General features: G+C 42.7%; 1 protein-coding gene across 1 annotated transcript; it reads right to left on the bottom strand.

Annotated features, from left to right (window-relative positions):
- Positions 1–12,868: 12,868 nt before the first annotated feature.
- Positions 12,869–190,039, bottom strand: SEMA5B (semaphorin 5B). The gene is made up of 22 exons (XM_058809538.1): positions 189,978–190,039; positions 139,987–140,192; positions 125,744–125,843; positions 110,924–110,969; positions 87,642–87,704; positions 78,487–78,585; positions 77,542–77,755; positions 74,688–74,973; positions 70,268–70,403; positions 66,582–66,789; positions 64,268–64,475; positions 49,949–50,066; positions 44,345–44,526; positions 41,188–41,331; positions 39,595–39,742; positions 38,115–38,340; positions 37,255–37,473; positions 35,201–35,371; positions 34,178–34,327; positions 33,230–33,274; positions 29,923–30,128; positions 12,869–13,102 (listed from the first exon to the last, which is right to left on the bottom strand). Exons 2-22 carry the CDS (start codon positions 140,138–140,140, stop codon positions 12,947–12,949), a joined length of 3,279 nt encoding a protein of 1,092 aa, XP_058665521.1. The 5' UTR covers positions 140,141–140,192; positions 189,978–190,039; the 3' UTR covers positions 12,869–12,946.
- Positions 190,040–288,358: the final 98,319 nt, after the last annotated feature.

A 288,358-nucleotide genomic window follows, 5' to 3' on the forward strand; every position in this document is an offset into this window, starting at 1 on the left:
GCACAGATGTGCTGGCTGCTGCCAACTGCTTGGGATTGCAACGTTTTTGGATCAATTCATGCCCCCCACAGCCCCAGCACTGTTTCTTCACTGCTCAGGCCCAGCAGCACTGTGGGAAGCTCCAGGCCCTGGTGGAGGCAGGGGCTGCAGCACAGAGGGAAGGGAAGGGCTGAGCCGGGATGCCCAGGACAGGGGATGTTGGGCACCTGGGCTGTTTGCACAGGACGGGTGGCTACTTCAGCCCACTTGTTCCAGACCCTCATTTTTTCCTTCCTCAAGGATGAGTTTTTGACCTTCATTTTCTGTTTGTGATGGGATTTGTGCCACAGGGACAGCTGTGGTGGTGGCACACGTGTGGAGGTGCTGCTTCTCCAAGGTGCAGCAGGGAAGGCAGGTGGGACTTGCTCTCTGCACTAACAGCTTTTCTCTGCAAGGTCTCTCTGCCCAGTGGCTTCCTCCGTGGGATTTATCCTCTTGTTGCATCTGGACAGACTCACTGCACTCACTCTGCATTGCTACATGAAGACAATACCAGCAGCAAAACCTTTTTTCTTTATGGGAAGATTTTCCCTTCAGGCTTAGGCCACTTCTCCAGCCTTGGTCCACGTGTTTGTCAAAGCCACCACAAGCCCAAGGTCACGTTTTTCTTCTCAGAGGGGATGTGCAGGTTTGTGTGGGGCAAGCCAGGGGGCCTGGGGAAGGGCTGCCAGGGTTGGGGTGCCCACCCATGCCAGGGGAGGGGATGCTCCGTGTCCCTCCCCAGCAGGGACTCCCTGAATGTGCAATATAAACTGGAGCTGTGCTCCCTGCCCCTCCCTGCCCACAGCTCCTCTTTCTGCTCTGACCCTTCTGCTCCACCTGGGCTGAGCCAGCCCAGCAGAGCTGCAGGTGTCCCCACGGGCAGGCTGCCATTAGCTCCTGCTCCTGTGGGACAATGATGCATTTTCCAAACATATCTCTTTTCTCTGCCTGTGATATTTGCTAGATTAACATCTCTTTTCCCCCTACCATGTTTAATGTCTTCCACTGTGCATTTTAGAAATAAGTACTTGATAAGGTCACAAAAACAGCTTTTAATTATGGGACACACCTAACAGTTGGGGTTTTTTGAAGTGCATGAACATATGGAGAAGGAAGAGGGTTTTACATGTTGGAGAGCATCTTTGTAAACTATCCTCGACTTGTAAGACTGTTCAGTTTTACTAGAATTTGTATGCATTTTACTTTTGTAATTTTTAAAGTGATTTGATAGAATTTTATTTTAGGGCAAATACTACATTTTGTATGCGATATTCCAATGTGATGTATTTTTATTTTTGAGAAAATAATGTTGAAACCACTATATACTTGTCAATGTAACATACCCACTGTGTAATTTCTATTTAAAACTGGACTCTGACCATGAAGAGTGTGTTATTTTACGTACTGGCACATTAAATAGGTTACTCAGTTTGCTGCCATCACTGTTCATCACTTCCAAGAAAGCACAAGGGAATAGTTTATTTCTACCATAATGCTGCCAAAACCCACTGCAGATACTGCCATGAAAAGGGGGTTGTTTAGTCTAAATCAATGCAGCCTCATCCAATGTCCCAGCCCAGCCAATGAAAGATTTCCATGGCTTTTCCTGAGGTTTTGGAGGGGTGGTCTGGCACTGCAGGTGCACCCCTTGGTACCCTCCAGCAGGGAGGGGAAGGGAAGGGCTGGCAGGGGTGGCAGCCTCTGCAGCCCCACACATCATCACCACTCTGGTTTCACACCGATTCCTCAGGGCTCAGGATGCTGCAGGCCAGTTGATTTTGCTGGCTCCCACCATCACTGTCTCTGTGGGGCTTTTGGAAAGGAGACCCTTCCTAAGAGCCTTCCTTGTGTTTATCCTGTGTTTAATTGAAGCAGACCCAGCCCAGCATCTCTTGATCTGTGTTTATTTTCTAGGACCAACTCTTCAAGAATGGCCTGACTACTTATCAGGGCAAATTTAAAATAGCCTCACATCCTATTAGTGCTGGGAAGAAATCTGTCAACTCTCATGTTGTGGAATATCTGGGCCCCACTATTCTTAGCAACAGTCTCTTTCCAGGCTATATATGGGAGCTTAAAGTGCCTCTAATGACACAGTTCCCAGTTGTATTTATCTTTGCAGTGTTACAGAAATCTCCATCCTTAGGGGGATGAGAACTGAGGATCCGTCTCAGAGCCCTGATGTAGTTCTGTGTGTTGGTGAAGTCCCTGTGCTCGTTCTTTCTCAGGTTTTTTTTCCTATTTTCTGTTTTATCTTTGCTGTTGTTGAAGGCTGCTCTTTCCCTGGCACATGAATGACATTTATTCCGTCTTTCCTGAGAGAGTTCTGGGTGCTGGCAGCTCCCTCTGTGACTGTGCTGCTGTTGCACAGGGGGAGCAGCTGGGCTGGGGCCAGCTGGTTGAAAGCTCTTGGTGCTGTGCCCAGATGTGCCCAGATGTGGGTGGGCTCTCAGATACCTCATCTCTAATGGTTGTGGGACCAGCAGAGGCTGTGGAAAAGGTTGGGGGCCCTTGTAAATGCTGGGTCTGTGTGTTTTGGCATCTTTGGGCTGCAGCCAAACACCCAGGATGCTGATGCTGGGAAACATGAGCAGCAGCAGCCCCCAGGCAGGGGTTTCTGCCTTCACCCTCCATCCATGGGTCATGAGCAGCTGCAGGGCTCTGCCTGCTCCCGGAGCATGATTTGGGTTGCATCAGGGACTTGGGACCCAAGGCATTCACCTTTACATATTTTGAGAAGTTTTCAGCATAGGCCTGAGCCTATGGCAAGCACTGCAGCTTGTCCCCCCTTGCGCACTCAGTGTGTCAGGGATGGTTTTATCCTGGCTGGGGGCTCTGGGGCTCTGGGCTGGCGTGCAGCAGGGATGCTCAGAGTTTGTACCTGCTCACTCCAGACCCTCTTTGGCTCCAGCAGCTCCTGGCACGGTGGGGCCTGCCAGGGACTGAGCTGCTCCCCAGGACAGGCAGCTCTGCCAGGCAGGAGGTTCATCTCCTGCAGTGCCAAAGGAGTGATGGATCAGCACAAGACAGCAGTAATTGCCAGGAGGCTTTCAGGCAGAAAGCAAGGCTCTCGCTCGAGGACAGGCTGATGTAAGTCAGCATGTAAATTGGGGACAACATAAAAATAATTCCAGCCAAGCTCCTAGGAAGAAACCTATGAACAAAAAAATGTTGTTGCTAAGAAATGTGAAAACAGAAAACAATAATGTGGCTCCTGGCAGGGTAATAAAAGTGTATCAGCGTTGTGCCTGCTCTCCCGTACAGATCGCTTGCTCGTGACAGTAAATTAAGTACTGCCAAAATGGGAAGGGTTTTCTCTGTGGCCATTGATGCTTCACATCATGGAAATATCAAATGTTTCTGATGGCTGTTCATTACCCTGTGCTTGAGAGGGGAGCAATCCTTTGCTGGCTCCATTATTTCCATGACAGCAAGGAAATGACTACGGGGGGTTTAAAAACAGAGGAAAGCAGCAGGGTTAGATGGATGGAGCCTCCACAGCCTGTTGCTGTTCACTGTGCTCCATGCTAACCCTGGCTCTGGGACACACCTCACTGTCCCCAGAGTGATGGAAAGCCTGGACTACTTTTTGCTTTTTTCACAAACTGTGAAGATTGACCTTGAAAATCTTCAGAGATGTTATTTTGAAGGGTGACAAGGCTGCAGCACAACTGCTCAGCCAGAAGACACTGCCCACAGCTCCCCCACAGCCAGGAGGAGCTTTGAGTGGTTGCTGGGCTCCAGATCTGCCTCAGCTGCCACGAGGACCCAAAGAGTTGCACCTTCCATACTCTGTAGAGATCCACACCATGGAGCTGACAGATGGATGTGGCTGGTGTGCAGCACAACAACATTTCCTTGTCATCTTAGTAGGTTTAAAAGGAAAACCAGCTGACCTTACACATGTTTAAGTTGCTGTTCCAACTGGAACAAAAAAAGGGTGATAGAACTGCTGGGTCGCAAAATAACCCTGGCCTGTGCTCACACTGGGGCAGCAGGAAAAGGTGCAGCCTGCCCAGCTGCCAAGAGCCAGATTTGCATTTCTGTCACACCAGAATCACCTTCACCCGGTCCAGTACTTACCCCAGAGGAGAATGGTTTGGTTTAGAGATATTGTTAGCGGCTTGAAGGGCTGAAATCTCTCCAAAGACAGGGAAGTGTGCATGTGGTTGGGTTTTTCCTTTGGGAACAGCTGAACTCTGTCACCTTCTTGATTAATTTGAACCTCAGTTTTTTTAAACAGAAAGTGCAATGACAACTCTGTCAGTGTTTTCTTTATGAAGGGACAAAACAAACCATGTCAGAATGCATTTCAGCTGTTAGCAAAACAGTTTGTAATGAGTCTCCAAAGCTTTTGGTAACTGAGTGTGTGGTCCCTCGAGGGGGAAGCACACACAGGGTACCATGGGGAGCAGAGCTTTTGCACTTGAGGGTTGCCTCTCCCACACTGAGGTGCTTGCTCTGTGCTGATCTCTTCAGGATGGCTGCACTGAGCTGATTTAGGCCAACACAGGGAATGTTGCTGAGCTTGGGGACTGTCCCCCTGCCCGGTCACAGCAGCACAGCCACGTGGGCTTTCATAGAGGAGTGAAATGGTTGTGTGGGCAGAGGGAAATTCAGCAGTCAGAGCCAGGCCATGTGATCCCATTGTTGTGGGGGACTGGGGGCACTGATGGGGGTGCTGGGCACCAGCAGCAGTGCTGGGTGTGGAGTAGAGGATTCACTTGAGACCTTTTTCACTGCTGCAGCCTGCCTGCTTTCACAGCAGTGTGTCTGCACAATGCTCTGCCTGGCCACTGCTCCTGGCAGCAAATGAGGCTCAGGTATGAGAGAGTCAGCAGCCTTGCTAAAATCAGGCTGCAGGATATTTCTTATTTCCATGCTATCTGCACGATGTGGTGCCTGTTCAGAGGAGGAAATTAACTTGCTCTGGATAATGCCTGGGTGCCCAAACACCTCTGCTCAGCTGCTCTGTGGTGGTTACAGCTCGTTCATCCCAGTCTCTGCTCCAGCGTTGTCACGAGCACCAGGGTCACCTGGACTGGGCTGCAGTTCCTGCCCCTCTCACCCCCACAGCACCGAGTGCTGGCAGTGCCCTTGCCCAGGCAACTGCCCCAGCAGCCATGGATATTTCCATCCCTTATCAGAGAAGAAAACACCAGCAAATGGGCTTCATATGGAGGGACAGGGCTGGGACAGGTTTGTCACTGCAGCACCTGGCCCAGCCTGTCCCCAAAGCTGCTCTGTCAGGGAGCCGGGAGGAAACAGTGAGACCAGACTCGAGTCATGAGGAAATTTCTGCTTTTTCCTTTTCCTGCATTTTTAATACCAAACCTCTGAGCACTACCAAAGGCAGGTTGGAGGGGTCTGTGGGGCTGCAGCTGTTGCTGGGCCCCCCAAGCAGCCCCACAGCCTGGCCTGGCTCCCTGCTTTGCCTGTGCTGCTGGGGGTGCTCCCACATCTCATGGAAAACCCACAAGATAATGAAACTTTCTGTTTTTCACACAATTAAGAATTAAAGAGAGAAAAGGGTACAGTTGGGATGAACAGTGAAGGTGAGAGAACAAAATTTACTGACGCTACAAGTGAAGCTGTTATGTTAATGAGTCAAATTAGCAACTAGAAAAAAAATGTGGTGGTAGACAGATTTAAGGGAAATTGGAAATTGGTTCCAACGTAATACTTTGCTCTAATTGTATGCAGAGGTGTCTTGATGCAAAACAAAACTGTTCAAAAATGACCTCCCTGTGTTATCGTGCAAACTAACTGAGAAAAAAAATCCATCTTATTCACAGCAAGTTTGTTTTTACTGTTCTTGTGCCTCTCAATTACTTTTTAATGGTCTGCATTGAAAAGAAATTCCTGTATGCACACTTGAGAATATGAAAACACCCAAATGATAGCTTATGATTTAGTAGGATTAAAGTATTATGTATGCAGGTGTAGCACGTTTCAGGTTATTAGCAATCCAATCTATTTTTTATGACATTATGGTGTAATTTTCTCTATGGAACTTCAATATAAGTCTTAAGCTGTATCGGAACATAAACTAAAATGTTCCTGACTCTGTCACTTTTCATGGTCTTTACTTTGATTAATAAATGCAACAAGAGCTATAACGTTCTTCAACACGAGGCTACGATCATCCTTCAATCAAAATATGTCCCTCAGCTTTTCATAACTTTTTGCATCAATATGTAGGGCTTGAGCAGCAGCAGCAGCAGCAGCAGCAGGGACAGGATTTCATTGCAGCTGAGCACACACAGCTGAAAGGCTCTGCAGAGGATGAATGTATTTTGCTGGCTTGGCACAGAGAGCAGTTGTGCCCTTGGGGGCTCGGTGTCACCTGCAGAGAGCTGAGGAGCACAAGGGAGATGCTCACTGCAGATCTGGACAAGGATTTGGCACCCTGAATTTCATATTCAATCTCACCTCAGTGGGCACCTCACTCAGAAATACCTTCTTTGAAAGGCACACCCCATGTTTGGTTGGAGGTTGTGATGGGGGAAGGGAGCCTTACATCCAGTAACACAATTTGGTGTCCCCAGAGACTGCAACTCATGACAAACACAACTGAGACCTGGGCCTCAGGATGTGGCCGAAGTGCAGACAGGGAGGAAGGATGGATGCTGCAATTCCCCATCCCCAGCTGAGTGGATGTTGCATGGCCACTGGCCACAAAGGTCAGGAGGAAGCTCCTCCTCATTCCTGCTGGCCGATCCTGCCGGAGCCGTCAGGAGCTCCAGATCCGCCACAGGTTGGTCACGCAGGAGAAATAACTCACAGGTTTGTCAGGTTGGTCTGTTTTATTTCTGAATTATTCTTTACATTGTACAATATATAAAAATACAGAGTACCCAAAAAAAATTCACAGTGTCTAAAGGCAGTGATAATAGTCTAGGTCACCTTTATGCTAAAGTACCATCAAGTTCGATTGCATAGGAAAGGTGATGTGCCTTCACAACAGAGTCCAATAACACTCTCCAGGTTTTATTGTTTTGGGGCAAGCATTCTGTGTTCACATAATTGTTTCCCATCTATCCAAGATCCAATATTGCATCTGTCACTCTCCCACCTCAACCACAAACTAAATCCTATCATTTCCATCTCACATACCATGCATCCTCCCTAAAGCTTCATCTGTGGGAATGCTCCTAATTAAGCACATGGCTTTTAGGTATGGACAGGTCTGGATGCTGTCTAAGGAGGGGTGTGGAAAGAAAGCACACTGCTGTGCAGCTAGCTGGCTTTTACATTGTTTGACATTTTGGTACTAATAACATTTTTGCTCCAGTTATTAATGGCCCATCCACGCCGACCTCTGCTTGACTCCGTGGCCTGAGAATCAGCAGCGTCCTGCTGACAGAGGCATCAGCACCAGAGTGCAGTGTTAATACTTTCATGACCAGATTTGTTTAAAACTCAATCATGGCAGGGGCCTGCAGAAAGCCAAATGCTGCTCTTACAGCACTGAATCCTCTTGAATAGCAGGGGCGAGTCTGCAGCTGAGGCTGGAGGCAGAATGGAAACAGCAACAGGTTCAAGACCCAAATTTACACCAAATGCTACTGAGCACAAATGTTTGGAGCTGTGTAAATAGTGGGTAGCTCGTTTTGCTCCTCCAGCCAGCATTGATGCGTTAACACATTAATTTTGCCCAAAGGTTCTAAAGAAGGAATTTCCAGGCAGAAGAGCTGAGACTGGGTAAGTCCCACTGGGACCCAGCTCCAGAGGGGTTTCTGCCCAGTTTTGAAGGTTCTGGCAACCAGGAAAAACAAAGCTGGAAACAGAAAGCTCTCTCAGCTACCCCCAAACTGCTCTTGAAGCCACCTGAAGCTTCCTTCTAAAAAGCTTAAGGGAAAGATTCATCTGTTGGGAGTTCAGGCTTTGGTCATGAGGGCATTGAAGGGATTTGTTGGAGAGGAATGAATCCTCCAGACCTGATTTACTGAGTATCTTTCTGCCATGCTCTGAGGGTGCTGTGCCCTGCCGTGTGTGAGGGCTGGCTCAGGGGGGACAGGTGAGGCAGAGCCTTGGCCACGGACACAGAAAGCTCCAGAGACACCCACGGCACCAGGGGCCTCCATGGCCTGGTGGCCTTTTTGGACCCTTCTGAAAAACAAAATATATGGGATCACAGGGCTTCTTTTCCTACACTTCAGATAAAACCTCCTGGTGTGACTGTAAGGCAAGGTTTGCAAAGCTGATCAATAACTCAGAAGGCAGTTACTGACTTCTTTAACATGGAAAATGACATTTTCCCCATTCTAACAGATGATGTCTTTTGCTCTAATGGCACAAGACTTGTTACTCCTACTTGCTATTTTAATTTTCTTTGCACAATTACTCCCTACTTATAATTACAAGAACAATAGAGTGATACACATGAGAAATTTAGGAGGCTTATTATGAAAATATAAACAGTATCAAGTATCTCTTTCTTAATAACTCTTAACCAGAATGATTTAGGGGAGAACCAGCATTTCTAACTAGAAAAATCAATTTATTTTTCAATAAAAAATTATATTTCATTTACCTCAAAAGTGTGTTTTTAAACCTAATGGAAAGGGTAGTAGATTTTTATAGGATTTTTTCTTCAGTTTGTCCCTGTGGAATCTGAATACCAGCACTGCCTTTCTTATTCTAAGTTTCCTCTGCAGGCATTTTGCTAAATATATATATTGCGTGTGTATATATTATAAATATATACCATATCTATCCACTGATAGATGTATACACTGTTACAAAAAGAAGAGTAAGTTGTTACAGAAACTTTACATTTACATTTTTATATATATATTTATAGATATTTATATATATATATATAAAACTCTCCCCCGCTACATTTGGTACAAAGAATAAATCAATCTCAATGGACAGCAGTTTTCTCTCCAGGTGGGCTGAACAGCAGATTATCACCGGAGGCATCAAATTGTCTGCATCAGACACGGGCTCCATTCCTGCTCTCTGCTGATCTCAAAGCAAACACTTCATTTTCTGAACATAAGGCAGTAGGAACAGTGGTGGTTAGACAATAAATGTTTTTCTCCTATATATCTGTACAGGTCATACATTTGAGAGCAGCCCTGGCTCATAAGCTGAACATTCAAGTGCACCTTTAGAGCAACAGCACCTCTTGTGTGAGGGTGTGATGCTCAAGTGGTTTGTCTGTCAGTGAGCTGTGAGTTACTGGCAGCTGCTCAAGGAAAACCCGACAGCAAGGGCACACCATGCCTGGATAACAGCAGCAGGCACGGCCCTCAGCTGGGAGAAAGGCAGCCATTTCCATGGAAAAACAGAGAATGGCCTAATTACAGATGTTTCCACTACATACTTGGCTGTAAGATTTCCATCATATTTCATGTCCTGTACACCTGAATCCTATCCAAAGGGTTTGCAGAGACACAGTGTCTCCAGACCTACAGAGGAACCACCCAGGGTTCCTTTTCTCTGCCTTAGAAGTAAAGGAAAAAATATATATAGCTTTCTGGAAAGCAATGGAAATGCTCCCAAAGGAAATGCATTTCCACTCCAGTTTAAGATGGCATTAGGAATAGGAAATTTTAGCATGTTTAACATCCAGCTGCAGGAGCAACTCAAACTTCTACAGGTATTACAGACCTGATGCTCAAGGTGCCAAATTACCTGGAGTGCAAGAACATCCCTGCACATCACGTCATTAACCTTGCACACATTGCAGAGCTCATAAAAAATGCAACTCTCACACTGCATTAACATTGTCCTTACAGAACTGCATTCCTCTGCAAACATTAATTGAGTAATACAGTGTTCTGATTTCTTTTTTTTACTCTCTCCTGGATTCTGCTTTCTGCTCGAATGGAGACTACAGCCCCTTGCTGTGATTGCCAATTATATGAAAAAGGGCTGAATCCATTTGGATGGCTGATAAGAAAGAATGTCTTGATGAAACTATAACCACATGCACCACCCTCATAGCATCTGCCCTCCAATAGCCTACAAAATATGCACCTCCTGAGCACAATGGCAATAATCACCCATCTTGGTGACTTGAACATTTAAATAATTTCATATGGTACTCTGCAAAAAAGAAATCAGTTTACATCATGTTATTCTGTGAAGCCACAAATGGAAAAAAAATTTAAAGGGGAGAGGGGAAAAGAGAAAGGAAAAATAGAAGATTGAGATAATTGCAAGGTTTGACTTGCTTGCATTCCCTCAAACTCCAGCTGCAATCTTGCCACGTGCATGGTAATTGCAGAGTGTATTAATACAGGGAATATTCTGATGGGGAAGCTCAGAGATGGCTTTGATTTTACAATGGCTGAAATGATCTTGGGAGCCAGTGTTTTCTTCTGAATCACATAAATTAAAGCTGGGAAATCCCATCCTGATAGTCTAATGTAATAATTTCCAACCCTTGGGCTACATACCTGTTAGAACTACATTAAGTCAGAATTTTAAATATTGCTGAGGGGCATGTGGAAATTCAGTGAGACACAGTGAATTCCTTATGGCACGAGGCACGAAGTCATCACTCCTCAAATGGGATTTAGGGCCTGGGAAGGGCCTCCCTGAAGGCTGCCTGCCACCAGTGCTACCCTGCTTCCCTGGTGATCCTGCTCTGCTCCAGCTGCTCTTGCCTGGCTGTGCTGCTGAGGGTTCAGGGCTGCTGAACCACTGTGCCAACTTGGAGAGTTGCAGCAGGTGCTCCAGACATTCTGCTAGGTCTGCATCAGCTCCTGACTCCACTGCTTAAAATCTGTTTAAGGGCATCTCTCTCTCTCCCTCTGCCCCATCTATTTCACCTGAGCAGAAACAAGGTGGGCTGCTAAATAAGAAAAGCAGCTGCTGAAAATGGTGGGCACTGCTGAGCCTAAGGTGTCCTTGTGGCAGTGCTAATAACCCCACTTTATTACAAATATCCCTACAGCTTTCAATCACTGCAAACTGAAGTCAAACAAAGTAATTTAAAAATGGGAGGCCATTGTATACTTGCCCTCTGGTCAAACCACCATAACACACAGGCTTGCACAGTCACGCTGGCTCTCCCTCGCAGGAAAAGCAATATACTTGTCACAAGTAGCACAGGCTTTCTTCATTTCCTACCAGCTGCCTACGCAAAAGAGCTGAGTACACGGCCCAAGCTGGGCTCCCAAACAAGCAAACTGCAAAGGAACAGCACCGAGAAACAACCGATGTGGGCTCACAGCGAGATCCGGAACCAAGCGGGGACAGACAGGACTGCAGGGACAGACCGAGCCGGGCCGGGCACTGCTCGGGGAAGGTGCAACAACAAAGCCAAGCTCAGGACCACGTGGAGCTCATGCGTATTTCAGGGTGTACTTTTATCTCATGCTCAGTATTGCGACATTCTAAAATACTTAGCATCAGGAGTTCATCATAAATATTTAGAAACACTGAATGGTAACAGCGGTGAACTTGTTCACGTTGCTAACACACTGGATGTAGTTGTACATTAAGCACCAGCAATAAGTTTCCTTTTTGCCAAACAATTATGTCAGACAAACATCTGGTTGTAGACAACATGGCTTCTGCATCAGACTAATACAGTTCTTATAGACACAGTCACACACATACACAAAATTACATTTCAAGGCTGGATATACTGTTTAATAATGCCACCGCTCCAATTTACTTCAATAGCTGCAGCAGAATTTGTTTGTTGGATTGTTTTTTCTCAGAAAAATTAAAGAAATATTGGCAAACAACGCACTTTACTCAGTTGTGTTACTATTTCATAGAGTACTGAGTGGAAGACGCTGTAAGAATGTGCAGCAGACTTTCTGGGTCATGTCAGACTATGGAAACATTCCTTAAAAAAATACCTTCCCCCTGCAAAGTCAGAATCACTCATTTTTTGAAAGTATATGAACTAAAACCCAATAATAAAACAAGAGGAAATATTAGCCCAAAGCAAGGTGATTTCCCACAAGAAGAGCACGGCCTCTAAAGTTGCCTCTCCTGGCAGACACAATCGGGATCAAAGCTAGAACAAAAAGAGTTAATACTGTCTCAGAAAAAAAGAAAAAGGAAGAAAGAAAAAAAGCTCTTGTGCAGCAATCATCACATCTCTTTTTCCAGTGATATAAACATCTTTGTTTGTTAGGCACTCCAAGTTCATGTCTCCAATGTTATTCCAACATTTACTTTTCTCAGTGTCTCACTGCCTGTATAATTTTCTTTTAATTAAGACTGGAAACATTCTGGAAAGCTTCTTTGGATAATGCACTTTCTTTGTGTGTTGTTTCTCATCAGCTGAACTGCATATTACCAAAGAAGGCTGCAGAGAGTATTTCCTGTAATATGAAAAGATTCTCTTGAAGATATAGGGAACACTGCCCTAGAAAGTTACTACTTTTTTTTCCTCAGAAACATAAAAAATCAAAAATAAAAATTAAAAAAAAAAGGAAAAAGAAAATGTTCATCAAGTTGTTGGTGTGATGGAGTTCTGTTTGGCCCGTCCCATGAGCTGTGTGTCATCTGGCACACCATTGTTGTCCTGGCTCAGGAATGATGCATCCAGCCCTGCTCCAGGAGGCCACCTCTTGCCTTCTTGGAGTGCTCCTGTGTGTTTTGTGTGGCTGCTCAATGGTCACCAAGCCCAGCACACAGCCTCTTCCTCGACAACCTCACAACCTCAGCCTTGGACAGCATGCTGACCTTCCAGCCATAAACAGTTGCAGTAGAAGAGCCATCTCCAGACAAATATCCACAAAAGCTCTGCAAATGGTCCATTTGAATTCTTGTCCTTGTAAGGAGATGTGCTGTTTACAAGAAACACAATTAACCAAAGGAAAAAAAAAAAAAAGACCCTACTGTACAATATTTACATCTAGAAGCTGGGCCGGTATTTGGTCCATAAAATCAATTTTAAAAAAAAATCATATAGGAAGTAATCCAGTCCCATAGGATCTGTCCATCATCAGCTGTTGGTAAAGGTCCTTCCAGGGGAGGCCTCGGGCCTGTAATCATATTTATTCAGTGTACTGGGGTAATAGGTTGTCGTGTACACATTGGTTTGCTGCAGTGGATAGAAGTTGGTTCTGTCGTCCGGTATCAAGTTGTTCTTGTTAAGTGTCTGTAAAAGAGAAGAGGAGATGACAGGTATGGCCACAGTGCCACACAATTACTCTTTTCTACCTGCAGGCACCTCCCTCTCACCTGCCTGCTCCAGACAGACTCTGCTGCAGCCACCACCACCTTCCCTCCGGCTGGGAGAGCAAGCTGGCACCTCGCGCTCGCTACGGGCTGGGCTTGGGGACCACAGCTCCTGCCGGGTGTCCCTCAGCTGCCCTGTGCTCAGCTACTGCTGGGGATGGAGCCAGAGCCCTCTCCAGGGACACGGAGTCTCCTGGTGGATGGCGTGTCTGAACACCACTGTCACACAAAGCCATGCTGGGCCTACACGAAGGCTGGCGATTAACGGCAGCGCTCAGCTCTAACCTCATCCAAAATGCTCATGGCTCAGCTCCAACCTCATCCAAAATGCTCATGGTACAGCTTGTGGCTCCCTCTCAAAGCAGGTGCCAAACGGTGCCAACCTTTTCCTCTTTGGAAGAGCAGGTGTGCATTTACCTGATCTCCATCTCCATTGGTAGATATCCAGGTTTGGACCCCCCGATATTAAGTGTGTCACTTCTGTAAGCTACAGTATAAGTAACAAATCATGGTCACTTTTGGAAAATCTAAAATTGCTTTAAAAAATTTAACAACCACGTAACAATTGTCGGAAACAATAACATAAAAAATTAGAATGACAAATGCCCGTTTTACCAGAAAAATTTAGAAATGTTTTTTTCTCCCTCCCCTCTTCCCACCAACAAGCAGATGTCCCCCTCTCCCCAGATTAAAGACCATTGCTATGCCAGCTGTTACCTATGTGCAAGGATAAAATCACACTTTGTGTGTATGTGTGCAATAATTCTATGGAACTTTCTCCATCCTCACAGTCATCTGATTTCTATGAATTTTTCTGAGTTACTTTTATCACAATTTTTTCACCTAACCCCTGGCTTAAATTTCTTATGCCTATCTCTGGTCTATGTCACTCCAAAGTGCACCTTTAATGGCTGTTGTGCAGGGAACTCAGTCCTTTGATCTGGGAGTCAACATCAGGCGTGCTGCTACAGCATCCTTATCTTCAGGGAACATTTAATTAACAGCACATTTAAGGGAGTATGAGCATCTCTCCCGTCAAGAGCAGAGATGGAGAGGTCTAATGAGCCAGCTAGTCCAGGGCCCTAATGGCTGTTCTGGCACGATCTGATGCTGCTTTAGTGAGGAGCCACTTCACCTCAGTTCCCCCTTGAGACAAACCCCTCCTGCCTGACCCAGCTCAGGGCAAGGTGAGAACTAATTAACTAATGCTTGAATCCATGAACTACCCAGCTCCTTCAGCTTTACTCAACCCACTGAACTTCAGGCAAAGTGGCTCCCTCAGCAAGGTGAGAAATCTCTGCTCTGCCTGAGGGCAGGTGGAAGTTTGTGGGGAAGGCTCTGTTCCCCCAGCCCCAGCAGGGTGACCTGACAGCAGTGGGCTCCCTACTGCACAGTCAGGCTTCATCCACATCCCAGCTGTGACCACTGAAAGGATCAGCTACCCTGGGCTCAAAGACAAGACCACAGGCAGTACATTTATCTCCCTGTTTCTTTGTAATCAAATCATTTTACTGCATGGGGAGGGGGAGAGGAGGAGGAAGAAAAGAAAATGTTTTCTTCTAATCAGCAGACTGACAGCTACAGCTACCTTGGGAGCTTACAACTCCCAATTTCATACAAGATGTTAGAAAGAAAAGCTTTCCTGTGCCAAAGCTACCCTGGCAAAGAAATCTCCCAATTGCTGAACCACCAAATAAGTTTTTCAGAAATAAGCACTGCCTGAAACATCTCATATGAAAACCAGAGGAGACCCAGCCCCCTCCTGGTCTGACTGCAATCTCCCCCTGCCCGGACTCCCTAAATTGATCCCATAGCACAACACTTGTAGGAACCAATGAGAGAATTCGTATAGGCATGCTCTAAGTGACAAATACTTTCAAGAAATGAGAATTTGTGCCCTGCAATATGGAAGTAAAAAAGGAAATGTCATGCTTTGCTCGCAGTCACCCAAAGAAATATTAAAGTAGTGTGGCCAACAGTCTGCAGCTTTGTGCTGGAGGCTGGGAAAGAAGGAAGCCAGCCTCAGTCCTCCAGTGCTTGCTATGCTTCCTTGGGAAATCCAATTAACTGCTCTGCGCCTCCGTGTCTTCTGACCCAGCTTGAGAAAAACAAAGTTTGAGACTCCCTGTAAAAAGGCACTTTTCTAAGTACTACCACCAATTATTTGGGGGGGTTGCTCTCTGGTGAGCCCCACAGATGTTCACACTGGCTGTACACAATGGCTACTGTTTGCTACTGATGTTCCTAGTCTGGAATACCCACTGCTGGCACCATAACTCCATGGCCACAGCAGGAAGGAAGATGAAGAGGCTGAGTCCCACTGCCACAGTTTCTCTGGACTCTCTTGACTTTCTCTAGTGCAGCATCCAGGCCTTGTCTGGTTGGTTAAGATTCATGGCATGACAGGATTGCCACCTCTGAAACTTAGTGAGATGAAAACCCTGACCTGCAATAGCTCAGGACCACCTTGATATAAGGACAAAGACCTCAGGACTCAACTTCTTTGGCTTTGGGATGGAAAATCTCTATGAGTTTTAACATGTTCCACAGTATTTAAAACTAGCCCATTACAACAGATTTAGCAATTAATTAACATGATTTGCATTTTTCCTTCTCTCTCTTCTTATGTTCATGTAGTACTTACTTAAGAAAAACACCTCAACCGGTCATTTGCTCTTTTTGGTTTTATTTTGGATGGAGGGTTTATATCTTAAGTAAATACCTCATAAAATGGCTTAGTGGAATTTATAATACAATTAGCCACAAATAATTTGTCTCTGGAAATGCTGCAGTGGCAGTACTGTCCTAAATCAGCATGATCAATGTGCACTGCTTTAACATTTCCCCCCACAAACTTATTGTCTGTCTCATTTTAATAAACAGATGATTAGGTTCCTTGGCACTAGAAATTGGTTGATATTTTGTAGAAGGGAAATTAGGCAGCAGTGAAATTTAGAGATGTACACAGACACACTCATGCATTCCCTGCAGGAGAAGAGGCTGCAGTTAAATCTCTCTGGGTTGACTCCTGTGCTGCTTTACTCAGAGTTTTAACCCCTGCTGTCATCCCACAGCTCTTCACAGTGACACTACAGAGATGGCAAACAACTTTCCCTTTGGAAGGCATTTCCTCATTGCTGTGTGGGTTATGCCATTGAGAACAGAGCCTCCTGACAGTCTGAACTCACTGCAGTTCCTGTGGGATGGGATCGTCCTGCTGCACCCATGGATGACCCCAGCAATACTGATCAGTCCCAACAGGAAAGGCAAGAGTTGTCACCAAAGTTGTCACCAGCTCATCACAAAACCCAACACAGACCAGGCCCTGGCTCCCAGCCCAACTCCTGCCAGTGTCTCATCCCCTCAGCCCCCTTGAGCCAGGTCCTCAGTATGACCAGGGCCAAGAAGTGCTTCCTGAAGACAATGCCCAGCATGTCCTCCTGGAAAGGACAGTCCTTTGGTGCTTTTGCAGGGACTTGGCAGTGGCTGCAGCAGCAAAGCTGACTGAAGCAGCCCAGCCAGCACTAGAGCTCACCAGAGTTTCAGGGAAGGAAAAGAGAGAGACTTGCCTTTGCAACCTGAGCCCTCCTGCACCCTCCAGGGCAATAGACCTGTCAGTCATCTCAGCACCTCCAGACCCTTCCAATGACACTTTTCCTGACACTCAACCTGTATCTTCCTCTTATTGTCTGCTTCCTCCCATATCAAACACTACTGACTGCCCTTGCCAGCAACTACAAGCTTTTACAACTGTCTGCTCAGTAAGCAGAAAGAACCAAAAGCCTGGTCAATGCTTACTGCTGCAAATTAGTTTTGATAAAATCTCTGTGCCATACACTTGATGTATTCCAAACACCAAGGAAAATGCATTTCAGGCCCTCATTTTGGTCCTATCCTGCCTTGAGAAGAAAGAAGCTTCTGGTATTTGTGCAAGCATAATATTCCATGTAAAAAGTGAGGCCAGACTGAGCTAATATGAAAACCTGTGGATGCACTTAGGAAAAGTACTCCATTTCACTAACAATTATTTCTTTTACCTGCTTCCTCCCTCACAGTATGAGCCATAACATCCTGGCATAGCTGATACAATTTGTTTCTTTTGGTCTGTTCACCACTAACCTCAGTTCAAGGGCCTGTTAGCAGAAGGAAAGCGCCCAGCACGCTCTAACACAGCCAAGTGGATCACTCAAAAGCAAGCCCAACTTAACTGCTTTCTTTAAATGACACCTTACACAGCCTTTAGGCTGCATTGGCATATGACTGATATAATTTGAAAAAATCTCTGACCCAGGAACTCTGCTTTGTCAAGCAGGAATGTTTTCATATGGACTACAATGGTTATGGCTTTAACAGACTGTAAAAAAGCAGCAGCTTGCTCCCTTATAGGTGATATGTCAACTAACCAAGAGATCCAGTCTTGTTGTTGGTGAATCGCATGTCTGTGCCAAGCACAGCAGAATCCTGAGTAATTCAATATTTATGGAATTACATGAACAATCTGATCACTCATGCAAGTGTGCAGTTAGAAGCGGAGGAGTCTGAGGGGAAGGGTCACACCATAGGCAGAGCATTCACAGGCTGCTTCTCCCAGTTCCTGCCCAGTGCTGGGTGTGTTAAACATGACTCTGTTGTACCACATGCATACATTTAACTTTGTTCAGCTTTCTCCATTGATATTTTTAGCCTAGGTCATCATTCAGATTTTCCATTTGTTCATTTTCCTCCAGCAAGACCTTGCCACTAGTTCCCCAAATTCTACCTCTGCTCCAAATCATTAAGTCATTATCCACTGACCTACTTGCTTACATTCTCCCAGATGTATCAAAACATCTTTACGCATAACAGTATGGGACTTCCAGTACTACTCAACTCCCATCCCACAGCTGCAAGTATAAGCTGTGTAAACATTTCTTACACACATAAACAGATCAAATGTTTCAATTTCCAATATGAAGTCATGAAAATTTCAAAACTTGATTTAAAAAGTAGATGGGCATCTCCCCACTCACAATTAAAAGGAAGCCCATATATTTTTGGAAAGTTAAGTGAAAATGATACTTCTAAAAGCTTCTGATACTCGTACAACTAATACTAAAATTAGGGCCATAATGTAATTCCCACAGGGTAACATATGATGGCAAGATTTCCTTAATCTGCTCATGTAGAAAGCACTCAGCTTTTCAGAGCTCAGCATTCTCTCTGAGCTCCAGATCTTTCTATTTTGGGGGTTGTGGAGGAAGAGTCAGCAAGTTTCCCAGGAGTTTTGTAGGTTAATCTTCACCAGCTATGCAGCACCAGAATCCCAGTGAAGTCAGTAAGCAAGGACAATATCCCCCAGCCTCACAGCTCCTCCACTATTTCTCTGTAAACAGGTATAATTTCACTTCTTCTACCTCCCACCCATGACATTTTCCTCTTTAGAAAGGTAAAAAATAAAAAAAGTGGGGGAACTTCCCTGGGCAGCTTCAAACATTTTTTTTTCAGTTTTTATGGTTACCACCACTTTAGCCTTTGGAGAGGCTGAACAATGCAGCGCACACCTTTGCATGGCTCATCAGAGACACGCTGCCTGTGCCATGGCTGCACAGCTTTAGGTTTCCACCTTGGAATTTTGTTTGTAATGTTGAACATCCCAGCGCACTACAGAGAAATCTTCCCCTTTCCTTCACCCCAGGATGAGTGCAGGCATGAAGGAACCAGGGGCAAGAACTTCAATCACTGCTAACCCTGATCATCCACTGTGAACACAGCAGAAGGTCTAAAATCAGGGTCCAGGGAGCAGACAGCAACTTTGTAGCCAACCCATTCCACTTAGTAAATCCAAATGAAGCCCTTGTGCATCCCTCGTCCTTCCGCTGCAGAAATGAAGGAAAACACTCCTGCTGAACTCAGCCACACAATTATCCCTAAAAGAATTGAGGCAGCCTTTCCAACTTTCCTAACAGCATCCAACAGACCTCCTGTAGCAACAGTGGGATGGCCATTACGCCCCCTCATTCCCCAGGAAAGTGGAGGGATAAGGGAATTGTGCAATGATGTAATGAAACCAAGATCCAACATTTAGGTTCTTTTGTGCTCCTTTTAAGCCATTTGCTTCTTGCAGTGAAATCAGATTGAGCAAAATGCCTTTTTGATGCAGATCAGCTGTTCCATGGAGCTAGACATGCCTCCTTGTTAAAGGATGTTACTTTTTGCTTTGTTGGAACATTAGCCAAATGACTCAGGGCTGTGGAAATACATTAATATTATGAAACATTTACCAAAGCTTGTACATCTCTGGAAGTACCAGGGCAGAGATCTTGGAATTATAATTAATCAGTAAATTTGGGAATAATTAGCATAATAATTACATTTCAACAAAATAAACCATACAACTAAAATAACCTCTTTTGGCAATAACTGAGAAAATACATGACGTCTGGCCCACCCACATGCTCTCTTTCTTCTGATCAACTGGATGCCACAACACTGCTGTGCCTCTTGAGCTAAGAATTACAAATAACCCTGGAAAGATGGAAAGTTGCCAGGAAGACCTTATGAGACCCATGTATTTTCTCCAAGCTAGGAGTGATTTTTAGGACTTGAATGACTCCTCTTTCTGATATTTCTTTAAAATTTGCTTAGTGTCTTATGCCAAGAAAACTATCTCACCTGATGCTTTTATAAAATCTCTTAAGCTCTGCCTACATGGAGTCAAAGGAAGCAGTGGCCAGGGTTTATGTATTGAGCTTTTTCCTGATGAATTCAATAAGGCTGTTTGCAGGATTTACAGTGAAGTGTAGATGTACAGATGAGGAACCTATTTTCTATATAAGAAGGTTATTCATCTCAAAAAGAGATACAAAAAAATCCCACTGGGACACTAAACTTATGATTGCATTTTCTTTTTGGATGGAAGCTTACCATATTTTTAGACTGGAGATTCTTTGTTCACTGTTATTGGTAAATAAATTAAACAACCCCCAAATGACAGCAGCATCTGTAGATGTGCTCAGGTTGACAATAGAACTAACATCCAATTATCAGAAAATGAATAGCTAAAGTTATTTATAGCTGTTTGAAAATAGCTATTTTATCCTTGCACTTAGGAGGGAGTGAAGTTATATTACTGCCATTGTAAACTTATAAAACCCTTCAGAGCTGGCAGCATAAAGGACCATTGTCAGAAGGATGCTTTGGCACATCTCTGACTTCAAGCACATGAGTAAGATGGCAAAACAAACTGCATGTAATAATAAGGCAAACTGAAGTATTTTTCTGAACTGGAAACTGAAGTCTGAGGAGGTCATGGAAACCTTCCCACTGGCAAGTGCAGGTGTCTAGCCTAAAGCTTGCAATTTAGCCCCAGCTTGCCTATGATTTGGGGGTGGCAACACCCATTACGTGGTGTCCAGACACAAAAGAGGAATTCAAGGCTGCCCCAACTGCTTCCCAATATAGCTGATGCACAGGATATAGCAGACATGATCTCAGCTGTGTGGGAAGGTGCAAACTGTCTCCTCATTGCACTCCTTGCCTTGGTGAATGCCCTTCCTGGGTGCCCCACGCACACAGAGTGTTACTAGAGAGGCTCAGCATCCTCCAGTACTCAGACAAATTCACCAGAGGCATAATCACAGCCCTTTAAATCTGACATTAATCACTGGGTGCAGGTTTGGAGCACTGGGCTGTACTGGGCTCCAACTGATGGCAACTAGTCTGGGTCTGTCTGGGGGCACAGCTCCCACTGCCCTGCTGCTCTCACTCTGAAGCAAGCAGCTTTGAGGCCTCAGAGCTGCTTATTCACCAGCACAAGTAATGCAGCCTCGTGCCAGCCCACAGTGCTGCATTTAGACTGAGAATTGCAAAGGTGTAACTGCAGTGGTGAAAAAAGAAGTAATAAAAATAAAAGTAAAAACTGGGCCCAATTTGCCATCTGCTAACTCCATTCAGTCTCTTATAGTCTTACTGCTTTCCAAATTCTCCCACCCTCTAAATAGCTGCTTCTTGATTATTTTCCTCAGGATTGCTTTATTTTCTCCCCATGTTGCCTCTCACCTTGTTATTTCCTCTGTAACCTCCTCAGGTCATTTTCCATTAGTCCTCTACCAGTGGCTGTTTTTTTGACACACCTCCCAGTTTAATATCTACTGCTCATTTAATTAACACACCGACTGCACTCTCTCCAAGGTCGTTAATGAAGATATTAAATAAAGCCAAACCTTGCATTACTGCTTGCAGCGTCCCAAACAACTCCTCCCCATAGCCCTGTTTGTCCCCATCAACAATTGCCCAATGTTCACAGTCCATTAGCCAGGTTTCAATCTCTACAGCAGCCTTCCTGTCCAAGCCAATTTCTATTTACACATCACAAGATTATTTAAGACACCAATACCACCCTCTTTGCTTTAGATGTATGGACGAGAGAAGCTACATTTTTAACCAGCTGAGAATCTGCAACTCTAACTCTGTGCAAAAAGTGATTATGTTTGATTTCTCCCTGCTCAGCATTAGGTCTTGGCTCAGCTGTCAGCTCAGCTGAACCACCTTTCATTTCATCAGGGTATGTGATGTGTTGCCTCTCAAATATTAATTCAGGTCTTCCTGCATATTAATACTGACACAGATTTGTTTCAATGAGTTTCCACTGCTGTAAGTGAAAGCACTGTTGAGTCAATCCCATTTGTTTCTCCTGGTTTCACTCTCTAGTATAGCCCGGGCTGCCAAATTTTACAGACAGAGCAGGATTTAACACCCCATTGATGTGCTTGGTTGAATGGGGAAGGCCTGGGCTTTTTCTAGCGATTGTGGGCCCGTATGCTCACAGATGCTCTGTCTGATCCCCAAATCCAACTGACATTTCCCACACAGACTTACTCATGCTACTTGTGGGACTTCAGTGCATTGCACTTCTGTAGCTTAACAGTGACTCAATTAGCAGGGCAGAAATGAGCCTGCTTTCTCACTAACACTTTTGTATTACCTTTGCAATTCATGGCACTGGGGGTTTGCCTAAGGTCCCTGATATTTATAAAGGTAATTGGAGTTGTTCATTAGCTGATTCTCAGAGACTCTGGGATAGAGTCCATCTAGATTCATTCACCCACAGATTTTCAGTTCTTTCCTGTATTCACATGCTTTGTGCCAAATCTCAGGCAATATTAGAGCTGACTCAACGAGGATTCCCCCAGCTCTATGGGAGTGCAGGCAGAATTACTCCTGCTTCCCCTAGGCCAAACCTCTTGTGTATATATAAATGATGCACCAGGGAAAGTGGCTGTGCCTGTTGTGTTTCCCCAGGCTGTGCAGCTCATGCTGTGGCAGCAGCCACTGAATCCTGAGCAGCCCTGAGCTCTCAATGATTCTTCAGGACTGTGCAGTCATGGTCAAGAAAAAAAAAAAGCTCAAGTATTCCATCAGTCCTCACTCAAGAGCTGCCAAACACTGGAAACTGAGCTCTAGTCCTGAATACTGACACAGCTATCTTTATTTTGTATGCATGTAGCTCAATTTCTTTATAACTCTACTTAAGAATCCATTAATTGCAAGTGGAACTGTTTAAGAAGAATAGCAAGGCAGCTCATCTCCAAGTGTAGCACAAAGGTTATATGTTTTCTGATATTTATTGTTTGTCTAATATTGTCTTCTCCCTTTACTCTAGCTCCCTGCCTCTTTCATGGCTCCCTTTAAAGTCTTCGGCAAACACATAATTAATTCCTCCTGCACATCTTGGTGGCACTGAGGATTTCCTGGTTCAGCTAATACACATAACACTTCTAGCCAGAGCTTTGATAAAGAGGAGAGAATCACCCCAAGCACTTGGACCAAGGGAGAACCATTAACTTCAAGCAAATGAGGAAAGGGTATATTTGAAATATTCCACTGCTGACCAGTAGAGGGAACTCATGTAAGTAAGCAGCAGCAAGTCCAGTGCAATTTTGTTATGCCCATTCCTGTAGTTCTTCAATTAATTATTCTTCCAGCACAGCTGGGTGGGTGCAGGCATGTGCATGTCAGCCTCAGAGAAATTAGGAAAGGGGAAAATTGCAAGAAAAAGGTAATATCAGTCATTAGATCAATTAGTGTAGCCGGAAAAATCAGATAAGCTTTAGAACACATCTGTCTGTCTTCAGTTCTGAAACAGAAGCTTACATGTTCAAAAACCTGCCAGATTTTCCAGCTACACTCATTGATCTAATTAAAAACAAACCAAAACTTGTCTGCCTACAAACAGATTATCACAGCTGCAGTAATACTTCTCCGAAGAAAGGCTCATGTGAGCATCCCTGATGATCTAGTTTGTGAGAAGGCAGAGCATGGACCATATCCCTAACCTGGCTGTAGAGGAGATGTGCCTGGTTGTAAAGGGGGAGCAGAGAAGGCTGAGTTAATAAACAGAAAAATGTGACAGGATACTGTGAAGCATCTACCCACAGTGTCAAAACTTCTTAACATGGCTTAAAAACAAAAAGTCATCTTAAAAGCCAGACTCTCTTAAAAATGGTAGGGAAAAGGGAACAGTGAGGATTCCCACCCTACAGGGAGCAGCAACATCCTGTGAAGCAGCAAGGGTTTTCATGAAAAACAGATGGAGCAGGGACTCAATTCCCATCGGGGGACTGCTGCGAGCAGCTGCTGAGTACCCCAGAGGGAGCAGGAGCAAGGTAGCACTCCGATGTGAACTGGCGCCCTCCCCTACTCTTAAATACTTTATCTACGGGAGCGCGCTATCTGTGAGTCACACACAGCACCCGCTGAGCCCCTGCTGCCAGGGGCTGGGGACAGCACCGGGAGAGGCACATCCCTGCCTGGGCACTATCACCAGGACAGCCACACCTCCAGGCATGCTTGACTGCTCAATTTGACTCGAGCCAATGATATAAAGGGAGAAAAGACACTAATAGATTTTGACTGAGACGCACCACTTAATCCTTTTTTCCCCATCAGTAAGCTCTCTTGCTTTCCCTTCATAGTAGGCATTATGCAAATCAAGAGTCCCCTGAAGTGATATTTGCAACTGCAGGATCATACAAGAAAGGGCACAATGCTTCTTTGCCAATCCAACCCCCTGCCCCTACTATTCTATTTCAAATAATACTATACTCATGGTAAGTACTAAAAATATGTACTCTACCATTCAAGCACTTAATGTTCTTAAATGCCACTTTGTTCAAGGGAAATGGCCTTTGTTAAACATGCAATTCACTGGGAACAGAATTTATATTTCAATCTGATTTACTATATCTATACATATATATATGGCTTTTTTCCCCCAGCTGATTACATCAGCTAACACCATGCAGCTAAAGAAGTACTTCAGGGACACTGTTGATAACTTCTTGAAACACTGGGTATCATCAGCTACTGCTTTATATGTGAACATTACAGCCACTTCCTGGGGCTTGAACGATTCAGTGAAAGGGTCACTGGGAAAGAAAAAAAGCTTATATCACAGTGCTATCAATGTATGTGCTGTGATCACCAAAAATAAATGGGTTGGCCAATTTTAGTTGAAGTAACCAACACATCAAATTAACTGCAGGACACTGAAACAAAGTTTTCCATGGAGAAGCAAACATTCTCAAAGACCAAGGCTGACTTTGACAAACATTCCTCTAGGGCACTTGACAGCAGTTTAAATAGCTTTAACTTAAACCACTGGCTGCCTCCTCTCTATAAAAAAGGTGTGATTTTCAGCAGCAATGAAAATGACCATCACCACGAGAGAGACATTTAAAATCCATACAGAGATTCACTTTCCTATACCCTAAGCACTACTATTTTTTTCACAGAATAAAATTGCAGACTATTCTGAACTGGAAGGGACCCACAAGGATCATCCTGTCCATCTCTCAAGAGAATGGCCCATACAGAATAACCTTGGCATTATTAGCACCATGCTCAAACCAACTAACTAATCTTTTTGCTAATTTTTGCAAGGTTGAAAGCCACACCAAGCATGCAGTGTGTTATTCTATTCAGAAGGATTAATCTTCCAAAGACAGAATTGGTTTCTGTGTCTCAGCTCTCCTTGTTAGCATTTTATTGCCATGAATTATTTGGGATTAGTAATGAAGTGTGGATCACAGGGCCCGGAGTCCTTCACAGGGGGTGTCTGCTCTGCATTCTGTCATTTGTTTCCCAACAGCATTGTTCTCACTTCATTAGAAAATGTTCATTGCAGCCTCTAACTTATACAGTCCAAGTGATCTACTGATTATTCCCCCCATTTTTTGGTAACTGCATCTATATTTGCTGTTTAATTTTAGGCAAGTGCAGGACTCACAGTTCTACTAAAGTTAATGTGTATTGTTCTAATGTCCTAGAAAAGTCAGATATCAAGCAATACATCAAACACTTAGTTTCCCTCTTTCATTGCCATATCCTGCAATCTCACCTCATCTTTTCCCACAATAAATTTAATCCTTGACATAAATGACTTTTTTGCTTCAGTGTTTGGCCCTAAGTTCCTACAGCAGCAGTGCTGATGCCAGAGAAGATGCAATGCTCAGGTGCTTCCTCAGCTTATTTGAGGCATCAGCACAGAGAGTTTTACTGCGTGACTCATGACTAAAGCTGTGTGGAAGGAAGGAAGGACAGAGGGAGGTCTGTCCAGCACAATCGCAAAGCAAATCTGCAGAATCATCATCAAAACCATCCTGCAACTTACGTTTCTCACTGATCCCATCTGGCCAGATCCAGAGGCCATTGGATTTTGGATTTGGCCCAATATGCAGACGCCTTTGTCCAAATCCCTTGTAGAATAAAATGTTGGCTCTCTTTATTGGCAGAGGATTTAGCAATAGGAAGAAGTTCAGTCCAAACCCTTTCTCCATGTGTGGCTGTTCCAAGAGATCCTAATTCACAAGGGCTCAGTCTTGACCCTACATCCTCCTGCTTCTACTGCAGGATCATCTGGCTTTCCATCAGCACAGCTGTGCTAAGTAACTCACACAAGGCATGGAGCAGCTGAAGCAAGATGTTAAATAGAAGATCTCCTCACTGCTTTGATAGTCAGTTATTATTTAATTGGCGTGGAAGTACTGGGAAGGTTGTAGGTGGTTCTGTAACCCATCATGCCAAAATGTGAAGAGCAGATAATTTTTATTTCATTATGCTTTTGTTCTGCACAGTCTTCAGTATTGTCAGAGTGTTGTTTGAACTTCAACCAATTAATGAAACATGAACTGCTTATTAGGTGACCCAAAAGGTCTCTCCCCTACGATTTGTGAATACCAAATCAAAATCAACGTGTTGCTGGTAAATGCATATGCATGAAATCTTTCAAGGCATCCTGGCTAAAATAGCTAATAATAAACCTCACATCATTCTTGAGAAAGCAGAACAGGAAGGGAAAAGGAGCCAACAAAAATAAAACATGCTTCTGCAAAACACTGCCTATGCAAGTTAGCATCAGCTACATGATCAATAGGTCACCCATTATGTATGGTATTTACATCTGATCTGCATTACTGCACTGCTGTGCTGGAATGGCCAACAAGGCTCATATCACTTCCTTCATTAAAATCTGCCTTCATATAAAATTTACCTTGATTTATGAGTTTGCATTCAGTGCTGTACATTTGAATGTAACACTGCCAAACTTTCTACAGTATTCACCTGCTGGTTGTAGAGCAGAGATATTTCAAGATGAAAACAAACTAAAGATGGTTGCAGAAGGCTTGTTATTATCAAAGAATGGAAAATAATAAACTTGTGCATATGGCCAGCATTCTGCTACCATAATGTCACTATTTATTATAATTTTTTGTTACTGAAAAGTAGTCTACACACCCTCTATTTCCTTAATCCTGAATTTATTAACTCTTTCACACAGATACACACACATACAATTATTCTTTTGCTTTCATTAAAAAATGTTGAGGGTGGTTTCCTTTGTATCGGCTGAAGACAAACTTATTTGGGTTTAGAATCTGGAACCTCAGGTCCTTGCACTTTCTTTCAAATGTACACATTTCAAATTCAGATAAGCCCACACCCAAGCTCAGTCCAGCCCTCCTTATCAGGAAGGTGAATTTTAGCTTCTCCATCATTTCAATGTTAATTCTGTGGCATCACAATAAAACTACACATGCTCCTTGAAGGCATGAAAAATCTCCCTCCTAACCCTTAAAAAAAATCTGTCAGTTATTCCTAAATATAAACCTGGCTAATAACAAGTTCCATAAGTAATTACACAGCACAGAGCACACAGAGCCTTTCCTTTTACTTCATTAATGCTATATGCTTCAAGGGAACACTGAGGAGTAGCAGATTTGTAGTATGAAATGAGAAATTTTCAGCCAAGAGCTTAGGAAAGGAGGGGCAATAGAGAAGGTGAGCAGAAGGAAATACTCAGCAGGAATGGAGAAAAAGAGGCCTCACTTGACAAATAGATTTTACCCTTTCTGTAAATCTCTTTGCCTCATTCACCACTCTGAAGTGTATGACTTTGAGTTCTTCTCAGCAAGTAGCCCCTTGCTCCTAAACATTTAGCTTTGGTCTGTCCAATGACTGCAGATTTATGCACTTGAACTCTTTCACTTCCTAACATTCTGTAAATAAGCCCCATCTGGTCTATCTCTCCTTGTGTCCAAGCCTCTTCTCCCCGAATGTAAGTCATACAGTCTCAGTTAGCTAATGCCTCCCTTTAAATAAACCAGACTTTTCAAACCTTGATCTAATGCCTAAGCTCTTTATGTCCCTCGAAAGAAGACTCTAACAGCTGCTCACTGTTACTATACACTAGATCAAGTATTCAGAGATGGATCTATCAAAGAGGTCAACTCCCTCCTGACACCACATTAACTAATCTGCTGCTATTTTAAACTTTGCTTAGCTTTGTTATTACTTCTACTTCACTGCACCACTTGACATAGACATAGTGCATTTCATAACCCATTTACCCAATTGATCAAGATCGTTCTGTGAACAACCTCATCCTTCTAAATTTTAACCATTCTGCCTATTTTAGCATCATCTGATAACACATGATAGCACAGTATAAATCATGAAGAAAATGTTATCATAAATCCAGCCCTCTAACTACCTGCTTTTGGCCACAAAACCAGATTTGTGTCTTTTCTTTATTGTTTGCCATATAAGAAACAAGGGAATACTCTTGCTCATTTTTTAATTTCTTCAAGCCTTTTTAATCTGGGTCTTCCTATTGACTTTGCCACAACAGCTCCCCTGACTGAAAGGATTACTTGGAAGTTTGATGCTTCCAAGATCAAGTCCCTGTTCTTTACCTGTCTTAATAATTTATTACTGAACCTGTAGATGCAGAGTGTCTAGAATAATGCATCCCGTGAAACTTTGTTAAAAGTCTCTGAAAATCCCAATATGTCTGCTGCTTCCCTCCTATCTAGATCAATATTTATTTAATTTAAAAAAGGAATCCAATTTGCTTGACATGATTTACTTTCCACAAATCTATGCTGACTTGCATTATGATGCTGTACTCTTATTAAACTGTATGCAACTGTAGCCTTAAGCTTGCTAGCAAATGTGGTTTTGAGACTGCATTTATAGGCAGTAGTATCCTCTGAGAGGCTGCAATGCCCAACAAGGATTTCACCACATTCTTATTACCACACTGGTCAGCTATTTTCCAGCTCAGACTGTTTTCCTTTAAAACAGCAAAACAACACTGACTCTTCTCAAATTATTTGATGCAAGCTCTTATTTCAAATATGTATTCACACTGTGAATCATAGTCATGTATCAGGAGTCTCACTGTGCCCAGCATTACAATTCCTGCTTAGAAAGAGTCTTCAACACCCAGGGAGTTTAGACTGTGGCAACAGTCCCACCACTGATCTTATTGTTGGGTCTCAGTGAGAAGCCAGGCCAGACCAGCAGAGGCAGCCAATCAAAATGTCAGCAGCACGTAGCTGTACGAAGGAACAAGCAGCTGCAGGGCTTCCTTCTGGCTTGTGTTCCTGTCCCAAATCATGCTCCACACTGTTCAAGTGACCCTAGGCAGGCTGTTCCTCCTGTGGTGACATGAAGCCCCTCCACCCTTGCCGCTGCTCACTGCTCTGATCCCACGTTTCACCAGGAGGCTGATGCTCAAATGCAGTCTCAGGGTATTGTCTGCAGCACCCTGGGTCCTATCTGCTCTGATAATGGGCCATGGTCACTTTAGCAAGCCGACGTGCCAACAACACATGCCACTTCAGCACTCATCTCCTATGGGCTTCAGCTCCCCACTCTGCTACTGTCACTGAATTCTGCACAGCTGCCTGGGGTAAGTTTCTGTCCAGTACTGATAGAGGGGGGCAAAACCCTCTCTGCTTTCTCATTCACTCCAATTTGGCAGTCACCAAAGAATTTCCAAAATCTCATCCTACCAATGCACATTTTCCCAGCTATTTGTGCAATGAAGTTTCCATTTTTATTCTTCCTCCCCTCCATTTCCTCTTACCATGCACTAACAATGCACTGAACTGAGCTCTTACTGATTTTTTTAGAGGACAATTTGTATACATTCAATAGTCAGAATGGGCTGGAATATCTTGGTATGTACTTGCCAGACTGGCATTCATCAGGACTGTGAAACAGAACAAAATCCCACTGCAGTAATGAGGCTTTTTAACCCCTTTGTGACAGCACAGCTAAATGCCCTTTCAACCCCATGTATAATGCCATCAGCTGGGCACAGAAACACAGACCTACCCAGTTCCAAACATGACAGGAATACAGAATTTATTTAGGCAGTATCAAGCTGTTTTTGGTATTTCTCCTCAAGTACCCTACCTTGAACTCCATAGGGGTGTACTTCTCATTCTTGGGGGTTGTGTTGCCCTTGTAATGGAGATGGTTGGGAGTGGTTGGGTGGATAACAGTGGACTCCTGGGACTGCCTCTGGCAGCGCTGGCAATACACGTAAATCACAAACGTTAACAGGCTGGAGCCGAAGAAACAGGAGACCCCAGTGGCAATCAGATGGATGAGACTAAAACCTGCAAGGGAAATGACAAGAGATGCTATTTTTAAAGAACAGCCCTTTTCCCTCCCCTGACAAGACCACAGGTGCAAATCAGAGCAGTGACATCTCGGGATCAACATTAATAAGCTGTTGAAGCCAGACTCTTACGTTCTAACATAAACTGACATAATCTCCCTGCAAATCGGTCTCCCCACTGCAGCTCTGCCTTGTGCAGTTTAACAGGTTCATGCACTGTTTTCTCAAAGCTCCCTCCCTGTCTCTCCTCTCTCCCCTCTATTGATATTGAAACTAAACATTATGTTAAGCTGACAGCTAAAGAAATGAGCCATACAAACAATGCACATTAATGGATTCCAAAGCATGTGCGTGTCATGGAAATAAGGGGATAAAAATGCTCAGTGTTTCTCTGAAGGGGAAGGAAGGGAGGGAAAAGCACTTTTTGTCGGCTGCCCAAAATGCCTATGGGACTGTGTGTGGGGTGGGGGAGATACACATTCCTCCCCCTTGTAATCCAAGTGTGCTCAGCATTCTTGCTTATTCATGGGATGGCATTGCCTTGGTTGGTCTGCGCTACCTCTGAGGTGTGTTTGTAGGGCTAACAGTGAAATAGGGGTCCTCTGGAGAACAGGAAAGATAAAGTGGACAAAGGAAAGGGGAACAGTGCTTGAAAAACACTTTTTTGTTGGCTTTCTCAGCAAATTGCAGAGATAGGAAATCAGTAGCAGGCAGGTGCTGGCTATAAAAGCCTCCTGCAGAGATCTCTCCATGTGGGATTGCACCAGCACTCTTCAAGGCCAGCACGGAGCTCTGGAAGGAGCAGTAGCTGAGCAGCCCACACACTGGCAAGCACCTAACTCACAGCTCTGACTGGTGGGGGAAGGCAAAGTCAAACAGCACTCTCGTTCCTCCCTCACCTCACTGAGTCTCACACCCCACAATAAAACACACCACCACCAGATCTCCTCTGACAACAGAACAAGCAGTAGAGACCATTAGAGCCACCAAGTTATCAAAGCAACCAGGGGCATTATGGGATGGCAAAACTTTATGACTGTTGTATCTTGCTATGTGCAGGGCGGACTAAACAGAAAGGAATCAGCTATTTGATTCCAAATGCTTTTCCTCTGCCTTTGCTCTGCCATCTTTCAAAGAGGAATGACAGAGGCCCTAGAGCCCGAGGGGACCCCCTGACTGCTGGCCCCAGGGTCAGTCACATCGCCTCAGTGGCGACTGCAGCGGTAAATTTCCCTTAACACTTAAAAAGCCAATTCATTTGGACAGACTGCTGTGTTGACTTGACTGTGTGTGGAGAAATGGGGCTGCTCAGAGAGTGGCTTTAAATGAGGCTCATTCTTAGTCTGATCACGGTGTGCAGTTTTTTGGTGCCATCTTACATTTTAAGTGATATCCTTTTCAGATAGCAGATTCTGCCCATTAGTCAATGGCTCTCGTCTAATCTCTAGTTAAAAAATATCCTTCTGATTTTAAAAAGAACAACACCAGTAGAGTTCTACAGCAAAGTAATACACTTCAATCATAATTACAGTAGGGACCATTCAGAATTTATTAAACTGATGAGCTAGATTTATTTTTCAAACCACATTATAAAATTCCATTGCAAGATTACCATTTTCTATTGTTTTGGATGATGGTCCCAAAAAACCCAGCAGAAATACTATAATTTCCTACTAAATGTCACTAGACTTTTTAAAAAATAAATTTCCTTTCTAAAAACCTCTGCCTATTTTGCATCACTCATGAGACCTAAAACATAGAATATGCAACTGTGTTCAGTAAAGCCACATGGCATGCTACCACATTCTCCTCCTGCCCAGATTTGCTTATATTCCAGTGAATGTTTCATTTCACTGCCACATTTGCAAGTCACAACATAAAGCTCTCTCCTATTTCACTCTCACCTTTGAAACACCCATCTGATTTTTCAAATGAGTTTTGGCTGTATCTTAGGGGGGAAAAAATAATATTATTTTGTTTGCAGCATGTGAGTCCCCAGGGGAAAGCTTTCTGGTTCATCACTTTGAAAATATAGATTTTCTGAGATGCATCAACAGAATTTCTATTGATTGGCTTCTTTGCCAAATATTGTAGAACACTACATTAATAAATAATATTAGCTATGGAAAAATGTATATAGCAACAGCACGGTGGTGGTGGAAAAAGAAGGAAATGTGGGTACAGTGTATAACAGTAGAGTGCAAGTTATAGCAAAGGATCCTGGAATCAAAGCAGAACCATTGCACCCTCTGAGGGAGAAGGAGTGATGCAGGAAGCCAAATGTTACATTGCAGGAGCTGAAATCTTAATTGCATTGATTGCCCTCAGTTGCAAACTGAGAATCCACATTTCCATGCCACAGGTGGCATGCCTGGTTTTGCCATGATCTCTACAGGGAGAAGAGATTTTGGCAGCCTGAAGATCATCTAGATTTCAGGAAAGCAGGGATGTGACGCAAGCAGGAATTGGCATGGCCATTAGTGTGAAACTAGCATTTTAAAACATTAAAGGAACCTGCCATTTTCTTCAGTCTGCATTTTTACCATAGGGGCTACCAGGGAGGTAGAAAAGTGACACTAATGGCTGGACCTTTCCATGTTACATGTTGAAAGAAGACACGGTTTCTGTGAGAGGTGAGAACTTGAATGAAAGGAAGTGCTTGGAGGACAAGTATAAACCTCTAATCTCATCCTATATCAGCAAAGGATCTGTTTAAGAGACCCTGTTCACTGAAATCTTTATAGGTTATTTAAAAACACCTGCTTCCAAACAGCTGGAGGCTTACAGTGGTGAATGGGGAATAACCCTTTCTTCCACCTGAACCATTTACCCTGGAGGTAGAGAGACACAAGGAATTGCTCTCTGGTAATTAATGACCCTCAGTGGCCAACCCAAACTTCCAAATAAATAAAAGTCTTGGACCTGATAAGTGGACATGAGATACATTCCTCCAGTCTGACTCAGACAGCAAGACTCCAGTGGAATTAAGGCTATCAGTGGGATATGAACTGTATAGATTAATGGTTTGGTTGATACTGCACAGGGAGAAAAGAAGTCAGGTTAAGATAAAAATAAGATATATAGTTAGTGGTAACCTACCTCCACAGTTCGTGCTCTCATCGATGCTGGAGGCTGGCAGGATCACTAAACAAAGGAAAGAAGATTGGAGAAAGTTATCATTTTGCCATCCCTTTATTTCTTCAAGTAATTAAACCCTTTGTGTTTCAGACACAAGAAGGTGTTCATAGTTCTGCAGCAAGCTGAGAGTCTCTCTAAATTGAATTATAGGCTCATGGTTTGAAACACATGCAACGAAACCTCTCCAAAGATCTTATAATTCCAGTTCTGTTACTTGATCACTCTTTAGCTTCTTCAGTTTAGGGAAAAGATGTTAGCTGATAAAAACATGAAAAAGAATACCATTGCCTATAGATGTCAGATTTTTAAGTCAGTGCAATGTAATCCAAAAAAAAGAACATGTGGAAAAGCATTATTCAGTTTAGACCCATATCAGATATTTGCCTGAGAGATTCAGTTTCCAGAAAGCACAGGGTGGAATATGCTGATGACCATCTGTCCATCAATAGTGTTGCTCTGTTAGACCCTGGATTAATCTCCCACCTTCATACCCCAATTATCTGTATCTGCCTCACCTTAATTCTTATCTCTTTTGGGATGCTTTTTGGATACCTGAAATCAACGACCTTCTGTTGCCCATATGCATACTGAGAACAGAGACAATTTTTATAACCCAGCCTAAGACAAACCATACAAGTTTAAAAGCTTCAATTCAGGTGAAGCAACACTAGTTATTCGTTACGGATCAAGGTAATTCTGTTTAAAAGAAATGCTAAGCTGCTTAAGGGAAAGCCATTTATCCCATGCCTGCCACAAGGGAATTTATAACATTTATCTATTTCCTTGTTTTTCTAGAAACATCCAAGCCCAATTTTTAATAGAGAAAATCTCAGCCTACTTTGACAGTCCAGGCATGAGCTGCTCTCCGGAACTGGCCCACCCTGTCCTCCTGGATGACCCGGTACATACCAGGAATTTCATTGTAGAGGCACTCCTGGTACTGAGTGCTGTTTCCGACGCACTGGGAGGAGTCCGGGCTGTGCACCTCGCAGTAGCGGCTGCGGTACTGGATGCCCTCTTCATTGCACAGGCTCCACTCTGACCACTCCGACCAGCCACCTGAAATCCAGGGGCAGCAAAACACACACAGCGTCACCAAGAAGGAAAAGGATGCTTCGTACATATCAGACTTCTCCCATGCTGAAGGATCCCAGATCCTGGCCTGGCCTCTCTCACACATGTTTTCCATGGATCCTTAGCGGATTTAATTTTCTCAGTGCAAGCATTGCACTCTACTTGTCAGGTTGTAGTTCTCTTAATGTGGACTAAACTAACCCTTGGTGGAGCACTTCACAGAACAAAGTTGTCTTAAAACCTCCTACATCAGCTCTCTGGTCAAAGACATACAAGGAGCAGGGTGGGGCAACGTTGCACCAAGACGTCCAAGCTGTGATGTGGCCTCCCAAAGACACCTCAAGCAGCCAGCACGAATTAGAGCATTCACAGAGTTTTGCTGAGGTTCCTAAGGACAGGATTGAGCCTGCACTGGATCAGAAATACACAAATCTAAACCCTGTCCTCTGAGTTGTAGCACATGCTGATCTGTTGTCTGTGAAACAAAAAGGAAGGACTGTCCTTCAGCAACTGTACAGATTGCTGCCTCATGACTCCTTTTGTTTGTCAGGTCAACTTCCACATTGAAGAACCAAGTTCCTGCTTTTTCCATTACTTGAAAGAGATTAACCATTAGCAAAATTTTGCTTGACCAGCACCAGAATGCCAGAGCAATGGCCAGTGAACACACAAAGAGGAAGGAGTTCCAATGCAGTTGATACTGGGATGTCTCCTTATCCCCTGGCTCAACAGACATTGAATAAACGACCAAAAAACTTGTAACTGGTGGTGTTTCTGGTTGTTTTTTAAACATTTTGCAGCTGTGCCTTGCTCCCAGCAGCCTGGAAGCCAGCTGGAGCAGGGATGAGGAGCGGCTACCTTGGCAGGGGTGTGTGTTGCAGAGGGCCTCCTCGGTGTGCAGCCCGATGCAGATGTCCTCCCCGCTGGATGGAGCTGGGTTGGTGCAGGTCCGTGTGCGCTGGTAGTGCCCACCCCCACAGGTGGCTGAGCAGTGAGACCAGGGAGTCCAGCAAGACCACGAGCCTTTCACTGGAGGACATTGAAAAGCACAGACAGGTAGAGGCCATTGGTTACTCCTATCACTGTGACAAAGCTGGAGATCCCCAGTGTCTCACCTTGCACATCCACCCTGCCCACACTAGCTAACAGTTTCCTGCACCCCAGGACATTTGGGCCTGACAACAAGAACTTCACATCAAGAAAGGGTACAAATCCACTTCACTCTGTGGATGCAGAATGAAATCTATGCAGAAAAAGACTCTGCATCATAAAGAAACTATTCTTTGTTGTAGTCATTAATATTCACTGAAATATTCTACTCCAGTCTATTCCTTTCCTTTTTATAAAACAGCATTGCTGCTACTACTACTATTATTATTATTAATGTTATTAATATTAATAATAATATTATTATTACTAGTACTACTACTACTATTACTATTACTATTATTACTATTTCTACTACAAGGACTACTATGTTGTCTCCTGAAACTTCATAGCAACAGCAGATTTACTTGGGAAAAAAGCACTGTAGCACCAAAGTTGAGCTTATATGGCACCTTTCTGTGGGAGGCCCAAGTCCTCTAGTTGCAGCCTTCAGGAAACAGCAACTCAGAGGCATTGAACTAGGTGACCTTTAAAAGGTCCCTTCCAACCCAAACCACTCTATGATCTAAGCATAACCCCATAAGAGTTTAATAATAAAACTAGGGAGGAACTTAAGACCCCTGAATCCCCCAGCCCCCACCCACTAAACTGCCTGGTTTGCAGATCCACATGCCATTAATTCAGAAGATAATAACCTGATGACTTAGAGCAAAATAAACCCAGGATTTGTGTATACACATTGAGTGAGGCAGGGAAGGAGGGAGACACAGAGAAATAGTAATCATGCACTCAGAACAGATTGTAAAACATCAGAGTGTCTGAGGGGAGAAAACAGCACAGAAAAGGGGCACAGACATTAGTGAAAAAGCCACTGAGAGCTTCCAAAATAGTACTAATAGCTGCCTTTATAGTGCTAGAGTTATTTCCTTTTTATAGGCCATAGAGTGCAATATTTGGCACTCCTGTTATACTCTTGCTGCACATTCTGATCATATCTGCATTTGAATTTTATCTTTGTATTGAATTTTAGAATCATAATAGTACGACTATAATAGAGCATTTTCAAGTGTAGGCCACAAACTACATTGCCAGAGGTAGATAATTGCTGGAACTGCAAAGAGGCAAGGTAATTTGTGTAAGATTACTTAAATTTACTTTAGACAGTTATTACAGAGCAAGGGGAAGGATAAGTGAGAGAGAATACAGTAGTCAATGGTCTATTACTACTATTCTGGACCAGGAGTGCAACATAAACATGAGGACAAACTCGAAAACCAGGAAACCAGGCAAGAATACTCCCTGCTGGCTGTGCAGGAAATGGTAACTGATGTCAAGAGTAGATGCCCATCGCAAGAACAATACGTAAGCAGGAGAGGGGGAAGAAATAAGTGTTCACAAGAAGAACCACCACATCAAGCATCTCTATACAGTATTAAGCCACATTTATTAAGTCTGCCTTCTCATCATGGAGCAGATGCACCATGATGCCCTCCACTGGATGGAGCATCAAATCTTCCTGAAGCAAAGGATTGCTAAAAGCCACCATACTACTTCCTCTAGAGGATGTGGCTGTGTTACCCTCTGAGCTGAGGTGAAACCTAAGTCAGCACTAAAGATAATATATGCTGGTCATTACAATAACTTTAAAAAACATAAGGAAAAATTCCCCAAATTAAAAAAAAAAAAAAGAAAAAAAAGAAAGAAGGCAGCTTAGAAATACTGATTTTGTAGTTGTTGTTGTTGCTCTATCACTAAGATTTAGGAAAACACCTCTGAATTTCATGCAGGAAGATGATCATGGTTACCTGGGCAGGGGTGAGGATTGCAGTCTTGGTACTCCATCGCTGACCCCACACAGGGCAAGCCACCATTTTTAGGTTCAGGGTTTGTGCATGTTCTCTTCCTGATTCTAAAGCCCAGCTCACAGTCCCTGGAGCAGGAAGACCAGGCCCCCCAAAAGGACCAGCCCCCATTGATAATCCGTGCAGAGGTCTTACCAGTCTTGAGGAGGTCATCAACAAGAGCTTCAAGGAAAACAAACAACACACCAAGATCCGAAATTAGTAATTTGCTGAGCTTTTAAAAAGGGGTTCAGCTTATGAATAAAATCAGGATCTATGTGCCCTGCAGAATAGTTTCTGTTGAAATCCCTTGGCAAGAGGGTTTTTTTTTTTTCCCAGAGCTACAGCTAAACTAGATAGAAAAAGAAATTTGTAGGCATACAAACTGAGTCTGCTTGTAACCTTGATAAATCACCTCCCTGGGCAGCAAACTGTGGCAGTCCAGGCTGTGCCCTCAAGATGCTGCCTTGCATCACAGCAGTCCTGCAGGGAACAACCTGAGAAACAGCGCGCAAGGGGAGAAAGAAAAGACACACTATCCTGAGAACAGCTCTTCTCTTTTTTACACCCTCATTACTTGCCTGTTGTCTTTGGGGCAGCCTAGCAGGAGCAAGAACAAATCTACACACTGCCATAAGCACAGAGCTCACGTGTGTATATGTGTGTCACGGGGCACTCCCCATCCCTGCCCCTCTGCAGTGACACCAGTCGCACATGTTGACACTACTGCAGCCACAGTCAGGGGCTTGTTGTTCCGAGAGCACCTCCCTTGCACCGCCCCCCCTAGGCCTGCCCCGGGGTCCCTGTGAGCTGGCAGGACGTACAGTCAGTGTCACACACTGCAGAGCCATCGTTGGGGCAGAAGCGACTCTCGGTTTTCTTCCTCCCGAACTGCAGCTCGTGGGGGTCGGACAGCTGGGCCCGGCACGTGTAGCGGAAGCGCTGCTCCTGGCGGGCCCCGTTCTGGGTGATGTTGACAGGCATCCACGGGGTCCAGGGGGTGTTCCTGCGCACCTCTGGGCAGCTCTCCGGGTTGCAGGTCTTGTATTCCTGCCAAGAAGGAAAACCACTCCCTCCTTACTTACTAAACAGCAGCAGCCTAACTGGCAGAGGCTTATTTACACTTCAGAAAATAACGGGGGTACTCTCTGGATCTCAAACAGTCCCCATCCACCTTATCTGACCTCACAGGAACAAAATGTGGTGATTATGGAGGCAGTGTGCTACATAGGTGGACCTCAAGGGTAAACTGCGCTTGCTATTTTTATGTCTCCCTCAGGTTTGTGTTTCTTTGCTGACTCAAAGTCCTGTGGGGCTTCAACAGCCTGGTTCATTATCAGCAGGAGAATAATTCTGGCAAGAGATAATAATAACAGCAAACAAGTTTTCTGCTCTGACCCTGAGATGCTCTTCTCAGGTCAGCCTAGAGAAGCCTCAAGAGGACAAGATGTCAGTAAGGTCTATTCCTTGAAAGTTTATAATTTTACTTTTAATAGTAGGGTTTAGAGTAGATATTTTACAGCTATTTTTGTTTGGTTGGCTTTTCAAACTCTCTAGTGAAGGTTATGAACCATTTGCCATCCTTGGTCTAGAGCAGCCATTGAGCGCACACAGCATTCTGGCTGGCTGGGAATGGGGGATTCAAGGGTTTTACAATTCTTATCAGTAACGGGAGGAATTCCAGTGACAAACATTTGTGTTCTTGATTTAAATTAACTAAATGAACAACTCTCTTCTGGCAGAGGGGAAGAAATGTAATGCTTCAGGGCTTCATGATTCTACTGTAAATGCCAAATAATGCCAAATATCTTGGTAAGAAATGGGAGGTTCCAGATCAAACCTGCTTACACTGAAATGAAGCCCCACACAAGCTGCATGAAACAGCTGCTGGAACAGCAGTGGGAAAGTAAAGAGAACAAATGGGGTGTTGGACCTGTTGTTTACTCAAGTGTGACAGTGCAACTCGTTTTTGATGTGTGTGTGGCCTCCTTGACTCAACAGGATCATCCTTGGGAGTGGGACAGAAGAAAGGAGCATGTCTAGAGCTTTCAGGTAAACGATTTGATATCAGCCTACAGAGGCCTAAGGAAGAACTCAGTATACAAGTCTGTCCCTAAATCTGCCACCCCTCTGTTTCCAAGTTCATTTCAGCATCCTCTGCAGCAAAAACTGAAGGCAGCATTTTCTTCTTGCTTGAGAAATAAAACCACAATGGAGAGAGAAGCTAAATACCCCATTCCTCAATGCTACTGTCAATAAGTACTGTCAATAACCCCTCATGCAATGTCAGTAAATAATACATACCACAGCACAGCCTGGACATGTGTTTCCATTTTCACAGGACCTCTGCCTTGAATGAATCCCTCCGCCACAATTCACGCTACATTTATTCCAGGGTCCCCAGGAAGACCAAAAAATCGGTAATGGACATGGATTGTTCTCATTACAGAATCTGAAAGAAGAAAGTGCATTGCTTAAAAAACTCCATGTCAGCACATCCAAGGGAGGAAACGGTGTGGGACACAAGACTGCACACTGCATTTGGGCACAACTGATGCATGCACAGAGCCAGCAGTGGCTGACACAACATCAGATTAGCAATATTCCTGTCCATGGAGAGGAATGTAGCCTTTGTACCAAATGGGAGTGACTAATCAGGCTGAGCTTGTTGGAGTAAATGGTTGAGATCAGGTTTTCTGAAGTGCTATGTCTCAAAACTTTTTCACAATCACTGAGTCTACAAAAGAGCTCATAAACTGATGCCCAAGTGTCAAAAAGAGAGAGTGGATAGCAAATATTCTAAATGGGATGACTGGTGGAAGGACAACTCAACAGTGATCTGTCACTAATAGCAGGTACTAAACACCTCACAATCTTCTTTTTACACAATCTGGCTTTTACTGCTGCCTCAGCCCTAAAAAGCTAGAGTTTGCAACTGGACCCTATAGGCATCTAAAGGCAGGCCCTAAGTGAATGCTATTTCATGTTTTGTGTCAAAAGTAACTGTGATTTTGTTCATTTTTTTAATCAATATTGTTCTCAAATTTAATCAGATAGAACTGCAACTGACTCAGAGGTAGTCTTTAAACCCAAAAAGAACTGTTGTGAATGGACACAAATCAAACAAAACATTAAAATGTCTTGAAACATGGAAGTTAAATGAATTGCTCTTTTTATTCTGAGAAATGCAGAGACATATGTCTTAGTGACCACCCAAGGGACAAGCAACAGCCTATTGCCAAGCACAGGTGACCTTTCATGAAATGTCAGGCCTGGAAGGAAGTTGGGATGCCTTGAAACATGTATTTCACGAGGGGCCAAGCTTGAAGAAGGGTTATAGTGCAGATGGCTCTGTAGGTTCAGAAAGTACTAGCTTTTTAGTAATTTTGTGTGAAATTTTCATAGTTTAGAGAGGAAAAAAGATGGTTTTTTGATACCATACCCTGCAAAAACTCAAGCCTGAATCTGTGAGTTAAGCTGTATTTTGCCTTGAACTGCTTTTGGAGCATCAGTACAAGTAACAGAGCCTTGGAAATGGTGCAACTGGCAGTGAGTTGCATATACTCAGCTGCCACTCCAGGGATGGATTGGAACGGAGTAACTGTGTCCATAAACTCTACAGTGCCAACAGCAGGCACAGCTTCTGCCTTCGGGGAGGAGGTCAGCCCTCTGTGTGGGACAGGAATACCTGCAGAGGTCAGAAGGGTCCTGCTTGGGAGTGAGAGCAGCTCTGAAGTGTCTGATGTTCACAGGCTCACTGAAAGAGGGTGTCCATGCATCCCTCCCACGCTCCAGGATTGCTTCCACTCTGCACTTTGAGCCCAACAGCCTCAATCTGCCTTCCCAGCACCACTACAGCCACAGGAGTGAACACACAGCATCATGGCCAGCCCTTACCTTTCCTCCCTGCTCTGTCCAACGCAGACCCTGCCCCCGTACCGGGGAGCAGGATTGCTGCAGGAGCGCTGCCGGACCTGGAAGCCGATCCCACAGGAGGTGCTGCATGGGGCCCAGGAAGACCACGGTGTCCAAGCGCCATTTCTAGCAAAAAGGGTGAGAGAGAACAACTATGGGAGAAGTGTTGAACTCACGGGAGAATAGATCATTCATTTCAACCAGACTTTGTATTGGGGGAGTTTTTTAAAAGGGATTTTCAAAAGTGCCTAGCAGTGGCCTAACTTTCCTCCCTTTAAAGTCTCTAAGAATTGGAAAGGAAGACAACTAAGCCAATGCCTAATGATTTTGAAAACATCTCCTAGAATTTACTGGGCAATAGTGTGGTTAGTATAATTTTCATTGACTATTCCCCATCATCTTCCCCATGTATCATAACCCTGCTCTTCTGACCCACTGGCTTATCCCAAAGTTGTATGTTCCAAACTCTTCTGCATAAAGAGTTCTGGTTTTGAGGATACGAATGCCAGTTGTGCTGAAGGATATAAAAAACTTACCCTCTGCTAATTCAGTAGGTACTGATGCTTTAAATCTTTTACAGCAACACCACTGCCAGCTCCCATGTTTTTATCACAAACCTCATAATATCTTGTGTTTTCCTAAAGCCTTCAGCATTGAATCCTATTAAGTGGAAATCTGAAATTTCATTAAAAATAACAATAATTGCCTCTAGCTTTCATGGCCGCCTGCAGACGTCACTGTAGTGTGACCTTAAATTTGTAGCAACCAGAGGCAATTAAGAGCTCAGAGGCAGGATCGAGTTTCATGGTTTAATGAGTGATCACATCTCTGCTGAACAGTGGTAACACAGCCTGAAGCCAGGGTGATGTAAAACCGCCCAGTTCACACCTCAGCGCTGGAGACGTTGGCAAAGCTCCTGTGAGAGGCTGAGCACGTGCAGGTGCCTAAACGTGTGCTTACACAGAAGCCAACATTTTCATCTTTAAAATCTTGCATCTATTAAAGCTCACCTTCCTCTGATTTGGCAGCACTGGACCTTGAAGCAGGAGAGGAGGAACCATATCTCATCCATTCTGTGCTGCAGGTTTCATTTCATATGGAGCCAGTGGTAACGCTCTGTCTTATAAAACTGCCTAATCTTGACACTTCAGTGCCTTAAGCCAAAAAATATCTTTCCTTGGTGTGTTTTTTTATAAAGAAAAGCCTTTCAAAAAAATCTAGTCAAAAAACAACTCAGGTGCTCTCTGACTCTTGAAAGCTAAGCTTGAAAACAGATGTTAATTTTCAAAGCATTTACTGAACTAATAACACTGCTGGCAAGACGTATTTTCTGGCATAGCACCAATCAGGGCAGAGGATGAAAGTTAAAACCCACATTGCCCTTCACAGTTTTTGTATTTTTTATCAACTCTTGCCTGTTCTTGGCAGCTTTATTTCAGAACCCTGTTAGATCTTTCCCCCCTCCTCTTCTTGTTCTCTTATCCTACTCCCTCTCTCCCTTCCCCTCTCCCACCACAAACAAGGTCAAAGAACAAGAAATCCACTCATATAAAAATTCTATTATTCCATATTATTCTGCCATGTTTTAAACTACCTACTACCTCCCCACTCTTTACCCCAAAAGAATGATTATATGTAAAATTATGAGAAAAAAAAATCAAACGGAAGGTTGCTGTTACTGCTGCAAAAAGGGCAAGTAATTTCCACTAAAGAAATCCTCAAAACCCCAACAATTCTCAACACCCATTTGTGTTTCAGGATTTTTAACAGAAATAAAGATACCTTCCACTTTCAGATCTCCAGCTTTTTAATAGAACTCATCTTTAAACATCCTACTCCCTCTTTGCAGAAAGAAATCTCAATGCCATATGAAGTCAATTAAAGGAAATTTGAGGGCTGAAGCGGATGTAAGATGACCAGATGTCCCTATTTTTCAAACCATGCTGTTTTCGTGTGTCTTAAGATTGAATAATCTGTTTTTCATCCCCTTCTTAGAAGCTGTTCCTGCCTTAAGAGGCATCAGAGCAGTGCTGAGAAATCCATCCCACTGGCATGTTTTCCATTTGTCACTGACAGAGAAAGCCTGCTTGGGAAAGGCTTTGCTTAGCCCACAGTGGCAACACAGGGGTAGGAATGACTGCACACCTTTTGGGCAACACAGCCCATAACTGCAAGGAGAAATGCCAATTAAAACATGAGTATTGCTGAATTTTTGGTGCCAAGGCCAGCACTGATCTCCAGGGATGAGTCAAGAGACAGCTGTCCTTAATGCAGTGAATGTTTATGGAGAAGATAAAGTAGATAAAAACTATATTGACCCAATATTTACCAAAATCCTGTCTGCCCCCACCCTGATTAAATAGTGCTTACACTACTGCATCATCTTCCCTTGAGTCATGACATGATGTGATCTGAGGGTGGTGGGGCACCACAGACACAAACACCATGGCTATGTTTGGGCACCCTACAGGAGGACATTTATTTTCCATACTGCCAGAGCTGAGCTTCAGGCTCCCATGGACAGGCAGTGCTTTGGCCCCAGCTGAGCTGCCTGTGCTGCTCCAGCACCATCCTGGCAGTCATCTCCCACACCTGCTGGCTGCCAGAGGATGAGCCAGAGGATGAGGAGCTGCTCTCACCTGCACAGCAGACAGCCTGTGCTGCAGACAGGTCACAGACTCACAGAACAAGGCAAACAAGCCCTGCCTGGAGCTAGGCTCAGCCCCGTCCTTACAAGTGTTGCTCTGAAGGAGCTCTGCTTGGTTTTGGCAAAGTGGCCTTGGAACCCAAGCTCTGAAAAATTATGGGCTTGTTGATTTTTTCAGTCTGCTGTTCAGCTGGCTGACAGCTACCTCTGCCTTACTCATCTCCTCCTGGATGGGTGGACTACTCATTGTACAGGTGAAGGAAACCAAGGCACAGTAGAGTGTACAGTAATTTGGGGTGTTCATCTTCCAAGAGCCTTGCCTGAGGGCCCTTCACTCAGAGCGCTTGGGTTTCTTCATTGTACACTAACTTCAAGCTGGACCTCACACACCTCACACTGGCTGGGATACAATGGCATGGTCACAAGGAAAGAGCTAAGCTGTGGATACACACAACTCTTGCTCCCTTGAGAAGCACAAAGATGCTGAGGTACCTTGAACAATTTGCGACCTCAATCCTGGCCCCTTCACAGCTGCGACCTCCACAGCGAGGACGAGGGCTGTCGCATGAACGTGATCTACACATACAGGAGCCTGTGCTGTCCCCATCTGAGTGCTCACACAGTTGCCATGGGGACCAAGGCCCCAATCTTCCATTTGTTGTCAGGTTTTTCACCTAATTTTAAGAGAAAAAAAAGTCATTAATAGCAAGTTTACATTTCTGGAGACAGTCCCACAATAGAAATGCCAAACAAAGCTGCCGGGGGGATTAGGATGCATCTTAGATGGGAGCTGTCTGTGCTTGTGAGCAGGATTCACAACAGAGGGTTGTTTTCAGACAATGCCACATCAATATTTACCCTCCAAATTCCACGCTGCATACCTAACATGTGCACACAGGCACCAAGCCGACCCAGCCAGCACCACACCAGGAGCAACATCCATCTGCCACACCACATAAACACCATGCTCCCTTCTCCACACTGCACAGATTCAGCCTTTCAAGCAACACAGTGGCCTGTACTGACTGACCCCACTCCATCATATTCCAGCCTCTGCAGGGCTTCTTGCAGAGTATTTTCCAAGTTAGTGTTCCTATAACCATAGTGACCAGCTGAGAGGCCTTGCTGAGTTGGTGCTGCCCAAACTTGCAGTAACAATTATTTCCCTTTCTAAACTGAGGCACAGTCTAAATGGCTGAAGAACAAAAAGTGGACATGATGGTGACTAGCATTAATGCTGAGGATCACATACAGAGTAAGAATTACTACAGAGTAATTATTTACAGAGTAAGAATTCATCTCAAGACAATTTATAGACCAGACCATACTGCTATCTGTTCCCTCTGCCCTTTGCTTCATGCCTGCACAGCCCTGAAGAGGCTGGGACTTGACAGTTTCCTGCATGCTGTAGTGAAGGAAAAACAAAGTAGTACTGGCAGACCAAGAGCATGAGAAACAGAACTGTTCCCGGGCTGTGACAACCCTCCAGCAGACAGGGTGTCAGAGCTTGCTCTCCATTTGCTTAACCAGTGCTTCCAGGAGAGCCCGAAGCCAAGGGCTGGGAGACCAGATTGCTGGGGCCTTTGCCCCCAAGGCTGTCTGGAGAGGATGTGAGCAACTTGCTTCTCCTGGAATCCCTCCTGGCCGCTACTGCCTTCTTGTGCCCACTCCACCGCTACTGCAAAATCTTGCAGCCCAAGACCATGTCTTGAAAGCTTCCCTGAACACCCCTGTCCTGGCATCGCCTCTGCTACTGACCTGAGAAACACGATGCAGAAAGGGATTGGTGCTGGCCCTGCCAGCCTACAGCTACTCCCTTGTAAGAGCACAGCACCATGATGCACTTCTGCCCTGCTGGCTCCCTCCATGCTCCCCACCCCATGTCCCATCCCAAAGTGCCAGGCAGATGGCACAGATGGTGGTGCCTGCAAGCAGCTCATGCCTGTGGGGTGACCCATGTGGTGGTGTGGTGCTCAACAGCTTTGGTAAAAGCCTGCAGCAAAGGCAACACTGGATTTGGCCTCAGTGTTGCACGCAACAAAGGGTGAAGGCAGGAAGAGGCTGGGTCTCTGGCAAGCAGCCCTGGCCCCAGATCTGAGCCAGCTACCCTGACAAACCCCACAGTGCCATGCTCCACTGAGCCCTGCTGCCAGCAGGATCAGTCCCCTGGGCTGCCCCAGAGGGGGAGTGATTGGCTTGGCTCTGCTCTACAGAAGGCACAGAGGGGCTGTGAGCCTGCTCAGCAGTCATGCAGGGAGCCAACCACAGCCAGGGGAGGAGTGCTTCCCAGCATTCATCCTCTGAAACATGCTGCTCTGTGCTTATTCTCCACGATTGGCACTACGTTAAACACTCCGAATGTACCTCCGGTGGGTTGTCATCTTCCCCTCTCACCCATCTACAGCAGCATCAAAAATATGCAGCAGTGGCATGGAAGCAATTTAGATCTGATACTGCACTCCTCAGGCTGCAGCTGGGGGTTTCAGGCATCTGCTGTAAGCCTTTGTTTGCAATAGATTATCATGTAGTTGTAAAAATTTGCTCTGGGCTGAAGGTTACAAGGCAAGATGCCCACGGAGGAGATCATGGAGCTTTGTTGTTGTTGAATTTGCTGTTTTAAACATTGTTTAAAAATCAGTACAGCTGGGTTTCTAGAGGTTGGAGTAGGGGAATCAAAATAAGTACTTTGAGGTATTTAATACTAGATTTTTATCTCATTTTCCTCCTGCCTTAGAAAAGTCATAATCCAAGTATTGGATCATTTCTATTCATTTTTGAGCCAGAAAGCCTTGCTGATTCCAGCAGGGAGTTCTGTTCCGAAATCAATGGAATGATGTGGCCCGTGGCATCAATTAAAAAAAAAAGCAAATAATCATTGGCTCATAAGTGATACTGGGAAACAACCCAAAAATTAAACAAATAAGCAACCATAACCAAAGTGCTGAGATTTATAAACATGTCACACTGTGAGTGTGGGAAGTTTTTATACTTAAGAAATTACATATGGATTATCATTCCATCTTTAAATCCACAAAAATATCTTCAAAAGAGTAAACTTAGGAAGTGGTATAAAAACCCATATGCACTGATCTTTTTCAGGAATACCTTTATAAGGCAAATCCTTTGAAGCCTACACGGTGCCCATCAGGCAGAGAGGACATCTTTAAAAACACATCTGATCAAATGCCCTTCTCTCACCTGACAATATTGCCATTTCTGGAATTCTTGTCTTTTTTAAACTGCCATACTCACACCAAAGACCGAATCTTTTTCTTTCTTCCTTGGAGAATCTAAAAGGACAAGTGCAGGATCTAAAAATTCAGACTGACCACTCCTAATCTCTGCTACCAGGATATTTTCCATGTTTATTCTGATATTACAGGTGAGACTGGAAGCATTCCTTGTTCCTTCAATCAATCTATTCTTTATCTTGGGATTCAGATACAAACTGCTTATAATTTTGCCAAGCTTTAATTAATCTGGAAGTTGCCATGATAGCTGTTTGATGAAAGCTAAAATTCTTGCAAAGTTTCAGTCAAACTGCTTAAACCATTCATAAAATCAAATTTAGAGGAAAAGACTGTTCATAAGTTGCAATATTTTCCTTGAAACAGACTAGTGTTCAGAGCAAGGAACTGAACTTTATGTCCTTGTAACACCTTTCTGCAATTCCCATGAAAAGCCACTCAAAACTGTCCAGAGTATAAAATCACTGGGACATGGGGAAAATTCAGTTTTCAGAGATTCATGGATTTTAATCCCAGCACCCAGACTCTTCTGTGCACAGGAGATGCTTCAGTGTGGGCCAGAGCAGGACCACCCTGAGCACTGCAGCTCTGAGCAGCTGAGTCCACATGAATTGGCAGCAGGGTACAAGACACCCAAAAACAGAGTGGGGAAACTGCCACTGATAGCAAGAAAATGAGGTAGCATGGAACAGATGCAATATGAGTAAGATAGGGGTTTGCTGGAAACACAAAGTGGGACTGGGATGAAAACCTGGAAGGAAGATGATTGTTTGGCTCAGGATATGGATGATGATACACTTTACTGGGAATACTCAATTCCTGACTTGCCAACCACCCGCAACAGTGACACCATGAGCTTGGTTAATAGTTTATTAACTAAGCTAAAGTTCCTTTCCTGCTGGTGGCTCATGTTGGCATCAGTAAGATACCACAAAATAGGATGCATCTGTTTTTCTGAAATCAAAGTGCACCTCACTCCCTTCTCCCAGGAAAGCAAGTATAATCCTGTATCAGGACTCCCTGGGATACTATGGACACATACATGGGAGAGCAGTTTAGTTTGTGGAATTTGTGTGCTACCATTTCTTAATGTTAAATTGGTTGAGATTGCAACCTCAGTAACCCTTAGGAGATTCTGGATGTTATCTAGTAATACCATACAGTAACCATTACCCCATGTATTATGTTAACACTGCATGATGAAGCCTCCATCTGAAGTCTCTTAATATTAAAGCTGGATAGTGGAGATCTGTGGCACAATGTAGTGCTGTACAAAGATGTTCAGACTAGCTCTGAACAAGCCTGTTTGCACAAGAGCAGCAGTCAAGTTGTGTTAGTGTTGTGGTTGACTCATACAAATGCCTGGCCCATGTAGGATATAATTCAATAATATGCCAGTTCTGGCTTTAAAAGTTGCTGAATGCCAGTCTCTCAGCTGTGCCAGGACATCTGTTTGTGGGCTAGGCTGCAGAAGAACTCACTGACATTAGCTGGGTTAGGAAAAGTTTATTTGGGAGGGGTGCTTTTAATCTACACCATTTCACACTTGACTGTGATCTCACATACAGCTGTACCAGCACAGCTGAGTGCCTGGTGCTCAGCCCAGAAAAGCAGGGCGGGAAAAGCCAGGACATCTTATGAGAATAACTCATCCAACTAAACTCACAGACAGGTCTTTTGCAGGAATGAAGTCTGGCATTGGGTCATTACATTCCCCTTCCCTTTCAGTGCTCATCTGCACATGCTGTTCTGGACCCTTGCTTCTTTGTCCATGACCTTTGTCCTGCACTGAATACAAGGAAATACTTGGATATTGCTGATGCAGGTGTTTAAATGAGCCATCCCACTCCATGTCAATGTGAATTCGTTCCAGTGAGTGGCAGGGGTTAAAGAAAAAGGAAGCCCTTGCATGTGGATTTTAAATAGCTTGGCAGCCTGTCAGTCAAAGACAACAAGGCTGACACATGTAACAGAATAGGAGCATCTACACAGAAAATAATCTACAATGGAATTTTAAAACAAATGTAAAATGCACCCCAAGAGCAGTCAAAGCTCCTGAATATTCTGTGCTGGATTTTTATGACCTTGAAACAATGACCTGGAGTAGTCTGTTCCCTAGTGTGCACCACAGCAGACATGTTCAAACTAGAGGATTAACACCTCACACACCTATCAACAGACACAGGCATTAAGCAGGATGAGATAACAGCATGGGCAATCAAGAAGCACTGCATCCCAGTTCAACACAGGAGGGTTATAAACACACAAGCCTCTGAATCCAGCAGTGAAAAACTCAAGCCTGCCAAGCTGAGGATGGATTGAAGTAATGACTAATATTTCCTGGGAAAATATCTTCGGAGTAAGGAAGATAAGGGGAATAAACATCCCAGCACCTCCAGACAGAAAGAGCGTACTGAAGATATAACCCATCCAGCCCTCTCTCCCTATCTACTGGACTTAGCAGTATTAACATGCTAATTGATGTTAGATAATAACAATGAGCATTAATGACAATTTCTCCTCCACCCTCAATTTATTTAACAAGACTGCTTTTTCATTCCCAGCTATCCTGGAGGTACAGTTCAAGCAGCAGGAATTATACTCAGCCAGACAGCTTCTGGGGATCACAGCCAGGAACTGGATATTGTCATCAGAGAAGGGTGGGTGGCTGGGAAGGGAGCTGGAGAGTCAACTCAGACTGATTCAAGAAGAGACATTTATTTTCTATTCCCATCTCTTGGAGACCAGGACCAGGAAAAAAGGCCATCTCTTTGCAATATCATGTAGATATCCCTTCTACACATACACACATCACTATACATAAAATTTTTCCACTGCTTCCACTTACTGGGCACTCAGTAATATTTTGGGTCCAGAGGCTCATGTTGGAGCTGTCCTCAATGGTGGTGCATCGCTTCTGCTTGCTATCCCAGCCACAGTAAGGGTCTCTGGCTCCCAGGCATTCCCTGCATGTGCAAAGACAAAAGATTAAAGCCCTTTAAGACTGTCTAGCTCCAAAGACATGTATTCAAGTATAGTCCTTGTATGTGACAGCTGTCAACTGCACCGAGGCTCAGCAGAAGAAACAATTTCTTTAAGCAGAGGTTTACCTGCTTGGAAGGGGGGAAAAATGGATAGGAGGGCGATAGGACACAAAGCAAATATCACTCATAGAAGCTGTAGATTAAAAATCACTTCACTCTTCTCCAAGGCCTAGGGAAAGAAAATGACTTTACAAATTTTAGTCAAAGAACACTTGTCATTGAGATATCTTTGAGCCCCCATCACACAGCAGGCCAAATCTCACACAAAGCAACCTCTGTGACTATGTTTTCTGACACTGTGTCCATCCGAAGGGGTTAAACAAGCAGAATTAGCCAATGGACTGGTAATAAAGGCTTTCTATTAGTCTTGGTCTTTGCTGGAACAATGGTTTCATTTATAATCCCAGCATCAAGATGTCAGTTTGGAAAAGTCACAGCAGAACATTATTTCTAAGCTTTTGGCTGCTTTGAACACTGCTGTATTCATTTTCCTCCTGAATCCATATTTACAGGCTAAGTGTGTGTTCCCAACATGTGAGCTGCTAAACAAAAATATCTAGGGCTATTACTGCCACTAAGCAGTGAAGATCAGTCACAGAAGTAGTCTGTACCGATAAAATTCAGCTGTATTGGTCGTTCCCATGAGTTGCTTTCAAATTGTTAATTTTCATTAAGAAAATATAAAGGTACAAGTCACATCATGCATGTATTAGTGAAAGACAAAGAGAGGACTAAACCTAAAAATATTCACAACACTATTTTTAATCCCTATGATCTATTCTCTTCTGTCACACAAAAGGCTGATCTTTCAAAAAATCCCAAATGACTTGAAAACTGCCAATTAGACAGCAGCAAGGGACCGGGGAAATATTCAGTTCGAGAAGCTAAACAGGAGAGTAATAAAATGTATTCTAAGGCAAGGTAGCAGTATGATTAACGAAACATCAACACCCCCCCTCCCCCCAAATGCAATGAGATGTGAACTGTTCCCTCCCAGAAATCTTTGAAATCCTATTAGCCTGTAATCAGCTGCAAATGAAAAAGCAAGTCCCTCACACAGCTGAGAACACTCTATTAGTCTGTACTGACTCCACAGTGATTTGTCCCAAAGCAAACCCCAGACTGCTTTGATGTCTGGTACCCATTGCTTTATATATATCTATACACAGACACATTTATATTTTAATTATGAGTTTCCACTTTGCTCCGCTCCTACATTTCCTCTGCTAAAGATTTCACACACAGAGTTGTAAGGAACAAAACTTCTTTTTCATGCTTTAGGAAGGTAGTTACAATGACTGTCTCTACTGTATTTTTCCTTCAGTTGCTTCAGCACACCCAAAGAAAAGGCAAAGACGATTTTACCCCAGCCCCAGGCAACAGAACATCAAATATTTACCTAGAAAATGGCTTGGGATCCTCAGTCCAAGGACACAGAAGGGACATGTGCTGCTTTGCTTATTACTTTGCCTAAAGACCCCTGTTCTGCTGTTTTGGCAGCCTCACCGACGAAGGGGGCTGCTGCCACATCCAGAGCTGCCTTTGCTGTCCAGCAGCCCCTCAGCAAGGACAGCACCCAGTTCAATACTGAGCACACCCTGGGGCATCTGCCCACACTGTGACAAGCTGGTACCTCAGGAGGAAACTGGGCAGTTTCTAAAAGGTAGAAAAAGCAAAGAAGTGGAGGGGGGGGGGGGGGCGGGGGGGAAGGTCCTGCCTTTCCTCAGAGAGCCTTTTGGTCACGCTTTCAGACCCTGACACCACATACACTATTGTTTCCAATTGCATGAAGCCATTTCACTGGGCACCCAGTGAGTTGAGAGAGGTCATTGTAATTCATAACGGGGAAGGCTGTTGCGAGCATCACCCTATTATGATACACATTTTCTCTGAATTTAATTTATAGGAAAACATGTGCTGCATAAATTCAGGAAATAATCTCCATATGTTCTGTGCTGCAGCCCTCAGCCACTCTGCAGGCTGCAGCATAGCCCAGCTAGGCACTGACCACTCTGCTGGCACTGCCATAATGTATGTCATGGAGCTAATGGGCCACTCTTGGCCGGGAGCAGCCGGCTCTGGATCCCTCACAGAGCTCTCACTGAATCACAGCCCACGCTCTCCTGCCACTGCTGTGACCCCCAGCTGACAGCCACCAGCAACGGAGCTGCACGGCTGCCAGGGGCCCTGGGGATGGGCACTGGGAAATGCTGGCATGGCAGGCCCTGTGATGGGCACTGGGAAATGCTGGCATAGCAGGCCCTGGGGATGGGCACTGGGAAAGGCTGGCAGGGCAGGCCATGGGGATGGGCACTGGGAAATGTTGGCATGGCAGGCCCTGTGATGGGCACTGGGAAATGCTGGCAGGGCAGGCCATGGGGATGGGCACTGGGAAAGGCTGGCAGGGCAGGCCATGGGGATGGGCACTGGGAAATGCTGGCAGGGCGGGCCATGGGGATGGGCACTGGGAAATGCTGGCATGGCCCCTGTTGGCTGGGAGCTGCAGCCAGCCCCATGTGCTGCATCTGAGTTCCTGCACCCAGCCCGGGCTCTGCTGGGCTGTCAGAACACACACTCTGTAATTTAACAACCATCACAGCCCAGGACTTCTCATCTCACGGCAGGCCCTTAAAACCATTTGAAATCTGAAAACAAAATAGCTATGCTGTCTGCCTCCCTTCAGGACTCATAGCACACTCATCTGCCTCAACTCTGGTGAGAAACCTGTTATATCAGCAGACAGCGATACACTTAGGGGTAAGGAGAAATGTATCTACTTAAGCAAAATTTTGCCCATTTTTCTCCCTTTTTAAGCAGCAAAAGCATTACAATGTATGTAATGCAAGAAAATGACATTTCTGGCAAATACTTCCAGTGAACACTTCAAAAGCCAGCCTAATTTATATCCTTACAGTATCTTTAAAATATATATATCCCTGTTTATGTCATTAAAAGATAAAACCACATCAGCAAACACATACCAAAAGACAAATATATGCAAGCACACATGCATACCCAAATCAAAATGTTTCAGAAGTAAACTGTCATTCTTAGTAGATCAGGCACCATGGTGTGGAAAATGCAAAGATATCACAGCATTTCTCTGTGCTCATAACACAAAATAAATTGAAATGTTTACATGTAAATACCATTTTGTATTATGATACTGGTGAAAAATCTCACAGAGGCCACAGGGCCTGCAGTCTTGCAGGGCAGTATGTGAATACTGTGAAATAAGATACAAAGGAGTTTACATACAACAATGAAATTCTGATGTTTCAAAGGCAATGGGACTTCTGCCACTGGCTTGGTTGCCCAGGTTTTATATTGTACATAAAGGGAACATTTCACTTAAGTCTCTTCAGTAGCAGGCTGGGAATGACTCAAGGAACTAATGAGACACTATTCTGTTGTCTCCCACCACAATTCCCAGGGGTAGAGGGAACCCATTATCCCAGAAGACTACCTGAGCATAGCAGGTTAACACTGACTGTCCTACTGCTAATGACTTAGTTAATGAAATCCTACTAAGTGGGATGCTTGTGAAAGTAAGATGATGATGATGATGATTACACCTCATGGCCCATTGCCCTGTTTCCCTCTGGCCATCTAGTAACCTCACATTCAGTGAGGACTTGGAACCTCCTGACAGATATCTAAGACGTTGGATTTATTTTGATAGGAAGAGGTTGGATTTATTTTTATAGGGCATTAATATCAATAGTGATTCATTTTAATTCATCGCCTCACAATAAATGCCTTGTGTGAGGCATAAAGACATACACTGAAAAGTTCAATTGAAAAACAATTCCATTTGAGTCTCCTATTCAAGGTGTTTTTTTCCTCCAGTTCCTCGTTCTCACTTACTAAGGTCATTTGCATGAAAATAAGATCTTGCTTGTAAGAGCTCACCTGCTGCCAGCTGTTTGGGAGCTGTAAGCCTCCCTGCTGTTGGCTGTTGCAATCATTTCTACAGCAGTGATCTGGGATAACACAAAGGATTAAGACTCTGCAACAGGGACACTATCACTAAAGTCAATGGAAACTCTTACCTATGACTCAAAAGAGTTTTCATATGGTCTTTGACAGCCAGTGTGCTGAGCCTTCACTAATGGTATGTGCTGTAAAAGGGCTTCTGCTTCCAGTATGCTAATGCTGCCCAAGATCCATTTTTTCGCAATGTCCTGAATGACATCTTCTTTCAGAATCTTCATTAAAGCTTAAACATCTGTATTTAAAAAGTTTTTCATTCCCACTTTAATTTGCTCTGGGTCTAGACAACCTCATCTTTTGGTCATTTTCCCCTGAAAGTTAAAACTTTAGACTGAAAATGAATCATCTAATCAATGGAACCAGACCCAAGAGGTTAGGCTTTGACAGACCAAAGGAAAGAAAGAATTACTACAGCCTCTTCCATTCTTACTACCAGACAGAAGACACATAAAAATGCCATTTTGTACCAAGAGCCGCAAAACTCATTCAAAATATTTACAACTAAGAACTCTGCTCCTTTCATCTGCCAGGTTGTGCTTACTCTTCCAGTTTTCATTTCCTCTCTTTCATTTAACTTTTTATCACTCCTTTTTTACAACTAATAGCAAATAGGAATGGAATGGCAGGACATGATGATGTGCAGAGGCAAGGCTCTAGACCCAAAGGCTGAGAAGTTCCTTCCCAAGCTGTGTTTGCTCACAAAACCATCACTGCACCAGGAAACAGTTCTGTGTTTGCACTCATGAGCTTGGAACCTGCAGTGAAGGTCCTGTTTGTCAGGGAGACACAAGAACTGTCTCTGTACCTGGTTCTTTAGACCCCACGGGCATCACCAGGCAGTCCATCAGAGGCACATCCACTGGTGCAGGATTTATAACCCTGATCCTGCAAGGCACTGAGCAAGCTTCATCCATGCTCAGCATCTCAGGAGCATGGGCAGTACAGGAGTGCCCCTTGCTCTTTTTGGGGAATAAGATCTCAGAGTTCCAATTCCACGCTGGTTTGTTGCACTCTTAGAATGGTTACGTGTGAGGGAACAGCCCTTTGCAAGCAATAAAGGGGTTTTAGCTGAGTTAGTTGTAAGCATGAGGCTGTGTTTGGCAGACAAGGGTAGCTTAGTGTCCCATTGCAAGCAACCTGCAGAGGGGATGAACTAAACAAATAACCATATTAGCTTCCAGCCAACCAAATCACAATTACTGACAACCTCAACAGACTGAGCAAGGAAGAGTGGACCTCTGTCTTCCCCAAAGCCAGATGGCACGACAAAAGAAAAACGAGAACCAAAAGGATGATTGTGGTTTAAGAAAATAAGATTGTAAAGGGAAAAAAAGCACCAGACATTCTAAAAATCCTTCTAATTTTGATACCTTTAAAAATTCAGACTGCAGAAATGAGTTAGTGATCTGTACAAATTCATTATCTTTCCCCATAAGAAGAGAAGCCAAGTGGAACTGAGCTGCTTTAGTCAGATGCTGGTCAAGTAGCAGCTTCATTTCTCAGTTGGTGAATATAACATATTCCATGCCAGATGTTACTGCCCTTTCCTCAAGACCAGCAGCCACATACTACATAAGGAATTCACAGGGGTATTTGTGGAGCAGACCCCAGCTTGGGAAGAGCATGTTGCAGCTCACAGGTACCACCACTGTGAGGGGTGCAGTTGATGTTAATGTGGACAGACAGGGTTTGGTATTTTGGCATGTGATACTGGATGCAGAGGCAGAGAAGCTGAAATGGGTATGTGTCATTTATCACCCACACATGCTTAGCATCAGTGATTGCTCCTCTGCACATGATTTGTTTTGAATGAATAAATTAAAGCCACGGTGTAAAGCAACCTCCAAAACTGAAGTCCATTTATGAGTCAAACACATGTTATTTATTAAAAAAAAGCAGTGCACAGACAGAGGATTTTCAGGCAGTTTCATCTCATTTTCTTTTCCACATCAGGGAAACTCTTGCTAGAGTTCACCTTCTGGCCTACCATTTTCAATATCACTTTAATCGATTGAGGTTTATAGATTATGGCCTCGCACAAGCTACACAACTATTCCATTTCTTACTTTCTGACATCCCATTCCATCATCTTCTAGCAACACTGACTTCTTTATTGGATAGGAATTTATTTTTATTTTCAAAGCTGTGAAATAAAACAACATTCCATTTATTCAAACATGAAGATTAATGCCATCTCTGATTAAATCTGGATTTATGTTTACATTAGTAAAACAGATTAGTAAAAAAAAAAAAGAGTGTTCCTTCATGAACACTTTTAGAAACTCTTGTCACTGTGCCAAACAAAACTGACCTCTAATAAAAACAAAAGTACAGAGGGTCTCTGACTACCAGTGACAGGATCATTCATCCACAAGAAAACTCAGATACTATTGAAGTCCTAATGAAAGGAATAGCCAGAAGGAATTCCTGAATGCAGGGCATGTTTGTCGGGGTTGCAGAGCACCACCATTACCAAGCCTCAGCAGGCTTTTGAGCCTTAAGAAAACATGCTCCCCAGGGCTGCCATATGGGAAGAGGCAGAGGGGACCAGGCATCCTTTTGGAAAGGCAGCTTGGGCAGATCAGTGCACTCAAGTGTTACTCCCTGTCTCTGCCCTGTGTCAGTCAGTGTCTGGAGGCAGCTGTCACATTAAGACGTGCTCTGCTCCTGTGCTTCTGCGCTGTGGCTGCAGTTCTGAGATCTCTGTGTGCAAACTGCTGGAGTTTGGTAGTGTGGGTGGAGACAGGCAAAGGATGGCTTAGGCAAGAGCAAATCCACTGCATGAGAGGCAGACAGGTGCTTTATGCAGCCTCTGCAAGACGCTGATGATTTAAGAACACAAGTTACACTAAAATGGGAACTCAGGATGGGAAAGAAAAATGCAAAGGCAGAAAACTTAGAAAGCAGTGTAAATGATGATAAGGAAACCTGAAAATAGCCTACAGTTGTCACCTAGGCTGCACAAAGTAATCCATATTCAAGCAGCTCCTTTGTGAAAATAGGATTTTGTTAAGATCTGGGTAATTATTTTCTGCTCAACAAGATGCAGATTAAACTGGATAGAGCCTTTGTAGATGAATGTATCTTGGAAAAGTCAAATAAATATTAGACCATCCATTACAGCCTGAGGATCAAACACATCTGCCTTCTAATGCAGGGATATTTTAACACTGTATAAGGGCCAAAATGGTTCTGCTACATATTCTCCAGTGCTTCTTCCCATGTAATCATAATAACACCATCAAACAATGTCCATTCCTTTTTTTAACAAGAGAACATCACTTAAGTAAATGGATATTCTTGAAATCCAGCTTTACCTCTTGCAGACTGGAGTGTTCCAATAGTTCTACAATACTCAGTATTTTGATAGAAGATACCAAACTGTACAATATTACATTTTTTGATAACCCATACATATTTTATGTATTTATATGTAGTTCAGTTTTAAACTGAAGCCAGCAAAACCAAATTTGCTCTGACTCCAGATACTTCCTCTTCCCCAAACAGGTAAAACAGCACATCTCCTGATAAAAAGTTAATGATGCATCTGCAGCAATACATTAACTCAGTATTAACATTGGACACATTTGTGTTTTGCCCTGCAAATTCTGCCTGAAGCTTGAGACAAGAAGAAAACCAGCCACAGCAGCAGTACGACTGCAGATCCTTTCATCAGGAGCCACGTTACTGAATGTGACCATTGCCTAGAATACAAATCTTATGACAAAATAGTAGCAAATGGCAAGAATTGACAGATGCAATGGATATCTGCCCTGGGGCTTGCTGGTAGCTTTAGTTATTAATCTTGTTTGTATAACAATAGCATTGATGTCATCCTAACATAACATATTCCAAGAAAACGACATGCTTTCCTGTCAGTTGCCACTGTGTTGAAAGTAATTTCACACAGCCCACCTAGCAGGCATCAGATGGTAATGACTTTTAGACAGCATTGATCTGAGCTGGCCTACAGCCAAGCTCCTAGAGGTAAAAGGATCTGTACACTAAACTGTTCCTAAGTCCTGTTGGCAGGATGCTTTAAAAATAGGGAGCAAACAAAAGCCCTGGCATGTTCAACCTGTGTCCTCCCTCCTGGCAAACCCAAAACGAGTTGGCAACTTAGTCATGATAGGAAGGAGACAAAAGGAAGTGAGTCCTGAAATCAGCTGATCTTGTTTGCTTCTTCTGAAGTGACCTTTGTCTGTTTCAGCAATCATATTACTCTGGACTCCAGCTACTGCTAAACTCCCCTTCTGTTCACTAAGGGTCATTTCCAGACTTCAGAACAAAAAGTGGGAGCCTAAAAGTGCACAGGCTGCTTAAAATTAATATAATACATGTCATTGGTTTGAGCATTTAGTAGAAATGAGAAAAACTCTAATAATTCATCTGGTTGGGAGCAGATGAATTAGCGCCTTCCTATTTTGTGTCCTGTCTCTTTTCTGCAACACATGCACCAGAAATCTCAGCCCAGGCTTATTCCTCAAACTCAGCCTCTTGCTGCTTTCCTCGCTGGCCCTGCACTGCATTTCTCTCTTCACTGTTATTTGTGATTCCTTCATACTTAAATGCCATCTACAAAGTATGCTATTTTCTTTCTTCCATGCCATTAAAGATAATGTCAAATAAGATGAAACTGAAAACCAATCTCTCTGGCATCTTACAGGAAACATGTCCCAGCTCACTAGCTCACTGCTTATCCTTGTCTGCTTTTTATTTCCAATTTCAGACACATCCTTTCCCAGACCATTCAAGTAAAGCTCTTTGCTATTCTGAAAGCCACGTTCCTTAGACCTTACCATCCCTTCAAACCTTGGAGGTCCATATCTTGCAAATTGTATGGATGCACTTAACTTTACATATATAAACAGCTACATTAAAGAAAATGGGAGTAATTGCCTGCTACAGCAGATGCAAATGTGTTGTCAGGATAGAGAAAATGGTATAATTTTGTACTTCTATTTAAAGAACACAGATCCATTTCATCTACAAACTTCATTCTTTCCAAGAGCTTTAGTGATCATGGTTCTGTTTGATGTCTTCATTCTCTGTCAGTGGGAGTCTTGCTATTTTCTTAAATGCAACCAGAATGTCAAACCAGATGTTTAGTGATTTATTCTGATGTATTATTGGATATTGTGGATGACAAAACATTGGGCTGAGCACTCTCCTTTCTGCCTATGAAGTCTTCCAAAGCTTTTCAGCATTATTGGTGATACAATAATTAGCTAATTCCCTTAATTGTGGAGAGGCCATATCAGCCAGAACAGATGGAAATTAATGATTAAGCTTTATCACAACATTTTTGTAGTCTGTTACCTTTCCTTTTGCCTCTATTTTTAAACGGATATTCAATGTGCTGAATATTTTTTTAAACTCTCAGGCAGAAAATCTTCAAAACAAAATCTGGGCCAGATTTTCAACAGCCTCAGCTAAGAAGTGTTGGATTTTCAAGATCTTTGATGAACAATCTGGCCATCAGTGTCGCCTCAGCGATCTGCTGGATGCTGGGCTCCACTGAACAAGTGTCCCTGTTGTTTCCTCCCCCACCTTTTTAAAGATTTTTCTTTTAACCCAACAATAGTTCATTGTTTGTCTTTCAAGGAACTATCATCATTCTGATGAAGAAGTCAGAGGATTGTACTCAATTAAATCCTTCCCCCAAACTGGAAAATTTTTATACCTCTTCCCAGAGTATGTTATTTCTCCAAACTAAATTCCCCAATAGCTTAAGTCCTGAAATATGGTAATCCTGTAATTCAGGTTTTAGAATCCTACATTTAAGTGCTTCACTCCTTTGTTACAGAGGATTTTGCATCATATAAGGCTTAAAAAAATAAAAGAAGAATGTAACATTAAACTCCAAAGCAATCCTCCATGTGATATCTCAAAGCCCTCAAAGGTGGAGGTGGTACAGTGATTGTGCTTGGAGCTGCAGTTCCACTTTGGAGAGAGACAAAGAGGGCATAAAACTCCCTGCTTCTTTAGTGTAGCTGCTGACCCTTTTCTTCCAAAAACTCCCTGGAGCCATTTCAGGAGTTACTCACCTATATGTACTTAGTTTGTGTGATCACTGGCCCAGAGCTATTTAGAGGTGAGCTGTGCTTCTCTCACAGATATCTAGTCAGCAAATAAGAGTCCTTGTCAGCTGAGTCATTTTTGCCAGCTTTGCATTAAGTACCATGGCTGGAGGGGATGTTCAGAAGAATTTAGGCCAAGCAAGAGGGCAAAACCTCACCATCACTCAAGAGCAAATTCCTGCAATCTGGTCAAAAAGCAGACAAGGGTTCAGGTAAGAGCATGTCATAGCTGCATGCAAGAGGGCCTGGCTCTGGAAGCAGGAGGATCCACAGTGGTCTGAAGGTAACCTGAGGTGGCACTGCCACAACCTGGGAGATGCCCACAGCACAGCAGGGAGAGCACAGGCCAGCTAAACTATCCCCAGAACCACGCTGTAGATCCAAAACTGCAACCTGCATCATGTTAACTGCAAGTTTTATGCAGAAAAAAATAATATGGAAGGAGAAAGAGGAAGAAATGAATATCAAAATAAAGTGCATTAAAATAAACTGCTCAGGACAGGGAGAGGAGAAGGGGTGGGTATTCAAAAGACTGGTCCTATTTCCAAACACTTTCTTTTCCTCATTTAAATGTGCAATCAAAATCCTTAGTCCACCTCAGGGTTTCTGTATGCTCAGAGGCCCATGGTTCTGATGCTGCAAAGAGTCAACAGAAAGAGATCACAAACTATTCCTTGTAACAACCAGCTTCATTTTCCTATCCGTCTGATTGCAATCCTAAAAATGCATAACTGCACCTCAGCCTTTGAAAAAATTATTAAACTATGCCTTACAAATACATCCCACCTGAAAATAATGCTGCAGATCTGAGGTCCTCAGCTCTGAAATTCAGATTTGGGATTTTGTTCAGGCACATTCTAAAGATACAGTGGTGTCAGTGATAAGGCTGCAGTACTGGTTCTTCAAATATTCCTCACCAAAGCTTGGGGGCAACTTGAAGCAAAAAAAAATCGACGCTCATTTGAAAATTGCAGGGAAGTTACAGAGATTTCAAAGCCATGCAAAATTCAGCAGCAAGCACAGCCAAACTACCACCCAGCAAAGCAACCTTCAAAACATTCTGCATATTCAAAGGGCTTGTAGGTTTTGCTCATGTTGGACATCTTCCTGAGAGTCTCCAGTGAGTGGGGAACGGCAGCACTGAGGAGAGCAGGAAAGACAAACACCAGGAGCACACACGAACAAGGGAAGGTCCCTGCAGCCAAGTCCAGCCTGTAAATTTGGGTAGCTGACATTACAGATGTCTTCCTGTGTCCCTGTTGCTAAGAGTGGCTGTTCTGAAAAGACAGACTGCGACAGGTCAGTGGGCACACACAAAACACTGCTCAGACACCCACTACATCAAGACACGGGGCTGACTTACTGGTCACCATTTAAGAGATTAAATTGGTGCCGTGTCAATAAACAAACAGTAAAGGAGATGGCAGAAATCCTTATCCCTTTCCATCTCTTCCGTTTGCTGCTGTTTTTCCCTCTGCCCCAATTCTGAGCCTCGGCAGCAAGCCCCGAGGTTTTAAAGCGGCAGAGCAGCAAAGATCGCTGGTCGGGATCAATGCTAGGGTCAATTTTCTCTTGATACCATTGCTGTTCCAGGGAGGAGGAGGAGGAGGAAGGCAGGTTGAAGGCAACAGCTCTGTATCAGCAATCATAAACCCACATCAGCCCCCAGGGTCTAAAAGGCTGAAAAGTTTCCTGATAAGAGAAGGCAGAGCCTACAACAAACAATGTGGTATTCCTGCCTGGGAGGCACAAATTCTCTCCATCACCTCCCAGCTTCCCGAGCCGCCCCACCACAACAATTACATTATAAAAGCTGCTGAAACCAGAGCTTTTCAAGGAGGCCAGTCACGAAGTCACAGCACAACAAAAAAGTAAGCAGGGAGTATTGTAGGGGCGGGAGCCCTTCTACCCATAGTGGCTGAATATTGGCGGGTATTAAATATAGACACAACAATAAGCAATAAATCACAGCCCAGGAGAAGTGCCAGGTAGAATGCACTGGAGGAAATTAAAATATCCTTCTTGATACTGTTCAGGATTGAAAGAAATACAAAGGAGGTCAAATTGACTTATCACCTACATAGCCAGGGTGCTAAGGGGGGGAAGGGCTCCAACACCTGCAGCTGAAAAATTTGCAGTTGAAAATTTCCTAGACAAAAAAAAAAAGGAAAACTCTAAGTCTAAAATGTAATAATAATATCATAAACATTCTCTCAAACAAATAAATGATGGAATTTCTTGGCTTTCCTGCATTTTCTTTTTATTTTTCCTTCCTTTTTCCAAATGCACAAGTCTCACCGACAGAGCAAAGGATGGTTTGCAATGTACACAAGAACACTAAATGGTCACCACCCAAATTCAGCAAATTCTGACCTCCCATATCACACCCCACCATGCCATCAGGACCTATCTCCTGTACCTTGCTGTTGCCCAGATGGTGATTTCTATTATGAAACTAGTCAATGGAGGCAAAATTTAAGTCTCCCAAGCCTGAAGAACTGGGCTGTTTTCTCATTTCACTCAAAATTGCCTCCAGGAAGTTTGTTTTAGAAAAAAACCAGCACTAGTACACAAACTTCCCAGTGATTTCAGCTGGGACTCAGTGCCATACAGTGCATAAAACTGAGGCTGCTTTTGGTCACCAGCAGGCAAGGGAACCTCAGTGAGGACAGTTTTTGTTTTGCTGGGATAAGCTTATACAAGGCTGCTCTGCAGCCTCCAGGACCTAAACCTGTGAGATAATCCACCTGTCTGCTCTCCAGCCACTTCTTTTTTCTAGCTTGCCCCATTTTAAGGCAATTCAGCAAACCTCCAACATTTGAATTTTAATGGAAGTGTCATAGAAAGTACTTGAGCAGGCTGAAAATAGGACAGCATCTATAAATTACTGGAAAGCTGAACTCAAGATTAGGAAGGGAAAAGGAAAGGAAGAACTCATTTCTCTTGAAACTGGATCATATATATGTATACACACATAAATATTCTCAGACTGAGACTACAAGACAGCCTGAAAAGGACAGCTGTTTTGTTCTACCTTTTAAAATCTCTGCTTTTAAGGGCTAAGGACAGGATGGATGGCATTTTCCAGTTGTGGTTTTTTCTCTTACTAAACACTTTTGTGTCCATCTGTTTTAGACATGCATGGATTTAGACAAGCTGATAGATAAACTCTACTTGTTGAAAATAAAGTTATGGTGACATTTTCTATATCAGCTTTTTTGGCAGGAGAACAGGGACATCTTGAAGTAGGCCATGGAAGAGGGAATCTGTTTAAATGCTGCTAACAAAATCCTTCCTCTTGTCTAGCACAGAGGACATCAGTTTCACACAAAACTACAAAACTCTCACAGAGAGAAACAAGGCAAAATCATGAGAGGAGAAGGTAAAGTATTTTCAAGAGATGTAAACAAGTAAATGCCCACAGCACCCAGTGAGAATATTTCAGCATCTGTCTCAAACAGCTGCTATCACACTTTCACCTGCTCAAATGGAGAGGTACCATTTGGATGCAAAAACCTTCTACAGTCCTGTGTGAAATACTGCTCTGGAGCCAAAGCAGAGAATTAGAAAAAGTCATTTTTCCTACTCCCTTTATAAGGTACAATCAAGGCACAGAATCTATCCAGGTGTAAGAGGTGTCACACATAGTTGAGATGAACTATTGATTTCCAAAAGCAATAACAAGTTGCCACAGAGCCCAGCCCTGCCTAATCCTATGTTTGAGAGGTGATCACTCCGATAAGCAAGGAAAGCCTGGCTGCAACCCAAATTCAAAAACCCTCAGCCATACTGCCAATAAGAACCACCAGGAAAACACATGGACTTAATAAAAGCAACACTATAATATGATGTTAAAAAAAACCCACAAAAACAGAAGTAAATATTGTAAACCCTTACTTGGTAAACATATGATTAATTTCTGAAGAGGAGTAATTAACATTTACCAAAAAAAAAAAGCTTATATTGCTTATCCTCATTGCTCCTGTTATGCATGTATCTGTAAGGAGATGCACTCCAGCAGGGATCTATTAGAGCTGTAAATTTACTTACCCTTCTGTTCTGTACATGGAGCATCTCTCCAAAGGAATTTTTAGCACCCCATTATTTAGACCCACAAAGAGCGACCTGTCGCTGTGTAGGATTTGGAGACTCTTGATTGCTTCCTGTTGTCCATCAGGGAGGATCTGCATTTCCTCTAAATAACAACTCCTCAGACTCCTGTTGGTGGTAGAAAGGGCCTTCAGGATGGTGCCATACTCTAATAGAACAAGAAACAAGGCACAAGTATATTTTAGAGGCAGTGGCTTCATTTCATACCTGCCTAAAGAGGGAAATATTAGTGTCACCTTTACAGAGCTGGTTTAACCTAGTTCTGGGTCACCTGCGGCCCTTGGTAGAGAGCTCCAGCTACATCGTTACAATCTCAGCCGAAACCACCTGAGAATGCACTTAAATGGGAATTCAGAAGGATGTGAACCATCTGGACAGTGAGCACCTGGCAGTTTTTCCCAGTTGGAGCACTGAGGCAGAGGAGTCTGGTCCCGTTACCAGAGAGTTACAGAGCAAGGTGACCCAGGATGGCAAGAATAATTTCTGGTGCCTTTAGTCTGTATTTCTATTGGTTTATGGAGCAGATCAGTGTGATTTGATGTCATGACAAATGACAACAGATGCAGCAGCCCTGCTGGAAATCTCTGAGGCCTCCATAATGACTGCATGGGTCACAGACCTAATTGATCCTCTTCCTGGAAGAAGCCAGCTTGACAAGGGGATGTTATGGCATGAGGAGTGCATACACAGAAACATACATGTTTGTGCTCACAGTGCTCTTAGATAAACATTTTAAGATCTGCTAAACTGTGGGAGATTAATGCACACCATTTTTCACTGAAACCCCCTAGAGGACTGTCAGCCGGATGGCTCATGAAACTTAATCTTTCTGTTCCAGTAACTTCTGCACTGGTGCCAAAGCTCAGCAATTTATAATGTTGGGGTTGGCCACCATGTGAAGTTTCCCTTTCACTTACATGTGAAACAAGACAAAAGTTTGGGCTCAGTTAGTCTCAGGACTGAGTTTGTGCTCACGGCTGCCTCTACTGAAGCATTTCACAGGTTTAAACATTTTCAGCAGATCTTACTCTTCAGCCACCAATAACCAGGGCCACAAAGCAAACATGAGTAAGTAGTTAAGGTTATGGCATTGGACCTTTCTACACTAATGATATGAGGCAAGAAGTATTCCAACTTTCTGTAAAGGCTTTGTAGCTTGGACCTCTCACTTTAAATATCAAGATATCATATTGGCAGAATCATGTTGTATTTCCATTTAAGTACAATCTTCTCATCATAATCAATGCTCATGGATTTCCCATACTGGGACTGTTGCTAGAACATATAAATAATAAACCAAGACGACCACTTTTGAAACAAATGGTGGTAAAAGTTAGATAAATTATTACACAGTCCTGAAGTTCCATTCTCATAAACATGAGAATAAGGCAATGACTCTGCATTCAGATGTGGGATTAAATGAACACTTATGGAAGCTATCCATCTTATTCTAAAGTCAAAGCTTCTGCTGCAGAGGATAACAACATTACACCCATGAGGCTGGCCATATGCTCTGATTAATCAAACTATTTAATTAAACCTCTATCATTAGTATTACTATGGGCTGAGACAACCATTTATAACACTTTGTCCTTCTTCAGCATTTTCACTTATCCAAGATACCTGTGCTTTTCAGAAAAGGCAACATGTTCTGCTAATTAGTGGATGGAAGTCAAAATCAAGAGCCTAAATCATACACTTAATTCTACCACTGGCTTGCTATGCTCCCACAAAAAAAGGACTCAGCTTCCCTATCTGCCTTAAACTTCAGTGCATGCCAATTCCCAAAAGCACTGGGAGCCATACATCAGTAGGGCCGTGAAAGTGCAAAGAAAGACACAATTAAGTCCCTGGACAAGCCTGGAGGTTATGCATTATTATTGATAATTTAGAGATGGGTCTGTCATAGCACTGAGAGGCAACTGACATGCATGAAACCACATGAGCATTCCAGCCACCTCTGCTCTTCCTCCCTGTTATTTATTAGCCTGATTAGTTGAAATATGTTTTTATTAGAGGGAGAAAATGTTATTGTTCTTTTTAAACACAATGGAGATTTATAGTCTGATCACTTGGGACTCTGCCTCAAGTCTTCCATCCTGCTTTTAATTTACTCAGGCAAACAACTTTCCATGCAGTTTTGTACCAAAATCATATTGAATGACAACTGTGTAAGGACTTCCCAATTGGGCTCCCAGGGCTGCTAGGTCTACAAGCAAGCAGGAGGAACTGTTGGAAGCCCTCATGCTCTTACCTGTTCCAATGTACATGACATGGTAGAGGGTGTCCTTCCCCTGAACAATATCAACCACCAGTTTGGAGAAGCGAATGCTGTCCTGAGTGACGTAGGGATCCACGGTCACTGGCTGCACCACGTCGTTCATCAGGAACAGGCGCTGAGCGTCCTGCAGCACTCTCTCTGTCAGGTTCTCGTTAGGGCTGTCATCGTTCAGTGTGCCACACTAAATCCAGAAAACTGAATTTCAGAAAGTGCATCATCTGCCCAGCCCAGCATAGAAACTCATGTCCTGCTAATTTCCTGAGGAGGTGGGTCTGTGTGAGGGTCACAGGATAAGGCACGTAGTCTGATCATAGGTCCTTAGCCCAGATTTGGCCTTTAGCCCACTCTATGAAAATTTTCTCCTAGGTCCACTGACCAGCAATGTGCAGTTTCATTCCCTTGTGATACCCTCAACCAGCACAACAGAAGGGCTAAAGCCTTCAACAAACCATGGAGAAAAAGAAAGAATTAAAACTAGTTGTAGAAACATTTAAAGGTAGCAGTGGAGAGAAAGTTTTGTGGTGATAAATCCTTAAAATATTTCAGACATTACCTAGCATGTCAGTCTGTACAATGAACAAAGCCTGGAGTTTAAAAAAACCTAAAAATGGACTGGTTTTGCATAAAAGAACTAAACTTGCCACATTGCTTTTCTTTGATGTGCTTCCCTCTGGACAGGGGGAATCTGCAGCATCTGAAGCAAGGCAGGTTCACAACAAGCTCCCCCCACCCCTTTTCTCCTAACAGCAAATACCAGATCAAGCCATAACTACCCATCCTCCAGCACCAAGGGAGGCACTGAAACAGGACTCAATTCCCTTGTACAGCAAGAACTAGGAAGAAAAACAGCACAACTTGCGTCTTTTAAACCAGTGGATAATGCATTTTAAGGCCTGAGTTGCCATCTTAGATTAATCTCTAGAACTCAATATTTTCAAAAGCCAGTGCTACTTTTTTGGTCCATGTCAGTTGTTAGGGCTGGATCTCACTCTTCCCCACAATATCATGCCTGGAGGGCAAAAAACTTATTACTCCTAAAGGCAGCAGGGTGACTGGTTATTTATCTTCCCAAGACCATGGGAGGCAGTGGTACAACTAAGTCCTGCCAAGACCCATACTCAGTCGATGAGCAACTTCACTACTCACTAAATGAAACTCACACCTGAGCAATTTCACTAGAAATAAAATCCTACACGTTTATTTTTCTTCATTTTGGATCCAGGTGTTTGGGCTTTCCTTGAAGAAAAGTCAGAACACTGAGAATGAGGATGCTGATTTACAGCAGTTGAGCTGCAGTGTACAAATTTCCCATGTGCACACTCTCCATGCACATCACAGCAACCCTTAGTGGTATCGCTGCCTTTCCTGGGTGCACCACGCAGCCCTTCTCCCACTATGTGCTAAAATGAGTTGTCAAGGATTTAACACACATTCACACAGTAAATATGGATTCCAGTGGCTGGTGTACTAAGCTTTACAATAGTCTAGAGGCTGTGTGAACTAGGAGAACAGTTATGTTGATTCTCACAACCTATGAACATGGTCACTCTTTAATCAATTTAAGCATCTTCCTGAATAGCTAGACCAAGGAAACATCTGTGGGTTTTTTATGTGTCCTCAGGTGGGTTTTAATGCTTTTTTCTATTGCATTGGTATTTTTTAGTTCATGACTCATCCCAGATTCTAAAGAGTTCTTAGATCTCTCTCTTTTATTGTATCCTATGCTCCTTCTTGTTCTCAGCACTGTCTTCCTTTGGATACTCATCTCCCCATTCACTTTTCCTTCTATTGCATCACCTAAAAGGAGTCCCAGTAGCAGGAATGTCATTGTTGGTTTTGTTTTCTGTTCTCAGCAAGTCACAGATAATTCTTTTGGTCTATTGGCAGCTCATGTGCTGACGCAGCATCCCTCTGATTTGGTTTAATGTTGTTTTGTTCTAATTTCCTGATTATCTGTACTGTCCTGGTCTTCTGCATCCTTCCTTCTCTGTATTTCTCCTTCCTCTCTGCAAGAAAAAAAATTCTGGCATGCTCCCCTCATCTTTCTTTGTGAACACTGAGGCACAAAAATTAATTTAATGTTTTTGCAATATCTGCCTCTTCTGTCACTAAATTACCCTTGTCATCTCCTTAAGGCTCCTCACTGACCTCTTGTTCCTTCTGTACTTGAAAAACATCTTAATCTCTTCTTGCAATCTTCCTTTTGGCTACCACATACCTCTTTTTTCCTTTCCTTATTTTCCTCTGACCCTTTTCTTTCATCTTGCTGCTGCAATCTTTACACTACACATTTTATCTGATACTTTTCTCTACATGGAAATGCCTTGCAAAGTCCTTTACTATTCCTTCTGGGTTAGCCAAGCAAGGGACAGAAAGTCCTTGAGTCTCAGTTTGCCTTAATATTCCCTTTAAATTAAAAAAATAAACCAAACCAAGAACAACAACAAAAACCTGGCTATGTTTGGGCATGGCTGGACCTCCAGCAGGGCTTTGTTTCTTGGTTTTGAATGCACCAAGCTGAGAGGGTGATCAAGAGGCCAAGCCTGTCCCACCTCGTATGGGCAGGAGCCCTCAGACAGGTGTCAAGAGGGAATTCAGGAGAAGAAATCAGGTTCCTCAGCAGGAAGACAAGGCTGTCCCTGCCTGCAGCAGAGACCTGTCTCCCATCTGCTCTTGCTGTGATTTCAGGCGACTGTAGATTTCTTTTTGGAAGGTCCTTGACATCACCAGTTTGAAGGCAGATGGCACTTGCAGGCAGCCTCAGCACATTTGCCATAATAAAGGAGAGCCAGATTCAGAAAATCAGGCTGAAAGGATTTGCCATGGGGAAGCAAGGACATGAAGACAAGTCCATCCTCCCCAGGATTCTGCTGCTGGGAAGGAGCTGAGCTGTAAAATGGGCTCATGCTCCAGAAGACTCAGGGTTGTCAGGGCTGTCATACACATATTCTGCCCCACACTGACTGGATCTGGTGATAAAGCAACTGAAGCTGTTTCATAATTTTCAAAATTGCTTTAACTGATAATCCTGGAAAGTTGCTCATTCATAAACTCAAAGATTTTTAAAAAGAGAAGGAACAATCCTGTGACAATCCTCAAGTGTCCCCTTCCACCAGTTACTGTGGCAACATGTCCATGGCTTCTGGCTGAGCTACCATGTGTTAGAAAGTCATTCATCTTCCACTGAAGCACTGGTAGCCTTAGGGGCCCCATCAAGTGATGGAAAATTCATCATTTCCTTGCAGAGTCACAGTGGTTAATTACCTTTCTTGTTTAAAAAATATAGATTGTCTCCATTCTAGTTTGACTTTGTCCAGCTTCAGCTTTTAATCCTTCCCAGTTCTAGTAGGGACATGCCTTATGTCCTCTTGTGAGAATCACATCCTCAGAGCTCATGTGCCAGTGATAAGTGCAACAGAGATTTAAATCATTCATTATTATAAAAAACCCAGAACATTTTTATTATTCCTTAAACTATTCAATTTTTGCCATGAATTCTGTGGCAAGGAGTTCCACAGACTAAAACACTCATAAATGTGGAGAAAAACAATTTATCTGTACCGTGGGTCTACCTGGAGAAATAAGCCCTACACAAATCAACCCACTGAAGGGACAGAACATCAGAGGGACTGCAGCAAACTGAAGGGCAACAGCAGTACCTGGAAGTTGGGGATGGGGTTTAATGTTGGCAGCCAGGCTGATCTTGGGTTTTCTTGGTAGCGGAAGGGGCCATTAAATGCCTGAGTAATGGCACTCAGATTGAAGGCACACACTGCTGAGGCAGCTATGCTGTTTCTGGAAGAGGGGAGGGGAAAAAAATCAATTTAATCATTAGAACATTGACATTTTCATCATAACAGACATCAAACTCCACTCAAATAAAATACATGTAAATTGCTAGGTAGATGTACAGTGATACCAATCTCACAGGGAGTATAAATAAATAAATAAATAAACTGTAAAATGCAGATGACTTGCGTGACAATTTTGAGAATGAATTTAAAGTTTGGTTTTAAAATGTCAGAGATTTAAGGGCCATGGAAGCAGTTCTGACAAGAAAGGTGAATACAGTTTAATTTGCATGGATTATTTGTGTCTGGTTTTACTTTTATTTTTTTACAACCTATCTATCTTTATTGATTACAAGCAAGCTAATTTTTAATCTCTTGTTGTTTCTCAAGGTGAAATTCTGTTTCTGTAGGTTCCTGAAATCTTCAGCTACAAAATATATCACCTAGGATTATATTTATATACATGCAGTGGAAGGGAAAAGGTGACAGTGACAAACCAGCTGGTTCTGACAGCAGCTCAGCATGCAAAAAGGTCTTGTTAATTCACGAGAACCTCTGTTTTCAATGCCACAGTTCACTTCTGTGTGTTCCCAGGTGGGAAGAGGATCTGTCTGGGGCAGACAAGCCCCAGACTGTTCAAGCACATTCAGCCAGGGGAGGCACAGCACGGTGAGGGAAATGCTGCTGTGGGAAGGACTCTTTGGAAAGGAGTGTGTTTCAGGGATGCTGGGCTGCCCAGTCACACTGCACACAGATCATTGGCCTTTGCTGTTCCATTTCAGCCCAGGAGGACTCACTTCTGCAGGGTCCTGAGCCAGCTCATCTCCTCCTGCCTCAAGAGGGTTGGAGGGCACTTCCTAGATGGTGACCTCAACAAAACTGACTCAGAGGGACATTTGATAAGTGATGACCTGAAATTCAAACCTGCTCCCAGTTCTTCCCTCCTCCCCCTCCTTTTTTTTTTTTTTTTTTTAGAAAAACTACAAGGTTTAGAGAAAAAGATATCAAAATAAAACTAAAAATAGGGCCAGCATGAGAGACTGATTCATCACGGTGCCTTTTAAATAACCCAAGCCCTTCTGTATGAATCGTTTTGCTAATTAAGGCAATTTGAATTCCCTGAAAAGAACACTTTTTTGCCTTTTTTTTTTTTTTTAACTAAACCAATAATTACACTCTCTTGCACACACAAAAAAATCCTTTCTTCACCATTCCAGGCTGGAAAGCAGAAGAACAGATTCTTTCACAGCATATATCTTCCTAGCAATACAACATCAGGAAGAACTTCCTGCTTTGCCTTCCCATTCTCTGCTCCCCCTGCCCCTTGCATCCCCAGAATGATGGAGTAGCTCACTTTGAACATGTCAAAGCAATGCCAGGCAAACCTTTCTCCACTTTTGTCTGAACACTGCTGATGCAGTGCATGCTCACAGACAGCAGCTTTTAAGACAAACCTAATGATGGATGACAAGTAAATGCCTTGAGGCGCACACAGGAAAAAAAAAAGACAATGCGGGAGAAAATGAAAAAGGAAAAGAAAGAATAAAATTCCACTAGTCTAATGAAAATACTTAAAAGAAAGAGAAAAAAAAGAATATTTTTAGGGCTCTGCTAAGGACTTTGTAGTTTAACCTTTTCTCTTTGCTGGAATGGAGAAAGGAAAGAGGTTTTCCATTAAATCTGTGGACCATTTTCTTTTCCATCTGTGGTCTGGCATATTTCCCATCCCTCCTTATGAAAAGTTTGATCTCAGTCTCAAGCCAGTGACATCAACTGGTGCAGCTGGCCCCTCTGTTTTGGTGTGAAGTGCAACTTCCTTCATTCCCACCTCCTACCTCCTGTGACTAACTAGCTGGTTTAAACAATGGGTTAAGTTCAAAGAGGTTTTAACATTGTCTCTATTACCTCCCAGAAAATTTTAATAAAAACATCTTAAAAATTTCATCAGCAGCTTCCCCCAAAAGCTCTGTTTCCCACTGATACAGCTGGGTATAACATAACATGAAGCAATAAATCTATACATGGGTGTTGCCACAACCACTAATTCCCTTTTTTTATAAGATGACCCTAAATTCATAAACATGAACCTTCCAAAGTAAAAATACCTGTAAACATCATTAAAAAAAACCAAAAAACATAGTTCTGTGTTGCATTGGCATTTTATCACAAAGAAACTCAGACTGGCGCATAAATTAACCCTCTTTGGTATGCAGAGCTCATGTATCATGATATAAGTCCCAGTGAAAGTTAAAAGAATAATTAACATTATTTCTCTAGTTGGATGACAAATTGGAACATTTTCTGTTTGAACTTTTAAAAGAACACTATGTTGTGCACCCAAAATGCTATTTGATATAACTTCAGCTGTTATCAATTACTAATTTCTTCAATTACACAAATGTTGCATATTATATTATATTCAGAAGATAAAAGAGAGATCCTACATCCCTGATGTACAAAGAATGCTCAAGTGTCCACTGAGGAGACAGGTAACACTCATCACATCTCATGTTAAACTTGGGAGATGGACACAGCAGAAGAGAACTGTCTCAGCCAAAGCTAGTCTATGTCTCCCCTTTGATTGTCCAAAACCATCACCAATTTGATAAATAAAATACAGTTATTAATAGTTTTCTCATTTCCAGCTTCCATTCTTGGCTGGATGAATGGGCAAATGGATAGATAAAACATTATCACTATGGGCACATGAGTCCTCTCCAACAGCAAAAAAAAACCAAAATGGGGGGGGGGGGGAGTGGTCAGCTCAAGTGCCCAAAGCAGTAGCCAGATTTCCTTTTAATGTTCAGGAAGTTTGGCAAATATCGTCTTATTTTAAAGAATGACTCATGTGCCTTTCAATCTGAGGACAGTTCTTCCCCTAGCCCACAGTCAAGATGCAGTGCTCAATTGTGTTTATTTTTTCTAGTTGCTTCTCTGCTGGATCACTTTGACTGACATTGGCAATGGAACAGAAACAAAACACGGAAGAGGATGAGGGTCGCCAAACACTTACCTATTTCTTGGAATTTACAGAGGGGAAGAACATTCAGGCTCTGTTGACTCACAGTGAGGCTCCCAACAGTGCTTTAGCTCAAGGAGTTGGGGCTGATGCTTTGTGACTTCAAGGGCTGAAGTTCAAGCCCTGTCACACCAGCAGGTGACACATTAAAACAGGAGGGTTTGTACTTCAGCAGGGCTTCACTGCTTTGGTTTTCTGTGGGCTCCCTGCGAACAGGCCCTTATTCATATAGGACAGCACTGCACACAAAAACCCCAAACAAGTTGGCTGCCCAGCACAAGGAAGGCACTTTGAGCATTTGCCATATGGAGTAACTACTCAGATTTTCATTCTCCACTTTACACGTCAGCCTAACACCCCCCTGGAGAACATGTATTATTGAAACTCAATACCATGCAGACTGGTTATAGCTTGAAACTTATCATCCTAGCCTTAGGCATCAGAGAAAAAGTTATTTGAGCTTTCCTGACTTAAAAATATACATTATGAGTTTTTTAATATATTTTTTAATTAACTCCTCTTCTCCTTTCTGCTTTCATAGCTACACTAAATCATTCCAATTACAAGTTTTTTCAATATCAAGCCAAGAAGAGGTGATTATGAAGTATCAGAAATCATACCTTCCCCTGAGAGTTCCATCACTGCTTTTGATTTCTGGACCTCAAACAGTCTGGCAGAGGTAAAACCTCCCCATCCTGCCTTGGAAATGCTAAATGCCTTGTGGCCCTCATGACCTTGCTATTACAGTGCTGTTCAACTGCGATAGATGTTGTTTTCAGTCTAGGCTGTTGTGATCCCATGTGCCTCGTTCTTTTCCTTCCAGCCCTTCTCTCCCAAGTGTGTGTTACCAGTCCATCTCATGGGTCAGCTCCAGTGTTCACACAAATGTGTTAGATTGTCCAGGCAATTAGCCTGGCTGGAAATTAATGTGTTTCTGTTGGGTCATTTTTAGATCATCTCTCTAAACTACACAAGTTGGACTGTCCCTACAAAAAGTCTGAGGTCTGTCAATGCCCAGGTTTGCATCAAATTAAGTTACCCTAAAACTGCACAGTCACCTTTTATGGACTCCAGGAATCTGTGAGCCATGGATTAAAAACACTGTCCTAAGACTATGTAGTCATGATGGATAACACAGATCTATCTATTCTTTCACATTTACCAAATGATCTTTCAAAAATGATTACTCAGACTGTCTCAGAAATCAATACATTGTCAGTCTCAGACTGCTGGGACTAGAGGCAGGGCAGTAAAGCGAGTGCAACTCACACATTAGTAGTGAAGATGCCGTAGATCAGATCTTGCTCAGGAAGGTAGAAGGTGCTTTGCAATTCATTGTAATAGAAAGGGATTTCTCCAGCACGAGAGCAGTTCAGTCTGGCCTTCATGAAAGTTGTCCATGTGTCCTCCAGCAAAAACCTCCCTCCAATATCATTTTTGCAGACCCTTGCCACACGGGAATACACTGTTTTCCCACAGTCATGTTCCACCGCATTCTCACGGAAGAAGAAGTAGGTGAACAAGCCGATGTCATAGGCAGCAATAAAGTTAGGCTCTGAAAAACAAACATTTGAAGAGATTTATATAGGTTAGAAATCAATCCATGCTCACTGACTTGCTCAATGCATTGCACTGCCAGCTCCATTTATGCAGCCTGTCAAAGCTGGGACCACAGGGAGTTTGGAGTCAGCAGAGGACATAAAAACAGTAGATGGGAATAATGATATATGAGGATATAGCTCTAGTACCTTTTTTCAGATCTTGGAAAGGTCCCATTTTTTCTCCACTTTATTGGCAAAGCTGGTACTGATTTCAGTGAAAGCAGAGTTCAACATTTTGCATATGCATGACTATTCTTTGTACCTATACTCATTTTACAAAATAAAGTCTCCCCATTGGGCTGCTTCACCTATTCACTTTTGAAGTGGACCTTATGATGTGTTAAATATGCTGCGTGCATCCGCCCGATTCCCCAGACAGCTGCACTGAAACATTCAAGCTACTCTCCCAGCACTGTCACATCTGGCTTTTATCATCAAACCTTTCCAGTTTCTAGGCACAAAAGATTATCTTATGTCCATAAAACAAAACCATGCCAGAGACTGACAGTAGTGAAATGTGCTCTCCTTGATGCTTTTTCTCCTAAAATTTTCGGTATTATTTTCACAAGAATTGAAAAGAACTTTGAATTTAGTAGGTTTAGTAATAAATATTTTAATTGGGGATATAACAAAGCTTTAAAGTGTACAGTCTTTTATCCTAAAAGTTTCTTTGGCAAAAGGAAAAGTTTGGCCAATGAATAATATTTGACCAAACAAATAAACCTTCCCCAAACCTGTTGGTTTAATAGGGTGTTTTCACAATGTTAACTTCTGATTAGTGCTCAAAGGAAGAAGAATAAAGGGAAGGACAGGATTCCTTTAAAGCTGCAGTCCAGGAATGGAAGGAGAACACAGGCAGCCTACTTCTGCTGCAAGGCAAGTTTGGGAGGCAGATGATGGTACAGAGGGGAGGGCATTGCAAATCATCCCCTGTCAAACTTTCTTCTTCAAACTAACCATGAACCTTAAAGGGACCATTATGATCCCAAATCTGACCTTCTGTCTAACACAAGCCAGATAATTTGACCCTGTAATTCCACCATCAGATCCTGTAACTAACAGGAGAATTAGACCACATCTTTCAAAGGAGATCTGATATTAGTGGACAATGTCACCTGGCTTTACATCCATCACTTTCCTCAGTGACTTGTTCAAATCACTAAAGACTGACCCAGCTGCAACCTGTACTTCTTTTCCCATTTGACATTATCTGGTTTCAGCTTCCAATCACAGGTTCTTGTCATGACTTGTCTGCTAGACTAAAGAACTTTATCCTTTTCAAAATCTTCTCTTCATGTAAGTACTTCCATATCATGAACAAAACACCTTTTATCTCCTTTTCAGAAAGATAAATAAATTGAGCTCCTTAAGGCTCTCGCTGTGAGGCAGGTTTTCCAAGTTTCAAATCACTGAATGGATCTTCTCTGAATCACCTCCAGGTTTTCTGTTTCTTGTTGAAAAGTGGCCAGAACAGGATAAAGTTACTCCAATGTCACCAATGCTGCACAAGGTTATAAATCCAAGAGTCACATGAGTTTTTCCAGTCACATATGAGAACTTCAGTTACTGTTTGTCTTCCTTAAACTCCCATGTTCCAATGTGGCTTCCTTCTGAATCTTGCATTCATGCACAGACAACAGGAACATGTTTCCAGTGAGTGTATATGGGCTATGATGCTTCTTGTTCCTAATTCACTGTCTTTCCTGATCCTTTCCCTTGCACTCCATATCTCCATACTGACTTCAGGATGCCTGCAAAAGCCTAGCTCAATCTTCTTAAGCTCCAGAGAGTGCACAGTCCCACTGCTCTTATCTTGAATTGAAAGGCCCTGAAATCTAATAGAAATATTTGAAATATCTGATCATATTACCTGAGTAAAAGGAGATAGAGGGAATACTGGGGTCTCCATCACTACAGTCTGCTCAGACTAGAAGTGCTTTGCCCCAATTGGAAGGTATGGACTCAGTGCAGGGGATGCTGGTTGAAATTCTATAGCTTGCTTGATGAAGGGTATTATCACACTGGGGTATGAGCTGCTTTTAATAACTATAAATCCACATCAGCATGGACTCATATGGAACATAACGTGCTGTGAAATTTCTCATTTTTGGAGTGATCTTGCACTGGCACTGAAGCCAGGCATCTTCAGCTGAGTCAGAGGAAGTAAAGAGTGCCTATCACTCTGCAGAACTGGGTCAACAATGCCATGCTTTAAGTTGATTTTGATCTTCGAATCTTTGGGTGGTTTTCTTGTTAAAATGATGTATTTGGCCATCTCACAAGACAGAGACCCGTATATATGTTAAGTAGCCTATAAGACCCAGTTTCTATATTCTAAATCAACTTTTCTGAAATAATTCCAGGCTCTTTTTAAATGTCTTCTAAGCTGCATTGATTATTGCTCTGGAAGCCCTTCCCATCATAACTCTGGATCTCAATATGAAAAGAGAGAGAAAGATTTACAAGCCTGTCAAGCTGACTTTAATACATCTCTTGCTCAGATGTGACCCACATGACTTTACCATTGAGCCATTTGGAGTTGTATTGTGCTGTCCTAAGTGGGGGAACATTTCCAAGGCTGCGGTAAATAGCAGGATCCCGTCCAGAAAAATCAATCACAGTTGCAGCATAGAGTTCTCCCCGTGATGTAATCACAGCTGTCGAGTTATGCCGAGGGTCGTACGGGCACCGAGCCACTCCATTAATTCTGTCAATGATTTTGCTGAGATTTCCTACCTGTATTTAAAAGGAGAGAGAAGAAAATTTGAAGAGCATCTGACTTTCTTAATGGTACAAAGAATTTGGTTTGCCCATGAGTACCTATGAGCAAATCCCTGATTTTTAAAAATCAGGTAGCTAGGAGAATGTAATCTTAGTGATGACTGAAAATTGTTCTTTACAGCCAACATTTGCCAATGTAAGAAGTTGTGTCTGAGCCTCACTGATCCTATTGCTTTGTACAAAGGTTTATTCTCCAGTCAATAAAGCCCAAACCCCCTTGGTGTAATCAGGTGCCCCTCGTGCAAGTGCAGGTTTTTAATCTTCTGTAGACACCTCCTGAATACATACTGGCCTTAAAAAAACATACAAACATTTTTCTGGACCTGCTCCTGCCTCCCTTGAACCCAAAGGGAGTTTTGCTATTTATTTTAAAGAAACTTTGAAGTGTTTAGCTCAGGAGGTACTCAGAGCTAAGCTTGTCTATATTTCCCATTTTCAGTGCCATACCCAAGGTTTACCTGAGCAGCACTTTCTCCAGACCAAACTCAGCCATAACATGAACTTTTTGTTCCCCAACTGCAGACACAGTCATTGCCCCAAAGCAGCCCAAAGAAGAAAACCAACATAATTTCAGTCAGCTACATTTAGAACATATTTTGTGCAGCCATGACAGCCTGCCAAATGACTGTCCTTCCCCAGAGCATGTATCCAACCCTCTCCATCACTGTAGAAGAGGCAGAACAGACCTGTCGACTGGAACACACTGGTGAAAAGGCATTGGTACCACAGGTGAAAACCTTCTTGCCATAAACAATCAGCACTCGGACATAATTCTGGCACTCTTCCTATAGGGACACAAGACAGAGACAAAGGATTTTTGAAAATGTTATTACATTAAAAATACCTGTATTGCAGCAGGAATGAACCTTCCTTAGCTCTAACTTGGGCTGAGGTTTGTTGCCTCAAGCAGTGCACAGCTGTAGGGAGCCAGCAGTCTAGGAGAGCAAGCCCAATTTGCTGTTTTTTTCTCTAACCATAGCCCTGCCAGTCCTGGGGTAGGATGCTAGCCATCAGGTCAATTTTGTCATAGCTACAAGTGCCTCTTTCTGTGCTCTGCTTAGAGTGGAGGAGAAATTTTCCCTCTTTCCACGATGATACTTCTGACCTATTTTCCCAGTAATGCTGCAGCTTTGAAAACATTACCCAGACACCAACTTCACCAGTGAAGGACAGCAGGTCTGTCTGCACTATAATTCAAACCAGTGCCAGCAGGATAACTGCAGGAACTTCTCTTTAATAGACCAGACTGGTCAGACAATCTCGTGCTTGAACAGGCCGTTACTTCCCGCCTCCCAGAGGATTGTGTGCTCAGGATTTTCCATGGTAGAAGGAGTTTCTCTTTCAGGCCAGGCCAGTGAGAAATAGCAAGTTCCCAGTCTCAGTTGCTCAACCACTTGCTGGTACCAGTAGGCAACTCCCTCCACATACCAGTCCCCAAAGGTGTGGGGGTCCTGCTGTGGGGGTGGCAGCACAAGGCTGCAGTTGCTTTTTTGTTCAGAAAATCACCTTCATGTTGCTAGAGAGAGCCATGGTCTCTCTTGCTCCCCACAGACCTGTGCAGTGCAAATCAGGCTAACTGAGCATCTCCTGGAGTGAAGTTGCGGTAGTGGAGGAGGCCACACAGGGCAGGAACTTTCCAACATTACACACAGGAAAAGGGAGGTAAGAGACTAGTATGCAATTCCCAGAGGCAGTGCAAGAGGCTGCAGAGCCATCTGCCCCAAGGATCACCCAAAGAGCCCAATGAGCAATGGGCAACACCACCTGCCCCAAGGATCACCCAAAGAGCCCAAAGAGCCATGTGCACCAGCCTGCCTGCCCCAGGCCCTGGGCCACCTCAGAGGAGAGGATATGAGCAATGACTGGCACCCACTGGGCTCCAAGGGAAGAAAGTCTATTATGTTATACCATAAACAGAAAAGGAAACTTGTTGAAAAATAGCAACCTCAGCTGGGTTACCCGGGCTGCTTTGCTTTCTTCCCTCCAATAGATCATCATTTGCCACTAAGTTGAGCCTACAGCTGCAGACACCACTTCTCCCTCCTGTAAGCAGCAATCATACAGCAAGCTCCCATGTTGGGAATGTTGATAATTCCCCTGAAGACTTCATTTGCAAGAATCAGCAGTGTAAAAACACCCCCTATCATCTGGAAGGGAAGGGGCTTGCTTAGCTGGATTACACAATATCTTGTTTCATTTGCTGTGCAGAAAAGATCCAACAGGAAACCTGCCAGTGCTACCCACAGATGGAAATTGCATGGACGTGATATGTGATCCTTGCTTTTGAATGACACAGACTCCACTCCAGAGCCAGCCCAGGAGCACTTGCCCAGTCTGGAAAGAGGCTACTGAGTGCCACAAGGCACATGCTGCCAGTCTTGAGAGGCAGCAGGAATCAGATACCCAATGCCCAGCACCCAAAAATGAGAGCTTAGATTCATAGCTGAGTCAACTCTTTTTATTTCAGAAGCAAATCAGTCATGGTGACCGTGCATCAGTCTATCAAGCAGGGCCTTAAGAAGCACTGTCCTGCCTGCTGTGTTGAGAACAGTGGTCTCATTGCTTCCTTTAACAAGACAAAGGGCTTGCCATCCTCTCTGCCCTCTCTTGTCATTGCTGCATGGGGCTGGGAGCCCTGTCAGTTCCTTCCTGCCCTAGAGATGTCTGCAGTTCATGACTGGGTTAAGTAATTCCTCTTTCTGTAGAGTACAGTTATTCAATCCCACATAATTTTAGGATCACTATATATTTGACTGCAAAGTACTAAAAATTCTCGAACGAATGCTGTTAAAAAAAAGTAGTAGGTCATCTCCCAACAGAGTGTTGTTTTCAGAATATGATTGATTTGCCATGTAACCTAGAATGCAGTTCTGTACTCAAATTTCACACAAGAGAGTACCCACCTGCTCCCCCTCCACTGCCACCATTTTCTGCTTTGTGCAAGGTCTGAGCAGAGCTTCTGACCCAGAACAGCTAAGACCAGCTATGTTGCTGGACCCTTTCCTGCCTAGGTACTGCAATGTATTCCTAACTAAAGCCCTGCCCAGCAAAAATATAAAATCTTAATTTGAAGAATTCCCTTTATTTGCACAGCTGAATTACAGATTAACAAACTTCAATTTCTGTAAAATCGTCCCTGCTGAGAAGATAGCACACAAAAAAAATTTCTGTGGAAGGTCATAGGCTGCAGACTACTGGCAATGATTAATCTGTTGCACATTTTAATCCATTTTTACTGCTTAAAAATAATGCTGCTAGGTGTAGGCCATGTCCACCTGTAGTTGTTCCTATGAGTTAACTGAGCTGATATTTTCCCTAGACCTGACTGACTGACCATGGTAGCAGCACTGCATGCTCCTGGAGGAAGAGCAGTGATAATATGCTCATTTCATGCACTGCTCTCAAAGCAATTTAGACACTTAAAGTAATGTTCTGAGGCAGATGCACATTGTCTGCCCTGCTCTGTCAGCTGGGGGAATGGAAACAATGCAAGTGCTAACCTCTCTGTGGTGACACACTGTGTTAGAGGACACACACAAAGTTCCAACTACCAGACCACATCTCTCCAACCTGCCTGGCCCAGAGCAGAATACAGTGCTCACCTCGTGTTTCTTATTGCTGTACCCATGGCCAGACACATCAGTCTATGAAGCCTCCAACAAAAGCAAAGAAACAAAACCATTAAAATGCTCCAGCCTGCAGGATTTTTCTCAAGACAGTGTCTGGGAGATTTAATTAGATCCTCTTACTACCCCATTCTCAAAATAAATAGCAAGGAACAGCCTCCTCTCTGTGTTCTTTAAACCAGCCTGGATTTGCTCTGAAAAGTCATTCAATACAGTGCTCTCTGCAGCAAGTCATAGCTGAGGCAACTGGTTAGTAAAATGATCTCACAAACCCCTACAGAAAGTAGGAGCTATTTAATGCAGTTTCTTCCATGTGGCTGGAAAACTCTAGGCACACAGGAAGCAAAAATCAGATGGGCTGTAATATAAGCAGAAAATTTGGCAAGTTTGAACCCACCTCTGTCCAGACAAGACAATATTTGGATCCTGCTCTCACATTATGGAGCAGACAGTTAAATCTGTGTATGATCAGCCTGCAAATCTCATCACCAGAAGATATTACAGGGATCAAGAAATTAAGGTTTTAAATAAAGGAGGAAGACTGCATATTTATATGGTTAATAAGAATAACTTAGTTATATTAGTTAGGATTATTATTAAATATATGGTAGAGCTGATAAAAACCTGTGGCTCACTGCCAAAGAATTAAGCATATTTCTGATTTTCCTATGAATTGCATGTTACATACTTTGAGGTTCTTGCTCCTTCCCCAAAATTACCTGGTACTCATTCCTTTATTGAGACAGGGCCATAAATTTAGACGGTATCACTTTTCTCCAGTCTAATGACCCTTGTCTGCCTAGAAACGAAGAGGTCATGACTGCTAATGCTCAACACTACAGGCCACAGGATTTCAGAGTCAGAACAAACTGCACTGAAGCCCCTTCATGTCACCTCCTCAGTTTAAGCCTTACTTTCATTTATTTATTTTTTGTAGCATTTAGAATTACTATTCTTGCACTGTCTGTGAATGCTGTATGTCCATGACTGTGGACAGGACCAGGTCTCTTTCTAGCTCACAGAGACATCAGGTTGTTTTGAGAGCACAATTCAAACCTGAGAAGCAAGAGTGGTGTCCTGTTACTGCCTTCATTCATGTGGACAGATCAGCAATGGAGGGGCTGACCTCCTGCAGCTTCCATTTGAGGTAAAACTCAAAAAGTTTCAGGCTGCTGCAAATAAACCAGCAGTAGATGCTTCTTAGTTGTTTATTCTGTCATCTCTTAACACCAGAGTTCTAAAATGTTATAAATCCTAATCTCATTGTACAGATGAATTTTTCTTTGTAAGCATAGCTATATATAGGCACTACTTTAATGGCTTTCTAGTTTAAATAAACTACCCAAGCCCTGTTGTCAGAGATCTCCTTTTAAATTATTTGTTAACACTATTTCATCACATACTGATAGATTTTACAGTTATATACTATATGAGAAAAATAGCTGTTGCAGACAGTCTGCCATGCTCAGTACAGAAACAGACTCCTGGAGCACAACCTGGAGTTCAGAGAATCAGCCAGCAGAACTCCAAGTTACCCCTTCTGTGACATTTTAAAATGCAGTAAACATTTAATTTATCTGCTGCAGTTTATCCCGATTTATTAAAAAATAATCAAGACCTAACTTGGTTCTTGAGCCCTGCTATTGGTACACTCTCAGGTATCTGTATTTACTTCTTTGGACAAGCAAGTCTGCTACTCAGTTTGAGCCAAGGCCCCAGCCAAACTACCCCTCTCCTCTGAGTGGAACAGATAGCAAAGAGAATTGCTAATGATTTTTCTAGCCAAATGTTCTTTAATAGATTTCCTAATCAAATTTATTTGGGGGCTGATTCTGCATTGATAGCTTAGCAGAAGTAACAGGAATGTAGGTTCAGGTCTCTAGGAACAGTTACAAAGGGGATAAAAATAGCTGATGGCCTCCCAGCTATTTCTGTTTCCCTGGGGATTTCTATGGTGCCTCTCCTACCTGGATGTCTATTATTCTTAAATGGTGTGGAGTTTCCCAGTTCCACCAGATAAGCAGATAAGCATCCTCTATGTGACACATAGCCACTGGAAGGCCTGAAATAGCTCAATCCTCCTTTAGCTCAGCAATTTCTATGCACCAATCCCATTCCACTGGGCTGAAGCCTTGGGTAGGATTTCCCTGTAACCTTGTGCACCCACAGCAACAGGACACCACACAAAAAGAGGGAAGAAGCTATACTGGCAGTGCAATGGGACAACCCAGATGGACGACTATCAGATATTAATCTCATTTCTTTCTTGCTCCAGAAGTGTTATTAGTGCATCATCTTCCTCCTGACTACACAAAGCTCTTAGGGCAGAATGTAAGAGCTGCCATTTTTCACTGTCGTTTTCACAAGTGTTTTCTTTACACAATTTAAAATGATGGTGTGCTGCTTTTGGAACATTAACAAATAATTTGGTGCTTAGACAAAAGAAAGACCAAAGTTTTAATCTTGAAAAACGACAATTTTCCATGTTAGGCAAAATTCCTTAGATGTGGTGGATGGCAAACTGTTATGCAGAGACAAACCAATTACAAACGAGGAACTGAGCAAGTCCTAATGAAATTAAATACATCTCTTCCCCTTCTGCTCTATCCATCATTCATTTTAACTACAACCTCTGGATGATTTCATTTGGAAGACACAAAGAAAGGCAACATAACACTGACTTTGTTCTCTGCACTGTCTCAGTAATGTGGATGTTTTCCAGGGGACAGTTTAAAGATATTGATCATGCTACACTTTATAAATGCTACAAAAAAAAAAAAAGAATGATTACTTGTGGAAGCCAGCATGGCTCTTCAGAGACATGGCAAGCAAAGCATGTACACTTCTTTGAGGAAACCGCAAGTTTTAGTTGATAAAAATAACTTCAATGAAAGAGACTTTTCTGAGGTGCTTGTTTTCATACTGCATGATATATTGCAGAGAGTTAATTTTAAAATCAGGTTCAGGAACTTATACATTAAGTGATTAAAGTCTGATAAATTACTGTGATTAAAAAAATCCTCAAAGTGAAATCACTCATAAACTTTCTGTCCTAGTGGAGCCCCAGCTGGGGTGCTACCAGCTCAGTATCAACATTTTTCTTAACAATAATTTAACCTAAAGATGGCAAAAGCTGCGACTATCAGTGAGACCAATGTCCCATTTTATAAAGATACTGTGCATTAAAGACAGAACAACAAAAGGGCTTTATGTATAAACATGGAGATTTCATCCCAAGACTAGTAACTGTAAAAGGATTTAGGCAGAGGAGCTACAAAACTGCCATGTATATGAACTGAGGAGGGTGGAGGCTGTTTTAATCACACTTAGGCATTAGAGAGATTGCAAGGGAATACAGGTGAAAAATTGGAGTATGCAGAAAACAGACAAAAAGTATTCAAGGGCAGTAGAAAAATGACATAGAGAAACACTTGCAGAATTAATCTTTTACTTTATGAAAAAACCAAAGTACTGCATTGAAAAGAGCATATAAGTGTCTCTGTAAAAATAAATACTGATAACTAAAGGGCTCTTTAATCTAGCAGAGAAGGGCAAAATGAAGTCCACTCACTCAAAACTGAAGCTATATCCAAATAAAAAATAAAGTACATGTTACCAGGGAAGGTAATCTGCCATTAGAACAATCCAGTAAAGCACAGGAAGCACATTTGCTTCAGGCCCTCAGAGCAAAACTTTCCATCTTTTTCAAAAAGGTACAGCAGACAGACACAGGCACTGAGCTCAGTTTAGGAATAAGCAAGTGAAATTCATGGCCAGAGGTGTCAGGAAAAAAGGACCTTCTCACCTTTTATCTAAGATCCAGATTTTTCATCTGCCTCTCCTCTAGACAATAGGTACTCAAAAGGAAAGTGATAATAATATCATAATAATTACACTTCTGTGATATGCATTTTGTGGCTTTTATTCTTCTGCTTCTTATTTTTCTTAGGGTACAGCGCTGTGCATTTTAGGAAGAGAGTTTCTAAGCAGCAGGAACAATCTTATCATCTCATACTTAACAGGCACAATAAAAGAGGCGTTTTAATACATGAGCCAGTTTTGAAAGCTTCACCTAAACTACATACATTATTAAATGGGCAAGGAAAATGTACCAGCCATGTAACCTAGGCAAGTACACTGTGAATTAATGTAAGATCCAAAGGTTCTCCTTATTTCTAGCCTCTATCACCACATATCTAAGTGTCTAACAATCCATAACACGTTTATCATCAAATCATCTGTGCTGGGTAGAAACCTGCCATTAGTCAACTTTGAGGCAGACAGATGTCTGCACCTTGTACCACCACTGCACAGCAGAATCAGAAGTGTTCACAATGGTGCTGCCCTCACGTGCTGCGTTTACCCAGCCAAGGGCAGAGATCCTGGGTCAGATCTGGACTTTGCTGGAGTTGAGCTTCATCAGCTGCCTAGACTGAACTTGGTCTTTTTGAGCTGGTGCTGAGTCATTTCTCTGCAGTATAATTAACAATGAATGTATAGGGGACTCAGCTGTGGACTCACAGGGTAGTGTAGATACAGACCTGGGAGATCAGTGTTTTCTTGTCAGAGTCCTAGTCAACAGCTTTGTTTGCCACTAATTGTATGTCAAGAAGTGCCTAACAGTGTGCTTGAATACCTCCATTCCTCCAAACTTCACTCATGATCACTGCACCCACCAAATGATTTCAAACTCTGTGTCACAATCAGCATAAGCTCAGCTGCTCAGAGCATTATGCTCATGATATTTTTTTGCAAACCCTTTGCAGTGTGAGAAGGAAGCAGTGACTGTTGCTTACTTTTGACATAACAGTAACAAAGAGAGATTGAAATTACCCTAGACTTTGTTCAGTCACATGTATGGCTTTATCCAGTGGTTGACTAAATATTTCTAGGTTATAAATACAAATTCTTCATGAACAACAGGACACAACTTAAATCTCACAGACTTTACAATGAAAGAAAAGAGGAAAACCTTTCTTTGCACATCTAAAGTACAAATACCACGAATTCAAAAATTCCTCATGTCTTGAATTTTGGTGTTTTGTCCTACTTCTTCTCATTGCTGCCTGTCTGTGTTTGGTGTTTGTCCATCCCAACCCATTTTGTCTCCATGCTGATTTCCTGCATCATGTAGTTTCTACTTGAAACACTAACAGATGTTCAAGGATACTCATAGTCCTGTTCTCCACAGCTACATGAAGAAAATTGCTGCCTATCTGGCAAAACTCAAGCTAGCTTTTTTTTTTGTGTGTGCACATACAATTTTATACAGTAATCACATGAATTTCATTATATAAAAATAATATTGTCAATGGAAGATCAGATAATCCTGTGTTTAAAGCAGCAAACTGGAATGTGGCAGATTCCAGCATTTTGGGCTAGCCACACAATCACTCTGTGCTTGATTGTCTGTGTCTAAGCAAAGATTGTGCTTATTCTGTCTCATCTTTTGCCCAGCTCCTCTGGTTTGGACTGAAAGCTCTTTGCAGTGTTTTACTAAAGACAATGGACACCCTCTCAGTTAAGGACTGAAGATTTCTGAAGTACACGAATATCACATTTGAAAAATAAAAAAAAAATCATGCTTTTAGACAGATGCCTTCATTTTAGCTTCTCAGAAGAAGGGTGGAAAGGCCCCATGGCTGGATCAGAAATGCCTGAACCTCTGAACTTCTGGGACAGCATGAGCAAGTTCAAGCAATTCCTACTTTAAAGTGCAGTTTAACAGAGTGCACCTGCCTCCCAAGCAGCTCTGTGATAGTCAACCTGAACAGATTGCAGTGTGTGAGCAGATTCAATTCTCACCTTCCAGGGAATTATACAGCTACAAACTCCAACTGCAGGCAAACATTGAATCCCACGTGGCTGAATGCCAGTGGCTCATTGCTGAGGACCTGGGCTAAGCCAGCCTGCCTGGCCTCATACCCCTCTGCAGGATGCTACCCCTGGCTTGCCACCACTCCGCTCCCTGATGTGTCACAAATTGTGTCCTCTCCAGCAGTGAAATCACCTTTAAATTTCATGCAGAGCAAGTGTAATAACTTGAACAAGGGGCCTTTGAAGTGGCTTGCTTGGTGGTGCTCATACCCATGTGGCAGTACAGCTAAACTGCTGCAAATTTGCAAGCTCAAACTGGTGTCAGACATTCTCTGTGTGGATTTCACATGTTGCAAATATATTTACCCATAACATCATTGTAACAAAGCAAAACTTACCTCTGTTTTCCCTTTACTTTGACAGGACCTCCTGGTGTCTTCATCTGAACCCCATGCTGTTGCCTGAAAAACCAAAGTGCACAAGTCACACAAGAATGCCACCAACCACCATGTCTGGAGACTCCCAAAACAAAAGCAAGCATCTCCAGCCAATTTACAGAGCCCAATTTAAAAGCTGTATTGTGACAGTAAACATGTATCTAACTCCCACTGTGCTCACAGTGCACACAAATGATAAATAGATGAGAAGTTCACAAGTGGTGGCAACTGGAATGTTCACAGAGGACAGACTTTAATTTACATGTAAATACAACTTCTGATCATCATTCAGCTGGAAGGTCCAAGACATAAACCCCACACACCAAGTCATCCCATTCTTTTTAAAGAGGATAGTGCAGTACAAACCCCCAGCTTTCATTGCCAAAAATAAAAATTCCCTAGAGCAAAGTCTAGCAGTTGTGCACAAATCTGTTGGTCTTCTTAAATTTACCCCCAAGATTATCACCTTCTAAGTAACCCTACAGTGAATCAAGATGGATCAAAACTGGGAGCTGACAGGTAAAACCCAGAGAGATGGGAAGAGGGGAGAAAGGCTGATGGTGATTTGTGAGGCCAGACAAGTGGGGTCAGGTCCTGAGGTAGAGTAAAACACATTAGGGCTGAGGGCACTATTGACTGAGTGCATGTGGGGTCTTCCGTGACCTCTGACTGCTTCAGAATGAAGAGGCCCCTTCCTTCACAGCAAAAGTCAAGACCAGAAAAGCTGCATTAGAGAGAACTTTTAAATGTAAAATATTTAGCAACATATCCAACTATTCAGTGCCTTCCCCAATTTTCCTCCCTTCAGCACTTTTTAAAAATAGTCCTAACAGATTCAAGCAGGTATTGTTAGCTGGAGGTGAAAATACATATAAATATCCATACTATACATAATACATCATTCTGAGTACCAGAAAAACAGCTCTGCTACACAGGGAAAGGCCACGCTCACAAAGTATAGATAAAGATCCAGAGCTCCCTTAACAGAGCCAGATTTTCTTTATTTTTATTTTCCTCAGTCCATTACCAACAAAGGAAATAGCTTCAAAGTTCAGTCCGGATCTGAACTCTTCTTGAACTTCTCACTGCAACCAATATGTTTTTTAAAACCTAGGCTGCCATAGAAATTGTCCTCTTGACACATGATAAATCCATTTTTTTGCAGGAGAAAGTTGGGAAGCCACTAAAAAGAGAAGATGAATTTTCCAACTCCCAGCTCAGGTCCATGAAGACATTCAGATGTACAAGAAATGCAACCAGCCAGGAAATGCATTTATATACAACATTAGGGGAAGGGATAGTTCTATCTCATTCAAAAAACCCAAAAACCAAAAAAACCCACCCCATTTCTCCATTAGCTGAGCATTCCATTCATTTTGACTTGAAATAAAGACTTCATGAGCACAGGCAAAGATCTGGTGAGAGAAGAGAGGAGCACAAGTCTTTCTCTGGAAGCCACTCGGGAAATATCTCCCAAATACTGCAGTCCAATCCAGGGTGGAGGCCAAAAGCTTGTGCCTCAGAAGAGTTTTTGTGAGAGCTGGGATAAGTCCTTGCTGAAAAGGATCATTCAGTCATATCCTGAGAGGGAATGACACTGGATGACAGAGCTCACATTGTAAGCCATCACAGGAGAGCAAGGAATTTTGCCTGCTGACTACCAGCATCCATTGACATCAGCAAAGCAACTGCACAGTAGGATTATGATCTGTAATCCCAGCTCTAGCCCATGCTCATTAAAACACAGTGTCTTTGTACCTTCAATCAAGTTTTGACAATTTTAATAAAAAAAAGAAAAAGAAAAAAGATACTCAGAAAAGAGATCATTTATTGTGAGGCCCTTCTTCCCATTTTAAAACCAGAGACAGAGAACTTTCCATTTTACAGCCCAGTTTACTTTAACAGTGCTTGACAGGAGAAAATGAAAACAAAAATTGTTGGTTGCTCCAGCAATCGATGCTGCTTCTCTGCAAATACTCTGGGTCATGTGGGATTGCAGCAGTGCAGCACACAAGAATTTGGCCTCCCAGGGGTCACCCAGCTCTTCCTGCCAAACACCTGCACCATACAACTTCGAGGCATGCTGCAAACACAGCTCTAGTCAGAGCACTGCTCTCCTCTAGCCATGTTCTAATGTGCCTAAATTTTTTCTTTTATTAGGCACATTGCCCTTCAGCCTTCTGAAGCACTACCTTGATGGGTAGTGATAAAGAAGATCTTAGTGATGGCCCAAATTATAGCAACATGTTGTTTGTGACTACACCATTAGTCAGGGTGCATCTCATTAGAGCTAAGAGGATAATTAAGCAATATGGCAAGCCAGAGCGTGTTTTACAAGTCCCACACATGTCTTTGGCAGGACAGGGGGGAGCTAGCTTGAGGGCTGAGTAACTCCAATGACCTCTGGTGACTCAAAGAAAATATTCATGACCCTGCAAAGCAGAACATCTTGAAAATAATAAAAGTATAATTGCAAAGCCAAGCAGCTAATGTGCACTTAAATATTTGTACTGCAAGGTCCACTGACCTACAGACTAGAGCAGGCCTTGTGCTGGACTCCCAGGAGCCCACACACATCTGTGGCCGTGGCCTGTGCCTTGGACCTGGCTGGGCTCAGACTTCTGAGCCTGGGGCTTTCACATGAGCTCTCCAGCATTGTTCAGTTTCTTACTTGACTGATCAGCTGTCTTTTCAGGTCAAAATGTCCCACCCCTGTCACCTCTGTTGCCTTGGGCTACGCTCTGCAAACTCCCTGTGGGATGCTGGTGTTCTGTCCTCTCACTGGTGTATCCAACCCAAGCCCCTCCTCCACAGATGAACATATATTCTTCCTCTGCCTTAGATCCATTTTGCCCCAGGATCAAACCACTGGACAATTGACAGAGCAACTTGCAGAAAGATCTCTCTCTCTGGGGTGCATCTGTGTACCCATATATTAATCAGTGAGGCACAGACCTACTTAACACTTCCATAACACCTCAGCACTGCAAGACATGCTTTGTACTTTGGCTTCCTTACCTGATCATAATGCTTCTCAAAAGCCATTCTCTTGAACAATGGTTTAGGTGCCTCCTCTCCCTTCCCTCATATCCCTCAATAAACCCAATTTCTTTTTCCCTTTTTCTTTTATTTTAGTGCTTTAACTGCCTCTGCACACTTGGATGAGGTACAAACTGTATCCACCAGATGTTTTCGGTCACTCTGTTGGGATATCATCCTGAATTTATGATTAATTTTCTCAGTTTTCTGAGACATTTCAGTTTCCCAGCCCCAGAAAACACATCTGGGATTATTTTTATACCTCCTGCTACATATGTCAGTCAAAAGCAGTACACATCTTCGGACCCATATGCAAGAAAACAACTTTCATGGCATGGGTTATGGAAGACAATCTGGATGAAGACGTGACAAACCTGGGAGCAGGGCTATATGCAAACACAGGACAGTGTGTACTAACCATGTGCTTAAGCAACCAAGTAAACAGCTTTTTAGGCTGTCAGGGTGTCAGCAATTCCTCCCATGACATCCTTATAGAGAACACTCCAGCTTCTCATGCTACCTCCCTACAAACTCTCAAGTATTTCTTCCCTCCTGCATTTCCAGAAGAAATGCAGTTTCTCACAGTGTTTCCAGCCACTTTGAGGACCTCCTCTATAACCACATGGCCCATTTGCAGGATGGGAGTACCCAGATCAGCATGCCATGTGAAGGGAACAGCTCAGGGCTGCAGCTGCTCTGCAAGATGAGCCATGCAAGCCACGGGCAGGACTGCCCAGCCACCTGTGCAGACAGACACCAGAGGACAAGCAACTTTGTCCCTGAACTGAAAATGCAAATAAACATGCCCTCTTTCAGCCTATTTGCGAGGACAGCTGGTCCTTCACATCTCTGTTTCTTAGGTTCTATGCAGACAGATTTTCTCAAATATTTTTTAATTGCATGTTTTTGTATTATTCCTGCATTTTTAGAAGCCCCATGAAGGTGACAATCACAGAGAAGCATCCATGTGTACAATCACATGCACCTGGTGTGGCATTGCCCAACTAGAAATCAACAGCAGGGGCCACAATAGCTAAGCCTAGTCAGTGCATATCTGAATATTCAGAGGTCACATCCGGACACAGACAGAAAGAGTTAATGTCTCTCCCAATAAATTATAAGCATTACAGTTTGCTACCAGCTCTGACTGCAGATCAGCAGTGCTCTAGAATTCTAGCTCATCATGCGCTGTCACATCAGTTATTCAGCACGCACTGCTGAGAGAAGCTTTCTAGATACATTTATTTAATTACCTGCACATCCCAGCGTTGGCTTCCAAAGTACCTGCCTGTCACTAGCAAGTCCTGCTATCAATAGTTATGTGTATCCTCAATTGTTAATGTGAAAGTTGCTTAGACTTCTACAGACTCAGGTCAGCAGTTTATACTTCAAGACCATAATATGAATTTATAGATTAAATATACACTAATCCCTGCACTGCACTTGCACAATAAGAGGTTGCAGATTTTCATGCAAAACCAAACCATTGGTTTAAAACTGGAAAGTTAAGATTGGAGGAGAATATATTACATGCATATTTATCAATTAAACACATTGTTAAACACATCTAAGGTGTTTTATTACAAACCTATCCATCTGTTATCAACCTCACTTCCATGAAACAACTGCTGCATGCAAACCACTTGCATGCCTGAAGACAGACCCACAACCATGTTGTTCAGTCCTTTTAGGGGAAAAATGTGTAATACCAGAATGCACACGCATATTTCTGAAAGGAAACAAAAATCCCTCAAGTACAAACTGACTAGAAAAAAATAACAAACTTCACAAACAAAACCACCACAAAACAAGCAAGCAAACACCCCCCAAATCAGGTACTGATTCCATGAGATGCCAGCTTTTTCTGGAAGGTACTGTGTTCCTCAGGTTTCTGCTCCTGTGAGCAGATGCAGAAGCAAAAGCAGCACCTTGTGTCCCGGGCTCGGGTGTGCAGGGATTGCTGACGCAGGAGTTTGCATTTCCATCAACCCTCCGCAGTGCCCACAGGAGATTTCTCAACCTGCCCACGGAATGTGAGGTGATTTTGGTTCTCTGCTTGTGCTGCAGGGGCACCCCGAGCAGAGCCTGCCAGTCACATCACCCTTTGCTGAGTTATGCATGAGGAAGGAGGGCAGGAGGTGCTGTGCTGTGACAGCTATTGTGAGCCAGAGACCTGAGCTGGCAGACTTATTCCTTTCCCAGTGCATTTATTTACATCTTCCTTTCCAGTAACTGTACAAGGCACTAGTATGTTCAGAAAAATTTACCTCTGGAAAAAAAAAACAAAAACAAAAACTTGCTTCCTAGATTATACAGGAAGCCAAAAATCATATACAGGCCAAAAATCTCTTCCTCTCTTATTTACACTCATAAATATTTTTTTTTATCAACACATTTTACAGTAAGGTATGGAAGATTTTCTTCAAGTCTATGGAGAGAATAACATGGAGGGACTATATTTCCACCCTGCATTTAGAATCTGCCAACTTCAATGTAAATAAAGCACATATTTACACATCCTACTGGACCAGTTTAGCTTCATCACGTTCTTAGGGACTTTGCTAAATTGGAGTGCAGATTCATTCCCTCAGTGGCTGCTCAGAGGCTGGTTCATTCCCTTACAAGATGCTAGCCCCAATATTCCCATCCACACTGATGAACAGATTTCAGATCTCTAAAATATCACCCATAGATTCTTTCTCTAGATAATGAAAAATCCATTTTACAAGTGTTTCCCTATGTTTCGATATACTTTGTAGTGTCTAACATAAAATAGGAGCAGTGTAGATCCACCCTTCTCTGGGTAAATGCTGCAGCATTTAAAAGAAATTGATAAATTCTGGGTCTTACAACACTTGGAAGGAAAAAAATCTTTCAAAGAAGTTCTATAGACTGGATGCAGAAAATCCACGTAGAGGTTATTCCATTTCTATGATGTTTACAGTGAAAACATTCCTACAACACTTCAGCTACGTCTCCCCTATTTAATCCTCCAGAACGTCTCCATAAATACTTGCTGGTTTAGTCTAAAAGTGGAAAGTTAAATTCCCTTTTTGAAGCATTGGTTTTTGTCTCTTGAGGACAAGGAACATTTACAGTGCTCCATAAATAATAACTTTTTGAAATCTAATAAAGCACAGTAGCTTAATGCCCTAGAGGCCATTTTTTAAGTTTCAACACTGGTAATTTATTAAAACTGTGATAAGCATGTCTGATAAAAAGATAACTAATACCAAAAGAACAGAATGCCAAACTTCAATAATTAGTTCTGCTTCACACTGCAGTATTCGAATTGCAGATCACTGCTGCGTGCAGTGACAGGTATGAGGAATGATCATGGAATTCAGTCAATTCATTGCAGGGAGAGGAGGGGTTTTGGATGAAGGGAATTGCATTGTGTGTTATCAAATTATTAATTGATTTCCCTTAAGTGATCTCTGATATTTCAAGATTTAGTAAATTCAAGCTGTTTGCTCCATTTAAACCCATAGTGCAAACAACAGACTGGCCCAGACACGGCTCTCCTGGAGTGGCTGGACAGTAACTCAGCTGGGGAAGACTTCAAATATTACACTTGGAAGATGGAGGTTCACAAACAAATAAGTGAGAAAAATCCATCAGTGGGTTTCAGGTCCTGTAACCTTAATCTCTGAATCAGACCCTCTCTCTACAAACAAATGTCAGCCTCCTACTGTACAGGGATGGCTCTTGGCCTGGCATTTATTGGCTGCTAAACACAATTGCTCACTCTGTTCATGCCAGAGAAGTGGATGCTTCATACTGGCATAGTAAGGATGGAATAATCCATCAAAAGAAGGACATTTAAGAATGGATAGTTACTCAACTGCAAGTAATACCATCTTTGGATATTCATGATTCTCTGTCTCATGGACTGTTCTCACATCCTTGCAGAGGGAAATGCAATAGTTGGAGGTACATTCCTCTGCCCTGGTTCACCTACTGCACAAATCAGCATTTGACCATTAAACAGGGAGGAGCATTTTCAGAAGACTGACTTTTTTTTTCTTTGGTTTCATTCTTAAGTCTTGTTGATTTAGAGTAGTCTGGCCCCTCACTTTATGTTTCCAGGCACAACTGGACACAGGACCACTCTAACACCTAGCAGAACAGGGCTCCAGACTCCAGATAAGGGAGCTCTTGCTCTTTTGATCAAGTTATCTCAGCCCAAACAAGGTCCTGTAGCTCAGCTGAGCCATGGTCACTCACCCTGTTCATGGTCCCCCTGTATTTCACATGCAAGGTAAAATGCTTCAGAGTTTTCCTCCTGTGCACAGCTCTGCAGCAAGTGGCTAAGCTCCTGTACCACAGTTGGGCATCTGTGCCTAAAGGCACAATCTGCTCTCAACTGCAAATGTTATTCTTTCAGAGAAAGTTCTTAGCTGCTGTGAATTCTTCTTTGGTGGTCAATGCTACTGATTTTCTCTCTTTCACAGCTTCAAAATCCCTTGTTATTTACTTGTATTATAGAAGCACGTAGTGAACTGAGATTGTGACCCCATATTTCTAGGCAATATACAAACATGCTGTGGGAGAGAATTTCTGCCTGAGAGCACTTACAATCTAAACAGAAAACACAGGCACATGGGAGGAAGGGAAAACCAGATGCACAAAGAGGTCAACTGACTAGGAAAAGCCACTGAGCATGTCAGAGGCAGAGATGAGCACTGACCCTTGCTCTCTTGCGGAATAAAAACTTTCCTGTCTAGCACAAATGAGTTCTTAGACAGCCTTTTTCTTTTTGCTAGTGTCACAAAATACATCCACTGAATCAGTGGTGTGTGAGGGAGTGGGGTTAGAGATTAGAACAATGGGCAAGACTCCATGTCCTGTCCGCTTCTTTCTGACATCTTCGGGCATGGCTACAGTCTCATCTACAAAAAGAAATTTGAGTTTTTGTGCCTTCAACTTCCATTTGTCCTGCAGGAGATTCCATTAAACAACAACATAAGGTCTGTAAATCTAACACTCCCCCTTCTCTGCAATGTCAGGTAGGAATTTACAACTCCAGACTATGCATTCCCTTATCTGAAAGGAGCATTGTGTGAGGCTTAACAGATCATGGTTTCTACAGTGCACCCCAATGGAAGTACTGTAATAGTCCAAGGTCTTATTATTAAAGACGATTGTCTAAAGATTTAGTAAAGAACATTTGATACCAAATACTAAAACTAAAATGGTGTTTTCTAAGAGATAAACAACAGTCATGTACAGGTTACAGCTTTTTTCAGCTCTTCAGGAATTTTAGTGCACAAAGAACATGTTACAGTGAAGCAGCCGGCTCAGTCTTAGGTGCTGTCAAATTAAAATTCATATCCGAAGCAAGCAGATTGTCTTGCCACTGCTTTAAGTGTATTTTCAGTAACTCTTCTGTAAAGCATTTGTAACTTGATGCTGAATCCCATACAGAGGAGAATTTGAGCTTTTTAACATAATGGAACTTTGTCATCCCAATTTGCAGTTTTCAAAGGACCTGTGAGCCTCCACTGCAGCCCAAGATTCCCCATGCAAGCCTGTGTAGGTATAGCCTTGTCAAAATGCATTATGAGTAAAGTGCAATAATAAATGGGGTATCAGGAAGCAGTGGACAGCAGAGCACTGAGAGACAACAGAGCACAACCACACAAAAGGGAAAGGTCACAGCTCACCAGCCACATAACTCATTGTGAGGTTTTCATAACCAGAAGTGTTTTATTATATCAAGGATTGGATTCTTCTGAGATCCAAAGGGAACACATGGGAAAAAGCAAGAGAAGAATGCACATTAACTAAGGGCACGAAAGGTGCTGGCTTAATGGACTGATTCAGAGCGGGTAAAATCTCTCACTAAGAGTCATAAGAAGGTTTGTGGAAGACCCTTGCAATTAACACAAGCACTAAGGCAATGCAACAAGGACAGGCCCAAAGAGAGGGGTATCAGTGTAGGGGTACAAAGATGCTGGGATGCAGAGCTGTCCATAATGATAAAGAAAGGAGAGCACATTCTGCTGTGCCTGTGTGCTGAGCTTTGACAGTTGCATATTTACACAGCAATGTTAGATGAACACACCAACACGAAGCTTTGCAAGGAAGATACAGTTCTGAAGAAGAGAGATAAAGATGGCACTGCATTTCTGTTCCCACTATCTAGTGTTTGTATTTTTATCATTCTATGTAAAGAAAAATGTCAGTCTGTGCCAATGATTTCATTTAGCTGGTGATCTACTTCTTTTGCTTGAAAGTGCTTAACAGTGCAATGATTTAGTTGCAAGTTCTACATGGGAATACTTATCTTTTTTTGAAAGCTATTGCTTTTAAGCATGAAAAAAGCATGGATGGGGCCAAATTTAAATTGACAGTCTCAGTAAACTGGGATGATAGCGAAAAAAGACCTTGAAGCTCTCACCTATAGCCAGTTTAGAGTGAATGACAACATCTAGAACTGGAGAACAGCAGGGGGGATATTGGGGAAAGATGACAATGTTTTTCCTATTAGTGAAGATTGAAAGCATACAGAAACTGAGATGAGACTTTCAGCACACTGGGTAATTAACTGCCACAGTAGAATTTGGTTTCTTGCCATGTCACATTCAGTTTACAGCTTAGGATAACAAACATTTACAAAATGTACTGGAGATTACAGAGACATAAGATTATATGTTAAATCAATAAAATAACTAAATAAAGAGGTTAAAATATATTGAGGGGAAAATAATTAAAGAAAAAATTCACTGCTGTCAAGCACAGGTCAGAAATATAATTACAGCTGATGCAGAGGCAGGTGCAGTTGTCACTGGCCAGGTGGGTATCACATAGAACTATTTCTCATAGCCCCAGCATTGTTTATTCTGTAAAGAGCAGGCTTTGTTTTGGGGTTTCTTTTCTTCAGTTGATACAAACAAGGTACAACAAGCTATTTTTAAGAAGTGAGCCAACAAATGTAGTCACAGCAATGGTTTCCCTTGATAGAGTGGAGGCAATTCTTCTTTCAAGGCTCCTCTACCGCCAAAAGATGTCCATCTCCACCCCTTTATGTTCTTTGGCAGAGTCGCCATTCAGAACCAAATCCCTCCTTCTTCTTTGTGGCCTCTGCTGATAGATGTGACAAGACTTCTAAGCAGCCTCCTCTTACTGTTTTGCACAATGATTTCTGGAGTAGGAGGTTCAAAACCCCCTCCAATGGACCAGCCCATATTCAGTACAAAATCAATTTACCATGGCTATAGTCTCCTTTGTATTTCTGCATCAAGCAAAGAGATTTTGTTCTCCTTCACTTTTCTGCTCTGGGTTTCCTTGCCATTGTAACTCTTTGAAGCTCACTGCTTATGGAAAGATGTTAAGGGTTCTCCACCATACATTTTTTGAATTCTCTTTCCCTCAGCTTATGGACAAATCCTACACAGTCAACTGAGTGCAATTTTGTGCACCTGCATTAAGACCTCAGCTATGAAACGCAATATATAAGCTTGAAAGCAAAAATGCAATCACTGAAGCACTTGTGAAATGCCTGTGTATTACCAGCTTTCTAAAGTGGGGAAGTCTTGCATTTTTTATTCCTCTCCAGGTTGCATCATTGAATATACTTGTTCAGCATTTACTTGTTTGTTTTGAGAAGAAGCTAAAATAAGTTTGAGGAACTGTCCAATTTGGATTTGATTCTTACAACAATTAGGCTAAGATTCAGGAATCAAAATCAGCACTTCCTGCAGTATTAAAGAGACTAATGTAGAACTAAGATGACATTTTCACTGTTCTGTGCCTCCTGTTTTTCTTTAGGGAAATCACATCTATTGCATTTGGGGGTGCTAATACTCTTTCAGATGACAAACACTGCAATATATTCTCATTAAAATTGTGTAAGAGGTTGAACATGGTTTAAGTCTTGCTTTGGCTAGGAAAAAAAAAGAGGGCAGTGCACAATTAAACAACTAAATGTGCATGTGATTTATTTTAGCCTATCAAAATGCTTTTCTGGTTGTGCACTTATGCTTGGTGTAGTACAATCAAAAGAGAAAAAAAAAAAGGCACTGGAAATCTCTAATTAAGTGAAAGTTGCATTATTGGGACCAAACGAAAGCTCTGAGACTCCTTTAATGAGCCAAGGCCAGTCTTGTGCAAGCCAAAGAGATTGGGAAAGTTTTGCAAGTCAGGCTGAAAACAGAGATCCATCCTGAACCACAGGAACTTAAGTGAAACCAAACTCTCTCACTTGTTCTTCCCCAATTTAAAGTAATAATTTTTGAGCTTCAATAATATGGATAAAAAATTCTAAAACCTAAAGTAAAAAAGTACTTTTCCTGTTCAGTTCAGCAGATGTACGTGAGAATTTCCATTTGTTTTCTAGCACACCTAGAAAAAAGATCCAGACCCTGTTCCTAGTATGATTTTGGCATGAACTGCAGAGGCACATGGACAGCTGCATAGTGCTAGGCATTTCTGTTGGAAATTAAAAGGCAATTCTGCCCCAGTGGGCCTAAATCCTAGCACAGAGGTGAAACCCACCAGGTGGCTGGAAAAACCAGGCAGAAAGGAGGAGACGGACCAGTGATACAACAGATATCTGCAATCAGGGAGTTCACATTGTGCAGAGGCAAGTGTGGTGTAAGCTGCCCAGGATGGTTTGTTGACAACACACTTAGATTTCGACCTTTAGACTCTCTGGCTTCTATGGGGTTTGGTGCTCAGCATCATAAACTGTCAGAAAAAGGTCATTTTTGATAAATCACTAATAACCAAGAATAAGTAGGACCATCCAGAAATTACCAGGCAGGGCTGGAAGAGAAAGTCAGCAATGAAAAGTCCTCAATGTTTCATAAAAGAGATTTCAGTATTTTTTATTGTTCTACAGCTACATTGTGCATTACATCTCTGCTTTCCTCCACCAGGTGCCTAACGCTCTTGATCAGCTAATTACAGCCTTCTGCTTCTTTCATGTCAAGCTTAACTCCCAGTCTGAGCCTAGCCTGCAGTTCTGGCATGTATTTTCCTTAATCTAAGACCATCTGTGCTCCATCAGAAAGGAACACTTAAATACAAGGAAAGTGAAGAACCAAAAGTGCAGAATTCCCAGTATCCTGCCTCCACCTCCTCTCCCCAGCATTTCCAATGAAGTGTGAAGCCAACATCCATCCAGTCCTAAATACTCTGGAAGGCTCTGATGCAGCAATACTTTTCAGTGGTCAGTGGGGAAATGACAAGCCAAAAAGGACCCGAATCTCTCAATTTCTTCATATCAAGAGCTTCATAATTCAAAAACCACCACATCCCCAGCAACATATGCAGTGGTTGAGTCCAGCACTCAATCAGTGTAAATCAAATACTTGTCTCAAGAAGAGCAAGAAGTCAGTTTGAGGGAAAAAAGCAATGGGGTTGATTTATCAAGAATCCAATTGATATTTCTCAAGTCTATTTTTTATTGGGAGTGCACTACAATTTAAATAAAAACTGAACTGCAGTGTTAGGGACAATGGCTCTCTGCCACTCCTGTCCCACCACCAAAATTTCAAGTGTTTCTAAGCCCTACTGTCCCCTCGCTGCCAAGCCCAGCTGGACACAGCCCCTGCCTGCTGCCACTGCCAGAACCTGACCACTGTGCACGGCACTGATCCACCCCTCTTCCTCCCAAGGCTGGGAAACAGATGCCTTCAGACTCCCTGCTTGGTCTGTCACAGTTTGCCTTGCTTCTGCCTCCTCTTTTCCAACACCAGACGTCAGCACCTGATGCTGTAGTAAGCTCTGCCAAGCCTCATCTCAACAAGGAATGTATTTGCTCCTTCTCCTGCAAAGATGGCTCTGGTGCAGTGTCTTTTATTCCTTCCTCCCAGATCCTCCGTTCTGTTCTCCAGTCTGCATTCTGCTGCCAACCCAGGATTTATTTTTCAATTTCCTTCAGTTTGAGTCCTGCCCTTACATTCTCACTTCCACCTGGCTCTTACCTCACCTCCCCTCCAGCACATTTGCATTTGACCTCTATGAAGGTCAAAGATTCCATAAATGAGTTTTGAGAATATGTTTTATAATTAAGATGAAGGAATACAAAATTATTCTACAACAGGATTAATGCAGCATACTTCTTTGTGTTTCTTCTTAACTCCTTTCTGGTGGTTTTCAAAGCTTTCACATTTATCTTCTGTTGAAAAAAAATTATTTTTCTTTTTTTGCCTTGTTATTAAATCCTCAATAACTGATCTCACAGCAAAAGCTACTAAATTTGTAACAATTATATTAGCCACATACATTTTTTCCTCCTGTCACTGTGTTTACCACTATTATATTTATGAACCATTGATCATTCCTTTCTGCCCCATGCATCAAAATTCTCTCCTCTTAGGCAATTGCAGTTTGTCTCTTAATATTCCCAGGCTAAGTTAGGATTTTTTTTTCCACATTCTTAATAAAGCTTAAATCACTTCTCTCTGGATGACCTTGCAGCCTATTCAAATGGCTGCAGCCCTGTTAGCTCCTTTTCCTTACTCATAAGGAAGTAAAATACTTTTTTTCTAAAACCTCAAAACCTTGCTTTGTCTCCTGTCTGAAGTGAATAATCAATAATTAGTGCACAGAATTCGTGACAGAAAAGTGTTTCTGATGAAAACATATTTTTTATTAACCCTCCCGCACATTCCTTCCAAACTGTTCTCTTTTTTACACAAATTTGCAGGTTTATTCATATTCTAAGTATTTTTATCTGAAGGGATACATTTGTATAGCATTCTTCCCCTAGCAGACCCCAACTATTCTATTTTTACATTCAAAGGTTTTCATTCAAAATGTTTAGAAAACAAGTAGTGAAAAAGGGGTCCATTTTAAACACATGGATATGCTGGAATTGCCTAGTTGTTTACCTAAAGAGAAGAGATGAAGATAACAACTGCTTAATACTACATCCTCTATGAATCAGAACATGACAATTTTGTAGGCTCACAGTTATGGCAAATTTCCTATATTTACAAGTGCATGTAATCACATATAACATTTAGATCTTTAAAGAAATGCCACATATTTCAGAGCACTCAAAAGGACAAAGTGTCATTATCTCAGCTTCACATCTAGAGAAAGGAAAGTTCAAACTGGGGGTAGCTGGAAACCACCTTACCTGTTCACAGCTGTCTGCAAGTGAAGCAGCCAGTCCATGCTACCCAAACTCTCCTTAGAGAATGGAGAAGATGTCATTTCTCTACATGTGCCCTTCACCTGATTCACCACTCTTGGTCTCTGCAGTCTCAGAATAGTCTCTTACTTGGTCGTGTTAGTGATAAAAATGTGATAGGTACCTATAACCATGGTGTGGTATCTTCTAGATGAAAGAAGCATTTCAGTGACAGTAGAATAACTTAAAATAATTGCTCCTATTAACTGCTCAAACTGCAGTGGCACCCAGCAACTCATTTATACCCCACAGCCACATTCCCTCACCCTCCTCCATGGTGTAATCCACCCTTCCTTTCCCTTTGCCCACTCAGTAGCAGGCAAACCACAGCAGCTATTGCCTGATCTCCTTCAGCTGAAGGTTTGCTGCTGATCCTCCTCCAGCCCTGAAGAAAGGTTTCTGAGGATGCAAACTTCCCATCCTTCTCCAGTCAGGGTGGCTGAAGATGCCACAGGCATAGTCAAGGTTGTGCCTGTTTACACATCTGTCCTCTTAGGGTGTGGGTTGGGCTCTCCTTGAGCTCAGCCTGGGGAAGGCAGGTGAAACCTTGGAGGCCAAAGCTCTTTGAGGTTTTCAAAGGATTCAGGGATTCAGCTGCACCTGCCATGCTGAGACAGGATCAATATCCTGTGGGAGTGATGAGCAAACTGTTCCCATCCCAGCTCCCCAGCTCTGGGTGTCTGGTAACAGCTGTGCAGGCCACGTCTGTGACTGCTCCATAGCTCCAATAATCCCTCCTATTAGTCATTCAGAACTGCTGTGCTTAAAAGAAGCTGTAAAACATATCAGCTAAACTGTTAGTAACAGAGAAAAGCAGGATTATTTACCTAGGGAAAAAATACACACAGTAATATGAAATGTGTTTACTATAAAATTTTTTTTTCTTTTTTGCAAAAAGCTTCATAGTTGGTTTTAGAGGAAACGTGAGGTCATTTGTAGGCCCTTGAGAGATGCAAATCAATAAATGGTGATTTTTTTAATGCTCTCATTATAAATGACTGGATGCTAACAGGGTCAAACTTAATCCTGTGCAGAGAGCCAGTGCAGGGGACATGAATCATTTAGATCTCGTTTAAGCTCTGTCTTGAGAACAAAATGTAGATATTCCTCTGTATTCTCAGTCCTTAAAAAGCGCCAACCTGCTGCTTTATTTTTTTGCAGTAATTGTCCCAGGTACTCCATTGTTCATCCTGTACGATGCCCAGTGTGCTCCTTTGTGTTTTCAAGGACTCTCTCACCCCTGACTGGCAGCATGTGCGGCTCAGCTCCGGGCAGGGATGGATGGGTCGGGACGCGGCGTCCCAGGCAGGAGGAGCCTCGGCCGAGCAGGGACCCATGGGCAGCTCCCCCGCCACAAACCCGGGTTGCTGAGCGGGCACCCCGCGGGAGGCACCCCCCGTCCCCAGGACAGGGGGTGCGGCAGGAGTTGGCTGTGCTCGCCTGTGGAGCTCAATAGGTCACGGCCCCCGCATCGAGCGCTCCCGGCCGAGCCGCCATTGAAGGCATCCTGTGCCGGGGCCCCGCTAACGATCGTGTCACGGAGCCTTGGCCGGGCCGGGAGCGCCTCGGAAATGCGCTCCGTGCCTTGCAGCTAGCCAATAAACCACTCCGTGCCTAAAAAATAGCCCGCACACCTGAAGTAATAAGAATTTTAAAAGCACATTTTTGTATAAATCTCATTTTGTATAAATGCTGGCTTAGGTAAGGTGCTGCCTACAACAAGAGGCTGATTTGCCTCTCAGAACATGTGCAGGGCTGGGTTTGCTGACAGCAGCCACAGATGAGTGAGTTTGTCAGAGCAGGGGATAGCCATAAGCACATTGAGGTCCCCCAAAGGCTCCTGGAGCTGCTGGAGTGGGAAGCAGCCCACAGAGAAAAAAGGCTAAACATGCAAACCAAAATATATTTTGCAATGATAAGGAAGCAACAGTAGTGTCAGGAAATGAGAAGTCCAAGGAATTTACTTTTCTTTTGATTTTCATTTTTTTTCTCTTCCCTTTTGAAAGTATGTCTAATGGTCCTGACTGTAAGTTGGAAGAAATAAGAGCATTAGTCTTCATTCCCTACACATAAAATGCCTGACAGGGTTTTATCAAATAAAGAGTCCAATATGCTACAGTTATCAGTAAGTGACTTCAGCAGCTAATTAAATTCTCAGTTTCTAAATCCTGCTCATAACGTCTGCTGACAAAGACCAAAACCCCTGTAGTAATTTTGGCTTCTAGGTGAGGTGAGGCTGGGAAGGAGAGAATGCCAACTAACAAATTACCCAGGGAAGCAGGCTGGCAATCCACAGCTGACATCCATCATGTAAACCTCACTTTACTGTGTGAGCAGAACAGGGTAGCTCCCCTCTGGATGCAAATCAGCTCCATGGCCTTCACTCACTCCAGGAGGGCTGCCCTGCTTAAAGTACAAACCCAAACAGGTACAGCTCCTGGACCTCCTCTATAGGGGTGCTATACCCTATGTATATGATCCTCCCATGTATGGGTACATATATAAAAATAGATGTCTAAATATATATATAAGAACTTCCTATACTATGCCTAAATACTCACTTTAGACAGCAATTAAATTGATCATGACTAGACTGTAGACTATGAGACAGTTTAGCAGACCTATGAATGTGCATATTGAAACATTTTTACTCACTAGAGCATGCAGTATGTTCTTAACTCAGAGAATTCTCAAAAGAAAACTGGTATTTATTTAAAGCTAAACCTGGGCTTAAAAGCTTTGCTGGTTATAAATGGACTCATGAGCTGGGTTCTCTTAGACAGAGGGGATATTGTGTTCAGAAATCACTCAACACTATGGACTGTGAGAAGAGATTTGCTTTCTCTGCTCTCTGAATTTCAGCTGATGAGTAACATCAGCAGAACTTTGGTTCCCAAGAGCAGATGCTGCAGCCCATCACAGAGTAGAGTTCCCTTCAGTGAGGAGCTGGAGAAGTGTGTCCTTGAAGGATGAGGTGTGGCCTTCAGACACTGTCACCTTCAGTCTGACATGCATTATTTTTGTCCCTCATCTCTCACTCCACGTAGAAATTTCTCTCTTACATAAATCTTGAGAAGGATGACTTGCACCTGAAAGCTGCAATCTACCTCCTGACCAGTCATTTTAAGGAAGGCAATATTCAGGGAGTAGATTTTATTTGGGGACCCTAAACCATAAGAATAAATAGCTGAATTTACCAGAAAGTTTTTCCAGCCAATATAAGCTTTATTATGGAATAGCTTTAAACCTCTAGGCTGAGAGTGAGAGGTTTTAGGTGCAGCTTTGGAAGGTGATTTATGAATAGATTTATATGTTAATCTGTTAATAAAAAATGTTTCATACTGATAAAATATGTGACAACCAGGACTCAGCTATGAGCCACATATTAAAGACTGCATCTGCTCTAGTAGAGGTCTTTTGATTATGTTTTTAAATGAGGGAACTGCACTGGCCTGAAAATAAAGAAATAAAACTTTGTATCTAGAAATATGTGCCACATAATTCAAACACAGATCTGGGAATCTGCAAGAAACAAACAATAAACTGCTTCTGAAAAGTGAAGCTTATTCCTGAACATTTCAAAATAGAGCTCCTGTCAGGCAACTCAATGGTACATAAAAATAGGCAAAGTATTCTTACGCTTTCCCAAAATTACTTCCCAAACTGGATGTTAAATTGGACGATAATCTCACATTGCAACTAGATTGGAGAAATAAATACCTTCAGCACAGCTGGGCTGGGCCAGCCCTGGGCTTGTGCTGCAATGTCAATGCCTAATTTTCTCATGATCTTTGAAAGGATATTTTGAAAAATAGGAACAGCTCTGGCTCAAGGATGTTTCTGCAAGGAAATCTGAAATACAGTACTTTTACCTCTCTTCTACTGGCAACCGCCACAGCACTTTATAGAGGAGTGCTGCAGCCCTATTGCACATGTTAAACACCAGGCAGACAACCTGGGCAGGTTAACTTTACCTCAGGCATCCATGGGCAGAGCCAGCAGCACAAATTTGGCCCTCCAAGCCCGATCTGGTGCCTATCCAGCAACTCTTGTGGATGGAAGATTTTTCTAACATTTGCAAGTTTTCTGATAAGTGCCAGGGCTTTATGAACATATTCTGAATCCTTAATATTTCTCAGTGAAGTATTTTCACTAGGAAAGATTACTTGAGTGACAACTTGTGCTGTAAACTATATTACTCACTGTTCCCTGTTGATTTTGTTTACCATATTTTATTCAACTATAGAGAGAAACCAAGTTAAACTCTGCCACCTCTCCTCACACTTCTATACACTTACAGAGCATGTTTCTCATCAGCAGACATAAGCGTGGCACTACTGAGCCCTAAATAAGTAGAAAATAATGCATTTAATGCTTGGTTTGATTCAAAGTGCAAAAGACAAAACCTGTTCCGTTTGTTGCTATGTGACATATTGAGGACTGATAGGCAAGTTTTATTATTATTAACTACAGTTTGTTGATACATGCTGTTGATTTACCAGTGATTATGCCACAGAGCTAAAGATCCCTTCAGGGAATAGCAGGGAGGGAAGTGTGTCTTCAGGAGCAGCTGTGCAGTTTTAAGAGCTTCATCTCTGTAGCAGAGATGTTACTGCTTTTTAAAATGAGGGAAGAAAAACTGGAGTAAAACCATCCTTATCAGAAATGCAATGGGTAGGTGGCTGCAGTTTATTTGTCACAGGACACCATGGAAATGTTTTGTCTCTATTTCAGGTTTGAAAAATACTTATTCCAAAACCCCAACAATATCAGTAGAAAGAAATTTATTTCAGTAAGGTTCAGATCATGATTTAAGAGCTGATAATGTCTCAGTATATTGATACATTGCTTTAAGCTTGGTTTTAAGTCTTATGCTTCAGTGGGACTGATAAGTACCTGTTTTGCCCTAGTGACTGGGTAGCACTATCCAAAGTGCCCCTGTAAATATAGGGGATCTTATTCAGAAATGTGAAGCCAAATTTCAGAAGCAAATGAAGTTGAGTGTTCTGTAGCATTTTTGTGTTTTGCAGTGGGGTACCAGTAGATCTGTAATTGTAGACCTAGGTGGTACTGGACAGCGTGAAACTCCACAGGCAATCCTTCCTAATGCAGGTTTATGACTACTGGGTAACTCACATACTCTCTCTCTGTGCTTAATCCACACTTCCATTTTTGTCCTTAGGAAAAAAATATTGACTTGTCAACTAAAGCATATTTTGATCTCAATTTTTTTTCTTAGGTGAAATAACTTATGTCTTCCAAACAGTTTTGCAATTGGTGCACTTATTTATTCTTTCACAGTCTGTTAAAATACAGTACAAACTGTTGAAGTATTTTAAATATTTGAAACACTACTAGCCCGACAAACCAGCATTCAGACTTCACAAGGCTACTTAAAAACTTTTTTTATAAGAGATCTTCCATTCAAAGAAACAATTGAAACCAAAATATTTTATGAAATTCCAACATTTTCTCTTACACTTACCAGATGAGAGTCCAGAAGGACACCTTAGATCCATAGAGAAGGGAAAAGGAAAGGAAAAGAAGAGGAAAGAAAAATGAAAATGAAAAGGAAAGGGAAAGAGGAAGGGAAAGGGGAAGGGGCAAAAGGACGCCCCGAACAAACAAGAACAATTGTTTGAGATGAGAGAAATGCACATGTAAATGTTCTCTTTTGATGCTTCAGAAAATAACTTGACCCAGAGTATTTGCATGCCAATTAACCACATGTCTATCTCATTCTCCATCAGATTTTAGAAAAATGTCAGAGGCTTGTTTTCATCTAAGTGCAAAAAGATTGGAAGTCTTTGTATCTCAAAAAGGTTGCAAAAACAATTTCCTACTCAGTTTAATTGAGAACTAAGAATCCAGGTAAAATCACAGTGAGCAGGGGGTAGGCACTGTACTGTGATTTATGAAAGGCCAGCCAAATAGCCTGCTTTTAACACACACACCAGAATAGCATTCCTTGCTAAGAAATCCCAATCAGTACTATGAATTTTAAAAATTTTGCTTAAAGGCTTATGTTTTTAAAATGACTCTTCCACCTACTCTATTAATTACCAACTCCAGTATAAAACTGACTTTTCTATGGCCTCACCATGAAAGCTGCAGATTAGGAGCTAGCCTTGTTTCAGATCCATCCATAAATTAACCAGCATGCTCTCCAGGTGCGCATCATTTAAAAGAAATGTTCTATTAAATGTCTAGTAACAAGAGTTTACAATACATATAAGACAATCTTTAAAAACAGACATGAAACAGATTTTGTTTAAAAGAAGTGCTAAAAATTATGGGAAGAGTATCCATTTTTAAATGGTGCTTTTTGACTGCTGCAAGAATTTGAATGCTACGTGCCAAAGTTTCCAATATTAACAGGTGCTTTTGGATACCTCACCTCAAGATGCTGATTTTCAGTAATTCTTTAACAAGGTGCTTCAATTTTGGCAAGTAAAAGAGGTAGACAAAATCACAAATTATCCCCAAAATACCTGGGCCATAACTTCCTTATGGATATGAAGAAGAAGATCAGCCAGAAATGCTTTTCACAAAAGTATTAACCACCACAAAAGTTCTCATGCAACTAAAACTCATTTGGTGAAAAGCTTCAAGGGTTCCAAATGAAATTTCTGGAACACATGTTGGAAACAAAGAGAGGAGAAGGAAAAATCTCTGAGAAGTTTGGACATTTGGTTCTGTGGAGCAGGAAATGAGCTTGTTCTGTTTCATTCTCCTCCACTCCACCTACTAGTTCTCATGTAAAAGATTAGTGCCTTGGAGAAACAATCTCAGCAGAACCAAAAGAAAATTCTTAGTGAGGAGGAAACATCATCTCATGGTAGAGCAAATGAGAGATAAGAGAATTGACCCCTTATTATAAAGAGGGCCAAGAGCTGACACGTCCCAAAATTGACCTCTCTTCTTTCACTCCCCTGAAATCAAAATCCTTCTATAGGGTAATGCTGTCTTTTTTACACAATTCTTAATCGACAATTTCCTAGTTAATACTACATTTTGTCTTTTAGTATACTGCAATTCTAAGACAGTAACTTCCTATCTAAACCACGTGGCATGCCTCTTTCCCACAGGAACTGTGCAGCCTCAGGATACAGCACAAGAACATTTAGGAAAAAACAGCTTTATACTTCATCAAACCATGCTTAGAGGGGTACATTTCTCTCACTGCCAGGCTTTGTGCCACAGCCAGCATATCCTGATGTCTCTCTCCATAGTCCCTGCTCCTCATGTTTCTGCCCTCACTTTGTGGAAGTACAAATGCAAGGGAGCAGATACCTGTCAGCACAAACCTGCACCGTGAAGCAGATTTAGCACCACTGGCAGGATGACAATGAGGTTTCATGAGCAGAAATAAATCAGAATACAATCTCGAGATGAAAAACTATCCCAATGCAGGCCTGGAAAGATCCACACTGTATTTTATTTAAAAGCAAAGAGGAGATACAAAATGCAAATTGACATTGTGATTATTTCTTGAAGTGCACTCTCACCCCTATAGAACTAAATGCAAGTTCCTTGCATTTCTTGTCTCACTTTCAGATCTGACCTTTAAAATGATGCATGGTAGAGGGAAGGTGGCGCCTTTAAAAAGCATCATGAGCTTTATGGAGTCAAGCCAAGCAGCTACTTAGGCAACCATTAGGTTGGGAAACAATCACTTCCATCATTCCCAACACGTGTGTCAACATAATTCCATGCTCTCTTTGTCATGCAAAAAGTCTTGGCAAAGTAACCGGATACACCCAGAAAGCAGGAGCGGACTAAGCTCATTATGTTAACCGGAGATCCCACAGCAGCCTCCAGTGCCATAGAAGGAGGCTTCCCATGTTTTGCAGCGTAGAAAAGGAAACTCACTGCACTGAAGAGGGCCAAGCCTGGCTTCAGAAGTGTGTGAGGGAGATTCACAATTGGGTTTTGTGGAAGGGGATCCCTGACAAGCAGCAGAGGCTGTGTCAGGCAGTGTGATAACAGAGACACCTCTCATGACTATGAACTTCCCTCTCCTGTGTGCTCACTGGAAACCTTCCAGCCATGCTAATGCAGCTCTGCAAAAGGGAAGGCACTGCCAAATGGGAGTAGCAGCTTCTCTAACTCTTTATTGTTGTCATTGGTAACTCTGCACTTTGTTTTCCTTTTAAAGAAAGATTCAATGCATTTTACAACCATTAAACATCTTTTCTTCTCTCCAGCTCTACTTGTAACTCTTACTAACAGCAAAAGGCTTGTGCACATCAGAATGGCTGGCAATGCTACTCTAATGGCTTCTTTGTGTGGTCAGGTACAGGAGCAAGGCCTCTCAGCCTGTCTGAAAAAATGCTGAATGCTTCTTTGGTGATCCAGCAACTATAGAAGATGGTAAGTATCCCAGAGCATAAGTGTTAATTTGTTTAAAGATAAGAAGCTGGTGTTTTCATTAACAATTTTTTGCTGCATCCTTCAATTCCAGATTTGGTGCAGTGAGAGTAAAGTCCTAATAATGCTGGATATTTTCAAGTGCTTTCAAACTTCAGCTGCTCTTTCTTGGTAAAGGCAATGGTAACATGCATTTTTCAACCCCTTTTGCCTCTTGAATGCTTGCAAGTCCAATCATGGTTTTAGTAATGCATTTAGCAACACACAGCTCCTCAACAATCCATGTTCACAAAGGCCTGCAAGAGCTAAAATGAAGATGGATGAGAAGAGTAAAACCTTCTCCAGCATGTTACTGACATCTCTAAAGAAAGCCAAGGATTTCTACTGATTGTTTTGTTTAAGCCTGTATCAGTCACACTACATGCTTTCTTCTTTAAGATGCCAAATTTTTGGCAGACGCCATTACCACCCAAATACTTGAGAATCAAAACCAGACAGCACTATCCAAGTGGGCAAGTGCAGCAGAACCCTTCCCCCAGCATTACTACTGGAGTGGAAACAAGCATTTGGTTCTGATGCACCACTTTGGGCAAATTTACACTATATAGGCTTCTGAAAATGTACATCAAATATTACAGAACTTTCATTAACAAGTCAAATAAAATAAGAGAATAAAAAGTGAACATACCTGAATAAGAGAAACGTTGTGTAGACTAAGTCTGAAGAGGTAGTTCCTGCATGAACAAGCAGAAAAATTACAAACTATTAGGCTACCAAGGAAGGAAGGGAGAATAATTAAAGCAAGTAAGAGTTTTTGGTCATTCATGTCTACAAACAAAAGGTTTTCCTGGACTCCTCTCCACAGAATACAAAAGCAGTTATATGCTTGTTCACTGACTTGTTTATCAGTATCTTAGTGAACCTGGTAACAAAGTTCTGAGCAGGTCCTAGCATTAAATATTCCAGAATCCATACTGAAGAACCACAGTGAAATCCCAGCCACAAAGGGCCATTTGCAAACTCTCAGCAGGCTTTAGTTGAGGTCCGTATGGGCTGCAGTCATGTTTTTCACTGAATTCTGAGAAAACTGGGATTGGACAGAAGCCAGCTGGAGCAGAGCTGACTTCCTACTATGCTCCCCCAAGCCTGTTCTTGTGGGAATTCCCATTCAAGACTTCGTGGAAGAGAAGAGAGCAGATACTTCTCAGTGGAATCTCTCTGCACAGAAAATCAGCAGGGAAATCAAGGCAGTGACTGCAGATATTCCCAATCCTCCTGTCATTGTCTCTTCACGGGCAAAGCAAGGGAATTTCTGACAGAAGTCACTGTAGCATGAGGTACCATATATCAGCTGAGTTCCTGTCACCCTTCTAAATGTTCATATTCCATCACAAATAGGAGGCAACACATATTTGCATAAACATCTACAGATAAGGCTTAGTTAACATGACTTATCTCACATTTTTGCTTGCTAAGACAATGCAGTCACCAGGAATCAGCTGATATATTAAGCCATACGGAATGGACTGTGTGCTTGAGGCTTTTGGCCACATCTAACTTCATATTTTTGTATACCATCTGTCACAAGGTCTAAAGAGCTGTAATCCTTTTCCAACATCACCACAATCTTCCAGAGAGCACACATTTATGTCATACATGGTGAATTGAACCATACTTCTGGAAGTGGCTCTGTTTAAGTGGCAGAAAGTGCAGCTTTGATGATATAGGTTCATCTGCTCTAGAAATGCGAGTATACAGACATTCCCCCACCTAGTGAAAATGCAAGTTCCAGTCCTAGGCCAGTTACCAGAGAGAAAAGATCCTGTAGTGATGAAATGGTCCTAAGGACTCTTCTGAAGGGCCTTCTGTAGGGTCAGTACAGCAGCACAACCTGACCAGGCAAAAAAAGTAATTCAAACTTCTCTAGTGAAAGATTCATATTTGGGTCACAATGACTGCAACAAGGCTTGGGCAATTTTTCCTTCTCCTGTTATGTATCACTTGTGTACCATCTAAGCCATAAGCATGGAGTTGTACTTGTCTCAGTTCTATAAATAAATCAAGACCTCTCAAACGCTGCTGACTGTTAATAAAGAAGGATGGGGACAAGGATGATGGGGAACTTGGGATGTTGAACTCCTGATACCAAATCTTCAGCTGATATAGCTCTGACTTGCTGTTGACTTGCACCATTGTATTCTGTACTGGAATTTGTTACTCAGAGAGGAATGAGACCCAATAGCAGTGTCTGAAGAAAATGTATCAGTGATTATTATACCTCCTGTAAGTACACAGAGAAGTATACAGACACAGAGGAAATCTCCATCCTTTCTCCTAGTTCTGTCACTGAAGATCCAGCAGTTCTTTTGTACAGTCTGAAACCCTATTCTGTCTCAAAGGGCTGCATACTTTCCCCCCCAAAATTGTTAACTCTTTAGCACCAGACTTAAATAAAGGTGTATGCAGCAGACCAGAAGCAGTACAGCTACACACAGCTAAAATTTCAAAATGAAGCTAAATTCTCATCCAGTGACAGATCTGACCACTCCCTTGGAACACCACATACCTTCTCACACCAAAATATTAATGCAACTCTAGGACATGAGATATCACGGAATAGGCCTTCTGCCGGGAAAGGCCTCCAATCTTACAGTACCCTCAGGAAAAAAGTTCTCATAACTAGGGACTTGAAGTTTCTCTCCTGTTGTTAAGCATGCTATTTAAATGCATTGATTTTGGAAGTCTTATAATGCAGATTTCAGCTCCTTGTTCTAGGCTTGCAAAAAGCTGGACAGTTTGACTAGGTAATAAGTTTTAATATTAGGGTTTTTTTTTTCTTCCCTGGAAGCACTGCAGAGCAAATTCAACCAAAATATCTTTAATGAAAGAGACATATCCAAAGGACACAATTTTCATTCCACTCAGCCAAAACAGATGCAGACAGGGATAGAGTCCATTTCAATAAAGCCAGTCTGTTCTCTCAGTGACTTCTGTGTAGCACCTGGGCAAAGCCACTCGGGTGGCTGAGACCTGAACCAGGCAGGAACATAATAATGCTAATGTGAAGAGCACAATGATCTTCCAAATGCTTTATACTAACCTTAGCTCTCTAAGCCTGACCTTGGGGCTTTCTTACAGAAAGGAGGGCTTCCCCATGTTTTTTATCAGCTTGCCTCACCTGGTGTCTGTACAGGCGCTGGCAGTTTCTCTTTGTTTGTTTGATCCTTCTCACATCTTACAGCAGCAATACAAACACCTCTAGGCAAACCAGCCTATCAGACCCCTCCTGACTCCAGCTGACCTGCCCAGCTAGAACTGACTAATCCATAATTAATAACATGCTCTTTTAACCATTCTTGTTATGTAAAGCTGTACCAGGAGTAAAATGCCAAAGGAAAACATCTGCTGAATCAGACAGTGCCATTTTTATGAATTGCATTTTAACTGCAATTTCAGTCCAAGAATGAGCAAGATCTCTGAATGACAGGCATGGTTTAGTGTAGCTAGAATTGCCCCATTTGTGTCCTTCTTTTCTGTTTGTGTTTGAAGTTATGTCTGTTTAATACCTTGCTGAACTATAATTTAGAGCAGCTGAAGGAGTATGATTAAGAAGTATATAAGAACACTGAGATCTCCACATGAATGCATGAGGTACCTTCCGGGTCTTTTTTTTTCTGTCTTTTTCTTTCCCTCCCCTCTTCTCTTGTAAGTGAATGCTGGTTAATTCCTTTCCCTCCTAAACTGAACCCCCTGGACTAGGCCAGAAGAGCAATGGCCTGGTACAGCCAGGAAATTCCAATATCCTCCTGCTTCTGTATAAAAAGCTGGTGCACAAATTTGGAGAGATAGGACAGCCTTCTTAATTTCTGTCCTAAAAGGTCACACAACTTCACAGTATTAAACCCAGATTTTGTTTTACCCCAGATTTGGCTGCATTTCAGCCATCTCCAGAGCAAATGCCAACACTCTTGAGTACTCTGCTACAAATGACATTATGCCTCAAACTACTAATTATTATTACAACTAACCTTATTTTTCATAAACATCAGTGCCTTTTTGAAAATGCCCATGTTAAACAGTAATGCCCTGAAGTTTCAGGCAAGGATGAGGTTTTGTTGCTCTAAGACAGAGTGGGTTGATGATGGATCCTCTGGAAATTGATTCCCAGCCAGTGCCTGTTCAAACAAACTGAGGGCAGATCCTCTCTGTCACCTCTGACTGCAGTGGGTTACTATTCCCCAGCTCAGATATACAAAGTAAGCTTCTGTGAAGTCTGTCCTGCTCTATTAAACCTAGGCTTAAAGAATTTGCCATCTGGATATACAGAGAAGAGAGAAAAAGATGCACCACTCTCATTTAAATTCAAAGCATAGATTGAGCAATTTAGCCAACATCACAGAACATATCTGCAGCACAACCAGGAGAAGATCTCCTGGACCATTAGTTTATGCCCTAGTTAGGAGAATAACTTGCACCCAAAGTTGGGGCACAGCATGTAAACCTGTGCTGAAGTGTCATTTACACTATTGAGTAGAGGTTGAATTACTTTTTTAACTGAGAGCTCTATCCTGTGTGCAGATGAACAGAGTCAAGCTGCAGCAGAAATCCTTTAAATGAAAGTATTTGTTAATTGGCTTAGTAATTTGTATTTGGCTGCTTGTAAAATGATTAAGTGCTCACTGTGCCTGGTACCACAAAACACACATACCAGAGCAGCAAGAGAGCAGCTGAGATGTGATTCAGGAAAGGGTGTGGAAGAATATACCCATGTAAATCTGTTTGCCATGACAGTTCCAAGTCAAATCTGCTTCTTAAGTATTTATTTCATGTAGCCAACAGCACCTTGGGTGAACTTTGTAACACGGTGCACATGCACTTGTTCACACATTGCCTGGCCTTGAAACAACTTACTTTGAAGGCAGAGCACTTTGGCTGACTGATGACACTGAGCAATAGAGATACAAGGCAAATTTAGGCCTTTCTATTGGGAAGCCACATAATTAGAGTGCCTGAACAACAACAGAGACCCTTCCTCTTAGAGCTCTGAAACCACAAGCATTGCAGCATGCTTCAGTCACTCATTCAGGCCTCCTCCTCAGTGCCTCTTTTCAGGCACCACATCTGTCAGCACTGTACTGGCTGATTAAAAGGTGCTTCTCCTAATTAAGAGAGAGAGAGCAGCTTTTCAGTTCTGCAGTTGATGGACTGATCATTCATAAATAAAAGGCTATCCTAGCTTCAGATGTTTTTTGCTATTTAAATGAGTGAGGCTTGTTTCACATTTTCTAACTCCTCACACACCAAGTAGGTAAGAAAACCTCTCTATATATTTCAGAATAACCCTTGCTATAAAATTTGGAGCTATGACAGCCCACATGCTGACCACGACCAGAACCTCTCAGGACTTGGACATGCACACAGAAACCAACAATATGCTGCCTTAACTCAGTCTCTATCACTACCTTACATCTGCTCATTTGTTGCTACTTCCCTCCACCTTATAGTAGGTGTAAGAAGTTCCCCCTTTCTTCCTTACAGGGTAGGCTGTCTTAAGCTCCCTCTCTTTCTAGGCAATTACTCTGCAAGTAGAAGCAAAGACAACAGAAGCTGATAATAATGTTTGATCATGCATGAAAAATACACGTTGAGAGAATGTTGTGGTTTAACCCCAGACATGCAACCACTCACTCACTCCCACCCTCCTCAGTGGGACTGGGAGGAGAATTGAGAAAAGGTAAAACCCACAGGCTGAGATAAGAGCTATTTAATAATTGAAACAAAGTCAATTGTTGTTGTTGTTGTTGTTGTTACAATAATAATGAGAAAGAGGAATAAAGCCCAAGAAACACAGGTGCTGCACAATAAAATTGTTCACTCCATCCTGCCCAATGCCCAGCCCATCCCCCAGCAGCAACTGGCCCCTTCTAGCCAACGGCCCCCAGTTAATGCATGATGTTCCAGGGTATGGGATATCCTTCTGGCTAGTCCAAGCCAGCTATCCTGGCCACCCCCCTGTCTTCTTGTGCATCTGCTCCCTGGCAGAGCATGGGAAACTGGAAAGTCCTTGACTTAGGATAAGCACTGCTTAGCAAAAACTAAAACATCAGTGTCTTACCAACATTATTCTTATACTGAATCCAAACCACAGCCCCGTACCAGCTATGGACAAGAAAATTAACTCTATCCCAGCCAAAACCAGGACAGGGAAAGTTGAAAAGAACTGAGTGAAGAGTTACTCTCCCTTTTGGGGACTAATATTGCACTGCTCCCGTCATGCAACACAGCCTGGGTGAGGAACTGGAGCCTCAGATGGGCTCATGGTGCTCAGGGAAGAGGTTCTTTGTGAAAATAAAATAAAATAAAATAAAATAAAATAAAATAAAATAGACTATTTCAGTAGAGAAATGCTTCCTCATGCTCAGTCAGCACCTTCACTGTCACACTTTTGAACCATGCCAGTGCATCCTATCACTGGATGCCAGGAAGACGAGATCTGCATTTCCCTCTCCCTTCCCCTCCTCAGGGTGGGATTGTGCTGCAGTCAGGGTCCAGGTCTGCAAGAGGCTCTCACAACTGTCACAGAGTAGATAATCAGAAAAACAATTAACAGAACTTTGGTCCTTTGGGTGATATGAAACAAGACACAGAATTATGCATATGACAACTAATGCTCCCTTCTGGCACTCCTGGAAGCCACGGGCTGGGGCTGAGCCTCAGGCTAGGAGCCAGTAACTCCTGTCAGCTCTTCCTATCCTTGCTCCTGGAGGCCTTAGATATACTTTGTACTTTCACACTACATGGCAAACACAGCTTAGTCATGCCTCATGACTCCCAAGGAGCTGGTTAGTCTCATTGCCCCCCTTACACTAATGGAGAAAATGAGCCAGAGAAAGGTTAAATGACCTTCTCCAAAGCACACAGCAAGGCAGTGATGGAATTGAGATCAGACCCCAGGGCTCCTGGCTACCAAATCTCATGCTAGATTAACGCACAGTGCCTGCACGCAGGTCCAGCTGTGGCTGAACTTTTCAGATGGATATCCACATTTCTGAACTAGCCAACCATACCAAGAAACCCAGCTCCTGAAGGATGATTCTGGCCTTTGCTTTCAGAAGGAGTTAATTACATTCCTGGTCCAGAGTGTGATGTGACAATCTGTTTGCAAATGTTACCCCAGTGGTTCATTTGAAGCTCCTGGCAAACACTTGCTGGAGAAAAGTGGAGGACCAGCAGCTACCCTACAAGCTGGATCCTTATTCACCAGTAATTTTGTTTCTATTGAAGAAAAACTTGTCCAATACATCATTCTTCCTCAAAAATCAATAGATGTACAACAGAGAACCATACTAAATGGCAGACAGTAATATGATGCAGTTGCTGTATGAAGCATTGCTTTTCCCAATGCAACTTTTCTCGGTTATAAATTCAGCTGGAGCTAGAGAAACAACCTCTTAGAAGAGGATCCTTATGCAGGCAGCATATCATTTGTATTAAACAGCTTCCAAATCAAGCCAGGGGCTCAGCTACTGTCTCTGTGTGGCACTGAAGCCCAGTTAGTACTTCTCTGTGGAAACAAGGATGAAATTCCTCTAGATTGCATTCAGTGGAAAACTACCATCAGCTTTAATGGCACAGGGCACATGGCACAGCTATGCTCCTCTAGATGCTGCATATTCAGGGCCAACTCTAGGAAGAGTCAAAAGAGGCAGACACAGCTGCAGAGCAGGCAGGACAACAGCAAAGCTGAGGCACACTTGGGCTATGCCAATATGCAGAAATCTAGATAAGATGGATGCTGCTGGGGAAGAGAGAAGCAGAAAGGGGATTGGATTTTGGATTTACAGCCTTGTCCCCTCTTCCATCAGCTTGCAAAGGGAACAGCAGGCTGGCTCTGATGTCTCTGGCCCTTCTCTTTCCCCAGGGCAGGAAAGACAAAGCCTCACTGCAAGATGATTCCACATCTTTGGGGGTTATAGTATTTGCTATGCTCCTGAGACACTTCAAAGAATGGGGATTGGGATTTTTTTTTGTAATATTGTTTGAATATATTTATCAAATGAGGGTCAATTTCTTTTTTTTTTTTTTTTTTTTGTTTTACTATATTTTCTTCCCTCTTTTTCACTAGATGAGTTTCTTTAAAACCTCAGAGAAATGAGACAAATTTTCAAAGTGCATGTGTGGGTTTGTTCTTATTTTTCTGGAAGAGTGACTCCATCTCTCAGACCATCACATATTATCCCACATGCCACCTCAAGTCTTTTTTGACATGTGGCTGACAGCTCCTCTCTTCCTCTCTCATCCAGCTGCACGTTTATATGGTCCCAAGACACACAGAGACCTTTGCTCTCCTATTTGCCCATCATTTCTGTAAGTCACAACATAAAATTCCTCTTCTTCTGATGCACTGATTATTGTTCAAATCTCCCCTGGCAGCCTCCCCACCTGGCTACTTAGGCTGATAAACATCCTCAGTGCTCTGGATGTACTCAACATGACTTGTATGTAAATACTGATGGACTTGGCTGGTGAGATTAAGTTATTGCCCAACAATCCCTACTCTTTGCTGGGTTTTTATACCTCTGCAGTGGCACAGAACAGTAGGCTTAGCACCTAAACATCTGGATGTAAATTGGTATGCAAACCACTGTGGTGAGCCATGCCATACAAAACTGACACATCTCTACCTTAACCAGAGCAAGAGAAAGTATTCTCAGCAATGCAGAGGAAAATTGCTCTGCAGCCCCATTCTGTGATGCTGTAGAACATATTATGTCCAAGTCTCCAAGGCTTTTGCCAAAGTATCCTGACCTTGTGTTTGCACCCATCCCACTCTCAGAAATGCAATCTTCAAACTTAATTATTCTCAGTGCATTACTAAAGCAAGTGAGCCTCTCATGGGTGGCTGCTTTCGTGATAGGGTATCACCAATTTTCATTTTATCTGGAATATGAGATATTTTTCTAGTGAGGCCTGCAATTTGCTGTGTAAAGATGCTTCCTATCAGTCTCTGCTGCACGAAGATTGCCTTTCACACAGCACTAGCTGTGCAGGCACTGGCTGTGAAAGTGCTCAGCCCCACAGCACTGCTGAGGTCACTTGCAGAGGGGTGGGTGGTGCTGCCTTGCAGGCAATTTGAAGGAGCAGCTGTTTTCCCTGCTGACAGAGATGACAGACCAGAGACTGCCACTGCCTCACCCTCTTCTCCATGTACAATATTAATGTGCAAAACTGCCCCTTTGCCCTCCTACAGCTGCAGCTTCTTCTGCACAGTCATCCTTTCCAACAATCTGACAGTGTTGCAGTATAGCATTTAATTTGATTTATTTACTATGAGCTAACTAAAATTCATGTTCTTTGCTTGAAAAAATGCACAAATTTTAACTAAGAAAAAGCCAAAAGCCACTTTGAACAAAATTTGGACCAGGCTTTAAACTTCCCAGAATCCCATAATTACAAAAACTGTCCTTCATCCTTTCCACACCTTTTCCCCTCCTCTCCAAGGGATATAAGTCAGGAACAGCATAGATTTAGGGTATGCCAAATTTACACTGGTTGCAGACCAGAAGAGGAAAGCAAACCCTATAGGTAAAAAAAGGACACCCCAGTGAGGCTTCACCCTTCACAATTTATACAAGGGCTGAGCTGACCTCACCTGGCAGAGTATCAGAGAGGAAAATCTCCCTTTGAACTATCCCAGGCTCAGCCAAGGAGGTTAAAACCTGCACTTTAAATCACACTTTTGTTCCCTTTGTAAAGAAACTGTGCACCCCAATTATGGATTTAACTAGCTGCAGTGTCTAATGACAGCTTTCTCACCTTCACTGCATTCTTCACGTCACAGGTCAAGCAATGCCTTAAAATAAAAAACATGGTCCTTTGAAGGTTTCTGTTAATTTCAGAGACTGATTTTGGGATTTTTTTCCCCTCACATCACCATGTTATCTGCCCCTCTCCAGTCTATGATACAAGGATGCAACTTTAATTAGAGCATTCTTTTGTCTGATAGGAAAAATCGCAGTGAGAAGGAAGGCATTTGTTTCTCTCCATTTCTGTGCACTAGTGCTTTCAGCTGCCCACCTATGATCAGGATGTAATCAAAAAAATTATCATGCTCTTTGCTTGCTCATGTCCTCATTAATACCTCCACTGGCAAGGTAATTTCTCAGCCCAATGTGACTTAGTAGGGGGTAAAGCTGGCATAAGACTGTGCAAAAATAGCCCAAAGCCACCAGAAATGGTTCAGTCCATTTGTTTCAGAAAAAAACTGAGAAAAATCCTGTAGTCAGATGCTAACAGGGACCAATGGCACACCACTCCTGGCTGTTTGAGGACAGGCCTGTGGACTACACAGCTGTTGGCTGTGCCCATGTGGTTGTGCCCAATGCTGACTTGTGTGCATGTGAGTCTCTCTGTGCTGTAAGAGACTTGACTTTTCTGGCCATGCTGAAGCCACACTTTCCCAGTGTTAGTGCATGGGACTCACAGGCTTTCATGAACACTTTGCGTCTTTGGAGAAGCAAGGCTAAGAACAAGTGATTAAAATAACCAATACAAGAGTAAGGGGTCCAAATTACACCTCTTTCATAGATTTTCTGAGCCCAGAGAAGAACTTTGGCTCTGTCCACGTTAGTCAAGTGCAGACTGAGGTTGTGCAGACCTTGACTGGTATCTTCAGAAAGTGCAGTCTCACTGCAGGAGTAGCTGTGTTAGGTGCAGTACTGCACTGCTTTTCAGATATGCTACATATTCATGTGCCACAATATCACAGTCTTTTCACAGGCAAGGTGGCTCTTAATCCCTCTTGGCCTTGGATTCCAATCCACAGTGTGAAATTATTAGTGCTTTCTTGCCTCACTGAAGCCCTGTGAGAAGAAATGTTGGTGAGGGGCCCTGATCATTTAGCAATAGTAAGTATTGCTGACAGATTTTATACTCTGTGGATCTGTGGAACTACTCTGACCCAACTGCTGCCACTGAATTTCCTGGTTTGCAAAATATTTTTTGCCTAGACATTATCTATGGAGACTTAAGGGTTTAGTGGCAGCCCAGATGTGGACAGGATTGAATGTGCCCAAGGGTAAGAGTGATATTTTCTGACAAGCACAGGTTTTGAGCATTTTACTGCAGTGCTCTGGAGCATTCTGCCAAACAGGCAGGAAAGAGCCTGTGTTCGGCCACAAATCTGCATGTAACCTGGTTCCTGACAGAATAATCAATCATACACCAGAGACTTTCAATAAACTCAGGGTGCCAAACCTTCTGGCTGAGGGTCCTAGAATATATTTACAATTTACCATATTTCTGCAAGCTGCAACTTGAAGGAACTCTTTTGGGACATCAGTCATTCTACACAGCCTTCAGCTCCTAAGCCTACATGATCCAGACCTTTTTCAATGCTTTTATACAGCCAGAAGCATAATAGTCAGAAAAGGGTGTGCCTAGGCTGCTTCCCCTAAAACAACACTTGAAATTTCACACAGCACCTTCCCTGCTCCCCAAACCAACCATATTGATGCTCCATCCCTGGAAGTGTTCAAGGCCAGCTTTAGTGGGGCCCTGAGAAACCTGATCTAGTGGGTGCCATATTTGTCCATGGTGGGAAGGCTGGAACTAGATGATCTTTAAGGTCCCTACTAACCCAGGCCTTTCTATGACTCTGTGATATCTCCTCCCTTGCACCTATCTACTTGGCAGTAACAGGCACATTCAGATCAGCTCTAAATCAAGTATGAAAATCACCTCTGTCCAGCATCAAGGCTTGCATCACCTGCAGCTAAGCAGGTTTACATTTATTGCTGAGAAGTCTGGCAGTCCATAATGATGTGCACTTTACTTGCCAGTTCTGAGTCCCTGATGCAGCTTTTGCTCCCTCCTCTCTACCTCTGGGCTCTTGTTGGTAACAGCCAGTTGTGACAAGGGCTCCTGGGCTGCACTTCCTTGTGTGACAGCCACGGGGGATGATCTTTTCCCATCTCCTGTTGGAGCTGACAGCCCTCTTGGCAGGCAGAACAGTGGGGGCTTCTGGCCATGATGTTTTCTGGCTGGTTTCCCTCAGTAATACCTCCACTCACTGTGAATGGCTGACCCTTGTAGCCCTGCCTCTCGCATCAGCTGCCTCACCAGGCTACGGCCCTGAGCTCACACCCCTGTAGTTTCCTTCTGAGAAAAGTCAAATGTTTCCCTTCGGACTTCCCAGCCACCCTCTGTACAGTCATTTGTTTGGGTGCCATCCTCCTGTTGTCCAAGCTGTTTCCCTTCAGCTTGCTGTTGTGCCAGATTGTCACATGGTGTCTCAACCACCCTCCTTCACACCTTTTTTGTTGTCCTCACCAGGGAGCTCTTGTGAAGTATGATTTTTGGTCTGCTTCCAAGCAGAGTCTTTCACTTTACTGGCTTCTGTCTGTGCCCAGCCAGCAATGAGACAGTCTTGAGGAGTAAGGCTCCTTGAGGAGGTGGAATGTCACAGCTATACCATGTCCCTCCTCCACAAAACTCTCACTCCCTGGGGCCTGGGCACCCTGCCTACAGCACAGGTGACACAGCAGAGCACAGCTTCTCCAACAGACAGGTGAAATTACTCTGACTGTATTTTCAATTTTTTTCTCACTAATAATGAGGTCTAGATTATAGTTTTCCCTCCCATCAAAGTAAGCTCAAATGGCGATCACTTGTGCTCAAGAGCTGAAAAAAAGCAGCAAATATTTCAAAACAATCACTCATTCACAGAAGAAAAACAGTACATTAAAACACTAACACTATACCCAAAACAAAAACAAAACATGTGAACTGTGAGTCAAAATGAAGGTTATGAATTTTTGAAATGTGTGTTTTTATACTTAATGAAATGTGACTCATAATATCGGGAGTGTAGATTTACAATGTTCTAAACTATTCATATCCTTTCTCTCAAGTGTTTGGATTTTACAAATGATGTGACAAGTAAATACGTTGCTTAGAAACCATGGTGGGCTTTTGAAACTAATTCTTTTGTTTCTGGGTTTTTAACTTGGCAGGTGTTTGGTGCAGTGGAGTTATCAAACTCCTCTGGTTTACTCTCAGACAGCACCAGTCATTTAAGGAGGGCTCTTAGATAAGGATAAAGCTTAAAAATCCAAGTCTCATGTTATTCTAGCTCCCTGTCTGCATGGCATGCCCTGAATACCTCTTACAGTTTCAGTCACGCTGTGTCCAATTCCTGAAACCAAAAACTCTTGTGAACCCCCGGGTTTTCTAGGAAGTATTTTCTGTGAAGCTTTGAAACACAGGACAAACTAAGCCAAAGAGATGCTGTGGTGAGGTCATACTGCTTTTAAATAGAGACAGACAGAAGCAGTCTGAAATAATTTATAACTCTATCATCTAAGAGAATGTTAACCAGGAAATTGAGAAGTGGGAGTACTTATAAACGCCACCCTGATCCCAAACTCCTTCCCAAACCCCAGAATAGCTGGCATTACTACTAATATGATCTACAGCAGCACATTTAAACATGGTTAACATTTAAATTTAGGTTTCATAAATTACACCCTGCAAAGATGGATAGAGACAGCTCCTATCTCTTTGAGGTATTGTTTCATTTGCAAATTCAAGCAGATGGTGCACGAGCAACTAATGACTCAAAAAATCACCCCTAAAAATAGTCCAGAACAAGGTGTGGATTTATCAGGGAAGGAGGGAACAGAAAAGGCTTTACTTCCCATTTCTCAGGCACAGCTCCAGCAGGAGCTCAGTGCACCCAGAGCCGTACAGCAGCAAGGACCCCATCCACACCCCATTTTCAAGAATCTCTCCCTGTCACCTTCCACAGGGTGGAGTTGAGATGAGGAAATGGGTTCAGCTCTCCCCACTTTCTCCACACCAAGCATGTGTATCCAACCAAAAAAAAACCACCCTGGGAAATGACATCTTCATTAAATGTACCCTGCACCGCTCATCGCAGCCGTGCAGCACCACTGAAATGTTCAGTGTCCCAGTCAGGTGGGTAGTGCTTCATGAAAACTGACTTTTCCAAGCAAATTCTATAAATACTTGTCACTGCTTCCTCATGAGGCCATACCCTGCAATATAGTGTACCTCCAGCGGGAAGCCAGCTTTGCTGTCACTCCCCTGTTTGCGATGATGTTGTACCCCTGTCTAACCAGGCTCGTACAGACTCTCTGGGAGGCAGGGAGTCCCTCCAGGATGTGCTGTGGGGTTTGGGGAGTGGTGAGGGACTGCGTGGGGAAACCTGCCGTGCAGTCCAATTATGTAAACCACAAATTCCTCAGAGCACCGTGCCTGAGCAATGCCTGGCAGAATGCACTGTTCACAGCCATCCCCAAAGCAATGCTGTTCTGAAGTAATAAATATTAATAATTTCTGGTTAAAGATCCCAGCACAAGTAAAGACTCAGCTTGAAAAGTAAAATGTTTCTGTATGAAAAGCAGGAGGGCCTCTGGCAATTTGAACAGCTACAGGAAGGTAAATGTTATTATTTACTGCACATATACAGGCAGAAAATGTATATTAAATCACACTTCACTTGTTTCTGTGAAGCATAAAACTCTCCTTCTGCTACATATCTTGCTGTTTTCTCTTGCTCATACCATGAGTTCTTCCACCTCTGTTCCTCATGTCCCTGTCCTCTACTGCTGAATACACTGGGAAGAAAGCACTCTCCCTCCATTTTTGTTAAGAGCAGAGATTGATACCACAATGTTATCATATAAAGTGCTATACTTTAACTGATCTGTTAGCCCATGCTTAGTATCTTTTTTTTTTGGCTTGTCTTATCTGTTTATTATGCAATAAAAAATAGTTGCTGTTGGGACTTGTGACTGAACCACTTCTGACATATATTATTTCACTGAAGCATAGGTCTTTTCTCCATTACAAATGCAGCTCTAAATGTGTAAGACCTTGCCTGTGCTTATGTGTTTCCCCTCTCCTCTTGTGACATCCTAAATAAAAATAATATTTAAAAATAAAGGAAAATATATGATAATTATATACAACGGGCTAGAAGAAAGAGTTGCACCAGAACACACTGGGTGAGGATCTGACCACATCAGCCAGATGAAGCTACCAGATTCTGAAGTGGATTCTAAGAGAGAAGAAAGCAACCATTTACCTTGGCTCTATCACTTACTCAAATGTGTGCAGATGAACCTGGTTCTGAGTGAAAGTCTTGCCATGGCAAATAAACCATAAAGTCAAATTCTGTGCTGGCAGAGGGATGATGCAGAATGATTTACTGTAGCTCTTCTAACATTCACAATACTGAGTGAGATGCCAGCATTCTGCTTCATTAACCAGTCATTTTGATAGCATCTTTTTTTTTCTTTTTAATTGTAGTAATTTTCTCTTCTTTGCAATTATACTGGATGTCTAAATCCCTCTGCAAAATTGTAGCTTTCTTTTTGAGTGGAAACTGGCCACATAAGCTGGATACACACTCTCCTCTGAAGCAAGAACCTGAAGGGAAGGAGCTTGAGCAGCAACCCTAGACTCATCAAAATATTATCTTTACCTTGCTCCCACAATGAGCTGGTTCCTGTTGGCATCCAGTGCAAGCTGAGAAAAGTCAAGCACACCTGGATAGGTGAAATTCGACACCCAGGGCTTCAGATCTGCAATGGAAACAAGAAAGCAGAAAACAGTAAAGCTGCTCCAGAAGCAGTGAGTTCACACAGACATCCACTAATGGATTTCCTACTGAGTTATCTGTCAGGGGAAGGCTAATTAATAACCTCTTTAAAGGGTTTCTATTTATTCTGATTTTTGGCAGAATGTGCAAAAATCCCACACATAAACACAAGGCCGTCTCAGCAGTTGTTTTCACATCCACAATGGAGTGTCAGTATTGGTTTCAGAGACAACAGCAGCTCAATTTTACTAAGTTAAAACTGAGGAAACATCTTCAGTGTCAGGATTAAGTGGTGTAAAGGGATGAGGCTGCCTGCCATAACACTTCCCCAGCCTTGTCTTCTGTGCTAATCAAAGGGAAACTGCTGCCTGCCAGAAAGAGAAGGTTGTGCCAACTGATGAAGAACCAAGTTAGGGAATACTAGTGATCGGCACTCAAGACCTGGCTGCTTCAATGACAGATTTTGCCTTCTCTTTCAGGTCTTAGGTTCTCTTCTATGTTTCACTTTATCTAGCATTTCACAGCCTATCAGCTAAATCCTTCCTTCATTTTCACATGGTGGGATGTTGGGTGTCATCACAGCATCTTTGTGACTGAGCAATTGCAAAGGCTTGAGACTGACTTTATCAACTGCTTTGGATTTGCCCATCTAGGCAACTGTCCAAAAATGCAATCATACAGGTTAAGTGCAAAGCAATAGATCTGGCTACGCTTTGCTCAGAGAGACAGAGCTCTTTCAGAAGTTACATCTGTTAACATCAACTGAGCAATTTAGGGCAGGAAGTCCTGTTGTAAGAAAACAAAACAAAACAAAAAACCCCCACGTTTTAAAAGAAAAAAGGTGAATTACTACTTTTAGGGTACACTCAGGCATGATGCTAGGGCATTCACAGCATCCTATCTTTCAATACCACCACCAACTTTGACCTTGTGTATATTACAGATCACAGAATTTCAATTTCCCACCTTACACCTTTATTGCACAAAATAACTGGGAATAGATTTAAATATGTCTTTCAGAAAGTCACCCAGCTTTACTGTGAGGACTTCTCTTGAGAATTTATTTTGTTAACTACTCTGGCTGTAAAATATATGGACAATACAAAATACCTCAGAGGGCAAGGCACAGATGAGACCAAATCAGTATGACTCTAATCCCTCTATGACCTGTTGACAAGTAGCCCTGTCTCATTCAAGGGCTGGTTGTTGAAGATCCAGGAGGCTCAGCATGGAAGGTAATATCTCCTGGTCTCATGCCAACAGGATACCACTACACAGGCCGATGACCTGATGACTCATAACAATAATGATGCAGTTCAGACCAGTTCAAGACAGCTCTGAAAAAACATGTTCCACTGTTATTTTATAACCCCAAGGATAAATGGAGAAGTCTCACTGAAGGCAGTCAGGTTTGAACACTTTGTTGCAGGCATTAGTTTCCCTTTCCACAGGGGCGAGAGGACAATGCTGATGAGGAATCTCACGAAGGCCTGTGGTGTCTTGGCATGCTTCACAGGAATACAGATGTGCAATGATTTGAAACCTTTGAGGTAGGAATTTTTGTGGTGCAATTTCAAGTCCTTTCTCCCTCCCTCTTTCCAAAGCAGGATCTTGACATGGAGCTTCTGCCTCTGCCCTGAACACCACCATGTTTCAAAACAGCTCCTACAGTCCCTCACCACAGAGCTGGACACCCTCAGGCCTGGCCCCATGCCCTGCCTAACTGGACACTGCCAGGGCCCCTCCAACAGTGAGACCTCCATCCTCACAATAATAAAACTCTGCTGCTGGGGCTGGAGGGTTTCAGCTCTTCTCAGCATTCCTGTCACGCTGTGTAACCACACACAACACGTGTACCTCCTCTGCTCTTCAATGAAAAGGCATGAGTTAAGGAATAACTCCTCTAACCTTCAAGCATCCTCCTACACTCCTCTGGGACCCTTAATGATGTACTAGCACCAGGGAGGCACTGCAGTTTCACCTCTGGCATTCTCCTAATGGGACTATGACTTCTTTTTCTGTAGCTCTTTAGCTGCAGAGACATTTCTGAGCCAAGTAGCAGAACCAGCAACAATAATACCTTTCAGGCAGGTTAGCTGGCTGAGTGCTGCAGATCTTCTGGCATTTCTCTTGGTGATGGGGGTAGGATTAGAGAATTGCTATATAATGATGATACCTTTTAAGGATCCTGCTTTTAGACCATAATTTCTCTTGTCATTTTACCTCCTCTTTTACTGACTCTTTCCTGCTAACTAACCCACTATTAGAGTGCAGTAGCAGGAAGAATATTTCTTCATCTGCTGCTCTAAGCAAAAGCTCATCACTTCAGAGAGGTACACTCATCAGTGCTTCCTTTTAATGGCAAGCTCTGACAAACTACAGGTAAAAATAATTTTATAAAAATTAAAGGCAGTAGTTTGCTTGAATCTTTCCAAGTTGGCTCAAATGTCAATCAAGCCCAAGAAATAACAGGCACTGTCTTGATTTCTATTAGTACTGCAGGTGGTACAACTTATAAAGAAACCCTTCCCAGTTATTAAATTAAAGGCTGAAAGGCATGCATCCTCATAGCAAAATTAAGCTTTTATAGGCATGTAGTTGGAGATTATTAAACCCAGCATGGTCCCACATAACAATGTATAAATGCAAGTTGTCAGAATTAATGCCAAATGGCACATTTTCCTTCCCAAACTTTTTTCTTCTTGTTAAGAGGGAATGCAACTACAACCAAGAATCAGGACATGAGTCTTTTTTCATTCAACACATTAAAATCTACTGCTCAGACCACAGGCATCCCTAAAACATTTTCAACTTCACTCTGAAACTAACTCAGTACTTCAAGGTAAATGCTGCCCTAGGTCCACCCCATATTAGCTGAAGTTTACACATATGGACCCAATGAACTCCAGAGATTGCTTGTATTTGACCTTCTTCTGAAGGTTGATTTTTCCAGTGTTGACTCTTTAATTTGACTGGAAACCTTCAGTGCTGGGGTATGTTTACATTTGCAAAAGTATCTGTTTAAAAACAGTATGAAAAATTAAAAACCAAGGCTCTGGCTTTGCATGTCGGCAGCAGGAGATGGAAAACTTGGAACCACATGGCTTAGGGGCAAAATGTTCATCAAGGCCTCCTTTGTGCTTCTCGTCTCTAATCATTTCCAGGGCGTTAAAGATCTGTGCTCTCACTTCCTCCACATGAAAATCAATGAACAAAAGTTTAATAGTTTCCAACATCATCCATCTCCAGCTATCTGATTCAGAACCTCTAAAGCTCAAGGTGGCTCAGGTATCCAGCTGCAAAGAACACAAGGTTTTGAAGGAAATGTAAGTCTGCAGGCACAGCGGTGCTCAGCCATTCTGCAAGCCTAAGGCAGGGTGAAAAGAGGCCCTCTGCCATTTCAGAGGGTGGTCCCTGCAGCCTCCAGCACACTGCTCTGCTCTGACTTCCTGAGAGCACAGTGCTGGGACCAGGATTACTCAGCTGCACAAAGCACAGCAAGCCAATTTTGAGGAGCTGGGTTTAAGGGGCTGATACAGAAGCTTTCCAAATCATTGGCAGTTTTCCGCTGTGTTTGACAGGTTTTGGATCACCTTCTGAAGATATGGTAAACCTGGTAATACTTGAATCTTCCTCTCCTCAAAAGCAACTGCTCCCCAGCTCACCCTCACTCTGTGTTTTGGAGGAAGGAAATATGTAAAGACTGAGCTGAGGGTTCCCTGTCTGAAGGACAGCATTCACTGCTTCATCTCACTTAAGCCCCTTGTCACTCCCATCCCAGCAGGCTGTAACAGCTTTGAGTGTCCAGCACACATCACACAAGAGCAGAGATGTTAAATGCCCAGGCCTTGAAATTGCAAAGCCATTGTAGGTGCATGGAGTGTGGCTACCCACAGTGCTATTCAACAACAGCTCTTGCAAAATAATTCTCAGCGAGGATTTCCAATTTGAAGCAAAAGAAACTAAACTGAACAGGACCAAGGATTCTTTGTGTAAAATGAGGGTATACCCATGAGCACAGGCTAACCATGCTCCTATCCTAGAACTGCATGGAAAAGCTTCAAAGAGATCATAAAAAGACCTTTTGTGAGATAAATTCAGAGGGTCCCCATTCCAGAAAAGATAACCTGAATCCCATACCTTATGTAAGGCTCTGTAAAACAGGCTGATTCAATAGCAAAAGTTTGTGCAATGAAGTAGAGCATACACAGCACTTTGGACCTGTCAGACTCAATGGCAATAAAGAAGTACCTGTTCTGCAGATACTCAGACCTACTTTTGTGCAGTGCTAACTTGATCACACATTGAATGCTTCCCTTACTGCCTCAGCATGGTCTCTTTTAAGTTCTCTTGACTCAGCTTACCAGTTCAGGACATGCCTAATTACTGTGTGTGAGTATTGGAGCACTCCTGGCAAGGCTCAGATGACAGCCATGACTCCTGTAACTTGTACAATATCCCCTTTTGGTTTGCTTCAGCCTTGGCACAGGGCAGATGATGTATAGTGATTAAACCACTTATTTTTATTTCAGACCACCCACTAGGCTGGAGGACTCTCAATATCGGATTTGAACCATGACCAAGAGATGCAAATCATATTGTAAAACAAGGAAAGGCCTCAGGCTCTCTTCTTGGTACAGACTGATGAAATGTCCCTTTTTCAGAATCAGACCTACCATCTCAGACCATCCTCTGCTTCAATTATCCTCACTGTTCAGAGCCTCTCCATGAAGTAGACAGTTGCCTGCTAAGACTGAGGCCACAGTTTCCATTGTATGTGGGCCCCTGACCAGACCCATCAGAGACAAGGCAAACAAGGCTGTAACCAAAGCTGAGAAAGCTAATGATTACCCAGCCATGCTATCACCTGTCTTCTCAAATGCTGCGAGTGTGGACATTTCCAAGAATGCATAGACGTTCCAATGAAATTACAGCATTATCTTTATTGGACTGACAATGAATCATATTTTAATATCAGCTTCATTTTAAATTTTAGCTCTCAGTTGTAGGTCACACCACAGGTTAGTGCAATAGACTGTGGACATTAACTTTTACTCCCACTTCATGCTGAGTTTTAAGAGTAGCCTCCACAATGCAAAACCACTCCACAATTTAGCAAATTTATCAGGGGAGGGAGAAATCTTTTGCTGCACGGGCAGAGCTGAGCAAACAAATGTGTCAGCACTCAGAGCTCAACTTTACTTATGAGGCCAAAAACTCAATCTGGCTTTACCCCAGAAGTCCTCCTACACATACATATCACCCTGCTGTCTTGTCTTCCCATCACCACCTCCACCTCATTGCTGGTATTCTTTCTTTCTTTCTTTAAACCCGATCCATTGAAATCTTTAATTGTACATTAAATATGTCCTCATCCCAACTGCTGCAATTTCCAGCGTCATTGTCTTCTCAAATCTCTGATCTCCACTCATAACTCTGAGGACTTAGAAGGCAGTTGACAGAATACACACCCTCCTACAAAATGGGCCAAACCAGCAGTTTCCTTCTCTCTCCCCTCAATACCTAAACCCACCTCAGATGTTCTTCCAGCTGTCTCAGTTTCATGGTTTCGTTCAGTTTACCCTTCTGACCCCATATTCACCTCTCCTCCCATGCCTGCTTTCTTTCCTAGCAGTCTTCACCTTCTAGACATGTTTCTACCTCATTTCCTGCCCACTGAAACAATTTTTCCTGTCTTGACCAACTACAAAGCTCCTTCTCAAATGAAAGAGCAATGAACTAACCCATGAGTGGTCTGTGAGTCCCTGTGATAGCAGCTTGCAGTGAGCCATTCCTTTTCCATGAGATCCAAGAGGCAAGAGTTGCTAATGTCCCTCTCCAAACTGTCCTAGAATATGTGGATAGGAGATGATGGGAAAAATAAAGAATAAGACTTTTTTCTCTTGGTCTTGTAAAAGAAGAAATATTCTTATCCCTCAGCTACCAAGGAACAGAACAGCACAGAAAAGGCTCTGGCTTTTATCATCCTGAAGGAAAAAAGTCCCCAAACCAAAGACTCAAGTCTTGCCTCCACAGAACCATAGGAATCCCAATAAAGATAGTAAAATTTAAAGATCTGGATGATTTTATGCCTTTTCTCCTTAGTGTCTACAACTTCTCTCTGAACTGATCTTGCTGAGCTTCTTCCACCCCAAGAGAGAGATGACAGCTGGAGACGTAGACATGGTCCCAAGAGCCCAATAGCACTGACACAGGAGTTCTCTGTCTTGAGCAAATCATGAAACTATTTAATGTCTCAGTGGTTCCAATTGTTAAACAGGTTTAGGGATACTGGCTGGTGCATCAAGGTGTAATTATCTGTAATGCATGTGATGTACAGCAGGCACTAAGTTTTGCATATTGCATACCAAGCATTTTGACTCTTTATTTCCTAAATTTTAATAATTTCTTTAAAACAAATGTTGCCAAATTGTTTTAATATGAAGAATAAATAATTTAGTCCAAACCAAATTTTTGCAAAAGTACAATTATAACTGCTTGTTTATTTACTTTTTATTATTAATATGGAACAGATGGCAAAACACACCAATATATGAGGAAGAACTCAGGGATTCAATCCCAGATAAAGCAAACACTAAATAGTAAACAGGAACTAGTGCTCATTTCCAGTATGGGACAGTGTGCTGGTTAATTGTCCTGGGGCCACCTCAAGGAAGGGTATTGAAGGACCGAGCAAATCACATTCCCAATTTGGCACATTTCTACATTGTGCAGCAGTTCTGTTCCATCAGAGAGGTCAGTCTCATCCCTCTCTGCTTCACTTGTGTTCCTTGTGGCCAATAAAGAGCAAGAGGGGATGCCACAGTGCTGCAAGAGTGGTGGATCTGAATGCGCATCCTTGAGAAATAAGCGAGTCCATTTGTCCTGCCTGAGATTTACAGGACCAAATGTGTGTTCCCACATAGCACAGGACTTTATGGAAAGAATAGATTTGGCTTTCCTCAGCTGGCTGCCAGCTGGAGCAAACACCACCCTGACACTTCCTCCTCTCCCCCAGAGCCTTGGCTGCAGCCCCACAGAGCACTGCACAGTGACATGTGGCCACAGCCCTGTGCCCCACCACCCGCTGGGGAAACTCGGCTGAGCAGTGCCACACACAGCCCCACTGTGAGCAAACCCAAAGACTTCTTGTTCTCCTGAGGATGTTGCAGAGTGTTCAAGTATTGTGATCTGTTGTTTACTGAGACAAGTCCTGCAGCTGTCACAGTCTCCCTCACTGAGAAAGATAAAGTGAGTGCTCATGCATCACTTGCAGCTTCCTATGACATTCTGATCAGTATAATCCCTCTCTTCAGACAAGAAAGCAACCTGCATCCTGGCTTCTACAACCACTGCAGTCCGATAGGGAAAAAAAAATCAACACCTCTTTGTCATTATTCAAGGATACCTCAGTCTCTCTTCCACACTTGGAGGCAATTTTTTTCACTATCCTTACAGCTACATGTCTAAATCAGCCACTTGTGCCAGCAGAGGTGGTGCTCAGGACAACCATTTTCACTAGTGAGGAGGTAGGATAAGGCAGAGAAAGCAGGGCTAAACTCTCCTTGAATTTTTCCTGCAGGTAACCAGATCTGCCAGAGAAGCAGAAGTGTCTGATTGTGGTGAACATCTGAAGCAGAAGGTGATCCTCCTTGCTGGCTAACCAAAGACTGAACTGGAGATGCCCAGTTTAATGCACAGTTTGTGCTGTGTAGCTGCCAGGACTCTTGTCTTCTGCAGACAAAATTCCCACCTTGAGGCAGTTAGAGCAAAGAAGGAGAGCACAGGCTGTAAATTCCTGAAAGGGTTTTGAAATTAGGTTGTTCTCATAAGAATCAGTGTTTTAAATTGGAAACTGGCTAATAATAAACAATCCCACTGACTTCAAGAAAAGTACATATTCAGAACCTGACTGAGATGACACTATCTGTGGGCTTTCCAGGGTGAACCCTGTATGATAAAACAAGAATATTTATTATGAGATTGCTAGTACTAAGGGAACTTTATCAAAACATAATGCCATCCTTGAATGGAAGGTTTTAGGAGAATGTGCTATGTTAACAGTCACCAGAAACAGATGTGCTAAATAAATGAGGTCTGCTGTACCACTGCTGTATCACAAACTTCTTCAGTTAGGGAACTATATTAAGTAAGATTTGAAATTGAAAATGAGGTCTCTCCAAGGGATGTCTTTGTTTGGACTGAACCACAGAAAAAGAAGATAAGCACTTTACTTTAGATTTCCACTTTGTTCTTTTTCTCTGATGTGTGCCCAAAATCCCAAAAAAAGGCTGCCCATCTCTATGTCCTAGATCCAGCCCCTGTGCCAAAGACAGGACCAGGCACATGCTGCTGTTAGCCTCAGTTATACCAGCAGTACCTCTGGAAAATATCAATCAGCTACTTTGTTGCTCACATGAGTTTTTCATGGCCTTGGTCCATGCAGAATGGTGACCTGAGTGCCTGTTCCTCCACACTCAGAGTCTACTCAGTCCTGCTGCTGAGGAAGCCTCCCTCTCATCAACACCACCACTCATGGTCACAGGCTGCTCCTTCCCTTGAGCTGTTGTACCTCTTTAGAGTTTTACCTTCCCTCACTCCCATATGTTAAGTTACTTGATCACTTCTGAATCTTCACTGCAAAATCTTCCTTTTCTCTCCTGCTTCTCATGATTCATTCCATCTAAAGCATTTTCTGAATGAAAGGCATTCTTCCAACCCTCCCTTTCTTCCTGAGGTCCCAAGAAACAGCACACTGAGTAATTTTTTCAATCAAATCTCATTGCTATTATTTGTGAAGTGCCTTGGACATCATTAATGAGGAAGTCTTAAAGAACTAGCATAATTACTGTTACAATTATTTTTTTGGAATAAAAAATATATTGAGAGCAGTTAGGTGTATTTTTCTGAAGTTTTGCTGAGAGCAATTATTTCCCTAACTACTGTATATTTATGGCTTTATCAGTCATAATTTTCAAACGAATTCTAAATCAAATCTAAATAAGATAGTTCTAGTTTCCATTTGCCACAGTTCTGTTTTTCAAGATTAAAAGTAAAATTGCTAAAAGCCTTGCTTAATGGAAACAAAATCCATACTGAAATGCACTGAAGGTCAAATATTCGGAAGCACCCACAGGATGCCACTAGTTTCCAGTTGAAGCTCCACCATTAGTTAATGTTTGGGCTCCCTGCATGGAGAACCAAGAGCAGCAAGGCTATGAGCTAGAAGACAATTCTCCCATAATGTATTGTGCCTTCCCTTATGCTTACATGCACCTTTAGTACTTCACCTCACAATCTTCATCCTTCTTTAACTAAAATTTTGGTTTGGATTGTCAAAATCTCACTTGCTCGAGAAAAGTGTATATCTTGACCAGAATTTCCTATGGGGCTTTCCCAGCTGGCCTTTGGAGGTGATGAATGCTAATGTGCTTTTTTCCCATCAGTATACAGTAAAGGCAATAATGTATTAGTGACCAATTCAACAACAGTGGGAGTGTTTGGTGAAATGTCAAGAACTTTCTACACAAATAAATCATACCTTATTATCCTTCAGCCCACAAAGTTAAAATAGCTTTTGCTTTCAATACAAGAAAACATTTAGCTGCTCCCCACAGGTTTCAGTGTTTGAAGCTGGACACATTTCTATAAAATGTTGTTTAAAGAAATAAAATATTGAGAAAATGCATAGCAAGCTACCTTCAAGTCACCTGAATCACATTTATCTGGTAGGAGGTAATAATTACAGACAGTCTGAAGTAAACTCCCAGATTTAAACACTCCCAAACTAAATCACTTTGAAAACCTGAGGCAACAGACAGAGCAACTTGTCTGCATCTAGGAGAGATTGAGGATTAGACAATGGATCACATGCCACACATTGAGAACTCACACTGGCCATGGTGGTACAGTCTGCAAAGCTGAGGTTTGCAGTCCTGAGGAGACCTAAGCTATTTAACCGAGTCCCCCTCTGTCCTGTGCCTCCATATGAGATCAGCTGAAGGGTTTTTACGGGTGAAGAAAGGCTGCAATTATTAAAGCAGGGACAAATTATGTTCTTCCAGCTTACCCTAACTGCCATGACCCAGGGGGGGAAGTCCTGAGAGACAGAACAGAGAAAAACCTGTGAAGTTATCATACTTTTTCCTGAGCATATTGATTTACTGGATGAAATTATTAAGAAAAAATAATGGAAAGAACTGCGAGTGGAAACCTGTCTACAACTCATTTCCAGTGAAGTTGTGAACATCCGAATGATTCACATAACACCGATGAGTTTGCAAAGTTTTAAGCACTTGGTAAACAAGATGAAGCCAAACACTCTGCTGCCATTACAAACATGAGTGCACATCCCTCATGGCTCTGGCTCTTGAAATAACAAACCTTATACAGGAAGGAAGATATAACATGGAAGATGTTTCTGGTTTTCCCAAAAGGCACATTACAAAGGAGCTCCAAATGTCTTTAAGGAATAGCAAGAATGTTTTATATCCAAGAAAGAGCTGTACAACAATGAATTATACTGCTGGCAACCAGGACAGTAGGACACAGGCACTGCCCAATTGGAAATGCAGGCACTGATCTATTGACAGTAAAACCCATACAGAAAAAACGAGAAATATGAACATGATTGACAAGAAGTAGAAACAAATTCTCTGGTGTTTGGCTTACCAGAGTGGACCACAGGGGAGCTGTGCTGGAATGACAAACTGTTTTGTGAAATGGGACTTGGAAGCATGTGTACACGCATGTATAAATAAAAAGGGATGCACTAAGAATACACTTGACTCGTTTCACCAAATTCTCAACTCACTGAAAAACAAACAAGCATGCAACATCCCTAATGTAGCTACCCACTAACAGTCAAATAGGTAGTAAGACCCAGAAACAGCCTCCTGGGAAGTAGAAGATCATTTTCTTATTGATCTAACAAGGGAAATCAAACTTTAACTGGATTTCCTATAAGCACAGAGTAGAACAATCTAATTATGAAAAGTCCAAACTGGGTATGTTATTATTGCTGGAACTGTACAATGAGCACCATTTATAAGCCCCAGGGAAACTGGGGCACTGTTGTGATAGTTTGGTACTGTCCAAACACACAGGACAGTGCTTGCAGCACAAAATTCCTGTTGTGTCCCTCAGGATCTCCATGCAGGCTGTGAGGATAAACCATTCAGCTCATGTTCCCTCCCCGCCCACATCTGTCCTGGCAGAGCAATGTTATTTTTAGAATTTAAAGTGTGTACATCTAGAACCAGAATGCATGCCCCTTGACTTGTCTAGGCCATTTTCTCTATGTCACATGTAATAGCACAAATAATTTTGGGAATGGAGTCTGTAAAGAAACATTTCTTCAGGTCTGAACACAGCTAAAGTAAAAGCATTTTACATACATATTAAGCATTTTACATACATATTATCCTTTCTGCTTAAATGGGTAGGACATATACTGGGTTCTATCTTTCTTACCCACTCTCATAGCAAGACAAAGAGATAGAAAGTCAATCAAACAGATGATTGGCTAGTGTGGATGAGATACAATAAGAACATAAAAATACAGAATTTCTCAGGAAATAAAGGGAAAATAGACAGAAAGAAGTTTTACTTGTATTCTTCTACAACAAGAACATTATCCAACTGGATGTTAAGAATATAATCTAGGGGTAAAGTATAATAAAAAGAGACTGAGCACAAGCAAAGTGGGAACTGAAGACTAGAGAACACAAAACACGGTATGGCATCCCATTTGTCTGGTGATGGGAAGCCTGGTTAGCAAGGTTGTGAAAAAGAAGTTATTCAACCCCTTTGTAACATAAACTGTTTTGTTAGCCTATTCATTCTGGCAGTAAATTAATGTACCCTGTATGACTGAATGGTCAGAGGCCTTATTATTATTGTGGCCCATCCACAGAAAATTGCTGGTGTAACATAATCCCTTCCCCTGGCAGCAGGAGCATCAGAAGGGCTCTGCTGGGGTCACTGTTTCAGTCATTACACACTCCCATTGTGTGCCAGGTTCTGATTCATGAGTCCATGCATCTGGAGAGCCACAGAGAGCCCCTGAGGCACACTGTTAAGCAGAGACATCCTCAAAGCCATCTGGGAACACCACATAAAATTTAGATTCCCCTACTTGTCTACCCTTGTAGCCTAAACCTGCATGTGCTGGCATAAGAACAGGGTATAGCTTTAAGAGAAATCAGATTATGATCTGAGATATGGTTTTGGACATGTGAGCTCTCTTCACCAGGCCTTATGTGCAGTGGACAAAAGGTGCCTTTAATTTAATTCCTACAGTGTATTTTCCAGCTGAGCTTTGCAGCAGAAAATACAAGATGAAACTGTATCATGAACAATCATAAGGAAACAGGTGCTGTGAAAAAACATAACTCTGAATCTAACTTGGGTTCAAGAATCTCAAATGATAATCTGGATCATTTTCTTGATGCATCTGCAATTTAAATCTTCCTTTTGCACAATTATCAGGTTCTAATTAACTCACCAGTTTTTGCCCTCTATCATTGAAAAAAGGAAGGGAAAAAGAGCAGTGAAAGAAGAGGACAGATTTTTTTTTTTTTCCCTGTGAAATATTCATGCCTTATTAAAACAAAGCAAACTGGCAGATTATGAGTGTGTTTACACAGACATCAATTCTGCAGAGTAGCACTCATATTGAGTGCCCACCAATTCCTCAACTTCAGGAATTGGGGCTTTTAATATTCCCTGCAGAATTATTTACCTCAGTGCAGGATTGCTGAGGCACATCCTCTAAACTCAAAGTTTGGTGCTCCTGGTTAATAGAGAGAGCAACACTTTCTCTCTTTTCTGTACCTAAATATTTTAATAACTTTTTTATTTACTGAATTGAATTTCACTGTTTTATAATAGCAAGGGCTTCTCCTTTTGGCCCTCCCCACTTAAAACAGATGGTTAGATTTATTTAGCAACTAAAATCAAGGTTTATTTGCCAGACCAAGGTTAGAGCCAGTGCTGTATCATATAGGCTCAAAGATTCTGCTAATTTATTTTAATCTACTTAAACCTTTAAGGCATGGATAATGGAAAACAGACAAGAAATCCCTTAAACTTTCCAAATTAAGAGACAAGAGTTTCCTCCTCTGTGAAGAATAGTAAAGCTCTCTAGAAGAACCCTGAAAGGTCAGCAAGGAAGCTTTTGACTACTTTCTTCCTGGAAACCCTATCTCAAAGGTCACAAAACCACAACTGAATTGCCTTTAGCAAAGAACCTAACTAGAGACACATTGCAAGGTACTCAATTGCCTTTAGCAAAGAATGTAACTGGAGATGCATTGCAGAGTCTTAAATGGGAGCCACAATCGATATTCCAACATTTCGGAGGAAACCATTTTTAGTAAGGAGACTCAGCAGCTGGTGATGCTGGCACACTGAGTTGAACACACTAGTCTGGAGTGAATTTTCAAATAATAGTGTTACCAATATAAAAATCTAGCTGTGGATAAGTGGACAGATTATCCAGACAACAATTGAGGTGTACATGACATGAATGTTCCTGGAAAATCTGAGTGGATAAGGACAAGAGAAGTCCCACGCTTCAAAGGAACAGGAAAAGAATTGGCCATTGCAACACAAAGGCTCCCTCTCACATTCAAGTTAAATGCTCAGATGAAGGACAGAAAAACTACTAGTCCAGGTGACAAATACATAACAAAACCAAACCAAACCAGGAATGCTACAAACAAAAGCACAGCCACTCCCTGCAATTTTAAATCAACTCGTTTCTCTTGCATTCAAGCGTGTCCAAATTCTCTATCACATTTCACTTATTAAGTGTCTGGCTCCAGCAAGCCAGGTGAGGCATTATTGAAACCAGTTAGAGAAAAGGAAACTGAAACACACTTTCAGCATGGCACAAGATTACAGGGGGCCTGTAACAGAGTAGAAAATTGAGATTCTTAGACCAGTAGTCCCAAAATGGCCTGGATTAAGTGACTGCTGTGAAACGTCAGAATTAAAACACTGTAAAGCATCAAAGGGAAAAGGATTCGTCAGGCCACTTCCCCTGGCCTGTGGATCAGAGTTGTAAGGAAAAACAGCACAGACTAAACCTAAATGGAATCTGGAACAGGAATAGAAGCTCTTACCTTCAAAAGCAATTGTGGGGTGTTCTTTCCTAACACATTGCTGATGTTCAGCTTCAGTGTATTCAGGTGCATTCTGTGATGCTGAGAGATGAAAAGCAAGAAGAAAAAGGCTCGGCAATGACAGGGAAATGGCCTTTAATCTTGAAAAAATCATGACTGAAGGGCGGCTGCAGATCTAGCTTCCAAGACAGGCCCACGGAGGATACCTGAAATACAAATAATTCCTCTTTCAGAAAGGTTCCACTTTCAGAAAGGCAAATGCTTGTCCAGAGTGTGTAACATGGGGAAGGGTGGAGTTCCCCTTTCCTACCAACCCTACTTGTGCTTAAGTACGTAAGGTAATATTCCACAAACAGCACAAAAAACCAAACCAAACCAACAAAAATAAAAAATAAAAAAACCCACCCCAATTTACAACCATAAAGAAGGGAAGTGCACAGCTCCCTAAACACCTATCTCTGTGTACCCTTGGGGTCTGTGTCTTATAAAGCACCTGGTCTGCAATGGCTGGCACCGACGACATGAAATTTCAACTATCCCAGGTGTAAATGTTTCCCCCAGTGTGGACAACTCCCTCCTCAATTTCAAAATGTGTCCATAGTAAATTCCCTGCTAAATTCAAGACCGTGCTAAGGAAAGGCCAACATCAGTCACCATGAAAACTCTGTTCTAACATGTGATTCATACATCTGACCACTGCTGCTTAAATTGTCTTGAAACAAAACAAGCCAGTATAAAGGTCTTGCCAGGAAAGTGCTAATTGAGGTAACATAAAAGTTAGAATAATCTGAAGGGGGAAATGGTGAGAAGTGAGTTGATTGCCTTCATTATTATGGGATGCTATAGCTCCCAGTCACAAGAGCTGAGGCAGAGCTCAAGAGGAGGAGCATCCACTCTCAGGCGAGGAGAGAGGAAAGTCATGCCTTTTCTACGTGAGCATTTTTAACAACAGTAGCAGTAAAGGCACAGCTCTAAAAATTCTCCCAGGCCTACCAGGCCTGAGGCAGAGGATGGAGGATTAATTAGCCCATGCCACAAGCTCCCCAAGATGATGCTGCAGCTTAAGAAAATCTGCATTGCTAAATTTAATCTTATTGATGTGCATAGTATATTTTCCTACGTGACTTTTTTCAACTATTGCAAGCACGTGTTTTCAAACAAATAGAGTCTCCTACCTTTAAATCTTACCTAGTGATAAAGCTAATTCTGATCAAATTCACACATAATGAGATTTTCAATTCCTGCAGATGTTATTCATAAAGTTAGTGTAACAGTCAACACCTGCAGTATCTGATACCTCTATATTTTTGTTTGGAGTCTCTAAAACACTTTCAGTGACTCAAAATGGGCAGGCTGATGGCAGGTAACATGAGGCACTCATGCACAATGACAGGATTGTGGCTTGGAGCAAACTCCAATATAGAGAACAATATTGTGACATCAAGGAGTTGAAAGAAACTTTTAAAGGTCTTCAGGCATCACAAGAGCAATAAGGGACTGCTTACACCAGAAATGGGAGGTTGGTTTGAAAAAATGGATCTTGTGTTTTATTCTTGACTGTATTTCTCTGTGATTTTAAACATGCATAAAGATGAGTTGCCGGTGCATCCATTCTGCACGTCCTCAGCAGCAGCTCCATACCTCTGACTGAAAATAGCATTGGCATTCAGGGCTCGGGGTAGTTCTAGGGACTTGGTTTCCCAACCAGTGTGAGTGAGACATTACAACATTTCACATTTTTTCCATCCCCATATACATGCAGATTTTATGCAGTGATATATAAAATCCCTTTCCAGCTCTCCAAAAGAGGTTCTACAGCACTTTACTACGGAGGGTGACTGTTTTGAAAAACACAGCAAATATAATGTTAAATTAAGAAATGGGACTGGCAGAAGGAAGAGATGTGAAATCATTTAGAGCTAAGGCCAGCACAGCATTAAGCACAAGCATACTGCAGGGTGTACACCACTGAGTACTGTGGCACCTCACATGATGGACATGTTGTATGAGCCACACGGTAATAAAAATTATTGATGATGAAGCTTCACATTATATTTTCAACCATTGGATTAAATGATCCTTTTTTTCCAGTAAAAATCCAGAAATGAAGCACAGCACAGAGATGTGAAGGCCAGGGAGATGCATTTTGTATAGCTTTCAGATGCACTTAAAGTCAAAGCCAAACTTTCCTGAGATAGGAGATGGTTGTTGTGGGAAATGCACAAAAGGCAAAAAGAACTTTTTCATTGTCAGATATCCTTGCTGGAAACTGGAAAAGACAGTCATAGAAATCTCACTTTATGCACGCTCTACTACTCCCAGTGCAGCCATTACTGGCTAATCCTAGAAAGAAGGTACTAAACTAGACAGACTTGTAGTCTGAGCCAATATGGCCATTTTCATGTACTAATCATCCAAACAATGATCTCAAGCTAGGTGAAAAAAAATCTTAAAACAAAGACACTTGATAATGTCCTATGCTCATGTGCAATCAGCAGATGAGTAAATTCAAGTTTCACACTCATTATGGTCATGAAATTATAAAAAGTTGCATACAGGGAAGCTTCATAGCATCCCACAGCCTATTCTGTGCCAAAGCAGAGTACATTTACTAGTGTTTTGTCTGGACTAGTTGTAAAATGTGCCAAGTATCTGGATTTCTGCCACTTTCCCTGGGAGATTTTACCACAGTCCAAGAGACTTCAGTGTTCCTTAGAAAGCTGTAACCAGTATTTGGGGTAAAGTTCCATCTTCTCTTCCTTATTGTAATAGGGAAATCCAAAGTGTGCATGAAAAGAATGGTTTTGAACTTGAAGCAGAAAGTAATAAATTACCAAACCAAGGTGAAAAAGGAACATGTAAAAAACTCATATCCTTCACTGTGTTCTGTACCTCCTACATCCAATTGCATTCATCAGATGTGTGGAGCATTTGTGTGCTGGAAAGTTGAGGAAAACCAGTGTCATGTGCAGCCCTGAGCTGGTGTGTAACTGGAGTCAGAGTCAGTGGGAAATGCCAGCTTGATCAAGGGCAACAGAAGTCAGAGCCCTAGAGCTGAACAATATTGAGACAGTGGATAACACTGAAAAATCTTAGTCCTTCAACCTGTCCTTTCCCAGGCTTCCTTGTTCACTTTTTCTCAGTATTTTAAGACTCTAACTTGGTAATTCCCAGCTGCAGCAAATTCATTTCCAAAGAGAACCCCACACTTCTAATATGAAGCAGTGCCATGTGCAAGCACAGGTCAACTGTATGCCAAAAGCAAGCTCATAACTGCCTGGGAGAGTCCAGCAGTTATGAAGTGTTTTAATGAAATGAAATGTTTTCATTTTACTGGAGGTGGCCAAATCCAAGCCTCCCATTTTGCCCAAGCTGCAGATTTTCCCTGTGAAGCCCGGAGTATGATCAGTGCTTAGGGCCAGTCTCCATCCAGATTGCTAAAATGCTGCACATCCCAAGCACAGCCCAGAGTATGGTGCTTTGCAGTGCTGGAACTTGCCCGGGCCTTAAGCCATTTAGATACAGTTAAATGCTATAAAAAGAGCTGTTCTTATTAGACTGTCTGCTCAGAATGGCTTAGGGCTCAAGAAACCAGTTGTCAAGGTTTCACTGCAGATGAGAGACGAGCTCAAATCCCTGGTTAAACTGAAATCTCAGACAGGACACATCATTTCAATTCTTTATTTGCTCATCTTGATGCGAGTTACCACCTTGGCTACTCTTCTCCCTGGTTCAATGCAGACACATTAAAAAGAGATTAAAATGTCCAAAAATATTATCTGTCCAAGTTTATCTGCCTTGTCCCTCATGAAAGCTGTCCTCTGAGCCTCTGCAAAGCCCCAAGGGCCAGTGATGGGGCAACTTTCTCCCCTTTTCTACTCCACCCAGTGAATCCCTACAGCCCTCTGACTGAAGAAGGTCAATAAATTCAGGCTACACTGGATTTGGTGACATTTGCTCCACAGTCAGATATTTTATAGAGCACCACTTCTGCCACCATCCTCTTGTCTCTTAAATCAGGCTATCTCAGCTCACTGGCCTCCCTGCCTGTAGTGGCAGTGGCAGGGGATGTGCAAAGAGCTGCTCCATCTGGGAAAGGCACGAGGTCTGCACACTCAGAGCACCTCCAAAGCTGAGATTTGCACCCCCAGTGCCTGTGTCAGCACAAACCCCTTCTGCCTGCCCACCTCCCAGCCAGGACATTCCATGGCAGCCCAGAGGGACAGGGTATAATTCTGCTTTGCCTTGTGGCTTCACCCCAGTGCAAGGGCAGCGTTCAGGGGATCGCCCACAGTCCCTCCCTTATTTATGGCCAGGGCATGAGTCTTTTCCAACTCACCCCGTATTGTATCATTGCAACTCCATTGATTTCACAGGAACTAATCCTGATTTACAGAGGGTAACTCAGATCAGGCCCCTTTTGACTAAAGCTTTGTGTCTGAAAGAAAAATACCTTCAATCAATCTTCAGGGCTTTAAAACAAAGCGCACTTTAAAAATGGCTGTACCAGGAATTCATATCCTGCTTTCCTCTGACTGTAACTATCATTTTGACTTAATAAAATGTGACAGTAAAGTTAAAGGATAAAAGAAAATGCTTCATCTTTCATTTTAAAGGAACGACATGCCTTTAAAAAAGACTAAAAAAGGAACCTCCTGCAAAAGCTTTAATTCTTCTGTTCAGGATCTTTTGTGATTGCCACAGTTATGGTTTTATTAGACTGGGATAGCAGAGGGAAGAGGTGCAATGGAAAGATGTGGACATTAAAATATTCTAAAAAGTATTGGAAGAATAAGGGAAATAAATATAAACATTGTAAAGAAAGACAGCTCAGAAATGTGGCTATGACAGGCTGGCACAGGCAGCTCTGCCCTAGAAAACAGCTCCAAGACCAACAAAACTATGGTCCTTTATTCATCTGATGCTCCTCACGCTTCTCTCCCTCTCCAGCTGGAATCCATCCCACCCAACTGGCTCCAAGGGTCATTCCACATTATCGAAGAAAAAGCACAGCTTTTCCCTCTGCCCCTGGCCACATGCACACACTCAGCCCTCAGCTGTGCCCATGGATCTGTCTTACAGCCAAAACATGCCATGCTGCACTTCATGTCCAGAGGTCAAATCTCATATGCACTGTTAGACTGGACTTGTGGACACTGAGCTTCTTTCACTTACTAACTTTGTGAGGCAAATCTATGGAAATGGTCAAACTCTGGCTGAGATGAGAATCTGTGAAGAGATTTTGTTTTGCTTTAATTAAACCACCCTACAGTGTTCAGAAGAATTGGTGAGCTCACTTTGGATTTCATGGCAGTTTATATGCCAAAGGCCTTGCTCTGGCTGTCACCAGGCTTGTGTGTACCCACCTTGTTCAGGGCTTCCCATGGCCTCAACTGCAACATCTATGAGTCTCACACTGATCTTGCTCTTACAACACCCCAGGAAGACAAAGTCACATTTTCACACATATAATCCAAGGGTTATCTTCACACCCCCCTGCAATTCAGCAGCAGGGTGCATCACAAGTGTGTGCAGGCAATATGCTGTCTTGTGGCAGAGCAGAAGCTTGAGCTCCATGCTGACCCCTCTCACAGCTCCTGCCTCACGGAGTCTGCAGGACACCACTGGCAGTATCACAGTGGGTTTTGTATCAGGAATAAAACACAGGTTTTATATTTGTATCAGGAATTGCAACACAGGTCAATTCATTGAAACTCTTCTGTTATCTAGATCTGTATAAATAATTCAGGTAACTCTTTGCAAGGGAGAAATCAGTTTTTCCTAATGTACTCTTTGGTTCATGGCTCATGAATCCTATATTGTAGCTAAATTGTAATAGTCTATACTTTGATGTTCTTAGGACTACATTCCACAAAAAATTGACAGGGCACTTGGGGGCCTTTTATTTCTAGGGCTCTTTCTGATTGCTGATCAAAGCCACCCAGGACTGGTCATGGTCTAAAACCAAGGCCACAAAATGCAATGGGATATTTTCATTCAGAATAGGCAACAGAGACAAAATTCTTAATAATGGTTTAGCACAAAATGAATTGGTTGTTGTCAGGCCACTTCTCTATGGACTGGTGTGGGCCCTCAGCAAACCATCAGCCACCACTTGGTTACTGGGCCTTAGTAGTGCAGTCCACTGTCACAAGGTCCTGGAAACAGAGCTGTTTCCTCACCTGTAGAGGAAGCACTCCAAAACAAGACCCTATTATAGAGAGATCCATTAAATAAGGCTGATTCAACAATAAAAGTCTGTGTAACAGCACAAAATATACTGTACCTCTGGGCTCCTGCCAAATCCAGTGAGCATAAATAAATACCTGCTCTGCTGACACTCAGACTTGCTTCTGAGTAGTGCTAACCTGACCACACATCAAGTGTGTCCCCAAGTGCTTCAAGAGGCTCCCCAGAGAGCTCTAGATCTTCTTTTTACAGGCTACATTTAATATAAAGACATGAGAGGCTTTGTTAGCATTTGTTTGGGGTATGAATTTAGCACTTGAGAAAAGGTGCCTCAGAGTCTGAAGTCGTGTGTTTATTCAAAGATTGTATTTGGCAATGAAGGCTCACACTCATTTATCTCCCTGGTGGTGTGCTGCCACTGTTTTCTAGAAAAGTGCCTCTACAGGGGGGATGGAAATATCTGCTATTTACTGTTCACAGCATGGCCTCTCTGAGAGATGTCACAATTTTGTCAAAGAATTACCAAATTTTGGTAATTCCCGGACCTGTACTGGCTATGGAATTATTTTTATGTGTTCCATCTGTGAAACATGGAGATGAAGGCAAAGCCTAACACAACAGCAGAATGTAATGGATGCTATGGTACTGAGCACAATTGCAGCTCAGACTCAACGTTTACTGGAGCCTAGCTCCAGAATCAGGAGACCCTGACTCCCTGTCAAAGTCTCCAGATCCTCAGCCAAAAAGAGGAAGAGTGTCCCAGGGCTCATGGGACTGCAGCAATAGCAGGAATAACTATTCCAGAGGCCCTGCCTGCAGCAGGGGAATGTGCACAGGGCTCAGCATCCCTTGCAGAGAAGTCACCTTTCTCACTGAACATGTGATTTGGAATCCCCTGCATGGGGGCTGTAAATTCAAGGTACCAGACATGCTGTTTACATACTACAAATCATCACCTGGCTGCAAGAGTTCTTTCTGGCTTGAGGTTTGGTACTCAACCCACAGCCTGATGCCTTAAGCCTGTAGCTGTTACAGAAACACCAACACAGCAGCTTTTTTTCAAGTTACTCCCCTACACAATGTAGTTGGCTTGTAAATGTGAAATTAGCAGAACCACAGTCCCCAGGACCACACTGCACAGCCACTGTCATTCCTACACGCTCTTGTACTTGACAGCCTGGAGACAATCCTCTATTTGCAGTGATTTCCAGACATGTGGGGCTCCTGCTCACAGACCTCCCCACTGCAGCTGTGAGGACACAATGCTGGAAACTGAGGCAGGACACAGATTTGTCACTCAGTCACTAGTATCTGCAGACAGTTTCAGACAGAGACAGAAAGAAGAATTAATCCCTCCTGAATTTTCAAAATGCTTTTGGTATGGGCTTATCCTTTGTCTCACAGTTTAATATGAAAACCATAAATGCTTTGAATTTTTTGACTTACTAAAGCATTAACCAATGTTTTACTGACACAATTTTTTTATTCAGCTCTAATTATAGGGTCTATTGCAGACATCCCTTGGAATGCTTAGAAAGGAAGTTCGTGACAATAGTTTCAAATTATATTAGACCTGACACAGGTTAGTGACTCACAAAGTTTCTCTCTTCAACACTGCGACGGCAATCTGGGGACAAGTACAATCCCCAGATTGTGCCCTGAAGATAAGCAATCCTGATAAACTATGTAGCAGTCACTGTGGTGCCCCTGTGTCCACAGAGCTGGGAAAACAACAGAAAGCAGAAATTAAAAAAAAAAAACAAACCACAAAAACAATAAACCACTTAATTTTCCTCTGACCTAAAGCAATCCCACAATTCAAGTGTCCAGAAGACAAACACCAAGCCATGAAATCATCACACCAACAAACCTTCCGCCTGAGAGTCAGCCATAACATATGGGCTGGCCTTTTCCAGAGGCTTGTTTTTCCTGTTAAAACCTCTGACACTACATCCAGCTTCTGCCATCCTCTTCTTTCTACTCCATCCAGCAAATCCTCTTGCATCACTGACACAGCCCCACATGCCAGAGTCAAAGGCAGTTGTTGCACATTGCAAACCCAACTCATCCCTCCCTGCAGCTCCTTCCTCCACTGCTGTGTTGGAAAAACAGGATGAGAAGAACATTTTCTTTCAATGCTTGCCCATGCAGGAGAGAGAAACCAGAGCTTGTTTGTTTTGTCAAAGATTTGTGATTACCCAGTGCCACATAACACATACTCATGGTTTAATTTTAACTCTAGGAGAAGAAGCATAAAGCATCCCTGTAGCACAACTCCAAGTTTCAGCCTGTTTGGAAACAAGAATATATTTTGCTGCATTGTCTTTTTGGCACAGCACGGCATCATTTATCATACAGAAACCTTTGGCTAGAAAGCATTCAGCCAGCCTCTATATGCCCCAAATGTGAACAGACAAAACAATAATTGTCAGCCAGAGTCTTTTTTTCTCCTGCCGTGCTCAGCTCTTCTCATACCTCTTGCAACAGCAGGTACCAGATGAGCTCTGTTAACTGTTCCCCTCACTGGAGCAGCAGGGCTGCTTTGCTCTACCCCAACTCTTGCACTGTATTTGGGACTCTGAAAAGCAGGATCTGCTCTTCCCAGATCCTCTTGGCTGCGGGGCAGCACTGAAGAACATACACAGCTCACAAATGACAGGGTATTACCGACTGCTGTGTATAAACAAAATGGGACTGATTCCCTATCTGCTGAAAACAACAGTGACATCAATTTTCCCATGAAAAATATATGGTGATCAACAGTTTCTGAAAAGACAGAGCTGAATTTCCCCCTCCTTCCACACACGCTATGCAACTTCTCTGATACCAGGAGTGTGGTACTGTGTTACCTGCTAACTGAAGCTCACCAGCTTCAGAACACAGGCATTACTATGCTGGGTCATGGAGACATCCTTTTAGAGCTTTTCTCTAAAAGAGTATTTAGGCAAAGGCAAAGTCAAGCAGGCCAGCTGACCTTCCAAAAGGCCTTGGCTGCTTTCTTTTAATGGACTGAACAGTTGTAATTTTCTCTGTCTGCAGATTTACTTTCACTAAACAGTACAGAGTCCCCATCCTGCAGCAGGACTCCCTAAATTCCCAAAGACATCACAGGGATCCAGGATTTAATGCAAATCCAATGATCTACAACTTAGCTAAGAAATTCCATTCTGGAACTGAAGGGAAGAATATCTGAGACTGAAAGCTGGGATCCTCCTCTGCACTTATGTTTTTGACCATGAGATGTCCGGCCAAGATTGAGTATCTGAATATTTTCCCACCAGGCAGGAGAAGCAGCCTGCCAGAGGACACCCCAGCCCTGGGGTGTCAGCTCTTAGCCTCAGAAATGCTTTAAAATACCCAAACAATCTCTCAGACAGAAACTTCGTCATCATCTTCCAGAGGCAGGGTCTGAGCAAGCATTTGGGAGCTGATATAATTTTAATACACTCTGAGGCCAGCCTTCCTAGAGAAGATGAATTATTTGTAATGAATTCCAATCACATGGTGCTTCAGCCCCCACACCTTCATTCCTGCATATATAACCAAATTAGTTTAGGAGATGTAAGCTATTCAGGGACTTAGCTGTTCAGTCTGGCCTTGGAGGAGTTGCTCTCATTATGGCTTTTATGCAAATTCTGTCCTCCAAATCTCTTCTGAATCAATTATTACTAGATTAATTTAAACATGTCCACCTGGGGTGCCTGTATATCATGTGCCTCATGTTAAAAAGTAAAAAGGAAGATAATGAATTCAGGAGGTGACTGAAACAGATTCCTGCTTTGTGGAAATGTGACCTTTTTGCATAATGTCATAAAAGAAAGAAGTTCCTTCAAGAAACATGGCAGATAGGGTCGTTCATTGGATCAGCTGGGCTTTCAATCACTCTTTGGAAATTAGCATGATACAATAAAAAATTAATAAGAAATTAAAAAAAATATCACTTTAATGCTCCAGACTATTAAAGTCTTTGATGGACTACTAATTGAAATGTAATGCTTAATTTTAAGCAATGCCATTTTATTAATGGTAAAAACTTGAATTAATGTCATTTACCAATGTTAATATTACAAATCCCCTGAGGGATAACAAAGCAATTATGTTATTCACAGAACCGAAAGGGGAAAAAAGATGTAATCTGTACATGACTGCACTAAGGCAGGAGAGACTGCTTCCATCTGCATTTCCTCTGCTGAGAAAGGGGGTTTGTTTGTTTTTTTGTGCAAAGAGGAGGGAGAGGAAGAGAAGAACTTGTGCTAAGTTAATTACTGCTGATTTTCAGGCACTTAATAGCTAGGAAATTATTCTGTTACTCAAACACCATACTGTGGGGATCCTGGAAAAATAATTTGGGATTGAGAAATTGATTACAAACCCTCCTTCTTGGAGGTCTCCCCTGTGTGTGCTTGGCTCCTAAACATGAACTAACAGCATTCACCTGACGGAAAAGCTTGATGCAAATATGCAGCCCCACCTGGCAGCAAATGGCTTTATGAAGCTGTGCTGGATTGTATCTGCCAGGGATCACCAAGGAGAACACCTTCTGCACTACTCAGTGCCCTCAATTTCATGTGAGGGCAGGTGCTTTTATTTTATATAGTTTAGCAAGTTCAGCATCTTGTCAGATCCACTGCTTGTACAGCAGGGGAGATGGGGTTAGACTTAATTAAAGAACCAAAACCAATGTTCTTGCTAACTGGCAGAAGTCACATTGCCCAGAGGGAGTAAGAACTTTGTATGGTGCTGGTATAATACTGCATTTACTCCAGAATAACCATGTTTGACATAAACCCTGGATTAACTATTTTTTTATTGTCTGGCTGATAATTCAGAGACAATGGGGAGATTCAGCAATTCAGACCATGAAGAATTCCCCAAAGAGCTACAAACCTTTTTATTGCTAAGAATCCCAAAGGCTTTTGATTTTTATTTACAAAAAGTGAAAGTACTGCAATGCACCTGACACACCATTGTCAAAATCCAAATGCCTCTTTCAATGTGCACTTTTCAATGCTACCAGTCAAATGTGTCACAAATTCACAAACAGTATTAACCCATGGGAAGAGATACAATAATTAATTTCCTCTGTTGCATGTAACATGACAATGCTTTGGTGTAAACCAGACTGAGGATGCTCAGGATATTCTTCTGAGATTGTCCTGCCAAGCACTTTTTAAAAATTAGTTTTCTTTGCAAAAAAACCAAAAGCATCAACACTAATTACTACCAGACTTCCTATTTATGTTGCACAGGATGTAAAACCTCAATGCCAACTCAAAATAAATCAACTGAACAAAAACAAACTAAGGCTATCAAGGGAGGGAGAATCTATGTCTAAACCTGGCTGGATGTAATAACAGGGATTCACACTTGGTGACTGGGACCAGGGTGTCTTTTTTTGTAGCCCAAGCACAGAACACCCAGGTGCCTCTTTATGTTTCTGTTCAGGATATAAATACAGCTGTAAAACACAACGAGATTTGGGGATTTTACTTAAATTGATATATTACTTAGCAATCATATTATAAATGGCAGAACAAACAAGGGGAAGAATTACTGCAAGGTTTCCACTCTGCTTACCAAAGAGGTCCTGCATGTGGCAGGCTTCAGTCTGTGGAACAGGTTATGCTCGAAAGCATGATAGCTTTTCTCACGCAAATTTGCAAATCATTGCATTTTCATCTCCCAGCAATGGTTCCTCTTACCTCTTGTCTCCCCCATCTCCTCAAAGAACAACATCAAATTTCCTTTGTATGTCACTCTTCCATTTTCTCTTCCAACTCCCCATTCCCGATTTAAAAACGAGAGAGGGGAAGCCACTGAAGACACCAAGGTCAAGGTGGAGCGAGACAAAGTCAAACTCATGCAATCATTTAACACCACACGCCATCAGGCCATTACAGAGACATGAGACATTATGGATTGCAGCTTAATAGATCGCAATAGAGGATGATGGGGGAGAGGAGAAGAGAAAAATGTTCCTTCTGGGCTGAGACTCGCTGATTAGAGTGTACGAGTGGGCAGGGGACAGCATTTGTGTTCATAAAGCTGAGCCTTACCTCTCGATATTAATGGACACACCATTGTCGCCAGACGCAATGTTTTGTTATTGCGTGATTAATTGAGAGTCACACGCAATGACATATTACAGGCAGGATAAAGCTGTCACTGCAAAGCAATCCTTCACAGTAATTCCTGCCAGTCTCTACAGTCTGAAATTGCATACCTCGTTACAGACGACCCCTCAAGCACAAATGCATTACATATCTTTATATAAATAACAGTGACTAACAACAGCAGTCTGAGGTAATCTCTGTGGAATATGAAATAGGGAAAAAGGTAAGGCAGAGAAATTGCCTTCAAATATTAGTAAGCTTGTCTGTGCTAATCCCCATCAAATGAACCATTTCTCTTTTCCTTTATAATAAAAACTGTTCCTGCTGGAGACACAGAAAGTATGATAAAAGGACATGTTGTGGCATAAATGACAACTAGAAGCCTTACTTCTTCAAAAGGCCACTAGTTCTAAATCTTAGAAACGTATCTTGATCAAGACTAATTAAACTTCGACACAGTCGCTTTATCACTTACTTAGGTCATTAAGTGTCAGTAACTGGTCCAGCTCACTTTTTTAAAGCCACCAGATCAAAGACTCTTTTACATTTCTTTTGGCAGCAGCAAGAAGATATCAAATCATTAATTTTCTCCATGCATTTTATTTCAGTCAGAATCACTGCATTCAAAATACAATGCAGGGAAAAAAATCTACATTGCTGAAGGGAAAGGACACAGCCCAGGAGAATACAAGTGCCCAGGAAAACCACTTTGCATCACTTATGCTCAATTATGACAAATTCCTGGCTATATTGCCAGGAGTGGCACACAGTTGCCTAATCTCCAGTTGGCATTCAGCATTTCCCATACCATTGGCCAATGGTCAGATCTGCTGCAGTGCTCTTTTCTTCCTGTCTGATTGCAGCCAATACCCCACAACTCGAGTGAGCAACATTTTAAAGATTCACTATTAGATAGGGAGGCATCAACCAAAACCAACAGAACCTTCTCTTTGGCAAGCTCTCCATTTCACACCACGACTGAGACACTGTTTTAAGCCATTTCAAGCTCAACTACTTGGACTTTCTGTTACCAACCACTTGTAAACTAAGGAAAAGTCATGCAAAGGTCTTTACCTGCTGAGAAGATGTTCTCTACCTCCTCAGAAGATAGGCTATTGCAGTCTCTCTTAAATCTGCCACTGACAGGAGCCAAGAGAAATGGGGATAGGAAAGCACAAAGCCTGGGCTGTCCTGTGGCCTGGAGGCAAATAGCAATCTCTGTCTTCACCTAACCCAACCAGAGCCCTGCAAGAGAGTAAATCTGTGTCCACTGGCCTTTTTCACAGCCCCTTAATGACCGTTAACTTTTTTCAGCCAGCCATTGATTCTAATGGCATGTGCATTCACACACAATAATACCTCAGACGGCCTTCATTAATTTACCATGCATAATTTCTCTGAAAGCTTTTGCCAATAGAATACCCCTAAACTGACTCACTAACTCATGAAGATAAAGCACTTTCTGTGTGAAACCATTATGCAGATGCACAGCATTCTACTCAAATAAGTTAAAAAGTAGGTATTGTTCAGTGTCTACCCATTTTTTGGACACAGCAAAGTACCAGGGCTTGAAAATGTAAAGCTGCTGCTGGAGTATCCGGTGTGACAATGAATATGTAAGATACTCCAGGCTGAAGAAAGAACAACAAGAAAAAAGGCAAATTATATGAAAAAGCCTTTCTGCTGAGAAGTTCCTGAAATCTTTTACAAATTTCAACAATGGGAAATCCTAAAAGTGAAAGGCTGTTAAAATACCAAAGGAAAATGCAGCAATATAGATATTCACAGGCCTAGGCCCATTCATCCAGAGAGAGGGTGGGGGAAGATCCAGCAAAGGGAGTGTATTAGAAACAAACCATCCCACAGAACAAGGGTTTAGAGCTGTCAGAAGCTACAGTGCTGCTGTTAGCCCTGCAGTAAATTATGGAGCTGTCAGCATTTTCCCATTATAAATCTCTCAAGCCTCCTCTTATGTACACTGATGTAAGATTCAGACCTCAGTCCCATGGTGGCAATGATATTGCAGACAAAAGCATCACAGACCCCCTTTTGAAATATAAGACCCATAAATATAACCTGTGGTCTTATAAACTCTAGAAGATGTTGGTTGTAGGGAATAAAAAAAAGGCCATTGTTTCTTTTCTTTTTTTTAATTACAATTAGTTTGTCTTTAAACAAACTCAGAGAATGAGAAGTGAAGTGCTGATTGAAAGGGCGAACAGGAATAGGCTCCTCTTTTGCACTACACATAAGTCTTTTATCAACTTGTAAATTTCTCATCCCTTTCTGGAGAATTGATCACAGAGCCCATGAACACTGAGACTCCACTTCCAAGGTTATAGGTGCTGTCCTGACTCATGTAAAAAAACCACCTTCCATAGACAGTCACTTGTGAGGCCCTGTAATATTAAATTTGGAGGTAAAATAAAGATTAAAATAAAATTAGATCTGAAAATTTAATCTGTCTCAAATTCATGAGTTGTGGGACTCAGGGTTTTGGTTTCTCATCAATGAGCAGTGAACCACTTGCAGGGAATTCAGAAGCCACAGAGCAGGTGGATTAGGAACAGAGCTCTTCAAAAATTCTCCATTAACAGCAAACCTCATTTTTAAGAAATTGGATTTTTTGTTGTTATTTCAGGATATAGACTGCAAAAGAGGCTCCATGTACTTCCGTAAAAAAAAAAAAAAGAAAAAAAAAAAAAGATAATGAAGACTGACAGTGTATGGGGGGGAAATATGCTCACACAGAGATACCTTTTTAAGTGAAAACCACCAGGAGGATTTTGGCAACATTGATTTAGTACAAAGGATATAAGCCATTATCAGCATAAAGGTAATGAAAACCAAGGGAAAACACCTCTGCCTTGAGTGAATATCATTAAAGACCATTAATATTGCCACTAATTATACACACTTAACTACAGTTCTGCCTGGAACTGCAACATCACAACATGCCAATAAAATGTTGAGGGAGTAACAGACTGCTTCAAAGGTCCCTAAATATGTGCTTACAGATGATAAAGGGAAAAGTGATTTATCACACTTGAAGAGGAGCATCTTCCCTCTCCCCTCTTTGTTTTTTTCTGTACTTACCTTGCTGCAGACGCCAAGCTCTTCCTCCATGCTCTTGAGGCCAGCCTGGGATGCAGAGCCTGGCCTGTCAAACTGGGCAGACTTGGGCAGGGGCTGCAGCTCTCCATTCACTCAGGGGCCAGTAGTAAATCTCAGCAGCACATCCATGCCTGTACTAGGCACCAAGTAGTGCATGTGCTGGAGGATTTGGGAGTGCAAGCAGTCTGTCTGCTCCAGATAAAGTAATGACTCAAACACAAGGCAGGAGACACTCGAGGCTCCCAGTGTGTGCGACAGCCCAGCAGAGTTACAGCCGCCCCCAGCCCTCCACTCAGCAGGAATAGCAAATCACTCCTCACGTTTTGCTAGCCCTGGAGCAGTGTTTCCATGCTGTACCATCCTTTGCTCCTGGCTTGTGTATTACAGGAAAAAAAGCAGGACAATGATTCCCTTTTTAACTCCTGATTTTTACCTTTTTTTAATTGTATAGGTTTTTTACTGAAATCTTGGAGTGTATCTGCTTATAAATTAACCAGCATAGCAGTCTGCTTCAGAGAGAATATATAACAGCAGAATAAAATTCTATCCATATGTCCGAAATATAAGGGGTTCGCAGTAGAGCTGGCAAATGGTGTAATTAATCCTGACTGCATTTCAGCAAAGACAAATCTAGAAATAATGTACAATTTCTCTCTTTGTGAATTACCACTTGAGAAAACTCCCTGCCCGTATCATATATACCCAAAGCAATTTTTGCAGATTGTTTACAATAAATCAAATTTGGGACAGTATTTGACTGATGAAATTTCAAACACCATCTTTTTATTCTTTGGGTGCTCCTTTTATAATGTCAAGTTAACAGAAAAAACACAGCGGATACACAGACGCCAGACACATTCAAAGGTTTCCATCTGGGCTTTAATTACTATCACAGTTGCCTCACTAAATTGAATACGTTCCTCCTCCTCCTAAGGGCTTTGCCTTGTATCTGATTTAGCTTACTTTGCCTTGATGAACAAAATCTGGTATAATCATTTTCTATGATGCCCCAGAGGAGCATCATCCCATGTATAAACTTGTTGCCCTGTAAGTCAGTTTTTTACATTTCTCTCTTCAGACATTATCCTGAACTGTAGTGATATTTTTTTTCCTTCAGGAAATTATTTTGGATAAGTTCTAAAGCAGATTTTCTCCAAAAGCCACATTTAGATTACATTAAGTCACTGTTGTTATTGTAAAATAAAAAAAGAGGCAACATGTCCAAACCACTTCTTCCAAATGCAGAAGACAAACAAACCCCCCTTTCTCCCTCTCCACACAGCATCACCTGTTCCTGACCCCACTGACCAGTTCATTATTGCTTTCAAATGGTAATTAGTGAGGCCAGACAGCCTGAGCTTTGCCATTTCTCCTGACCTGTTAGGCTTGGCCTCCCTCAGTTATTATCAGGGTCTTTCTCTAGGTGCTCTCAGAGAGCAGGAAAGTGTGTGCCATCTGTTTAAGCTCTCCTGATTTGAACAGTTAAATAAAAACACATAACATCATCCACAAAAATGCCATTGTTAGGTTCTGCAGCAGGCTCTGAACCCTTTATAATTAACTGCAGACCTACTTGTTGGTTTCCAATAAGGTCATTCTTTCAGTAATCAGAGGTGGTCCCAGGAGGTAGTACATAAATAGTCTATATTGAGGCCTAAATTAGGCTAACTCAGAACTTCCTGTACTCTTCACTGCAAATAAAGCAAATATTTATAGACTCTTGCAATCTTTGAAGTTCCTACCTAAGAATTAGCATCAGAGCTGCTCTTCTTGCTCATGGTAAATCAGAATCGTACCAAACATCCCAAAGCTCAGATTCCTCAGTGTATTACTTTTATTTGAAACTCCCCTCACTACCCTTTAGATATAAAATAAAATAAAATAAAATAAAATAAAATAAAATAAAATAAAATAAAATAAAATAATTCAAAAGAAAGATGAAAACAGACTTTGAAGGAAAACATCCCTCTGTTAAAATCTGGCTAAGTCATATTGCTACAGACTTGGAACATCTGGCTTCTATTCTGGGTTCTGCCACTGACTCTCTCTGTAGCCTCAGGCAAGTCCTTTCAGCTCTAAGTCTCCATTTTTTCTTTCTTTTCAAGCAAGTAATAGTTTTCCTTAATTCTCCCCTTTAGTCTCTGTCTTGACCATCCCGACCCATGCAAAATTTTAAAGAAGGCAAGTATCAACACTTCTCCCTGGATGCACCAAATAAGCAGACACTTCTCTGAAGGATGGAGGCTCTGGACTGTAAACACCTCAGGGTAAAGACCATCTCCTAACATTTGTGAACTCTTCTCTTTTTTAGAGTATTTAGAGAAGCTAATGTTATTCTGTAGGAGTTTCTGGAAGAAGCTGGCTGAGTTTCTGCTGGAATCATCACTTTAAACATTGTTGGGATGTCATTGTTTTATTCAGAGGTGTCAGAACGCCTAGAGCTTTGGCCAGCCATCTTCTCTCATTAGTAATTTTCACACAAGTCTAAATAAATGTGTTTGTACTGTGCCCAACGTAATGCAGCTCCTCTGTGCCACATTAACACAGCTAATAAATAAAAAATCCTATTCATGATATTCTTACACCAAGCCAGCAGTAGAAAATGGCCACTCATCAGGGAAGTGGGAAGCATTAGTGGCTGGGGTGGATGGTGTCAGCAAACAGGCTCCAGCTGGAACAGCAAGCAACTTTATCAATTATTTTCAATAGCAAACTGCATTTCCTTGCCCCTCTACCCCCTCATAGAGAAGGTCTGGTGAAAAGCATTGTAGCCATTTATCCTTAGCGAGCTCTTGAGCCAGCAAGGCCCCTTTGTTACATTCTGGCCTGGAAACTGAGACCTGAATGATCAATGCTGTTCGACTGCTGCCTCTGCATAGTGCAGGAAGAATGACACCAATGGGCAGTGAAGAATACTCCTTCCTCAATAGCTGCCACCAACATGCTAGATGCTTTCCAAATACACAACATCCAGCCTAAAAGTGCTGTCAATGAGCTCCCAGGCACCACTGGAACACAAAATTAACACACAGGAGAACGCCTCTATGAATACATCAATGGAACTCCATGCCTCATGTCTGGACTGCACCCAGCTGTGGTGCAGCTTCCTTACATCTCCTTATCACTACCAATCCATCTTACCTGGAATGATAAAATGATCTCATTTCACAAGAAAGTGTTTTAAGAACAGAGACTTGACTTTAGAGACAAATATAGTTAATTATCATAGCACGTATACACATTTTCCCCCCAAAAAATAGAATTTCAGACAAATCAGATTATATTTGATTTGTCATTTGTCATTCATTTCTTCCAGGTAGCATGAGTAATGGTTTTCCCATTTCACAGAAGAAACATGTTTGAACAAGCATTCCAAAACCGCAGTAGCCTATTGAACTCCCCCCAGCCTGTGGGTTTACAGAGCAAAGGCTCCCATCTCTTTCAGCCAGGAAATGAGCTCCTGTCCTTTTAGGACTGGGTACTACCAATACAAACAATCCCATATCATCTTACACAGATGCACTGAGTCTTTGATAGAAGCAATTTCACAAACACTCCGCAGAAATTCCCCCTCTCTGCAGTCCCAGTTCAGAGCTCTTTATTTCCCTGCCTTTTTCTTCACCTCTCTTTTTCCTCAGATGAGCCCAGCTCCCAGGCTCAGACAATTACATTTTTTCCAGAGCAATGGAGCTAATGTTACTCCCAACAAAGTTCAAGAGATTTACAACAATATCCATAGCCAAGACTCCTTGCCTATGAAGACACTTGACAGAGGTGAAAGATGATGCCTTCCCAACCACCAGGTTTGCAAAAATCCAAAACAAGAAATCATTTGCCTGTGCTCATAGAAAATAATACTTTACTGTGATTTTAAAAAAATTAATCCTACTGAAATCTAGGAGTGCTAAAGGAAAAACAGCCTTCTATGAATCCTGGGTGGTTCACTATGAAGATGACAGTTGCCCTAGAAACCTCATAAACTGGAGTGGCAGATAACTGAAGTAGATGAGATCTGTCAGAAAAAGTTTGGCACCATCAAACCAATGCTTTGAAAGCATAAAAATGACTAATTGTCTGTGTTTTCTTTGCCACATCAGACAAAAGGCTTTCCTGGCAGTGAGGGACAGATTTCTGAGCTGTGTTTTGCTATTCACTCATCTGCTTCAATTTTCAGTGTAGGATTTAAAGCTTGTTTTAAAAAAATTAAAAGCTTCTTTTATTCAAATGAAAGCTAAGTAAGTAATGGGTTTGTGTTCTTTCCCCTTCTCTTCCAAAGGCCTGAGTTCAGATAACCTTCTGAAAAAGACTGGTGTCCTGTTGGTCCTATGAGAAATCAGGATTAGTGGGCTTGGCAAAGGTCACTACCTTGAGTAGTTAATTTAGAGAACAAGTTTTATCAGGAGTGGTTGAGCAAATTCAGGTTCTTTAGGCTGGATAAAAGGAGGCTTTGGGGGTCCTTGTTGCTCTCTATATACAACCTGAAAGGAAGCTGTGGTAAAGTGAGGGCGGGTCTCTTCTCTCAAGCTGCAAGTGATAGGACAAGAGGCAAGAGCCTGAATTTGTGCCAGGGGAGGTTGAGATTGGATATTGGGAAAAATTTCTTCTCTGGAAGGGTTGTCAAGCACTGGAACAGGCTGCCCAGGAAAGCGGTTGGGTTATCATCCCTAGAGGTGTTTAAAAGACCTGTAGATGTGGCACTTGGGGACATGGCTTAGTGGTGGCCTTGACAGTGCTGGGTTAATGGTTGCACTTACTGATTTTGGAGGTCTTTTCCAACCCAGATGATTCTGTGATTCTGTAAATTTGATATGACAACTCAGAATCTGTTCAAAGTAAGTCTGGTGCATCAATGCATCACAAGTCAGGCCTCAATTTTTTTTTCTTGATTATCTCCTGTTCATAAAATAAAAACTGGACTGAGTTAGGTGGTGTCTTTATGGCACCTACAGCAAATACACAACAAAACTGAAAAAGAGAAGGTTGAGTTCAAAAAGAAAAAACCCTAAAGTATTTAGACTTGTGTTTCCTTATTTGGCCTCTGTTTCTCATTCCTTTTCCTCCCTTTAACTGGCCAGTTGCCAATAGAGAAGAAGAGATAAGCAACAAAAATTGATTATAAGCAATAAAAGGAATTTAAAACTTTTTTAAGGACTGAGTCAGGGCAGGAGGGAAAACTGAGGAACTCTGGACTGGCTACACTCTTCTTCGTGGGTCCTGAGTGATGCCAGTGTATCTGTGCAAGCAGCACACAAGCAAAGAGCACAGCTGTTGGCATTCTCTCTGTCCACAGGGAAGCAATTTTCCCCTTTCATTTATTATTCAAAACTTGCTGCAGTCATTCTGCAAATTCAGTGTATCTCCTTTAATGCAACAATGAGATTGAGATGCAGATTCTTTCCCTTGTGTTGTTTGTGGTTTTGGTTTTTTTTCCTTGAATACTGAGAGTGCTGGATATGGGTTTTCTTTCTACTTAAATTTCTTTTCAATTTGGAGATGATTTAAACTATGTAGAATGCAGACAGGCAACAAGTAAGAACTTCTTGTTCTGATCCATGCCTTCTCCCCCAGTCAAGCCTGCAAAAACAACCCTTGAATCCTCAACATGAACACATCATTTCGAATTTAGAGAAGAGGTAGTCCCAACTCTCCCAAAAATGGTTTGGGAATGGAATGGCTTCAGAGAAAATGCTGTCTCCTTTTTCTCTCTACACTAATTAGTACAAACCATAGTCAGCTCCTTTGCAAAAAAGCAAACATTTAACACTAATAGCCATTATCATTAGTAACTCCCTACTTTTGAAAAAAGCCCTTGACTGCAACCTCCAATATTTATTCTCACTTGATGTTAAGATGACAGATTTGCCAACCAGCTTGGCAGGTGAAATAGCATCAGTGGGCCACCTGCTCCCTTGAAGTTTAGCTTTAATAATGCAATGCAATTTCATAAGATGAAGTCATTTGATGCAATTGATGCAGGAGGAAAATGTAGATTTTCTCATCCTCTGAAAGTTTTGATTTAGGCACCAAAATAATCTGTATTGTTGTGCTCCTACACATTCAAACTAAACAGAGCAAAGTTAGAGCCATCCCTGGTGTGAGCCTTGGCTTGGCATGGGGCCAAAAAAAAAGAGCATAGATTTCTTCCCACAGTGCAAGGTTGGCAGCCGCCCTGCATTTCTTCTCCAGATAAAGTGGAATATCTTTGTTTTGCTTTGAGAAGTTAATTATTTTATCATTGAGGCTTCATAACACTGCATAGGAGTGTCTCTGGACAACATCCATGCTGTGGCTCAGCGTGGTTGGTTACCTGTTCACTCACTACAGCATCACTGCAATTTCTGCACTGTCAGGGCTGTGTGACACAAATCAAATTTCATTTCAATATTGCACTGATGCCATACCCTGAACACGAAACACCAATTTGCACACAACATGTTAGGAGCCAGATTGCACAGCTATCACTCAGTCCAAGACCACTGACAAGAGCAGAAATGCATCATCCACATCAGCAGATCCACCTGGTCCAGGTCTGATGTTAAGGGGCTGGACTGCCCAGCAAAAGCTCTGGATTTGAATCATCTAACACAGTCTGGGCAGTTTTTCTAACTTCTGTGAACACTAACTTGCTTTTTGATGATGTGGTTCTTAGATTGCCTGCTCACCTTACCAATATATCTTAGTTACTTAAATTTGTGAAATGCATTGAGATTTGAGGGCAAATCAGGCTGTGGGGAGTCAGAGTATTGTTGCAGATGTGATCAAATGTGCTGTACACTGTGGGGAAAGTTACAGTTCTACCAATATAGGAATGCTAACAGACTTCTGCCCTTTGTAACTTGATATGATTGCCATGATATAAAGGACTAAATTTCAGAGGAAAATTTAGTGATTCTGTGATTCTGTGATAAGCCCTATCATCCCAACCTGGCTATCACATGACTTACATGGGTTATTGCAGTAGCCCACCTCCAACATTCACTCAATCTTCTAGTGAAGATTATCACTCCTGTTTAAGAGATACCACGTCCCTTGTTCCCACTGGTGGGAAATCCTTTTCGGAAAAATTGTGAATCTTTAGACTGTCTGCATTCTAACCTAGAAAGCAGGAGACCCAGCCAAATAAATGTGTAAGCCTGGGTTCTTCACCTAGTTAGGCTGGGATGAAAGCCCTGCTTTTCATACACAGGCTGATATATTAAATGTGAGGGTCTTATCAGGGAAATCAACTCCAGGTTTAAATCAGAAAGCAGAAAATCCCTGTGTAATTTCAGCAGTGCTACTTCACTGAATAACTGCTTACACCAAATTTAGGTCAACTCAAATGCCACCTGCATTGGCTGGTGTGACATGCAGTGGGTAAGGGTTTCTCTGCCAGGAGCAGGTACCTGCAGAGCTTCTTTTCTACCTTTGCAGGGGAACAAGAACTGATCATTTTCAGAGTTGCAAATACACCTGAGTGTCATCTAAGGCAGAGCCTGTATCAGCACTTACAGGGGCTTGTGTTGTTCTTCCTCCCCAGCTGAATAGGCTGCTAAATGAACAAAATCAATTTGAAATCACACATCTAACTAGCATATTAGAAAAAATTTCAAGAGCAGCTGCTGCCTACCTACAACTCTCTAATTCCAGCCCAAACAATCTGTTTCCCAGTTGTGGGAGAGCAATCCACAAAAGGACCCAACAATCAGAGTCAGCAGAGAGGCGACGTCCTGCCTCCATCTCTGGCATGCAGCTAATTACAAAGGACAATTATTATAATTAATGCCAGTAGATGTGGCCAAGTCTCCCTGCAACTGCTGTGGGGAATTTCTACCCCTACTTCAACCAAAAACCATCTGTCAGACAGGAAAAGAACAAAATAAAACCCCTCCTTGCCAAACATTCTCAGTAAAATGTTTTATTGCTGCTAACCTGGCAGTAACAAGGAGATCACACAAGTTTCAAATAGGAACCACACTGAGAAGTGAAAATCCCTGACTTCATATTCTCTGCCCCATCATGTAAACAGTCCATTGATTTATGCAGCAAGAGGCTGTTGCTGGAGAGGTTCAAGGATGGATAAGTTACACACTCCTGTTTGTCGTGAGCTGGTTTGTTTTGTACAGAAGCAGATATCCAGAGAAAATGGACTGGAAATGCTGCTGCTGCAGAGCTCTGTCAAGGCAGTGGGTTACACAAATGCCAGTAGATACTGACCATTCACACATTTAAATTTTCTCATCCTCGTAGCTCAGTGACCACTTGAAAGGCAATAGGAATAAGGACAAATTGTGAAAGTAGATATATCATGTTCCTGACTGACCCATGCACATACTGTTAAGAGGAAAATTTGGCTATGCAGGAAATTTGTTGACTATGTCAAGCTTCTTTCTGTGCAACACATGAAGTCAACACAATTGTCTGTCATGGTGATCTGATTTTCTCTGAGCAGATCTCCTCTTGCTGCAGTGCTGCCAGTGAGCTCTCATAAAAAAAAAAAAAAAAAAAAAACAAAAAAAAAAAAAACACCCAGTGATCTCTTTATCACTTGCTTCAGCCTAGGTATTGGAACTCAGGCCACTGTAAGAAATTCAGTGATGGTACTCAGGCATACCTGAACCATCTGAGACTGCCACAGACTCAAGCACTCATTGTCCACCAGAGAAAAAAGAAAACAGCCAAGACAAAAGCATTGCAAAGCAGCAGTGTTTTCAAAAGTGTTACATAGTGAATAATATTGGGGCTTTTTTCTTCCCAAAGGGTAATTCTTACTGGCATACAAAACTAATAGCTTATAAAGTTTCAATACTACCTTCTTCTGGACAGTACAATCTTGTTCTGCAGTCTCACCAGCTCAAGTGAGAAACCTCTCACATTTTAGGGGCTGACCTACCCTGGGATCCCTAAGCCAGGTGCAGATGCATTCACACCACCTTCCAAACATGTACTACAGGTATCATCAGCAATTTAGGCATGGTAGGATGGAGCACAGCCACACATCTTGCCTGGGAATATCTGAGATATAATGCTGCTGGGAAGACTCAAACTCACAGCACACAGCTACACATTAACACTGCCTGGTAGGCAGGCTCCAAGGAGTTGAAAAGGCAGAACTAGAGTCTGCTGAAGAAAGGATACCTGCAGGTGAATCCACAGCCATTCACTTTCACCAAGTTATTACAAGATGAAAAGGATGTGAATTGGGCTACTATGGCTGGAACACCTGGTTCAGCTCCTAGCTCTGCAAGAGGTAACTTACCCAATTTAATGCAGGCAGATAGATATGGGCAACTTACTAGTATGTGCAAAAGCATCTGAGGATGTGTTTCTATTCATCTCTGTTATTGAAATAATTATTGAAATAGACTTCTGCTGTCTGCAGTGCCTCATGGGTCAGAGTTAAGGTGTCTTTGCAGGATATTTCTGTACAGGTGCACTGAATTACATATATGTATTGATCTGAGCTGAATGAAGATTTGTTCTTCTAAGTTCTTGTTGATGTACTGCTATGCAGCATTCAACGTAAGTTAATTAAAACTGCTTAGTAATCTTCACACATAGGCTAATAGTGAATACATCTGTAAAACCAAAACCATTACACAGGACAGTTGTTTTGAGCTGGAATGTACACATGTAAGCTTGTGACATACTAAAGATGAAATATTACTATTTAATTTCAATACTTTCAGAGTCATGACAATTCTATGTTTTTCAGCCCCTTTAAAATCTTTGTCTTATCAATCAATATTCAATTCTTCTCTTTTTACTGGTTAACTCTAAAAGAGAATAAAAGGCTCCAAAGGAATAAGGAAAGCAATTCATAACTTTCAAAAAAAAATCATGTATGGCTTCCAACTAAGTAAACCAAGCTCTTTTATTATATAATGTGGGTAAGACAATGTTTATTCTAAGGATTTAAATGTAAAAGTGTTCCCAAAAATCTAACTTGTCCTTTTACATTTGAAATAACTCTTGCTCAGACGAGTCAGAGAAAACAATCTTCTTAGCTTTTAAAAGAAAACATCTGAGCAGTTTTCTCACCATGCTAGGGGTTCAAATGTTGGTATGTGCTTTTTTAATATCTAAAATTACTTCTGTTTTCATATTGATTTCAGGAACATCAATGAGGAAAAGTCTTTGTATCAGAGGTGGGAATCCCCTGAACTACCTGAGCCTGATGAGAGGAGAAAAATAGAGATGTCCAAGTCAAGGCAAGTAGTTTAATGTAATAACTAAGCACATGGTGCAGCAACTGTTTTTAAACCCACCTTCCTGTCAGATAATATACTCATAAATCCATCAGCAACAGGTCACTGCTGCGTCCCTCTGGGGTACAAATGTAATTGAAACCTCACAGTCACTTAAGAGCTGTTGTTTTTCTATGTTTAAGAGGCTAGAGAGGTTAGACTCAACTGTACTAATAGATCAGATCAGGCTGACATTTATACCACCACTGTTAACTGAAGAACTCCTTGTAAGTCTGTGGACAAATGTTTTGCTTTTGATTTGCACCAACTTGCTGTACACACATCCAAACTGCTCAGCTGTGAGAGTCAGGGGAGATGAGTCTTTGGAAGAATATATAAAGAATTAGTTAAACTTGCTTGACATCTGTTACTTAATATTATGTCTCATCAGTCAGATTTGATTCTACTTCCCATTGGTGTTTTTCTTTATTCCTCTATCCTCTTTCCATTAATTTTGTTCAAAGGAGTAAAGTAGATGAAATGTTAAAATTATTTAGGATTTTCAGCAGTAAGAGGAGTGTATAAGCAACACTAAGAGCCTGGTTTCAGTGTAAGATAGGATATTTGGACAAACCAGATATCCCAGAGCCGTTTAGCAGCTTGGAATTCCTGATTAAAGAAAGATCTGCTATTCTCTCCCTAGAATGGTGAAACACTGTTCATGCAGCTGACCTAAGTATGTTCTTTTAATTTCTTCTCTGTTCTTTCCTTCTTATATAATTTTTTGAAAGTTGTCTTTTAATTTTTTTTTGGCATAATTTTGTACCAGGTGCTGCAGACTCTAATGGAACTGCAGCACAGTGTAGACAAAAATGGGCCAGGTGTCATTCAGCTACATCTGGAAGGGATGGCAGCTGAGCTGAGACACACAGACACCAGCACAGGTGAGCCACCAAATCCAGGCACTTCAGCACAGGCTGACTTCTGCATTACTGCTGCCTTATTGATGTGGATTCTCTGAATGGCAAAGTTCTCAGAAGACCAGAATAAAAGAGTTCAATGTTGAGGGCAACAGGCACTGTGTTGGCCCTGTCTGATGGAGTTTTCTATGGGGGACTATTTCATATTCAGAAACTGGAGATGTGCTGAAGCTTTAAAACACAAGAAAAACCCAAGCCCACCAAGTCAAGCTGATTTCTACTTGAGAAGACAAGAGGTGGAGGGTGGTGCCTGTGAGCCTGCCTGGGCAGCAAAGTCTGCCTGTCCCTGAGGGCAGAACTGGGAAATTGCTGTTACACCACGGGCTAATGTACTCCACAATTTGCAGTCCTACTCAGTTTCACTCTGCTGATAGAGTGGGATGAAAATGGATTTGCCCACCTAACAATGGCTAAATCTGCTGCAGTTCTGCAGCTTGTGTGGGCATTTCTCCAAAAAATGCCTCCTTAAAATTGCAGGAGTTCAGTCTCACCACCACACTGTGTCTGTGCCTCCCACACCCACAAAATCAGCCAGCAGTACCTGACATTGCCCAGCCAGAGAGCAAGAAATACACAAACCTTATTTAGATTTCTTTTTTTTAAATAATGTTTTACACAGCTGAGTAGAATTCTTTGGGATATTATTCTCCCTTTGTTACCAGGAACCACCTGCTAGAATGATACGGTGCAGAGTCCCAAGGCAAGTTGATGTCAGGGTTGGCAATGCTCAGGTCTGAGTTGCAGGAAGGATATTTCAGGCTGATGTTGACATCCTATACATTGGGATGTTATAGCCAAGTTGTCTGTATCAATTCTGTCTTCTCTCTTTGATGGGTGAGAATTAAGAAATTACAGGAAGCAGTCTCGATCTCCTACATGGTTATTATATCAAAATTAAGTGATTGCTCTGCTGACTCAAATACATGAGGAAAGAGCAAAATCACAGTCACTCAAATATAAAAAAGCAGCTAAAAGCGAAAGCAGACTGTGGTTAATTAAGTAATGAGGAAAAAAACACACCTATTTTTCATTTGAGTTCTATGTAATTCAGATGCTCACAAGTCTTCACTGCTTCATGATAGACCATAAGAACTCATTAACAAAGCTTATTTTAATTCTGAGAAAAATTATTGTAATATTTGCCTATGGACTTGTGTTAAGTGATTTACCTAATTTATCCAGTTGAAAGAAAGGACTAAACTGTATGGACTGAAAGTGATAAATGTAATGAAAATTGAGCGTTTCCACCACACTATTTAAATTTATCCCAACCTTCCCTGGCTGCACACTTGGCCAGCCATACTGGTCCAGCTACCTTTGCTTCCATCACTGCTCTGCTCTGTAACATCAGCACCTCCCTCCTAACATCCCTGAATGCACAGCATCAACATGCTTCAGGACACCAGACAGCTCTGATGGCTGTGAGGCAGAGGAAACTCCTTTATGGCACCATGTAACTTCTCACATCTTCCCTAAAGCATGTGACATTGGATACTGCCACTGGCAGCACACTGCTGAGAGGACTGCCAGTTTTATCTGCATCTGTCAAAAAGCATTGCTTAAAATATGCACCCTTAATTGTTGTGCCAGTAGACTTCTGGAGTCCTGTAGGAAGGTACCACCCACAAGAATGATATGGTGTGTCAAATAACCAACATCCTGATGCATGACTTCAGGAAGGTATTAAAAAATAATGCTCAATACCAGACACAGTTACATTCCCTTTTTCATCTGCACAGTATTTGTGTCATTCACAAGCAAGGGCCTGTGCTACACAACCAAAGCAGCTTTGGAGAAAAGACATTGTCCTATTCTGCCCTGTGTATAATATGCAAAATTATCAGCCAGCTTCCTAACCCAGCCTCCTCAGTGCTACTGCATCCCTTTAAAAAGCAGGAGGAAAAATTGTTTTCTCCTCTATATAAAAGGAAGAGTTTGCAGTGGTCAGAGACAAAGAAAAAAAATGTCTAACCTGGAAACTGGCTGAGTTTAGTGTGTGAACAATAATCAGAAATAAATAAGAAATATCAAGGTATGTATTGCACTGTTGTCCTGGACCATGCTCCAATGTTCATTGCCACCAAACCTACTCACTGAAGTAGGAAATACCCCAAAGAGGAAGATCTCAGTGCCAGAAGAAGAAGTCAAGGCAACAAGGACAAAACATAAGCATAAAGAAAATGCAATAGTTTGAAAAAAATGGTTATTAACTGCTGGGAATATGGGGAGAATGAAGCAGAGCACGCTTGGGGTATGTAAGAAAGAGCTTTAGTGACTTCTCCTTCCTTTCCCGTCATTCAGTCCTGACAGGCAGGGACAAATTGAATAAAAATCAAAACCGCCAAAGGAAAAGGGGAAACAACACTTTTTATTAGCTTTCATATCTGACACTGTGGAGGGAATCCCAGGAGAAGTGGTGCAGTGTGCGATAGCCTGGACACAAAGATGCAGTCCGTGCCCACAGGCTGGGGGAAGTCGTTTAGAGGCGGGACAGAGCAGGTAACCAGCTAAATGCAAAATCCAAAGATCAAGCAAAGAGGCAAGTCCTAGAATCTTAAAAATCAACCAGCTGCTTTATTGGGAATCAATCTTGCTCCCTTAGGAAGGAAATAAGATAATGGACAGACTTAGATTCAGTATAGAGCCTTTCCTGAATTCCCTACAGAAGGGCAGCAGTGACTCAGAATAAAAATGGCCAAACCCAGGCTGAGACAGAATAAAAGCAGACAGCACATTTCTCTACTACCACTGAAATGAATAGTTTTAATTCATGTGATCAATTTGTCTGCCTCTCAGACACAGAATTTCTCTTTAATATCACCCTCTGTTTCAAATCAGGTAATTTTCCTTCTTTCTTTCCAAAAATCCAGGTTCTGCCTTTCTACTGCTTCGATCAAGCCTTGTCCCATCACTTTTCTAGGTCAAATCCTCCATATCACCACTCATCCTGATTTTCTCATAGCTTTCCACCCAACAGCAATATTGAACCAATGTTCCTTTGGAATTTGCCATAAAACAACACAGCAAACAAAATGGTGACTTCCAGGTGTCTGAAGATACATCCTTCCTCTTTCCCTCTCTCTTTCACACTCTCTCCTATCTGCTGGATGTCTACCACATGTCCACTTGGTCCATCTCTTTTTCAGGTCAGAGAGTCCTGGTCTGTTTTACTCATTTACAGACAGACCTGGTGATAAACTTCATTTGTTTTCTTACAATTGAAGTCAGTAATTTCCCTCCTCAAGATCAAGTCTGAAATGCAACTGAAGGCTGAAACAACACTCCCGAGCCTCCCTGATCAGGGTTTGTCCATGAGTGGCCAAGACCTCGCTGTACTTGATGCCCTACAAACAACCCCAGCCCAGCTCAGCTCCAAGAGCAACAGCATCCACCAGAAATACATCAAAACTACTGGTATGTCCTGAAAGGGTCAAAGCAAAGATGATAAAGGGTTTATATGCTCAAGATTCTCACGTATAATTCTGGCTCTCCTCGCAGCGGGCACAAGTCAGGAGAGATCTCCTTCCAAGGCCTGATCTCATTAAACTGCAACAGAATTTCACTGAACATGCACTCAGTTTTCTGTGCTTTTTGCCCTTTTTGGCAGGAAAAGGTGCTTTTGATAGCTCATCTGTTTAACAAGGAAATTCCTCAGAGGGTCTTTGCTGAGAGCATACAAAAATCCACTGACAGCTGCTGTGATGGTTGCTCGTTTCTGGGTTAACACACAGTATTTAGACAGGAAGCAGTAGAGGAAAAGTACAATTTATTAAAAATGGGCTTGGTTCCAAAATTCACATTATGGTACAACACATGGCACAGAGACAACACACTCCCACTGCAGCTACCTGCACGGGCAGGCAACCCCAGATTCCCATGTTTGTGTGAGCCCGGTGCAGGAGCTGCAGTTACACCCAGAGAGAAGAGGACCCACACCACCTGCAGTCCTTCAGAACCAGAACACTGCCATAAATTCCTTTCTTGAAATACACGTCCTGATTTTCCACATGGTGCAAAGTGAAGCCAAATTTTTGCATTTCTTTTTACATCTTTAAAGCAGCTGTCAGACAGAAAGCTCTCTCTCTGGAGGACTGTGTGTCCCTCACATCACAGCATCAGTGTAATCCTAATTATCTTTACTGCATCTTTGGAAAAGATCTCCTCCAACTTACAGGAGGAGAAACTGAGTCAGAAAGCCATTCAGTGATTTTGCTTGGTGCTCTCCACTGTCAAGCAGGATGATGGTCACTCTGGCTCTTAGAGAACCACCCCAGCATTTATCTCTCTGAAAAGGAGTGATATAAGTGCACATTGTCTCATCCCCTCCAGCACTGAGGTGGAGGTGAGGTTTTGCCCCCCTCCACCAGCAGCCTCTCCCCTTCTGCTCCTCTTCTACCCCCAGGGGCTGCATGGCTTTGGTGGGATAATCTCTGTATGTTCCAATCCACTAACCCCGTGGGGACTCATGCTGAGAGTGCTGTAAAATGCTCATCTCCCTTCTGGCAGAGGAAAGACCTGGTGTGCCCTGCCAGGCACCAGCTCAGACCAGCACAAAGTTTGTGCTCCAGACACACAGAGTCCCATTCTCCTCAAGTACCCAGCAAAGAAAACCTCTGAAGAGGGTTCACAAAGCACCTGATGTCAGCCTACACAAAACAGTAACAAAATGGTCACTTCCAAAAAATGGTTGCTATAAAAAAGATGAGATTTTGCCATCCACTTCAGAAATTCCCACTACCAGGTGGTGACTATTTCACTCTCTTTACAAAAGCACAGAAACTCCCACCTCCCCCTCTCCCTGCCCGTGTCAGCAGGCTTGCTGGGATGTTTTCATGTACACCCACATTTGCCTTTCCTCACATGCTATTACAGAAATATTTTGGTTTGCTCTTTTCATGTGCTACATCCCAAAGCATTTCTGTCAACAGGGAGCTGCATCCCCACCATGAACTCATGTGTGTAGTCAGCTGGGGGGCAGCCATCAAATCCCACATAGAGCCAGATCCTGTTGGTAAAGACAAGGATCAGCACAAAGCAATGACACACTGCAAGGGCACAGACACACACGTGCCTCTCCTGCCCTCACTGCAAAGGCTTTTTGCCCACAAAAGCACCTGATATGTAAAATAAAGTATCAATGAAATTTCATGAAGGTTCACAAACAGGTCTCCCCCCCCAGCAGCTTGGTGGTGCAGATCTTGGAGTAGCTGGCTGCTCTACCAGGAGCACCATGGGCACTGGTAATTGACATTAATGTGTAGATGGAGGATCTGGGCATGGCTGACATGAAAGTCAGAGTTTCTGAGCATTTAGGAACTGAGTCCTGGCTGCTGCACTGAACACATGAACTTCAGCAGGGGCACTGAACCATGCACAGGGGGAAGAGAAGCACTGCTTGCCTGGAAGTGGTGGTACTTTGCATTTTTTCACAATTAGAAAATTCAGCAGTGGCTGGATGGATTTACATCTGAAGTATCAAAAGGAATTTTTTTTCTGCCTCTAGAGAAAATAGCATCCCAAGCTCTAATTTTTATTAAAGCAACTGTAGAGAGCAGTCTAGAATGAAATTGCCATCTGAATCTTAATTATACCTTCACATTGAAAAACTGTAGCGAATTACATGTAAGATTAAAAAAAAGGAGTGATATTAACATATAATGAGCCTCATCAATTACTATGGATCAGGAGAAGTAGCCCTCATATTATTGAAATGGTTTAATTTGCATGACTGGATGATTCAGATTCTTCTTGGCCATTCATTCAAATCTCCCCGGAAGACACAGCCAGAGAAATGTCCCGTAGCAGTCTTGGCCTCAAATAACTAAATTAAATACACTGTTACCCTCTCATTTTGCAGCAGGGAAATTGAAGAGATCTCCTATGGTAAATCCAGGGAGGAACACAGATCTTTAGCCATTACTGTGCTAACTGTATATGTATATAAAATTAGTAGGATTTTTATAGTGGAGCAGTTTGTAAAATGACTTGCATATTTAAGTTCAACTTCTCAGGGACAGAGGCTCAGTCCCATGCTGGAAACAGGAAATATATTTTAACAGCAAAGAAAGAAATGGACTTAAAGATAAAGATCAGTGTTCACACCATTTGAAGAGGAGCCCAAATATTAATAAAACACCCAGACAACAAATAAACCATACTCAGAACTAGGGTTGTGTGTGCACTTGGATTTAGTAACAACTTAGCCACTGGAGACAAGCAGAGAGATCTGGGAATACAATAGAACATACAGGGGAGCCACATTGAGATATTTACTTCATTTTTGTCAGTCTTGGATTTTTTTGGCCATCCTTGGGAGTTTTCCACAGTTATAACTGCATTGGTTCATGACAACAAACAGTTGGATGATAGGCACAAAGACACAAGTAAGGAGCTGCTTAGCAATACTTTGGACACCATATTTATCCTCTTTGCTTTAATATTCCTGCTCAAGAGTTAACATTATTTCCCTGCTTTGCAAGGACATTGGGGCAATACATTTAATACTGTTGAGCAGATTAAGATGTTGAATGAATATCGATCACTAAGCTTATTCTGACTTTAGCACCATATACATACACAGACCAATCTTCAAGACACTTCTGATGATCAGCACTGACCAAATACATCCAAGGAAAACTAGTTTAGAAACACATTGAAGTCAGGTATCATTCATTCATTTCCAGATTCAATCAGCAAAGGAGAGGGGGAAAGTTTGTTTCCTTTTCTGCAGATTAAAGGCTGTGTCTGCTTTGAAAATTAATCACTTTCTGCTGTCATATAGTCCTCCAAGAAGCAAACTGATGGATTGGCATCAGGTTACTCACAATAAACAGATATCCACATGCCTGCAAGCTTGTAAAGATTAAGAATGGAAAAGGATTTTTTGAGGTACACAGAGATATCATCGTGAGCAATGACTTGAGGAAAACAAAGGCAAAATCTTAATTTGAAAATGCACTGTGGAGTGTTTATTAGAGAATGGAGCAGAGGTAAACTTCCAAAGGAAGTTCTGAAAATTTCATCATTTGCAACTGGATAGAAATGAACCAGTACCTGGGAACATACTATCAGGTGCACTCATATTTTGGCAGGCAGATCATTTAGGTAACTTAAAAAGCTCCTTTTCTATCTCATATGCCACGAAGGCCCATAGATTTTACTACAAACCTCTGGTCCACCGAGGCCCTCAGTGAGCCTGGGCTGTTTGCAGGGAAGAGAAGAGGGGAGGAAGGACCAACATGTCCTTGGGACACCAACATTTTTCAGGAGCACAACCCAGCCATGCCACCATGGCCCCCTCTTCTCCCAACCCCCCGCGTCAATCACCATGCACAGAAAAGAGCCTGCAGGCATTTATTGCCTTTAAAAACTATCTGACTGCCTGGCCGTGTCCTGACTTTAAATCAGAGAGATGGCAGGACATTCAAAACATCCCTTGCGGTCCACAGGCATCCTTGTGCCCCCACCAAGTCACTGGTGTCCCAGCCATGCCCTTGTTGTGGGCAGCACGATAACAAAGAATGGATAATGACTCCAATTAGGAGGTGTGAATGTCATTCCACTCCCCCTGCTCTCTTCCAGGTCACCATGAATGTGTTTGAAAACTACTGGCACAGCAATTTAACGATAATTCAGATTTAATTTGCACTCTGTCATCTCTGTTTTTTCGATAGGCTTTAATAGTTTAATTTAACAGTCTTAAACACCGTCTATATTACTGAGACATAATGTGTATTTGAGATTTGAGCAGCTGCATGGCACAAAATAATATTTCACATTTATATTGTGTCTTTCATGCCGAAGATGCTGAAAAATGCCTTGATTACTATATCCACAGAAGAATCAACTCATCCATCACTGAAATGCAGTCACTTTGAGGTTGGAAACCTCATCAGTCTTTAATAATTTAGGCAAAATAGAGCAGAATATTCCACTCTATGAGAAGGCAAGTTGAGCAGGTAAAATTAAGTTATCCAAAACTGCAGTTGGGCAGGGTTGTCTCATGTGCTCACCCTCATGACAGGAAGTCTTTTATGACTCTCAGATCTCTAATCAAAAGGCTGTACCTGCAGGAACAGTTTCCCTTACACCAGCACGGTTTATTATCGGTCAAGGGAAGGAAAGCTCTATTGTCTGCTGCCTGCCTCGGCTCTGCCTCTCCCTCTGCCACCTCCCCTCTGGGTCACTAAGTCCCAACCTGATGCCAGTCAGAACAGACCCTTGAAAACACAAAGAAACAGTGAAATGATTGTCAAAGTTCCTCACTCGGGCACTGCTGAGGCCAGATCCTTCACGCCAGTGAGAAAGCACCCACTGATGTTACTGTGCTCTGAATCAGGCCCTAAAGAAGCCCAGCCCTGCTCTGCCCTTCAGCCCCACGCCTGCTCCCATCACCAGCTGCCAAATTCCCAACTGAACAGGTACCCAGGGGGAGCAACTTTCATGTGTCAGTGAGTGCTCTGCTCCATCTTTCAAAACTGCCAGAGGAGAGCTCTCTTACACATGTGGTTGGAAACCATCTGGTGATGAATTTGGCTCCCACCTCCTTCAGCTGCTCCATGACCCCTCTCTGACCAGAGCAAATCCATGGCGTTGCAGCCTTCTCCCAAGATGTCATGTTCTCCAGGCCCTGGCAGCCATGGAAGGTGGTGCTTTCCCATGTAGAGGTGCTTTCCCAACTCAAGCTTTGTCCCACTGGTGTTTTTTTGTGACAGTGATCCAGGGACCAAGTTAAACAACAGTGAAGTGGGTGGGTGGAGAACAAATGTGTCAAGCTTAATAAAGATTCTCTCTATTTCCAAGAACATTATCATCCATGTTCACAATTTATTAACAGCTTTCATTTATGAAGCCTTTAAAGCCCAGTTTAATAACCTGCAATCATTACTTGAATCACAAAATTTGCTTTTTATTATATTGTGTAAATGAAGTAGTGTATCATTTAATGTAAGTTATGTTTTCCTCTTCCTCTTTTATCAATGTTTTTAAAACCATTGTGATCAAGTTCTTCTCAACCTCCCCTAAAAATGCACTGCACAATATCTGTGGACCCAAAGTAACACTGTTCCTGGGATCTGAGTACAGCAATAAAAGAACAAGGATAATAAACCAGCCTTTCCTGTGTGCTTGCTGCCTCTGAGGTTTCTAACGGGATTGCTCAGACCACTCTCTCTCCCTAGGGTGGGAGGTCCTCTTATATCCAGGAGACATAAAAAGGAATCTGTTATTATTAACACACTCTCTTCAGGAGGCCTTTTTTTTTTAATCAGAGTATAAATTCATGATGGAATTTATATATGTGCAGACTGAGGACACAGCACTGTTGATGGGTGGCCTGGAGTTATGGGTGAAGGCATGGTAACAAGCCAGCAGCGAGATTCTGCAGCTGGGGACTTCTCAAGAGTCACAGCCATTTCAGGCCAGTGAGAAAGACATTTGCCATTTAGGACTTCCCAGGGGCTGTGCCCTACTGAGCTACCTGGACAGCAGCAGGGGCAGCCACCAGGATGGCATAGTAATGCTTCTCAACCCCAAATCTACTGTGAGCCCTCCCAGCATGTACAGGCACATCCTGAAACCAAATTGTGCCTCTGCAGGCCCAGTGGGACTTACGGCAGCACGTCTCATGTCCTTCATGAGGCCAGTCTTTCATGGAGACAAAATGAAAACATTAAAAAACCTGGAGTAAAACCAGAAGGAAAAATAAAACAGGAAGAAAATTAAACACTGGAAACTGGTCAAAACTGCAAAGCTGAGAGATGTGGATCCAAAATTTGGAGCAATTCTAATCAGGGGTTTGGTTGTGGCTCATCTGTAATTGAAATGAAGTAAAATCTGCCTGAGACAGTCAACAATCTCAGCTGTTTCCGAGATCTGGCTTTCATTAATTTCATTAACATCTAAAATGCATTCTTGTTGCTTGTTCTTATGCTGAAGAGTAAGCGAAAGAACAACACACCAGGAGCCAGTTTATCTTTGTCTTCGCAGAGGAGCAGATGCAGTATCAGTCTCAGGGGCACGCAGACCCCTTGCATGGAAAATGACAGCAAAGAATTGCGCAAGTGTGGAAATCTTTAGCCTGAAAAAGAAATAAATTGGAACTAGTACTTCCACCAGTCCCTCACACACTTTGGGGAGCTGCACCAGTATTATTATTATTAATCAGTGTGACAATCTCAGGCTATGCTTTGCCAGCCTTGTTCCAGAGAAACAATCAAAAATTCAGAACTTGTAGGGAGCCCTCTCAAGAACCTGTGCTTTGTGAAGCCAGATCTGGGGATCTTGCAGAAGGCTCACACACTTCCTGATTCTCAAGGAAGGATAAATATCACAGTCCTGGGCAGAGGGATGGATTAAACACGCTCTAGTTGGGCATGTGTAAATGGCATTTCCAGGGTAAAATGGCATTTCCGCCCTTCCCTTCAATTCAGATATTTAAGAACAGGGTGAAAAAGGGAACTGGGAGGCTGGCTCCTCATGCCTCTGAAACAAAGCTGCAGCAGCTGATGAGATGAATTTCCCGTGTGCTCCCCACTGCTGTGCAGGGGTTAACACCCCAGCCCGTGTGGAAGAAGGGGCAGTATGTGTGTGCAGGCCTGGCAATCACAGGGAGGGCTGTGCCCACCCAGGGAGGGCTGTGCCCACCTGCCAGCCCCACCAGAGCCTTGCACTCCCAGAAGCCAAATGCAGCAGTGCCCGGGGCACACACGGCTCCTTGGGAGGGCAAGGAAGCCACTTTCAGCCTAGGTAGGACATCAGGGCACAGAAACCCTGGACAAACTTTTAGTCAAATTTCTCTTGACCTAAACCATTTTGCCAGACTCCATCTCTCCTCTAGTGTGAGGCAAGTCACCAATAGGGCGACTAGAGGGTGCTACAACATATATGGGCCTCAGATTGCATCCCCTGGCATTTAGAAATTCATGGCATAAATTAACTGTTCAGCTCTGTGATGATGCTGATTTGCTTCACTTGGCATAAGCAGATATTTTGCTACAAGAGAGATGATACTTTCTGAGACCTGTCATCCTTGGGTTTTCAAATCCACTGGCATGTTTAATAGCAAAAAATATGAAAGGCAAAAATAGTCTTGTACAGATAAAGACCTCCGTGTCACAAATGACAATTCAGTTTAATTAAGCCAACTCACATATATTATATTCCACCCATAAAACTTAATATCAGCTAAAAATTCCCATCAAATGCAAATTTTCTTTAGTGGTTTATTTATGCAATTGTGAGACAGAGAAAGCAGACAAAGCAGTGGGAGCTGCAGGCTGAAGTAAACAGTGCTGTCAGAATATGCAAAACAAGGGAAGAACACAAAAAAAAAAAAGAGAGGGAGAAGGAAGGGACAAACATTCTCTGGCTGGAAAGTTATTGTGTGTTTGGAGCCAAAGGGGAGTGGAAAGCTTGGAAAGGAATTTCCACATGTAACCTACAGACTCTACCCTATTTCCACGCCCAGCATCTCTCCCATTTAACTAACAAATGAAAAACCTTTTTAGGGGTAGACATAGGGTTAGATTTGTGGTTTTAAAGGTCATTGCCTAAACCAGCCCTGCAGCAGGCAGAAAGGAGCTTTGCAGTTGGTCGGCTTCGGCGTATCCCACACTTTGAGGAGCGCTGGCAGTGAGGTAATCCCTTAGGAATGTGTGTGCGGTTGGATGGCTGTGAAAAGAGAGCGGTCAGCTACCAAAGCTCTGTGCTGAATATTCACGTCACACACACACAATCATTTTTCTTGTTAAGTATTGAGAAGAATGGGAACATTATAAATGCAGTATCTTCTCTGGTTACAAGTTTAGCTGCTTTAAAAAGATCTCATTCCCTGCTCCTCCACTCCACCAGCTGTGCTCCACCTCCATTCCCAAACCAAGTCTGCACATACTGAACTTTATAAGACACAAAGAAACCGGGGAAAAAATTAAATACAACTGAACTAAAGCCAAACAGTAAGAAGTGTAAAAGGTGATGATGCAGAAAATTGTTAAAAGCATTTCAAGGTCACTTGTCTATCTAAAAATGACTCTATTGAACATATGGGGTTCCATGCCACATGACTGGGTTATATCCATATCCATATTCAAAGCAAGTGCTTTCCTGTCTACATGTTGAGGAGCCATTTTAGCCAACAACAGATGAGTTTGCTTTGACAGTGCAGAGTAGTATTGACAGTGGTCGTTGTTGATGATATGTGCCATAGGCACTTAGCAATTTGTTGCAGGGAGACAGAGTAAGTGTTGATCAGGCATCCCAGCCCAAAATCAAGAACATCAAGGAAAGTTTCCCACTTATTTTAGTGAGTTTTTTATCAAACCCTAAGCAGGAAAAAATGCAATATAATGCTTTCAGTCACTTTTCTGATCATTTGCCAGTAAGGCTAGACAGATAATCTTCCCTTTCATATTTTATTTTTTTCCCCCTTCCTTTCTTCCTGTTTCAAATGGGCCTGCACTGGCATTTATCTGCCCATTTTCATATGTACTTGGTCACCCTCTACTTCATTCAGGGGGCTAGACCTCACAGTTTGCCTGCACAGAAGCAAGATAACAGCTCCTCACAGAAGTAATTTTCAAATTAATGGTATCTACAAAAAAGTGAGAATTTGACTAATCACATGCCTCATTTGAAAATAATATTTTTTCTGTTTTCTAAAAAAACGTTCCAGATACATGAACTCACAGGACAGATTAAGTTTCTAGGTCAGTAAACTCCTGATTATGAGATGATTAGCTTGAATGGCACATTTAAACCCCAATCTCTTTTCTTGCAAGAAACAAACAGTTTAAGCATGCAATTCTTGACCTACTATAGTACCTTTAAACTTACTATTTAAGAAAACAAAAGAAAGAAGGGTGGTGAAAAGTTGCCAATCCACTTCAAAGCTTCTTCTATATATGTGGGTAAGCTAAATCCAAAAAGGATTAATGAGTGTACTCAGATGAAAACTCACTGGGAACAAACTTTCTAGAACTAAGCAGCAAAAGCATCAAACAGATTCTCTGTACCAGGGGCCAGAATGCAAATTTTCTTCAAATGTATTACAAATGTTAGCCTTCAACTTCTAAGCATGCACATAGAAATGTCTTTACAGCTGTAACTGATTTCAGCACAGAGGCCTTCAACAACGTGGCACTGGGGAAGGTGCTGGATGGTGTCTGGTACTGTTTATTTCCAGCTGAGGATTGCCCCACAGTGTAACTCCTCTCCCTCAGGAGACACTAACTCTCCACAGACACTGACTGACCAAGCCTTAAATCCTGCTGTTTCCATTAGCTCAAAGCCCTCAGCTTTACCAGTGGGAAAACTGAGATACAGCGCTCCCAAGGGACCCTAAGGTACAATTCCCTTGTCTGCTGAGGAATTGAAGTCCCCTTAGAGACCACATCTTAACACTATCCCCAGGCATCTCACAACAGGGTGTGAAATGCCCTCTTCATACAAGGAGGGCCACTTTTTCTCTCTCCGTTAACGAAGTTCATTAACTCACACATACAAAAGGTGCTTTCTGGGTTTCTATCTCTACTGCCATGACTACAGAAAAGTCTGCTCCCTTACAGAATGGTTGTCCCCACTGGAATTTCTGCAAACATTGCATCTCCCATGCAACATATCCGGAAAACTCAGTGTCTGCATGAAATAATTTCCATAATTTTGAAACTGTCCCAATTCCACATGTTTGGAAGGAGAGAACCAGGGGCAACAGTTAAAAAAATTACACTACTAGAAACCTATTTTCCTTTCAACTATTGTATCAATACCTTCTGCTGTTGGTGAAATGATCTCCCATTAACATTTCAATTTATTATTGCTGCTCCATTAATGAGACCACAAGAAATGGAAATGAGGCCTATAAATATGCTGAGAGTTAAAGTCACGAATCGTAACAGCGTGCGCACTTTATGAGGAATGTTTTGGTACCACAGGCCTTCAAAACACCATGGAAGGATGGCTCTCCCTCATGAGCATCTGGCTTAACAAACAACACCCCAAAAGGTCCAAACAGAAAACCACAATTCTTGAAACTACAGGTTAAAGTATCAGCACAGTCAAATCAGTCTTAACCCCAGCTGCTGAGCTCCAAGTGGCTCATTGTCAAAATGCTTTCTCAGCGAAGGTCACTGGGAATGCTAAACTTCAACAAGCAAATTCTGCAGGAGGAAGGACTTGTCTCCATGTTCTTTGTTTACAAAAACCCTTTATTTCATGTTAAATATCTGCTTCCTGGCACCACATCCAGTACTGGGGGATATTGATCTCTTGATAGTGCATCACATCTTCCAGGAAAAAGGGCAGGCTACAAATACAGAATTCCAGTCTTGGGAACCACATTAGGATTCATTTGAGAAATAAATTTATTGCCAGGTAGCCTTTTAGATCCATCAGCCTCCCACAGTTCCTCTGTTGATATTTTCTCCAACAAACAGTGAATATCCTCCATGGGTCAAGAAACATCCTTATGCAAATGGCACTACTGCAACTTGCATTTTCAATTATTAATATTCCACTTCCCATCTTACAAATGTTTTCAGAAAAGGAGGAAAGCAGAAGCTCATTCCCCTGGGAACAAAACCACCAAATGTGATACCTTACTGAGTTAGGAAAGAGATGTCATATTATGCTAGCAACATTTCTGTTTCTGCATTTCATTTCTCTCTACTGATTAAAAATTACCAATTCTACCCCATTTTTTCAGCCTAGCTGACAGCACTAGGCTTATGCTAAATGAAATGCATAGCACTATCATTAGCACTATAACTTGGAAGGAACAAACTTATAATTATTACATTATTTTTCCTGATTTATTTTCCAGGAATCTCAGATTTCATGACAGGGACTGGCTTTGCTCTGAGGTCCTGCAATGTCAGTGAGAACACTGCAGTCCATGCTGCTTTTAAGCATTAACAGAGGAAATGGTCTAAATTAGCCAGTTTGCCACGGCAGCAATAGTAGGTTAGGAAAAAAACCCAGACAGCTTCAGTAAGATGAAATAAAACAAAAACACAAAAACCAAACTATTTAATGAGAGCACAGGCTATTTCAATAAATCTAGTTATTTGATAAGCAGACTGCCACTGTCAGCCTTTTATCATCTGTGAAAATGCATGATGGATCTTTTCTGTTTGCTTACAATTTCAGACCTTCCCCTTCTGATCAACATCAGTATTTTGCTCCAGTGCCTCTAAGGACATGGATTGCTAGCAACCATCCAGATTCCACCTTTCAGGAAGACTGACAACACAGGCATGGCTCAGTGCTGTGTACATATGGCACACAGACTGGGTAGTTCAAGGCTGTTAAATGTTCAGCCTCTTCTGAGTTTGCCTAAAGGGAATGAAAACGGCTCCTGCTGAGAGTGCATGCACCTAAAGCTGTAACAAACATTTAATTTTAGCTTCTCTGAAAGAGAATTAGTCTGTGCATTCTGCACTACCAGTTCCTACTGCTGCTGCTCAGATGAGGTGTTTTGGTGGGTTATTAATTCCCATATTAACAGTGAGCTTCCCCCACAATGCTGAAATATAGGGTCCTGAGTGTGTTTCAGTCTTACTTTCCCACACTTCTTTCAATTCTTTCATAATAAGCAGATAAAGTCATTATTTGGATGAAAAGGACTTAGGGCCAACACAGACTCACAATACTTTATCTAGCTTTGTGATTCAACTACACATTTTACCTTCTATGTAAAATAAAACTTGCTCAAAGAAAAAAAAAGCTAGAAAATAATTTTAAATGTACAGCAAGTTCCAGGGAAAATGCTGAAACAGCTACATCCTGTATGCACTGTTTGTTTGTGCTGAACCAGTTAGCAGGAGAGAAAGGCTCAGATAGGATTTTTAGACTAGGCTGGTGAAAAATGTTTCACTCTCCAACAGAGTTAATTTGAAAGGATTATTTCTCTGCTACAGTCTGAGAGAGCAATGTTGCCAGATGTCATGAATCTAAAATGCTTTATCTAAATCATAAGGTACTGCCTGAAATCATGTGTACTTTAGATACCACACAGCCTCTTTCTGTCCTTTTCCTGAAGTTTAGGTGTAAAGCTCAGAGGTACTACTGAAGCAACCCCAGAAAACTCTATGGAGACTGAAACTTCTTGAACTGGAGCAAAGCAGAAGTAACTCCATCAGTCAGCTCTTCAGTACTGACGTTTATCTCATTTATGCTGGCTAAGGATCCAACTCTACTATCTACAGATTGAAAGATGCTAAAAAAAGGACTATTTCTATATGCTCTACCAAATATAAAATATGTGAGTGAAACGTAGGCAGAGATTCATCTCACCCTACTTTATTCACCTAGCTAAGCTAGGCTGCAAGGCCTTGGTATGTCAGCAGGAGGAGATGAGCAGTCCCAAAGGTCACCTCTTGTCACCCATGGGAAGGCCCTTCTGGTGAGTCGCCCTCTGGAGATGCTCATCTCCTTCCTCCACTACACAACAAAACTGGGTTATGACAGACTGTCCCAATCAGTTGTAACAAAATAATCTGATAGCTACATGAAATACTGATCCTCCCCTTTTTGTCCCCCACTATTTTTGTGCCAGCATAAATCCACTGATTTCTGCAAGGTTATTCACACTCAAATCCATCCAGCCATAATACTGTCCATAAAGTCATGTTCACCTGGACTGAAAGCTGCTGAGGACACTGATTTCAGTTGTCCTAACTTCCCTCGAAAAGGTGCCCAAAATGCAAGAGACTCACAGATCATCCTTTATATAAGGCCTTTCATTACTTTCATCGAGGTTTTACCTCAACAAGAAGTTTGGTTTGACACCAGACAACTCTACCACAAAATCACTGAGAAATATAAAATACTGTAACAGCCCCTCACCATAGGGTGAATTGTCCTGGATGTGAAGCATTCACATCCAGATATTGTTCACACTTCACTGCATCACTTACAGTGAATTTTGCTGAAGTTTTTGAGAGTTAATAAGCTGCCTGCTTCTCTTTCAGTGTTCAACAGTGTCAAGTCTGTATAGAGAGAGGTATAGAAACAGTATCTGATCTAAAGCTAGAAACTAAAGAGCTTATATCCCTCATCTGGTGAAGAATCCAGTAAGCCTCTTAGGCATGTAGTTGAAACCATAGTAAGGACAGTATAACCTCTCCTAGAATTGAAGGATCAGAAATAAAGTAAGAAACAAGAGGTAAACGAGTTGCTATAGTATGCTTGGGGAGAGCTTTAATCAAAGGTGCTGGTAATAATTGGGAAGGTCCTGCAGCACTCACTTCATACAGGGAATGGCCTGGGACTGTGCCCAGTCTGGACTCACTTGGGGCTGATTCCACCTTGAGCACCTCTCTCTTCCCCATCTGCAAAATGGTGATAACTCCTTATGAATAAAAATCAGTATATGGGAGCTAAGCCTTATCCTTCATGGCTTCAGGCAGGCAGCACCCTGGGGAAATCAGTGTGGGATTTTCCAGGCGAAAGGTTTGAGGGCAGAGCCCAAAGCTGTGGGACAAAGCCTGCAAAAGGAGGAAGGGGTGACCCAAGCACCATGCCCTTCACATATCTCCTGAGTGGTGCAAAGTATTTCACAAGTTTGTTGCTGCAAAGCAAAGCCAAGAGATATTGCTCCTCTACAAACACAGACATTTCATCAGAGGACATCAAAACAAGTTTTGCCTTTGTTTTGCCCTTCATAACTTAAAAAGGCATCTCCCAAACAAACAAATTCCCTTCTTGTTTCATTGTCTCCAGACATGCAGCTTCACCTGGAGCCAGTCTCTGCAGCAGCTACCATTTTGCTCCAATATGGTAAACATCCTTTCTTCCCTTCCCCCTCCTCTCCCCTTTTCTACCTGAGGAATTCAGCTGCTTGCAGAAAAACTTGGGAAGAGAGAAATGGAATAAAATGTTGGCTTCTATGGCCCAGAAATAAGAACTGAAAAAAAAGTGAAACCTTATGCCTTGTCCCCAGTGGCTCAGGGACTTGGAGCCATATCAAGGCCATGAAAACAGAATATTGCTCTTTGTTTACTAAAAACAAATAAATAAATGACTACTCACTCCTGCCCTTTGGGATATGTTTTCTAAGGGGGAAGAAATTCCCTGTGGAGTTTATTATGTGTAGAAGGGATGTGTGCCTCCCAGGGAAAAGCAGTGGGGGTAGTTTTTCCCTTGGTGATTTCTTTCCCGCCTTTATATCACTTTTTTATTAATTTTTACAAGTCTCACTCTCCTCCCTTCTGCAATAAGCGAAGCTGCACAAAGGAACATGCAGGTAATTCAGCCACTCAAAACTACACAGCATCTCCTTTCCTATATAAACAATCAGTGTGTGGCCTGGGTTTCATTTGCAACTGTAAATGAAACAGGCCTACAACTGTGTTCATAATCCTCCTTAATTGAATTTCTGTGACAAAACCCAGACAAAATTATTACCCTCAAGTTAACAGTTTGTGCGAAGTAGCCAAGGGTTCCTGGGAAGCTTTAAAACAAATGCAGGACAAAACTGGATCCCACAAAGCAGCTCTTTGGTGTTGGTACCATTTGTTTGAAGCAGGGGAGGTTTCCCTGGAGGAACAAGGTCATTTTAATATGAAGGACAGGCCAGGAATTCAACTCAGGCCAAAATAAAAAGTGAGAATTAAATAAGCTGTGGACGAGCTTGGATGTAAACCAGCACATGCTGTTCACACCACAGCTACTGGAAGGAGGTATTGGGCTGTCCTGGCTGTTTGAAGGACAGCATCATTCACAACTGGTGTGGCTCATGGGACAGTTTCACAAATCCAGAAGGACTTTAAGCAACTGTCAGGTTTGTGTTGAAGTTCACACCCCATTGAAAGGGTATCTCCTTTAAAGCTTGCATGTAATAATTTCCTTCAACTAGATCATCAGTTCTGTGGTAAATAAGCAGAGACTTAGTAATGATGTCAGACTGCTGGTAAAATTTCTAAACTTACTTCTAAAATGTGAGAACCACTGCTAAATGAAAGCAGCAATGCAAAAAGGGCGCTGTCCTGCAGGGCACTCCCACAGTTTGCAGAAGAAAAGAATTAAAGCCTTTCCTGTTACCCAAATTTAGTGTTTGTTTTTCTTTAGATGATACAGATGTTTTCTTGACAAATTGGGCAAAGTTGATGGGAACAGAGACGTCTGTTTGCAACAGCTAATTTTGTGTGTCATTGCCATGTACTTGGATAAACATTCAATATTTTACCCCAAAGTACCATGTTTAAGTCATTTCTGTATCAACTGGTAACTAAAGCAAACGAGCAAAGTTATTAAGGATCAAAGCAGGCTCTCTATGCTTCAGTTTACAGAGCTGATCAGAGCAGGGAAAATCATGTCATCCCAAGGCAGTGCCTGCCTGGGTTACTGCCCCACATGCTCACAGAAGTCAATAACCTTTGCATTTTAAGCAGAAGGCAAGGCTACGAGGGAATGGGGAAGGCTGAGGTAATGGAAATAGAAATCCTACAACTCCTCAGTATGCGCCCATGTCTTGTGTGTTACCCAGCCCTTCTTTGCAGGCAGAGCTGATGGAAATTTAGGGGTAGAGGAGGCTGGCAGGGCCTCATGTTAAAATTTCCTCCAAGTAAAATATTGCTATAGGTGATTAAATGAGCATTCCAGTTCAGAGACAGGCAGGCAGAGACCAGAACTCATTTCCACAGACCTCTGTGCCACTGCAGGGTGGTGGGTCTCTGTCCCCACCCTCACTTGCAAGGCACAGCTGACATAATGAGGGACCTCAGAAGAGTTTCCAGGAGACATGTCCACTCCCAGAGATCCAGAGGGGTGACAATCGGGTGCTACTGCTTTCTTCAGTGCCTCTGCTGTGCCAAACGTTTCAGCAGTTGCATTAATACCTGGCTTTGAGAGATTGCTCATTAGCCCTTGGGTCCTGTGCCACTTTAAGCAACCTTTTCAGAACAACTTTTTTATAGTTTGTGTGCTCTGTTTTTCCTCAGGCCACAAGTTAAACACACTGAACAACACTGGAGAAAGAAATAAACACTGAGTCAGAAACAAAAAGATGCATACATACATGCCTAATATCCTCCCCATACACACACACATACACAATCAGGGCCAGAGATCAATGTTTTCAGGAAAAGGCATGAGGGAACAAATTATCACAGTGCTTTGTCAGTGGCGGCAAAGGAAAGAAAAAGGAACATTCAAAAGGGTGATGAAATGTTTCAAGAAAAAGCAATATATTTTAATGTACTTGTAAAATCCATTGGCAATGACTTTTCTGGTTAATTGGTTCCATCTTATTAAGCTAAAAATGTATTTGTAAAATCCAGACATATTCAAGCATAAGTCCAATTTCTTCACCAAAAGCCAATACACCATTTCAAAAAAGAAAATTCAGCAATACAAACCATTTTCCATTAGCCTGAAATCACAGCACTCATATTGGGAAGAGAAATGGATAGAGTGCTTGACTTCTCTAAAAGGCACTTTGGAGCAATCACGTAACTCATTCACCCCAAAACTGCTGTCCTCTTTCTCCCTGGCCGTGTGAAAATGGATGAATATTTTGGCCCAATTATGCAGTGATTTATAAACTAACATTCTGCTATCTTTCCTTGCACTTGTCATGTTCGACTTTTTCCCCTTTATTAAACCACTCTTCTTCCCATTAAATAGTCCCTCTGTCTCACTTGCCAAAAAACTGCCAATGGGCCCCTGATTTTACAGAAGAATAGACTCAGCTTTACCAATGGAAAAGGGCCTTTAATGTACCATGGACACAGCACAGTGAAGCATGGAAATTTGCCTGTGTTAATGATGCTACTTCACAATGATCAGGAAAACAAAAATCTCTAATAGCTAAATGACACCCAGTCCTTCTGCAGCCTGTTGAATTCAAAATCAGTGGGAGCAAAACCCAACATCCTTTAGGAGATGAGCTAAAAGTGGTTGCAGTTTTTCTTTTCTTTATCCTCAAATTCCTGATTGGCATTGAATCACTAAAATGGGTGATTTGGTGCTGGGAGCAGGACAAAAAAAGCCCAAACCAAGTGTTTCAAAATGTTTTAGCAGCTCAAAAGCAAGTGGAGAAAAATTTATGAACATTTATGTAAATATTTTTGGACATACATTACACTGGCATGATTTTGTGCAAAATACCACTACAAAACAGGACTAAAGTATAATTCATAATTTTCTCTTTTTTAGGTGAAATGAGGAAGCCATTACTGTGGGAAGGACAGAGCAGCAATCTGCATGTGCCATTGCTTACTTCTGAAGATACTCCAGCTCCACAAAGCTCTGAGCCCTTGAGTGCTAAATTAACCCCAAGAAATGTCTTCAGCCACAGTTCTCAGCAGAAAGATTCTTAGACCTGGGTTCCCTGGGCTGCTGGCTGGGCAAAGCACTGATTGCTTTGGCCAGTCAAAGAATCACTGCTCCAAAAGTCAATCTTCAAATACAGCACATTAAGCTACTCCTTGGAGAAACTCTGCTCTCATGTTTGGCCAAACACAACAGGCAGACCAGCACCAGCTTTGATGACATTATTTGGAGTGCACAAGAAGGGAACCAGAGATCATATGGTGCATGTTTGGTAATCCTTCGGCACCACTGAAAGGTTGGAGAATAGACTCAAACACAGGTTTATGAAAAAAAGATGAACAATATTTACAATATTGCTCATATAAGTTTCCAGGGACGGAGGGAGTGATTTGTCATCTAGTTCCAGTTCTGTAGATTTTGTAGCTGTCGGATTGGCACACTCCACATGTTCCCTGTCCAAAACTTTCTGGTACAACTGTGCAAAACAGGAGCAGGACTTGAATTCAAGAGTGGCTGAGAATATAGAACCAAGCCATTTCAGTTTTATCTCCATTTCATTTCACAGACTCACACAGAATCATTTAAGTTGAAAAAGACCTCTCAGATCATCGAGTCCAACCTGTGACTGACCTCCAACTTGTCAACCAGACTATGGCACTGAGGGCCACATCCAGTCATTTCTTGAAGTCCTATAGAGATGGTGACTCCACCACCTCCACGGGCAGCCCCTTCCAATGCAATCCTTGTCCAGGCATTTTTCAATCCATCATGTTCATTACTTAATAAACCCTGAGCTAAGCAAAGCCTTGGGCCCCTCAGTGATCACATCAAGGGAGGCTGCAGATCATCCTTCCTCTGCCCTTATCTAAAGCAACAACAACACAATAAAATGCCATGTGAGCAGAAAGGCCGGAGGAGCTCACACAGCAAAGTTTCTTTCTTGGTGTCTCTCTTGATATCAAACTGCTCCTGTGAACAGAACTGCTCATCTATGGGATTGCCAACACCTAGAGATGGTGCAAGGTGCTTGTCATAGCAACTTAAGTATTATCCATGATTGTCCCTCTAGATTTTTCAAGATGGGTGCACAGGCAAAATCATTATATCCATTAATTTTAAAGTAGTGATACCTCTTTTGCTTGCTACTTGCCAGGCAAGTATAACCACCAAGGTGTGCAGCTATTAAATGCCAACCACAGTTCCTATCACCCTTTTTTGTTTTTCATCTTCCTTTCACTGTGCATTTTCCTCAAGATCTTTCTTCCTTGATCTTCTTGAGGAAAATGGCCTCCTTTATTGATTAAATTACAAATTCCAGTGCCAGATGATTGAGTTATATGATAACACCTGATGAAAGACAATTGAAATAAATGGAAAAATTAGCACTCTCTTTATTACAAAAGGTTTGGATGTTGAGTGGCTGACTGAATTAAATGGAGATTGAGCAGATCAGAGAGAATTGATTAGGAAAAACAATGCAGAATTCAGAAAAGAGATACCAAAATTAGCACCTTACTAATTCACCTTTGAAAAAAGATAGAAAAAAGTGAGAAGGAGAAGGAAACTGTATCCTTTTCATGCATTCACAACCAGGAATTGCCCAAAAGCAATCTCTGTGATTGCTTATATCAATGTGAGATATTTCTATGATAAGACTTTTAGGATACTGAAATCTGACATCAAGTTACCAAAGGCCAACAAATACATGACCAGGTCAGCAGCCTCCAGGGTTCATTTGTTCAGTTTCTAGTAGGCTTTTTTAATTAGCATCACAAGCACAGGAAGGTTCTGTGCCTGGGAACCAATGGCATGCCAGCTTTTGGTAAAGTATCACTGCACTTTATTCACTGCTCACTGCTAATGAGATATTTTTAATTTTGCCTGTTTGTGACATTTCCTGCAATACTGGCAGATGTCTTGGGCTTTCTTCCTGCAGATTAGGCAACCATTACTGGAGTTTTTAGATTAAACGAGAAGCTGATAAAGCAAAGCATCTAAAATGGCATGATTGACTTGGAAACCATGTCTGCTCTCAGTGACTTCCCTGCAAGCTTGTTGAGAGGTAGACAGGGTCTAGCAAAGATACGTTCTAGCAAAACTCTGGGAAGAGTATAAACACAGCTCTAAAACAAGGGCTTGAAAACATGATATTATTTACTTACAGCTTCTGCATTACTGAAGTGTCATATTTGAAGTCATGCTCCAGGGAGAATCTTAAGTGACCTGTGGAAACACCAGAAAACCAGTTTTTAGTGGATATCTCTAACTATGCCTTCTAACAGATACGGGAGAATTTTGACATTGTTTGGAAATCAAATGTAATGTAAATATTATTTAAGTTTAACCACAAAGCAATGTAAAAATTTTTCCTTAATGCTTACCTGAAGGTTGCTTCAAAACTAGCTTTAGCTGCTATTATTTGCTTCCTGCAAAAAATCCTAGCCCACAGATTGGGTAGCAGAAAATGTTTGTGGAAACAATAAATATTTTAACACAATCAATCCTTCTGAGAAATTTTGCAGCCCTCTCTGAACTTTTCATAATCCTAAATGCTTCATCCTCAGAGAAGAGATGAGGAATCACTCTTGTCCCAGTTTCCAAGTGGGAGATTTGCACCAGTGAGAAACATAAGCTGTGAACTCATATCTTACTCCTCACTGCAATGTTCTCTTTGGGAACACTCCTGTCCCCACTATCCATCACCTACCTCACCATTCACTCCTGCTGGAGTTCACTGCACCTTCCATTCTGTCAGTTGAACTACAGATGTGCTCAGGTTAGTCAAGAATTATTTGAATTGCTCAAGTAAATGCAGGAGCTGCAGGCAGATGATGTGTGAGTGCAGCCTACACTTTGCTCCCAGACTCACAGCAGGCGTGGCAGGGCAGAGAGCCTCTACACTGGCTGTGAGCCATAAATCCCCTCTTTGAAACACCAAAAGCAAAGCTCAGAATGAACACATTTGCTCAAGAAACCCACATCTGAAAGGTTATTCTCACTGTTTTCACCCTTATGTCTTATCCAAACCCCACAACAGTCTCCTGAAAGTAAAAAGGCAAAAATTATGGAAAATTCTAACAAATTGTAGATTAGTTTGTACTAATTTATCCTTTAGTTATGGCAGCACCAAAAAGCCTACCCTGTGCCTGATCTCTTTGCATTGAGCACCGTGCAGACATTGGCTGTGGTAGTCTCTGCTCCCTGGAGCTCACCAGCAAGAAATCAAAGAGCTGAAACTGTAGGCAGGGAAAAGACAGACAGTAAAAATTGGAGGACACTTGTGTACAATGGCTTGTGAACACAAATCCCACTCAGCCAGTAAGAAATGAATCACTGTGAAGAGATTCTGACCCTGCTACCCATTATGCTCAACAGACAAACTCAATGAAATAATTTATCTAGTTATTTACATGGCTTCCATTAGAGCAATGTCTGAGCATTCACAAACCAGATGGGTTTTTCCTCACTGTGCTTCTGAGAAGGAGCACATGCTGCTAACACTACATCATAGACAAGGAGTAGAGATAATAAAAAGACAAAATGCTTTTTCCAGGGAAACTAGTATCTGATCTGACAAAATTCTATATAATGCCAGAGGGCCTCTGTAGGTTAAGGTGCTGCTCTCAGGGACAGGCCATCAGGCCTTAGCCATAGGCAGACTTCTTACCACCCTGGTAATTATTTTTTGAACAATGGCTTCTGTACAGTATGAATCAGGAAAACTGAAAGAGAAAAAGAGAAAGGGAGGGTAAAAAGGGAAAATAGGAAAAAAACATTATAAAGGAAAGACATGATAAATGTAGCACCATCTGAAAAAAACCAAACTGCAGAAACAGAGGAACCAGTCACGCAGTTAACTGAGAGGACTGAAGCAATTGTTTCCTTCAAGAAACCTCATTCATCACATTTCCATAACCCAAAAATGCTCTCACAGTCCTCTTTCAACACATTAAGACTAACATGCATACACACTCTTCACATTTCCTTCTCTCTCCTATCAGTCTTTTCCTCATGGAAGAAATCATAGGAAAGGGATGAAGATGAAAACATTTCTGCAGCTGTTCTGCCAGGGCTGAATCCTGAAGGTGGTACACTCAAAGGAGCCCAGGGGTGATAGAGCACCCACCAAAAGGACTCAGTCTTCACTTAGTCATATAACTCCTGCTTCTTTAAAATGGTGACAGTTGAAATGCTCCTTTGGTGATATCCCAGGAGGCAGATCAGAGCCCAGCACACCAGCTTGTGAGAAAACAAGATCCATCTGTTAGCTCAAACCTCCAGGACTGGCAGGTAGTCTTTCCTATACAGAAAGCCACTGGACAGCACAAACTCTAAGTTTCATCAGCAGAAGAATTCTGGTCTGCACACTGCCTCTCTAAACGTAATAGCTCCCCTTTGGCTAGAGAATTAAGGATTCCCTAAATGAACCCTTTGATCTGCAAGACACTGAGCCTTCTCCTGAAATTTCTTCTCAGACATTTGAATTCCCTGCTGGACTACTGCATGAAACCTTTCTCATCTCTCCATTAAAGCAGCAGATAGATAGATGGGATAGTCTTCATCTTTCAGGACTCTTGAAGTTCATTTCCCATCAATTTTAACAGGAATGCTCAGAGCTCCTGTTAAGTTTAAGAGAACCAAAGCTATAGATTGTGCTCAGTCAAAGCCAGGAGAATCCCAAGCTTGGTAGTCCCTCCACAGGCTGCCATCAGTTAAAAAGAAGCAACATAATATAAACAGCAGTATAATGGCCAAACTTCCCCCTCCACACATGTTGCCAAATCATTTTTGAAAACTTTTCAAGCACTGGTTTTTATAGTCCAGTAGGTGCTGTTAATGGAGGTGGAGCTGTACCAGAACCACCACTGGGTCTAAATCTCTTCTCTTTATTAATGGGTTTTATTCTCTCTTCATTGCCAGTCAAAGGCAACAAAGTGTTATTGCCCTTTTGCGAGCTATAAAAAATCTAACACAGCAGATGGATTACACACCTCACCCAAGGTCCCTTGGGACACCCACATTTGCACAGAGAACTGATCCCAAAATGCCACATACCCAGTGCCCTGCCCTTCCCTCCAGCCCAGCCTAATTCTCTGAATTTCGTGATGATTCAAAAGTCTTTTTAAAGCCTACAGCTATGGGTGTGTGCAAAATATTAAGGCTGAGCCAAAAAGTTGAGTGGATTCTTGGTAAGAGTGAAATTTTACACAGACCTGGGAGGGTTTACCCTGACATGGAAAAAAGGTGGCATATGTCAACTGGGTTATGATGTGAACCCCCAAGAAGATACAGCAGCAATGCCAGTGTCCCCTTGCCACACTCCAATGGTACCCACACAGCCTAGCACAGCTTTCCCAAGTCTGCTCCTTGCTTGTACAGCAAGTGCTGCTATGAAACAGGAAAAAAGCAGATGCAGAGGAAGAGCTACTAACACCTCTTGCAGTTTCCAGTGTAAATGGAGTGGCCAGGCATAGTTACACACTGAAATGAAATAGCCAGGAGAGCTGACAAGGTTCATAGACACACAGCCATGGTTTACTACTCAAACCATTCTAAGCTCTTTAGGTAAGCTTTGTTATTACAGATGGTATTGCATGCCCTAGATCTGATGTCCAGAATGGGGTTGCTCTCTGTAATCCTTCAGAGGCTGCTTATAAATCACAGAATGCTTCACCTCTGGACACATGGCACTAATAGATGATAATGTAAATGGTGCAATGTTTTAACCTTAACAGGCATTTGCTTAGGTTATTTTAGACAAAAATGAGGTCAGGAACTGTGGTCACGAGCCTTAATCTCAAAGAGCCTGTCTGGAATCAGCTGGAGCCCTCTGGCTTGTGCAGCAAGCAAAAGGCTGAGGGTGCAAAGGGGGAGGGGGCTCTGCTCTCCCACTCCTGCACAGCTGCACCCCACAGTGCCCCTGCACCTCCCAGGACCCTCCCAAGACACTGTGCCTGTAGTAAACAGCAACTGCAGTATAATAATTGCTGTGGAAATGATTCTGAAGGCATCAACCCCTAAACACAGAAAGTAAACAAAATCTGCTTCTGTATGAGCTCTTCCACTTTTCTCAGGCATCTGAGGGAAGTCCTTTATGAACCATGAGATAAGAGCAGACTCGCTGTTCAGACTGCATATCTGCCTGGTTCCTTAGATACCACCAAAAGCCCAAAGGCACAGCTTGGCATCTCATCCCCTTCTTATAAACTCTTTCAGAAAGTTACAGCTGATTTTGACACAAAGATGATGAGAAATGGGGAGCTATTTGTGCCATTCTGGAGAACATGCCAAACCCTGTATTAACACCCTCAACCCTGTTAAAAACAAAATAAAGCAAAAAAACCCCAACAACCAAACCAGCAAAAAGCAATCCCTCTGTTTGCTACTGATTAGGCAGCCGAATTAAAACTGATGAAGTGATTGGATAGGATCCAAAGCTGTTTATCTGCACATAAATCACAGACATGCTTTACTCAGCCAGTATGGATTTACTGAGCTAGAGGAAGGACCTCGTACTCAGAATGCTGATTATTACAGCAATTAAAATATCAGTGAAGCAAACATTTTGGGTAGAAAGCTGTTAGGGGTTACTAGAGAAATCATTCCATTATATATGAATTCAATCAGGCTTCAAATTTTAAAAAAAGGGAGTTTTAATAGAGAGTTTCTTTTTTGTGATTAAGTATATGTTGCTAGAAAAATCAAATTCAAACAGAGAAAAGGTACAAAATAGCTAGTTGGACATGCCAAAGGAGATTAGAAAGGAAGGCTGATACATATTTTATGATCACAAGGGAATAAAAAAAATAAATTGAGAGATGTACTGTCAAACCAGACACAGTGTTAATAGCTAAAGTATATGGCAGTAAGAACTGCTGTTCCCACAGCTATTAATGTAAAACTGAAAATGTGGAGCAAGCTGCAGCAAAGGAAAATAAATCACACTTTTTTTTTTTCAATTTGAAAATATATATAAAATAAATCCCTACCCCCATCACTCACTCTCTGCATCCCAACCCCTCGACACCAAGACTGTCATTTCAGCAAGCTACAGCTTCCAGGCAAGTGAGACAAGTGACAATTTCTTCCTATTAATCATTGCTAATTTATTTATGCAACTTTTCTACTTATGAGAATCATTGGCCTGGAGATTATTTCCTCTTTCCCCTTTGAGTCCTGAGAAACTATTTAACATGGGAAGCAGTTAAGGGGGGTAAAGAGGGGAGAGTGTCATGTAGCCAAGTTACGCATCCCAGCTGGAATTTGGGATGATGTCTTGCAGTTCTGGCTCCTGCAGCCAAGTTTCATACAGGAAGCACGGGCGTGCCAAGGGTGCAGCAGAATCCATGGAGCCAATAAATAGCACTTGAGTCCATTAACACACTCCTGCTGTGGATCCCTGCACGAAAGCTCAGCCACCTTGCAACCAGCTTGCTGGTGAGGTAGCCAACAACTTGCACAGGGGAAAGGTTCAGGAGCCAAGGGATCCTCTGGTGGAGCCTTACAGATGCAGAGTGTGTGCACATGTGGGATGTGTCCAGAGCCCTGCCAGAAGAGGCAAACACTGCTGATATATAAGGCTTATATGGAATAGTGGCCATGGAAGGTCATGGTGTCACTGGTGAGGTAAAAGGTAAATTGCTGTGAAGAACTTCACAAGGCCCCTGAAGACAACTCACTTCTTGCCCAGAGGGTCCTCTCCAAGCCTGGGATGGGTCTGGAGGTACCACAGAGGAGCAGGCATCCCCATCAGTTCATGCAATTTTTGCCGATCCACAACAACCTGTTTCAGCTAGGAAAAAGGCCTAGGAAAACATTCTAAAATTTGTAGATTAAAATTTTGTAATGCATGCATTACAAGTCTGATTGTTATTTCAAAGCTATCAGTAGCAAGAATAATTTCACCTACCATAGAAATACCTCCATGATAACTTTCTGGAGTAAGAGATAACTTTGCTGGGAAGTAGCTGACAAATAACTTGACAAATTTGTCAACTATTTTGGAGCCATCAAGATAAAAGGCTTTATATGTTGTATGATTTTTTAATGTATATATATAAAACACTTTTATTGGACTGTTGATAAAAGCCTGAGCTACAAAGGAACTTTTTCCCCCAGCTGAGAAAAGGCAAGCTGCTAGACAAATCAGTTCAATCTCTGCCTTTCAAACAATATAAAGCAGTATAACTTTCAGGAGTAACACCTCATCTGTTTTTTTCTCCAGACTGCCTATCAGGAATCAAGCATTAAGTAAACATTTGAAAAGTGTTCCTCTGAGAGCAAAGGTTTAGATTTGAGTCACAGGATCCATTGAAAAGAAAAATTGCTTCTGTGCATTGGGACAGTGCCTTCCCTTCTGAAAAGTTTCTAAAAAGAGCAAATGGAGATAATCTTTTTACAAGGTATAACCCATACGGAAATTCATTATTCTTTCCCTTTAAAAAAAGACAAGATATTTCAGAAAGTGAGAATGGAATCACAATTTTAAAACTATTAAAAATATGCAGAAGATTTTCTAACAACTATAGCCAGTAAAGGCATGGTTAAAGTGCTTTATCATGGTGTTAAGTGAAGCTCTGATTGATGAGAACATGAGATAAACAAAAGAGGAAAAGACATAATAGAGCCCTAAATCACTAAGAGTATTTAATCCAGAAGTGGGGGTATATATACCCAGTGACTGTTGATTAAATATTTTAAGGATCTATTCTTCTCCCAGCACAAAACACTCGCTAGAGTGGCTTCAGCACTGCAGCTCCCTGAAGGCTGCATTACTGCTCGTTAGCCCCGTGCAATCACCACTGTGGATGCAGAGCTGAAAGGAATCATTGTTCCTGCTGCACAAAAGCTAAACTGAGCCTCCAGAGAAGGTGAATGATTTGCAAAGGATTTTACAGCAGACCAGTGGCACAGCTGGGGGAAGGGGGGAACCCCAACTTACCAGCCAGTGCTTCCCAGACACAATTCCTCACTGCTTGCAAGAACACCCTGAAGTTAGGCATTATTTTCATTCCTACCTTTTCCATACACAGACATGACTATTAACTTCAGACTGTCACCAAAACCATGTACATATCCATGGAAGGTCACAGAGGCAGGGCCCAGGATAGTGCTGAAGACAATACTTAGCTCTAGGTTCTACTTTCAAAAGCTGTGAAAGATAAACTTTTTCCTTCAGTAGAGTTAAACTGGAGATGAAAGTTTGATCCTAAAAGGCCTAAACTAGACTTACAGCTGCTTGGCAATAGTCATCTGTCATAGCCAACACTAGTCCTGAATTCAGTCTGATTACACAGCATTGAGTATGGCAGGCACCTGAAGACAGAGCATAATCCCACACCAGAGCACACTGGATACAGAGGCAAGGCAGGGTAAGTCATGGAGCCAGACAAAATGCCCTGGATGGTCACACCAAGCTGCACACTAAGAATTTTTTAAGATTAATTAAATCACTAAGATTTATTTAGGTGATTAGATGAGTCAAAAATTCAGAGGGAGCTGTTTTTTCCCCTCCTTTGGCTACTCCAAGAGACCTTTTAAGGGACAGGTGATCTTTTTAACATATAGTTATTGTTCTCATTAGCACTAAATCCATGAATATGAATATGAAAAGAATTCAAGGAGAGACAGGAAATGACTGCAAACATTTTTAGTTAAATGAAATTCCTATTCTTCCTGCAAAGAGTACAGCTGCACCATTCTGGTGCAGAAGGTACCACTCTGGGCAAGCAAGATCAAAGAAGTAAAAGCCACTGAGCCAAGTTCACCTTTCTCATTGTTTCTTAGCCAGACCCAGGATACTGAGAGCAACTCTGCCCAGGAAATCTCCAACATTACTCTTTTCTGATTAAAGCTTATCTGTTGACATTGACACATCTGGTCTTTTGGTTTTGCCAGGTCTTTCAAAGAAGAGCTGTGAGGGGACCAAGCCTGTGCTGCTGGTCCTGTCACTGCTCAGCTTCCCACCAGCTCACACTGCAAGACATAGGCAAAACAGCAACAGGGCCAGGGCTTTTACAGGCCAGTGCACAGCCAGGCCACAAACTAAAGTACTGGACGTACAGGCAAATTTTAAGGTCAAAACTCATGGGGCTCTTAGGATCCCTGATATGCAGTCAAACAGTTCTCAATAAAATAACTTTCCTCTGCCCCTAGACTGCCCAGGGTACAGGAGAAACTTGCTCGAGCAAGCCTCTGGAGCATAAGGAGCACAAGGAGCACAGGACTATCCCTTTTTTCTCAAGGCACTGTGGCACTTGGTCCCTCTGGATGTGTATTTTTTGTCCAGCAGCAGAGTTAGGCCATATGATCCCATTCTCCCTTGTGAGATGACCAAGTTTTGCTCAGTATAGCCACCTGCAAAAGAACAGTGTATCTGGGATTTCTGGGGCTTTCTGAACACGTCTCTGCAGACTGCTGCCTGCTAATGGCACCACTTGATTGATTGATTCCTGCAGCCTCCTTCACGTCTCCTCTCTTTCAGAGGACTCCCAGCCTGGGAGCTGTCTGCAGGACTGAAACTGACACTTCCCCTGGAAAAACATCTTCTGGACCCATATGTCTTTGCCAGACAGACCAAAGGGAAACAAATCAACATGATTGGACCAGATCAGTTGTTCTGGAAAACTCTATGTTGGGTCCATCATTCTACAAAATCAGACAAAAAATTTTATCTTTTTGTTAGAATAAAAAAATTATTTTCAATAAGGAATTTAAAAATGCCTTTCCATTTTCCAAACTTAAACTACAATCTTTCCAAAGTGGAAACTCTTCCTAGTTTCAGACAGCATAAAATAAGCACAAACTATAAATAGTACCTTCTTGTAGTGCTTCTGTGGAAAATTTGTTGAGTTTTTGTGGGATATATTCTAGGACCAAACTAATCAATTTCCACTCAGCATTCCCCTGCTTATACTACATCACATCTATCTGTCCTGACTGAGAAGTAGTAGGTTCCTGTGTAACAATGAACTCTGGCAAAATACACCAACGTTATTTGGGATTTGAAGTAGTATATAACCAGGGCCTGCAGCAGTGACCCACCTTTTTCGTCAACTGTGATTTTCCCACCCATTATACAGCAGCTAAAAAGTTGCATCAATTCCCTACACTGCAGCAGGCACACATTTCTTTTATAACCAAATGATTAGAGGAACATGCATGCTTTATAGACAGTCTGAAACATAAGGTTCCTAACAAAGTCAAGAGAGAAAGTCCCACTGAGTCTAATGACAGCCGAGTTAAGTCATTGAGCCACTGGAAAATGCTGCATCTAATGTCTGTCATTCTTTGCCTTTTCCAGAATCACAAATAGGCTGTGGCAGCCTCAGGACCAGTGGCCAAGTCTTCCAGCTCCAAGATTTGTGCTTTAACTACTTGACATATCCTCTCATCACTGGAGCAGGAGACAGAATGATCAGAGACCAAAACCCCTTGCACTGAGCCATCTGAAAATATCATGTTTCAGCCCAACAGAGACGTGTGTCATTCCATCAGTAACTCACCAGCCCAGAGGACAAGTCCAAGACAAATGTCCCGGCAGCAGTCCAAGGTCAGAGTCCCAGAAGGTAAAGCCGTCAAGAATGGGTGATGTAAACGCTCCCTCTCAGAGACAGTCCCACTGCAGTCTTCTCTGAATCCCTGGGACTCTGCAAACTTCCTTCTCTGGCATGCCTCTTTGGACTTCTTCCTTCTAATTTTCACATAAGCTTGTTTGTGGATGATTTATCTATTTAAGAAAAAAAAAAGGCACATTTTTCCTCCATTAAAAAAGAAGTGCATCTGCATTTGGCTGACACAAATAATGGTGTTACAAAGGCCTCTTTGAGGAAGGATCTCTCTACTTCATGTCCTTCCTCTTTGCTGAGTTATGTGACAAAGATCCTGGGAAAACAGCTCATAAGCTTCATGGTAAGCACCACCTGCCCTTCTCCCTTTTCCCTCCTCACAATTTTTTTAAACAATTTAAATTAGCCCATTCTGGGTCTGAGCATTGAGTCTGATATGTCACAATTTCTGAAGAGCCTACTTTTCTTCCATCACTGACCAGGACACAGAATCCCTATGCAGTGTAAACCTAACTCAGCCTAATTTTTCCAAAGACCATTTATTTTTACTTTCTGGTATACACAAGTGAGTAAATATTACTTGATAGGCTAGAATTTCATGAAACCCAACTAAAATGAGGGCTCCAGATCTAGATGCAGCATAAACATATGGTGAAAACTTTGTAATTGTCCCCAAGACTACAGAGGCATCCTGTGAGGCGGCCAGGAAAGGAACTGAAGTCAATTTTCTGAGTCCCTGTGTAGAGCCTTAAACACAAACCATCTTTCCTCCATATCTCTGTTCTCAGAAAACACATATTTTCTCAGTTTCTGCCTAGCTAGCAAATATCAAAAGCAGTTTTCTGCCTCTAGTATCAACTCAGTTACAACAATTTTAATTGCAATTGGTTTTCTAAGTCATCGTCTCCTCTCACAGTAATTTTTGCTGAAAATTTACCTCCTGTCATTGCATGGGCTCCATTCTAATCAAGCCACACTTTTCCCTCCACACTTTTGGCACTGCATTTAAAAATCAAAGTGCCAAATCCCTCTGTGAATCAAAGTGCCAAATCCCTCTACTCAGATGCAGCACTTATATATGCCTATCAAATTCAGAGAGAAGTCAAACTTTGACCCTAAATAAGTTGATATATGAAAACATGACAGTGCTTGTTTGGCTGGAGGAAAAAAAGACATTACTTAAAAAGCCTTTACTTAATTCTTTGTATCTGTATTACAAAACAAGCAATTATAAATCTCCTCAGATTGTTCTAAACAGTACAAGTAAACCTATCAAAATGAGATGCACATGGCAGCATCTCATAAATGCTTTTCCAAGCAGAAATGTTAAACAGAGTTGCAGCCCTGCTTCAGGTCAGTGCAGTCCTGTAGTAATTACAAGTGCTAAGAACAGAGCAAAGACCAGATTCAGGGCAGAACCCATCTTGTTTCACCTTTAAAGAAAATAAATTCCAAAGAGAGCCCAAGAAAGAGTGAAGGAAACTTCAGAAAAGTGATGAAATCCCAAGCCTGCCACTATATGCAGAGCTAATGATGGCTCTGTAAGTGAGCTGAAGAGCAATGGCACAAAGGATGGAGAATCTGCCAGACACTGACAAGCCCAGATAAAATGAAGAGTTATACATACTAATAGAGAAAGTCTTGTTTCCCCCAGTGATGAACTACTCTGTTCAACTGCAGAGCCAAAGCAGACACAGATCTAGTCTGTGGGATCTAACCAAAAAAATGTGGCTGACACCTACTTAAAGGAGGGAAGATATTTTAAGTAAGTCCTTAATTTACCAACACAGGAAAGACTTCCCCCACAAAGCACTGCTCATTTTACATAGGGATAAAGATGCTGGGGGAAGACCACTTGGCATTTGCACCCTAAGGAGAAACTCAATGTCACAGCATAAAAGACTAAAGCTGGAATCAGTTACATAGCTGGGTCCAGTACATGCTAAACAGTAGTTGATAAACACTTGCCATTGCTATATAGGCCCAAAAAATATTTTGGTCAAACACCATGGAAGTGTTATCTTTCCTATGGCCCTGGAACACTACGAGTGTAACTTTCATAGGTTACTGTTCATCTGCTTCAACGCCTCATATGAGAGCTGGATTAAATCTGTGACTATCCCCAGCCAAAAAGATTGAGTTACTGCACCAAAATCTCTTGTGCTGACTCCTGATAACTCACATTTACTTTCCTCAGCCTTTACAGCTTCTTTATTTGACGTTTACTGCCAGTGCAACTGCTGCCATTGTTTCCACAGAAAATCACAAACACTTTGTTACTGATTTTCACCAAAGAGCAGAGAAGATCTGAGAGTAAATGGGATGGCAAGTTCTCCAAGCAACAAGCAAACTTTTCATTGCAACAGAAACCTAGAAGCAAAAACTGTAAATCTCACAACTGGAGTGAGTTTGCAGCTAAGGTGACTTATACATCCAGTAAGGGATGCTGCAGAACCAAGAGACAGGACAGATTGCAAAAATGGACTCACTTGTATTGCAGAGGAAATAATGTCCACAGACGTACAGATGATTTCCTGCAAGTGTTTATGTATTTGCACTGGGGAAAGAAACTTGACTAGCAACCAGGTTTCCATCTAAAAATCTCTGGTAGGTGGAAACTACTAATTTTCCACTTCTCCAATGAAAATCTCAAAACTCAAAGATCTCTATAAAGCAATGTTTTTACAGGAATAAATTTATCTTTCAGCCAGCTCTCTAACACACACATCCATAGTAGCATGTAATAACCAGTGCTAGTATTTAGGCTGCCCTATTTTCCTTGCTGAAAGCAATACTACTCTATTTCTCTTTAGGACATCTCCCATTTTCATTTCAGATAATTACAGAATAAAATCTACTGTCTTCTCCACTTCCATTGCAGTTGACAGAGACCAAGGCCTAAAGACTTATTTTCCAGTGTACAGTTACATCCCTAGCAAGTTCTGCCCATCAGATTATTCCATTAATTTTCCAAATGACATGTGATCACAGTTTTACATTAATTTCCTGATGATTATCTAGGTCCTGGAAAAATTGCATCAAATTTTGAGCAGCTCAAATCCTTATGAGAATTCTGTTTCTTAAACACAGTAATGATCAGCTGTTTTGGACAATAGAAACCACTTCCATGCACCGGATGATACCCTTTCATTTTCAGACATTGCAAAACTCATCAGTTGGCAGTCATTAATTGTTAGCTGGGATCCCTATGCAACCTCATCAATTTGTGCCTATCAGTATATTTAAAATAAAGCAAGAACTATCAACTCTATATCTGTGCTACAAAAAGATAAACAGTTTTGTTAATCACTTGTCTTTATTGCATCAGAATCACTGATTTAAATATCAGTATCAGTTCTTGCACTGTTCACCAATTTTAGTAAACTTGCACTGGAAATTCATTTGGCTCACTTTTACTCAGATGTGAGGTTCTGGCAGTATGCATTTGTTGTCTCTTTTCCATAAAGCCTTCCTGGCCACACAGAGACAAGGCTGTTTTCAGACATGCTCCTAAAATGAGCTGTAAGCAGGCAGGAGCCCAAGAGCCCATTTGGAGCAGCAAGCCCTGCAGGTCGGCTATTAAGATCACCCACTGTGTAACAACAGCCATGGGGTCAGCTCTGCCTCAAGGAAACAGCAGGAGTGGAATACAAGAGTAGGATTTCCAGCAGGTACCTCTGAGGTGTCCACTGTCCTCACACAGTGAAGAGTGAAGCACCCAAACCCCCCACAACCCCATGAAGAGTCCCCCCCAGGCTTTCTATAACACAGTTTTGACCAGGCACAAAAGTCATGAGGCTGTAAATCTCCATCACCTGTACAACCACAGCACACTTGAGTTTTTGTTTCATATTATGAAAATACAAAATATCCAATTTATTTCTTTAGTGTTAGAGAAACAAGAAGGATTCTACAATGCTACCATAGTGCCTTTATCCAAACACGGATTATTAATGCAACTAATGGTCATGATGGACAAGGCTGACAGAGCACCACTGGACTCTGCTGTTGAACCCACTGTATCAGGCAGGAAAGACTGAATGTCACACTTGCTGATTTCAGAAAACAAAGTCTTTCTACCTAGTTTGTCATAACTACCTCATTAAGCAAATGATTTCCCTTTTCTGCCGGCCCCTAACCATCTAAAAGTTTAGCCTCATTTCCAATTTGAATGTGCCCTTTATTAAATTGAATTCACTGTTCTTTGTGTTACCACTTGTGTTATGTATCATTTCCTTTTCCTGGTATTAAATGACCCTTAAGATGATCATGCTGCCATTAAGCATTTCTCTAGATGAAACTGGCTAAATTCATTCCTGCTTCTGTATCTCCTTTAATGGTGCAGTGTTCCTTTGGAGTCTGGTTTCTGACATTAAGAGCATGATCTTGGTGCATGATGCTACAGGTGTGATCTCAGCAACAGCATAATGACACATTTGTAAATTTTCTTATCCCAACTAAGCTGTTTTTCAACCTTCACTAAAATGAAGGGTGTTTTGATAACTCCCATCAACAAATACTTTTCCTGACTGCTTTCATTTTGCATCAGTCATCTCAGGATAGATTTGCTGATTCAGACCAGACATTTCCCTGGTGGCACCACAAACACCTACACATGGAATTAAAAACCCATTGGGCCTCAGTACTGCCCAAGCCTTTGGCAGACAGAGCTGGCAATCGGGTTCACAGTGATGTGAGAGGCACTGGCTTATGCTGTCAAACAGGAATGAAGTTAAGAACTCTTATGTTTTCCTAAATCTTGAGCTCTGGGGTACAGGATTTACTGTGGGATTGGGACTCCAAACAACAGTAAGGTCAGTGCAGTTGTGAGTTTCAGCTGAGCTGCCTGTGCCTTCATTTACATATTGTTTTAACTTAGCTGTTTTTCATATGCATTTTACCTTTCCACTGTTCAAGTGCAATTTGTCACAGTCATTTCCTCACTTGTGATCCTTTCCTGTATGTCCTTCTCTGGTCCTGGACCAAACCCCATTTTGGAAAGACATTTCTGAGCTACCTTAATAAGGCTTAGCCCATATTTCAAATCAGCAACAATGGACAGAAGTAAGAAAACTTGTCAGTTCAGTTCAGGCACAGACATCCCTCCCATGCCTTCTGCATGTGTGCACAGGCAGTCACACAATCACACCTGCTTCTTCACCTGTAGGATCAAACCTCTTGAAATTCTTCCGTGGTTAGCTTGCAAATAACTTATAACCCAACCAGAGACCCTCCTAGAAGATTGGTAACAGTACCTTCATTCTGCCTGCCAAAGCTCTTCACTTCTAAGGCTTTTTTTTAAAAACAAATATGGATATGGACATATATATGTATGTGTGAGTGTATGTTTGCATGTTTATGTCTGTGTGCATATATATACTTGTCTGCATATTTATGTATACAAGTATAAGTATATATGTATAGTTACACAGACACTTATTTGTAATTTTGGCCTCATATGCCCCCAAAGAACAAAGCACTTGAAAATTACTCTTCCAGTAGGGCTATGACAGCATGGTGAAAATCTCTCTGCTCTTAATTAGTCAAAGGCTCTTAAACTCAGGGACTTATAAACTACCAGAAGTAGAAATCTATTGAATGTAAGTAATGTGCTTTAGATAAGCAGCAGGGAATAAAGTACAAGATGGCCCAGTGTTACTTGTCTTGACAAAGTTTTACTTTTCCTGGGTCAGTAGCAGAGTTTTAGTGTTCTTTCTTTACTTTTAATGAAACTTTACCACAGAATCTCCCCTGTACCATGACCTGGAATTCAGAAAAACAATGCAACAGCCTATATATATTTTTCTGATTATATTTTCCAGAGCCAATTTCACACAGACTGTTTATAAGTCACTCACCAGAAAGCAGAAAAGAAGAAAATAACATTTTCCATCTCTTTACTGAAAAGCAAAAAGCCTCAAACCAAACAAAATTGTACACAGCTGTGTGACACCAGCAGTGACTTTTATGATACCATATGCCCCGCTGAATGGTGTTTCACTCAGCTGATGTAGCCTTACTGAAAGGTTAATAAAGAGGCATGATCTTCGGCTAATAAAGGCTGAGTCAGTTATAAAGGAGATAGATTTCAATTTGCAATGAGAAAGAGGGGAGGGAAAGAGACAGGCAGGAGAAATCTCTGCTGAGGGCACTGTTGGCACGCCATGACTTGCAGTGCAGGGACAAGGGGCCTTTTATGGGGGTTCACTATGACAGCACATGGGGCAGGCAGAGCCAGGACCTGCCCCAAAGCCCCCTGCAAGGTTCTTTCCCCAGAGCCACATGGCAAACCCAGAGCTTGTTTTCCAGCTTAAGCATAAGAGAAACCAACATCTCAGTTCTCATCTCCTTCTGTATCTGACACTATTTATCACTCTGATGGGCTACATTACAATTAAAAAGATATGAGGGGGTTGCCAGCCTGGGGGGCTTTTTCCATCTAGGGTGCAAAAGAAAGTCTGAGATGCAAACTACTTTAGAAGCATACACATGGAATTGTGAGATGCACCGTCCCTGAGAGACGGGGCTGGGCCACCCACAGGCACCAAACAGCCTTCAGAGGAGACAGATCCTCACCTGCCCTTTCTACCACTGCCTAGAAAGTGGGAAACCAAGGTGATTTTTACTGAAGCAAGCCTTCCTTTCACATATGCATTTCTGCAGAGCCTGGCAGGCTGCTTCCAGCCTCCCAAGAAAGCATTTCCAGCACACCCTGTCCCAAGACCCTCTGTTCCCCCAACACACACTCAAATCCCATCAAGGTAAACAAGTGATAAGACTTCAGGATTAGGTCTACTGACCTCAGAAGGAATTTTGCTCAAACAAGCACTAAGCCTGGAAGGATTTTGTCCTTACTGAGAGGCTTCTAAAGGTTTCCCACATAAGAGTTTCAGGAAAATGACTTGTGGAATTTACATCCCGCTTTGCTCCCTCAGACATTTTGGCAGCTTATCCTGGAGGACACCAGAGCTGGCACTCAGACAAGACATCAGCTCACAGCCTAACAAATTATTGATTCTTTCCTCACTTTGAAGCAAGGCAACAACAAACTCCTAAATGCACTGCATCCTTCACTATCTCCCTCCAGAGAAATACCCACCTGTAACACTGGCAGTAAGGGGGTGTTTCCATCCCAGGCCATCTCAGGTAGACAGAGCTCTGTACTTATGTATTTTGTTCTCGATGCCCAGGTGAGATTTCTGCACAGAACAACTTTCAAATCCACACTGAGACACAGTGAGACATATATACAAATATTTGAGTGCACATATGTGAAATAGATTGAATTTGGAGTACAGAAGGTGTCCAACAGAAAATGGGGTTAAGAGTTTGTTTTCCCCAGTATCACATTATTAAGAGATAAACAGAATTTTCCATGCGTCATACACTTAATGAGCTCCAGACTGAGGACACAAAAAGATCTTGACATTGGCTTGAAGAAACAAAATGTTCAAAATGATTTTGACAACTTGAGGCACTTCATCATAAAAGGCACATCACCACATAAGCATCAGTTTTTTGCAATTCCTGTTACTTTTCTGCAACTAATAGCAATATTCCCCATGCTTTTTTGTTTTCCTTGATCTCTCTTCACTGCCCACTCACTAGGGATGTAGGTTCTCCCTTGACCCACTGCTCTGCAAGGGCTGTGGCTTCTTCTGCTGCTGGTATCCCAACACAGCAGCCCCCAATGCCAAAACCAGCACACAGCCACCAAAAAGTGCTCGTGACTCAGCACTAGACTGATGTAATGAGCAGACTGAAGAGTAACATCTACTTCTACCTCTCTGGGTGTAGTTGTGGGAGCAGCTTTCCCTTGTGTGAAGGGCTAGAAATGAGGCTATTTGATGGAATCCATCAGGGAATGCCTCGTTGGGATATACATGAGAGGCCAGGAACCAAACCCAATAGCTGCAGCTTGCAGTTGTTCGATACATCTCGCATGCGATGCCTCCCCCTGCCTTGCACCAGCTCACATTAGGACTAGAAGGGGTCCCTTGGGCAAATTCTGCATTCTCACAACTTGGAATACAGATAAATCCGGCAGCTCATCTATTCTGCCTTGAAATGTTTCCCCTGCACCTGAAATCAATATGGTCTTCATGCAAATTTTTACTACATGTGCTGCATGGATTCTAAACATTCATTCAGTCGACACACCTAAATAGCTCGGAAAATTATATTATAACTTAACAAGTCAATGATCTACAATTTTATATCTCCCTAACCACATATTTATAAACAACACTATCAACATTGTTAAGGCTACTGTGTGAAACTCTTATACCATTTCTAAATGTATTTTTTTGCAAATCCTACTTTTATCAGAAATATTAAACAGCAATTTCTTTTGCTCCAGGCACTCTATACTGATTAAGATTGATACAACAGAGATTTCAAATGTGCAAAATACCCTGTACCACAAATACTTTTTATTGTCCTTGTGAATTGCAATATGTCCCAATTTCAAGAGTCTGCTTTGCTTTAGATAACGTTGCCAAGTTACTAAAAAAAACCATCAGCAGTGGACTGTTTGCGTCCCAGGGTCATAATAATGTATCCTGGTGATACTGAAACATCAAGATGTAAACAATCAAGAGACAGAAGTATGTTGACCCAAGTGACCAAGTCTAAAAAAACCTGCATTTCTAAAGCAAAGCAGGATTTTGACCATGGGATAGTAATGGCATAGGTACCTGCAGAACTAGGTGCTGATTTTAGCATTTCTCAGATGAATTTGCAAACTGAGTTCATATGTTGGGCTCACAGCAGAACAGAGACCTCAACAGATGCAGATTCCTGCACACTGAAGAGGCTGGAATAATCACTCCTAGCCCCAAGGCAGAGAAATAGGAGAACATTTGTTTTCAATATTTAAATCAACTAATGCTGCAGGATATCTCATCATTAATACAAACACACATAATAACAGGCAGAGGATAGCACTGAGACAGACACCTATCCTGCCACATGGTTTTGCAGCCTTAAAATACCCTGCATAGAAATCTAATCTGAGCCACTATTAGCTGCAGCAACATTTTTTAGGAGATGGACTGATAGCAAGACAAGGCAGATCGTGAATCTTTTATTGGGCTGATATATAAGCTGTAACACATGAGCCTTCAGGCCAAAGTCTTCAGGGGGCTGGCAGCAGAAAGAACATTTCTGGCCTGAAAGCATCTCAGTGTTTCGAGCCAACACAAAGTCTCCACCTCTGCCCATTTTATCTCAAGCAGCTGAAAATATTTTTTTGCAGCCTGTTTGTGACAGTGACAGTGACAACCTGCACAAACCCAGCAGGCCCAACAGAAAAGTCCTTACTGCTTAAGTGCTCTGTTTGGTCGCTGTCCACCCAGGCTATTTATGGAGCAATCACAGGGACACTCACAGCCCAATCATGGTGACAGGCAAGTTTTGCAAGAACTACAGTCACAAAATTAGCAATTCTCTGTGAAAACACGCAAATTCTTTCCCCTGTGACATTTGGGGGTCCCTGGAAGTGACCATTTCAAATCTCCTGCAATTACAGTGCAACTTAAGAGAGGAAAAATACCATTGTCAAGGTGTTTCTCAGAGATGAAGGGATGTGGCCAGGAGTGACTTACATTGCTTTTGATAAGGTTTCCATACAAACATAAGGGCCACTTAGCAGGGACTTGAACAAGGTGTTTCCAGACTAAAAGACTGAGGGGGTGTTGGTTGAGTTAAAAAGCTGAGCTCTGAAATTTGGCACTCCAATAATTCAGATCCTGCAAAGACAATCATAGGAGTCAAAAAGAAAAACAACTTTATTGTTGTTCACATAATATCACAAAATTTGTGAAGCACAGAGGGTTTAAGCAATCTGGCCACCAGGATCAGAAACTTAACTGTGATCTCTTGCATCTGCAAAACACCTTTTGCAGCAGAAAATGGGGTGGATTTTTCAAGTCTCTAGGAAGCACATGAGTACTGAAATAAGGTTTCCAGCAGCAGTAAGTCTGCAGTGGTGAGAAAATCTTTGGGAAATTTTTTTCCTTGAGCCAAAACAATTTGTGGTACCTTATCAGTTCTGCTAAAATTGTGTCTGAAAGACAAAAAAGGGAAGAAAACTGGGAAAGCTACGAAAAAGGGAAAATCAGACGTGGAGAAGCTTTGAGAAGCATAAAACATTCTGAAATAAGGTTTTGCTTCTGCATGTTCTGTATTATGCATCTGAAGATAAACATTTCTTAAAACAAAGCATTTCTGTGAACCCCATACAAAGCTTCCTCCCTCCCTCACCTAAGAATTTTCTTTCCAGTTTTGCAATTGTCTGTGTTTGATCCTATTCAGAATAAGTGCAAACATTAAAATCCTCCATAAAACATAGCTTTTGTCCATATCATAACTTACACCTAAAACTCTATTCTTCTTTGTAGGGACAATGTACCTGAGCAGTTCACCAAATATTCTGTGACTCTTTATTAGGCATCTAAATATTTTTTTAAATATAAACTCATCTGGAGAGGAAGACATGAAGCCAGATAGCACTCAGCATACACCAGACTGCATTTTCAGACAAGCCAGTTAGAAGCATAAGGCTATGAATAATCTGATCCCAACTATCCCAAAAAACAGGAGAAATAATGAAAGCAAAGGGGAGAGGGAAAGAATTCAAACAGGCAGTGTATGTAAGATAACAACAGTGCTGGAGCACCACTGTAGTGTAGCCAGGCTGTGGCAGGCGATAACATTCACTCCCCAGAGAAACCTTCAGGTTTATGACAAATCAAGGATGATGCTCAACAGCCATTTGATGAGCTCTGCAACAGCTGCTGAGGTCTGCATGCCACTGCATCACAGCTGGAAATGCACGGTGCCACAGCATTAACTGGATAATGACTCAGGGCTTGCCAAGCACTGAGTATCAGTAAATTTTTCTGATGAGTTATTTGTGTCCATAATCAGCTGTGAAACTCTTTAGTAAAGATGTTCTCTGAAAAGGAGGATTTATCTGCAAAGCAAGCCACTGTTGTTAATAAATTTTTCTGGCCTCAAAGCCTCAACAAACTGGACTCAAAACCATGCTGCAGGCTTAGGGCAGTTAAATGCTTTCCCAGTGATGGAAATTTAAGAAATATTTAGAAGACAGAAAACATGGTAAATGAGTTAATTGGTGGACCTTTGTATATGAAATAAAAGATGTGCGGGGGGAGCAGAAGAACTGCAACGCACCCATGACAGTAGGATCAAGGATGAAATATTTTACATCATTGGAGGGCCATTTTTGACTTGGGAAAAAATCCTAATAGTGCAATCACTTACATCTTGATTGTAAGACATCATGTGCTCTGATAAAGGCTGGCACCAGCTTTCCCAGTGAGCAGAATCCAAGGAACAAATTGTGGCACAGGCAGTTCCGGTTCCCTCAGTCTTGCCAGAGAAAAGCTGTATCCACTTCACTGCAAGAAACGTTGAGCACCAGGCTGTGTGCAGCCACCCTAGAGGGAAAACAAGGGGCAGATCGAAGCTTGCTGCTTCCCTTCACTCCATCATGGGGAAATGAGCCAGTGCAGGAGGAAATACTGTGGACAACACAGTGGGGGATTAGACTCTACTCCCTATGTACAGGGACAGGTCAGGCCAACCCAGCTCTTCTAGTTTGGCTTTTTTTGTGCATAGAAGAAAATCCCTGGCACAGCTCTCAGCCATGGGATGTCTCCTTTCACTGAGTGATTGCTCTGGCCAGTTACAGGAGCTCTCTCTGCACTGGGGAGCAGTGCTGCAGTTGTCATCACCATCCCTGGGACCGGAACCAGCAGCAGCTGCCGCGTTCTTGGGGAGCCCATGAATCACTGCCCACAAAGAGGTGACAAGGGAGGGTATGGCAGGTGACGATCTGTGGAAGGAAGGCAGGGGTACATTCCTGTCTTTGCCTAAATATGTGAAAAATCAGCCTCAGCCCAGACTTAAGACACTCACACATTGCCACACTGACCAGTCTTTTCCCATCCCTCACAGGTCAAAGGCATCAGCCTTAAAGAATGTAAATTAAATAACAATCATTGCCTTCTTTATTATACTAATGCCTAGAGCATGGAAAGGGGGGCAGGGGGAACCTAGCAGAATCTTACTCTGATTTACATCAAATACCATTTGTACTTTTCACTGGCTGCCTGAGGGAGAGGAAAACCACAGAATGAATATGGGGGGTCTTTGTCATCACCAAAAGAAGAGAAGCACAAGAAAAGAGCAGATGGGAGAGGATGAAAGGAGGAAAAGGAAGCATTTCAGAGAAGTGAGTTTATAGCTGTTGTTTCTTCAGCATTTTACAGGTTCAGATTGTGCACATATGCTGAGGAAGGAGAGGAGGTTTCTACAGCCAGCAGCAGAGGCTGTGGTACTTTTCCAGGGGTTTCTACTACTCAGAAGCTGAGTCCTAGGAACTGTTCCATAATAGACTTCCAGGAACGACAGTGATGAGAGCACCAGTTTTGCAAACATTAGAGGAAATGGACTCATTTTAATGAATTCTCAGCATGTTTAACATGGCTTGTCTTGTACTGAGGGTAGGGACAGAGCCCACACAGCCCATAAAGACAAAGACGGAACATTTGCTACAGATGCCTGTTCATACAGCTGTACCAGTGAATAACTGTTGGTGCAGAAGGTTCTCCAACAGGAGCTGCAATGCTGAGAAAAGCTGTTTTCCCCACATTTTCCTTGGACAAGCTGGCAATGACTACACAGAGCACAAACCCCTCTTACTCTCCTCACATGACAGGTGTGTCATGCTGAGCCCTCACAGAGACCATGGCAATCAAGCAGAACAAAACAACATCCAGCCTGGTGGGACTGTCTCCTCAAGCAGCCTCAGTGGTAATCAGGCCTTTTATTCCCTTGTGCATGATGACCTGTCAGGAGAAACCATCATTGTCAATGCTCAATTTTATCCCAAATCTTGCACTGGCTGGTCATTTCTTTAAAGCACTGGTTTCTATAGTTACACAAAAATGAGTGCTGTGCCTGGTTCCTAAGGAAATGAGACCAAACGTGCAGTATGACTTTCTCTTCTTCCTACGAACTTGAGAACTCATGGACCAGCTTTTATCCAGAGCAGAGAGTGGAGGCTCCCAGGATAAGTATGTTCTCACAAATTTCATGAACACAAGCTCTGGACAGGCTATAGCTCCAAGAAAGGCTGAAATGTGAACTGAGACTGAGGAAGACACAGCTCTGCCTGGCTACAGAAGCAAAACAAAGAAACAAAATTCAGCCACATTAATTTCAGAGAAATTACCTTTCCCAAACATAAGGTTTAGAAACCATTTGTTTCTAAGGATCATTGAATTAATAATCATGAAAACCAATGGTTTTTCCAAAAGTTATTTTCTTTCCCATCATTAATTCAGCCTCTTTGAATTGCTAAAGATATGTGCACATGAATGGCAAACAGAATCTGTCCTACAAGTGCCACATCAAGATGATGCTATGGAAAGGCACTACAGTAGTCTTTGTTCCCTCACTAAATCTGCCCTGGGGATAAATCCAACCCATGCCATGGGATTTAGCCAAAACCCACTGCAGACCACAGCAGAGATAAAGCTGGCATTTCTGGTATTGCCTCAACGTGGTTTAAGATGCCAGTATTTCAGGTTTCCTGAGCAGCTCTACCATTCAGCTTTCATTTACATTATCATTGATGGAGGGGGCACTCACAGAGAATTAGAGCTCTGAAAATATCTCCATGCAGACAGGGTCAAAGAGGCCTCCTCCTCATGGTGATTTACTTCACTGCAGCAATGAAAATTCCTGTCTGGAACCAAGTGCCTGACTGCAAACTTACCACAGCTCCAGGGCTAGCAGAGTCAAAAGGTCACATTATTTATTTGTTGCTCTTCCAAGATCACTTTCCCATGAACTAGATGGATTCTCAAATGCCTTCTATTGCACAGAAGGCTGTGATTAATCTAAGTCCTGGTTCAATTTGGGACTAGCAATGTCTTCCCCAAAAAACTCTGTCTTAAATGCACTCCCTGGATTCTTAGAAGTTTTAAAACTGGACAATTAGTTTTAAAGTAGAATATATAAGGTCTGCTTTTGCTAAGCAAGTTTAATGACTGCAGAAAATAAATTGCTCTAATTCTTAATTTAATTCTTTGCCCAGCAAAGGAAGAATTCCACGTTCAGGATCTTCAGCTGCTCTCTTTTTCCCCTCCCTGTGTTAAGACATGGAAGAGGTCTGTTCTGCTCCCAGTCCTGCTACCCACCCTGTGTGCTGTTGCATGTAAAACTCAAATTTCACGTGTGTTTTCTCAGCTAATAAAAGTGCTTGTCTGTGTCTGAAGTGTGGTGTTATTTAATTTTTATGTAATATAATAGAGCATGATTTTATACGATCTCTCATAACTTTCTCTTCTTCATAAAGCTGCAGTTCCTGGAGCCATGTTGTTACACAAAATTCTCATTAGACCAAAATGTAAAAAAAAAAAAGGAAAAAAAAAGGAAGGAGAAAAAAAAGCTTTTAGTGCACAGAGTAAGAAAGAGGAGATTGCAAAGGCAAAAATACCATAGGTTCAAAAACCAGACCAGCCCTAGCAAATCATGTTACAGCAGTTTAAGACATCACCATCCCCAGATGGCTGCCTCAACCACTTGCTAGAGGCAATGGGCAGAGCAGAACATGTGTCTGCACTTAAGCACAACAGCTTAGAGCCAGAGATCTCAGTGCACAACCATCAGCCTCGGATTTGAGCTAAAGGGGAGGTTTTGCACAGAGCTGGAGGCAGCCCAGGCTTACCTGCCCTTCTGCCTTTTCTGCTGTGGAACAGGGCTCTGACAGAAAGGGCTGGACAGACAGTGGAGCCACATCTCTGGCTCTCTGGCCCCAGGTTCATGCACCCTCATTTTGCAGCCCAGCCTTTCACACAAGCTGTTTTGGAAGCAGCAATGGATCCAGGTCAGGTTGGCTTCCCTGCTCAGTCACCCCATAACCTCAGCTCTTCAATGTCCTCTGTAATCCCACCCTGCCCTTGCAACAACCCTCCTCCAAATCTGCTGACATCCCCTCATGACAGACTCTGTCCCACAGCCCCAGCCAGAACATGTTTTTCTCCCCAGACAGCTTGGCATGCAGAGCTGAACGCTGCCTGAGCTGACAGCCCAGCCCAGTCAGCCACCATGGCACTAAGGTGGCTGCTTCTCCATGGAGGCACTGATTTGGCTCCCTGTCCTCCACCCAACCATAGCATTTTCATTTTTCAGTCACAGGAATGCTTCTTGTCCCTTTCCAGGGGAGTATCTGTGCACCAGGTACCACTGAAAGCAGTGATCCAATTGCTCTGCAAAAGGAGCTTGGGGATGCAGATGTTGGCTACACATAACCCAGCCATGGTTTAAACTCTTGACCTTGGGTGTTTACTCCCCCCAAATGCAACACTAATTCTGAGATTGCCTTTCCACCCCAAACACTCATCAAAACATTAATAAAACATGAGGTCTTATATGCTAAAATGGGCACATTCCCACTGGGAAAACAGCCATCCCAGAAGTCTCAAGCCTGGCAGGAAACTGGCTTTCCAAGAGCCTGGAGTTTTGTGAGACAAGCTAAATGATGCTACTCAGCAACTGTTTCCCAGAGAAATACAGCAAGGGCCATGACAAGGCCAACAAAGACTAAAAATATCCCAGAGTTTAGCCCAGGCTCTACATATTGTTCCATTTAATGTGCCATAATTAAGCTTTCTGTCCACATAGAGAGATGTATGAAGTGCAGCACCACTGTCACACAACTGGGAACAGTGATGCATAGGAGACTCAGAGACAAGGGGATAGTGCTGCTGTTCAGCACAGAAGATACCAGAGTCTCAGGGAAAACAGCAAATGGAGGGGATGCCTCAGAAGGAAAAGATGTCCTCACAGGGTAATGGGAATCTGAAGTAAAAATTCAGCAGTTTAGGTGGATGCCACCAATTTGGTGAGGGTAGCTGCCTTCAACATTTAAATTTCTCTGAGTAATGTCTACAAATTGTACTTATCTGAGACTGCAAGCATCTGTTTAAAGCAGGCTCTAATTTGAGACATTTTTCCCTTTGATAATATGACGGCATCAAATTCCAAAGTGCTAAAAACCAGACAAAAATCAAGAGCTGAGAAGCCGCAAGATGTGACATTTTTCATATAACAGCAAGCCAGTCTGACACTCTCATGGATCCCAGCATGCTGTTATTATGTGAAGTTCTACTGCCATTGATAATAGTTAAAGGATGGCAGTTATGTTTCAGGAGCCAAAAATAATTTTAAAACCTTGAAGTGCCTTTAAACAAACGTTACTGAAACCTCTCCTTGTGGTCCTTGAATTCCCATCGGGTAGACACTATACCCTTCACCAACAGATTCGAACGGCGGTCAAGGACTGGCTGCACTTACCCTCGTGCACCTGTGATGCCATCTTGTACGTAAGCACGAGGGACGGCGGGTTGGGTGTCACTAAATTGGCGGGTCTCATTCCCAGTGTACAAGCCCGGAGGCTGCACCGCATTGCGCAGTCACCGGACCAGACGATGAAGGACTTCTTAGAGAAGGCCCAGATGGAGAAAATGTATGAGAAGTTATGGATTCAAGCTGGAGGTAAAAAGAAGGGGATGCCGTCAATTTGGGAAGCCCCGCCGGCGACTGTACCACCTGTCAATGCAGGCACACTTTCGGAGTGGGAAGCACCGAACCCTAAAAGTAGGTACCCAAAACCTTGTGATTGGAGGAGAAAAGAACTTAAAAAGTGGACGAAATTAGAGTCCCAAGGTCGTGGAGTTAAAAATTTTAGGAACGATAGTATTAGTAACGATTGGATTCAGTGTTATAGACGCATACCTCACAGGAAGCTCCTCACTGCTATACAACTCAGGGCCAATGTGTATCCCACGAGGGAATTCCTCGGGCGGGGGAGGGGAGATGACTGTGTTAAGTTTTGCAGGCACTGCGAGATGGACCTTGAATCCTGTGGCCACATCATCGGCTTTTGCCCAGTAACGAAGGACGCCCGGATCAAGAGGCACAATCGCATTTGCGACAGGCTCTGTGACGAGGCGATCAAGAGAGACTGGGTGGTGTTCAAGGAACCGCACTTGAAGGATGCCACCAGGGAACTGTTCAAACCGGACTTGATATTTGTGAAGGAGGGCCGAGCGCTGGTTGTGGATGTGACAGTACGGTACGAAGCAGCAAAGACAACGCTGGAGGCAGCTGCTGCGGAGAAAGTTGACAAGTACAAACATTTGGAGCCCGAAGTGAAGAGCCTCACCAACGCTACGGACGTTGTTTTTATGGGGTTCCCCCTTGGAGCGCGGGGGAAGTTTTACAAAGGGAATTTTGATTTGCTTGAGACTCTTGGCCTCCCAAAAACGAGGCAGATAAGTGTGGCAAAGACTCTATCCACGTACGCGCTCACGTCATCTGTGGACATTGTGCACATGTTTGCTAGTAAGGCTAGAAAATCTAATGTCTAGGTAGTCACTTTGCACTTTCTGTAACTTGCACCGGGGTGTGGGATGTGGGTGGTGGGTGTTTTATAGGAGGGAGATCTCTTTGTAGAATTGTCTATTTATTGTATGCCTATCTTTTTAATAAAAAGACGGTAGCTATGTTCGCAAAGCAGCCACAAGCCACTAGCCAGTTAGGTAGCTTCATAGTGGGTAGGTGACAGGAACTTTTGACTCAGAACGCGTCCTTTAACATCTATTATGGACCACTTTAACCGGACATGCACCGATTAACCGGATTTGTCCAAGGTGGACGGGCCACCTTTACTTAACCCGGAAAGGGAACATATATTATTATATGTGTTGGAAAAATAACCCCTGGCTGCTGATTAATGAAACTTGGCAAAGGGTAACAAAGCCATGCCAAAGGCAGCACAAAATCCCAAGTTTCTTCAAATCCTAGGGGTTAAAATGCACAGACAACAACAGCACCCCCTAATCATTTCCTGACTTCACTTAGCCAGAAGTTTGAGATAAGAGTGCTCAAATAGGCAGTGCTTTTCCCTCTGTGTTCCTGACAATGGCTCCACATTCAAAGCAATCACAGCCATCTCCTGTGTACAATTACAGCCTTTACAGTCTCACCTTGTCTAACTCCCCACCACGGACCACAGGTCTAGTCAGACACTACGTGCATTTGCAGTAAGTTTTCATGTATTTTCCTGGATCTCTGCCTCCTGTTGGAGCTCTGCTGTCTGCAAAGTTAACAGGCATGAAAAAGTTGGATACAATTCTCACGTAAGCTAAAACTGAGCTTTTTGGATCATTAGTGTTCACAGCACCTAATCATGCTACTGCAAGAAAAACTAACCCTTTATGTTCTGCAGGTACTGGCCTGAGCTGCAAAAGCCGAACATCCAGACTGGCTATATGTTCATGTTCTACATCGCATCTCAGTTTTTCTGCTTTGTTTTATTTATGACTAAAAAGCAATAATCCACATGCCACATGATCAGATAATCTATACTCTGGTTTGCTCACTCTGCAGCAAGATTCAAAAGACAATATTCGGCAAGCAGCAGCATCCCAGCTTCTTGTGTACAAACCAGCAGCTTGGGACCACTGGTGCACAGATAGGTCAAGAAACACACTGCAGTAACCATCACATATAGCCAAGGTGACCTAAGGCAGACTAGCCCAAGTCTCAGATCTCATCTGGAACAAGAAGAAATGCCTGTTCAGCCAGAGCACAGCAGCATTTAAGATACCCCCAACATACCCTGAGCAGTAGAGAAGGGAGAAGAGCCGTGTTGGGGAGGGAGTGTAACTCCATTGCAGCCAAGGGCAGAGCCAGCCCTGGTTTGCTGCTGCACTGTGGAGGTGCTGCCAGAGATGCAAAGCCCAGGAAAACCCATTGAGATAAGTTTACAGACAGCCTGACAAGTCAGTGCTAAAAATGACACATACAGATTTCCCACCCTGTGCAAAGCCACTATTCTTCAGATCAACAATGGGGTGTGAGGGCAAATGGCTTGCTACATTAGAGCAGTTAAATTTTATGCTGTTTGGCCATTTGTAGACAGAAATCCTTTCAGGCAGGAATCTTGGATGCCTGTAATTGATTTTTTTTTAGTCAACTAAGGGACATTTCACAAAATGTATCCTACATGTCATACATCATAATATGTACCATGTGTCATCATAAATCCATGCTCCTCCCAAAGCTGCACCTCAGACCTATTGCTCAAAATCTGCCAGCTGTCCATGCCTGGTGGCAGTTTCCATTGCATTTGGTAGAGGGTAGATGGTGTGCATGCACTGAAGCAGCAGAAAAACTGGTGAAGACATTCCAACATGTTGTTGGAATGTTTTCAACAATGTCTTCAAGGCAGCAGTGCAAATATCCCAATCCCATTTCTGCTTTTGATTTCCTCCTGTGACCCCGGTTAAGCATCTGTGTTCCAGCTTTCCCACCTGTGCAAGACCCCAGATCCTGGGGTTCTTGTGAAGATTACCTTCTGTAAGGCTCTTAGGAGAATTAAAATAAAGTATTTCCCTTGTGGTTGCACAGATGTCCATGTGGAGGAGTCCTGGGCTTCTCAACATAAATGCAACTAAGAGTTTCTGCAGTACTGCAACCATGGTCTACAGAAAGGACCAAAACCTGTATTTAAAGAAAAGAATGAAAGGCTTTTGGGAATAATTTTCCCAGCACCTAGGATGCTGCTGCTGGGAACTTGTGCTCTGCAGAACTTAACAGGATGATTTAAGAATGCTCAAAGTGCATTTTCCTGTATAAAAGAGTGAAACTGGGAAAGCTAAAAAAGAAGACTGGGATGACAAAATGCAGAGAGAAAATATCAGATATGGACTGTAAAAGAAATGCAAAGTGTTAAATATCTAGGGAAGGCAGGATAAGATAGGAAACAATATCCAAGGTATGAAAACCAGAAAAAGCTGGGCTTTAAGAAATCCCAATATATCAGTGAGTGAGCAGTAGGTCCTCTGGGAAGAGGTCTGAAAGAATTAATTCAACAGTGAAGTGGGAAAAGGTAATGAAGAAAGCACTGGTGTGACACAGACTGCTTGGAAAAGTCATGGGGAAAGTGCTAATGAAGTGCACATTGTTAATTACCACTGAGCAAGTCCCCACTATGCCAAGGTGCAGGATCACAGAGATGGGTTTGCTGACCATCCCATCACAAGCCATGGCTGCACACCAGAGAATTCACAGGGGCTCATAGAGCAAGTGATGACAAAAGGTTGGGGTTGGGTGATGGGAAGAGAAAGAGGGATCTGTACATCACCTTTTCTCCCCGTGGAGCTACACACTGTCCTTGCCACAGCAGCTCCATGGCTACCAATGCACCAGGCTAGAAAGCAGCAGCACAGACCCAGGTGCCACATCCAGACCCACCATTTCTTGGTTGTCACACACTCAGCACCTGGGCACAGCAGGAAGCTGGTGTGCAGTACCACACAGAGCCAGCTCCATGTGGCCAGATGTCAGGAAACCCTGATCATTCAGATGGCTGGATATCAATACATGGCACTGATGGAATACCCGTGATTACCAAAGCACTTTGTGAGTATGAACACACCTCTGTCACTAGGAGACAAATTAATATTTGTCCTCCTTATACGGGAAGGAATTGAGACACAGAAAGGTTATGTGATTTGTTCTACACAGCAACAGTGAACAGCAGAGCAAGGAAGATGATGACTGACACAGTCACCAAATTTCCTCCACACTCCCTGGTTTTCCTCTGCTCCTGGCTGTGACAGGCTGCAATAAATTTGTACTGGCAGCTATGAGGAGAAAGTACAAAACACAGAGCTGGGACTGGGCATTCATACTGGTAACAAGTCTATCCAGATTTGTGATGGCAAACTGTAGACAGGGAGAAGCAAAAGCTTTTGCAAAATGCTACCCCTTTCAGAGCCAGTCCCTGGATATTAGGAGCTGGGAGAAGACATTCACAGAGAACCATTTATTGCATGCACACACCCCACAAAGCAGCCAATTTTTACCAGTGTCAGACCCAGCAGATGTGCAGTTCAAGCAGGAATCCAGATCTGGGCAGATTTTCCTAAAATTCCCACCAAAATCAGAAGAGACAGAAGTGCAGAGTGGACTTGTTACTAGCTGATACATATGAAGAGGGAACTTGAAACAATTCAGTTCCTGGCTGACATATCTTGCTTAGGGGCTATTTTCAAACCAGCAAGAAAAAGAGAATAAAAATATTTCCTCCATGGATCTGGCCTTCTCTCCCTTCCTGTAATACTTTTGCTGTGCTTGCCAGATTGGAAACTGCTTCTGGCCAAAATGTCCCCATCAGGAGCACAACAGAAATTGAGGTGTCTGGTAACAGATATCACCTAATAACAGAGAAAAGAGTTATTTCACTTGCAGTCCTTGCTGGTATCTCTGATGGACCCGGAAAGCCAAGCATTCAGAAGGTGAATTCATAAACCCTGGTTTGAACTTCTGACATCTCCCTCACTGCTGTGGGCTAACACTGGGTGCCTCATTCACCTTGGCTTTGTACCCTGTGAATTCACTAAGCCTGGGGTGCCCCCAGGCAGCTTCTGAGCTGCACACTCAGAACTATTTCAAACCCAGCCCCCAGGCTGAGCAGGTTACACTGCCAGCAGTGCAGCAGGTATAAGCATAAGTCCCTGCTGCAGGTGAAGTGAGCTGACTGTCACTCATTTTTCACCCTGAAACCCCTTTGCATGCCCAGTCCAGCCTTGTCCTGCAGCAGAATGGTCACACCTTTGCAGATCTTGTCTCTTCTCCCATCTCTGAACTAGGCTCAGCTCTCCCTTCAGCTCCCCAAGGCATGCTGTATGTATTTCATGGCCTTCAGCCACATGGAGAATTTGGACTGCCCAGAACTTGTAGAGTCAGGAATCTTGGCCATCTCTACATTCAGCTAATGAAAAGGAAAGGAGCAACCCTAGGTCTGGACACAGCTGCAGTGCTCTGGAAGGGAACTACTCAAAAGCACAGCTGCTCCTTCCCCACATGACAGTGGCAGCAGGCAGGGACCTGCAGCCCGCTCAGGCTGCCCATTTTGATTTGCTCACACTCCATATATTTTTAAAATTAGTATAACTTACTGCAGAAAACAAGCAGCAAAAGAAGATCACACCCCAAGAGAAATTAAGGATTTCAATGAAAGAAGGTTGCAAATGTCAGGGTGCATATTAGGGTACAGAGAAGCCCACACAGGTGGCTACTGCATTAAAAGTGAGCATCTGCAAACTCAGAGTGGCTGAGTTTACTTTCTTGCTGTCTCTCCTCTTCCCCTCCCACACTTGATGGGAGAGCCTGACAACCTATAAAATCCAAATGCCAAGAAACAGTAGTCTTGTAATAATTTGTGCAAGTCAGGCTTATAGTGCAGGACAGAAGGAACTCCCAGAGCACCTGAGAAGCAAGAATGTCTCAACCCTTATATCAAGAGCAGGCTCCAAAAAATTCATAGGAACTTCCCCTGCTGAAAACCAGCCCTCAGTACCAGGATCCCACAGGGCAGCTGCTCCAGCCTCCAGCCCTCCTTGTGGTTCCCCCACAAAAGGGAAGGAAACCTCAGGGAAATACCAATGGGCCAACTCAGAGTGAGGAGGCAGCCCCGTGAAAATCAGCCAGGAGGGAGCTCTGCAGCTGCTGGTGGGGTTTTGCTCACCATGGTCCCCAGGGCAGAGGGAGAGGCTGTGGGAAGGACAAGCCCAAGGGCTGGGAAGGAGAGCTCCCTGATGGTTAATGTGTCTGTAAGCAAAGCAAAACCCACCTCCTTCCATGGAGTAAAGGTGAAATGTAGGCTCCACGCAGCCCCACATGGCAGTGAGAATGCTGCCTCAGCATGGACACTTTGACCTCTCTTTCCAGCATATGAAAACTATTGCGCCTTATCGGCTCTCCTCTGCTGGAAACCTCCCGCAATCCCATGCTGGGGACTTAGAAAGAGGTCAGGGAGGGAGAGTTTTACATGCTGAATCATTCCCAGACAAATCGTTTCCTTATTATACATGGCAGCCTCCCACGGACAGACTGCCAGAGGGCTCTCTGAAATCGTATTAGGTGCCTTTCCCTTGCTCCTCTTTATCCCCCCCATCATCCTTCTCTCATTTGAAACGTTATAGCTTGCAGTCCCACTGGAGAGGGTCTGGGGGTCATGAGCACACAAACAGTCCAAGGGGCCCAAGGAAGGGAACAGCACAAGGGCCTGCTGTAAACTGCTCCAGGCTCAGCCACTCCAGCACAGGGCAGCTGCACTCCCAGCTCACACTCATGGCTTACACTCATGGCTCACACTCCCAGCTCACTCTCATGGCTCACACTCCCAGCTCACGCTCCCAGCTCACTCTCATGGCTCACACTCCCAGCTCAATGTCATGGCTCATACTCCCAGCTCACACTCCCAGCTCACACTGCCAGCTCACGCTCCCAGCTCACTCTCATGGCTCACGCTCCCAGCTCACTCTCATGGCTCACACTCCCAGCTCAATGTCATGGCTCACACTCCCTGCTCACACTCCCAGTTCACACTCCCGGCTCACACTCCAAGCTCACTCCCCCAGCCCTTTGCAGGACTGGCAGCCAGATGTCAGGATCCAGCGAGCCCGGCAGCAGAGCTGCCCTTCAGACCCGCAAGGCCTTTGCTCTGGCACGCTGCCGATCGCGCCTGCAGGTCAGGTGTGCTCGCTCGTACCACGTCTACCCACACCCCGGGCCCTCTGGAGGCAGACCAGGAGCCACAGAGTTGTATTTCAAAGAGCATCAAAGGGGAGTTTGTTAATAAGTCCCGAGGAGGCACTCAGCTCTGTGCCATGCCGAGGCTCCGGTTGCAGCCTCGGGGCCGGAGCTGACTCGCACCCAGCCAGCCAGAAGTGTGGAGAGATGGGGTAATTCCCCCTCCAAACCGCACCGCCCTGCGTGGGGATGGCTGGTGCTGGGAGGCTCTGCTGCCAGGGCTGCGTGCCCGTGCCTCCCGTGCTGCGCCTGCCTGCGAGGGGAGGATGGGCAGCACAGGAGCTCAGCTGCGGCTCAAACTCCTCTGTGAGGCCTGGGGAGAAAAACAAGATACTCCACTTCACACGGGCAGTTTCTGAAGTCAGCGCAGTGTCTTGATGGCATTACAGCAGTATTATTGTGCGCAGCTGGGGGTAAATTATTCCTTATGTAACTTTTATTTAACATAGCAACTTCCCTTGTAAATCACAGTGCTCAGGCCCCAGTCACTGCAGGGACATTGCCAATTGAGGCTGTGACAGAAGTAATGCCAGATCCGAATCAAGCACACAAACCCTTCTGAGGTTACTCAAAACGTGCTCAAGAGCTTTTCAGCAGGGCTGGGTCTGCAGGCTCACAACATGTGCTTGGGCCACTTCTGGTTTGTTACTCAGATTCCTCTGCAAAGGAGGGCTGGGGCTGTCCCACAGCATTACAAGGTTTCTATTTATTCCCACAGAACTGAATAGAGGTTCTCATGCTGCCCCTCCACTCAAATGCTTTGGAGCAACAAGAATCATTAACATGTCAGGGAAAACAGAAGTCTTCTCTATACATTCACAATTTCCTAAAAATTGTATCATCAAACCTGGCCAGTGGCCATCTCTCTCTGCTGTTGTTTGTTTTCTCCTACCCTCTGTGCTCTGCTTTGTCTTGGGGAGCAGCTGCCCCACAAAGCTCTCTTCTGTTTCAGGAGGCTTCAGCACTGAGTTACTGACACGATGTTGTAACAGGTACAATATGTAAGGGTGACCTAGGCCACAAGGCCATTTAAAATGCAGCCACTGGGACTTGTGGCAAACTGTTTCAGGTTCCAGCTTGGAAGTGACTTGTCACCATAAGAACTCAGTCTCTTGGTGTCATTTCCAGCATGAGGCTGAACTCAAATGGCGTCTGTCCTACAGAGTTACAAATCCCATTTTAGCCTCTAGGTTCCTCTGAACCTTAACAGATGTGCTGTGAACCTCAGTAAGTAAAGCAAGTCCCAGGCCTGGGAAATGAAACAAAAACTGCAAGTAGAATTTTATTGCCTAGAAACTGCTCTGGAATCTGGACCCACAGGAATTTGCCCAGCACACACATAGTTTTTCCTATCAGCAGAGCACCTCATTATCCCTTGTGGCTGACAGGGCACTACAGCGTCACAGAGTCCTCACCTCCAGTGCAACAGAGAGAGTTCTCCCCAGAGGAGCATTCCTGCAGACACCCATGGGGCAGAGTTCTCACAAATCTGCCAAGCACCAGCTCTCCACCCTCTGATTCTATGTAAGGCCTGAATCAGCTCACAGTGGCCTGGGTTTCTGTTCTATTTTTCCTGCAACCCATGGAGCCCTACTGTCCCATTACTGCATCAGGCAAAGAAGCTGAGACCACAATTGCCCTGAGCAGCTCATATGCAAGACAAGGAAGAAAAAGGCTGGGGAAGGATTATCCCTACAACTGCAGTACCGAAAGAACATGGAGATTAACCAACTCCTTGGGGTCACACAAGCATCTGTGGCAAAGGCAAGAATTAAACCAGAATCCTCCAATCCTGTGCTAGTGCCCTTACCACAGGCCTTTCCTCTCTGCCTCTAATGGAGTGTCTTCACCTTTCAAGGGCAAAGCAGGGAAAGTGGCAGTGCTGCTTTGTTCCCTTCCTGCAGCACAAGCAGAAAATGAGAGTTACAGCACAGCCAGGTGGGACTGAAAACAGAGCACTTGGAGCAGCAGTGTCAAGTGGGCAAACTTTTTTGACAATTAATGAAGATGTGCTACAGCCAGAGACCTTCTTTCCCCCAGCTGCAAGCTGCTTCCAGCTCCTGAAGTGCTTGGATCACTTCCCCATTCCCTCTCTGCAGCATATCTGGCAGAGTTATGGAGATGTGGACATTTGAGCAAGCAGAGCTGATTTACCTTCACTTGCTTTGCTTCTCACAGTGCCTGCATCCACTCTGAACATCTGCTTTGTGTTTTATAGCAGTTTTAATTGGGAGCAGTGCTGAATGCTTACAACTTTGGCTTTTTCTTTGAGTTCCACAGTCAGCTCCAACACTATTTTTTATTTCTAACTGGACAATTCTGCCAGCGCAAACCTGAAAGCACAACTGAGGCAGGTAACTGCTGACACTCTGCAAGTCTTTTCAGAGAGTGCCCACACAATCCTTTTCCTCTTGGTTTCCTCCTTGAGAGGTGGGACAGAAAGAAGAAAATGCATTTGATCTTCCTAAATAGTGAGGCTATGGTGATGTGTGACTACATGTCTTCTTCAGCAGAATGGGCCAACCATATTTATAAAATCAGACTTGAAACATCAAATTAAGAAAATCAAGTCATATAATCAAAGCAGAGACTGACCTATGCAACCCTGAGTAATTTTTGTCAGGGCCAGATATTTCAGATGACCACTATTCAGTCTCTCTGCTGACAGAATTTAGCTGCCGTATCTGGAGGTTTCTTAAATGTAAACTTCACATCAAAATGACATGAACAAGCCAACTTTATTAGTCTGGAAATGAAACAAAATGTCTATGATTTCTGATTTGATTTCCATCCTGAAATATACATAAAAGTGACTGATAGACCAGTGCAGGCTTGGCACAGGGCAATCATTATGTTCATTTTCAGAATCCTGCGAGTCCTGATAATAAAATAAATAAGCCAATTTCTCTGTGAAGTGGTAAAGAAACAAAGCAATTGGCATCCGACATTCTCCACCCAGCCTCAGACTGCCTTTCTACACAAAATAGGTTGTTCCCAAACAAAACCACTTTCCAAGCTTGCCACAACAGCCCTGCTTCATGCTTTAAAAAAATTCTGCATGCATTCAAGCCTCCTTATGCACTTTGGTGGAAATCCTATCTCTCCATGATAGAGACTGAACTTGGAGCCAGTCAAGTTTTCAAACTTTGTTTTGAGATCCCAGCTTCACACAGTACCAGGGCTCCAGGCAAGAACTCCCCTGAGTATAAGCCAGCCAGATCTAAGGCTGGTTATGACCCTTTATACAAGCTCAAGCACAGCAGAAACTATGAGCTTTGATATAAAAACAGGGGTAAAATCATGACAGTGGACATCTGAAATGCCACCAGAATCATCAGCACAGTTTTTCATGTCACTGTGTCATTACATCACAGTTTGGTGGACTGGAGATGGGTCGATGACCAAGTCTAATTCCAATTCTAACATCCTCTCCTTAGACTGAATTCAGTCTTCATTTAATGAGCTGCAGTTTTAATTATTTACTTCCAAGGACACCAAGTCTCTAGTTGGTTTTTTATGTGGCTTGAGGCATATGTTAAATAGGATCATAATATTTACTTACCTCACCAAAGTGGTGGGAGATTTAGTACACCAACTTGCACTTTATGCAATACAAAAAGATAATGTCTGAAGATTTTCAGGCACTACCCTGAACCTCCTCATTCTGTTTTTAAGGCTCAAAAAAAAAATCACATATTTTTGTGATGTTCTTTCTATTTTGTTCTACACAAAAAAGTAATGAACTAAAGGTAAAAGCATTAGAATCCAAACAGCCCCAATTTCCAATACTGCAAATTCACAGCAAAACCAGGCAGGAGGGAATGCAGCTAATTTCTTTTTCATGTTGTTTTGTGTTTCAAGCCAGTTAATAAAGAAAACAATGAATTAAAACTTTGTCAAGCACAACTTCAACCAGAAAAAGAAGACAAAAAGAAATCCACAGAATCTTCCTTTCCTTGTTCTATGAGCAGCATTTATTACAGTACTCAGGTGGGGTTTTTAAGAAAGTAAGTTGAAAATCAAAAAGGCATAACTGATTTCTTGGTTGACAACAACTCCTCAGTTGTGTTTGCAACTCATTTTGAAGATGTAAATGATTACTGTAAGTGTTAAAACATTATTCCTGACTTTACTGGGAGAGAACTTCAGCACAGGTGAACCACTAGAGAGGAACAAAGCAAACTGGCTGGCAGTTTTGAAAAACTGTAACCCAAGAAGTGCCCACGATGCACTCTGACCCTGCACACAGGTGGATCTTTATATCTTCAAGCAGTAAACTTAAGGCACAGCTATGAGAAGTAGACTTAACTCTTACACAGCCATTTTCATCCTCATATTGAAAGAAGTATTTACCCAGAACTCTGCATTACTAGATCTGTTTTCCATGATGGGACATGGGTGGGGAACACACAAGAGTTAAGGCTGTAACTGGATGACCAAGTCCCAGCTCAGTATTGTGGGCACATCGCTGTGCTGCCTGTCCTGGTCACACCAGGGAGTGCAAACGTGCAGGAAGACCTGGCCAAATCACTTAAAAAAAAAATCATTTAGAGACTTCGAGGTCTACAGGAAAAACTAAGGAACTGCAGTCTGCTCAACAAGGAGAAAAGACTAGGAGGATCGTGCCCCACTTGGATGGGAAAGAAGTGTCTTATTCTGCCTGGACCAATCCTCCTCTGAGCATTTATGAATCCTTTCACCTACATCCACCCATCTCAGCTGTTTGCCTATTCTTTAATATCTCCAGTAAAACATTAACATAGGAGAACTCAGAACATAAGTCAATTAAACAGGAAGCATTCACTCCTCTCCATGCCTTCCCAAATACAAACAGCTTTTTCCCAGTGCTCAGTCAGCATCCCAAACACTCCTCCCTTCCTTCAGGAAACACCTGAGCAAACAGGTGTGCCTAACAGACTGCTCTCAAGTCCAGCAGATCCCCTGGGAAGTAGTACATGGCTAAGCTGTCCTGTCTAATAGTTGGTCCCTTTTTCCATCCTTGGGTGAGGACAGGACTTATGGGAGACCCAGCAGGCAGTGCTGTGTAGACCAGAAGCTCTGGTTTCATTTCCAGATCTGGGTTGTTGACCTGTGGTGCACTGGCACAGGTCTGTCAGCCTCTGCCTCCCAAAGTGCATTCACTATTTAAACAACAAGCCCTTGGGAGAGATATTGCTGCTATATAAATGAGGGAGGACAGGCTGTGACTACATCAGGCAATTTAGGAGCAGTATTAAAGTGCAGGGAGGCTGGGAGAGCTACCAATGCCTTTTTAACATTTTCCCATCTCGGAAAATCAGCAACCATCTGAAGCCATCTCCCAGGACATGTTTGTAGCTGCCTATTGTAACAGATCCTGGCTTCTGCCAGACCTTCCTGGGTGTTAACCAAAGCAGCATAAATACTAGAAGGCAGAGATCTGTCTCAGAAGATCAAATAATTCCCATCTGTAACCCAACAGAGTATTTGAACCCAAGGCTACTGAAATGAATGGCTGATATCAGACATCCGCTGCACGACCCACATCACTCTCCCACACTGCTCTGACCTCAGCTGAAAGCATTTGCAATTTTACTTCTTCCACAGTGGCAGGGATTAATGATTGATCATGGACCTTCACCATGAATCTCTGGGCTCCTGTCAGCCGGTGTCACAAACTTAACATTATCTAATTGTAAGTTTTCCCATTTAATTGCAATATACACCTGCTCAATGTCCCTCTGTGCGTGAAAAAGCATCATACTTCATTTAAAAAGCCCTCATTTAAATTCAACAGCTAGCTGCACAGATTTAACCATTAAACTGATTTATGTTGCATAAAAGATCAAACCAGATCGCACCTTGTGGCCAAATAACCATAAAAGGTTTCTGTAAAGATCATTAATTCACCTCCCTGGGCAGTTAGTTTAGCAGTAAATATGACTTAGATGACTTTATCCAGTTAACCTTAATCAATTTGTTATTATGATTAGTCACCCTAAATAACAGAAATGTGAGAGGGGAAGGTGCTACAGTTCAGACTCTGGTAATGAACAGGCTGCTGGTGTGCTGACCCCAGATTCCCACACTCCTGGGAAACAGGAATCCATCCTCTGCCTGCACCTCAGGGGACCTCAGCCAACCTGTGCTGGGGAGAGCATCTCAGAGGCTGATCCTTTTCAGTGCACTGCAGGTAGGCAGCTCCCACCATCACAACTCAAGAAAGAGAAGGGGCAGAGGGGGACAGAAGGCAGGAACAGCCCATTCACCTCATGCTATGAGGAAAGCTGGCCCAGTAGTCCACACACCAGCTTGAAACCTGGCAAGGTTTAATTTGGCAGACCTTGCTCTGTCACAGATTTCCACAGTGACCTTGGCCAAGGTATTTCATCTCACTGTGTCTCAGCTCCCCAGCTGTTAGGCTGAGATGACAATGCTTCCATCTCTCACAGGAGTGGTCTTTAAGTTTGTGAGGCATTCAAACATCACAGCTCTGGGAGCCATAAAAACTCCTTAAGTGGGTAGATCCATCACCCTGGATGCTCCGTTCTCCTCTCACCCTGCATGGCTCCGTTGACTTCAACCCATTTAACCTGTCATGGAGGATGTGAAATCAGATTCAGGCCCTTGATCTGCCAAAGGGATTGCCTCTTCCTCAGAGTCACTGCACTAACCAGCAGAATGGGATCCAGTGGTGTCTACAGCAATGAAAGTGATCATCAGTACTAAAGGAAATAGGCCCATATCTCGGCCACCAAAGTTATTCACACCTGAGCAAAGCACATGATACTGACAGCCATGCAAACTGCTGGTATCAACTGACTGCCTTTTACACCAGTTTGGAAATACAGGGAAGAGAAGGTGAGAAGGGGCTTAAATCGTAACTCTCATACTGGTACAGGTCAGCAGGAAATTCATGCAGTCAGTGCAGCAATATTGGTGTAAGGAAGAAAACAGGACTTGAGGTGTTTGGGTGTCTGTCCCCAGTCTCCCGCGGGGCAGAGCCTTGCTGCTGTCACAGCTGCACTTGGTATGCAGTCAGCACATCGGTAAATCATTACTCCCTGCATGAAAGGGCTCATTCTGTCTGTGTGCATTTCTCTGTCTGTGTGTTCGCTCTCATCAGTGCAAGGAAAGCACTTTATCCTTCATTTTTATGCTCAGCGACGTGCTTCTCCAGCCTTCCCACGTTGTGCACACAAGTAAGAATGCAGAACACTTCTCTTTGCAATGTCCACAGATCTCCCAGGCAAAGGACTCCAAACCCACACCTGTGTTCAGCATGAAGTGCTGGATACTTTCTCATAAACTCAGTTCCTACTTCAGTGTTTGGTCTGAACAAAAAACAAGGTAATCATCAAAACCAGTCAGTAAAGACCTTTTCACTGACCCTCAGTCTTTAGTTGAGATTCTCTGTGTTCAATTATTTCAGTCATTATCACTAAACAAGAGGTTCAAGCATACCTGCAACCTTCAAAGCTGCTAATATGGAACAGAAGACATGAGAACAGACAATGTAACTCACTTGGGAAATGTGACATGCTAATAAAGAGCCCTTCCTCCAATGTCAATGATTCTTTCCATGAACTGGGCTGCATGATCATATGTTCTTGGATGTAAGTTTAGCTTGCTACAAGTGAAGAAGGGGGATTATAGATTTGTACAGCATCCAGGAAATCTCTGTTCCTATGAAAATAGTTTGCACTCTTTGGATGTGGCTGCAGGATGGTGGCCAAAGCAGTATTGTGGAAACTATATAGTCTATCCCCATTTTAGGGACAATTCCAAATCCATGGAAATTAGGTCACCAATAAAGTCTAAAAATGAAATCTAATGGATTTTAAGAAAAGTGGGGCCTCACTTTAAGCATTTAAGAAGCATTTACTTAAAATTCAGCATATGTCTAGGGGTCATCGATTTCAGTGGTGCTTATTTGTGGGTCCAAGTTCTGTCTTGATCTGGGATCTGAAAGCTTCAACATTAGAAAGAAAATGCAGAGACGACTTTTCATTTTTATGATTAAAAGCATATCACATCAATCTCATATCAACAAGGAGTCTTTATTTATAGAATATGATATTAAATCTGGATTCCTTTCAAATACTGGGAGTATTTTGTTACACTATGCATCCAGGTGCTACATGTGATTTTGACAGACAGGCTCATCTGAGAGGTGCCAATTAAGAAACACTCTCAGAAGCAGAACGTGACAAAAGTCACAACATCATCAGAGAAGGAATGTGTTCTCTCTCACAGGAGGAGATATCAGTGAGGAAAAAGTTCGTTCATCTCCTCCAACAATAAATGAATAGTTCCCCTCAATTACCCCATTACTCCTTTACTAACTGTAAAGAGACATCATGAAGAAATGAATATATATTACATTTCTGTTTTACATAATACATCTCCATCATTACTAAGGAGTCAGAGAGAGTTAAAACTCGATGAAAAGGTTGTTGATTTTTTATCATCACGTTTGCTTTTAAACTTGCTGGAGTGCTTAAGCAGGCCTGTGAGTTCCACATTTGTTCCTAATTTGCTCTGAAGGCAGGGGGCCAGCGGCAGGGCAAAACAGGCAGTGTCTGGCACTTCTGCTTATTTTCAGATAGAGTTTAAGGCAGGAGTCCAGACCTGGAGGGTGTTTTAAAATACTGATCTTGAATTTCTACAGTACTTTCCTTGGGAAGATATAATAGTGTCTTATACACTATGGCCACAATTCTACACTGAATTAATTCAGGCCTCATGTATGAAAAAGGATGAATTGGAGATGAATTGGAGAAGAATTGGAGCTAGGGATCACTGTGGCCACTGCTTAATACACACTTGCTGTTAAGTGGTACAGAGAAGAAAATCCTACATGAATTCTTATTCTATTATATCTGCAAGAAATAACTATGCAGAATGGAACAAGGATCTCTTCACTTCTGAAAAATGCTAAGTGATAATTCATGATTTCAAATGTCAGAAACTTTATTTTATATATTTTGAGGAGGACTAGTGACACCATGCCTGACCAATTCATCAGGAACACCTCTCTCATCCATGTCATCATCTGCCAACACCTTTAAAGAGTCTTTCTCTAGGACCAGACCTATTCAAATATAAATTCCTATACAAGACCTGGCAAGGGCACAATGTGCCTGAGGCTGTGACTATGCACTGCTGGGAGGTGGGGTTTTCTGTCCTGCTGGTAACTGAAAATGGCCCAATTCACCCCCTCCAGTCATGTCTTTTAGACAAGACCTGTTGCTGACTCACATCCTGCCAAGAAGTAATAATCTCACACAAGAATCATCTCTGACCCTCAAGCTGCTTCCTACTGGGTGTGTACAACCCAGACCACACCTGCAGCTTGAAGTAGGGAGGTGCTTGTTTATGCTACTAAATTCACTAAGCAAGAAGCTTGGCAATGCAAGCTTCCTTTAACATATTTCATCTATACCTTAATGTGATGGAAAGACAAGATTTTTAGCAATAAAGCCATCAAGGTATTTTCAAGTTCCTTGGTGCAAGCCCCCCTATGGTTGGTTTTTCTTGTGATCTCAAGTGAATTGCCTTTTAAACTTTTCTATTTCTGAGAGAAAGTAAAAGATCCCATTTTGCTGGGCAACAACTTTAATTCCTTGTTTTGTCAACCTCAGACAAGGGTAGCAGGTTAATTGCTGTTTTTATTGGTATAATGAATGCCAATTATAAGGTGTGTGTTAAATTCCTATGTTCCAGCTATGTGAAAAAAAACCTGATCACATATACCATCTGCATGCTGCTGTCCAAAGTAACAAGAAGTTGGAATATCCCAGGAAACAGAAAACAACAACAACAAGAAAATAATGAAAATCATAAAGAGACCTCACTACTGTCAATCAGCATGGATCCTGCATGGCCAGCTCTGAGACAAAGCTGAAAAGATCTGCACCAGCTCCCCAGATCTCATTAGGCTGAGCTCACATGCTCAGTCCCCACAGAGGTCCTTTACAAGCAACTCCTAAGTGTAAGGAAATCTTTCTGTACCTGAGGCCCATGGGGGCTGCAGCCACAGAGCTCTTTGAGTGCTCTGCTGGTTTGGACCCAGCCCCAGCCACATTTGCTGCTTCCAGCTGTGCCAGAACCATTCCTGACCCCCTGTTCAGCGTGCTAGTTACAGCACAGGTTCTCCCCTCTCCCACGGGAAACACAAGTGTCTTGGGGGCCACCCTGACCACACCTGTAACATGATTATGGCCTGAAAGAGGTCACAGAGCTACATGCCAGTTTAAGAAGCTTATAAATGGACTTGGCAAACAAGAAAAAGTGTAGGATTTAACATTTTTCTTCTTTCTTTAAATGTGAAAACACTTTGCAGATGCCGTTAACCCTGTTTGGTCATCTTTTTCCACCACTTCAGGCAGCTATGTAATATTTTTATTCAAATTGCTCCTTTGGTGTAAAGTTTCTCTTCAGAGAGTTTTTTTCCAATTTTCCCTCCCTCTTCAAGTGGTCTTAAAGAAAGGACTTGGTCAGCTGGACTTCAAATGACCCTTGAATGCTGTGCTTATTTTCACAGCAGGATGCTTCAACTGCTTCATCAAATAAGTCTCAAGCTGACAGGTTTGTTGATTGGGAAAGCAAAGTCTCAAACTGAGGGTAAAGGGTATGTCACAAATATTAGTGTAAGTATGGTGAAGGCCCTATATCCTTGCAGAGAACAGTGTTTGCCCTAGGCTAAAGTCTGTGTTAATATTTTGAATTTATATCACATCTTCTCAGCTGATCTTACGGGAAAAAGGCCAATTGGATTTTATAGCTCAACAGCTAATAGGATTCTACAGGATTTGATAAAGAAAGAAACTGCCGTTATAGGTTTAACTATCCTGTAACAAGGAATATAGAGCTGTGTTAAATTTCAATATTTTATAAAATATTTGCACTGAAAATAGAGCTGCAAATCCATGTTATGTGTTAATAGTTTAAAATTAAATACCTGGATGCTAGCTGCTGCTGAACCACATACTGAGAAAAATAAGTTATCCTATAATTTTATAGCCTGAATCTCTGACATCTGCAGTATCTTCCACTCCAGGTGTTCCCTTTGCTTTGGAAATTTGGATTCACAAAAAGAAAATTGGACTCTGCAAAAGCTTAATCCAGAACCAAGGTAGATCAAAATGAATTCAGGCACTGCTGCTTATAGAAATATCTACTGTGGTGTATGGCACACTAATAGGCACTGAGCTGATAGCACCAGTTATTCCCTCTCCTGAGGGAGAAAAACATCTGGGCTCCCCCCAGACATGTGTGAGCCTCCCTTTTTTAGTGCCACTGGCACCTGCAGACAGGGACATGGCAGCCTGAGCTTCTCCTTCAGCACAGAGAGCTAACATGGGCACTCAGCACTGCAGCTGCCCAGAGGCAAGGGGTAACACCACAAGATACCAAGAGCTTGTTGTTTTTACCAGACTGGCTTTGAGGAGAACTGAACTGAGCTAGAAGAGGAGGAAAGAATCATTAAAAATTTGTATGCAGGCCCAAGGGTGGAATTGATTAAGAAGGAAACAAGACCTTGAAGGAAGCATGTGAAGGATCTCAAAGTCCCAGGTGGACAAGACAGTGAAGCATGGATTGAGCCCAACTGATATTGACAGCTCTGTACAAATATGACCCATAAGAAGGTAGGTCCCTTCTGATGAGCTGACTGGGACAAAAAGAGCTGCCCTGCAAACTGGACCTTGCCAGAGAGGAGCCAAATGAGTGTATGACGAAGATCTGACAAGTTAGACTCAGGAGCCAGAAGCTATTTACAGTGGCAGCAAAAAATACAATCTCAACTATAACCTTGGAAGCAACAGGCTTGCTGAGCCAAGCATCATCTCCTAGATAACAATCTTATGAGAAATCTCTCCCCAGTTCCCTTTCTCCCTTCCCTCCTCTCTGTCTACATCCCTTTGATGTACAGCTCCAAGGGCTGGCCAGGTGCAATCTCTTTTAGTGAGTAATATGCATACAGCTTTGTAAAGTATTTTTAAGGCTTCAGGTGAACCTGGGTTCAATGTTTTATGTCTGTAAGTGTCAGCTCCTGATAGGGAAGTTCAGCAGCTGCTGGTTGAGTACACCTCCTCACTTGGAAGGTACTGCACCTCCCCTCTCCAGCTTGCAGGCACCTGAGTGAAGAAGCTGAGGTGCAGGACAACGCTGAATCTTCCTAAAAGAAAAGGCTGAGCAGGGAGCTGGCTCTTGGGGAGGGAAAGGTAGCTGAATGTGAGTTTGCAAGGGATTCAATCATTTGAAGTCTCTCTGAACCTGCAGGGTTCTGCTTGTGAACAGAGAACTGAAGAGAGGGAAGGGGCTGGGGATTTTTCATGTGTTGGCTCCTATAAACCGGGCCACCAGGCACACATGTACTTCTCCATTACTCTGCTTCCAAAGTGAGGCCAAATTGTTCATCCTGGCTGTGACTCCTTTGCACAAGTCTAGCCACACACTTGGTTTGGATGATTCCCTTCTCTTCACCGTGCAAAGATGAGTCTGTTTAAACTTGCCTCCATCTCCAAGAGTAGGTGTCAGGAGTGCACTGCTGGGCAGACACTCAAGACAGCTCTCGACAAGCTACACTGAGCCTTGAGAGAAACATAATCACTTTCTGTTTGGCACCTGGGAGCAATGTAACCTAACTGCCAAGCTGAGGCAACCTGCTTCCAAGGAAGACTAATTAACCCAAAAAGGCATCACCCTGGTGTCATCACCTGGCTCTGCATTGCTAAACAGGCACCCCCTGGGCTGACCTGGGCATTTCTGAGAAATGCTGCTCTGCCCGAGGTGAGCTGTATTCCATGGCAAGCCACCTGCTGCTGCCCACAGCTGGAACTCCTGCCTGACAGAGGGAGGGAGGTGCTGCCCCCCCCGCCCCGAGGCACACACCCAGCTGGGTGTGCATCCAAAGACACTGCGTCAGTTCAGCGTGGACCAGCAGACAGGTAACAGTGACACAGGTGTCACAGGACTCACTGTAACATACCCAGTTGCTCAATGCTCATGACTGTCCTGCTCACTGGAGATATTCTCCTGTATCAGCACATGCCACTCCCTTGACCCTCAGTAAGTGCTGACAGAAGTGTCTGAGCTCAAAGCCAAATGCCAGCCCCACGTGGCATGTACAAAGGTTCAAGAAACATCCATTCCCTTCTTCCTCTGCCAGGGGATCAGTGGATGCTGGATTCCATCTACAGGTTTTTGCCTCTCCCCACACAGACAATTTCCAATAGATGCTCATTACGCTCCAGCGGAGCAGACGATAAAGGAAAGGTAAGCGGCAGCCAGAGCACTGTCTGCACACAGCAGCCAATGCTGGGGAAGCTGTCCTCATCCTGCAAAATTGACTCAGACACTTCCAGAAATTCACATCAGATATCCAGCCTCTGAACAGATAATAAATACGTCTGACCCAATAATCCAAGTGTTATCTGTGTTTCAACTACCAAATCAAACAATACAGCCGCACACCTGATGTAATTTTAATAACATAACACCACAAAGAGCAACGGAGCACAATAGCGAAAGCAGGCAAGGGAACATTGATTTTCAGATTGCATTCCACTATAAACATCAAACTGCTGGTGGTTTATCTGAAATATAAGCAGACCTAAGCAGAGCAAAAGAGGCTGAAGTTCATGCATTTAGGCTGAAGAGTGCTTAATGTGCCAACCCCAGTGGATCCTGCAGGCAAGCTGCCTCTGCCAGCCATAAACAGGAATTCTTCATTCAGGATCAATGCAACTTCAGCTACAGTTGTACTAATTGTGGTAGCTGGATATTGACAGTGTTCGTGTACGTGTTATGCATTGCAGCTTCCTGCCTACAGGGGAAGAATTTAAACTTGTTTGAGCAGATGATTATACCTTACCTTAAAGCCTTGACCAAACTCCTTATGCTCATGGTATATAAGTTTTAACACCCTGAATGCATTCAGCCCTCACTGACTGCTTGTAGTCCCAGCATGTTTTTCAATTACAGCTTCTGGGGAACCTGTCTGTAGGAGAGGGAGGCTCACTGCTAGCTTTTGCTGTCATTTACTTGGTTATCAACCAGGTATAACTTCTCCAGCATCACATGAATTATTCCTTTGTACAGCCAGGAAATAAGATGCAAAATTTTGGACACTGCACCTTTTCCTTTAATTAGAGTCAGATAAGGGATCTGAGTTTCCTTTCAGAACCTACTTTCCACCTTTAAATATATATGTGAGGACACATATTATGTTTCTTTGGCTAAACCTTAATTCTTTAATCCCTCAATCCATCTCCTCATCCAGAAGACAAAAGCTTCCAAACTATACACCAAATGGCACGGTTTAGACAAAAAGGACTTAAAACTTTAACCACCATCTCTACAGGTGGGTTGAACAAACCGGTATTCCAAAATCTAACACTGGAAATAGAAAGGAAATTTATCTAGGAAATAGATAAATCCTGTGGATTTATCTTCTGGTGAAGATGAGATCATACAATATAACTTAAAAAAGGGTTAAGGTAGGAGCACTAAAGAAGACATCACCCCTGGATGCAGGGAGAGCTTTCTAGGGATGAATTCTCTATACACTGGTGCAGTGCATGCTGCATGGATTCTGCCCTCAGCATCTGCAGCTGCCTGCTGTCAGAGGCAGACACCAGGAGAAATGGGGCTTTAGAGTGCTATGTCTAGTGAAAGGCCCCGAGGAGAACTTCTAAACTCTGATGGTTTTGATGGCTGTCAGTTTTGATCCTGTACTGCTGCAACCAAGAAGCAACTTTCCTTCTTTACTGGAACACTGAACAAACATCAAGGGACCTCTTTCTGTCTGGGCCAGAAAAATTTGCAACCAGATCTCAGCAAAAAGCCAGTATTTACTCACAACACAGGAATACTTTAATGTTTTGATTTCCCAAGAAGTGCAGTTGTCACAGAATGGATATGGCTGGATTGAGCAGGTACAGCCTCCAAGGAGGTGACAGTGGCTGGATACTCTCTTCCTTCCATGGAAGTTTGAGGAGGATTTCTTACTGATTTCATCAGCAACAGGATCATCAAGACACATGATTCACTTACCTAGCTGATAAAAACATCATGTTGGCATTCATACCACACTGGTCCAACCATAACATTTTCTGGTTCTTTCAGAGCTTTTCAGGCACCCCAGAGGCTCAGTGAACATTACTTCACCATAACTGCCTCTCTGAAACATTTGCTGGTGTGCAAATATTTAAAATTGTGGATTTACACAAGGGAAGATGCTTCTAGACAGCTGTCAGTTTTTCTTTGGCAAAAATACAGAGCTGGTCACATTTTGGAAGATATTTAAAGCCTACTATTTTTCAAAGAACAAGAGCCTCTACAAAATAAATAAAGCACAGAGCTTGATTCTCCATCAGACACCTCCAATTCTACACTGGTGCAACAGTATCAAACAAATGGCCAAGAATGACTTATGGTCTACATCTTCCTTTTTATGTGGGAGATGTAGAGAATTCAATCATGTTAGCTTATCAAAGAGCAGGTTAAGAGAAGATTTGATCACAGTCTTTAAGTACCTGCACAGTATCTGGTCCTAGGCAGTTCTTTAATCTGGCACATCAAAGCACTAGAAAGTGAAATTAGACCAACAAACTGGAAAAAGCAGACATTTTACTCTTTACCTACTTCTTCAACACAGGATGCCATACACTGCCAATTTCTTAAATGTAAAAGTGCTAATTTCTCCCTAGTACAGGTATGTCTGAACACAGTCATATATTATTGGATTAAATGCCAGAATTAGCACATGAAATTCCATGTTCTGAAGTTTTACAGAAAATCAGACTAGACACTCAGAGGCTATTCTGTTTTAAAAAGAAAAATAAATACACAATAGAGTTACAGAAACGATATGAAATAAATTTTTCCAATTATTTGTAAGGAAGTTGGCTCCCTTGCTTCTTCCACTCATGCAATTTATTTTGAGGTAAAGTGAGGGGGTTTGGGCTTTGTTTGGATGGATTTCTTGTTGATTTTTTCCCTGTAAAATTAATATTGAGGCATCTTCACAATTCCCACATGGAAAAAGCACATTCATAACTATGAAGATCGTCAGTTTTCAGCCTGGAATGCAGCTGACCTTTCCTTTTTCAGCCATTGCAGTTTCTCAGCTTCCACAAATGGATATTTACTCTTTTTTCTTTATTACTTTTTTTTTTTTTTTTGGAAACATTCCATTCACAGTGTGCTAGGGGATTTCACTCAAAGTAACACATGCTCCACAGATTAGCAGGCTCTTAAAAATATGCTTGTTTTCTCTTTATGGGCTGGTCTATTAAAAAGAAGTTAACAGAAAGACACCCATTACTTCTGTGGGTATTGGATTGGGGCCTAAATTATTGCTAGTGCTGAACATGCACAGTCAGAAAGCATTTCAGAAAACATGTGCTTTTGAGTATAAGGCGGATTTCCCTGAGATCCTTTCCAAACTCCAGTGACTAGTTCTGGAGAAGACATCTGATCTCCCACAGAGCTTCTCCCTCTAATGATGGGCAGGACCAGGCAATCCCTGAGTACTCACAGAGGGGTTTTCTATCACTTATCTCAGGCTTTTTTTCTCTCCCTCCACACACACAGAGCTCTTTTATACACCAGGTTCTTCGCTTCCCATCCTACCCTGGCAGCTTCTCCTCTCCAGGCCATCCATGGGAATAGTGCTGGCAGCTCACAAAACCCAAATTGTTAGTGAAGCACCAATTTTGATGTGGTCACATTCTCCTGTGGCTGCACCATGTGCCATACACACACCACGTGTATATGTGCATCAAACGCATCTTGTGAGCTGAGCAGAAATGTCTCGAAGGACATTTTGCAGAGTCCTAAACATTTCCCTGGCAAGACCAGCAGTGGGTTCACCAGTTCATTACCTATTGCTAATTACACCCCATCAAGTGACCTGAAACTACTCAGCAGCTCTGAGTTAAGTGTGTTCCATGGGAAACACCAGAAAGCTAAATCTCTCCACAGTTGGCTTAGAAAAGATTAGTTTAGAGAGACGTCTGTTCCTTGTCAAAAAATTCCTTCCATTTCTTTCTTTCATGTTATACACGGACAGATCATTATTGGCTTGAAATTGCAGAATCCATTTCTTCCCCTTAAGAAAATCCATGGTAAGTCTCTACTGGGTTAAACTAGTAATTTAAAAAACTAAATGAAAACAGGCAGAAACAGGTTTCTGAGGATAAACATAGGTTTAAAAAATAGCTTTAGTTTTAAATGGAAGCAGAAGGGCATGCATAGAGAGCTGATTTTTTTCCCTAAGTGAAACCAGAATTGGAAATCCAGTTGTGAGCAATCTGGATTGCTCAGCCACTCCCATTTATTCCAGTTACCTCTCCATTCCTCTGCTACTGCAATGCTCACTTATTGCCTCCAGTCTTTAATTAGGCATCCACCCATCCCACAAAACTGTTTATGGAAACAGTGTCCTGTTAACTGCAACAGGCCCTGGGGTCAATCAAGCTGCACAGAACACTTGCCCCTCTGTTCAGGGTTTGGTCTGAACTCCTAACAGAGACCCCCCCCCAGGCAAGATAAAACAGGAGCCTGCTTAGATATTAGTACAAAAATTTAAAATTCCAGATTTGTTTTCTAGAACCAAGCCGTCTCTTTATTATTACAGCTCTCTCATGACTTTCCTTAACTGGTTTTAAAGCTCTCCAGAAGGAGATAAGTCTTTATTTACAAACAGGGAAACTGCAGAGGAAGAACTGACAGCAGAGTCAGAAACAGAACCTCAGCTCCGCAGTCCTAGGCCAGCACCAAATACACTAAGCTACACTTACCTTTCAAGAAGCTGCTACAATCAACTCCTTTAACTGTTGCATTAGTGCTTCTGAATGTACTGGGATAATTTTAAATGCCTCCTACCTAAGGAGATCATCAAGTTAGCTTGTGCATAAAATATGCTTATATGCATTTCTGATTTGATCTCTACAGTATCCTGTGTGTTTTATGCTAAAGCAGAAGAAATAGCTTCAGGATACTTTCTGCTTCCACCACACTGCTGAAATGGGAGAGTATAAAGACATGCATGGGGAAGTCAGGAATTGATTCACACATATGTCCTATCTGTTCCAGTTCTGGTTGCATTAACAGCGAGCCTCCTGTGAGTTCTCTCTGCTGGGTATGCTCAATGTCGGTTTAGGGAAGGGAAAACTCTCCATGTCCAGCTCCTAAAGAAATTCTTGCCTTACCAACAGTGTTGTGGCACTGCTGAAAATGCCAGACACAGTGGAGCTACAAAGTTTAAAGCTAAACTCATCAATATGGAGAGGGGAGACAGACATCTCTCAAATCTGCACACTCGCCAGGTCTCATTTTCCCTGACAGTTTTGCTTCAGCCCATCTCAAAGCTGCACTCTTGAGCACTGCAGCATTTGAGCTCTGCTTTCCTCACAGCATGTGAGCTGTCTGACCCCAATGGCCCTGAGGTGATAGCAGTGACAAGTGACATCTGACAAAGAGTGACAAGAGAGAACACTTCAGAGCTAACATATGCTAAAGAGGATCCTGGAATATGGAGCTGGGCTCTTAGCTGGAATAGTAACTCTTGGGTCCACAGGTATTAACTGTTTGAATTTGATCATACTCTCAGTTCTTCAGGAACAGATTGCCACCAAAGCCAATAAAGGGGCCTGGCTAAGGAATGCAAAGAAAGTAGGAGCTGCCTTTAATAAGGGATGCATTCAGTTGGTCCTCACAGTCCAAGCGTGTACAATATGCTTCAGACTTCTTTATATTCTGGTTCTACTAAAATAAATACAATTAATTTAGTCAAATGCTGGACGAAGATAATTCATCTAGAGACAATAATGCATCCTGGAATGCTAAGGAACTGCTTGCAGAGCTACTGCTTTCCAGGAAAGGAGTCAGGGAGTCAGAACAAACAAGGAACTCAAGCTCCCACTGCAGTGGGATCAGCAAAGCCATACCTCAGCAGCAAATGGAGAGCTGAAGCAGAAATGCCATTTAACTTGAGTTGAAATGGTAGATACTCCACTGCAGCTCATCTGTACCACAACAGTGGGGTGCATTCACAGCACCTAATGAGCAGGTGACCTAAGAGGGCAGTAACACCAACACAGCTGGAGCCTGAAGACAATATGGGAACACAGATTTGACATTTAAAAGCTGGAGAAAAGAGTGAAAATGGTGAAACAGCTCTGTATTTTCTAAACTCTCTCAGGAGGGTGGAAGATGAGAAGCAGAAGTACCGTGGGAACATCCTCTACATTTCTGAGCAATTCGAGAGAATGCGCTTCTAACTTTAGCACTTGGAGACTCCTTGTTTCCTCTCCTCCAGCAATTAATACAGAGGATTTGCCTGACACACAGGATCACACAGCTCTGGAGACCTTTGGGAAGCACATACCCACACTAGGGTGCAACACTGTGCTGGCTCTGTTCTCCAAGCACAGGCCCTTGGTGAGCTGAAGGATGCACTGACAAGCTGCACCTTCAACAGGGCTCACCAAATGGGACAGAGGTCCCAGCAGTCCCCAGCAAATGGATGGCAGATGGCTCTCAGGGATTAAGAGAGCTCTCTGTGGATGTGCAGCCAGTACAGATGTGACCAGTACATGATAGTGATCCTCACTGCTCAAAGTATTTTCTCACACAACACCTAAAATTTTTATGTGTCTGACTCAGCAGTGGTTAAACACATACATCCAAGTATCTGTTGTAAAGCAGAAGATTATCAGCTTTCCTTCACCCATGGAGCCATCCCTCTGTGGCCTGGAAAATCCACAGTGATGGTACAAAATAAAAACCTGCCAGAATGGCTCGGTGTAAGCGTGTGCAGGATCCATACATATTCCATGGGGGGAGAGGGCAGGTTAAGCCATCCTCAGTGTGTGCATCCCAAGTGGAGGCTTTGCAGTGCTACCAAAGAGAATACATGAGGTGTCTCTTTGCCCAGACAAACACGAGTCAGATTCAAGTATTCTCTGTGGATGGCTCAGAAACAAAATGCTAACACACTAAACAGTGTTCCAATGGGAGGGTCCCATCCCTGAAGACTTGATAGTTCCATTTATATGGGACAATCTTGTCTGCATAACTGGAAAAAAGGATGGCATACCTAAAATGTTCAGAATGGCCATATGACTTAATTTGCCATGTGATTTTCCTTCTCCTTTGTTTGGTTTTGGTCAGCTATCTGATAATACAGAAGGTGAAAGAGGAACTTTTATTGGAAGCCTCCAGCATACCACATTCTAAGAACATTCAGGGTTAATGAGAGGAAGTAAGGTTTTTCTTAAAAATGCTGTTTCCTCCACACTCAGAAGACACGGGAGCCTGTTGAGGCTAGAGAAAGCTATAAATTTAAAATGCAGCTCAGTGAAATGAGCTGTCTAGAATTAAATACTGCAACACAGACAATCCAGGGTCAGTACTGCTTCTGCCCCTGCTCAGTCCCTCAGACTTGGCTGCAGCCCTGGTTATCATCTTGAAAATGGATTTCAAAAATGGATTTCAAATATGGAGTTCTAAGTAGGCAATGTAATTTGTGCCTGTGCTACAGTTGAAAAGGTACCAACAATTTTGGGCAACTATAACAATACCACTCTGTGGATCTCACTTCAGATTCAGCTTTTTTTTGCTAGACTAACTAAGACAGCCACTCTCCTGGCAGTGTCAACTAAACACCTGTAGAAATCCAAAAACCTGTCCCGGAGTCATAGGTTTAGGATCCAACATTTCAGCTTGGACTCATCTGTAGTTTAAATCACCAAGGAAGAAAATTCCTCATTTGATTGAAACCAGTCACATACAGAGCTCTCCTTACTGATCGAAGAAAAGTGATTATCTGCTTTATTTTTTGAGAAGGAAAATGAGTGTTTCTAAAAAAGAGCTCACAAACGCCAATGTCCATTTTCTATAGAGTTCTGAATTACATTTCACAGCTCCAGATAAAAATTAATGACCTCTGCAGTGTAGAGAATGCTCCAGCTGGGATCGCTTTTTCTTTTATTCCTAATGCCTTACAGCACAAACACTGAGCAAAATGTCCTCACAGATATAATTGTGTTATATCACGATACCAGACAGACACGGTGCTGAGAGCAGACAGTAATTTACTCACTGAGGCTCTGATCCAGTTTCATTGAAATCAATGTAAAGGTTTCCTCCAACTTGAATGGCTATTGGCTGGATCAATCTTTTTCTCTTCATAGCTGAACACAGCCATTTCCCATTATTGTTCTGTGACCTTGCTTTCTCATTAAACTTCACCCAAGATACAGAGTACTGCATATGGAGGATAACTCAAGAGATTTATTCTACCCAAACATGTCTAAACAAAGTAGTGACAAGCAGGAAAACATACTTCTTTTCTTACCATGCAGTCTGCTGGCCATCATGAGATTGTCAAGTTTTGCTTTAAAGGTAAGGTAAAATCTTACACACAATATCCAGACCTCAGCTCTACAGAGTGATGGAAATATGTGCAGTGGGGTAAGCTAAGGACGAGCTGAGCTGCAGTGTGGCTGGGGTTTGAATCGGACACTTCAATGCCTGAAACAAAACTTTGGCTGTTTGTGCTCCTTTATTGAACTCTGCTGGGTCATCCAGCCTCTCGCTCTCGCACACAACCACACTACTGATCCTTTTCATAAACAACCATGATCCCCACTAAACACACTCTCCCTTTCAGAAGCTGCAACACAAAACTGCCTCTCACTTCTCTAGTGGCCAGAACATTACAGCTCCCAGTCTGAACTCACAACCAGTGGATACACTCCTAACCCTGAGCCAGCCTAGTATTTTAGCTTAAATTGTTCTTTCCTTCCCTGGTATTAACACTCAAGATACATTTATGAACACTTACATTACCTTCCCACCTCTGCTCTGCTGGGCCAAGCAAGCCAGGCTGTTGTCATTTCCTCTCTAATGGTGGCTCTTCACTGTGTTTAGACTACTTTGTACCTTGCAGTACTTTAAAATACTTTCACAAGTTTAGACAAATTGTTATATTTTACAGACAGATTAAGCTATGATGACCTTCTGAATTACTCAGGGTACGACTGTCACCTGTAATTCCTGCATTTTGGACATAATTTCAGGTTGAACTAGGTCGTATATTTAATAAGCAAAGAAACAAATCCATTATACTATAATGCATCAGGTACTCTAATGTGCTCAGGCACCAAAATGGTCAGAAACTCAGTGAAGGACATTCAGAGGGTAGAGCACTAAAAACCAGTGGCCATGAAAAATGCTGCATTGTTTTAACAAATACATGTTCTATGATATGCTGAGCATCACAAAGTGCTTTCAAAGTTAAACTGGTTATTTATCCTACGTTTATAACAATATCAATATTTTCTTTACAAAGAAGACTCTTAGAAACAGTTCCACTTGTTTTTATTTCTGTGCAAATACTTAAAATTATCCCAGGAGTACAGAGGGAAAACAGTAATGAAGAAAACACAGAGCTGGAAAGGGAAATTTATTAAAGATAAAAGTCAAACTAGCTTTGAGGTTTTTACCCAAACAAAAAAACATATGTAAAACCTAAAGGTAACATTGGGTATTACATTCTATTTTGAAAACAATTATATAATATAACAATAGGTCTTCATTCAGCAGAGTATGTTCATCCCTTGGCCATAGATCTTCAGCTGGTGTGGGTGTGCAGCATGCAGAAATATCCTATCAGGATCCAAGGCATCCTTGGAGTGACCCTTCCAAAAAGAGCTGAGGCATCCCTGGGCACCCCTCTTTATTTCAGTGACTCCAGCCATCTGGCCCTAGGGCTCACTCCCACAGCAAAGCACCTCCTTCGGCTGGGGATTGCTTTGAAGCAAGTGGAACCACTTGCAGATAAGGTACTAATTTTGCATGAGCAAACACTGCACAACCTGTGGCTTAGCTTTAAGAGGTCCTGAGCTCCCACAGCTTCCACTGGCAGCCTCTGAAGCTCAGTCTTCAAAAGTAGAGCCAGCATATCCTCAGGGCCTGATATTTCCCTAACCTCAGAAGCACAAGGGTTATCAAAGGAGCGTGTGAAAGGTACTAGATTGTGTAGTGTACATTAATACTAAATGTGTATCTGTCTGGTGCTCCCTGCAGCTGCTCTGCCAGGGAGACACTGACCAGGACAGCTCCACAATTGGAAAAGCAGATGGGCTGTGATATTTCCATTACAAAGAACCAAACAAGGTCTTGCTGCCCACAGGTCCATGGACATATGCTTCCCTAGGACTGATGATTTATGAGCTAAAAAATGGCAAGGCACTGCATAAATCTGTGAAGGTTCTAGTCTAAAAAAGAAGATCTGTGAACACTGGGGTTTTTCCATCACTGGCCATATAAACACTGCTGCAATAAGGAATATGAGTATTGTTAAGTCTGAATCTACAGCTTTCCTGTAATGTCTGGGTTTAATTTCCAATAAGTCTGCACTTTACAAGGACATTTTTTTTTTCCCAGTTTTCTTTGGCTCTGTTTTCCAGGATCTTGTATTTTGTTACAAGGGAAAGAAAGCAAGCCATAAAATGTTTTAAAAACAGTATATCCTATGGATATAGGGCAAGACACGTCTTTAAAAATATGAACCAAACCATCACTTCTTCCTCTGCACCTTCAAAGGCTTTTGCAAATGTCGCAGTTACTGCCCTATCTTTACTTCTGAAAACAATTATGCTTTAAGATGTGGCCATCCCTTCTTGCTATCAGCCTCATTAAAAGCTTCATTAAATGAATTGCTTCACTTTGTACTGAAACAAATTAGGAATACTTACATGATCAGTCAGCTGAGCAGCAGATAATGAACAGCTGAGAGACAGTAACAACCTAAATCAGTACAGCTGTTTAAAACACATGGACATGACCATCTTTCAAAATATCTGGGTGAAATAGATAAATATTCTAATAGACACACTCCACCCACACCTAGATTTCCTAATTACCCTTGTGTAGTCTGTTGTAACCATAGTGGATCCAGGACAGAACTGAGGGCAGAAATCAGTTTACCCCTACTGCACCCACTTCTTAGCTCATCTCTGGGTGTTGGCAGTAGCACAGGGCAGGTTCCCTTTTTATCTGAACTCCCTCCAGCCAATTCTTCTTAACCAGCACTGCAAACGCATTTTAGTCTACAAATAGCTCTAAGGCTGATTTTATTGTAGTCCATAAAGCATTTGCATTTCACAAAAAAAACCCACAAAAACCCCAAAAAACTTAGATGAAGAACTATCACTGAGGAAATCCTGGCAGTTTCATGAATGCTCCTGTAAATATGCTTTGGCATAAACATCTGCAAAATGAACTCATTTAAGCCCCCCATTTTTAGTGAACACTTCTCCCATTCACTCGGACTGATGACAGATTCACATGTGGCTTTCGTACATTACACCATTGGCCACCAACAAATGAGAGCCATGCAAAACCACAACTGGCCACTCTCAAGCAACTCTGAAACTGAGATTTGTCTCCATAAAAGCCTATATGAACACTTACTTTAAGTAACAAACAAATTTATCAAGTCACAAATCCCTGTGTGAAGACAAAAACCAGAGCTATGCTTGTTGAAAGCAGTTGCTGTGATTTAGATAAGGGATCTCAAATCACAAAGAAGCTCCCTGTTTAGCACAAGCCACTGATTTATGGATGCAGTGGCCTGAGCAACACATTGCATTTTCTAAAAGGGCCATGGCACCCCAACTACCAAAACAGGCAATATAAGCTCTCATCACACACAGATGAGAGAAAAAAAACAGATTCTCTATATGTACACACAGATTGGTATGATAATCTTTAACACAAATCCACCCCAGAGACACAGGTGAATATGAAAAAGTCTGAAACAAACTCCTACTTATTTCTAATCCAGGAAATCAGTCTAAAATTCCTCAGTGGGGTTTGGCTATTCTATTTATTTTATTTTGTTTTGCAGGAGGAGAAAATCTGTACTCTGTACTCCCAGGATGAGGAGATGCTGTATGCCAAATGTCAGCATGGAGCACATTTTTACAGCCAGCTTCTAAACCCATGAATAAAGAAAAGGGCTTAGCGGAAATACTGACAGAAGTTTAACCACAGTGGGCCAAAGTGTAGGTGCAGGCAACTCCACTGATGTTAATGGATTTACACCAAGGCTGGAGTTGGCCCCATGCCTCCAGCTGGCACAGCTAAAATCTGCAGGCATGATACAGAAAGACAGCAGCCCGGAGGGACTGGATACTTCCCTCTGAACCTGGCAGGATTCACGTTCATCAGAATGGATTGCATCAATTCCTTCATGAATGAGCACCTGCAGATTCACCCACGATCAGCTCTGAGGAAACTCAATGATGCCAGTTTTTCATGGGGCAGTGATTATGGATTACAGTGCTCCCAGTAAACTGTAAAGCCTGAGGGATGATAATGTGCCCCTCACTGGCAGAAACCTCCGTCAGGCCTCCTTTTGCACAGTGCTGTGCTTTGTTTTTTCCCTAAGAGAAAGACCACACAGGGATTTTGACATCCTGTAAATGGAAAGCTGTAGTTGGTTTCTAAACGTGATGAATCCGATCCTGAGGGCCTTAGCTTCAGCAGGGAATGAATGAGCAAGCTCAGGAAAAACAATGGTGCATTATCAAATTAATTTCACAGCACAGATCACGTGAGATTCCCCGGAGTCCCTCCAATGCCAAAACACAATCCAATTGTGTAGATCAGCGGCACAAATGCTGTCATCAAGGGTAAATTAACTGGCCAGACTCATCCCCTGGTGTAACCTCGCTTGAATTACTGAATAGGACAGTGGGATCCTGCAATAGACAATTTTAATATGGAATTTGACCAGTTTCAGCTTTTGCCAGTAAGCGGAATTTCCAGTCTTTGTCTAGATCAGAAGATTGAGTAATATTGCATAAAATCCTGATTTATTGAAGAGCTCCATGCAGGCATAAATTTTGTCCATATAGAGTTCCACTGCTTTGAAGTAAATCATGCTTGCTCCAGTTTCATTAATGGAATGATAGTGGGTCACAGCAGGTGACCTCCAAATTCTACACAGACAGGGAGGCACAAACACCCTTACACAGCCTGGCATAGACTGCATCTGTATTAGAATCTAACTGAAAGTGATTCTGCATTACAATCAAACTGAAAGTGATTTCGGCTACTGTCCTGCAAAGAATTCTGCATGAGCACCTCTGGAAATATATCTTGCTGAAAAGCTACCCTGAGCAAAGCAGCTTTGTCTTAGCATTTGCTGAGCACCTTGAAGTGTGCACACACTGAAATAGTCCAGCACAGCACAAGATCTTACAGCACTGTGGAAACCAACACAACAGGTATGTTGGGGATTTAACTGAAGACATTCAGAGTTAAGTTGTCTGCTACCATGAACTGAAAGATGAAAACTTTCTGACTGCAACTTCTGTAGCTTCATTACAGTCTAAGTCCTGCAGATGAGGCAGACCTCAGCAAGAGTTACGGTGTAACTTGCAGCCCCAGTTCTACATCTCACATGCTCTTAATTCAGCAGTGTGTTCTGAAGAAAGGTGATGCTGATTCACAGTTCAAAAAATGTAGTGATACAGCAGAGAACAATGATATCATACATGACATAAGAGGTATGAATCAAGAAGTTAAATAAAGCAAAGGGCAAGATATGGTACTTAAAACCCAACAAGAATATTGTGGATATAAGGGGCTAGAAAGAGAAAGACCTGGGTTCATACCTGCATTCACAAGCCACCTGAGCCATTATCAGGGCATAGCTGTTACAAAAACAAATGAAGCTACATCATTGTATTAAAAAACATTTTTCTAGCAGAGGTGAAAAAGCATTAATAGAGCTGTTCAATACACTTCTGTCTTGTACCCAAAGCAGAGGAATTCAAACTTGAGTAGGTCCAGAGAAAAACTACTCATGCTATCAGACACTTTATGGATCTCATGAGCTTAGATTGGTTAAGGAAAACAAAAGCTGAGAGTGGAAAAGATTACTAACTATATCAGTATAAAATAGCTATTTAGATTAACAGGAAGTGTTCATACAAGAAATGAAATTATATAGGTTGTCTCTGAATAGTATTAACTTACACCTTCAAAAATATTTCTGGCTATTAAAGGGCTGAGTTTCTTTAATAATGTTCCAGTGAGAATAGTGGGAACAACACAATTATTAAAAGTGGCTCTTGCTGGGGCTGAACGACCTACCACCTATCAAAAACAGGGAGCAGGGTCAGTAGTCTGGAGATGCCATCCTAGTCTTACCCTGTGGGGTACTTGAGACTCCCCAGCCTTGGTGAGGAACAAAATCCCACCATCCATGGGCTTATCACAAAATGATAGATTCAAAAGGCATCCTACTTAAAAACTTATAAAACAATCTGGCCAAAATTTAAGGGAAGATTACAAGATTTGAGGGCAGAATGATTGGAGGGGAGTAGCAGCTGAGGAAGAAAAGATTTCAGCAAGAGGAGTGTTAATAAAAAGGTAAATAAAAACATGCAACAGCTACAGGCTAAGCAATAGCTACGCCTAGATAATAAAGAAACAACAGTAAATCTTGTGGTAACATGTTACCACTTGTCAGATGAACATAAAAAATTGACTCCATGAGTGCTCCTAGCCCATTGCAAATGAGTGAAGCATGTTAACCAAAATAAATAACCTCTAGCAAGGTTTTGGAGATGAGCAGCTGGAGTGATAACATCTTACTCTAGGTCGACTCCAAGTACAACACATTTGATGGCAGCCTCCACTGTGCAGAGAATCAGCCATCAAAGAGTAGCTCATTACCCTGTGCTGCTATGATGTAAGTAGTCACACCAGTGTACTGCAGGCAGCTGCAGCAATAAACCTTCCCTGACACTTAGAAATTCTATATGATTTATGTATTTGGGGGTGTAAAGCATAATTTGCATGACGTATTTAGAAAGCTTTAATTAATTTTGTGATTGATGCTCTAAAACTACTGAGTGAAGTTAAGACTTTTTTAAATTGTTAAATTATATTTGGGAATTAACACGAGCAGGGCTGAGTAATCACCACTTCATGTTCATGTATAGCTCATTCAGTTCAATTAAGTTCTGGTATATAATGAAGAAGAGAAAGCAGCCAAACAAAATGCTATTGCAAGAATCTGGGTGACAACTAGTACAGCTTACAAAAGAGTAAGAAAAATAGTAGGTTTTCTTTAATCCATTAAAAGAAAACAAGTCTGAGAATTATTAAGAAGGCAGGATATATGCTGTTCATGGTAGAATTATCTCATGCTCAGAGTGATGAAGTATTTTGTGAACTATCCTTAGAAGACATTCCATCCTGCCCAGCAATACAGTTACAGGTTTCTGTTTAACTGTATATCATACAGATGGGCAAATATTTTAGGAGAGAAGAGAAAGAACACCATAACCAGTTGAAATGCTATGGAGAATTACAAGCAGACTCAAATACAGGATATCTTGAACATTCCTTTTTGTAGGGAACACCTGGAATGCTTCCTCTTGAAGAAGAGGTTAAGTATTCCTTGTATCTCTTCTGGTTTTACCTTATTAACTACCAGTATGGAAGGAGAGAATCACTGAAAAAATAATAATATCACTGGCATCAAGAATTAAAAGACATCAACTGAATTTTTAGGGAAAATATATGTATTATTTTTTGCTGTGTCTCACAAGCTGGTTGGTGAGCTTACTTGTAAGTCTGAGGAGTGTAATTTCAAAGAGAGGCATTGGTTGATAGACCAACAGTGAATATGAATCCAGATTATCCAAACTCATCAATCATAATTAATTTTATAGAGAAATTTCTGCACAGCCCCTCTCTCTTGGTGTAAAAGCTCAAGAAAATCAATCAACATATTACTTTTTTTATTTGCCACACACAGTCCCCCCATTTGTGCCTGCCCTGGTCCCCTTGGTGACGTTGCTTAGTGCCTACTCACACACAAACCCAACACACATTTTTCTGGAGATTTATTCTCCTCTGTATCTCACTGTGGCACCAAGAATATAAATTGATCCAATCTACCACTTGTCAGGACTGAGGGACTCAAAAGCAAAGACCGCTGAGGTATGAAATGGATGGATACTGACCATGATAAAACAGTTCAGATTATCAGAATTACTTCATCCCTTAAAGATAATGACTCCACAACATCCTACCCTTCAGCAGAGGAACTCAACACATGAACAGTAATTATCACTCAGTTCTGCACTGAAGATCTGGTTGTATCTGGCTCTTCTCAACTTGTGAGAGCCCAGACAATGGCACCCCAGTAGAGATCTGAGGAATGCCAGTCACGTCCTCTTTAGGCTGACAGAACAAGGCACTGTTTGTTTGCTGAGATATCAGCAGAGGTGCTGGCACCACAAACCCCCAGCACCTCTGGTTTCTCTGTATTGTGCTGACAGAGGCAACTGCTGCTGGTCTATCAGTGAGCTCTTCACCTTCAAGTAGTCCACATCAGAAAGACAAAACCCTTTTTACACATCCATCTCTCTCAATTTGCCAGGCACACCATGAGGAGAGCACGAAGTGGTGCTAACTGACTGGAGAGCAGATGAACACTGTAACATTGTGCTGCACAGGCAGCACAGTCAATTCCTGCAGCAGACACTCATTTGATCAAAAGTGGTTCTGCTGGCAATTTACTTTTCTTGATCCCACTGAAAAAGAGTTTTAATCTCTGTTTTAAACTTGACTTCTACTTGGTGCCCTGAGGAAAATCAAGGCCAGATAAATGATTTTCAAAGACAAGACAGCTTCTTTTCTTCCAGATTCAGAAAATGATTTTGTCTTGATGAATAATACAGGCTTTAGTCGTTTAACTTAACTCTGAGCTACAAAGAACCTCTGCTCTCTCCAGGTAACCAAGGACACATGCATTTTTAACACACCTGTCTCAAAATGAGTTTGCAGGGCAGGCAATCAAAAATCTACCCTGTAACCTGGATAATGAGATATAGACCCATTCAAAACCACTCAGCAAGCAGCCCCATGCTGTCACTTCTCAGATTCATTTTATTAAATATGGCTACATTGTAAAGCATTTCTCTGTTGGGGGGGGGGGGGGGGGGAAGAAAAGAAGTTCAGCAAAACTAGTGTTTTTTGTAGCTAAGTGTACTTCCAGAGCTTCACAGAAACCTGAAACCTCACCAGAAAGTAGAGAAAAAGACCCCCATTATTCCACAGCATCAAAGCACAGACAATTTAAACAGAGAAAAGAGTTTTCTCTGAATTTGCTGGATATAACATCAATATTGTCTTGACATGTCCTTTTCCTTCTCATTTCTAATTCCCTCCTTGCATCAACACACCAAACTACTTCTCTCCACACTCTAACCACTTGTGCTTTTAACACCATATCTCAGCATGTTTCTACATCATTCAATACCTCCACCACTTGGTTCCTGAGCAAGGCAAATAATCCAGCCCCACATCAAAACAACAGGTAGGAGCAATCTGAAAACTTCACAGGTTTCTGTAATGGAAGACAGCAAGGAACAAGCAAGGTCTTATTGCCAAACAGCAAGGAAAATTAATGAGGCTTTCAAATGCCCAACTGGCAGCGATAGTGTGTTAAAAGAATGTAAAAGAGGGGAAAGGACCATCTGCCTGCCAACTATGAGCACTCTCTGGCTGGTGCTAAAAACTCCACTGACTGCTGGGCTTGAAATTCTGGTATTAAAGTTTAAGAGATGTGTTCAAGACTTTTATGAAATGAATGTGATTTACACCAAAAGACACAGCCAGTGATGCTTCTTATCCTCTCTTACATTTACTAGTCTTTTTCCTCTAAATGGATTTTCTGGATCTTCAACCACCAGTAAAATTCCAGGCTTCCAATAAAGGACTCTTTTAAAATTACAATGAATCATAAAATATATGAAACAGAGGTTGATATGTAATTCCAGATAGCTTGGTCATTGAGCTGAAATAAAAGAAAATGGTGGCCTAATTACCAGGCTGAAGGATGGCAAAGATAGCCTAAAATGAAGTATTTCCTCTGAAACCTTTCAGATTCAGATCTGGTAAAGACAAAAGAAAGGTTTCTCCAGAATTTGGTGGTAGCTGAGCCTATCTTGAAGATATGGCACATTTTTGATACAACAGTGATTAGTATTTGGTTTGTGAAGTTTTACAATAATCCCAGCAATTGACATTACCCCTAACTCAGAGCTGGGAAGACTTAAAGACTTAAGTATCTCAGTGACATTTGCACTCATGTATCACACACACACACACTTATGCTCAGACACAGTTTGTAACAGCAATCTGTACTAATCATGCACAAGCCTCCATTCAGAAGCTGTCCTGACTTATCAAGCAAAATCACTTTCCTAGGGCAATGAAATAAACAGGTGCTCACATATCAGAAAATGGAGTTAGTGGCTTTCCACAGCACAGACTCATGTTGTTCCAAGCCTGTAGGGCCACATTTTCAAAGGTATCTGAAGCAACAGATTTATGCAGAACCCATAAGATGCACAAGCTGGTTTAATAAAGGACATTCTGGAGCTTGAGCTGAGCATTAAATGGTGGCAGTGGAAGATGTACATCTCCATAGTGAAACTTGTAGTAGTATTAAACTGCAATTTATAAGAATGAAGCTTACTGATCACTCATATAAAGTATGGTAGCAACAGAGCCATCTACAAATACTGGAAAAGTGTAAAATTCTTGAGTTAACTGGGGAAATGGGCAAAAAATTAAGGAAAGTTTAGGATGGTTGTTAGAGTTCACTACTGGTCCATTATATGTCTTCCCCAGGGAGGCAACAGGTGCTTCGTTTTTTAAAGCCAACAGGAAAGAATGCATTGTAGGGACAGCAGTAATTCCACAGCAATTCCACAGCAGTAATAGATAAATAGATAAATGGATAGGCTGTCAGCCTTTTCCAATTCTAGTTAGTTTATGATTTACTAATAATTCTTCTTTGGGTTAAAAGGTTCAGGCCCTCACTATTCTCACTGGTCTCCATAAATGCACGTTACCCAACAGAGAGTAAAAATTCTCCCTGTACAGTGTGTTGTACTGTCACCTTGAAATTACTGAAATACAGTGAAGCCTTTTCACGACAGAGTTTACTTGCCAAATGATGGTGAGGATCACTTTAACTAGACCTCCTTGCACTTTGCAAAACAACAGAGCAGTTGCACCTTGTCTGTCTGAGTCTGAGTGTGCCTGGGAGTAATGCCTGGATGAAGAAAACAGGTTGTGATTAAGATCTACTGAGATACCTGCAGCAATTCCGGGCTCTGGCTACAGACACTGTCTGCATTCCTAGCAGCTGTAATGCACTTTCAGCTCAGGCTCCAAACTTCAACACACTTTGCATCAGCCCTAGACAAGATGGACTAAGAGCCCAGGCACATCTCACAAAGCTCCTGGAAGATGACACAACACAAACAAAAGACAAAGAGAGCAGCTTTATGTACAGACAGGAAAAAGGTGTGCTAAGAGCGGGAAGTGATGGAGAAGCCAGTTATTTCAGCAAGCAGCAAGGAGGGGCATTGGGAAAGAAAGTTTCCCCATCTGTGGAAAACAAAGAAACTTGTTGTCACTCTAGAATTAAAAGCCTGTGTGGGTTAGCAGAGATGAAGGAAACAATGTCAGGGGAAAGAAATAAAAGGAGGAGGTTTTGCAATGATTCAACTATCAGTCATGAATTGCCATGTTCAAAGGGTAAGTCTGGGATTCAGAAGAGAAGCCAAGCATGGGAAGGAAAGGAGCAGAGATTGATTATGGACATCTTTTATTCTCCCTAGTTTTCTGATGCTTATTCTGCATGAAAGGACAGAGCTAGTGGCTTAGGACTTCTCTGAAAATCCTATTTTTCTTATCTATCACACATACCTAGAGAGACAAATTGTTGTGCAGAATGAGCTGGGATCTAGAAATACAAGGATACAGAGCTGAAAAAGAGCACATGAGAAACCAAGTTTTACTCCCTGCTCATGTATGATGGTGGTTAAAAGCATAAAATTAGAATGCCTGTGGTAACACATTCCTGGCTTAGCCAGGCCGAGGTGAGGCCTCCCGACTAGGAAGAGCTGCAGGGCACACAAAAGCACCAGATGTTTGCCTGCTGAATGACTAATCGTGCCCTCACCCTCAGTGAAGTGTTCCAGTGGCATGAAGAGACACATTCTTGGCTTCATAACCAGCTAATGTTAACATTCAGGAGAAAATGTCATTAAAAGTCTGTACTTCAGCCCAAGGTTGGAGTAGCTGAAAACTCCTCATTCCCTTACCACCCAACCTGCCCCCAGACAGATGGGGAGGCTTTCTGGTGAAACACAAACAGCTGGATTCACTGGATTAGGTACAGTTCTGAGGATGAAAGCCAAGGACAACATCCAAGCACTGCAGTCTGCAAGGACTGGGCAGAGGGAGGGAAGGGCCTTGCCCTGTTGGAAGGGCAGCAATTCTGTCAGCAGCAGCCCAGCCCGCAGCAGACAGGCGCTTGCCCACTTCTGACAATGCAGATGGGAACTGGGAAAGGAACAGAGGTCACAGGGCAAACAGCATGAGAGAGGTTGGAGCTCAGCCCATTTCCATCTAAAAGAGCCACATAATTTAAAGAGCCTCTAAGAGAGGCAATTCAGCTGAAGTTTGCTCTCCCTCTTGGGGTATTTTCTGACAGAAAAATGACAGAGACCGGCCCTCCTGCATTCGGCAGAACAAATCCGCAACCTCTAAGGGGAGGCTAACACAAAAACACTTGCGTGCATCAGGAACTCTAGGCTGAGAAACACTATCCTCAAACCCCTGACCAAAGAGAGCGGCCAGAGCCAAAAGGCTCTTTCTGAGAAGCAGTGACTGTGATTATTCTTCTCAAATTGGTTTCAACAAACAGCAACACTGTAGAAGTCCTGCTCTCTCTAGCAGGTATAACACCCCTAGCAGAAGAGGACAAGCACAGGGATCTGTTGCTACATGAGTACTTCCTGATGGGAACAGGATGCCAACCAAGCATGCTTTGGATTTTTTACTAAAACTACCTGTCAGACTGCCAAAGGTATTAAGTAACAAATCTGCTTATTTTCAACCATGACCACGGTTGAGTGCAGCCAAGTGAAAACAGTCCCTCGCAGGTGGACTGCATATAAAGTGCTACACCCAGGCCCTGGAGAGGACACCCTGCCCTTAACGATGTGTATTCCAGCTGTACTGCACAGATGTACAGTCCCCGTTCCAATTTAAAGAATACTGACTTTGGTAGACTCACTAGTTTAAAGGTATAATATGCTTTTGGCTGCAACTTCAATTGTACAACACTGATCTATTTTACCTTCTATTAAAATACAATCTTGGTAGCCATCCATGTCGGATGCAGTAATGAAAACCAACCTGCTTCTACAGACCACAAGCCATTCTAAATGAGAGGAACTGTTAACTGGGCATGCATGAAAGGAGTGAAATGAAAAAACTCTGAAACAGTAAAGACATGCACAGTCCTCAAGAACACTTGGTTGAGATTAGAAGACAAATATATTCAAAAGACAGCCTAATCCAAAGACAGTGGAAGGAATTTTAAGACACTCTCTCCCTTTTATGTCAGCACGCTTTGCATCAGGTCCGTAGCTGGAAGTTCATAGCCAGTCCATAGGTTTTACATTCAGGAGGAACAAATACAGTAACTTCTTGAGTAACTTTTAAAGGGGTAGTCTATAAAGAAAACTCGCTGTTATCATTTCAGAACATGTCAGAGCTGGTGCCAACTAATCAAGCTGATGCAAACTTCAGTGGCTGTTAGATGTACATTTGGAGAAGAGAGAATGGGGAGGGAGCTTCTTCATTTGCAGCCCACTTCAAAGTGAAGTTATCTAGGGAATCATAGGAACATGGAATACAGACAAGAGAGCTTTGGCAACTCCTTAGTAATCTCTTAGTCCTGAAAGGAAGCTCAACACTTAAAGCCAGTGTGTGAGCCTTAATGCACCAGAGAGATCTGGCTTTCAGTTTGAATGCTGAGGTTTGGAGGCTCATGGCCAACAGCAGCCACAGAGTCAGCAGCTTGTTTCCAGTTCGTGAACTCCATATGCAAGCTGGATTTCCACTTCAGGAAGAGGTGAAGGGAAATAATTCAAGTTACCATGCCTTTAGGGTCTATGTTCTTTTCATTTCTTTTTTTTTCCCACCCAGGCTGGCACATGTCACTAGGAGCAAAGCCAACACTAGACACTCCATGTGTCAAAGTGACTCACAGCTGATCACTGCTTGTTACTGGGAGCACAGATGTGGAGGAATCTAAGAACTGGAAATGCAAACTTCTTGGATCAAAGGAAGTAAGGGCAGCTAATACCAGCTGTTCTGCAAAAAACTTGGGGAATTAAGTTAAAGAGTTAGCAGCAGCTAACTGCTGGGAATCTACTTTTTCTGAAAGCACTCTCCAGCAGAGTTTCAGAGATAATGCTGCCAGTTTGAAACAGAACATCTTGTTTTTAATAGCACATATCTGTCCTTTCTGCTGTTTTGATGGGTCATTTCAAATGGATATCACCAAATGGGAGCTGTTATTCAGACTGATTACTTCCTATGTATATAACTAATATACAGGGATTAGAAAAAAATTAAAATACACAGCACTTTTCAGGTAATCCTCTAAAACAATCTTTGATTAATTCTTACAACTCTAGAAAATTATGTCTATCTTCTTTTTTTTCCCCTTAAGCATTATTACTTCAACAGAGAAACCTGATACTGACTTCCCAGTGTTTGCCCAAGGCATTGAGTGAGCTGCTGGTAGAGATGAGCTTAGAAGTTAAAACTCACCAACTGCCAGGTTTGTATTTAAGCAATCACGGCACATGTCTCTCAGTCAATTCATGACCCTTTCTAACTGTTAACACAGACCAAAGCAGGTGACATTTATATAGAATTACTTGAATGCAACCAATATTAATACTTGCAATTCTATAGCTGGCCCAGGCTAAGTGTTCCCAGAGCTTTACAAATCCCAGATACCAAAGCCTTTCAACATCTCTGTGAAGTACAATTTGCTTTGTAGGGGAGCTGAGTAAGGAATGATGGAGTGTGCATGGGACAGGTTCATATTCACAGAGTCAGCATGTGACAGGACTTGATGGTAGCCGTGGAGTCCATGTCATTCCCGGGTGTTTCAAGGGCTCTCTTATGACAGCATGCAGATGGTCTGTATGCCTCTCAAGAGGAGCAGGGTTTGGCTACAGAGAGCCAATCCCTGATATGAATGCAAGCAGGTAACTATTGGTCAGTGGGCTGGGTGGTAACCAGTCAGAATCAAGTACAGAGTCTTTTGAATGGCCTTTCTAAAGAGCTGTGTAGACCAATAATCTCTCTCTGCTGCATGAAACCTCAACATTGTGTCATCTCACAATCCCCACATACCACGACATTCTCTGAGTCTTCAGCCAATGTTCAGCTCAAGAGTCCATTTTGCCCTTCCTTCAGTTCAGTTTTTAGCCAGAAATGTTCTCCATAAGAGGCTCAGAGAAGATGTAAGGCTATGTGTTCTCAGACAACCTCATTAAGGACAGAGATCCACATACAGAAATTTTGTAGGGTGAAAGGACCAGTCACAAGAGACTATTGTTTTGTTCTCTAAACAAATTTTGGGGCTGTGTGCAGTGTAACGTACATACCATTTAACCTTTTAACACTGTTAGTTGTAGGTGCCAATAAACTCAACAAGGGAACATTTGAAATCAGTCTCACCTAACTGTAAAATCGATGCTACCTGTCACAGCACAGCAAAATGCTCCAGCTCCAGCTGTACTGTATGGTTGCAGCCCCCACTGCATGAAAACACACACAATGCTCTCTATGATGCTGCAGTCCTGTTAAAACAATTTTCATTAAATGCCTCAAAGAGCTAAAGAGATTGCTATCTGAAAACACAGAGAAAGCATTTAAACCAGAAGGTGTTTGGATTTCAGATGGATTCCACTGCTATTTGACTTAGAGTCAGGCAGAGGTTCCACATGAGTGCCACTGCACAAGTTGCTATCCACAGAGTAACTTCTCATCCCCAAAGATCTTTTGATCTCAAAAACCAAAACAGACTAAATGTGCTTTAGTACTCATTAATGGAAAGTTGAGGCAGAGAGCACTCATCAGACATCCTCCTGGAGATGGTCTAAACTTCCTATCCCAACATCATCTGACCTCTGTGTCAATTAGAACTTCCTGCAAAAAGGAAATTATTGCCCAATAATCCAGGATGTAAATCTCAATTGCAATAGGTAATTCCTATTAGCTCCCTGAGTGGATACTGTATTGCACAGTCAGAGCATCTTCTTGTGGTTGAGAGGATTACACTGAGCCACATAAAGGCAGTTTTCAGTTACCATTCCACCTCAGGCAGGAGATGCAATCCCTGCACAGGTAGGCACACCTGTGATAGCTGACAAGGCACAGGCTGTATCAGCACTACCAACATCCAGGTGCCTACTTGGGCACTTGACACCTTTGCTGTCAAACAAGAGCTCTCAGGGGCCATGAAGAAACAGTGAGCTTTTGGAGCTAATGTGCACAGAGAAATAAAACTCTAAATTAAAGATGCTAAAGAGGTTTTTGTTTAAGCGATGTATTTGTTCCTTCACAGTCCATCATCTGACTGGGTTCAGCCACATCTAAAAGCTCCAGTAAGGAAAAAATAAAACAGCAACTATCAGAAGACAGGACTTCTGTAAGTACACGTGTGAGTGATGATGGTTTTATGAATTTAACCCATCAAAAGACAAATAGGTGCCAAGAATTCTTCCCAATAACATGGTATCATTCAGCATCCCATTGCCCCTCTCAGCTCTGATATTGCAAAGTCTCCTCCAAATGCCTACTCCATTCCCTGCAATCCGAAGAAAAACCAGGAAGAGGCTCACCACATGTGACATGCTGCACTCTAAGAGCAGAAAGGGTTTGGCTGCTGACTCCACAGCAAACCCTTTCTTTTCATTAAGAGTATATCCAAACAGTATTTTACTGGCAGACACGGTCTTCTGCTCAGACTCAAGACAGTCATTTACAAGCCTTGTTCACCTGCATTCTTAATTGGGGATCTCATTTGACTATGGCCTCTTACCTCTCTTTCCCACATAAGAAACTCCAGCTCAGGAGAGGAAGTGCTTTAAACTCTGGTTAATTAACTCTGCAAGAGAAAGTCAGAGCTCAAAATCTACCCTCCCCTATCAGAAACTCCTTACTCTGCAGTTAAGAAACATGAAGATGCTGACAACTCTTAAACACTCCTCCCACAGGAAATGTATCTCTCCCATAACTTCTGGGGAATTAGTCCTATACAGTCTCAACATAAAAGAGTCCTGGGAGACAGCGACACCCACATGAACACACACCTCCCCAGAGGCAAGCACACAGGCACTGAGGACAGGCACATGGCTTTGCTGTTGTACTATTCACACAGAGCTTCCAACCTCCTAGATGAGTTGTGCAGTGAAGACAAGAATATTCATTTGGGACTAAATTGTTCTGCTCTGGCACAACATGTCCAGGAACTGGACACCTGCATTTCTCTCCCAGCTCTCACTGACTGCACACACCAGTCATAAGCCATTGAACCTTAGTAGCCAAACCTGACCGTGAGGTGCCCTGCTGGAGAGACATGGTCCTGAGATCCCTGGTGTCTCTAACTCTCCATGACTTCCATCTGCTTTGGGCTTTCAGGACCCCTAATGCACTACCAGACATCCAAAAATACAGGCTGTACCTCATTAGCCTGTAGGAGAAGCCATGTCCTCTGCTGTCCTACACAAGTAGGATACAACCATATATATTTTAGTACAGCTATCTCTATTAATGCAACATGGGGATGTGCAAATGGGCCCTAGTCTCTCTCCCCCTTTCCCTTTATCCTTCCTCAAAATGGAAATAAATAATACCCACAAAGCATGGCAAAGCACCTTGAAATCCCCAAATGAAGGATTCTGTAGGTGTGAAGTATTCATAAGACATTTTTATTTTCAAATTGCAAAAAAGCTGGTTGCTGTGTTTCCTGGCTGTGTTTAGCACACCTCTCTGCTGTGCACATCTGAAGCACACATCAGGGAAAGAAATGCTGTGATAATCAACTGCAAATCCCACAATCTATTTGTTCTAGTAATTAAAGAAATATTTACTCAGGAAGCAGGTTTACACAGGACGAATAGCTTCTAAGAACAAATATGATTTAATTATGTGTAAGTGCAAGAAGCATGCTACATATTAAATAGATTAATTTATGCTCATTAACAATACAGACAAAATTGGTGCTTGGCTATTAATTTTCTATGTTGGAAAAAAGAAATGGTAAGGAAGTGTTCACAGAGTTGTCTGCTTTAGAAGCTTATGTACTTTTTCAGAATGAACCAGAATAAACCCTCTGCATAAGATAACTTAATTTACTCACCACATTTGATAAATAACTTGTATTCTGAATTGTCAGAATTGTTCATTTAATGACACTGAGGATAAAAAAAAAACACTTTTATTTTTTAGCACTTACCATAAATATTCATAATATATTCTTCAACAGCATTCAGCCTTGCTTTATAGGAAAAAAATAATTTCCCAGAATGTACAGGAACTATTTCAAGGCCCCTCTTTAATATAAAGAATCCATCAGATTTCTGCTGTCAAACAAGAAAAAATGTTTGTGGCTGCAGGACTGTCTTTCACTGCTGCCTTCTATGAGTTTAGACAAGAGGCTTGACTTCTCTTTGTCTCATCTTCTTCCCTGGTAAAAATCAATTTGTTCACTTAAGACTCATAAAGGACAATGCAATGAGTGTTTTATATTACTGCTGGATAAGGCACAAAATAACAATGATGACTGTTTTTGTAAATTCTTCTTCCTGTCCTCTGCATGTGCTACTAAATATAGTGGAGCAAGACAGTTCTCATTGATTCTTGTCTTTGTTCTTACAGCTGCCTTTCATTTTCTGCATAAGCTTCCTCTCTTTTCAACATCCTTGAAAACCAAGAAGAATTTACTGGCATCCCATCACAGTTCAATGTGCTGATACCACCTGGTTTTATCCCAACCAGAAAGATGGCTTTTCACATTTGCTCTGGTGTTTGCTAGTAAGCAGAAGACTTCAATTCTCAAAGACAGAGACTTCAGCCTACAAGTTTTTCGCAGTCTTGATGAAATGCAATATCACTAGCCTTGTGTGTGAAAATGCAGAAATTAATAAATTTTAAGAACATTTCCAGTTCCTACCATGGTTTAGTTCAGCTGAGCATATGTTTAGCTAAGTGGTGGAGGTTTAGCTGATGCTGTTTGAGCTGGGGGAATGGACTGGACAATGTGCTGAAGTCAGTTCTATGAAAGTCTGGCCACCAATATATTAAATTAGTGTCTGACTTCATCAGATGCAGCTCAGTATTTCATTATAATCTTTAAATCTTAGCCTTTTAAAAATACCAAACAGAAATTTAGAAGGATATGGGAGAAAGGAAACACAACCTTTGAACTTCACTGTGAAATGGAGGGGCCAGCAAAATAAAAAGAGCTTTGTACTACTTTGGAAATTAAGAGCAGACCATTTCTATCAAATTTTCTATCAAATAAATGCTGTTGTAGCTGAAACAACCCAGATTGCAGACACATTTGTAGATTTCTGTTTTACAGAGAAGCTGAAGTTTTTGGTGAAAGATCTTCCTAAATCAATCTGCTTTGAAGTGCTTCCTACAATCATGATAATCTGTTCCAGAAACTGGTCATAATAGAAAACACCATTTCAATGCAGTCTACAAAGCACAATTTTAAAAAAGCTTTCAGTTACTCCTTAATTGTAAATATGCTACCAAGCCACTCACTTCTTCACTGGGGAGAGCTGGCTGTGGTAAGCACACATTTCCTGATCTCCTGCCTTCTAATCATGTCTATCAAGTCTTTGTGACTGACAGACATGTAAGCTCTGCTATTCAAAACAAATAAGAGATGCCTAAATTATACCACTGCATTTTAAAGAAGCACTGTCAAGTTGAAAATGTGGGGTCATCTCCTGCAGCTCTGACTCAGGTAGTATTCCAATTTCAAACACAAATATTCTTTGGATAAGAACTGCAAAATGTGAACTTTGGGGGTTTTTTTAAGATAAAAAATCAAATTTTAACTTACAAAAATTGAACTCTTCCTACTGATGTCCCTTGTTGCAGGGTCAGCCTCTTGTCTCTTCAACAAATATCTTAGACCATTAGAACTACATGTATCAGATTATTTCCAATTCTTTAAACTACTAGTTTAAAACTCTGTTTCTATCAGGTAGACGTCTGCCATGGAAATAATCCTGCTAGCTCAAGGCTGTTGTGATAACTTCACTGAAGCACTTCAGTAGTTCATTTGGTCTATTTGTGAAGAAAAGTCTTACTCATCTCAAGTTAACTCTTCAGAAGTTTGGTTTTTTTCTTTCCTCAGTTGAATTAGTTTGGAAAAAAAAACCCACAAGCCTCATTATTTTACTTCTGTTTTTAATCAATTACTTCTGCATCTTATGCTCAAACCTGTGGAAGCCTAAAATTCAGCAGAAATAGAAATCATGTTGTTTCATGTTTTTGTTTTAATTAAAACTAAAAATGCTTCTCTTGGTGCTGGGTTTTGCAACAGCATAATCTGGCAGACCTCATTTAGGAGAGCTCCTCCAGACCAATACCCTCCCTATGCAATCTGATTCCATAGGTACCAACTTTCTTTGATTTTTTTGGGCTCACATTGCAGTCCTCAGCCAAGCAAAACCACAGCTCTTCACTGAGGCTGCACTCATCTATCTGTGAGTAGAATTGGGCTCTTGAACTTTTCGTGGACGTCCAAGCCCTCTGAGAGCTTTGTAAATGGATAGCAGAATAGGCTGCCAGAAAACAAAGGGTTCTCATTAAATGATAACATCTTTCCAAACTAAAAACAGAAATTGTAGTACTTATGGGAAGATTCTAGTCCTCTCTAACCACAGGTATCACAGTTAAGGTTAGTGCAAGCCAACCTGATACTACTATAACTTTTGCAAATAATTTAACCATTTGCCTTGTGTTAGCAATCAAGAACTCAGGCTAGTAAACTCTCATTCACAGGTCATTTTACTGAAATTAGTAACACACTGAATTTGTACAGATTGCAAAAGTGAGTTTGATTTTGCAGGCTCAGATCTTACACTTGCAAGAATAGAATGTCTTCCTCACCAGAAATTCTGCCTGAACTCTGCCCTCAGTTAGTTTAAAGTGTCTGTTTTCCCCCTGCCTGCATTGCAGTGCTCCTGAATGAGAGTCTGCCCAGGCAAAGTGCAGACAGATGTTTTGACATTTTCTGCAGAGAGTTCCCTTGATACAACACTGCTCTGATTTACAAGCAGTGCTGCTGCTGCAATCCCCACCCAGCTCCAAGCCATGCTCCTCTGCCAGTAAAAACCTGCTGCTGCCTTTAACCATTGCAGCCACTCCAGCTCTACACCAGGCTCCTCATGCCAAGGGATTCCTACACCACTGTCCTTTTCTTCTGCATTCCAACTTTGCATCCTTATCTCCTGATGTCTATCTGCTCAGTTCTGCTCTACAACTTCTGCTGTTTCAGTTCTCCCAAACCTTTGTAGCTGTCACTTCTACAGTCTGCTTTGACCAGTAGCATCCTTAAAAAGTTCAAAGAAGAGCCATCAAGCAATAAGGATTGAAAAAAACAGTGGAAAATCCAGTATCATACTGAAATATCACAGAAAATTAAGAGATTACTTGACTGCAGATCAAAGTACTTTCACAGCAAGAAATGTGGTGCTTTCCTCTTTGGATAAGAGCATAGCAGGGCCAAGAACCTAGCAACTAAGGGGCAGCATAATCACAAGAGTTGCTAAATTTTAAACACTTAACCAAGAATTGCAGGATGTTCTCTCCCTTCATAAATATTTAAATCAAAATTGGATGTTTGTTTAGAAAAATTGACCAGCTTGAACATGAATTGGCTCAGGGGAAGTTCTGTGCCTTCAGGGAAGGCAGAAGAAAATGACTGGAAGCACCTTTCTGGAGTCTGTCACTGTGGAAGGAAGGACCAGATGGGGAAGAACCCCAGGAATCAAAAGTAAAATGGTAAAAACTAAAGGGTAAAATGTTAAAAACCCTGTTCATATATGTAATCTTACAGGTCAATGAACTCCATTTGAAAAAGGACCAAATGACCAAAGACTGCTTGCCCAAAGCACATCACCCTCAAATCTGCCCATGAGTTTTCAATGCAAAATTAAATTTAGACTTGTCAGCCTTGATGTGCTTTGTTTTGATGAAACCAGGAATGAAATACAGCACAGTAATCTTATCCAGTCATCTTAACTAATTCAGCATTTTGGATGCCTTAGCGTATGAACTTTGCAGAGAAATTTTTGGCAAAAAAGGATGGCATTGTAACTGCAGCCTTCTTAAAATTAACTCACACCAGCTATTCTCAGTAGTACCATCATTATCTGTGAAACTGTGCACAAATGAAGAATCAATAAATAAATATGAAGAAGAAATTTAGGGGGAAAATGAAGTGCTATTAGCATTCCAGGAGTATAATAAACTCATAATTCTCTGAGGCAAAACAGTGAAGCCTGGATTTGCAAAGCTACCATAGACAAGGAAGTGTGCAAAACTCATTCCAAATATAAGCTGGTTTAATATTTCAAAGACTCATTAGAGGGAGCACACAGCGTTAGCAAAATCATGGTTTGTATTACTGATGTACAATCCTAGACAAATACAGAAGGTATCTAGTAAATTACTCTCTTGGGAGCAATTTCTGTTGGTTAAGGGGGGGAAATGTTAAATTTTAAAGATGTTAATCACTTGTTTTTGTTTTATTTCAACCTGTAGAGATGCATGTCTGGTATGCATATGAAAATGCAAAATACAGGAATAATCCCTAGCTCATCTTGAAAATATTGGGACCAACAGTGCACATGCCAGCAGGGTACTGATTTTCTTGCACCACAGTCACACTCACTTACACTGAGCTGTTTAGTTGTGTAAAGGATTTGCACAATAAACCTACACACTGGCAATGTTGAGCATGGAGATAAATGCATAGTCTTGTAAGGCATGAGTTTAGGGCTTTGAGGCAGGAAAGCAACAAGATGTAACATATCATTCATAGGATTTAACTACACTTATAGAATTAAGTAATTGAATAACTGTTTTCAGGGCTTGTAACTTTGCCTCTGCCACTAACACACACTCTATGACCTTCAGCAAGTTGCATAAGACTAGCTTTTCACAGACCTCAAAGTTTAATTTGTACAGATTTCAGTCGCTGGCAACCCTACCTGGCGCCCATCTGCATCATTATTCATGATACCTTTAACAGATGAGCACAAAATTCTCCAGGCCACAGTCCTTTTATGCCTCACTCTCTGTCCCTGATGATTATTAATTCTGACTGCTGAGCATGGATGTTAAAATTGAAATAAGGTTAAGTTGTACTATTATATCACTTGATTATCCTCACAAAGCAGGAACTGTGAAATTTTTTATATTGTGTTACCTCACCTCATCCTTTGTCAGTATTAGAACACCACATGGTTAGAGTGCACATTCCTATTTTGCTCATGTTGAGCAAGTATGTATCTTTTCCTACCACAAGCCACTAATGATATTCTTCCCCGTTGCCTTTTATTTTAAGTAGGTGGTTACAAGTGCAATTGCAACTAAAAGCTAAGCTCTTTTGGACTGGAGGAACACATTGGATGCAGGCAAAAACTGAGTCTCAGCTTTGTGTTTCTAATGAAAATGCCCTTCATATGTGGAATGGACACCAGAAAAGGTCAGAGAGTGAAATATTAAGTGTTTTACAAATATAGACTGATTGCCCTGTCCAAACCCTATGTTTGAAAATCTCCTCCTGGCAGACAATCTTCAAGCAGGAAGGGAGAGCAGAGAAAGGAACATGATGCAGGGCAGGGGGATCTGTAATCACTCTAAGAAACTTCTGAGACCTAGCTGAGTTTTCCTTCCATGTTATATATATACATATATATATATACAGGCCCCAAAAGCATCTCCTTCTGCATTCTTGAATTTACCATATTATCCTGTCAAACTGAGTTATCCAGACAGAACTTCCTACCCTTTCCTTTCTTGCCTTATTTTTTCCTCCTCTCTTTGATGTGCTGTAAATCAGCACCATAGGAGAAAAATAAGCAACCTTTAGCTGAAACAGCAGGCTAAACAACTTCCACGTGGCCAAGCAGCACAGCAAAGCAATTAAACCTGCCCAACAGGCCATCTGTAGTCAAACTCCTCTTCCCTTAAGAGCCAAAGTACTCCCAGATTTAGTTCCTTATCCTACCTCTGAGTTGTGCAGATGGTTCCACAGCACCCACTCAAAACCCTTTGAAGTTACTATGAATCCAAACATCTGGGTAAACTTGCTGTCTCTGAATCTGCTGCAAGAATGAGGATGTGGCCAAAATCTCATGGAAGCTTGTGTTCTGCACTTTGAGAAAACAAGCAGGATCTGCTTCTTTCCCACAAAACTAGTCATAACTGTCACAGCCATATTTTGGAACCACCAATTTGATCTCTGAGTCAGAACAATTTCATACCATATAAGAAATTTTCATTCTGTTATCCTTTCAAATAAATTTGAAGCTATTTTTTCATTTTCACTCTACATCAGTAACGTGCACAGGGTTTGCACAAGGTTTGCACTTGAAATGAAAAATACTGCTTTTAAAATGACAAACACTGAACACAGGACATTTGTTATCACTAAAAAAAACACTCTCTGTCTCTGGAGAAGCATAATTCATTCACTGATACATGCACCCACATTTTCTCCAGGGAGTTTCACAAATTCACATGCACTCCCAGCACTAAATTTTGCATTTCAATCTAGGCATTAGCTATAAAAGATGTGTATCTTTTCTTTGTAAAAAATCTTATGTAGTCAGACAGAAGCTGTTCCCTATTGGCTACATAATAAGCACCTTAGGTGGCTCCAAGGTATAAAATTATTCCAAAAGGGGTGTGGAAAAAATTACACTGCATAAATTGATTCCACATCCACCTGTTCCAGGTGCCAGCAAATATATTTTGTTAAAGCCATCTGGTTGTCTTAAAAGCTAATAGTTTTTGAAGACTATGGCACAAACAATCTGGAAAATATACCAACTTTCAAAGCTACAAACCCTTTAACTGCAAATGGCTTAGAGATCATCTATGCAGGACTTAGATGGGCTGTTCTGCAGGACTGCAGGTGGCATCTCTGCTTAACTTCTAAGACAATCTGGCATCAGGGTACATCCTCCATAGCACAGAGGGTCCAAGGCTACTGGAGGATCCATTCTGCATCATCAGATGCTCACATGATATTCTCAATTATGGAATGGGTTTGAAGTTGTGATGAAGCTTTTGAGTGCAGCACAATGTTTGGCAGAAATAAAACTTATGACTGAGGTTCTCTGCAGGTGGCTATGTCCCGGCTGGTCACGTGTTGCTGCATCACTGATAAAGTCAAACTTTGAAACTGGCACTCTGCAATTTATTTAATTTGCAGCAACAGCCTAATAGGGAGTATGTTATCTAGACTAACAAGCCCATAAGCATTTTGCCTGCTCAACAAAGCCACGAGGTCAGACACTGCTGCAGTTTGTGTTTATCAGGGTCTGGTTGTGCCGGGTGCTGTTTCCCGGAGACGCGTTAACAACAATGAGGAACATGCAGCACCTTGTAAGATCAAGCTCCTTCACAGCAGCTTCTGGGAAGAAAATATTCTGTGCTCTCTCCACAAATGACCCCTTTCTGAACACCAATGAAATTATACATATGATTTATAAACTTTATAGGTGTTGGCAATTGATTTGGGGATTAAAACTAATCAGCATGTTTACTTATTGTCTGATTTACAGCTCACTAAAAAGTAAATAAAGACACACCAGTCCTTAACCAGCACAGTGCTTTGGTACATGTTTAATTATAAGCACATGAATAGCCCTGCCACCAATTCAGAGTCATACTTTGTAACTTGGTAACATCCTTCACATGCAAATTACCTCCCCGAGTATTTAGAAACAAAATAAACCCACTTGGTTTGTAGATACATTTTTGACAACAGTAATATTTCTGGACTATTACTACTGATAAACTCATCTTCAGAAAATCACCTTGAGTGATTTTTTGTGGACCTTAAAAAATTGTGCTTTATATGAGTTCTGAAGCAGAGGTAACTTTGGGAGTTGCGGCGCTGTAGTCAAGGAGACCCTGCGTGCTGAAAGTCACAGTTGTGCAGTCAGAGCTCTGCTGCACTTTACTCACAAGGTTTGAGCCCGGGGTAAGAAATAACGGCTGTCATGCAGTAATTTTTTTTTGGACAACAATGAGAACAGTGGGGAAATAAATACTGAGGTTAACTGTGCTTGAAGAACAATCTCCAGCAAGCAAAGCACTGTCCACACAGTTGCAGGCTCAAAGAGCTGAAAAAGTCCCACACTCAGCTCCCACTGAAACTAATGAAAATTGCCACCAGGGACAGAGATGGGATGATTCCTGATACTGGGCACACTGGACAAGCCAGCAGTCTAAAAGCAAGAGAAACAATCCCTACAATAAAACTGACACAGTGCCTTCAGTGAGCTGATTTTTGTTTCCTTAAGTAACAAAGCAATAACAAAGAGCTGTTGACTTGAATCTCAGAAGCAAAAACGCTCGGACACAGCCCATGTCAAGGCACAGCAGGGATAGTGCAATACACCACGGTTTGTCTCCTGGACTAAATCACAGGGATCCAACCCAAAATTGTGGCAGTTCACCTTCACAGTATTTGGTCTGTAAAAGGTAAGTCCATCACTTAAGACTGACTTTTTGATTTCAGTGTGATTTGGTACTTACACACAAGGAACACTGATGAATTTTACCCCTAGAGAACCATTATGAATTGTCTCTACCACTCTCTGCAGGTAATTAAATTTCCCTTTTTCAGCTTTATACCAGAAATGATCTTGTGGGCATGATCTGCAGCAAGGAAAATCCAGTTGAAGACTTCACCCTGGCACCTAAACTCTGAATCTCGGCACTACCCCAGCAGTAGAACACCTTCACATTACAGTGACTGACTCCCACTCCTCAGCATGTCCCCTCTCTTGGGGCCAGTCTGCCCCTGCTGCTGCAGTTCTTGCCATGAAGGCAGTGAGCAGCACTTAGGAGACCTGACAAAGCTGGAGTCCAGCACGTGGCCTCCCAATGACAGACCCTCAGTGAAATTGCCCATGGCTTCCAGTAGAAAATGAACTAAGAAATGCTAATCTAATAATGCAGGCATGTAGATAAATGAAAGGTGAAAAGGCTTTTAAATGCATTCTAAAACCAATATTTTATGAGATGGATCAATATATTTCTCTAGGCTGGAAACAAATGAGGTCTCAAAGAAAGTTAAATTTAGAGAAGAAATTGTTTGGTTTTCTTACTATGGAAAACAGTGGTGATAATTCCTTGAGGGCGCTTGTACCAACAGCACTCCAATGCTAAGGCTTCACCATGTTTTCCCTAAAAACAGTACAGTAAAAACAAGGTAAGGTTACTACTGCCAGCCTACTACATGTGAACAAAACTAGCTTTGCAATCATACAGCATTGTCCTTAATTTCCAGTCGTTCACCAGCATATGGAAGTGGTGCGACCACAAAGTAAAACAATTACAGCTTTGATCTTGCATCTTTTAGACAGTCAATTAACCCCTCCGATGTCTTTACAAGGAATCACCTGAACACGGGCTACCGGATAAGACCCTGAATTCCCAGATCCCGGTTGATGGAGCCCGCAGCAGCCGGCGCTGGAGGCAGGGAGGCGGCAGCGGCAGCTCGCTCCCTGGCACTGTTGGATACTGCCCCCTTTCGCCGAACAGCCAGGCAACAGCCCCGGCTGCACTCTGAAACTGCCCGGCATCTATTTGTTTTCGGGAAGATATATTCATGCAGATGGTCTTATTTAACCCTACTATGTCTGTTCGCATTATTATTTGTCCTGACTAAAATAGAAATCTGTTGTTTGAGCCATGTTTAATGTCACAGAGTGCCTGCTTCCCAGGAACTTTCCCTCTTACAGGGCCCTATCATGTGTCAGCCCAAGTCAAGCAGCACTTTTACAACTGACTACAAGGTAAGAAGAGTTTATAGTCTGGGGTATGTTCCCCCAGGTCAGCTGTCGGCCTGGGGAATAAAGGCCAATCACAGTGGATGACCAAAGCCATTCTGTCTGGGAACTTTTTTAAACTTACTGCAAAGCAACTAAAGTTCCATGGCACCACTTGCATCGAGCTTCTCTTGGGCTACCCACATTCCTGCTGAACCCATCCCCATGCCATTGTTTCCAGTCAATGTGAACTGATCAAGGCCAGTTTGCTAAAAGTCATTTTCCGTGCAGAACCTCATCCCCCGCATCTCTCTGTTCAAGCCTTTTGTCCTCTGGGATTGTGCTTTTTCACTTGCTGGAGTTTGCACATTTTCTCCTCCCTGGCTGCCCCAGCTTTTTGCAGGAAGGGAGAGAGGTCACAGAGGGCAGCCACTGCCAATTCCATCAGCCTAGCAGGCTGGGGGGGTGGGATGAACAAAGCAAATATCTATATTCTGAAGGGTGGGATCTCTCTCTCTTCCCCATGACTTCAGGATTAGTGAGTCCCTGGCAGAAGAGGACAAAAACTTGGCCTTTTTAATGAAAGAAAAAAAGATAGAAAGAAAAACAGAACAACGTGCCTAGACTTCACTGAAAATGCAAGAAGCATAACATAAAACACAGAGATTCCCCACTATTGCCTAGTGCCGAGTCCCAATCCAATCAGAAAAGTTTTAGTGCAAAAGGAGAAAAGATGAAAGATATGGATGATTCAAGTGTCTGTTTAAAAACTGAATCTGTTAAAAATCCGGTTAAATATCAGCAGGATTTTCCTTATCCACTGCCACTTTGTCTGCAGTTATGACCGGTTTTCGACATTGGGTGCTTACAAATCAGATGAATAATCACAACAGTACTTTTCTGAAGGAGTAGTTTGTTCCAGCTCCCCTCATTCCTCCTCCACTCACCTGGGATCTCTAGGGATCTCAAGCAGCAGTAAGAATCAAAGCCCACTACAACTTCTGGTTTAGGTGGTTTCTATTTTGTCCACAGGTGCAGTCAGCCTGGGGTCTTAGCCTACCCCTGAACACATCCAGAGGCAAAGACATCAAACCTCTTGCAGCTCAGACCATAATTTAGGAACAGAAGTGTTTTTTGTAATGAGAGGGAGCACTTGCACAACAAAATAAGGAACTTTACTATGGTGGTTCTTAACCAATATATCCATACATAAATAGTTTTAAGATAAAAGAAAGGGGGGGGGGGAAGTAAACCTCAACTAAAACCAGATAAATAAATGAGGAAAAAAAACCCCAAAAAACCAAAAAAGCCCCAACCAAACAACAAAACAGGACCCAGCATCTACCATGTTTGGAGACCTTTTTTTAAAGACAGGAAATTATCAAAGAGTCTAAACTGAGCCAACAGAGGACAGTGAACCTTTAGGACATAGATACTCCTAGATACTTAATGCTCCACCTAAAAGCCCATGAAGACACAGGTTCAGGACCGACTTGGCAAGCACACCTTTTGTTTGTTTCCTCTGAGGCATAACAGTAAGCGTGCTCCTGGGCAGCACGAGGAGCAGATGGTAGTGCTGGAAAATACAGCTCTCCAACTTTGGTGTGGATATTTGAGCTGGATCTACAAAGGTTGTTTCTGGAAATCTTACCCCCCCATATACTCCCCGTAAGTTTCTAACAATGCGCGGATCTAAGGAGCAGCACAAGGCTCTCGGCTTCCCTCTCCCTCTCCCCTTCGCTTTTGATCTCCATCTGGACGTGAGCTGAAATTTAATGGGCCACCCGAACCACAAAGACAAATTACCATCTGAAAAACAAAAATCATTGATATCCCTTCGTCTAGGCTATCCTCCTTCCCACCACTGCACCCCTTCGCTCCCGCCGCAGCCTCCCTCAGCGGGTTTAGGAAGAACTGGGAAGGTGGCGGAGAGGAGGAAAAAAAACCCACCTCCACTGCCACCTCCGAGCTAGCGTGCTCTCCAGCGCTGCCGGACCGCGAACACAGCGACAAAAAACAAGCCCCTTAGGCTCCCCGGCGGGCAGGGGGACGGCGCGCCGAGCGCCGGGCACAAACACACTCCCACGCCCCGCAGGTTGCCCCCGGCCCCCATTACCGAGCGCTGCTCCGGGGGCGACGGAGACGCGCAGCAGCCCGGGGGTTCCCATCTCCCCGGATCCCCTTCCCAGCACCGCCCGCTCCCCCCGACCCCGCCGAGTTGGGAAGTTTGCGCGCCCCCGGCCCGTCCCGCCGCCCGCCCCCCGGGCCGCCGCCGCGCTGCGCTTACGGGGTGGCCGCGGGGCTCCCGGTGCGGGGCTCACCGGCACATCGCGCTCTGCAGCGGGGGCAGCCGCGGCGCGGCGCGGCTCGGCTCGGCTCGGCTCGGGGCGAGCGGGGAGCGGAGCGGCGGCTCTGCCCAGCCCGGCGCTCAGGGAGTGCCGCCTCGGGCCATGCGAGCGGCGGCGGGCAGCGTCCCCGCGGTGCGGCCGGAGTTGGGACCGAAGTCCTCCCGGGCGCTCCGCTGTCTCTTCCAAGCGGCTCCTATCAGCACGGCTTCAACTCTTTCCATCGGAGACCGAGGGGAGGAGGAGAAGGAGGCGGAGGAGGAGGAGGTAGGGAAGGAGGAGGGAGCTAGGGGCTGGCAGCCCCAACTCGCACTGATGTCAACTAATATATTCAAAGTTCAACAGGGCATTTCTCTAGCAAGCGAATCGCCCTCGCCGCCCTCCCCGCTGGTCGCAGCCGGCCTCCCTGGGCCGGTGGGGGGTCCCGCGGAGCACAGCGGCACTTCCCGGCCGGACCCTGCGGAGGGGGGCCGGCGGGGCTGGCCCCGAGAGTAGGGGGTCGGCGATGGGGGATGGCACACTTTTCAGGCGGGCAGGTTCAAGTGCTGCCGGTGTGGGGAGGGCTGAGGGTGGAGGTGAGGCACCAGACAGGAGCGAAAATAATCCACCGAGCGGCGGAGCGATGTTTGCGTTTAAATCCAGCCTCTTCCCTCCCCGCTGGAAGGGGCAGGGCCGGCTGCGTTGCTGTGGCCGTGATGGGAGAGGGGAGCGGGGAAGCGGTTGCGCTGGGGCTCAGAGCGGCGCCGGGGGGCTCCGGGCTCCCTTACAGCCCCCGCGGACACGCCGCCCGGCCGGGGCTTGCACCGAGCGCGGAGCGGAGCGCGGTCCCCTGCCCTGACTGAGCTCCTCACTCGGGCCCGGGGCTGTGGCCACGTCTCCCCGATGTCCCCTTGTTTGCCGGAGGCTAATGGGGCCGGGATGAAGCCGGGGAGGGAAGCGGCAGTTTTCTGACGCCGGAGAGCAGACAGCGGAGGAAAATCCGCGATGAGGAGAGAACGCGGCGCGGAGCGCACGGGAGAAGCAGCGCTGTCCCTCCGCGGCCCCACCGCTGCCCGGGGGGAATCGCTGCGAGGCCGGAGGGCTGCATCAAACGTGGCTTTGGGAAGGCTGATGCACAGCGCCCGAACGCCCTTAGCGACAACCGCACAAAGCCATAGGATGGACCCTGCTGATGGACAAGCAGCCCGGCAGTCAAAGGATAAAAACACTTCTGGGCTGGTCTAGTGACATTTTAAAATCGCCAGATAAGAGCCTCAGTTATTTATCAGCTGAATCCCCAGATAGAACGGCCTGCACTGATGCCGTTGCATATGCATGTGTGCATACATAATGAGGCTGGGGTTTTTTCCTTCTGTAAACTGATCCTGTCATTCACGTTGACAGTATGTTATAGCTATATAAAAACAGTGTAATTGTATGATGGCTCATCAGTGCTGTGACAGCCAATTGTGGCGGCAGTGGGTGTGCTCCCAATTCTCATCTCAGAGAAGTAACTGCATAGATCCGCTGAGATGATGATTATACAACATGTAATTGTTTGCCTGTTCATAATTTCTCAGTTCTTCCTTAACCAAGGAACTATATCACTACATCTGCTCAGGCAGTAATGTATTTTTTCATACCTTGAGTGAAGCAGTCAATATATTATTGATATGCATAACATTTTTTATCTCCTTTCCATTTTAAAACTCATACTGGAAAGCATAGAACAGGTGAAGAATACAAAACAATTGCAATTTCCCTATGTATTTTGTTCAAAACTCAAACTCTGGAAGAAGACTTGAGTCAGACATAGTCTGGAAAGTGCTGAGCAAACTGCCCCATTCACAGTGGCATCACATTTGTGCCTCTTTTTTTCCCTATCTTTCCTAATACTGAAAAAACTCTGACCTAGAAGATGCTAGAAGATTGAAGATTGTTTGTCCTAAAATCTTCTAGCATTTTCCTGCTACTATTTTGCTATTTCTCCAACTAGGCTGGGATCAGTTCTGTTGGTCATGCATTGCTTGAAGACTTGTTAATAAAACGTGCACATGAATAAAAGTTTTGTAATGTTTCCATGGACAGTCAGGTCCTGACACCTTAATGCCTTTACACACCATGGTATCCGGGAAATCACCGGCCAGACAGAGAAACTACTCAAATCCTTTTAGTAAAGGGCTTGTGACGCAAAGCACTACAATTACAATTCTATGAAAAAGAGAGAAATGTCATGGGAAAAGTCAGGGTATTGCATGTGAAGTGATCTGTATCAAACAATTTGTTTCCAGTCTCCTGAGGAGAGGATGTACCGGGTTCCTATTCCGGGCTTGGCGGAGGCCGAGGTCATGGCAAGACTCCTCACAGTTGCTCGCAGAGGTGTTGAACTGTAACCGTGTCCAGAGCCACCGCTGCTGGAGAAACGCCCTTTCCGCTGGGGGCAGAGACGCGGCCTGTGGCTGTGCCTGCGCCTGTGCCTGTGGCTGAGGCGGAGCGGGCTCTCGGCGGTGCAAGCGCTCGGCACGGCTGTTACCGCTAGGGGCTGCTGGTGCCTCCTGGAGCGCCGGCTCCGCTCACGCCGCTGCCGGTGCGGGGCCACCGGACCGCGGGACACCCCGTGAGCCCGCACCTGGGAGCCGGGAGCCCGCGCCCCGTGATTCGGGAGCCTGCACTCCGTGATTCGGGGGCCCGCACCCCGTGATTCGGGAGCCTGCACTCCGTGATTCCGGGGCCCGCACCCCGTGATTCGGGAGCCCGCACTCCGTGATTCGGGGGCCCGCACCCCGTGATTCGGGAGCCCGCACCCCGTGATTCGGGTGCCCGCACTCCGTGATTCGGGAGCCCGCACCCCGTGATTCGGGAGCCCGCACCCCGTGATTCGGGTGCCCGCACTCCGTGAGCCGGGAGCCCGCACCCCGTGATTCGGGAGCCCGCACCCCGTGATTCGGGTGCCCGCACCCCGTGATTCGGGAGCCTGCACTCCGTGATTCCGGGGCCCGCACCCCGTGATTCGGGAGCCCGCACCCCGTGATTCGGGGGCCCGCACCCCGTGATTCCGGAGCCCGCACCCCGTGATTCGGGGGCCCGCACCCCGTGATTCGGGAGCCCGCACCCCGTGCGGGATCTGCAGCACTCGTGTGAGCCGCCAGGGCAGTGGCGCGTCTAGCACAGGCGTTCCGGGAACCCTGTAGGGAAAAGGGGCTCCCGCCTTTGCTGCCTTCAAACTCAGCGGTGCAGAGCACGGAGAGGGATGGGGAAGAGTTCAATAGAGCGGAAACGCTGCAGGAACGAGGGACAGAAGTCGGATGGGAGCGCTTTGGGCTACAGGGCAGAAGGAGGCAGGATAACAGGTACAGGTGGGTTCTGGTGGGGATGAGGACGTGCAAGTGTAAAACAGAGCTCTCTGGGAAAGAAGAGACCAAACTCGGGCTTTTTGTGAGCTAGGTCATCCAAAGGCAGTCCCCCAAATTGCAGATAGAATGGTATTTTTGCAACCTAACCAGAGCATCTTTTAGCCCCCATTTGTACACAGGTCAGTCTGTTCTTGACTGAACTGACTGCACAGACCTGCTTGAGCTTAAGCTGTTTTGGGCATTCAGATAAGTTTTCCTGCTAGATGTTTTAGAGGGTGGTCTAGAGGAATATCAATCCTGGCCTCATTGTCTGGAAGCTAGGGAACAACATTGACTCACACTTGATGCCTGGACCATGACTCCACACTACTAGCAGTCTCATTAGAAAATTCTTTCTGCTGTAGATACCCAGACCATTTCACACAGACTGACAGTGCATCTATCAGTGGCAAAAATTCTAAACTATGCTGGAATTTAGAGCTGGACACATATGTTCAGACAATCACTACACTGGCCAACTACACTTTTTTATTTCCCCATCATACTGCAAGGGAAGAAGCAGAGTTGCCATGAAAAAAAAAACCAGTCAAAATATATGCAGCAGACTATCTCTGATGATTCAAATGCCTGACCCCGAGTGGAGCCCAAATGCCCTTCTAATGCAGTTTCCTCAAAAGAGAAAAAATACATTTCTAAACACAGTATCAGCAAATACTCAGAAGCAATGGCATGCAGCAATAGCAATAGTAAGCATTATCTTGAATACTGAGATCTAGATCTGAAGCCAAATGGCAACTAGCCATAAAATATTTAGGTATATGGCTTTTTTCCTGAATTTTAAATAGATTGCTAAATAGCCAGTAGTTGTGGTTTCCGGGCTCAGTCTGGTGGTGACAGCAACATTTTAATTTTTACTAAAGATAAGTTGAATTTAAATCCATGACACTAACTAAAAGTCAGATGACCTTAATGCAAGAGAATACAAATGAGCTCCCTGGAGAAAAGACACTGTGATGAAACAAATAGAATAATATATAGGGATGACTTGACACTGTCACCAGAGTGACAGTATTTAACTTCTTTGGAAAGAAATGAAATGAGCTTAAATTGGGACAACTGCTTTATTTTCAGAGAATTGCATCTGAAGCCTACAGACAAGTGCTATACAGTGGTTTCCCCCCGATGCCAAGGGCCAATCTTCATATGTCAGTCGACATGACAAAGTCAGCAAATGTCATCACACTTCATAAAGGCAGGCCTGAGTATTCCCACTGAGTCTCACAAAAGTAGAAAGTTCCCTCTTTGCAGACAAAGACTTGTGAAACATAAAAGTTGTGTTAACACAATGATACACTAGGAGGAAGGGAGAGTTAAACTGAGAAACTTCTTGTTGCCCAGTAAGCATCCACACTGAGGTAAGAGACACAGCACCTAGCAGTCACCTATTTGTTGGCAAATAAAAAGGAGCAGTGAAAAATTAGTTTTTCAACAATACCATTAGGAGGTTTAACACTACATCAAAACTTGGTTTTCCCCTCCTCTAACTCAAGCTTTGAGCCTAGTGGCTGTGTTTATTGTATATTACTTTTGCCTTGAGACTGGAAGTGTAAAACCTAGCACCAAACACCTTTATGGTGCCCCTAGACACATATTATCTGAGGGACTGAAAACTTCCTTGCTAAATACAAGTGGAATTTCTGTTTTCTTTTCTCTGGGAAGTAGAGGTACCTTTACAATTAGCCTTAACCTTTATTTAAAGACATGTTGTTTAGCACATCAGACATCTCACTAAACACACTCTAGAAAAAACACATTTTAATTGAAGGTGAATTCGGGACTGTTGACAGCTAATCTACTGATTTCATATCCCACTTTAGGCAATTCAGCTGAAAGATGAACTCAACACTGCAAGTTCCCATTACAGCCTTTGCAGTACCTTGTCTTATTTTAATTTTCCTTTAAAAAGCTAAATTAAAAAGCTTTACAGGGACCCACTTATACAATGAACTGCCATGTCCAGCAAGCTGAAAATTCTGAGTCTAAATGTGAGGAGGTTTTGAAAGTATTAATATTCCTTCCTCCACTTGCTTACACAGTGACCAATGTCTTGATAATGCAACTTGCAGTGTCTGGTTTGGAAAATGAAATTCTCAGTGTAATGGGAATGTGAACATGCTGATAAAACTGAGTATCTGTTCTGCAGATTGTAGTTCTGTTGTAGTATTTGAAACTCATGATCTGGAAAGCCATTCTGAGGATTTAAGAAGTTCACAGCGCTCAGTTAATACAATGGCCTTGCATACTTGCATGTTTTAATGAACTTAACTAAAAAACATACTGTACCTACTCAGTTGGTGATATTCAGATGCTTATAATTCAAATCAAAACAATTTGAATTTCAAATCTCACCCACTTTGGCCACAGGGCTGTTTAAACTAAAATATCAGGAGAAAAATATTTTTAAAATTAAACTTTTTTAGTATTCAGAATCAAAATATAAAGTGCTTTCAAACACATATTTTTATCCTTAGGCAGATGCCAACTAATTTAGATTTCAGCCCTCCATTTTGCAGGTTTTCAGATGGATATTGAAAATAAGGGCTTAGAGGGGAAACTGTATTGTAGCTTCACCTACAATGGTTGTGATGAAGTCACCAAGTCTTTTATCTCTTAAGAAATAGGCCCTTTGGAACTGATGCAGACAGGTCAATGCATTTTGGGGAAATGTGGTTCCAAATTCATTGACAGGTTAGCTACAATTTCACAGGGTGAGACATTTCCCAACAACAAACCTGAAACGTCACAAAAAGCTCTTCCTGCTGTTTTAGGGAAATGTAGCATATTGTAGCCATGTTCCCCCTTGAACTGCAATGTCCCCCTTTGTGACTTGGCAATGCAATGGAAGGCCCTGCATTAGAGAAGAGGTGAAATTCTCCCAAAAATGCCCTCTCTGCCCTTTTCACTGCTTGATTCAGTGAGGCAAGGTGGCTTCTCGCCCACACAAAGAGAAGGGTGGTGGAAGAAGTTCTGTGATGATGTTAAACATGTGTTCCTTGTTATTTTATCATTGGTAAACCAGAAAGAGGCTGGGCTGGATGTTTCTACAATGTGTAACCTGTTTTTGTTAGAGAAAAAAGTTGAAAGAGATAGACACCTTTTTTCTTGCAGTACCTCAGCAAAGGACTGTGGCATACTGCAAACCTTGCAGTAGCAGAAAGCCAGGCACACTGTCACATTAGGCTGCACTTCCTAACTGAGTGCGTGCTTCCCTTCACCAGGAGTGTCAGTAAAGGAAAATGATTGCAGCACAGTGGGTTAGTGCACTGAGAGAAGCTTTCTGCTTTGTATTTTCAATAATTAAAAACACTGCAACTTCTTCTCCAAAACACCACATCTTTCCTTCAGCTTGGCCATCTCAACATATAGTGATGGCATCTCAATTATAAGGCACAACACAATAGCAAGCAAGAGCTTCATAGTGCCTTCTGAAGGTACATGGGCAGCCACACAGACCAGGGTGTTGGAACGGGCAGGGCCAGGTACTGAGTCAGGTATTGAGTCCCAGGTATTAAGCAGTGCACTGTTATTCTACCCAGATAATCCCAACCATTTCATTACACTGTGTAAGTAATGATCTATTACTGATTATCTATTTGCCATTTCTTTTTCATGCAAACTTGTTCATTGGAAAAACCTTTGCTATATTAAAACACATTTGGATATGTATAATCAAAATACAATCTCTCTCTCTCTCTCTATTTTAATTAGTGTAACATATACTGCAAAGTATATTGTATACTCGATCTAGTCTAGTGGCCAAAAATATTCCATGAATTCTGGTCAACAACTATCAAGAATTCTATTCCTGCCAGATAAGCTGAAAATTATCACTCGCTGACTAAGTCAATATGTTACTGTGCTGCTATGCCATATGGCCCTGGATGCTGAGACACAACACAACCTCATCGAGTGACACCCAAACTGGAGGAGTGGAACACTGGAGAGAGCAGGGTTTCCATTCAAAAGGACCTCAACAAACCAGAGAAGCAAGCTAGCAGGAACCCCATGAGGTTCAATAAAGCCAAATGAAGCTGTGCACTGGGGTCAGAAGTGCCCCATGTGGCAGGCCAGCCTGAGGGCTGAGCAAACAGCCCCAGAGCTGCAGTTTGGGGCTCACACAACAACAGCTGCTCACAGCCTGCACAGAGCCCAGGGAAGGGCTGCTGGGGCAAGAAGGGAACCACAGCCCCTGAGGTACAGAGAGAGGCAGAGGCCACTGCCTTCCTTAGGCTGCAGACAAGAAGCCCAAGACAGGATGTAGCTACAGTCTTCCACTGCCTCAATCCATTGGAGAAGACAGACAGACATTTCTCAGGGGTGCATGGCAAAAGAACAAAAGGCAACAGTCACAAGCTGCAACAAGGGAAATACTAATTGGGAAGGGAAAAAAAATCATCTCAGAGGGACTAGAGCATCACTGAAACAGGAGCCCAAAGGGGCTGTTCAGTCATCACCCTTGGAGGTTTTCAAAACTTCTCAACGCTTTGAGCAATTTGATCTGATTTTGAGGCTAGTCCTGCTTTGAGCAGAAGTTTGGTATACAGAACTCCAGATGTGCCTTCCAACCTAAAGTTTTCTATGAATGCATCTCACAAAATGCAGTTCCATATGATACTACATATCCTTTCCACCAGCCGTACAAGGTGCTCAAGTCTTGTCAGGGGTCAACAGAAATGGCTTATTATAGCAGTGTATGTAATCAGGTTAAGTGAAATAAATTATTAGATTGCCTACATACTATATTCAGATTATTGTAACATAATGAAATATACAAACCTTGACTCTGTTCTCCTTTTCTTCAAAAATGTGAGATTCAGCAGTAGTAATGAAGGAAGAAAAGACAAAAGATAGAAACTGTTCTGCCCTGAACAATGAGTGGAACTGCTACATTTCATGTAAATATTATCGTGGATCTATGATACAATCATTTCTACAGTCAACAGGTTCATAATATTCCTTCCTCATCAAAACACATAGGGTTACTCATACAAGTAAAGGGTTGAAGGCATGCAAATTAATTTGTAGTAAGATGGTTAAAGTTCTAAATCATGTATTAAATTACTTCTACTGTACAAGTTTAACTTCATTTTCCAAGCTAGTCACATGCAACAGAGATTCAGTAATGCAGGTATTCCAGCTACAGAGTGATTAGCTGCTGGTGCCTTCTAAAACTAGATTTGTAAGTCAGATCATTGGAAAGATCAGTGGCTTGTTTCCTGGATGTCATGAGACCAGAGAGGTGGAATATTGGCAGAAGATTAGGTTTATTTTTGTGTATGTGTCTGAAATATTTAAACAGACTAGGATAGAAATCAACTTACAGGGTTATAAACCCTGTTCCAGCAAAGCAAAAAAAGTCATAAGCAAGCCCATCTCAGGTGTACAAGGAGCACAAATATAGATTTATCCTTGAACAGAGGCCCAAAGTCCCATTAAAGTTCAGGGAAGGACAGTGATATTCAAGCACTTGCTTAGATAGGCATGTGCTTAAATGCATAATGATCTGGGGTATTTTTACTTGTACATCCTTGAGTATAAAACAGGGACCTTCCACCATCTTTTTTTTTTAACATTGCCAGCATTTCTGCATCTCCTTGTTTCTATATTGCTGGTACTTTGATTTTGCCACACAACTATACTGCTGGTACTTTTGATTTTACCACAGAAGAAAAGTAGCATTCCAATATGAGTTCTCAGCCTGGATCTGATTAAACCAGAGAAATTAGCCACCAGTTTCTGTAGGGGTCAGATTTGGCTATAAATATTTATTCTAATGAATAAATGAATCTAATATTCTAATGAATCTAATATTCTAATGAATCTTTAGACCCTTAAGATGCTTTGGTTGAAATGTAGCAACTTCTGAACACTCTGATTGGGACCAATATATAAACAGTCAGACTGAGATGCCAGTCAGTACCTTTGGCTCTCTCAGGAGCTTTTTCCTTTATTGTTTGTAGTCTTACCTGTTAATGCTCATCACAGTTACAGGCTCTGACTCAAGAGCTGTCATTAATCACTGCCTAAGAACACTGCATCAGGTAAGCAAACCCATCAGATGCTGAGCTGAAGCAGCAGTACTCACTTCAAACTGTCATTTGCTCCTGACATAACAAGGGAAAAGATTATCCAGCCTAAGCACCAATAATTTTCCACTGCATGATTTGAAACAAGCCTTGGAAATTGGTACCACATTGCTACAAATGAAGGTGCTGAGGGTTCATGAGGTGCAGAGGTCAGCACTGAAACACCATCCTCTACCTCTACCCCTGCATGTCCTGCTTTACACCCACTTGTACTTACTCAGAGGTGATCAGCTGATGAGCCTCAATAACAGTGTTACAATTTAGGTTCTCTCAGCTCCCATGTTTGAAAGCTAGGTCTGAATAATCACATCTTTTGACAGAGCCAGACACATTTTATGAGAGTTCAGATTCAGTTTAATCCAGATTTTCACCTGTGTTCCATCCCTAATTCTTCCTCTGAACAGCAAGAGGAAGCCAGGCAAGATCTGTGCATAGGTATTCAAATATTTAGCAGTTCAGTTTCCAGGCAATCAGCAAATGCAGCAGTTCTCAAACTCCAGTCTACCAAACCACTGCTGCCAGAGTACTAAAACATCTGTCAATTTCAGGACTCTGATGTTTTGCTGCTGCTTGGAGCTCAGGTCACTTCATTTAAGATTTCCAAAAGCTTTTTCAATTTTTTTTTCTGTTTTTTTTTCCCCCCCTTTGTCCTGAAGCTTGGTGGTTTTGTTTGGGATTTGGTTTTTTTTGTTTGTTTGTTTGGTTTGTTTTGGGGTTTTTTTGACCAGCTAGACTCTGAAATCAGAATATTTCTTGGAGCTGTTTCTATTTCAGGTATCTCTGGCAAAAATCCAGCTATGAGCAAACCTTCAACCGCTGCTGAAAACAAGAGGGTAACAAACAAGAGGAGGGAACCAACACACTGAGTGACCTGGAAAGAAAATTATATATCTGCATGCAACAGAAAAAAAGTCCCCAGTAACAACAAGTGTAAATACCTAACACTTCTGCCAAGAGAATGGTGAATGACAGGGTGCAGCAAAGCAGATGCACACCTCCTGGTGAAGGAAGCTCAGTTTCATATTGTTGCCAATAGTCACTCTAATTTTGCTTAACTATTTTTATGGCAACTCCAGTGTATGTTAGAAAGTATTGAGAAAAATGCTGTGACACTGGAAAGAATAAACAGAATCCATGAAAGATCTGAGGTGCAGATTGTGATGATACAGTATTTGAAAATCAGGAAATTCATGCATTACTGTTCATATGTGGTTTCAGCAAGAGATAATATTCTTCCCACACAATGTTCAAACTGTTCATTAGTGGATCTTGCAGCAACTGCTGTTTTGCAGCCAGGGAATGACTGTGCTTTAGTGGCAGGCAAAGGATCCCAACAGCCCCCAAAGTGCTGGGGCATTTTGCTATGTGGTGTTTAAAGTATATAAGGAAATATGTTTCTAATTTATTACCTTTTACACAGATGCATGCTTTATGGGAAAACCTTGATACAACTAATGCAAATTTCACTTCAAGGCTCACCCAGGAATTCTTTAAGGTCAATTTGTAGCCTGTATATTTTAAAGAACCCCATATTACTGCCAAACTGGGAATGGCAGCAGGACAGCTGGTAGGAATGGCACCCTTCTCCCCATGTTCCCATATTATAACTTTTCTAAACTGATATGTGAGTTGCCAAAGGAATCCATATCCTGCTTATTCTTTGCTGTGCTGATACAGTAGCACATCCAGAGGTGATTTTTCATGTGTCATCAGAAATGTTACAAGACCAGATTGGTTTTGTAAATACAAGAGATTACCTAAGTGATGGAGCATTCCTGTCTCCTATGCATGCAAGAATAAAAAAGGGAGGAGAGGAGAGAGAGAACAAAGCACTATGTACTAGATGAAAGAGCAGGAAACCTGAATTAATTTGTGGAAGCAATAACATTTTTGTCAGTTATTCCTCCTTCCTGAAGGATAGGACCTCACTGATTGAAAGATGCTCAGGTCAGATATGTTTTCCATTGCCAGCAGATAAGTTGCCATTGGCCTTGCAAAATCCAAAATCACATCCCTTTCACTTCCCTTGTTGTTTTCCAGGGCTGCACTCAGCCTAGAATATAGGAATTGTCATGTGTTATCAACTTGGCAATCTGTTCAGATCAGTATCCTCTCTAATTGTAGTCTAAGAGGGCAGTGACATAAGCTGGTACTTTTTCCTGCTTTAAATCTCAAGTTAATCTCTTGAGAGACTCAATACTTCTCTGGAGCACATGCTTTAAAATCTCTCTGCAATCTGACATAAATAATGCCAAAGCTGGGCAATCTTACTATAACATAACTGACCAAACCCTCTTCAATCTTTTTAAGGTATTGGCATCAGTGGCTTCCTGTGACAGTATGTTCCATGCTCAGCAAAAGTGCTTATTTTTATCAGATGCTTCCTTTTGCGGAATTCTCTGCTGTTTAATTTAATTTCTCACTCAGTTGTGCAGTAGTTTCTAGCCCATAGCCAGGGCCCTGAGTGCACCTTTAGACTTGGATGCCTGATGAGCCCTGGAGCCCTCAGTTCCTGCCCATGGGGATGAAACAGCACTGGTCTCCAGCTCCCCAGCCTTATCCATGGGTCCTGTTGAGCTGATCCCTGTGCCCAGGGAGGGACTCTGTGCCTGGAGCTGCCCGGCATCCCCCACTGCTCTGATCCCTGGGAAGGGATGTCCTGTCACCTCCAGAACCCAGGGAGCTGCCGCTTCTAATGGCTTCCTGACACATGTTCCCTGTGAAGCAGCACAACAAAGTTTCTCTTTTCCTTCCCCTCTCCAAATATTTGTTATGAATTCACAGAGAAGACAACTATAAGTGATACGCCCCGGCCCCCACCAGCTGGCAGTCCCTCAGCATTGACTGCTGCCCCGAGTGGGACATTCCCAGAGGCCGCTCTGCCAAGCAGGGCCAGTGCCCTCAGCGCCTCTGGGCTCCAGGGGCTCCCTTCTGGCCTTCCAGCAGCACTTCCCCAAAGCCATCCTGTCCCTTCACAGCTGATGAAAACACCTCTGGGTCAGGCAAGCAGTGACAGGGACCCGATGGCCACCTCCTGCCACTCAGGAGGGACAGTCTAAAGCTTCCCCTGAAAAACCCAGAAAACCCTTTCATGGGTTCTCTAAATTAGTTATAAACGAGCATGGGGAGCTCTGAACACCATGATCTGCCATCCCCCCAAAGATGACAGACGCCATGCCTCCAGCCTTACCTCCTCCTCTCCAGCCACCGGAGAGCTCCTGAGATGGCAGCAGGACCCGGCTCCGCCTGCCTGCACAGCCGGCATCGTCAGGGCACCACACGGGCCCGAGGGAAGGGGGATGCGGGCACGGCTGTCCGGGAGCAGCATCGCCCAGGGAGCGCACCAGGGTCTCCGGCCGGACTGCGCTGCCCCCAGGCGACCCCTCCTGAGGGGCGACTCTGCCTGAGGGGCGACTCTGCCTGAGGGGCGACCTCTCCTGAGGGGCGACTCTGCCTGAGGGGCGACCTCTCCTGAGGGGCGACTCCTCCTGAGGGGCGACCTCTCCTGAGGGGCGACTCCTCCTGAGGGGTGACTCCCCCTGAGAGGCGATTCAATCCCCCTGAGGGGTGACTCCTCTTGTGCGGCATCTCCGGCCAGGTCTGCTCGCCCCGTCTGTGGGCCAGCACAGACAACAGCATCTCCACGTCCTTCCCTTCAAAATTTAGCAATTTAGCTGCGTTTTGGCTGAGATGCCTGAGGACCTGGGAGAATGTTGGGATTGTCTTTCACGCAGAAGAGGTGCAGGGCTTTTGCTCTCCAAAGCCCAGGTATTGTCTCCAATGGTGGCACATCATATCTTCACTGAAGGTTTACGTGGGGCAGAATGGTAAAAATTGATTTATTTTACTCAGGGAACAGACCCACAGAGAGAGGGAGATTTTCACGTCACAAGACGTGAATCCAGCCCTTCCCAGTCATCACTAAAGCCATAGCCACAAGCTCATCCTGACTCTTTGGCGACAGCTCTCTAGTGAAATGTGTTTTCTCTGGTCTAATCCACTACATTGTGCTCTGTGCTGGGATTGTCAGCTCATTGTAACAGCTCCAGTTCAGGTTTTGTTCTCTTTTCAAATAACAGTGAAACAAATTCATCTGCGAGCTATGGATTAATAGCTGGCATGGATTTGGGCCAAAGTACTTGAATGCATTCATGAAATTTCACTTCATCCCTGGTGTCTTTTCCTCAATAATAATTTAAATTTTCAATTCTTTCTTTTATCTTAGTTGTGTTTCACTTGCTTGTAAATACATGTAATACATCCTGATTTTGTTTGCATGTTGTTTGTCTTTCTCGGGAAAATAGATAAATAATTAATCGGTGAATAAGAGGCCAACTGGTGTTGGAGTTATGCCAGATCTAACCTTGGGTCTTCTCTGCTTCTTTATTGTCTTTGAGGGAAAGAGAAATGAAACAAAGAAACAAGAACACCTAAAGCATG

The sequence above is a fragment of the Ammospiza caudacuta genome, chromosome 8 (genome assembly GCF_027887145.1).
Source record: "Ammospiza caudacuta isolate bAmmCau1 chromosome 8, bAmmCau1.pri, whole genome shotgun sequence".
Classification (NCBI taxonomy): Eukaryota; Metazoa; Chordata; class Aves; order Passeriformes; family Passerellidae; genus Ammospiza; species Ammospiza caudacuta.

Bases quoted from the DNA above. Each gene is read 5' to 3' on its own strand.
- SEMA5B (XM_058809538.1), bottom strand. From the start codon at position 140,140: ATGATTTTTTCAAGATTAAAGGCCATTTCCCTGTCATTGCCGAGCCTT. The intron at 87,705-110,923 runs GTATGTTCACTT...TTGGTTTTTCAG, and splicing joins ACAACGTTTCTCTTATTCAG to GCAACAGCATGGGGTTCAGA. The intron at 66,790-70,267 runs GTACTGCTGTTG...TTCTGGATTTAG, and splicing joins ACCCCATCCCCAACTTCCAG to TGTGGCACACTGAACGATGA.